At 48.6% G+C, this 226,225-nt stretch overlaps 5 protein-coding genes, 3 long non-coding RNA genes and 1 pseudogene across 13 annotated transcripts; 4 read left to right on the top strand and 5 right to left on the bottom strand.

The window, feature by feature from the left end:
* The first annotated feature begins 1,077 nt into the window (after window positions 1–1,077).
* PRSS27 (serine protease 27) lies at window positions 1,078–8,632 on the top strand. Of its 3 annotated transcripts, none has more exons than XM_070411592.1 (6): window positions 1,078–1,158; window positions 4,910–4,936; window positions 5,616–5,778; window positions 7,028–7,299; window positions 7,651–7,820; window positions 8,208–8,632. In XM_070411592.1, exons 1-6 carry the CDS (start codon window positions 1,107–1,109, stop codon window positions 8,499–8,501), a joined length of 978 nt encoding a protein of 325 aa, XP_070267693.1. In that variant the 5' UTR covers window positions 1,078–1,106; the 3' UTR covers window positions 8,502–8,632. The 3 variants fall into 3 exon arrangements, with proteins under 3 accessions (XP_070267693.1, XP_070267694.1, XP_070267695.1); XM_070411593.1 differs by lacking the exon at window positions 1,078–1,158 and adding an exon at window positions 3,625–3,669; XM_070411594.1 differs by lacking the exon at window positions 1,078–1,158 and adding an exon at window positions 4,448–4,472.
* Window positions 8,633–10,849: 2,217 nt separating this feature from the next.
* On the top strand, window positions 10,850–12,138 carry LOC139008284 (glutamine synthetase-like; annotated as a pseudogene).
* Window positions 12,139–16,344: 4,206 nt separating this feature from the next.
* On the bottom strand, window positions 16,345–49,469 carry KCTD5 (potassium channel tetramerization domain containing 5). 2 transcript variants are annotated; one of them, XM_070411595.1, is made up of 7 exons: window positions 49,198–49,469; window positions 31,642–31,750; window positions 29,427–29,518; window positions 28,095–28,190; window positions 24,835–24,960; window positions 21,781–21,839; window positions 16,345–18,090 (listed from the first exon to the last, which is right to left on the bottom strand). In XM_070411595.1, the coding sequence occupies exons 1-6, from the start codon at window positions 49,447–49,449 to the stop codon at window positions 21,795–21,797; spliced, it is 720 nt and encodes a 239-aa protein (XP_070267696.1). In that variant the 5' UTR covers window positions 49,450–49,469; the 3' UTR covers window positions 16,345–18,090; window positions 21,781–21,794. The 2 variants fall into 2 exon arrangements, with proteins under 2 accessions (XP_070267696.1, XP_070267697.1); XM_070411596.1 differs by lacking the exon at window positions 21,781–21,839.
* Window positions 49,470–59,465: 9,996 nt separating this feature from the next.
* Window positions 59,466–162,121, top strand: PDPK1 (3-phosphoinositide dependent protein kinase 1). 2 transcript variants are annotated; one of them, XM_070413208.1, is made up of 14 exons: window positions 59,466–59,580; window positions 94,106–94,369; window positions 98,763–98,805; window positions 99,075–99,212; window positions 104,171–104,315; window positions 105,175–105,272; window positions 115,439–115,514; window positions 120,205–120,273; window positions 120,526–120,622; window positions 144,120–144,293; window positions 147,883–148,100; window positions 153,871–153,928; window positions 155,551–155,703; window positions 156,398–162,121. In XM_070413208.1, the coding sequence occupies exons 1-14, from the start codon at window positions 59,557–59,559 to the stop codon at window positions 156,512–156,514; spliced, it is 1,674 nt and encodes a 557-aa protein (XP_070269309.1). In that variant the 5' UTR covers window positions 59,466–59,556; the 3' UTR covers window positions 156,515–162,121. The 2 variants fall into 2 exon arrangements, with proteins under 2 accessions (XP_070269309.1, XP_070269310.1); XM_070413209.1 differs by having other exon boundaries at window positions 94,127–94,369.
* LOC139009152 (uncharacterized) lies at window positions 77,833–79,999 on the bottom strand. The gene is made up of 3 exons (XR_011471277.1): window positions 79,784–79,999; window positions 78,912–79,097; window positions 77,833–77,967 (listed from the first exon to the last, which is right to left on the bottom strand). It is a non-coding gene; the product is annotated as an uncharacterized lncRNA (long non-coding RNA).
* Window positions 162,122–167,818: 5,697 nt separating the features above from the next.
* LOC139009154 (uncharacterized) lies at window positions 167,819–187,464 on the bottom strand. Its single transcript, XR_011471278.1, has 2 exons — window positions 187,324–187,464; window positions 167,819–169,712 (listed from the first exon to the last, which is right to left on the bottom strand). It is a non-coding gene; the product is annotated as an uncharacterized lncRNA (long non-coding RNA).
* Window positions 176,562–181,161, top strand: LOC139009155 (uncharacterized). The gene is made up of 3 exons (XR_011471279.1): window positions 176,562–176,777; window positions 177,465–177,650; window positions 178,592–181,161. It is a non-coding gene; the product is annotated as an uncharacterized lncRNA (long non-coding RNA).
* Window positions 187,465–198,229: 10,765 nt separating the features above from the next.
* On the bottom strand, window positions 198,230–210,518 carry AMDHD2 (amidohydrolase domain containing 2). Of its 2 annotated transcripts, XM_070413210.1 has the most exons (11): window positions 210,379–210,518; window positions 210,104–210,240; window positions 209,885–210,024; window positions 201,001–201,055; window positions 200,620–200,832; window positions 200,445–200,533; window positions 200,221–200,365; window positions 200,041–200,148; window positions 199,809–199,877; window positions 198,869–198,970; window positions 198,230–198,480 (listed from the first exon to the last, which is right to left on the bottom strand). In XM_070413210.1, exons 1-11 carry the CDS (start codon window positions 210,459–210,461, stop codon window positions 198,392–198,394), a joined length of 1,230 nt encoding a protein of 409 aa, XP_070269311.1. In that variant the 5' UTR covers window positions 210,462–210,518; the 3' UTR covers window positions 198,230–198,391. The 2 variants fall into 2 exon arrangements, 1 of the variants encoding a protein (XP_070269311.1); XR_011471280.1 differs by lacking the exon at window positions 198,230–198,480 and having other exon boundaries at window positions 198,885–198,970; window positions 199,809–199,900.
* Window positions 210,519–210,653: 135 nt separating this feature from the next.
* Window positions 210,654–216,755, bottom strand: ATP6V0C (ATPase H+ transporting V0 subunit c). Its single transcript, XM_070413212.1, has 3 exons — window positions 216,493–216,755; window positions 211,543–211,726; window positions 210,654–211,393 (listed from the first exon to the last, which is right to left on the bottom strand). The coding sequence occupies exons 1-3, from the start codon at window positions 216,572–216,574 to the stop codon at window positions 211,189–211,191; spliced, it is 471 nt and encodes a 156-aa protein (XP_070269313.1). The 5' UTR covers window positions 216,575–216,755; the 3' UTR covers window positions 210,654–211,188.
* Window positions 216,756–226,225: the final 9,470 nt, after the last annotated feature.

The following is a 226,225-nucleotide window of genomic DNA, read 5'->3' on the forward strand; positions in this document are numbered from 1 at the left end:
GCGCACCCCGTCCACACGCATCCCTGGCGCCGGCGGGGAAACGAAGGCGGCGCTCGGCCCGCCCACCAGCGCCCCCGCCGCAGGCCCAGCGGGGAGCGCGGACCCTGCCCCGGGCTTCGCCCCACCCTGACCCCGCGGCCCGGGCGGGGACTGGCCACCCCGGCTCCGACCCCGGCTCTGACGTCAGCCCCAGGTGCCCCAAAACTTCCTCCTCGAGCTGCTTCCTGCGCCTCGGCCACACGTCCTGGAGCCCGGCTGGCCGGCTGGCGGGCCGCACCCAAGGGAGGGACGCAGGGGATGGTCATCCCGCGGCCTGGCCTTCCCGGAACCAGCTTCCGCCCCGCTCGCCAGAACCCGTGGGTTCCAGGAAGCCTCCTCCCCCCACACCCGGTCCCTGGTCGTCGGGAGAGGAGAGTGCAGCCCCGCAAATGCGAGCAGCGGGGGTCACCCTGAGGGGTGTTTGGGTCGGCGCTTCTGGGACCCAGTTTCCTGGGACGGGGAGCCCGTGAGAGGCACTGGGATCAGGTGGGGACACCCCAACCACACCTGGACTCCTTCCCCCGCTGTTCCTTGTTGCAAAAGTACAGGTGACCTGGACTTCCCCCTGCCAACCCCACACACACATTAATGTAAGCCCCAGCCTGGACCCCGGCTCACTGATGCCTGGTACATAGTAGGTGCTCAATAAATATGAATGAATGAACAAATGAATAACACAGGGAAATTCTCCCGGGTGGATTGCAGTCAGCTTGCCTGTGTGAGACCTGTGGTCAGTTCAGGGTGGCAGGCAGAAAACCCAGGCCACAAGTGCCCAAATGAGACAGGTGCACCCTTACTCCAGGACCCTAAGGTGTTAGGGTGAGGGGTTTGGCCTTTTGGGATTCAGGGGGTTCAGGGCCAGGTCACGGAGGAGTTGGGGTTCTAGAGTGCCTCCTTCCCTCCAATAGGAGCTGGGCAGGCTGGGCCAACAGGTTGGGTGGCATAGCCAAGCTGACACTCACCTCCAGCATAAAACCCCACTTCATGGAGGCCAGTACCTCACACTAGTGCTCTCAGAGATCCCGCACTGCTGTCCCCGACCCGGCACCCCAGCCAGGCCTGAGATCATGAGGCAGCCGCCAGCTGTGGCCCTGCTCCTGCTGCTGCTGCTTCGGTTTGGTGAGTCCTGGGTGTTGCAGGAAGTCTTTCCTCCCCTCCCAGAGGGGTCTCCTCTGCCCTACCTGGAGCTCTAGCTAAGCCCACTCCCTGGCCAGGCCTGGGGCTGCAGCACATGGCCCCCTTCCCTGCTCTAATGGTGGGGCCTCCCAGGCAGGCGGGAAAGTCCAGATGTCCCACCTGGGGCAGTGAAGAGGGGAAGGTCGGATGGGGGTGTAGGCACAGGCCCAAGAGGCAGCGACATGGGCAGGGTCTTTGCTCCCCTCCCCCACTTGTGTCCCACACTCACTGGCCAAGCTCTGGGCTTGTTGCCTCTGCTTCTTCTCATCTGGCCTCTCCCTATCCTGCATATGAAGACACAGGCTGCATGAATACAGGACCTGAACTCAGGGCCCCTGGGTTCCAAATCCCTGAATGGCCATCAGCTTGGTCCCCAGAGGCCGGAGCTGCCGCCTGAGCCTGGGAGCCCCAGGAAGCTGGTGGGGATTCAGCGGGGAGCCAGGAAAGAGTGAGGGCCAGGGATGCAGGCTCCTACTCCCACTTGAGAGGAAGGGTATGGGCTAGGGTCAGCAGGTGCTAGCCAGGGAGCCCCACCTGCCAGGCCCTTCCTGGTGGGGCGGGCTGCTCTCTACCAGGGAAATCTTCCCGCATTCCGGGGCCGGCCTGGCCAGTCCAGCCACCACCTCACTTCCCTGTCCTCACATCACCTCCCAGGGCCGGGCTGGGTCATACTAGGCCACAACTTGGCCATGGCTCCAGGCTTCCCACCAGGGTGGCACTTCGGTATGGAGGGCCATGCCTCTCTCGGCCCCCCAGGCCTCCACTTCTGGCCTCCTGGCATAAGAATAACCATATTCTTTGAGGGAGCCCAACTCTGTCAGGCCGTGTTAACACAGCGATGGCTCCTGCCGGGTTGAGTAATCAAGGTCGATGCCAGTAGAAACAGAGGCTTGCATTTGACTCACAAACAGCTGTGACCAGAGACCTGACTTCTTCAACACCCTCCTCACCCCCACCTCCAGCTCTTCCTCCTGGAGCTGCCATCCCCACCAGCCAAGCCCCCACCAGCTGCAGGAGCATGGGGGCCCTGGACCCGGACAAGGGGCCTGACCCCATGGCCAGCTCACCCAGCCCCTGACAGGACCCCCACCCTGCAGAGCCCCGGTCTCCACCCCTTCCTGGTCAGCCCAGCCCCTGTAGCCACCCTCCTTCTGTCCCTCTATATTCCCTGGGCTCAAGCCTCTGGATGTGGGCCTTCAAGGAGCTCCTGGGCCAATAGGTGAGGTGAGCAAGTCTACCTCCAGGTGAGCAAGGTGGGCAGAGCTCTGTGAGGCCTGGAGGGAAGACTGAGAGTTCAGGAGAGGCAGCCAGGCTTCCCAAATGCCAGTGCAAGCAAGAGAACCGCCCAGAGGAGGTGGCATCGCTTCTATGCCTCAATCTGGATTAGGACCTGTAGGATTTGGAGCTATAGAGACCAGAAGTAAAGGGCCTCCAGGAAGAGATGTGTTGTGAGCAAACCTTCAGAAGCCAGAGGACTCAGTGGGAATGAGAAGCAGAGTTGCATTAGGTTGGGGTGAGGAAGTCTGCAAAGCCTCAAAGGGGTCCTGCCAGGCCACGGGCATGCGCACTTGATCCTTGGAGTGGACCCTGGATCCATCTGCATGGACGGGAAGGGGGATGGCTATGGGGAGAACCAGGACAAAGCCCTGAAAAATTCCCACAGGGAGGAAACAAGCCTGTAAGTACATTAGTGCTGGTGGGTAGATGGGGCTCGGGGGTGAGAGGGGCAGGGTGGGGGGTAGGAGTGAACTGGAGCATCATGTGCAAGTGGAAGCTTCAGGCCTTAGAGCAGTGGTTCTCAACCTTGGCTGCACATTAGAAACACCTGGGAATCTTTTTAAAATCCTGATTTCTGGGCCTCATCCTCCGGAAATTCTGTTTCTTTGCTACTAATGTGGTGGCCCCACCCCATAACAAAGAAACAGAATTTCCGGAGGATAAGGCCCAGAAATCAGGATTTTAAAAAGATTCCCAGGTGATTCTAATGTGCAGCCAAGGTTGAGAACCACTGCCTTTAAAAGAGCTGGGGTCAGGTGTTATGAATCTAACTAAATTATATGGTGCTGAGATGAGGGACCTACAGAGAGCAGCCGTCCCAGGGGATATTTGCATTTTCAAAGGGCACCTTGCAACACAAATCCATGAGCAGAATGTCGAGGACAGACTTCCTGTTTCATTCACTGGACCAGGCTGGTCTCACCCTTGCCCTGGCACTTCTGCTTGGTACCCTTTCTACTTTGAAGAATGGTCAGTCCCCCACCTGTACCTTCTCAGCCCCCACATGTCTATCTCCTCTTCTTGCCACATCCATAGCTCTCCCCACCTCCTGCTCACTGCATCATCCAACCCCAACACCTCAGCACTGGGGAGTGCACGCCTTGGATTTGGAGTCTGGCTGGAAGACTGGGGGTCCCACAAAAAGAACACAGGGTCCTCCTTGGGCACCCCGTGGAGGTGTGTGGCTCAGCCCTGTGCTTCCCGCCCCAGGGGTCCCTCACCTCCGTGGGGCTGGTTACCATTCTGATTAGAGTGAGGACAGGTTCAGTAGCAGCTTCCCCACCCTCCATGCCCTGAAAGAAATTGAGACACAGGAGAAATTCTGGGGGCTGAGGTGAGGCGGGGCTGTCCTGAGCCACTCACCCCAGCTCTGGTCAGATTTGTCCCCAGTGAACCAGATATGCTGGGGGAGGCGCTCTCTCTCCCTCTCTCTCTCTCTCCTCTCTCTCTCTCTCTCTCTCTCTCTCTCTCTCGGCAGGTATTTCCACATTGTTGCTGGCAGTGGATGAGACTATTGCCCGGGCTGGTGTCTCCAGGCTGGGGTTGACGTTCCTGTAAAGGCCTAGCAGCAGGCCCTGTGTCTGTGTCCAGAGATGTGAGGGGCAGTGGGTCCTGGGGAGATGGGTCCCAAGCACAGCTCTACCTCATTCCTCTACCTGTCCCTCCACCTCCCCCGCCTCAGGGTGCCATGGCCCAGCAGAGGGTCTTGGGCTCCACCTGCAGGGCATGCTAAAATGCCTGCGTGAAGGGTCAGCTCTTGGGAATCTGGAATCTTGGGAAGACTAACCCGCAATGACGGCTGACTGGCTTCTCTCTATTCCCCTGAGACTAGAGAGAGCCGTGGGCTGGGCGGTAGCCTTGGGATTGAAGTTAGATTGGAGACATGCTCCTTGGAACAGACTGTGAGAACGTCCAGATCTCTGAAATGCAAAGGCCGCTCTCAGGGACTCTTCCTTTATCCCAGCTCAAGGCTGTCCGAGGTGGGAAATGCAGACCCCACAGCATCAGGACTTAAGGCTGGATCCTCCCTGGAGCTTCCAGACGAGGATGTGTGTGGAGTGTGGAGGAAGAGACCTCTTCAGGGACTAGAGGAGCCATCCTGCTCTAAGCAGGAGCGTCAAACCGTGACATGGCCCCCTCACTGGAATCTGATTAGCTCCCTGTATGGCAAGGAGTCTGTCTGCCCTTGCAGATAAGCTCTGGCCCATAGGCCTGGGCCTGTAGACCTTGAATGAGTGTCTGCGGGGTAAGTTGAAGGCCCCTGGCCTCTCCTGCTGGGTCCCTTTGTGAACTGTCCTGAGTCCTCAGGGGGCTGGGTATGGAGCAAAGGAGGGTCACACTGACCAGCAGTGGGGAAAGGAGGAGCGAAACTATTCTGGCAAAGTTGGCTGATGACCCCTTCTTATCTCCCTTTCAGGGACTCAGATGACCAAAGCATTGAACGGTAAGCAGCAAGACCTTTCGGGGAGGAGGGGCAGGAGTAGGCTTGAGAGCAGTAAGACTGGCCAGAGGCTCTCACACTCACCCGGAAGGAGACCCAGAGTAAATGGGAAGGGCAGGGCACGGGGAATCCCAAAGTAAGGAAAAGTAGTGGCTCAATGGAATTGGAGCCCAGACAGGAAGAAGGGCTGTACATTGCAGATGGCACAAGAGGTCCATTGAGGCATGAAGCATGGAGATGGGGCAGGAAAAAGTGACAGGAAAGAAGCAAAGGATAGAACCTGAAGAGCATTCTGCTGTAACAATAACAGACTCCCTTGGGGTCACCCACCCTGGGTGAGACCCTCCCAACATACACTGTGCTTCCAGGAACCACTGTGTCAGGTCATGGGGTTAGATCTCTACATGTGTTACCTCAACCCTCCTCATGGTGTCACCATCTCATGAGTGAGGTGTTTGAGGCCATGGGGGTGGGGTCCTTTCCCAAAGCTTGGAAGGATATGCCTGTGTCAGAGGCTGACCTGATGCCCAGGTCTCTGACTTGCCCAAGGTCCCCAAGCAGGTCAGGGACAGGGAGGCCCCAGGATTGAGCAGAAAGTGGAAGCTGGAATGTGGGGTTGAGGTAGGTAATCAGCTGATGGAACCAACCCCCAGTGAGTGCTGCCCTGGTTGTGTTCCCCTAGTCTGCGGGCGCCCGAGGATGCTGAACCGGATGGTGGGTGGGCAGGATGCCTTGGAGGGCGAATGGCCATGGCAGGTCAGCATCCAGCGAAATGGAAGCCACTTCTGTGGGGGCAGCCTCATCACAGATCGGTGGGTCCTCACCGCGGCGCACTGCTTCTCCAAGTAAGTCTCCCTCCCCCCTGGCCCCCCCACACACACTCTCCCTCACTATCAACTGCCTATGTCCACTCTGCCTCTCTCCACACCAGGGGCACCGCTGACAGAGCCCCATGCCCCGCCGGGTTTCAGCACCTTGGACAGTGTCTACCGCCTGTCCAGCACTGACCCACCTTTCTGGCCAGTCCTCCCTTCGAGACTAACTTCCAGGTTCAATCTCTGCTTCCCAGCCTTTGCTCCCTGCACCCCAGTCGGGAGGTCCACTGCTGGTCTCACCAGTGATGTGCTTGGCCAGGACTGGGGCCCTGTCCCTACAAGTGCTGGCAGGCTCCTCCCATGACCTGGCCCTGGCCCTGGCCCTGGCCCTGATCCCCCTCACACACCTCCGATCCCTTTCCTGGCTGCGACTCTGGTTACAGATGAGCCCAAGGACTGGAGTAGATTGTCTCTTCCTCCTCCTCACCCTAAGATCACCCATGTCATTCCTGACCAAAGGGCCAGGCTATACATCCCTGCTATTACACTGTGAAATCACCTGGTCCCTGACCTTCGGGGTTTCCCAAGCACCTCAGCTCTTGCCTCATCACAGCTCTGCATCTTAAATTCAGCAATGCAGGTTCAGAGGGAGTAGTTCACTTGCCCAAGGCTCATGGGAAGGGCTGGGCCCAACCCCCAGTTGACTGGCCCCCAGCTATTCCCTTGCGGGCAGTCAACTCCTTCACCCCTCATGGCAAGCCTTTTACTGTCCCCATTTCACAACCAAGGAAACTGAGTCACAGAGAACTTTATAGGTGAATTGCTCAAGGTCACCCAGCTGGCCAGGGGTGGACCTGGGTATTAAAATCAGAATTTAAAGCTGCTTTAGCTCATACATCCTTAACCACCTCACCCGGATGTGTGTCCCCCTGGAGATTACTTTTCTGTGCAGAGATGTCAGGCACTGGACCTGGATAGCAGGAGGAAGGTGTCTGGCAGCAGAGGAACAAACTAACTACAGTGGGGCCTTGACTTACGAGTTTAATTCGTTCCGAGACTGAGCTCGTTAAGGAGCTCGTTAACTCAAATTACTCTATCAACTCAATGCAAAAAATTGGCCGAGAGACAGCTGGTATCTCAAAAATCTCATTAGTCGGGACACTCGTAAGTCAAGGCCCCACTGTACTCCCTTTCCCTTCTCCATCTAACCTGCAGCAATTTCCCCCTTTGAAACCTCAGAGGGGCTGCCTCACACCAGCTCTCTGCTCTTTCCCACCAGCACCTCTGAAACATCCTTGTACCAGGTCCTGCTGGGGGCGCGGCAGCTGGTGAAGCCAGGACCACATGCCACGTATTCTCGTGTGAAGCGGGTGGAAAGCAACCCCCTATACCAGGGCATGGCCTCCAGTGCCGATGTGGCCCTGGTGGAGTTGGAGGCACCTGTGACCTTCACCAACTATATCCTCCCCGTGTGCATGCCTGACCCCTCCATCATCTTTGAGTCGGGCATGGAATGCTGGGCCACTGGCTGGGGCAGCCCCAGTGAGCAAGGTAATGCGGCAGGGTCAGGATAGAATGGGGGACATGCCATAGAGAAGGTCCCAGGCAGGTTGGGGGCCACTCTGAACCAACAATCTTTTTCTGTTGATATTGGTACACATGATTGCTACTCAAGTGGGTGGAGCTGGTATGAGAAAGGGGCAGCAGGTGCAGGAGGAGCCATGGGAAAGTGGGGAGACGACAGACAGAACCCAGCCTGGTGCATGAATAAGGGAGGAAGGAGTTCTGTTTCACAAAAGCCCTAAGCGAGAAGAGGTCTAAACCCAAGCACACAATAAGGAGGGACGGAGCTGTGGTTCTCAAGAACTGCCCGCTGAGTTGAGGCTGTTTGCCCCTCCCCAGACCGCCTGCCTAACCCTCGAATCCTCCAGAAACTCGCTGTGCCCATCATTGACACGCCCAAGTGTAACCTACTCTACAGCAAAGATGCTGAGTCCGGCTTTCAGCTGAAAACCATCAAGGACGACATGCTGTGTGCTGGCTTCGCCGAGGGCAAGAAGGACGCCTGCAAGGTAGGGGCTGGGATCGGCTGTGATGGAGGCTGAGCGCTGCTCCCCAGGCCTAGGTCAAGGTGAGAGCCAGCCCAGCCCGAGGAGGCCCACTAGGTGGGTCCAGTGTCCAGACCACAGCTGTATAGTCAGCCGAGAAAAGCAGGTCTGCAGTGGGACTCAGGAAAATACAATTTCAACACACCCCTCTGAGCAGGTGGACTGGAGATCTAGAGAAACGGGCAACCCAGGTCAAAAAAGGGCCAGCCATTGGGATGAGGGGAGCTGGGCAGGGACACTCCTAGGGTGGGGAGGTGAGGGACAATGGGAGGAAAGCAGGTGCGTGTGCTTGCGTACCTGTGGGCTCTCAGGCCTGTGTGGCTTCTGATGGTACCTCTGCTTTCCCTGCAGGGTGACTCAGGAGGCCCCCTGGTGTGCCTGGTGGACCAGCTGTGGCTACAGGCTGGAGTGATCAGCTGGGGTGAGGGCTGTGCCCGCCGGAACCGCCCAGGTGTCTACATCCGGGTTACCTCCCATTATAACTGGATCCATCGGATCATCCCGGAACTGCAGTTTCGGCATGCCAGGTCGGGCGGCCAGGAGCAGGGGCCCTGGATCCAGCAGCCCCGCGCTCAAAACTTTGCACCCTGCCTGGCAGCCCACACTGTCCTCCTGTTCCTCGTGGCCCTACTCACCTGCTTCTGAGCCCTGCTCAGGCAGGTAGGCGAGTGTAGCCGCCGGAGCCCACATGTACATTTGTAAATAGCTGTTTCTCTCTTCTTTCAAATGCCTGTTATTTTTATTTATGTTCACCCTCCAATAAAAACCTAACCTCAGTTCCAGCTGCCAGGTATGGGCCCTTCGGGCAAGAGGGGAGTGGAGGGGCACCTGATGCGGAGGTGTACTGAGGAGTGTGAGTTGGGGGCAACACCGGGTGGGAGTGTGTGGAGGGCAAGGCTCCCAGTGAGAAGGGAGCTGCGGCAGGCCCACTGGAGGTTGGCTCACCGGAGCCCAGGTCCTCAGTGTCCGGTGACACCTGCTCCCAAGATCCCCTCACAGGCAGCTTCCCTGCTCCCACCCCTGGCTGCCTCATCGTCCTTGCCAACAGCCACCCTCACCGTTAAGTGCTGCCCCAGGGCACCCTGGGCTGGACACTAGGGGCAGCGACCAAACCCGCAGAAAGAATGGGGGCCTGGCAGAGGGGCCTGAAGGAAGAGGGCTTTGTGGGACATGGGGGAATCACAGCCCCCACTTTCTATTTCTGAATCGCCCCAGGACTTTCTTCAAATAACACCAGGGATGATGCCCCCACAACGATACTTTCCTACTCCAGTGGGGAGTAGGCAGGGGCCTCTCCAGGGGCTCTGTTCCCCAGGTTCCCCTTGACCCCCAGCTCCTTTTCCTCCACCTCCTTCCTGGTGAATCCAAAGCTGCAGGGAGGAGGCTGGATTTAGGGCCATATCCACTGGGAGACTCAGGGGGCCCTCCGGTGTGCCTGGTGGGCCAGTTGTGGCTACAGGCTGGGGTGGTCAGCTGGGGTGAGGGTTGTGCCCGCCAGAACCGCCCAGGCGTCTACATCCGGGTTACCTCCCATTATGACTGGATCCATCGGATCATCCCGGAACTGCAGTTCTAGCAGGCCAGGTCGGGCGGCTAGAAGACCTGCCCCTCCTTCTCAGTGCACCCGGCTGCAGCTTGTCAGTACCAGGAATCCAGCACAAATCGGTCTCTGGAGCTTTGGCCTGCAGGGTGCTCAAGCCCTGCCATGATGGCATGTTTCCCATGGGGCAACGTTAGGTTCGCAGGCTGGTTCAAACAGGTCCACAGCAGGCCTCTTCTGTGGCCATGGTCAGCTCTCCCTCACATGTAGACTGACTCTCAAAAGGTACCTGGGCTGCCCTGGCTGGCTTGGCTCAGTGGATAGAGCGTCAGCCTGCGGACTGAAGGGTCCCAGGTTCGATTCCGGCCGAGGGCACATGCCTGGGTTGTGGGCTCGATCCCCAGTGGGGGACTTGCAGGAGGCAGCCCTGATTAAAGATGTTTCTCTTTCATCGATGTTTCTATCTCTCTATCCCTCTCCCTTTCTCTCTCTCTAAAAAATAAAAACATTTTTTAAAAAGGTACCTGGGCTTACCTGCCATGCTCAGCAATAATGAACTGGATGAGACTCCTAGGAGGGCCTTGCACACACATATAACCACATACCCATGCACACACTCCCTAGCACACCACATATACACATTCATGCAGACATGTGCGCACACCCATGCCTTCACTCACAGATGTTCATATTCATGCACACATGCTCACTAGTACATAACATGCACACACCCATGCACACAGAAACACCCACACATATGCAAGCCCATGCACACACCTGTGTATACACAGGCAGAGCTTCCCACCTGGTGACCTGAAGAAAGCAGGCCTGGATGTTTATGGAATGCATGAATAAGAACTTAGCAAGCACCTGCTGTGAACTGTGCCTGGAGACAGAGTGGGAACAAATACTTAATTCCTCTCTGTGTTCCACGTTGCCGGGCACATCCCTGCCAGCAGGCAGGAAGGACCAGAAGGTGCAACTGGCAGAGGCTCATGGTGGCCCTGGAGTGAAGGGTCTGGCCTCTCCCTATCCTGCATATGAAGACCCACTCCCCTGCTGGCTGCTCTATGGCCCTCTGGGGACTGGGCTGTCTTCTACACTCCTTCTCTAGACCAGAGATGGGCTCTCAGTCCCTCAGGGGCCAGCAGGTACACCAAGGCCCAGGCTATGGGTATCCTGAGGGCAGCCGTAGGAACAAGTTCTGGGTCATCCTGGCTGGGACCAGGGTCGGGCCTGGGTCCCGCAGCCTTGGAGAAAGGCCTGGCTGACCCCCCCGGCCCCTGTTCTGGAGGTATTAAAAAGCTTCATGCTGAGAGCCGAGGATGGGAGAAGAGCCGAGTGTCTGAGCAGCACTCCCAGCTTCCTCTCTTCTCCTCTCTGCACCTCGCTCTCACGGCCTGCCCGCCCTGCCCTCCTGCTGCCTGCTGGCCCCCCCAGAGCAACTTCCACCATGTCCACCTCGGCGAGTTCCCACTGAACAAAGGCATCAAGCAGATGTCCATGCCCCTGCCTCAGGGAGATAAAGTCCAAGCTGTGTACATCTGGATTGACGGTACTGGAGAAGGACTGCGATGCAAGACCCGGACCCTGGACAGTGAGCCCAAGAATATAGAAGAGTTGCCCGCGTGGAATTTTGGTGGCTCTAGTACTATGCAGTCTGAAGGCTCCAACAGTGACATGTATCTCGTTCCTGCTGCCATATTTCAGGACCCTTTCCGCAAGGACCCCAACAAGCTGGTGTTCTGTGAAGTCGTAAAGTACAACCGCAAACCTGCAGAGACCAATTTAATTTAAGATATACCTGCAGCCAAAACCGGTTTGGCTCAGTGGATAGAGCGTCGGCCTGCGGACTGAAGGGTCCCAGGTTCGATTCCGGTCAAGGGCATGTACCTAGGTTGCGGGCACATCCCCAGTAGGAGATGTGCAGGAGGCAGCTGATCGATGTTTCTCTCTCATCGATGTTTCTCTCTATCCCTCTCCCTTCCTCTCTGTAAAAAATCAATAAAATATATTTAAAAAAAAAAAAAGATATACCTGCAAACGGATAATGGACATGATGAGCAATCAGCATCCCTGGTTTGGAATGGAGCAGGAATATACTCTCATGAGCACTACTGCGGTGTGGGAGCAGACAGAGCCTACGGCAGGGATACTGTGAGGCTCACTACCGGGCCTGCTTGTACACTGGCATCAAGATCGCAGGGACAAATGCCGAGGTCATGCCCGCTTGGTGGGAATTCCAGATAGGACCCCGTGAAGGAATCGACATCTCTGAGTGGCCCGTCTCATCTTGCACCGAGCGTGTGAAGACTTTGGAGTGATAGCAACCTTTGATCCCAAGGCCATTCCTGGAAACTGGGATGATGCAGACGGCACACCGACTTCAGCACCAAGGCCATGCGAGAGGAGAACGGTCTGAAGTACAGAGGAGTCCATCGAGGGGCTGAGCAGGCGAGGCGGCACCAGTACCACATCCGAGCCTACGAGCCCAAGGGGGGCTGGGACAATGCCCGGCGGCTAACTGGATCCAATGAAACCTCCAACATTAACGACTTCTCCGCCGGCGTGGCCAACCGTAGCGCCACTATCCGCATTCCCCGGGCTGTGGGCCAGGAGAAGGGGTACTTTGAAGACCAGCACCCCTCTGCCAACTGTGACCCCTTTGCAGTGTCAGAAGCCCTCATCCACACGTGTCTTCTCAACGAAGCTGGCGATGAGCCCGTCCAGTACAAAAACTAAGTGGACTAGACTTGCAGCCGTCCAACCCCTTCCAATTACTTCGTCATCCTGCTCCCACTCTCGCCCCTCAATTGTCATAACAAATGTAACTCACAGGGCAGAATATAAAAATCTTTTTTTATTCCTCGTGCCCAGTTAATATCTCTTGCTTTCTTTGGCCAGGTTAGAGGGGTCAAGTTCTTAGTCTCTTCACACACACACACACACACACACACACACACTCACCCTTCTCCCCCCATCACTGAAGCTTTCTAGTGTGTTAGTGGGGAGGGGGGCGGGGAAACATAACCACTGCTTCACTTAATCAGGTGTTTGTCCTACAGGTGTAGCTATCTGGACAGTGAGCACAGTATTTGTGAAGGGAGGGGAGGACCTTCTTCTTCTTCTTTGAGGAGCTGAAGGGGGTAGGAGTGCTAGGCGTGCTCTGTGGTTAGGTTAGATCCTCCCTTATGTGGGAAGTTCCATTTCTTAAAAGGTTATAACCAGCTTTCTTCTTCTTTTAAATTGATTTCAAAGAGGAAGAGAGATAGAAACATCAATGATGAGAGAGAATCATTGATCGGCTGCCTCCTGCACGCCCCCTACTGGGGATGGAGCCTGCAACCTGGGCATGTGCCCTTGACCAGAATCGAACCTGGGACCCTTCAGTCCACAGGCCAATGCTCTAGCCACTGAGCCAAACCGGCTAGAGCATAACCAGTTTTCTAATTAAAGTGGGAATTAGGAAAGGTGGGGGGCAGCAGGCAGGAAGATGCCCTCTTACCTGCCAACTGTGACCCCTTTGCAGTGACCTGCTTCCCTGGCCTGGGGCTGAGTGCCCTCACTGGAAGGTAAGCTCAGCATAAAGGGACAGAATGGGTAGCCCTACCTTCGAAGAAAAAGTTCTCATTGCTTGGTCCTCCGTTTATAACACAAATCAGAGTGGTGTTTTTGTATTTAAATGAGAAAATAATTATATATATGGGTGTGTGGATATGTGTGCTTTTTCTAAAGGAGAAAAACCATTCTGGTCACTGGGAGCCAAATTTGAGGCGAGGAGCCTGGTTAGAAATAAGGCCCTCCTTTTGAGGCGGGGTGAGGGTGACGGTGCTTGAAAAGTTGGCTGTTAGGGCCTCTTATACCCTCACTACCATTTAAGGGCTTCTCTGTGCCCTGCCTGCCCTTCTGGACACGGGTCGGCTAACAGGAGCGAACAGCAGTCACCCGAGCCCCCTGGCTTTGGTTTATAAATACACATGTATGCACAGGGGTTTAGAAATATGAGTTGGCTGGTCTACTTGAGCATGTATGTTACTGACAAGGGGGTATTGGGTTATTTTCTGGGGAACTAGCATGTCACTAAAACAGGCCTTTTGATGTATTAAAAAAAATTTTAAGCAAAACCAATTTAGATTTTAATCATATTTGCAGGGATTTGAAGTCTCTGTTTTACAGAATTGCTGGTTTGCTTCCAGTCTCCTTCCTGTCTGCTCTTAGAGGGGAGGGGGACAGGACTGGGGCTAAACACTTGTAATTTTGTATCCCGGTGTCTGTTCTGAGTGTGAAATATTCCTTTCCACTTATCAAGATTCTGAGGAATTATTTTTTCTTTTATAATAAAAAAACAAACCCCACCTTCAAAAAAAAAAGCTTCATGCCTAACTGGTGTGACTCAGTGGTTGAGCATTGACCTATGAAACAGGAGGTCATGGTTCAATTCCCATCAGGGCACATGCCCGGGTTTCGGACTCGATCCCCAGCAGGGGTGTGCAGGAGGCAGCCGATCAATGAATCTCTCTCATCATTGACGTTTCTCTCTCTCCCTCCCTCTCCCATCATCTCTGAAACCAATAAAAACATATTTTTTTTAAAAAGGGACGCTTCAGGCCTGTGATTGGAGATTAGGTGGTCTCTGGGGGAAAGCCCCTCTGCAGCCTCTGTGGGAGGCCAGAATGAAGCCTTACTGCCTGGAGATGGGTGAAGAGCAGGCTCCTCTCAGAGGACTTGCCACCCTGTCTCTGCCTCCTCCAGCCTGCTGTCCCAGCTTTCTTTGTGGCCTGGAGTCCCCTATGAACACCCCCTCCTGATCTACTACAGGGCAGGGGTCTGGTCAGGTTCTGTGGGGCCAATGAGGAGGAGGGGTACAGATGGCAGGGCAGCCTAGCCTCCAGGGGTACCACGCCTAGTTGGGTTGGGAGGGTGAGTCTGGGGTCCCAGGTGGGGCCCCTGATGCAGCCAAGGTGGTGGCCAGCACATGACCTCGGACACAGTTCCCCCATCCCTGGGCTCCCCCAACACTGTCCCCGCCCAGACCCAGAGCAGATGCTCGACCAGAGGGCTGTGGAGAGGAACGGCAAATACTCTTGGAGAGACCAGGAGATTAAAAGGGAAAGCAGATGTATTTCATGCCTTTCACAGTTCACAGCACACTTAGTGCTGTGAACGGGGGTTAAGGAGAGACATGCCCCCATCTGTGACCAGTCCCCTTTCCCACCCTTGGCAGGGGTGTGGCTCTGACACAACTTTCCACTGTCTCCAAGCAGAACCTCAGGAGCCAGCTGCCAGGCGGGGTGTGGCAGGACCAGGTCTAGGTCAGTAGCAGGAAGAACACTTTGGAGAACCTTCTAGCCTCAAGGACCAGAGGTCAGCCATGGCTCTGATGTAGCAGGATACCTGCCTGTGCCTCGAGCAGAGCCCTAGGTCTGTGCACCACCAAGAGCTCAGGTGCTCAGGAGGCATGGAGCAGGGGACAACAAGAGGGGGTGCAAAGCCCCTAAAGCCAGGGACTCACCTCTTCCACCCAGGGTTGTGCATGTGTCAGAGTTTCAGTCTGTCTCAGGGAAGCACAGCTCGCTCCAAAGGTGCTGAAGTGGAGCTGCTTCCGCTGAAGGCGCACCTGGGCCTCAGCGCCCGCAGGCCTGCCACAGGCTCCGTGGGACTAACAGCTGCCCTACAGGTTGACTCTTCATTGCCCCTGTAGGGCTCAGTGACCGGTGGGTAACAGGGCAGCCGCCAGCCACTGCCACCAGCTCAGGGCAAAACAAAAGATGCCAGAAGCGCCTGTTGGGTGGACACAAGTAAACACAGGGGAGAGGAGGGGCAAGGCAAGGGGTCAAGGGTTGGTGCCAGCCCTGTGCAGAGCCCTGGAAGGTTCCAGACATGGGCTCTGCAGGAGGCCCAGCAGCTGGGGATCCTCGAAGGGAGCCTGCACACACCAAGCACCCGCCTTCCCTCCTGTCCTGTCCTCTGGCTTCCTGGAGCTACAGGGCTGGTGGCCCCGAGAGCTGTCACTTGCCCCTCCTCACACACCCCCATGGCAGGCAGGCTATGCTTGGGGGATGAGGACCGAGGGGCAGGGCTCCCTCTTCAACCTCAGGACCCAGATTAGATGGCTGTTTCCTTTCCAGTCCTTGGCTAAACAGAAGACAATCTGAGGACTTTGACAGGGACGCCCGATATACTCTGGAACCTCTCCCAAGTACCCGCCTGGCAGAGGGAACTAGAGGCATGTGCAGGTTTGCTGTTGACATCAGGGAGCTGGGTGATGCCAAGTTTAGTCTGTTCAGAAAGCAAACTCCTCAGAGCAGAACTTGGAGTCCTTTGCCATGTGCCCGGGCTGTACACAGAGCTATGGACGAGCCCAGCCCCCAGGCAGGCAGTTCCTACCCCCAGCCTGGGCAGGCAGAACAGGTCCCCACCCAGCCTGGCCAGGGGCCCCACACCTGGAAATAAGACAGACACTCCCGAGAGGCTGGAGGTGTGGATTGCCGGAGACTCCAAAACCTGATGATCAAGGACATCCTAGCCAGCCTCAGCGAGCCAGAGCTCTCCAGGGGACACAGGAACAGGAATTTCCCTAAAGCGTGGAGAGCATCTCAGGAGCTATCACACAGCGGCCACCAGTGGGAGCCAGAGCGACTGCGGGGAGGGTGGCATCGGGGGTGGGAGGCTCGCAGTGCCCAAGGACGTGAAGGAATTTGAAGCTGGTGTTTCTGGCCAGAGTAAGAGACAAGACAGGTGGGCACACTAAACTTGATGAGGCATCAGTGCTTTAAAATAAGTCACTCAAAGATGATCTTGTCCCCCGACATGTGCTGCACTCATCCCCTAGCCAATCCCCTGGCTGGTCGGTAATAGACAGGCGGACGGCCCAGCTCCACCCTGGCCACTAACCATGCCCAGTGTCGCCAAGAGCTTTTCCATGCATTTTAAGATATTAACAGTTGCTCTGCTCATTCATAAATACACAATTTTATTTGCTATTTTCAGGGGAAACTTAGGCATTAAACTGTCAGCTGATAAAATACGGATACCTAAAAAAGTATAAAAGTATAAATATCCCCTTAGAATAAATTTTAGTGAATTAGGTCTTACTATCTTTAAATTAAAAAAAAAGCCTATCCATAATGTCAAGGTCACAAATTAAACAACAATAAGCGGCCAGCAGTGCCCCACAGGTATACCCTGAAGCCCACAAAGGCCGCCCTCCTCCCAAGGCTCCATGAGGAAAACGGGTCACCAGGGGCTAAATAGGCCCTATAGAAAGGTTGCTATAAATGGTTGAAGCCAAACGTTTAACAACATACAACAGACCTTACAAAAAGGAGTAGGTAAGTCCTAGGTGCTGGAGAACTTGGTTAATCAGGTTATTTATTGGCAAAGAAGAAGAGGGCACAGGTGAGATGCCTCCGGAAGCATTGAAACTAGACATGCCAGACTCTGCCCGGCATGTCAGCAGCCCCGGTGTCAGTGTGCACAGCTCCCGGGGGAAGCCGTAGGTCAGGAAGCAGAGAGCTGCTTGTCCGAGCCAGGTCCCCCAGACTCTAACAGTTTCCACGACCCGCTCAGAAAGGTCTGTTCTCAAAGCGTGTGGACAGCAGGTTTTAAAGGAATCCTAGTAGTTCCAATGTCATGTAAGGTGGGCAGAGCCCATGTGTGGAGTCTCAAACATCCCAGAAATATCAGAGAGAACTGCATAGTTATACAAAGAAAATGAAAGAGCCGGCAAGAAAGAGAAATATGTGTGATGCGCTGTAAACATCCAATTTTCAACGTGACCCGGAGTTTCAGCTCCGGAAGCCAGGTGGACAGGCCTCCCGCCTGACCTCCATCCCAGGCGAGACAAAGGCACTGACGAGCGCCAGCTCCTCCAAGAGCCCATGGGTGGGAGGAACAAAATTTCTACCTCCCTTTAAAGGACTTAACAGATCAATCCAAAATGCAGCAACACTTTTAGGCATTTCTAAAAAGTAAAAACATTGGGAAGTCTATCCACACTGGAAATAAGAGATGCAAAGGTCTCTTGCCTGGAAAATACAAGTGAAGAAGACTTGACTGTTCCAGGCCAGGTCAGGCCAGGGGAACATGGCTCTGAAGGAGGGCCAGCCTTGGGGTGGGGTCCAGGAAGTAGTGAACATACAGAGGCCGCCTCTGTCAAAAGCTGCCCAAGGCTGTGAGAACCAGTCACACCTGGGCATGACTCTGACCCGAGAACCAGGGCCTGGTGCGGTGGGGTGACCAGCGGACACCCAGAGCCTGGGGCCACAGCACTGTGACCACTTCCTACCAGCAAGGCCCAGGCTCCATTACAGACTGTTTATGTAGCACCAAGAACGCTGTCCTCTAAATGATCTTCGGTGATTAAAGGGGTCGGTCAGGAGCATCCTTCCTCGGGCCTGTGTGGCACTTGGAAAAACCGAGCGAAGGCTCCCATAGCAACGCCCGCCTGGCCAGCACACCTCCTCCTAGTGGGGGATGCCCGGCCTTGGACAGCTGGTCACGTCTCTCACCACCCACCTCAGAGGCAAAAAAGGATTCACACCCAGATCTCTATAGAAAATTGTCAAAAGCAGGTTTCTTCTCACGGCCAAGCTTCCTCGACATGGCGGTTCATTTCATCTTGGGAAAAGTAAAACGTTTCATCAGCTGTCAACATTGTGCTCCTCACATCCTTGAACCTCGTTCTTGCAAAATCTGAAAATGCCAAATGCAGAGAATGAGGACTTGGGTTTTGCACAGGGAGGTGGGAACTACGCAGCCCTGGAACCAAGTGCCCTGCTTCAGGAAGTGGAGCCCACAGACCCCAATCAGCCTACAGACGGCTCGGCTCAGGGGCCTGAGGAAGCCAGTACCACAGCTAAAGTCTGAGAATAGGCTGGGGCTCAGCCCAGCTGACCCTCGATGTAGGGGCCTGGTTTGCGTACCTCCTGGCCTACACGAGGGGCTGACCCCTCCAACTCTCTCAACCCTCCATCCCAACCTGACATCAGAAAGGCATGCTCCCGCCTCCACCAGGTGCCTCCCTGGGCTTCCTCCAGGAGGGCTGAGGGACACAGGCATGGCTGGAGGGGGGACAGCTCCTTAGCAGGCCCCACGGACTGCCAACAGCCGCCTCTCTCCCTCCCACTCTTCCTTGGCATTTCAGGGCCAGAGCAGCCGTCCACCCCACCCAGCCCTTCCCTCACCACTGGGATCAATTGTGCATCCCATCCACTTCCAAATCGGACTGGGGAGCTCCTCAAGGCCTGGAGCCACCTGGGGACACGCCTGTGCACTGGCAAATGCCTATAGAGTTGAACCCCACACCGGTGGAGGAGCTAGAACCACCCTGTGTCCCCTAGGTGGGGGCTTCAGGGCTGGCAAATATTGTTGTTTCCATACATCAAGTATGGCTGCTAAGCATCAGGTAACCAGGACAGATAGGCCGCAAGTCCCAGCCTAGCCAAGGCCAATGCTGTAAGATGACCCTCCCTAGGATCGCATCAGCAGTGTAAGAGCGAGCCGCCCAGGGGCATTCTGCACTTGAATTTCAGAGCTGAGAGATATGGCTTCGAGGACACTGTGTGCTTCTGAGCCCTGGGGCCCCGGCACAACACAGGGATATGCCCTGGAAGGGAGCCAGTTCTGCTTGTGCCAGGCCCAGACCCACATGGATGCTCTGGCCAGAGTGAGGTTCACTGCCCCCCAGCAAGACCCTGTAGGGAAGAGGCAAAATCCTCAGGCTCACACTGAGTGTCTGCTGGCCCCCAACTCACCAGCCAGGGCACCGCCCCTAGTAGGCACAGTCCCTCAGTCATCTAGGCTCATCCGAATGACTCAAGAAAGGGCACAAATTCTTGGGAGTTGCTCCAGTTGTTTCGATACCCCTCCACCCCTGCTGGTCCACACGTCTGGGCCCCCTGAGTCTGAGAGCTCTGGGGCTGCTCAGACAGCCCATGCAAGGCATATCTTCCACTGTGCAAAGGCCCAGATCAGCCCCTGCAAGTCCCTCCTGCCCCCAGGTGCCAGTCACAGCCCCTGGCTGCGACTCTTTATCTTTGCTGTTTGCAGGGAAAGCTAGGGCTGGCAGGGCCCCAGGAAGTACAGAGCTGCCCTCACTTTGTGGGAGCCCAGCAGAGTAGAGGGAGTGACTGAGTTTGCAGGACTAAGTGGTGAAAACAATGAGGCCCACACACATGATGAGGCCCACATAACCGGAACGTGGCCTGAGAGCAACATGACAATACAGGAAGGGCTGCCTTGCCAGAGCAGGAGCCCCAACAACTATCTCCTAACGAGGACAGAAGACCCCTCCTCCAAGGACCTGTGACTGTCATAGCCCTGTCTGCCCTGGACACAGCTCTTACCTGGGCCACCGCCCTCAGGGACCAGGGCAGGCCATGCACCACGAGCAGCACCCCACAGGCAGGCCTAGGCAGATCCGGAGGCTAGGGCAGCTCCAGGGCTGCTCTGTGATCAGCCCCACCCACAGCCCAGACCTAAATGAGGGCCACCACAGCAGCTCCAGCCAGCAGATGCAAAATCACTAACTGAGAAGGGGAGCTGAAAGAAGTCCCCTTGTCCCTCCCCAATGTAGGCCCAGTGCCAGTTCCTGGCAGCTAACCAGTAGGTACAGCTCCTCCAAGCTCATGCAGGCTCCCCTAAAGCCTCGCCAGGTTCCTATCACAGTTCCCATCAGTGGTCACCATCAGGCCAAAGTCCACCTGCTGTCCATATGCTGCTGAGCCAACTAAGATGTGGCCCCAAACTGAGAAGGGCCACAAATGCACACTATACACCTGATTTCAGAGACTTTGAAGTGAGAAGCATAAAGTATCCCAATGATTTTTTAGGTTCAAATTAAAATACTTTTTGCATGCACTGAATTAAGAGTATTAGCATAGCCCTAGCCGGTTTAACTCAGTAGATAGAGCATTGGCCTATGGACTGAAGGGTCCCAGGTTCAATTCCAGTCAAGGGCATGTACCTCAGCTGCAGGCTCGATCCCTGGCCCTGGTTGGGGCACGTGCAGGAGACAACCAATGGGTGTGTCTTTCTCACATCAATATTTCTCTCTCTCTCTGTCTCTCCTCATCCCTTCCTCTCTCTAAAAATCAATGGAAAAATATCCAAATATCCCCAGGTAAGGATTAACAAAAACAAAACAAACAAAAAAAGGGGCACTAGCATCAATTTCACATTCTTCCTAATGTGGCTGCTAGAGAGTTTGAGAAGATAGATGGAGCTCATGCTGCATGTCCTGGGTCGGCAAACTCATTAGTCAACAGAGCCAAATATCAACAGTACAACGATTGAAATTTCTTTTGAGAGCCAATTTTTTAAACTTAAACTATATAGGTAGGTACATTGTTATTAACTTAATTAGGGTACTCCTAAGGCTTAGGAAGAGCCACACTCAAGGGGCCAAAGAGCCGCATGTGGCTCGCGAGCCGCAGTTTGCCAGCCACGGGTCTAGACCTGTGCTAAGCAAACATTTTCTTAAAGAGTCATGTAATCATATAAGTAAATATTTTAGGATTTATGAGTCAAAGGGCAAAATGGAGGATGTTATGTAGTTATATAATCAACCCCCACCAAAAAAAAACAACAACAAAAAACCACCAACCACTGAAAGTGTAAAAAAAGCCCCCAGTCTAAACTTCTCATGGCCAGAGGGTCGGCCTCTCAGTGCCTCCTGCCTTTCTGAGCTCCTCTCAGGACAAAGGCTGAGGATCCCAACCTGCAGGGCTCAGCCTGCAAGGGGGTCCCTGGTGGGAGAAGGGGACCCCAGGATGATGCCTGGCTCACCCACCTTCAACCTGACCTCTCTGGGCTTCAACTTCCTGTGTGCAAGACAAGGGAGTAGGCCAGGTGGTTCCTGCTAACAGAGAACGAAGATGGGTTCGGGAACCGGCTGGGCCTATGAATCTCGGGCAATGAGAAGAGGATGGGAGGTGGCAAAGCAGTGAGGAGCCGCTGGGGCCTAAGGAGGCACACAGAAGAGGACCCACACACTCTCCACCAGCATCCTCTGCCCGAGGCACCTGGGAGCAGAGGCACTCCGGACTTTGGCTTCAGGATCAGAGTCCACCTTCTGCATCACAGCCCGCCTCCTCGGCCCCGAGCCCATGGCCCAGCAACAGGGTGGGAAGGCTGGCAGCCTGGTGAGGAGGCCTGACACCCTTCTCAGGCCCCCCAGCGAAGGTCTCAGTCTCACCCAGACAGGCGTCCTACAGGGACGGACAGCCCACTCCCAGGCAGGCCAGCTCTACTGCAGGTCTACACAACTGGCAACTAGTGTGGAAAGTTCTCTGTCAACTACAGGCATGAGACAGACACAGCAGAGGAGGGGCTGGGTCAAGGAAACTGAGGTATGGGGTCCATTGCAAGGGCGGCAGAGCTCACCAGGACATTTACACTTAATCTGAGTCATTCCCATCGTGACCCGTCTCCTCGTCATCACTCTGGCTCGGCACACAGCATGCGGCAAGGGAGAAGAAGAGAGGACACCATCAGTGCAGGGCAAAGCAGGGGCCAGCATCGGGAAGCCGGCCCAGAGAGTCCTCAGGGACCATGGATGCTCAGGGCCAGGAACTCGCATTGTTCCGTACAGCAAACCACAGACCAAGCCTCATCTTGGGGGCCTGGGCCCCAAACATACACGACCAGATCACACCATGGAGGAACACGGGGCTCAAGCATCTCCCTTGCCCCATCGTCCCTGGGCCCTGGCATTCCCAAAGTGCCCGAGTAGTCCTTCCCCCTTCGTAGTGAAGAACTGAACCTTGCCCTAACCGAGGTCTGGGCTTTGCACTCAGTTCCTGGTTACACTTGGACAGTCTGACAATGTGATGGGAGGCAGGATCAATCGACCAGGAGGCTGGAAATTGCAATCAGGTATGTGGGTGACTAATCATCAATCAATCATGTCTACGGGACCAAGCCCAGTAAACTCTCTGGACTTAGAGGCTAAGGGAGCATCCTGGTACATCTGAATCCTCCCCTCTGTACTTCCTGTAATAAATCGTCACCGTGAGCATAACAGCAGTGAGTTCTGTGAATACTTCTGGCAAAACATAGAATCAAAGAGTGGGCTGGGAAGCCCCTGAACTTGCAGCTGGTGGTGGGTTTGGTAGCTCTTGTGTGGGCCATTCCCCTTGATGGGATGCCCCATCCCCACCTGCTCTTTCCAGCCACTGCCACCTTGACAAGGGAGTCTATTATGAGCTGCAGGCTCTCATCTGGTGAACAGGTAAGACCACAGTAGTGACATTCACTACCCTCAGGACGTGCAGCACTGCTACAACCAGGCTGCACGTGGGTGTCCCCAAAGCACCGTCCCCAATCCAGCCCCAATGGTTTTCCATGGCTTTCCAGAGGACCCAACCACTCCACATCCTCGGGAACTCCTGCCACTGCCCCCATTTAGAAGTCACTGTGGCCACCACACTTCAGAGCCAGGTATTTTTAGAGAGAGAAATAGGGCCATGTTTTCAATGACAAATTTGGGGTCATGCCAGGAGCTCCCTCATAGCACAGACACATTCTTCTGCAGCTGAAAAACCACCTGAAGGAAATGAGGATGGGTGGCTGCCCTGCTGAGCTCGGCCATGAAAACTTGTCAAGTTCAGAAATAAAAGCTTCTAAAAATAAACAACTTATGAGTCCTGCAATTGCTCAGAGAGACATGTGCCTTCTCATGAGGCTGGGGGATCGCAGGGAGGTAGGTTCACCTCCACCCCTGATTCTGTGGGAGGTACGTCCCCAGGACCTGGCACCATGACTCCATCCCTGGCGTGCCTGCATGTGTAGGGAAACTGCACCATCCCCCACGCTGTCCTGTCCTGAGCAGCAGCAGGACAGCCCACACCTGAACACTTAGCCGCAAGCACTGTAGAAGGGCAGGGTGGGGACTTGAGGACTCGGTGGACCCTGGCATGGACAATCTTTCGATGGTAAGAATGCTGCCTGGAGCCGGTGGAGGGCCAGCAGTCAGTGACTCTGCTGTTAGTTGCCAAGCCCACACCTCCAAGAAAGACCCTAAAAGGTTCACAGGGGTGGTTCTGAGCAGGTGGTGGCCAGCCAGTCTGAAAAAGCCTTGGGAGCCCCGGGTTAATGTGATCAGTTAAAATCCTTCTGGCTCTAGCCCTGGCCAGTTTGGCTCAGTGGATAGAGCATCAACCTGCGGACTGAAGGATCCTGGGTTTGATTCCGGTCAAGGGCACATGCCTGGGTTGCAGGCTCGATCCCCAGTGGGGAGCATGCAGGAGGCAGCCGATTGATGATTCTCTCTCATCATTGATGTTTCTCTCTCTCTCTCTCTCTCTCTCTCTCTCTCTCTCTTCCCCCTTCCACTCTGAAATCAATAAAAAACACTTTTTTAAAAAAATCCTTCTGGCTCTGGACTATTCCTAAACTCACTCAAAATGCCCTTTGGCAGACAACACCCTGAGCCTTCACCAGGGCTGCCACAGAGCCTGCCCCCACCTCCTGGGCTCTGCTAAGGCTGCTTAGACGCCCCCACCCCCCACTCCCCCCGCCACCCCCCTTCCCTACCTCTCCTCCCGAGGTTGGCTGCAGGACTGTCTGGCTACCACCTGGTTCAAAGATCTACCTGCCAGGTACAGCCAGTCCAGGCCAACGCTAGGTTCTGTCTGTCTTGCAATCCCTGACCTCAGAAACAAACCCAGAGGAGATGCCACTAGTTTTTTCCACCTCTGGGGAAGGCCAGCTGCTGCTCCCTGCCACAAGGCTAACTTGAAAGCAAATGACATGGCAGTTCCACTTTGGCCCTGGCTGCACTGCCTTGCCCAAGAGACAGAAAAGCCGGTACCCAGTAGGGAGTGATGCCAGTTTATATAGGTCCTGGCCAGGGCCAGGCCGAGACAATACTCCATGGGCTCCAAAATAACAGAACCCGCAGGATCCACTTCTTTTACAAACCAAACTCAACTCCCAATTCAGGACGGATGTGGCCAGGGCAGGTGCCACTCAGGCCCCACCCGGAAGCCTCCTGGTCCCAAATCTCCAGGAAAACAGCCCACAAATGGTGGCATCACTTAAAGGCACAGCCACACACTTCCAGGAGCAACTCTGCCTGTGAGAAGGGGAGTCGGCGGAGAGTGTGGGTTGTGAAAGCCACAGGGGCTCACCCTGTGGGGAAGCCTGTGTCCAAAGACCTCTTGACCCACCACATCCTGCGGCGTATACATCCTCCATTACGGGACTGTGCCTATGACACTCATGCGAGAATTACAGGATAATGAACAAGCAGCCCAGGTGAGCGAGTGCCAGGAAGCCTGCATAGCAGGGAGGGCAATGAGAACAGCAAGGAACTATAAAGCTTGAAGGGAAAACCAACCCTACAAAGGGTGCCTTCTGCCCACACAAGCCCCCTCCACTGGCAGGAGGCCAGAGTACCCAGGGCTGCTGCCTGCCTGCTGGCCCACCATTACTCACCTTGGCTTTCTCGCTGGGCTCACTGGTAGTGCCGTACGGGGAGTTGTGCAGCTCCTTGGAGACCACACAGAGGAACTCGGCCTGGTCTTCACTCCCATAGTTGTAGGAGGAGCCAATGCTGACCAGCTGCGAGGAGAGAAGACAGGTGTGATGTGGGCAGAGCCACATACGCGCCAGGCTCAAGACCAGCCCACCCACCAGGAAGGAAGCACCAACGTGTGAAAACCCGTGGCAAAGATAGTCAACACTAGGGCAGATTACAGGACAGGTTTCAGCCAAGAGATTTTTAATGAGATTTTGAAAAATGAAGTCCTGACACATCCATATTTGGGCACATACATGCCCATATCCACCATACGCGTAACCCTCATGCAGGACAGGCCTTCTCTGCAGGATGGTCAACAATTTCAGGGCCTAGCCGGTTTGACTCAGTGGATAGAGCATCAGCCTGAGGACTGAAGGGTCCCAGGTTCGATTCCGGTCAAGGGCACATGCCCAGTGGGGGACTTGGAGGAGGCAGCCAATCCATGATTTTCTCTCATCATTGATGTTTCTATCTCTCTCTCCCTCTTCTTTCCTCTCTGAAATCAATAAAAATATATATTTTTAAAAACACACAACAATTTCAGGGTTTCTGGGCCCACAGGAGATGCTGCCTAACCCCAGGGAGAGGGGAGCACAGTGTGAAGGATTGCAAGATGGGGGTGTCATGTTCAGAGATGGTCCTCTTAGAGCAGGCAGTAGAATTGGGGCATTCAGCACACCAGATGCTCCCTTAACACAGGCCCAAAGCACATATGTGAGAACAAACACATGCACCCGAGGACAAGCTCCCAGTCTGCTTGTTCTCGAGTGGTCACTGGGCCTTCCCAGGAGAAGCCAGGATGGAACCTTCCTCCCCAGGGGCTATTAACCGAGAAGGCTTATACTCTGGTGGCAGGAGGAAAGGCTGGCAGAGGAGGGCCACAGAGGATAGAGCTGCCTGAATCTCAAAGATGATGCCAGGAAGCTGTGGCTTTGCATGTCTCAGTCTCACTCTGTGTGAGTCCACATTTTCGTGGGCTTCCAGGTCACTACCACCGCCATACAGGGACCAAGGGCCAACCTGCCTACCCCAGGGCCACCAAGGGCTTCTGTGCTTTTAAATGTAAAATTAACCAAAGGAAAACTACTACGATTGTAATTAGACCATCAGTAGCATAATTATAGAGCTAACAAACACCTGGAAGGCCCCTCAATCTCTGGCCTCCCTACATATGAATCTGTACTCATACGAGAGACCAGAGATGTGAGGCAGCTCTGAGTGCAAGGATGTGGGAAGGATGAGATGGGAGTGGTGGGTGCAAGTGAGGGACGTTCAGAGAGGTAAGGCCAGTGTGACCAGAGGAGGAGAGAGCACAGGAGGCCCATGGAAAAGGGGGGACACGCTCTCCCTGTGTTTCTAGAAGTCTGTTCCAGGTTCACAATCGCCCCTCAGGAGATGGGCCCTGCCACCTTTGGACCACAGTGGTGCCTGGCCCTGGATGCAGAATGGGCAGTGGTGTGCAGTCCCCTATAACCGGGTCTGCCTGAAGGCCATGTTTCCACGAAGCATGCCAGCCTCTTCCAAACCTCACTCAGAACCTTGTTTTGGCCTCGTTACTGACCACTAGGTGATCCGCCCCCCGTCCCCTGTGGCAGGTCCAGCTCCTGCTTCTGAGAGTAGAGCGTCTCTCATTAAATAAACATGACTCTGGTTCTGGCCTTTTACTGGCATGAACAATGTCCTCAAGGAACAAACTAGGCAAAGGGAATTAAGACTTGATGAAAAGAGAGGGCCCTGCTCTTTTCAATGGATTTAGGATCCACTCAGAGGAGCTAAGGACAAAGTCCCTAAGCTGATCATGGGGAGGAAGATGTCCATGCAAAAGGCCGGAGGTGCACTCTCCCTCCAGCAGGAATCACAGAGGACTTAGCTCTCCTTGAGGGTGACCCAGTTCACAGATCCTGAACTGATGATTGCAGCTCCCACCTCCACAGCCCTTGTCCAGGCAGCACGCCCAGAGGCAACAGGAGGGGCAGTGGGAGACTCCTGAGTGAGTCCAGAGCATAAGAAACACATGCAGACCACAGGACCCTGCCTGGATTCCCCAGGGCAAGGGCAGGGCAGGACAAGCTGCACAACCATCAGAGCAGGGACACACAGAGCAGCCCTGGTGGCTGGTCCCAGGGTGTAGGGAGGGACACAAATGCTGGTTGCACTTATCTTTAGTGATGGCTTAAGGGGACTCCAAGCACTTACAATGCAATCCGTTATTTCAAAAGACCCCAAGAACAGGGTAGACTTAATTAGGAGGGATGCTGGGATGACCATGTAATTTCTCACACTCTCTCTGCAGAGCACTTGCCCCAGATAGCAGCTATCAACAGAGGAAAATCCAAGAGGCCAGAGGGGGCCTCGTGATCAGGGCAGTCACTATGTAGGGCTAGAGTCACAGGGTCACAACCAGTACCCTGGGCTGGAGGTCAAACAGGGTCACAAGCCCAAACCTCAGAGCCTTTGCCTAAAAAAGTGGAATAGCAACACTGAGCTGACAGGAAAGGTGCTGGCCACTCAGAGAGCACTCTTGGTGTGTTCTGAGGCCACAGGTCCTGAGTGCAGCTGCATGGGACGAGAGCAGCATACAGAGGTGCAGGGAAGGACAGAGAGCGGGAGAGAGGACCCAGCATTCAGCACATCAGTCTCAGCCTGTGTGTGGCAAGAGCAGAGTTGAGGAAAGTGGAGGGACACAGCCAGGCCAGCATCCTCAGCATCTTTCCAATCAAGGGCAGGAAAGGGGCTGGAGGGTTTGAAAAGCAGTCCCACCAGGAAGGCCATCGGTGCCACCTCCAGCACAAAGGAGCCTGAGGCACCATCTGCTCAGCCAGCACAGGAGGGGCCTGGTGGACATGAGGTGGGACAGGGAGGTTGGCCAGGCCAGGATGTGGCCAGAATGTCAACCACACACACATTAGACACAAGACAGAAGCTCAGAGAACAGTCCTCCCAAAAAAATGATCTAGAGCAAGAATAGCTGCAGAATGAATGAGGGGGTGGGGCAGAGGCACAGGCTGTTTTCGAGAGGGGCCAGTAAACCACATTTCCAGGAATCACAGGTGCCCAATGCCTCATTATTTACGGTCCCTCGGGCCAACAACCCTGAGGACCCAGGTGGGGTCACTGTAATTCACAGGCTGACATCAATCCAGGTGTGGGGAGGGGGTATGCACGTGCGCTTCACCTGTTCAAACTTCCAGCCATCGGACATGGTGGACACCATCTGCGTGAGCTCCTCCTCCTGACACTGAAGTACACGGTAAACATGCTTCACTGGCACCTGCAAGAACAGGGGCCACAGGTGAGACAGGCTCCACATGCCCCGCTGCTCCTGCCCCAGCCCAGCAATCTTGCCCGGTTGCTGATTCTGGAGACGGCCCAACAGGAGACCCGGTGAGGCTGACATTTCTTTCCACCTCTCAGGCTCAGGTCATGATGCCTTGAGGTGGCCCCAAACACATACACCGAAACAAGACAAACAGGCTGGAACAGCTGCCGTTTCCTTCTTCCTTGTCTGCCGCCAAATATATTTCAGTTGCGACATTCCAAAGTAAAATGAGTCACGTTCCTAAGATGCCAAGAGCACCTGTGTCTAGATGTGAATGCACGAGGATGTCCATCTTTGTTCTACAGGGAACCACACCAAGTCCCTGAGCCCACCAGCTGGGGAGGGATTGATGGGAAGGCCTGAAAGCAATGTGGGACCAGCCCGGCCCCTGCTCCTAGCAAAGCTTTCATTCATGCACAGCAGCTCAGACATGAACTGGCTTGGACTGAACTGGCTTCCAAAACAAGGACATATCTTTTGAGCAGGCCACCATCCAACCTTCTCTGAGCTCTGTTCCAGGCATTTCTGGTGCTGGGAGCCCCTGAGGGGGTCTGCTCTCATGGAGCTGCTACTCTAGCAGGAGGAGGCGGCCACCACACACAACACGTGTGTAGCCAAGGGGAAGGGGCCGTAGAGGGCTAAGCTGTTCTGTGATGTTAAACCAGTGACTCACACTAGTGACACTCAAGTGACAGGGTCACAGCCTAAAGTACACTGCTTTAACTTGTGAAACAGTGAGTGACACTGGAGTACTACCTCACCTGAGCCCTCTAATCCGCACATCGGCCCTGTGACAAGGGGCTCCTCGGCCTCCACTATGCCACTCTGCAAGGGAAGACCGAGGCATATAGTTTGTACTGGTCCAGGTCACACAGCTCATTAAGTGGGGCTGCTGGATGGGGGAGGAAAGTCCAGGGAGGGGGAGGAGGTGGCGAGGAACAGGGAAGCCTGAGGCGGAGTGAGCAGAGACACTGGGGTGGGCGTCCTGAGGAGAGGCTGGACAGGGCTAGATGAGTTTACCCTTCATGCCTGCCATGGTGCCATTAGGCACTACAACAATTACAGAGGAAGACAGTCATCAAGATAAGACAGCCAGATCTCAAGGCCTCATGAGGAGGAGGGAGGGGAGGGAGCTCCACATTTGCACCAGGCCTCGGAAGCTTCCAGCACATTCGTCACTGGTCTCACCTGTGATGTTTTGCTGTCTCGTTCTCTAATTTTGTCCTTTACAAGTTTTATTAGTGAGGTGATATTGTAAAATTCCGCTTCCTCCAACACTCCTGGAATAAAGAAAAACAACTATAATTTTCACCAAATCAAAAAAGAAACATTTCACTATGGACTTGTGGCCTATGCCTGACCACTAAAGGCTCCTCAGCCCCCATCCTAACACCCAAAAGTCACCACGCAGACATTGTTGGCTCTCAGTAGGGCTCCCCAGGACTTGGCGCAGTGGGCTCACATGGAGAATGATGTGTTTACTGAACATACTTCTGCATGAATCCCTCCACGTGACCTGCTGGGTGCAGAACTCAGATACAGCTGGTTCACACACAGGTCCACGAGTGTGGACTGCGAGCTCCACGCTGGGCACGTGGGATGGAACACAGGCATCTTTCCCTCGACAGCCTGCATCTGTCTCTCTGGGCTGGCCAACTCTCTCCTCCCCTCCGTGAGAGGCTCAGGCCTGGCCAGGCGGCCTTGTGCAGGCCTCTGAGTCATTCAGCACATCAGTTCCCCTATTCAAGTGTTAGACTGTGGCTGGTTGAGGGCGTAGCTCCTCACTCTAGGACTCTTTTTCCAATTTAGGAACTCCTTTTTCCCCCAAAGATGGCCATTTGTAATGTACCTTATTTAGGGACTTGAAATCTCTAAGAATTCTAAAAAACAAATTAGAGAGGCTCTGCTTCAGGGATTCCTCATGGGTATTCCAGAAGGTTCAGAGTGAGCCTGGTCATCTGGCTAGACCTCACTCTTCATAGTACAGTTCCCACTGGCAACACCAGGAGCTTAGAGCCGTGGACTCCAGCTGCCGGACCCACTCAGGCTGCCTCCTAACAAGGTCCCCAGGTGAGACGACAGAGGGTGAAGGTTGGGGCAGGCAGTAGCCACCCAAAGAGAGGCAAAATCTAGTTTGTGTCTTCTCAGGATGACTTAAGGCAACTGTCAACTCCTCTCTTCAGATCCATGGGTGGGGACTGAAGGGCATTACAAATGAGCACCGGAAGCTTTAGGACAAGTGCTTGGGCCTAAAGGGCACATCTTTCTTCCACCTGGACACTCCATGCACTATACTCGGAAGGGCAACACCAGGAAATGGTGTGCACATGGGTGTTGCTCCTGAAAACACTGTGTCAGTCCAGTAGGAAAGCAGGTGAGCGAGGCCAACTGGCAGGGCTTGGTCATGTCAAATACCCCTTTCTAAGCAAACTGCATTGAGAAGAGGCTGTGAAGTTTAGCTTCAAATTGTACAGCTGCCCACACACAACACAAAGGAAGGGTATCCCAAACCATACAAGTGTGTGAGCAAGAAAAAAGCGCTCCAGAGAAGACATGGAGTAAGACGTGATGAGAGCTGAGGGAGGACAAAGTTCAGTACTGACAGTCAATCCAGGACACAAGCAGAGCAGAGAAGGCAGAGCCCACTGTGAGTCATAGTGCCCTGAACCTCTCCAGACCTCCCTGGTGCGTGGAGCCAAGCACACACAGAGCATGCATACACCACTTAGACCCGGTGCCCACAGGGCTGCGCCTGGCATCCCTGCTCCTTGTGACCTGAGTCGGAATGTAGTATGGCATTTGGACATGCAGACAGAACTCAAAGGTGATAATACAGTGGTGCCCTGGAAGGAGAGCAGACCCGGGGTGACTGAGACAGAGGGACACCTGGGAGACTCGCATGGTGGGCACATTCCTAACACACCACCCTCAGACTGTTAAGCCAAAGCATCTCTGAGAATGGGTGGTCTCCCAAGGGAGGAGTCCCCACCCTCATGCATCACTAACTAGACACTTGGAGGAGGGAGCCCATAGTTTTACCCACCGTCAGGGGGACCCTGCAGCCAGGGAGTAGGGTTGCAGGGGCCTGAACCACAGTCCCCAGGCCCTTCTGCTACAAAGGTCCTGACAGACCAGCCTGGCTCTAATGAGCCTTCACTTCTTGGAGGAGAAAAGGGGAAGAGGCCATGCCAAACAGCCCTCTCACCTCTCTGAGACCAGCATCTGCTGCCTCATGGGACACATTTGTGAGAAAGCAGGGGGGCGAGTGAGGAGACTTGGGCACCTAGGACTTCTGCAGGGGGCAAGGGCACTCAAGACGCCAGCATGGCCCCCGGGGCACAGAGCCTGTTCAGGCCCAGAGGAGTCCAGTTGTCATCTTCACCAGATCCCACTCTCAACTCACCTTCCTCTGCAAGGTCTTTGTTAATGACCAGCTTTCCATGTCTCAGGTAATTCAGCACGGGCCCAAAATAGGTGGGATCTCTGTCGATTAAATAGGCACCTGTTTCATCCTACAAAGAACAAAGCACCAACGTGAATCCTGGACAAGCAAGCAGTGGCCCCACAGCTAACCCACAACCAGATCAACGTTCATGGCACTTCAGTGAAACCCCAAGTAGTGTTGTATGCCTCCTGCCTTCTGCAGCCTCCAACTCCTATCTGTCACCATTTCAAGTCTAAGCCAAGTTGAAATTGTTTTGTAACTAGGTAACCTTCCTTTAGCTACTGTGAGGCAACGCAATTATGTATTGAGTCTCTTTCCTCACAAGACAAAAGATTTCTAAAGAAAAGCTGATCGCCCTAGCCGGTTTGGATCAATGGATAGAGCGTCGGCCTGCGGACCAAAGGGTCCTGGATTCAATTCTGATCAAGGGCATGTACCTTGGTTGCAGGCTCCTCCCTGGCCCGGGCCCTGGTTGGGGCTCCTCCAGGAGGCAACCAATCGATGTGTTTCTCTCACATCAATGTTTCTCTCTGTCTTTCTCTCTCTCTTTCACTCTCCCTAAAAATCAATGGAAAAATATCCTTGGACATGAGGATTAACAAAGAAAGAAAAAGAAAAGCTGATCCTTTTTCATTTTAGAAACCGTCCCACAAGAGTGACTAACAGACTCTCCTTAGTGGAAAGCTCTTAAAGGCAGGGCTGACACTGGTGGGTCCACTTCTGAAGGACACCAAGACGTGGGCCTCTGCGGCCAGTGCTTGCCCTTCTCATTTTGGGGTTACTCCTTGGGCGCGTGTGCAGGACTGGGTGTCAGGGCGATGGCCTGGGTCAAAGGCACATGGAACAGAACCTCATTTTCCCAGAGCTTCACAGTGACTGCTGATCACCAAGGAAGCTCCACCCATTGGGTAGTGGTCCCAGAGTCCAAGCTGTCTAACAACAGACCATCAGGAGGACAGAGATGGCGGCGTAGGTAAATGCCTGTACTCGCCACCTCCCATAACCACATCAAAATTACAACTAACATACAGAACAACCATCATCCAGAACCACAGGAAAATTGGCTGAATGGAAGTCCTACAACTAGAGAAGTAAAGAAAGCACACTGAGACTGGTAGGAGGTGCACCCACGTGGGCCGCTTTTTTAATCAGGAAGGAGATCGTCTCTACGAAGAGCAAGGAGTCCCAGCCCCACACCAGACCCCCAGCCCAGAGTCCCAGAGCTGGGAAAAGAAGAACTCCGGGCTGTATAAACCAGTGCGGATTAGGGCTCAGTGACACAGAGGCTGCTGCACACCCAGCTGTTCCTCTTAAAAGGCCAACACCATGAACTGAACTTATAAGATCCTGCTTCCTCTGAGCTCCAGCACCAGGACAAGGCTCTGGGGAACACAGACACATAAGAGGAGGAACTAGAATGTCTGGCATTGGGGCAGGAACTTGGGGGGCGGCTTCCTCCCAGATGGAGGTGCTTGCAGGGATCTTGTTCCTATGCTGGGACCTGCCCGGTTGCAGGGCTGACTGGCAGCCATTTCTGTTTGCTCTGCCCTGGTGATTCTCTAAGATAGATAGAAACAAACACAGGGAAGCAGCCAAAATGCAGAGACAAAGAAACATATCACAAATGAAAGAAGGCAAACTACTGAATACAGAGTTCAAAACCACAGTTATAAGGTTACTCAAGAATCTTTTAGAAACTTCCAAAAAAATGGAAAAGAACCAGTCAGAAATTAAGCATACACTGACTGAAATAAAGAATAATATACAAGAATTCAACAGTACAGTAGAGGATTCTGAGAATGAAATCAACAATTTGAAATATGAGGAAGCAAAAAACACCCAACCAGAAGAGCAAAAAGAAAAAAAGAATCCAAAAATATGAAGATAGTGTAAGGAGCCTCTGGGACAACTTCAAGTGTATCAACATTCACATTATGGGGGTGCCAGAAGGAGAGAGAGAGCGCAAGATATTGAAAACCTATCTAAAGAAATAATGACAGAAAACTTCCCCTACCTGGTGAAAGAAATAGACTTATAAGTCCAGGAAGCACAGAGTCCCAAACAAGAGGAACCCAAAGAGGACCACACCAAGACACATCATAATTAAAATGCCAAGGGCTAAAGACAAAGAGAGAATCTTAAAAGCAGCAAGAGAAAAGCAGATAGTCACCTATAAGGTAATGCCCATATGACTGTCAGCTGATTTCTCAACAGAAACTATGCAGGCCAGAAGGGAATGGCAAGAAATAGTCAAAGTGATGAACAGCAAGGACCTACAACCAAGATTACTCTACCCAGCAAAGCTATCATTCAGAATTGAAGGTCAGATAAAGAGCTTCACAGACAAGAAAAAGCTAAAGGAGTTCATCACCACCAAACCAGTATTACATGAAATGTTGAAGGGTATTCTTTAAGAAGAGGAAGAAGAAAAATAAAAAGATCAAAAATATGAACAACAAAATGGCAACAAATACATACCTATCAACAACTGAATCTAAAAATCAAAATAAATAAGAAATCTAATGAACAGAATAAACTGGTGAATAAAATAGAATCAGAGGTATGGAAATGGAACAGACTGACGATTCTCAGAGGGAAGGGGGACGGGGGCACAGGAAGAGATTAAACAAAGATCTTAGATGCATAGATGCATTACCTATGGACACAGACAATAGGGTAGTGAAGGCCTGGGGCGGGTGGGAACCAGGTGAAGAAAGGCAATGGGGGGAAAAAAAGAGGGACTTCTGTAATAATCTCAACAATAAATATTAAAACAAAACAAAAAACAGACCATCCGAGAGGTTGCTCCTACCCCTTGGCCAGCCCTGTTTCACCCCCAGGAGTGGGAACCTTTGTGAGGGTCAGGGACCCCTTGCTGCTCACTGGAGTCTTCAGAGTCAGTTCCAACCACAGCCTCTCTGGCTGTTGCAGCCATAGCCAGGGGAGGTAGCTACTAGGGTGGGGGCAGTCCCCATACAATGACACCACTAGAGTGCACCCTGTAGAGGCTGCAGAGTAACAGGTATAGGGGGATGTGATAGGGACTGGGATCCATCAAGGCAATGGATCCAATGCTGCCAGGACACCGAAGACGTGTTGGCTGCATATCTGATTTGGGTTGACGAGTATGACCCCACCCAGGCGGCCTTCCAGTGGGGCTACTGATGGATGAGGGACCAAACAGCTTCTGCCCCCACACCAGTGCATTCAGCCTATCGAGAATCCTGCTCCCCCCTGCAAGCCAGCCTGCCCTCCCCAGGCAGAGCCTGGACCTGGGCCAGCGGCCCCAAAGAGGGCAGAGGGTGCCGAGGTCTCCACCCTGAGACTGTGACTCTGTAAACCAGTCTGAGAGTCAATGTGGCCTCCCTGTCCAAAGTGGATCTCGGGACTCACAAGAGGTCCTTAGCAGGTGAGGGCCACAGCGAACAAGAGCAGCTGGCTGGCCGCAGCACCAGGACAGCAGCAGGCATCTCTGCCGGGAGGTGGAGCAGTGGAAACTCCTAAACCTCTTAGATGTGACATGCCCCCAGGCCCCACAGCCAGAGACACAAGGAGGCAGGCAGTGTCTGGACCACGAAGGAAGACCCCATGTTAGGACCCTATTTTTCATTTATGAACATTAAATTCTGGAATTTATGTAGTAAACCTTCATAGTTTCCAGGGTTTCTTCCCAAAGTCCACCTTCATAAAGTTGCTATTTAGATCAGATCAATTAAGGTTCCAGCCATGGAGGCACTTCCCACTCGGCCCAGAGCACCTCTGTGCCCTTTTCTCCCGTAGGCCTGGCACTCAGATCAGTCTCCAGCCACCACTGGCTCCCCGCCGCCCCCGTGGACTTCCTGTCCCCAACCACACAGATTTCCCAAATTCATCTTCAGGCCCCGCCCCCTGCCCCCCCCCCCCCCCCATCTAAGAAAGCATGGTCACACACTGTCCCACCCGCCCCTGCCTCCTGGCCTCTGGCCCTCTGCTATTCTCTTAGCAAGGCTAAAGGAGCCCACAGACCAGCTTGTGGGAAAATGTTACTTCAGCAGCCTCCCTGCTGGTGAAAAGGACCAGCATCTCCTACAAAGGGGCCAAGGTCTGAAAAGAAAGGGACAGAGCTGTCAGAACATGGAATGGAGGGGCATTCCCCCCTCACCCCCATGGATGAAAAGAGCTGAACCATGGCATTTGCACTCACCAAGCTCACAAGTGATTCATCAGCTCACTGCTACCTCACAGACAGCTGGTAGAAGGTTATGCAGGAAAGATCAGAGGGGACAAGGCTCATCTCCTCCCTCAGGACACCCCAAGGAGCCTCCCTTGTCACAAGGTACTTAGGACTCAGGGCCAGCCTCAGTATGGTCAGATCCTGGACTCAAGGCCATACAAGCCACAGCCTTGGAGCTGGGACATGGCACTTGGAGCTGGGACATGGCAGAAGAAAGGACTTTTTGTTTGTTTTATTTTTTTAGAGAGAAGATGGGAAGGAGGGAGGGAGAGGGAGAGAGAGGGAGAGAGAGGGAGAGAGAGAGAAAGAGAACATTGATCGGTTCACACCCTGACCAGGGATCAAACCCGTAACCTGGGTATGTGCCCTGACTGGGAATCAAACCCACAACCTTTAGATTTATGCGACAATGTTCCAACCGAGTCACACTGGCCACGGTGGAAAGGACCTGTATGGAGTGCCAACAGTATGTAGAGCAGCATAAGATACACAAAGGTAACCCAAGCTTAACACATTTCGTACCGCTCAGGAGTTTTCTCGTGTTTCGCACACCATCTGTTAAGGACCGCTCACGAGTGTTCTCGTTTTTCACGCCCATGGAAAAAGGAGCGAATCTAGATACTTATGTAAATTTTGTTTGGTCCCTCTTCATAGAGGAAAATGTTTTACGCAGTACCATACGTTAAAAAAGTACTAGGAACTTTAATTGTTTAATTGTTTGTTTTTGTAAATAAAAATGTTATAATTATTGAAAAACAACACCTAAAGTGCATTATGATGATTTAAATAACGTGCAGTTTGCCCAAAAACGTGCGGTCCCTGGCATATGTCTTAGAGATTTCTTTGCGGTACGCAATGTGTTAAAAAGCTTGGAGGGAGCCCTGGCTGGTTTGGCTCAGTGGTTAAGAGTGTTAGCCCTCAGACAGAAGAGTCCAGGTTCGATTCCCAGTCAAGAACATGTACCTAGGGTTGCAGGCCCAATCCCAGCCCGCGTCACAGTGTGTGCAGCAGGCAATCTATCTATGTGTCTCTCTCACATTGATGTTTCTCTCTCTCTCTCTCTCTCTCTCTCTCTCTCTCTCTCCCCACCCTCTTCCCTCCCACTCTCAGTAGAAATCAATGGAAAAAATATCCTCAGGTGAGGATTAACAACAACAAAAAATTGGAGGGAAAAGGTGGGATAGAAAAGAAGGGGCTGGGAGTCAGGGGAAAGTGCAGTAGCCCGTGCACAGACGGAACCTGGATGGGGAGCCTAGGCTGGACATGGGCGAGCTGGCACTGGGGCTGGACTTTGAAATGTGAGGCTTATCCGGAAAAGGGCAGGAATGGGAGGGACTACATGTCCCTTTCTGAGGCTCAACTGCTCCAAGTCAGTTAAAGCAGTGCCTTGTGTAGCCACCTTTAAAAATCCTGACCAGTGAGGCTCAGCTGGTTAGGACATTGGCTGGTGCACTGAAGGGTGGTGGATTGATCCTGATCAGGGCATAGACCCAGGTTTTAGGTCTGATCCCTGGCCAGGGTGAGTATAGGAGGCAACCAATTGATATATGTCTCTCACATCAATGTTTCTCTCTTTCCCTCTCCCTTCCTCTCTAAAATCAGTAAAAAAAAAACAAAAACAAACCCTCCAGATCCTTAGGTAAGGATTAAAAAAGAAAATCCATGTGAATTTTACAACTGAATTCTTGTTCTATTTTTTTGTTGTTGTTAATCTTCACCCAAGGATATTTTTTCCATTGATTTTCAGAAAAAAATGAAAGGGAAGAAGGGAAGGGAGGAAGGAGGGGGAGAGGGAAAGAGAGAGAACGAGAGAAAAGAAAAAAGAGAGACATTGATGTGAAAGAGACACATCAATTAGTCACTTTCTACACTCACCCCAAACTGGGCCAGGGATCAAACCTGCAACCCAGGTACATGCCCTTGACCAAGAATCGAATCCGCAACCCTGCAGTGTGTGGGCCAATGTTCAACCACTGAGAAACACCAGGCAGGGCAATTCATTCTATTTTTTAAAATACATTTTTATTGATTTCAGAGAGGAAGGGAAAAGGAGAGAGACAAAAACATCAATGATAAGAGAGAGTCATTGATTGGCTGCCTCCTGTACTCCTCATACTGGGGATCGAGCCTACAACCCGGGCATATGCCCTGATGGGAATCAAACCAAGACCTCCTGGTCCATAGATCAATGCTCAAGCACTGAGCCACGCCAGCTGGGCTGTTCTATTTTTAATACAAAAATGTTTTCCCAGAAACCTCACAGAGGCCATCCTGACACATAGGATCAAACACACTAATTTACAAAGCTCGGGCAAAGAGCATTCCTAGAGAGAGAGGTGCGCAGGGGCCAGGCATTCAGGCACAGAACAGAACCGTGACTACCCTGAGCTGGGCACTCTTCCACACTCCCGGAACACACGCCAGCTCTGTGGCATCCAGAACCTGCCAGTCACTCCAGATATACCTGCTGTCGGGCTGACCTCCACAAGGTCACACACAGCCAGAGTGGGCTTTAGAAGGAACCCTCATTCAGGCCGTCAGGAGCTCAGTTGGTTAGAGCCTCATCCTAATAGGCCAAGGCTGCAGCTGTGATCCCGTCAGGACACATATAAGAATCAACGAATGAATGAATAAATAAGTTGAACAAATTGAGGTGGTTTTTTCCCTCTCTCTCTGTCCCTTCCCCTCTATCTCTAAAAATAATTTAAATTTTCTTTAAAGGAACCCTCATCATACTATGTTTCTCCCACATGGTATGACTCTCTGAGCTTCAGGTCTGCTCAGACATCACCAGCCTCTGAGAGTAGGACACCCAGCCCAGTGGCTCCTTCACATTGGTCCTATTACTGGACAATCCCCTGAATTACAGGGGAGAGCTTTCCCCTCCTAGGCTCTTGTCAATCTCCTGAGAAGAAATTCAAACAGGTGACAGAAAGCAGTGTTGAAGCAAAGCAAGCGAATTTATTAAGGAAGTAAAGGAAGCAAGTTTATTAAAAATGCACTCGGGCCCTAGCCAGTTTGGCGCAGTGGATAGAGCGTCGGCCTGCGGACTGAAAGGTCCCGGGTTCAATTTCGGCCAAGGGCACATGCCCGGGCTTCGGGCTTGGTCCCCAGTGGGGGCTGTGCAGAAGGCAGCCAATCAATGACTCTCATCATTGATGTTTCTATCTCTTCCTCCTTCTTCCTTCCTCTCTTAAATCAATAAAGAAATATATTTTTTTTAAATAAAAAATAAATATTAAAAAAATAAAAATAAAAATGCACTCTGCTTAAAGCACAAGTGGACAACTCAACTATAACCTGATAGGGGCCCAAGGGGTTTTATACCCTTCCCCCTATAGGTTTCAAAGTTCCCCTGCCAGTTATCTGGGTAGAAGACTAGGTTTCAAAGTCTCCTTCTACACTGTTGTGGCTGATCTCAGAATGTTTGTACATACATCTGGTCATCTTGTTTGGCAAGTCCTACAGTGGCTGACTTCTTTGTTTAGTGGGTGAGATAAAACTCCCCCCTTCTCCCCCTTCCCCAAGATGGCTGACTTCTTTGTACAGTAGATGAGATAGTAAAACTCCCCTTTCTTTACTCTTTCCTCCTTTCCTGTCCCAACAGCTATCTTTTCTATTTAACAGTCCCAGCAACGTGGCCCTAGCACTCCCCCCAGAAGGAAAGCCACAGAGCCCATGACCCAGACCTGCCTCGAGGTCCACCCACCTGGGCCCAGAACTGCGTGTTCACCGGGGAAACCCTGAGACATTGAAAAGCAAGCGGCTACACCATCCTCCACCAGCGACAAGCCAGCCTGTCCAGCTTTGCCACTGATGAGCAGCACGTAAGGAAATTCAAAAGCAGTCTCCCCTGTCATGTCAGTACTCTCTAGTTTAATTTCTTCTTGTGGACTCATTTTGATTTGATGAGCTTCATTAAGAAACAGGTCCGAAAAAAAATTAAAAACGAAGAGGAAAAGAAAAGAAACAGCTCCAAGACGGCAGGGTTAGGACAGGATAGGCAGCAGCATATGGGAACTGTGCTCTCACCACTGAATTACCAGAAGGGAGATTTCAAACTCTGCAAGAAATGCCAGGGCCCCTACACCAAGACACTGAAATTCCACGGGTCTAATCTCCAGCTGCAGCCCAGATGACGACAGACTTGACTCTCATTTAGAAGCACATGAGCAGGACTCTGTAAAAGCCTTGTCTCTGAGCACCTGAGCGTGAGCAGCGTGCTCCAGAGTCCAGGAGCTTTGGCAAGGGTGGGCCGTGAACAGGCACCCTCGGACATCACTGCTGGGCTAGCTGAACAGACCATGACTGACACGTGTGCCAGGCCTCAGCGCCTCAGCCCCTCAGAACCTCAGGTGCTTGTATTGCTAATGTGGAAATAAAGAAAAATACAGAACACAGAAAGAGAAAATGTCACAAATTCAGAAGTCTTAGGCTCATGTTTGCACAAGCACAGACAGGGCCATCTCAGTCATATCTATACTATGTGGCTTGTGACTGAGGCACAGCTATCAGCCCGCTGCACTCACATCACTTCATCATTCCACAAGTCTGCACCAGCCCCGTAAGGAGAGCCTGATGGTGTACACTTGGGGTACTCACACTTATACAACAAGGAACTGGACCAAGACTAAGACTCCTGGATCTCTCCTCTTCCTCCCTCTTTCCGTCCTTTCTTCAACTTACATAACAAGCGTGTGCTACATTTATAGAGTAGCCAGACTGGGTTTCTTTTTTTTTTGTAAAAGAGCCAGAATTAACACTGCATTCTCTTCAAATCAATTCCCTCTACTGACCTCCCCCACTTCTCACTGGGTTAGCATTTGACCTACTTGTGAAGTGCCGGCTGTAAAACCATGTATCTACCCTAAAGGCATAAAAAAAGAGAAATGCTGGACTTTGACTCTTGAACATTTCATGGAAGCCAGCATACTCCTCACTCCAGTTCACACACTGGGGAGAGTGGGTTGATCACTAATACTAGGTTGGCTGAATCCCTGAATCCCACTCCCAGGGGGCCCAAGGGAGTGTTGATGGCAAATGTTTGTGCACGGAAAATCCTGTGCTTTGGTATTTAGATTTCAATGGGAGAAATTTGGCAGAAAGACTATGTCCCGCATTTAGGTCAGGACACCGAACCCTCTGCTTCCAGTGGCCATCCCTTTTCCACTGCAACGAAGTAGTGGTGGTGTCCAATTCCTGGTGTGTTTGTGGAAATCCAGAAGTGATCCAGCCACGCTGCTGTCTCCAGGGGAGGTTTGAAGCCGACATCCGTGAGCCTGCGCCATGGGACCCTGGGGCCTGAGCACGGGGGCTGCCAGGACACAGAGATGAGGCCCTGGCCAAAGCCTAGAGCACGGTGCCTGCTGTCATTTCTCAAGAGAATAGGGAGGGCAAAGGCAGGGCAGAGCCCAAGTCACATGCTGTCCCAGGAGACCCCTGACCTAGGGTTCCTCAACTGAGGGAGGCAGTGAAGACAACCCTGACTGGGAACCCCACGCCACCACTCCTCTCAGCTGCCCAGCAATGTTCTGAGGACCAGGAAGGCATCCCAGCCTCTCCAACAGCCCACCCACAAACACAGCTAGGTTCTCCCTGCGCATGCTGCAGGCCCAGCGGTAAATCTCAGCCCTTAAATGCAGAATTGAATGCACTGCCCAGCCAAGCATCCTGAATAAATTGGATGCTACTTGTCCCTAAGGGCTGCCACTCCCTGACACCAGGTCTTGAAAATGGCGAGGAACAAAGGTAGAAAATGACAGGCTCTCACACAAGATTCTAAACAGAAAATATCTGTTGACATGTCACACTCCAGCCCCTTCAGTTCCTTTATAGAGCTTTTGCACTTGGCTCCTTTCGATCACTTCCGGATTTCCACAAACACATTTCCACAAATGGACACGACCACTACTTTGTTGCAACAGAAAAGGGATGGCCACTGGAGACCTGAAAGTAAGAAGGCTGAGTGTCCTGAGTTAAATGCAAGATGTATTCTCTCTGTCAAATTTCTCCCACTGAAATCTAAATGCAAAAGCATAGGATTTTCTATGCACAAACATTTGCAACCAACCTAATTAGAAGCACTGTTTTTATCTATTTTGAATTTGCACATATAACCTTCACCTATGCCCTCTCTTCTGCTTTGTTTTCTAGTTTCTCACATCCTTGACCAGGAAGAAGCGGCAGACATCACCAACTACAAATGAGGAAACGGAGGCCCAGAGACCAGACGCTTGTCCCAGGCACCAGACGCACACAGCAGGGATGGGACCTCACACAGCCAACAGGCCGCACACGTGCACGAGTGTCAGCTGGTTCTGACTTCGTTTTCCCTACAGGAGACCCCACAGTGCCCTGTGTGCACCGAGATCTGAAACCCTCCGGCACACTCGGGGAATAAAGGAAAAACAGGGCTCCACGTAGAGACGAGGGAGCATATGTCAGGGCTCCAGGTCATTCCGACCCTCAGCACTGCCCCTGGACACCTACCCTGGAAACAAAACCCTCAGACATCAGGACCCTGACCCCCAGGTTGCCTCCCCAGCTGCAGGCAGACACTGCTCAGTGTAGCTCTGAATTGAGGATGACACACACGACTCAAATGAGGCTCCCGGAAGCAGAGGCCCCCACCAATGAGCCTCCTGAGGAGGCTCCTGCAACAACTGTGCCTCAGATTATCGGAGGGAGTGCCACCAAGCTCCAGGAATATGGAGATGGTTCACAGGGCCCCATTCAGTTCAGCAGGACCCGACCCATTTAGAGACCATCACCCGAGGGGGGAGGACAGTCGTGAGCAGAAAGCCATGGTGGACCTGCCGCCTGCTCAGGTCACAGCTCTATGAACATTTACGTCACAAGGCAAGGGGACATCCATCTGTCCGGTTTTATCAGGTACTTCCCTCCCGGGAGACATCTCAGGTACAAAGCTCCTGCACGTAAATCCCCTGAAAATATCATGTGACTATGAGTGTGGGTGTTTAACATATAACTGCTGGCATTAGAAAATCAACTAGAGCCCTAGCCGGTTTGGATCAGTGGATAGAGCATCGGCCTGCGGACTGAAGGGTCCCAGGTTGATTCCAGTCAAGGGCATATACCCAGATTGTGGGCTCGATACCTAGTAGGGGGTGTGCAGGAGGCAACCGATCAATGATTCTCTCTCATCACTGATGTTTCTCTCTCTTTCCTCCCCTCCTCCATGAAATCAATTAAAAATATATTTTTTTTAAAAAATCATGCCCTAGCTGGTTTGGCTCAGTGAATAGAGGGTCGGCCTGCGGACTAAAGGGTCCCAGGTTCAATTCTGATGAAGGGCACATGCCTGGGTTTCGGGCTTAAACTCCAGTAGGGGGCATGCAGGAGGCAGCCAATCAATGATTCTCTCTCATCATTGATGTTTCTATCTCTCCCTCTTCCTTCCTCTCTGAAATCAATAAAAAAAATATTTTAAAAAATCAACTAGAGACGGAAACAGGTGGGAATCATGACCCCCCTGGGGCTGAGGCACCAGTTGTAAGAACCCAGGGGCCCTGGCTGCAAACACTCTGTGGGGGCTCTGCCAGCCTGGGAATGGGCCTCCTCAGGGCCAGAGTCTCCAGTCCCCCTGAGCACCAGCCACTCTGAGGTAGGAGGCAGGACACTGCAGACAGGACACCAGCCAGGGGTTCATACCTGGCCCACTGCTCTCTCAAGGCACCTGAGCCCTCACCACCAGCTGTCTCCACGGCCACCACCCTGCTGGCTCCCAGGTGGCCTCTGCTCTCTCCCTGCACTCGGCCCTGCCGGCGGATCCAGTGCAGAGTCCACCCTTCGCTCTGGGGCTGAAGGGCAGGCCTGTGGCTCCTCTGCTCCCTAACCCCCTCCTAAACTTTTGTATAGAAAACTGTATAAAAATTATGTGTTCTATTTAATCCTTATGCTTTTGGGCTTTTAAGTGGCTTTTGGTACTTCTCACAATAAAAAAATTTTTTAAAATAAATAACTAGAACTGCCTGGGACTCAGCGCCCCATATCTGCTTTGAGATGCCTCAGCCTATCTATCGGCAATGAGTGGCTGGCCCAGCTCATCCTTCCAGAACCATCCCCGCACACCTGAACTCACTTGCAAAAGCAGGCCAAGATCCCGGAGGCCCAATGCTGAGGAAACCAGAGCCCACCAGAACACAACATGGGAGAGACAGTGGGTGCACCCCCACTTAGATGCCGCCCGGATGCCTTGAGCCTCTTCCAACACACACCACCAGGGCAGGTGGACTCTGGAGCCGTGTTCTCCAGTTTCCTGCAAGAAACCTCAGCGACTGCCCAGGAACCTGTGCCCCTCCCCCAGGCATAGACTCCTGTGCCCGCAGCAGGAACTGGCCTTCCAGGACCTGTGCTAAAACCAGCCAGGGGCTCTGAGTGGATAGCATGAAGAGGAGCCAGGAAGCAGGGGAGACTGGGTGTGTGTGGCTGAGGTGGGAGCTGGCACCACGAGGTTTGGGTAAGCCAGTGAGGCTGTGTAAGGGACATTAACAAAAAGACATCATGAGGGGGAGACGAGAGCATTTTTGGAACATTCTTTCTAAAAGTACAGAAGTAAGATAAAGACTATTAAGAGCCGACTCTACGGACTGCAGTAACCCAGCTCCAAGCACTGGGCAGGGCAGGTGTTCTAGTCATCATCTTCCTTAATGCTCACAAGGCCGCCATGACAGAGGCACATTAACCTGCCCCAAGCCACACAGTCAATTAAGTTGTGGGCGAAGTCGGTCAGGGCCAGAGTACCAGCCGGGTTGCTCCATCCCACCCAATGCCCACATCCCACCAATTCTAGACTGGAATGTTCTGGGTGCTCTGTAGTGTGGGGACAGATGGCAATTAAGACCCGGTGAGAGCACTGGTGCTCAGAGGCCTGCTGGCACCCAGGCCACACAGACCCCCTCCCTGGTGCCAAGCAACCAGCTCCTTTAGAGGACTTGGAAGACTGCTGGCCCAGTGACTGCTGACCTGGAGAGTCCTCGGAAAGGAGCCGGGCGCACCGCTCACAGGTGAAAGCAGCCACTGACAACCTGGCCACAGCTGGCATCTCTGTTCCCCTACAAGTCTATTGGCAAAATCAGTATTCTGACCACTGGTTAAACTAACAGCAGTCACTGCTGCTGGAGGAGAGGAACTGAAGGATACGTGTTCTCGGGGCAGAAAGAGGAACTGCTGTGCGGCTGACACCACTTCCTCCCACCACCCTCAGATGACTGAGGGTAGGACAGCTGATGGCCTGGGGGCCGGTGTCCTGAAGCAAGCTCTTCTCCTCCTTTTTAGGACTTTCCAGCACTGACTCTAGGGCTGGCTCAGGTCAGAGGAGCCTTCTGGTTAGGCACCTTGTGAAGAGGTGACCACTCCTCTGGGAGCAAGCACCTGCTGTACTGGGGGAGGAGGAGGACTGCTCCCAGGACACAGGGGCCCATCCCCTCTAGTCCTGAGCCAACCTCGAGGCGTGGTCAGGGCTAAGCACAGACCCAGAGCCCCATCCTCCAGCAAAGTGTGAACTGACACGCACCAGTGTCTCAGGACACCCACGCGTGGCCTCAGACAGGCTGGCGCACAGCTCTCATCAGGACAGGAGGCACGTGTAAGAATTCGGCCAGTTAGCCCTTCACCTCTGATCTAGTTACACTAAACATAATCTACCATTTCCACTCAGAATAACCCCCACTTCTCTTGCCAAGTGGCTTAAAATATCATATTTCCACCCACAGCCCCATCACTTAGCCCCGTCTATAAAATTCCTTTCCCTATCTTTCCAATCCTGACTCTTGCCAACACCAAGTACACCTGGAATGAGCCCAAGCAAAGAACTGAAAAGGGCAAGTCATCAGAAGAACCATGACGGCCCCTCCCCTCAAAGACCCATCTGCCGCCACAGAATCTGCAGCCCCAAAGCCAGGACAACGGCCCTGTCAGAGGACCAAAGCCAATGAGCAACCCACAGCTTTCTCCCGGACGGGCTCAGCTGCAGAGACCAAATCCCCTCAAATCTTACTTCATCTGAGTGGTTTACCCATCAACAAGGAGTCGTATTTCCTGCTCCCCTTAAACTCCTAGAGTATCTCCACACTGAAACGGCTGATTCAGCTCTAAACAAGGTCTAACCTGTTCATTAATACCTATGGGCCAGGTATCTGGAATACAAAGAGACTCAGCCAAAGTGAATCACACAGCAAGTATTTACAAAGCACTTCTGCTTCCGGGAAGGAGTATTACACCTGGCCAGCCCCTAAGGGAACCCAGAAGAGAACAATGACCCAGGACAGACTCAGCCCCATGGAGGAAGCCCCAGGAGGAAAAGAGAATTCACACTTACACTGTCCATAAAGAGAGCCCATGGTGGCAATGGGCCCAGAGTCAGAACTTGAGACAAGAAGGTAGGGGATGGTGGGCACGGGGTCCCATTCCGGCTCAGTCCTCAGAGGGAATGTGAAGTCTTAGGGCGGTGGTCGGCAAACTGCAGCTCGCGAGCCACATGCGGCTCGTTGCCCCCTTGAGTGTGGCTCTTCCACAAAATACCATGTGCGGGCACGCACGTACAGTGCGATTGAAACTTTGTGGCCCATGCGCAGAAGTCGGTATTTTGTGGAAGAGCCACACTCAAGGGGCCAACGAGCCGCATGTGGCTCACGAGCCGCAGTTTGCTGACCACTGACTTAGGGGAAGGGGGACCAGTCGTAGCCCAGCTCCCGCCCACTCCTAAAAAAAGCTCTCTGAAAACGTCCTGTAGCTCCAACTCTCCCACATGGCTTCACTGACTGAGCTCCCAGCAGACATTCTTCCTGAACAGCAGGCCACAGGCATTCTCCCAGTGAACTCCAACCCTTGGAACTCCTCCCTACATCTCCCCACCCAACCCCCATCCTAGCACCACCTTCTGAAGCCCAGGTGCTCAATAAACACTAGTGCAGTGCCCAACAGGGAATCCTCCACCAGGCCCACGCTGAGCTTCAGCCCTAGGATTATCTGCCAGCTATGCTTTCATTAATCTTAACTAGGAGGGTAGGGCTTGAGCTTTTTACCTGTGAATCAACATCCTGTTTCTCTTCCATTTTGTAATTACTAGTGTCCCACTCCTCCAAACATCCCCTCTCCTCCTCCCGAATCCTCAGATTCCTCTCTCAGGGTTTAGTGACTCTTTGGGATATTCTTTTCTTTTTTTGAGGGGGGGGTAATTTTTGTTAATCCTCACCAGAGGATAAGTTTTACTTATTTTAGAGAGAGGAAGGGAGAGGGAGGGAGAGAAACATCTATCAGTTGACTCCTGTACCAAGCCCAACTGGTATGTGCCCTGACCAGGAATCAAACCCGAGACCTTTCAGTGTACAGGGCGACACTCCAACCAACTGAACCACGCCTGGCCAGGGCTCTGGGACATTCTTTCATCAAAACCAAGGAGAAAGAAACTAAGAGACCAAGGATCTTACACATTTCCTCACTCGAAATAAAAAATCCCATTATTATGACTAATGTGAATTAGCATTACTCTTTCTGACAAATTCACATTATCTGTGACTAAAATTAACCCTTATTTACTATCAACTATTTTATGAGACAGAAACTGTAACTGCTACATTACCTTCATGTTATAAATTTGTTTTACATTTTAGAAAACAAATATGGCTAAGTGGATGATAATTGGAAAAGCAACAACATAGATATATTCTGATAAATTACCCTCCCTCAGAGAACTATTACAGTAAAGCATGAATTTTTAAAGTAGTCTTGAAACAGTCAAATAAAGGGACAAATGGACTTAACTGTGCAAGCTATAGTTAACTGGCTCAGAATCAGTTGTTTCAGTGTTGAATAGAGAGCCATTGCCTCAAAACAACTCGAAGGACAAGAGCAATTTAAAATCTGACTCGATATACGAAACAGGAACGCTCGAGTAGAGATGCTGAATGACCACTAAGACCCACTGTTTAAAAATAAAAACAAAACAGTAAAACATACACCCACACTATAAAAGGAAAATCATAGCTCACGAAAACCTATTTCTATCCTGCAGATGACTATCATTTTCTGGGAGGTCAGTTCTCTCTGAGAACTTGCTCAAATGAGCAAAGGAAGTATCTGAGGAGTGGGGGTGGGGAGGAGGGTGGGGAGGGAGAGGACCAGAGGGCTGGCATCTCAAACTCTGATTTTATCCATGAGTGCTGGTTCTGCAGTAACTCAAGAGTTCTGGTTTCCTGATCATAGGTCATGCCACCCTGAGGATGGTCTCTGGCATGCCTCTCAAACTTGAAGGATGTGAAGGTTTTTGGGAAGCCTTATGCCTGGCAAGTGCTGGGCTGGCAAGGAATGAAGCCAAGTGCTATTGCATAGGCCCAACCGAAAGACCCAGGAAAGTAAGAGGAAGGCTTGTGAATTCCCGAGGATACAGATAGGTAATAACTTTTTTCCAACAGCCTTTTCTGAGTTTCAATCCTATGCAGCTTGCACAGTTCCGAGATACTCTGCCTTAGCCACAGCCTTGTAAAGGTCATCAACAAGATAACTTACTTTCTATTCCTATCTGGAACAACAGTGTGAACATTATATTATACAAAAGACAAGCTGCAAACCAGCCTAGAAACTCCTATCCTTTTGCTAGGGCACTGGGAGAACTAGGATAGTTAGAAGGCACTCTGTCTGAGAAAGACTTCCTACCTGGCCCTTCCATGAATCCCTAACCCACCCCTTCAGATGAACAACAGTCCCTCTGAAATAGCACTCTATGGACATCACCTTCTTAGAATGCTAAATGGGGTGCGTGTTGTGGCTGGACACAATGAAGCACCAATTCTCTAAACGCAAGTCACTGGGAAGGGAAGACGAGCGACCGTTTCAACTGCCCCTTGCCAGCATCAAGTCAAACGTCTGGAATGTGAAAAGCGAAGGACGCCAGGGTTCTCCGATTCCAAACCCAGGAAGTGCACTGGGACGGAGAAGAGACGGTGCTGACACACCAGAGGCCACGGAGTCCAGGGAGGAAAAGAAAGTAGATCCACTACAAGTCCGGGATGTGGGGAACCTCTGGCACCGAAGATCAGTGAGGGATAGAGAGACAGGCGCAAGGTGGAGTGGCTGGGGATCCTCGAGAGTAGGTGCTAGGGCGCCATCCCCTCTCTTCCCGGCCGAGAGCAGGGAGTCTGGGGAGTCGGATCGAGCTAGTGACAAGGGGAGTGCGGAGCTCGGAGCCCGGGACGGGCCTCCTCTGCGTGGGGTAGGGGTTGAGCGGCGGGCCGCAGGCCAGGGCGACCTGGCCCCTTCTGGCCGGCCTGCGCGGCCCTCACCTTGTCCGAGTCCAGGTCGGGGTCGGCCTGGCACAAACGGTACAGGAAAGATTTCGGATCCCGGCACAGCGTCTGCCGGGTGGTGAGAAAGTACGTGCCGCCGACGTTGAGCCGGACCCACTTGGACACGCTTCCGGGGCGCTGGGCCAGGGCGCCGAGCCCCACGCTGCAGCGGCGGCACAAGCCGCCCCCCAACCCCGCCCCGAAGCCGCCCGGAGCCGGCTGTAGAAGCTCGCAGTGATTCTCCGCCATGATCCCAGCAAGCCCAGCCACAGCTCCCCTTCACCGGAAGCGTCCGTTCTTTAATACCTTCCTCCGCACTCTGTCCCGCCCACGGGTCCGCCCTGTTAAAGCGCCCGCCCGGGCGTCATGAGGGAAACGAAAATCCGGACCGGAAAAGCCGAGGATCGTGCCCCCTTCTGGCCAGAGAAGGTTGTGGCGTGGTCCGTGGTGCTCGCGTACAAGTGCAGAGGTGAAGGCGGCGCGGGGCTGCAGGTTGTCTCGTTGGCCTCCCGGCCGGACTCGGGTCTTAATACAGGTCACAACAAAGATCCGCCATAGCCAAAAAAGAACTACACCGGCCATCGCCATTGTCTACGCTCTACAATGTAGAGCAGGGGTCCTCAAACTTTTTAAACAGGGGGCCAGTTCACTGTCCCTCAGACCGTTGGAGGGCCGGACTATAGTTTAAAAAAAAAAAAATGAACAAATTCCTGTGCACACTGCACATATCTTATTTTGAAGTAAAAAAAAAAACAAAACGGGAACAAATACAATATTTGTATTTGCATGTGGCCCGCAGGCCGTAGTTTGAGGACCCCTGATGTAGAGTCTACATGCTTTTTTTTTTTTTAATCTTTGTTATTGAAAGTATTACAGCCCTAGCCGGTTTTTCAGTGAGTAGGCGTCCGCACGCGGACTGAAGGGCAAGGGTTTCAAATCCCGTCGAAGGGCACATACCTAGGTTGGGGATCCTAGGGCATGCAGGAGGCAACCCAGTGGAGAGACACATTGATGTTTGGCTCTCTGTCTCTCCCCCTACCTTCCATTCTCTCTTAAAAAATCAATGGAGCCCTTGCTGGTTTGGCTCAGTGGATAGAGCATTGGCCTTTGGACTGAAGGGTCCTGGGTTCAACTCCCGCCATCAGGGGCACATGCCCAGGTTGCAGACTTGACCCCCAGTAGGGGGCATGCAGGAGGCAGCTGATTGATGATTCTCTCTCATCATTGATGTTTCTCTCTCCCTCTCCCTTCCTCTCTGAAATCAATAAAAAATATATTTTAAAAAATCAATGGAAAAATATCCAGTGAGGATTAACAAAACAAAAACAAGTATTACAGATGCTCTTCCCCTTTATCCCCCATTGACCCCCTCCTCCCTGCTTCCACCCCTCCCCAGGCCTTCACTACACTATTATCTGTGTCCAAGGGTTATGCATATCTATACTAATAAAAACGTAATATGCTAATTAGGGTGTACGTCCATCTGGACAAAGCCACAGTGACTGCGAGGTCCTGGGCTCAGGCCTCGAAGCCGCAGTGGCCAGCAGTGGCAGCAGCAGCAGGGTGATGGGGCGGCGCCTTCCTCTGATCAGCCCAGTCACCTCCCGCAGAGGGAGGCCAGACTATGGGGAGCGGGCCTAAGCTGTCAGTAGGACATCCCCTGAGGGCTCCCAGACTGTGAGAGGGGGCAGGCTGGGCAAAGGGACCCCCCCATCCCAATGCATGAATTTTCATGCACTGGGCCTCTAGTCCTATATAATAAAAGCCTAATATGCAAATTGTCCCCTCCGCTGGAGTTTGACTGGGAGACCAGGAGTTCAACTGCTCACTATGACATGCACTGACCACAAGGGGGCAATGTGGAACATGGCAGGCATCTGCAACCTGGTGCTGCAGCTGGCGGCTGTGGAGGCATTATGGGAGCTGGGGGGAGGGGGGACGGGGGGTGCGTAGGGGGCCCGGCCCCAATTGATGGTCCTGCAGGCAGAATGGTGAAGCAGGTGAGGGGGTAGGGGGGGTGGTGCCAGGCCAAAGCAGGGTGCCACGTGGGGCTGTGGAGCTGCAAGGCTGGGGGCACAAGCTGGGGCCTGATCTCCACAGGCACCTCGAGGGCCCCCTCCAGTGCACAAATTCATGCACTGGACCTCTAGTACACATATAAGTTCTGTGGTTAATGTCTTCCCACTTCCACACTTTTTTATTACAAGACTACCATAGATACACACAAAATCATCCAGCAACTACATCTAAAGCACAAATATTTTTTAAAAGGAGGAACAGACTCATCAAATTATATGATTAAATCATTGGCCAAATAGAAAATTTATATAATAAAGCCAGAGAAAAAGTTGTAAAATATAGTTTACAATAATTATTCACATTCAATGCGGTATATCAATACATTCAACAACCTGGCCCCAAACATGAATTCTATCCAAATAACTTATATATTCAATTTTAAATAACACAAACTGAATTAGATGCCAACAGTAGCCAGCAAATAACCTTATATAAGAATAAAAATATGAAAGTGTATATCCTAATATCATTGCATTGTTTGCTTTTCGTAAGTGTTTTTTTTTGTTGTTGTTGTTTGTTTTTTGCTTTGCCTGTACATCACAGTTACAGCTACAGACCAGGTAGAGAATATCACACATGTTCTAAGTGACTGCCACCAACCTGAAAGACAACTAACAGACTATTGCCTCGTCTGATTTTGTGTCAAAGAACAGGTACAGCAGCTCTAAATACTGCAGAATTAAATTTTGCCAACGTCCAATCAAGCCTATGATGGTGATAGAGGCTTTTCACCCACAAAATGAACCCTACTCATGGTCATTCAAGCAATATGACTTGATTCACACCTGCCCAAGGACTACCACTGTCTTCAAAGGTTTACTCAAACAACATAGAAGTTCATCACAGCAAAATTTAAAGGTTAGACTAGGGTGGATTACACAGCTTAAAAGGGTTTTGTTTTTTTGTAAATAGGTCTCTGTACATGATGTTTGGCATTTCCTCATATTGAAGAAATGACTTACGGGGAAAGTCCAGGTGTATGAAGGCTTGTTCAGTGGCACACCACAGCTGTCTGAACCAGAGAGAAAACTGCTCTTTGCTGGAACAGCTTCCTTCCCCGACCAGTTCTCCACAGGCAGCCAGATTACAACCCTGCCAGCAGCCTGTGCCCCTCAGAGGCTCTGGCAGTGACTCCTGCCCTGGCTTAAAGCCCTTGCCCCGTAGGCTGCCCAAGAGGCCAGGGCCACACCCAGTTGAGTCACCATCCGTCCAGGTTAGGTTTGGATATGAAAAGAAAGAATATGGAAAAGCATGTATGGCAACATCTCCAAGAACAATACCATCTCCAAACTCCTGGCGACTGCATCCTCAGTCTAGACTGGCCAAGGGAGGGAGGTTTGAAGATTCAGAGGAGGGCGGGAGACCTAATTCTGTGCAATTCAGCCAGTCTTTGGCGGAGTCATGTGGCACTGAGCATGGTGCCTAGAAACATTTCTCATGCGTGTTTCCCTTCAGAACCAATGGACCCCAAAGTAAAGTGGAGAAATTAAGAATGAAACCGAATTTGGGTGGTCTGGACGTGAAGACCACTACCACAGAGATAGCACTGCTGAATTTCCCTTCTCTCTGCAGAATGTAAAATTCAGATGTGCAGCTTTGTGTCCACACGTTTGGATGGAGAGGATCCTAAGCTTGATTCTGTAGTAGCCCAGCCCCCAAAACACCTGGTCAGACCAGTTGTGCTACCAAAGCTCAAGTCCAGTCCATGAGCAATGAGCCTGAGAACAGGCAATGGCCTGAGTCCTGTGGCTGCCCCAGTGTGAGGTTTGTTCTGGGAGCTGCCAGGGCCACACTAAAGTACAGTCTCCTAGGAGGAGCCCCACCATGAGCTCCCAGTCTTAGGAAGTTTGGGGCTCCTGATGTATATTATACCCCAGTGGTTCTCAGCTGGGGCAATTCTGCCTCCCCACTAGCTCATGGACCCTGGCCAAAATCTGGAGAAATTTTGGATTGCCATACCGGGGAAGGGAGAATCTGTGTTCCTAGCATCTAGTACAGAGGGGTAGGGATGCTGTAATACCCCACAGTGACAGTTTGGAAGGTCCTGAACGATCTTGTAGACTCCACCCTCTCTCCCCCATCAAGTGTATGGTGACTGCCCTCAAAACACTCAGCATTAGGGCAGGCCCCGTATTGAACCCTGAACTGCACTACCCCTTAAAACAGGAGGGAGAAAGAAGCCCAAGCACAGGTATCTGCAGAGGTAGCAGCACCCAGGTTGAAAAGCCCATGTTAAAAAATGTTAATGCTGTTCTGGGTGACGCATAGACTGTGGCAGAAGCGATGCTGTATGAAATTTGAGATTGGGTTATAAACATCACGGCAGCTTCTTCCATTTTGCCTGTGTGCTCTTGCTCTCGAAACATTCACTCTGGGGAAAGCCAGCTGCCACAGGGTGCAGACACCCAGACAGCCTTGGGGAGAGGCCTGCCCCCCTGGTGAGGAAGTGAGGCATCTACCAACATCTGGGTGAATGGACAATCTTGGAAGTAGATCCTCCAGCCCCAGTCAAGCTTTTAGATGACTCAGCACTGCCAGCATCTTGACTGCAACCTCATTAGAGACCCTGAGCTAGAATAACCCAAGATGCTCCTGGATTCCTGCTCCTCAGAAACCATGAGATAGTAAATGTGCGCTGTTTTATGCCTGTAAATTTTGGGGTAAGTCATTACCCAGTGCTACATAATTAACACACTAGCTGTGTGAAGTTAGGCAAGTTCCGTTGCCATGGAACCCCATTTCCTCCCGTGTGCCCAGAGGGTTATAGGAATGAGTGAGAAATACCTGAATTAGCACAGGCTAGGTGCAAGCACAGAGCTAGGTTTGCAGTGAGTACTCCACACAAGTGGCCCATGTACATAAGGCAGCCTTTTAGTTCTCCACACCCCACACCCCATGGTTATGGTCATCCTCCTGCCCCTCCCTAGGTGGGACTTGACCTCACAATGTCAGACCAAGTCATTGCATTTTGTCCGGAGGTCACCCTTCTGCCAGGAACAGGATCTAGGCACAGAAGGGACAGAAAAGCTGGGAGCTGTCCTCATTCCTCCAGCCAGGATGCCAGTGAACGCTGCTGGCACAGGTGAGTGCACCTCCCCTCAAGCTCACTGTCCTGGGAGGGGCAGCCAGAGCTAACACATGGAGGGGGTACCTTGCCTCTCACCAGGATTGAGGAGCAGCCTGGCCTGGCCTGGGCTTTACACACTGGCTGCCACTGAGGCCCCATAAGGGCTAAGAACTGTCCTACCATCCTCTCTCAGCTGCCACTCCCTGCCCTTCTGCTGCTGCCTGCTCAGCTGCCTTCTTCAGGGCCACCACCACCCCTCTCTCCTCACCCCTTCCCTGAAGCTGGCTGCAATATGGTGGCTCCACCTGCTGCTCCACTGGGCTCTAGGGCTCAACCTGTTCTTCCTCCCTGTTCTCTGAGTTACTCAAGAACTACATGGCCATGTTTTGGTGTAAGAGGCTCTACATTTTTAAAAAAGTTAAAGACCCCGATTCATAGTCTGCAATGTGCTGCTTTGCCTTCACTCTCCTTCTCTGCAGAGCTTCGCCTTGTTCTTTTCAGTAGCTGCATAGAATTCTCCAGCAATAATTTACCATTCTCTTGTTGATAAACATTTTGGTTCTTTTTCTTTGTGTGTGTGTGTGTGTGTGTGTGTGTCACATTAAAGCCACGCTGTCACAAAGATCCTTGCACAGCTTTACATTCCCACGGGAGAATGTCTTAGAATTTCCACAAAGAAGATATACCCATTTCATTAATGTTTATTTGCATCAGTGTTGAAGAGGCCAAAGAATTCTAAAACGGCTTGTAAAGAGAAACAGTAGCCCCTGCCTCATGTCTCCCTGCGCATCTTCCACTTACTCCTGGTTGCGGTGTTCTTCCTGTGATTTATGTCCGTCTTTCCAAACACTATCTCTGCACTTGGTCTTCATTATCTACTGCCTTTCTGTTAAAAGGGGCGAGGAGTCAGCTCACTCATACCTTCTCCGACTCCGGTTTCTACCAGGGTGGAGTATGCTAATTACCAGTTGAATCAGTACATCTGTATTATGACTGTAAATATCACCCACAGCTGAGATGAGTGAGATGCCTAGGGAACTGTGTGTGCTCTTCTATTCTTCTTCCCTCCTTCTTTTCTGGCACACTGTTTTTCTGGAGTTTTCCTCACCTCTGGCAGCTTCTTAATCCAACTTTAATCTATTATTTTCAATATTTTTGTGGAGCCCTTGAATCTGTGTGTTCCACATTCTTATCCTGCGATTTCTTCTCATTATCCATTTCAAATCACACCTTCTCCCTGAGCACTCCTGAATCCTCCTTACCTGATTTTCTTTCTCTCCCACAGCACTTATTACCTTCTTACATCCCATAAGATGTGTTTATTTATTACTAGAGGCCAGGTGCGCAGATTCATGCACGGGGGAGGGGGGAGGGGGGAGGGAGCCTCAGCCTGGCCTGCATCCTCTCGCAATCTGGGACCCCTTGGGGGACTGTTGGACTGCCAGGGCCTGCAGGGATCAGGGATCAGCTGAAACAGGGCAGTCTGACACCCCCCCCCCCCCCCCCCCCCCAGGGATGTAGCAGTGCCGAAGCAGCAGGTGGCTGGGGAGGAGCCCCAGCCTGGCCAGGTGCAGCTCCGCTGCTGCTCATTCCAGCCCAACTGCGCCTGTTGCTGCCATGGAGGTGGGAGAGGCTCCCGCCACCACAGCTGCATTCACCAGCAGTGAGCCGGGCTTCTGGCTGAGCAGCGTTCCCGCTGTGAGAGCACACTGACCACCAGGGGGCAGCTCCTGTGTTGAGTGTCTGCCCCCTGGTGGTCAGTGCACACCATAGCGACTGGTTGTTCCTGTCTATCTGGACGCTTAGGCTTTTATCTATATAGATGCTTGCTGTCTGCACCCCTACCCCCAACCACAAGCCAGTGGCATCAGAGTTCCACAAGGGCAGAGATTTTTGTGTTTTCTCACCAATGAATTGACAATATCTACCACAGTGCTTGGCGTGGTGAAAACGTCAATACATATTTGTGGAATGGATGAATCCTGGGACTTCCCTTCATCACCTTCCTGCATGTTCTCTTTCTTCCTACTTCCTGGATCTTATGCCTTTTTTCTTGGTTTAGTGGAGCACATGCCTCAGTAACTTTCTGAGAAAAGGTGCTTATGAGATACATATATTTTAGACTCTATAGCTTTGTATATGTTTACACTCACATTTAGTGTACACTCTGGCAGATTTCTTCACATGCAAGATGGTAATAAATATTGAGTATTTCATAAGATTGTGATGAGAATGACATAAGATAAATCATATAAAATGGTTAACATTCTCTGAGGACAAGTTATTATTACTTTGTGAAGACTAAAACACATTTAAAACAAGGTTTGTTGGGAGGCAGTCGAGTACAGTGGCTGAGGTCAGGGTGTCATGGTTAGCCAGACAGGTTTTGAGTCCTGAGCTCTGTGATCTAGTAACTCTGTGACAGGGAGTAGGCAAGTCACTGGTGCCTCAGTGACTTCATGTAAAAAATGGAAATGGTCAGAGTACCTACTCTTTTTTTTTAAAAAAAAATATGTTTTTATTGATTTTTAGAGAGAGAGAGAGAGAGGGTGATAGATAGAAACATTGATAAGAGAGAAACATCATCAATTGGCTGCTTCCTGCACACTCCCCACTGGGGATGAAGCCTGCAACCCGGGCATGTGCCCCGACTAGGAATTGAACCAGTGACCTCTTGGTTCATGGTTTGACGCTCAACCACTGAGCCACTCCGGCTGGGCCAGACAGAGTGCCTACTCTTAATACACAGTAGGGGTTGTTAATGTAGGTTAATGTACCCAATGTTCCCAAATGTTGGGTGTGGCTTGGTACCGTGGCAATAGCTGGCATCTACCTTGCACTTGTCTTTACGTCCACTGAGGGTGAGAATGTCTGGAGGAGGGTCAGCAGTGGGCAACTGGCAGCATGATGCATCAAGTCCTGACAGGAACACCTGCAATTTGACCCAGCAGTTCTATCCGCTAATAATTTATGTTAAGGAACAAATATGGGTGTGCCTGGATTTAAGTGTAGGGTCTTGTTCAAGTGTACGCAAGTCACTGTTGCCTCAGTTTCTTCATGTAAAAAACGGAAATGATCAGAGTACCTACCATTTTGGGGGGAAAGGCCAGGATCCACTTCAGTGTAAGTTAGGAGGGAGCTTTATCAATACATGGATCTATAAGCCATACACTTCCTCCGATAGAGTCCTCCTGGGCAGTGCATTGTTAAGTGGAAAAGGTGAATATTAAAGCAGCAGGAGCCCTTCTGGGGGACAGAGGCTCCACTTGCCTTTTTATTGTTTCTAAAGATCAGTACATGTGCCGGGGACTAGAAGTCTAAACAGTCAAACACAGGCTCTGTAGCAGTGGTTCCTAATGTGAGGCCTCACAGGGGGGCAATTTGATTTTTAAGGGGGGGGGGGGCGATTCGAGAATGAGTTATTAACAGTACATTTTTTGCATTTCTTACGGTTCTAGGGGCCTCATATACAGTATACAAACATATGTTGTGACATATTTATGCATTTCAGATGTTTCAAAACTTTGCTATTTTTTCACATCACTTCATATTAGTATTATTATTTCAACCATTTCTTAGTGATTTCTTCCTCAGGATTTCAAATGTCCTTTTGTTCTTTTACTTTTCTCTGCCATGGATGCCATGTTCTTTGGAAGGCTGTTTAGACCATGTTAATGGCCTTTTAGGCTTCCTCCACATGAATATTATTCACTTTTTGAATAATAAGAACTATATGCCGGGGGGGGGGGGGGGCGTGCATCAGGATTTTAGAGATGCTTAGGTGGGGCATGGCCCAAAAAAGGTTGGGAACCACTGCTCTATAGCCTCATGGTCCCAGGACAGCCTCTGGCATGTGGGTATCAAGACCCTGGTCTGGCACTACAAGACCTAGGCTAGGGCAAGGCACAGAACTGTGTGCTACGCCTCAGCCCCTCATCTGAAAAGTTGGGCAACAATAGCTGGATGTTTGTTTAGAGTGAATGAGATCAGACATGAAAACTCCTTACCAAGAATGAATGTTAGCGGGGCGATTATTGCTACCCAACAATTAAGTCTGGCCAGTGTGAATTAAGGGTTCGGTGATGGTATTGTTACTTCTGTATTGTCTGAACTGTTATGTTAAAAAATACAAACGCCTATGTCTTTTGGAAGTAGGAAGAAAAAAAAAGGTTATTTAAAAATATTCAGGTAACAAAGGCGAGTCTAATTTTGTTTAAAAACAGTGTGTGTGGCCCGGTTGGTTGGTATGTCCTCCTGTACATGGAAAGGTCATGGGTTCCATTTTTAATAAGGAACCGATGATTCTCTCCGTCGCTCCCTCCCTCCCTCTACAAACTCAATAAAAAAGCATATCCGTGGGTGAAGACTAAAAAATAAAACTTAACAAAACATCATCGCGCAACAATGTGAATATACTTAATGCCACTGAAGTGTACACTAAAATGGTTAATGTAATACATTTTGTCTATTTTACCACAATTTTAAAAAACCAAAAACAACAGCGTCATTATCAACAGAAACAACTTCAAAAAAATTCAACATCATCTTCATCAACTAAAAAAAAAAAATATATATATATATATATATATATGCAAAGAAGTTCTTAACGTGTTCCTGGGACCATTCGCGGAGATGAGATGGGATTGCTCTTTGCCGTATAAACATGACTTATAGCCCAAATGTCCTCCCGTGAGCAATTCTCAGTTTTGTCACTAGTCAAGTTTCGTGTCTCCGCGTTCACGCAGAGCGGCGGGTGGGAGCAGCCTCGCCTCTTGCTCGGGTGTGACCTTGGCGGGCCCTGCCCTGCGAGCCGCATTTTCCCAGCCTGGGAGCCCGAGATGACAGCTCGCCCCCTTCCCCGCCCGGCGGCCCCGGGATTGGCTCCCACCCGGTCGCGCCTCCACCTCCCAAGACAGGGTCGCGCGGCACCCGCCCGCCGGGCCGCAACCCGGAAATGCGGCTCGAGGGCGCCGACTCAGCTGACCAGGGCCGCCGCGTGACGACAGCGAGCACGGCCAATGAGTGCGGGCGGCGGCCGCGGTTTGGAGGAAGTCCCGCCCAGCGTCGCGCGGGGGCGGGGCGGCGAGCGGCGGGGCGGGCGCAGGATGAGGGCGGCCATTGCTGGAGCTCGGCTGCGGAGAGGAGGACGCTGAGAAGAAGCGCAGAGTCGCGCAGGGCTACGGAGAGGTGCCCGAGCCGCCGCGGGGTCCATGGCCAGGACCACCAGCCAGCTGGTGAGTGCGCTCGCGGCAGCCAGGGCACAGTGGCCTGTCACCTCCCCGAGCGCGGCGGCCGCCTGGGCCCGACGAAGCTTGGCGGCCCAGGATTCCGAGGGCCGGGCGGCGTCTCACCTGGAGCCGGGCACCAGGGCGGAGGGCCGTGGGCGCTGCGGGCACCCCCACTCAGCCACCGAGGGGAGCCCGGAATCCGTGAGGTGGGCGCCGGTGCTGACAGGAGCGCAGAGGACGGGGGAAGCCGGGGAGGTGTCACCAGCCGGTCGGGGTGGAAGTGTTTGGAAAGTTTGTTTTCGGCGCGGCCTGGAGCCGAGCCTTCGGGGTTACTTTTCCTTCTGTCGGCGGAGGAGCCGCCCTGGGCCTTCACTGCAAAGAGGTCCCGGTGCCTCTGCCCGCAGCAAACGCAGGAGGTGCGAGCTCTTACTCAGAGCACCTGACGATGCTCCGGGCCTCCCAGATTCCCGGGGAGCATGGAGTCTGAGACTCCTTTCCCGGCCCCGAGGGTGCTTTTCCTGACTTGAGTTCGCGCTCCGGCACAGGCACCGGAGTCCGGGAAAGCCCCTGGGAAGCTCGGCTTGACCCTACTGACTAGGGAAAGGGGAGCATGACAGGGAGGAGAGGTTTTATGGGGAAAGAAAAAGAAAAGCATTTGTTATGTTAAATGTTTTGCTAAAAGCATCGCTAGCGTTTCTGTATTTTTCCTGTCTGTTGCTAAAAGTATCCCTAGTGTTTTTATGTTTATTTCTCTGCTACATTCTGGACTCTCGGGAAGATGGTTGAAGGTTTTATACCTTGTGTGCGAATGTGAAGTGAGTGATGGAAGAAGGTCTAAACAGCTTTCAAAGTTTGGCTGAAAGGGCAAATCCCTTACACGAAGGAAGATCCATGAAATGTACTTGACCCTTATGGTTTGGGGGGCGGGTCTTGAGTCCCTTAGAGAATCTGATGGAAAGTCTGCGTCCTCCTGAGAAAAACGCACAGCTCCGTTGAATTTTGTAATTACTTCCGGAAGCTCTTGAACCTTCTGCAGCTCACCCATGGACTTGGGGTTAGGAACACTGAGCTTTGTAGAGATGGGCGATAACCCGAGGTCTCAGAGCAGGAGAACCTGTTCTGTTGAGGAAAATGGTGACGGGCAAAGGGGTGTCTTTGGTTGTTGCCCCATGTGGTGCCCGGTGAACACACAAAAACAGCTTAGGAGGTTTGGTGAAGCTCAATCGAGGCTGAGGCTGACGGTAATCCTGGATGTTTGTAAAATAAACTTTCACCCAGGGATGCTGTTGCAGTGCAAGGTGTGTACGTTGATGGTGTCCATTGGAGGAGAAAAAGTGCATTTTCTCATAGTCTCGGTAGTTCCACCTGATGGTATTTGGCACCTGACGTTTTCTTGGCATAAGGCAGCTTTTTATTGCAAAACGCTGGAATCCAATGAGAAGGAATGAATTACAGAATAGAGACTAGACCTCCCATCATGAAGTGAGGGACAAGGATTTTGTGTCTGGAGCTAGGTTCCTTCACGTGTATGTGAGACTATGCCACGTTTCCCATCAGTAATGGCAGGACACCCCCAAAATAGGATTTTCTTTCTTTCTTCCTTTCTTTTTGTTTTTACAGGAGGACCAGTGGATTTCCATGTTTCAAATGAGTTTGCTGTCAAGTTTGGAATTTTAAGGTGGCACTGTACGAGTATGAGAATCCCGTCCAGTGATTAATTTTCCTATTTCTTTTTTTTTTTTTTTCGCTTAAAGTATTACAAAGGGTATTACATAAGTGTCCTTTTTTCCCCCTCGCCCTTGACAAACCCCTACCCTCCCTTACCCCCCAGTGTCTTATGTCCATTAGTTATGCTTATATGCATAATTTTCCTATTTCTTGAAGTGTGTGCAGCCAACAGGGGGAGCAGTAGGAGTTGTGAAGACTGAAAATGGCCTAGCCCAGCTTGCTAGTCAGGTGGGCCCTGTGCTGTAGTACCTCGGATGGAGCAGTTCCTTTAAGGCAGGCACTTGGCTAGATAGTTCACACAGTGTTGCTTGGCTTCTGTCAGCAGTTTCCAGGTAGGTGTCATTCCCCTTTTACAGGCGTGGGAATGGGTGCAGAAAATGTCAGTACCTGTCTGGTAAAGAGAGTCAGTCTGGATGACAGCAGAGACCAGGTGCTACCCTCCCTTCACGTGAGGGTCTGCTGGCAGCTCAGGGCAGCACTCAGTCTAAGGAAGTCCTCCGTGCCACTGTCCAGGAGGTCTTTCCCCGGGGGTTGTGCCTGAATGTCTTAACTGTGCTGGAGGCTGGGGGCACATTGTTCCATGGAAGGACAGCACACTTATTTCTTGGGGCAGGTAGCTGAACTCTGTGACCCCCGGAGTGTGTTGCAGCCTCACACTGTGAGAAAGCAGCTGTTTGGAAAGAGGCTCTGGTTCATCCTCATTTGAGGGCTGGTATTCTGAATGGGTGAGGCTTGGCATCCTCCCTTTAGGAAAAAGAACTGTGCAACGATTTTGTTAAATGAAAAATTGGTGATTAGCCAGAGTGGCTCCCTGCATCTTAGGGTGGCGGTGTGTTTGCAGAGGTGGCTGTATCTGTGTGGGCCGGTGGTGGGGAAAACAGAGAACATGGAAAGAAGTGGGTTCTGACTTTCACTCTCCCTTTTGGCAGGTAGCTCCTCCTATAGTGTGATGTATTTCTTTTCCATGACATCCCTACAGCAGTTACTGAGCTGAGTCCAGCGCTGGCGAGGTGAAGCCCCCATGCTAATGAGGTGGAAGTGTAGGTTTGTCCTACTCTTTGGACATGCGTTTCATAAGAGGTTACAGCACGTGCGCGTAGAGATGTGGGGCCGGGAAAGAGGCTTGGGCAGCTAGTGAAAGCAGGTCTGGGCCTCTAGGCTGCCTCTGGCACAGCTTGGGCAGGAGGAAAAGGTATCTCCTGGGTGTGTGTCCCTTGATTCTGTGCCCTTATCTCCCGAGACTCCTGATGGGAGGTCTGGGTGCAGGTAGGGCCAGTGCATGATGACCTAGGGAGCACTGCAAAAATGGTGGGGGCAGGAAGGTGCATTCCTCTTGAGATGATGATGTGTGGAGAGCCTTCACGGGCACTTTACTATGCCCCATCCTAAAGGGGTGCCTTGTATGGAAACCGACTTTGACGAGCAAGGAGCTGATGCTGAGGACGCTTGATGCAGAAATGACTCCCTCAGCAGGTGCAAGGGCTAGACTCACGTGTGCCAGCTCTGTATGCCTGCCCTTGTGATGACAGCTGGCCGTAGGGGTGTGGAGCACAGTTGTTTTGAAGGCAGGTTCAAAGGGCAGATCACCAGGGAGGAAGTGCTGGTGTGGAAACTGTAAGTTTTAGACAAGTATCATTTAGGACTTGTCAGTGGTGCCTTCTTGTGTAACCAGACAGCGTTCTTGTTCAGTGTGACACGAGGCCCCCCGAAAAAAATTATTTGAATAATGAGAACTGATCGTGTATCCACTAGCCGAGTCAACACAACAGGCAGAGTGTGTTTTCTCAAGGATCGTGGGGAATGTGTTCTGATGCTAGTGTCTGAGAGAAGAAAGGCCTGCTGCGTTCATGATGGTTCTTGGAGTCTGTTTACAGTGCTTGATGCTCTTTGCATTTATATAGTTGCACAAGGTCTGTTTCTTTTTCTCTTTATTTTTTTATTATTTTAAAATCATCACCCAAGGATATTTTCCCATTAATTTTTAGAGAGAATGGAAGAGAGAGGGAAAGCCCATCGATGTGAGAAAAACACATCGACTGGTTGCCTTCTGCACGTGCCCCGACCAGGGCCTGGGCCAGAGAAGAGACTGCAACCCAGGTACGTGTCCTTTACCAGAATCGAACCTGGGATCCTTTGGACTGCAGGCTGGCACTCTGTCTACTGAGCCAAACTCGGTAGGGCTTTCAGGTTGTTTTGACTGTGTTAGGGAGATAGTTCATTCCAAATGATTAGGTTTGAGGGTGCCAAATGCCTTATCAGAGCAACTGAGTCAGGTCTCTGTTTAAATAGTTGGATCACCCACAGCCCTACAGAAGCGGGAAGTGACAGCATTGCAAACTGTGTGAAAAAGATGGCCAAGTCTGACATTAGCAGCCCATGACCAGGCGCATGGTCCACAGAAGGACAAACAAGTGTGATTTCCACCTGGAGTGTTTCTGAGGGGCCTGAGGAAGGTGGGCACATAGTTCCCGATGGCCCAGTGACCTCCTCTATCCACCGATAAGATCACACGCCCTCTGTAACTGCCACTGGGCTTTAAATCAGCTTGCTGCCTGCTGGGAATCGAAATATTTGCAGGCATGGTTGGAAGCAATGTCTGGATGTCCTTGTCCTTTGCCTGTTTGTGGAGCTGCTAGGCAGTCCTGCCCACGTTGTAGAGGGCTGATGAGAGGCTGCATGCAGGGGGCTGTGTGTGTGTGTGTCTGTCTGTCTGTCTGCTATATTACAGTCCGAATTCATCCAGCTAAAAGCTTACTTTTACAATGAATTTCATTGTTAACGTATCATTCTCCAACCTGTTTTTCTCTTTTCGAATTAATTTAACTGCAGCAGGAATTGTATCTCAAAGTGACAGCTGTGTATTGGGTGCTGACAGGGAAGGCTGATAAGATTTGCAGGGAAGCTTGAAGCCTCACTGAAATTTCATGAAATGCTTTGATCTGCAATGTAGTGGACACCGTGGGAAAAGGTGCTTGCAGTTAACTTTTCTGTTCTCCGTCCCTGTTTCTGGGAGATTGGGCGACAGTGCCTTCAGTGGACCTGGGAGATCTGCCCACTTAGGAGAAGAAGGTTGTACCTTACAGATCCTCTTCTTGAACCCCATCTGAAAGGCAGTGCGTGTGCTGGGTTGTAGCATGGCACTGTCTGGTAAATAGAGTCTGTCTGAATGATAGCAGAGACCAGGTGCTATCTAAATACAACTAGTGTATGTGCATCTAAATACAACTCTTCTGCACAAGGAAGTAGTTACATCTGGAGGGAGTTGGCCACATGCACTCAGGCCTGGTGGGGCTGAAAATATTGACATATTCTCTTCCTAGTTTCCCCTTTCCTAATTAAGGAAGAACTAGGGTTAGGGTTAGGACTTGCTGGTGGGTCCCCAGGTTCCATGGCTCCTATGACTTCTCCCTCCCTCTCCTGGCTTGTCACTGATTCTCCTTGATGAGGGTCCCTTAGGCACCCTTGCTGTGTGGCCTCTGTTCTCAGCCTGCACAGCCCAGGACAGTGTCCAAGATGTTCTCGGCTGCCAGGCTCCCTTTAGACCAGTGGTTCTCAGCCTTTTGGCCCTTTATTTTTTTTATTTATTTTAATTTTTTAAAAAATATATATTTCTTTATTGACTTCAGAGAGGAAGGGAGAAGGAGAGAGAGAGATAGAAACATCAATGATGAGAGAGAATCATTGATTGGCTGCCTCCTGCACACCCCCCACTGGGGAACAAGCCCGCAACCCAGGCATGTGCCCTTGGCCGGAATCGAACCTGGGACCCTTCAGTCCGCAGGCTGACGCTCTATCCACTGAGCCAAGCCGACCAGGGCAACCTTTTGACCCTTTAAATACAGTTCCTCATGTTGTGACCCAATCATAAAATTATTTTCGTTGCTACTTCATAACTGTAATGTTGCTACTGTTATGAATCGTAATGTAAATATCTGACATGCAGGATGGTCTTAGGCGACCCCTGTGAAAGGGTCGCTCGACTGCCAAAGGGTTCTCGACCCACAAGTTGAGAACCGCTGCATTAGACCCTTCCTATTTGCCTGAAGTAGTTCTGATTAGTGGACCCCCACCCCAAGCTGGCTGTGAAGCCTTTTTGGACTGATCAGTTTTTTCATGACCCTCCACCCTCTTGGTCTGTACTAGGTTTTGTAATCTACTGTGTTCTGTTTCTTTAAAATAGGTTCTGTACCTTGTTACATTCTTATGTTTCTAAACCTTGAGTCTCTAGATGGCTTCTCTTACTCTTTTGAAAAAAAAAATATTTTTGTTGATTTCAGAAAGGAAAGGAGAGGGAGAGAGATATAGAAACATTAATGATGAGAGAGAATTATTGATTGACTGCCTCCTGCACACCCCACACTAGGGATCAATCCTGCAACTAGGCATGTGCCCTGACCCGAATCAAACTGTGACCTCCCGGCAGATAGGTCAATGATCAACCACTGAGCCATGCCCGCTGGGCTTCTGTTACTCTTTTTCACACTTTCTTCTCCTGGTTCTCATACCCAGGCTTCCTGTGGTATATTTTTCAAATGCCTGCCCACCTTATTATTTTTGCTGCTTATTAACAAAACTGTGCCCTCATCCTGCATGTACATTCTGACTCCCCTGCATTCAGAACTGTGTACGTTTGAGGGGTGCAGAGCCTCATCTTAAACTGTTTGTCGCCAGTTTAATGTCCAGTATGAGAGCATACAAAAGTAAATAGAAGTCAGAGGGTTAAAAACATGGACTTCTTTTTCACTTCTTCATGCAGCGGTTCTCAACCCGTGGGTCGGGAACAATGAAAATACATCCTGCATATCAGATATTTACATTACGATTCATAACAGTAGCAACATTACAGTTATGAAGTAGCAACGAAAATAATTTTATGGTTGGGGGTCACCACAACATGAGGAACTGTATTAAAGGGTTGCGGCATTAGGAAGGTTGAGAACCATTGGAAAGCAATATAGTTTAAAAGGGGGATAGGTCTTTTTTCTCTGTGCACATTACCTGACCCTTGAAAGCTTATATTTCAAAGCCATTGGTTCCTTTTTATACTGCAGCCCTTCCCGGGAAGTCTTGGTGATCAAGTGTTGGGTTAAATCTGGTTTAGCCAAAAGTTAGTATCAAGCATGCAGTATTCTGGGCTGAAGTTCTCCATGTTGGCACTGCCGCCATGGCAGGTGAGGCCTGCCTTGGACCACTGTCCTCACATAGCTGGATCCTGAGTAGTTAGCCCAGCTGTGGGCAAACTACGGCCCTCGGGCCGGATCCAGCCCATTTGAGATGAATAAAACTAAAAAAAAAAAAAAGACCGTACCTTTTTATGTAATGATGTTTACTTTGAATTTATATTAGTTCACACAAACACTCCATCCATGCTTTTGTTCCGGCCCTCCGGTCCAGTTTAAGAACCCATTGTGGCCCTCGAGTCAAAAAGTTTGCCCACCCCTGAGTTAACCTGTACAGGAGCCAGCGTTGGTGATGTGGACCCTGCATAGGAGGCAATTGTTTTCCCATCGGGAGGATTGTTTCTTGAAGATCTCTGAGGATCAGGCTCACCCTAGCTGTCCCTGTGACTAGACACGAAGCTGCTTTCCCTTGAGACAGAAGGACCTTGGGGGAAATGGCCCCCATGATGTTCAGCGTCTTTGGCACACCTCTCTTTGCCACTTTGGGCAGGGTCAGAGAGGGCTTTTCCCAGGCCTCAACTTTGCTCTAATTTTTAAGTGTCCTGTCCCAGGAGGGGTATGTGCTCTACATACAGCAACACGGCTATGCCCCCAGGTGTTATAGGCTCCACTCTCCTGAAATGGTTGTGCAGCTGAGATCTCAGGACTCTTTCTCTGGGTAGCCCACGTTTTCTCCCGGTTTCCTGCCATGCACCTGTGGAAGGATACAGGGAGGGAGCATTGTGAGCCAGAGTGCCACCAGCCTAGGAGGAGGGCAGGAGTGGAATGGGAGCTTTAGACCCATTGTGTGCCAACACTGGCTGTCAAGCAGTGCTGCATGCACTTCTCTTTTGGAAAATAATGGAAACAGTCCAGTGTTTGGCAAAACTGCCCAAATACCGGCTCTGCACAGCCAACATAGGCTGTAGAAAACCACAGCAGTCTGACCCTGGGGAAGCAGGTAAGTTAGCAAGCTAACTTCTTCAGCAAGTTAAGAAACTTGATAACTGATAATTTCTGAGGTTTTGTCATTATTAACCAACTTCCTTCCTTGAGAGAGAGTGAGCAATTTTCCATTTTCTCTTCCAGTGGCCTGTGATTTAGGCTAGACAGGAGGCTGAGAGAATACACTGTTTTCTCAGTGCACAATCTCAGAAGCTTAGCATTTACTACCTTTTTTTTTCCCGTTGTTACCTTTTTTCTTTCTGCTCTTTGGCATTTTCTTTCATGGGTTTTTTCATTGGTCAAAATTATTGTCTTCTACTGATTGTAAGTACTAGTATGTAGCTGGTTCTTAACAGATACACAGTTTTAAAATTAAATATGTACATCTAAATACAAAATTTATTTGTGATTGCATTTTATTCCCATTCCTTCCTAAAAACAAAACAAAACTCATAATCTAAATTCCCTCTCTTTCCTTATTTTATTTATTTTTTTAATTTTAGAAAACTTTCCATCCCTAAAGCTGCTATCACTGAGCATTGTGTTTCTAGGGTGGAAGTGGCTGAGAATGGGCTGGTGGTGGTTTAGAGGAGGCATCAACAGAACAGGGCTCCATGCTCTTGGCCTGAGGAATCCTTGGGTGAAAAGGACTGAATCTGTAGTTTAGTGTGTGGGGACAGCCTGCATGCGCTTCTACCCCTCTATGAACCCCGCCAACCACCGCTCTACTCCTGGGGCTGAAGGGAAGCAGTCAACAGCAGGGCCATTACAAATGGTGGAGGGAGGGTTGGTCGGCCTTTATGGGGCTGCTGCAGAGTGGAGTTGGAAGAACCTGGACCCAGAGTGCACCTGGCATGGAGGCCAGAGGCTGAGGCACCCAGAAGGCAGGTGAGCAAAGAAGTGGCCAAATGTAGCAGAAGTGAAAGGAGGGAGGGAGCAGTTTACCAGGTGTACCAGTTAATAATTCGGATTTTTGTAATCAAAGAAAACATGATAATTTCAAGAGAAACATCAAAAGTGCTTTATTCAAAGTAATGTCTGTCGCTAGCTATACGTTTCCTCCATCTTTCTGGTAATTTGTGAATACTGTCCCAATAGAACTTTTCTTGTTTTGAGGCAAACCATTTAGAGACCCAATTTTCCACTTCTTCCTACGTTTTGAAGTGCTGCTCAGAAAGTGTGTGTGTGCCTTCGATCAGAACAAGTGCTAATCTGAAAGAGCAAGGTCTGGGGAATACAGCAGGTGGGTTCATACTTCCCAGGCAAGATCTTTTAATTGGTTTTGAAGTGTGTGATGGTGCATTATCATGAAGCAAAATTACTTTGCCATGTCTTCTGGCACATTCTGGTCATTTCATGATCAAAACATGGTTCGAACTGATCATTTGTTGTCGGTAGCGATCAGTATTAACGGTTTCACCTGCTTTTAGAAGCTCACAATACACCACACCTTCCTGATCCCACCAAACGCAGAGCATTGTCTTCTTTCAGAAGCGATTTGGCCTTGTAGTCGATGTTGATGGTTGACCTGGATCAACCCATGATTTTGTGCATTTGGGATTCTCAAAATAAATCCACTTTTCATTGCCAGTCACAATTCAATGCAAAAAGACTTTCTTTCATGCCACTGAAGCAACATTTTACTGATGACTTTTTGGTTTTCTTTTCTTTTTTTTTTTTTTTTTTTTGAGGTGCGATTTATTTTATTTTTATCTTTTTTTAAATTAAATCTTTATTGTTCTGATTACATTTGTTCCTCTTTTTTTCCCATAACTCCCCTTCTCCCAGTTCCCGCCCCACCCTCCGCCGTCACTCCCCACCCACTGTCCTCATCCATAGGTGCATGATTTTTGTCCATTCTCTTCCCGCATCTCCCATTCCCCTTTCCCCCCCCACAAGAATAGTCAGTCCATTCCCCTTCTATGTCCCTGATTCATTGTAATCACCAGTTCATTCTGTACATCAGATTATTTATTCACTTGATTCTTAGATTCACTTGTTGATAGATGCATGTTTGTTGTTCACAATTTGTATCTTTACCTTTTTCTTCTTCCTCTTCTTAAAGGAAACCTTTCAGCATTTCGTATAATACTGGTTTAGTGGTGATGAAGTCCTTTAGCTTTTCCTTATCTGTGAAGCTCTTTATCTGACCTTCAATTCTGAATGATAGCTTTGCTGGATAAAGTAATCTTGGTTGTAGGTTCTTGGTATTCAGTACTTTGAATATTTCTTGCCATTCCCTTCTGGCCTGCAAAGTTTCTGTTGAGAAATCAGCTGACAGTCGTATGGGTATTCCCTTGTAGGTAATTGAGTCTCTTTCTCTTGCTGCTTTTAAGATTCTCTCTTTGTCTTTTGCTCTTGGCATTTTAATGATGATGTGTCTTGGTGTGGTCCTCTTTGGATTCCTTTTGTTTGGGGTTCTCTTCGCTTCTTGGACCTGTAAGTCCATTTCTTTCACCAGGTGGGGGAAGTTTTCTGCCATTATTTCTTCAAATAGGTTTTCAATATCTTACTGTCTCTCATCTTCTGGCACCCCTATTATTCTGATATTAGTGCGCTTGAAGCTGTCCCAGAGGCTCCTTACACTATCTTCACACTTTCGGATTCTTTTTTCATTTTGCTTTTCCAGTTGGGTGTTTTTTGTCGAATCTTTGGTTTGATTCTTGTGCTCCTCTGGTCTGCTATTTGGTATAATATTCTTTATTTCAGTCCGTGTATGCTTACTTTCTAATTTCTTTATCGTAGCATCGAGGGTCTCATTAGTTTTCGTGAGGCTCTGCTCAAGTTTATAGCAAGCCCTCAAAATTGCGATTCTTAGCTCCATATCCTCCATTTCTGTCATGTTTTTTTGTCTCCACATCTTTTATGCTTTCTTGGTGCACCCCCTTGTGGTCTTTGTGTGCAGTCTTGTTCTAGCCAAGCCTTAATTGTTGTAGTTAACACTAGAGGGATTTGACCACCAGGCCGACTGGCTGTAGGAATCAGCTGTGTGGAAAAACGTCTGCCTTCTGGGGAGGCGATAATCCAGCCTTTGCCTGAGGCGATCGGCAAATGGCTGTGCGCAGGGTTTGGGCGGGGCAGGATCAACAGGGCGGGCGGAGGGAGCAGTTATGGCCGCTCTCAGTCCGGTTCCCAGAGGCTCTGCTTCTCAGAACCCCGGCAGCCGCTGCAAACCTCGGAGAGAAAGCTGCCCTCAGGTTCCAACTGATGCCGGATAATCCCGCTTCTCCCGTTTGAGTCTGGGTCCCTAGAGACTCGCCCGGATCTGGAGCCCAGAGTCTGAGACTCACTCCCGACCGAAAACGACAACCGCGCCCTCAGCCACCAGCCCGATTTCACGCGCACCTTGGTACCTTTGTATTTTCCACACTGCGCCTCCTCTGAGCCTCGGTTTGCTGTTCTCTTTCCTTCTAGTTGTAGAGTCTCTCTTCAGCCACCCTTCCTGTGGTTCTGGGTGATGTCCGTTCCGTCTTTTAGTTGTATTTTTGAAATGGTTGTTTGCGGCAGTGGTCTCCGGTGTTTACCTACGCCGCCATCTTGGTCTCTTCTCCGACTTTTCGGTTTTCCATTTGTCTTTCATTCAGTTGATGGCACCCATTTTCCTTCCTTTAAAATCTTTCCCATTGCTTGTAAATGATCGGAAATTGTTTGCTGAGCAACCTTTAATCTTTCTGCAAGTTGTTTTTGAGTTTGACAGACATCTTCATCTAATAATGCTTGTAATTGTTGGTCTTCAAACTTTTTCGGTTGACCTGGACGTTCTTTGTCTTTCACATCGAAATCATCACTTTTGAAGTGTTTAAACCAGCGTTCACAAGTATCTTGAGATGGAGCATGTTCACCATAAGCTTCCCGAAGTATATGGTAACTTTCAGCAGCACTTTTCTTCAACATAAATGAATTAAAACTTCCCGCAAATGCTCTTTTTTTGGGCACGAAATTCAACATTTTTAAGCGTAAAAATATCTATGATGTTAACACCCTCAGAAAATTTGACATATGAAGTTTTGAAGCTTGTTGTCAATACAACAAAATAGCTTACATATCAAATCGCATATATATATCAACATATGTGTAACTCCATCTATTGGGAAAAAATCCACATGCTGGAATGACTTGGCCACTGCTCAAATAGGGAGACCTGCTCTGCTTTGAACATGTAGGCCTTTGGAGAATGCAAGCTGAAGAAGGTGGTGGGGTTAGAAAAATTATACTAAATTTTTTCTGTGTTTAGTTATCTTCACTTTTTTTCAAGTGTACTATTTTCCTTCAGTGGTCCTATGTTTTTCGAATTACTGTTGAGCAGTGACTCTGAGTCAGGTTTTTGTTTTTTTTTTTTTTTTTTATATTTTATTAGTTTTTTAGAGAGAGGAAGGGAGAGAGATAGAGAGCTAGAAACATCAATGAGAGAGAAACATCGATCAGCTGCCTCCTGCACATCTCCCACTGGGGATGTGCCCGCAACCCAGGCACATGCCCTTGACCGGAATCGAACCCGGGACCCTTCAGTCCGCAGGCCGACGCTCTACCCACTGAGCCAAACCGGTTTCGGCTGAGTCAGGTTTTTAATGACATAGTATGTTTTCAGATCCTTTAAATTTGCTTGAAGCTATCAAAATAGCCTCCAAACAAACTTACTTTTATAATAAGCTTGACTTGGAATAATTACAGATATATAGGAAAGTTGCAAAGACAGCTCAGAATTCCCATAATATCCATCACCCTACTTTTCCTCATGTTGACTTTACACAACCATGCCACATCTGTTAAAACCAAGAAATTTACATGGGCACCACTATTAAGTAAACTGCAGACCTGTTTGGGATTGCATCAGTTTCAGACCTTCCTTGTTTTTCATGAACATGATGCTTTGGTAGAGTAATGGTCAGGTATTTTGTGGACTGTGTCTTAGTTTGGGTGTGTCCCATGTGTTTTGGTGATGAGGCTGGGGTTATAGGCTCAGGAAGAACCCTACAGAGATGGGTGCCCCTAGTGCATCCTGTCAGGGGTGCCTGACACCCACTGTCTGTCACTGTTGAGATGAAATAAGGTTAGTGCTGGTTGACTGGAATTAGTCCCAGGGCCCTGCCTTGCTCTCTGATATGTGCTGTTTGTGGTCTAGCATGATCACGGTATTTTTATTTTGGAAGAACCTTCATGCTTATTACCCTGTTATATTCTTCCAGTTTCCAGATGAAGACACTTGGGACCTGGAGGGCTTCAGACTTAGCATGTACCAAGTCAGAGCCAGCATGGGTGTCCAGGCCCCTGCCCACTCTGACCACTTTCTGCAGACATGGACACTCCTGGGACACTCTGCAGGAGCTGAGATGTCTCTAGGTGCAGAGTGGACCTGAACTCACTAATAGAACTGGTTCCCCAATCTGACGGACTGCATGCCTTCAGAACATTTGGAGTCTGCTCCTTGTGAGCTTGTTGGCTTTTGTGCGAGCTGCAGCACAGGTTCACGTACTGGGTCTCTTGGAATTCTTTCTGCAGGTTGGAGGATGGGCTTGTTGCAGGTCTTTGTGAAAGTAGGTAGTTGACTCTGATATATTTCTCCTCTAGCTCTTTTCTCTCAGGTGAAGCTACAGTGTTGTTTGTTGTCTATGCCTCCAGTCAAAGATCAAGCTCTGGGCCATTACTTTGAGGCCCTTAGATTGAACCAAGAGCAGAGTATGGAGTTTGTTCTAGTCATAATTGAGAAGATGAGAAGATAGGCAGTTCAGGAAAGTCATGAATTTAGTTTGTTTTCCCAACCATCTATAGATTTGCCCCTCCAATCTCGGTTCTGCACAGCCACAGTTTTGCAAAAGCAAGACAGTTATGAAGGTAGGAATTGGTACCTTAAGAGGGAGCACTGAAACAATGGGAAAGCACTTTGAAGAAAATGATGGTGATGGCTGGCAGCGGGCAGATAGGCCTCGGTGTTGAAGGCTCACCTGGCCAGTCTGTAAGCCTCTGACAGGTGCTCGGGGTTGGCTAACACCAGGTAAAATATAGACTGGCCTGGCTGGCCGCCCTGCTTTTCTTCCTCCTGCTTTTCTTGTTTCTGGTAAGTGAACTCCAAACTGATGAGTGGTGGAGGTGTGGCTGAATGTCATGCTAGGCACAGTAGATCTTTCTCCACATGCGGATGATGTTGGGAAGTTACACTGTGGGAGTTGGCCGGTCAAGTTGCAACAGAGTCTGTCTGTATCTCATTGGCCATTATTTCTCCCCCAAACAAACGCTTTATTCAAAATTTGCAGATGAGGAGCCTAGGAAGGGAGAGCATCTGTTTATGGTGCCTTTTCAGGTGTCAGGATAGGCATTCTGGGTTAGGAATAAGCTGGGGCTCTCCTGTGTTGCAGACCACAGAGTTTACAATGCTGGAGGGGTGTTCCTGCCAGATGATATTTATTTATTATGGCCAGTGGCATTCTGGGAGGCTGGTTTTTATTTTTTACCTATTTCAAAGAGAAAGTAGCTTCTGATTTAAAAAAAAAACAAAAGTCTAGCCACATTAATCTTGCATTTTTCTTGCAGGATAGCCTGTTAGTGTTACTAGAACACTTATCCATATCACTGTGGGTATAGGTTTATGTGTGGGGAACACTGATGGAGGGTGAATGAAATCCAGGGCATTTTAAGGACTGTGGGAAGTTCTCACAGGTCCCTGTGCTGCTCTCAACCATCTTGTATCTTGCCTGGAGAGATGCTATTTCTTCCAGGGTACATAAGCCATGGGTCGGCAAGGACAGAGTACAGCTCAGTCCACACTGAGGTTGAAGGACACAGGAGGACAGGGTAGAGCTAGTGCATCAGCGTCAGTGAGGGGAAGGTTAGGTTTAGCTGCAGAAATCGGGTGAGAAGTGCTGAGGGTCCCCAGCCCAGCAGAGGGGACCAGAGAGGGGGAGGGGATACTATAGAGGGGGGATTAGTAGGGCTAGAACCCCAGAAAAAGGCTCTCATTTCACTGGAAGTGCCCACATGCTTTAGGTTCTATTTTAGCTTTTGACCCGTTTCCTGTCAGGTGCTGGGGTTGGAAGCTGAAGAATGGGAAAGAGTGAAACAGCTCAACACCTGCCGGCCTCACCACATCACTTTACTTAACCAAATAACCTATTTTTGGTCAAGTTACGTGTCCCTCAGATTCCCAGACTAGATCATGGGGGGAAACATTTGCTGTACGCATGTAATTCCCAAGGAAAGGTTTATATTGAAGTGGTATATTTATTAACATAACTTTATTTTTATTTATTTTTAAATGTATTTTTATTGATTTCAGAGAGGAAGAGAGATAGAAAAATCAGTGATGAGAGAGAATCGTTGTTTGGCTGCCTCCTGCACCACCCACCTCACCCCCCTACTGGGAATGAGCTCGAAACCTGGGCATGTGCCCTGATAGAATTAAGCTGTGACCTCCTGATTCATAAGTAGACGCTCAACCTCTGAGCCTGCCAGCTGTGCTTAATGAACATGCCTTTAAATTAGAAACTCAGCTTTTCTTTTAGTTGTCAATTTTAATATGTTACATTGTTAATTTTAGCAAAATGGAAGGCAAGTGACTGCCCTGGCCAGGTGGCTAAATTGTTTGGAGCATTATCCTCTACATCAAAAGGTTTAGGGTTTCGATTCCTGGACAAGGCACAAACCTAGGTTGTGGGTTCCATCCTGAGTCAGGGCCCGAGCGGGAGGCACCCAATCAATGTTTCTCACATCAATTTCTCTCTCTCTGTTGTCTCCCTCTCTCTCCAAATCAATAAAAATATATCCTAGAATGAGGATTCAAAATAAAAGGGCGGCAAGTGATTGCCAATGTTGTTTTCTGACCAACAAGTAGATTTTACTGAGTAAAGCTTTTAACACGTATGGAATCTTAAGTACATGGGTTGAGTTATCTTTGAAGTGCTGCTGTTTTCTTCTGATGCAGCTCCAGGATGACAGGCTTGAAAAGCAGTAGTAGGATTTCCATGCCAGGCCCCACTGATACTTGATGGTTTCTGCACCTCACATAGGATCTGTGTCTAAAAATACTAGTTTATTCATCTGCCCACTAGCAAATACTCCTTATACATCTGAGTCCTTCCTGAATATAGGAACTGATGAACTTGGAAGTGAGTTCAAAAGGTCTGTGGGCCCCATATGGTGTCCCCAGTGAGTAGGCAGGTGGGCAAGGATATAGTCCCTCAGAGATGTTCGTCTACAGGGAGCTCCCCTGCTGTTTCTGCTGATCCTGCCCATGTCACACTTTGTCCTTTGTAGCTATCAAGGTTAATAGTTACAGGGGATCGGCTGGGTGGTCTGTCGCTCCTTCACCCACAGGTCGTCATTGTTTCCTTTCTGTCTTTTTTTAACCAGATTGGGACCTCTGTTGTATACCTGACTGTTTTGTCTCCTGCTGTTTTCACTTTTAAAAATATATACTTGTTTTTATTGATTTTAGAGAGTAAGGGAGAGGCAGAGAGAGAGAAACATCAGTAATGACGGAGAATCATTTATTGGCTGCCTCGTGCACACCCCACACACACTGGTGATTGAGCTTGCAACCCTGACCGGGAAATGAACTGTGACCTCCTGGTTCATTAGATAGCCTTGCAACCACTGAGCCGCGCTGGCTGGGCTCACTTCACTTTTTTTTTCACTTCACATTTTTGAACACTGCCTAGTACTCCTCTCTAAGTCAGCGGTTCTCAAACTGTGGGTCACGACCCCTTTGGGGGTCGAATGACCCTTTCACAGGGTTTGCCTAAGACCATCGGAAAACACATATATAATTACATATTGTTTTTGTGATTAATCACTATGCTTTAATTATGTTCAATTTGTAACAATGAAATTGGGGTTCACCACAACATGAGGAACTGTATTAAAAGGGTCGTGGCATTAGGAAGTTTGAGAACCACTGCTCTAAGTGAACCAGAGTAGCCATTGTTCTACTGGTGGACATTTACATAAGCCATTTCCAGTTAGGAGTCATTTCTTAACGAATATTTCCTTAATATAAGTCTTATTCTGAAGTTCTGACTGTTTCAGCTGGATTCTGTGTAGACGAATGTGCCAGGTCCGCAGGGCAAGAGCCCAAGGAATGATATGGTGGTGATTCCTAAATGCTTCCCAGGAAGGCCCTGCCAGTTTAGGGCCCCCCTTCCTCGGTCCCTGCTGACACAGAGTATCAGCATCACCCAGACTCTCTACTAACTGGTACTAACTGGAAGGGGTTGAGGCAAGGAGTTTGAATATGGGTGAGCATATGACTATGGACAAGGACCTGCTCTGTGCCTCAGTGTCCCCATCTGTGAAAAGAATGCCAGTGGTTTTCACACCAAGAGTTGTTTTGAAGAGTAACTGTAATAATATATATGCAAAATGCTCAAAAGAGTCTGGGTATGGGAGAGGCAGCCACGGTCACTGTCCCTACCATTGACTGGTGTTCTGTGCTGGGCCTCGCTTTGTGAAATTCTTGGGGCGAAAGAAAGTTCTTAGCAGAAAGTTCTTTGTCAGTGAGCACAGCCGACCTGAGAGCAGAGTCCCTTGAGGGCTGAGCTGGTTGGATTTGATGGCAGCCTCCCACCCTTTTACACAGGTTCCCAGAGGAAGGCACCTGTCCTGGTGCGTCCACACCTCCAGAGCACACTCCACCCAGGCAGCACCTAAAGGCAGCTTAACTTTCTTGAGTTTGGGCACGTTCCTCTTGCTGGCTGGAGCCCTAAGCTTTGTGACAGTATCTTGACCATACAAGGCCCTGACTTTGATGTTGATTCCTCTGCTGGTGTGTTAGGCGAGCTCAGCCTTCCTATATTGTTTTCTCTGACTCACAGTTAGAATTGGGCCTCGTAATACAGTATATAATTAACTCGGTTTTAGTTACAGATGAATAAACAACACTTGGAAAGGGCCCGAGGGGCTTATTTTATGATTTGATGGTCCCTGGTTGGAGAAAGTTTGTGTCTGTGTCTTCTGTGCTATTGAATGTTAAAAGTGCTCCTCGCACGCTCCCTTCCAGTCAGCTTGAGTACTTTTCATACGTTCACTCGTTAAATCCTCAGAGCAAGCCTGGGAGTTCCCGTTCTCCTTATCCCTGACTATGAGTAGAGGGTCTGAGCCACAGAGAGATGACATAACTTGTTCAAGGTGAGACAGCGAGTGAGGATCAGTGCTCAGCTCGTCAGAGTGCGGTTCTAACAGTTCAGCAATAACCCTTCTCTACTTGTACCTGTAACTGTGATTGTCTATCTGAGACCCATGACTCGTTCATATGCAAAAGGCTTACACAGTTGTAACTAGTGATTAAGCTTTTGGAGCTCCACTCGTGTGATATCCTACAATTAGATTCTTCCTCAGCAGGTCTGTAGAAACTTGAACTCTCAAGAGCCAGGACACATTTAAAGAATCCAGTTGTAGCTGCTGAACTCTCTGAGGTATGTAGGCCTCTAGCTTTGAATCGTTGGTCCCTGTGCAGATCTAAAGGCTTCCTCAGAATGAAAGACTGTTCAGTGCACTGACCCTGAGTCTAGCTTCAACATCCCCAAGCTCAGTCTTCATATGAAATCCTTGCTTAATTTGCATTTTATCCATCCTAAAGAGAGAAAGATACAGAGACAGATGAAGATGCAGTGGGATCTGAGAAACATCAGTCAACCTTCTACTCCCAAATTCAACTCCTTGGCCTCCTGGCGCTGACTCAGGGCTCACTTCCTCATCTGCCCAGTGCAACACAGCCCTCTCTCCTCTCCCTTACCTCCTATGTGCTCTCAGGACAAGCTTCTGTAACTTCATCTCCACTGAGAATTGGGGGAGGTGTGCCATTTAAAAAACATGGTTCTGTATTGTAAAATCAGCTTCCATCTGCCTGGCAGTTAATCTTTGAAGGGTGATGGAAGCTGTTGTCTGCAGCTATGGAGGGAGCGAGGTGTCTACTGTGAGACTTGATTACATGGGGGAAAAGAAATCCAAAAATATCCTTGGGTCATTTGTTTCCTTGCCCCAAATTCATTTGCATTTCAATCTATTTGTCAGCCAAAATGTTTGCTACCTTTGCCGGATTTGAATATTGGATACTGGATATTTTGATGCTGGTATTTTCCTAAACTCTCTCAGTGGCTAAGCAAGGTATTCCATAATTAAATTGCGCCTTGATATGTTTTTGGTGGCTATGAAAATGTAATTTGATCTCAAAGTAATTTTCCCTTGAGAGTTTCTACTTCTAAGAGGAGACTGCTGAACCCAGTACTCAAAAAGTCAAAGAAATTAAAACTCAAGTTCTTATTTACAAATTGTGTGAAATAAATTGAAGTCTACAGAAAATGCCCAGTTTACATATGACTCTACTTCAAGTTCATTTGGAAGTTAGTGGTTTGAAACTTGTCTTTGTCTTCCTGTCAGAGATGCCCTTGCGAAGGGGTGGTTGTCATGGTCTCCAAACCCCCCTGTGCCTGCTCTGAAAAGGTGGAGTGAGCACAGCAGGTGGCAGTCCTGCTTACAGGCTCACCATGACACACTCAGAGGGTGTAGAAGGTTTACCTTGAGTGGAGTTGTGGGACATGGTGAGGCCCACTTTTCCAGAGACTCCAAAGGTGCCGATGTCGATGGCTGACGCTTCCTAACCAAGGTCTTTGAGAACAGGCGTCCTTCCTTGTTCTTGGTAGCACTGTGCCATTGGCACACCTCCCCCAATTCTCAGTGGCAATGAAGTTACAGAAGCTTGTCCTGAGAGCACATAGGAGGTCAGAGAGAGAAGCACAGCAGGGGTCCGATCTGAGGGGAAGTAGGGAGATGGATGTGGTGCTGTTAGTGAGAAGTAGGGGAGGAAGAGTGGGGCTGGGGCACAGCCTGTGGGAGACTCCTGGTGGGAAAGACGTGGCATTGATGTAGGGCTGTGGCCATGGAGAGCCACGGGTGGCCCTGAAGGACTTGCATTTGGGGTGGGATGCATGCATGTCTGTGTGTAAGAAAGGCCAATGATCATAACTCTCATGGTAACTCGGTGCCTGCAGGACCAGGCAGAGGGCCGTGTAGTTGAGAATGTCTCTGTGACCAGCTCCATTTTATTAGGGAGGACAGGGATAAATGAATGGCACACTTAGGGTTTTGTTGCTTTAAATTTTTCCAGAGAGCTCTGGCCAGGTGGTTCAGTTGGTGAAGCGTCGTTTTATACACCAAAAGGTTGCAGGTTCTATCCCCCATCGGCGTGCATATGGGGAGGCACCTATCCAAGTGTGTATCTGTCTCTCTCTCTCTCTCTCTCTCTCTCTCCCCCCCCCCCTCCCTCTATCCCTCTGAACATATCCCTGGATGAGGGTTTACTTTTTTTTCTTCTCTCCCGAGATTGAAATTTCAGAAGCTATTGAGGAACCAGAAGTACAATAGAGGTGTGCTGGGAGGGAATGACTCACCCACAGGACCTGTGGGCTGGCAGGCTGGATGGGGATGCCTCAAGGAGCCCTCACTGCCACACATGACCACTGGTCAGCAAGTGTATTCCAGATCCTGGAGGTGTCAGGTGCTGTTTGTGCAGCTTAATTCCTTCTGAAGATGTTTTTTAAAGTTAGCCTTTTAGAATAACACCTAAAGTATAAATAAACATTTGGAGTTTTCATACTGGAAGAGGGCTTTTTTCTTTTTCATTTCACAATTGATGCTTAAATGCTTTACAAGGTAATATTGCAACCACCAGTTTCTTTAATTGCAGAAGTAAAACTATTTATTAAACATACCCATGCTAGTGAGTTATGCCTGTGGGAAGAGAGAGCACGAAGCACTGAGTCTACCCTGTAAACATCACCTGGGAGAGTCCCTGAGACTGGTCTTGCGCTGAGGCGCTTGGCTGGCTCATGTGGCGGAGGCAGGAAGGAATCCCACGAAGGAGGAAGGCTGCTCGTGACTTGTTCCTGTGTCATCGTGCCCATAGTGTGGAGTGCAGGGGACACTGCTGGGTGCTTTTGCAGCGGTGGTGGTGTAGTGACTAGCATCTCAGCCTTGGACTGATGCTGGACAGTACAGCCTTGGCTAGGCTGTCATCAGACAGGAGGTGCCTGGGTCCTCACGGGCAGCCCTGTTTCTCAGGCTCCCACTCCTGTGGGTAGAGGTGCCCAGAAGGGGTGTTTCAGGGGTGCTGAGGTCCCTGCCTGGCACCCAGGGGTTTGTCTGGAGGGACAGGCCTGCTGTGAGTGTAGAGCTGCTGCAGCCTTGGGACCTTGGCACTGGCTAGTCCTCTGTGGAGAAAGCTCTCCCCAGGTGTCCTGAGGTCTTTCCCCACATCCTCAGATGTCACCTTCCCAGTGAGGGCTTCTCTGTTTACATACATTTACACCAACCCCATCCAGATACTCCCCTCTCCCTTCCCTGCTGTATTTTTCTCACAGTGATTATCACCATATGACACACTGTAACTTTTATCTGGTTTCTATTTTTTTGGGGGGGGGGGTATCTTTCTACTCCACTAAAATGTGGGCATCTTGAGGACATGGGCTCAGTTTTTCTCTGTGCTGTCTCTCCAGTGCCCAGGAGAAATGTATGGCACACAGTAGGTGTTCAGTGAACCTTTGTTGATGACGTGGATAAGAGCGTTGGAGGGCTGTAGTACTGTTCAGGGAGGGTGATGGAGGCTCAGATGGTGCTGCAATGGCCAGGAGAGGGATACTAAAGTTCAAAAAGTGAAATGTGGTAAGAGCTAATCACGCAAAACTTTAAACTCGTAAGTCAAGGCCCCACGGTATCCTATCCTATCTAATAAAAGAGAAACATGGTAATTAGCGTACGACCGCTACCCTTCCCATTGGCTAATCAGGTCGATATGCAAATTAACTGCCAGCCAAGATGGCGGCCGGCAGCCAGGCAGCTTGAAGCTAACAGGAGGCTTGCTTGCTTCAGTGAAGGAGGACTCCAACATTCCCTGCCTGCCTTGCGGGCCTCTGAGCTGGCAGTTTGAAACATTGTAACAAATATAGAAGCTAAACAAAACCCCAGAAACCAGCTTTCAGCCCGGCCGGGATCTCAGAGCTGGAGATGATACAGTGTTTCAATTATAGAACCGAAACAAACCAGATACCTGCTTTCAGCAGCAGAAGCCTTGGCCCAGAATTAAAAAAAAGAAAAAAAAGAGCAGGACTGTGTGACCTTTAATTCATTCCGTGACGGAGCTCGTAACTCATATTGCTCATATTTCAAATCTTAAAGTGAACGAGTGAGACACGTGATGCTGGGCTGATGTTGTGCTGTTCACTGTGAAGTTCTCTGCGCCAACTAGCGGTGGGGTATCTGAAGCTGGCTCGTAACCCGAATTTTAGCTCGCAACTCAGAGCAAAAAATCGGCCGAGAGACGGCTCGTATCTTGAAAAACTCGTTAGTAGGGACACTCGTAAGTCAAGGCCCCACTGTAAAAAGATTCGGGTTGTTTGCATGTAAAACATCGATTGATAAATTTGTCTTTGATTCCATGTTGCTGCACAGGTTTAAATCTTTATACCTTTTACCTGCTGTTGGGGGTCGGGAAGGGCGGTTCTTCAAGAGAGGCAAGTCCCCATGGGAGCAGCTGCTCCAGGCCAGGCTGTATGTGCCCAGATGCTTTTCCTCACATCCCATTTCCTGGCTGGATATATTCTCATTCTGCAGTGGCTTGTTTTATTGTGGGATAATCAGGGCATTCTTCATGGCAAACAAAAAGCTCCTAGCTGTGCTTTTCAAATCCCTGCTCTGAGTTGAATGTGCTTCATTAGTTAAAAGAAAAAGAAAAAAAATCCATAGGAATGTAAATTAGAAATTATTGGGTGTAATCTTATGGGAAGTGAAATGTCAAAGGCTGGCATTTGGAAACAGCAGCCCCGACTTGCATGTGTTGAGCCAGGAGTCCAGGCAGAACTGAAAAAGAAAGCAAGGGCTTGCGCCTGGCAGTGTGTCCTTGGGCTTCAGCTCTGTGGCTGCTGGAGTGACGGGACTGCTTTCCCAGGGCCAAGGGGTTGTGCTGAGACGCTGGGATGAGTGCATCTTTGCCAGGTTGGTGTTTTACCCTCTTGGGAGTGGAATGTGCACGTGGCTGCTGAGGGAGTTGGGTCATCTCACCCTCATTAGAGGTGTGCCCACTCCCTCAGCCTCCTCCAGCTCTCTTGGCCCCTTGCTCTCCCTCCTCGAGCTTCCTGAATGCCCATTCTGCTCAGTCCGGTATTTCTCAATGTAAAGTCGCAGCCCTGCTTGGCGGTCTTACTGCAAAGCCTCATTAATACTGCTGTTTTAAACTGTTTAGGTCATGGGTGTAAGTTTCTTATTGTTTCCCATTCACAGCCTTAGGATATTTAAACATGCCTTTTTCAACCTGCCACAGCTACCTCTGGATCTCAGCTTCCTGTGGTTAGGTTTCTTTCTCTCTACTGCTCTGAGGGGTGGTTCAGGTTCTCACTGCACAAAGGGCCTGCCCTACTGCTGAGTGCTTTGATGGTCGTCACTGAACACTTGGTGGGGTTCTTCCTGTGGGAGGGAGGGTAGAGTCTACAGACTAGATCAGGATCTCTCAAGTGGGAACTGTCCTGTTTATTGTTGTACACTATAGTAGTATCCTTTCCTCTATGTACTAAATGCCAGTAACACTTTCTCCCTTCTCCAGTTATGGCAATCAAAATGCCACCAAGACATTGCCAAGGTTTGGGGGGCGTGGAGGCACAATTGCCCCAGTTGAGAACCACTGGGATAAAATACGCATCAGGGGCTCCAGACTTCCTGAGGCTCCCTCCTAATGGATTGTATTGAGGTATAGCCTCGGCAGTTCCCAGGATGAACCCTAGGTTGGGGGTAGCCACAGGACGTAGCCTATTGCCTGTTCTAAGGCTCACACTCATGTACTGGATATGCAGGCTCACTCAATAAGCAGCTTTGAGACCACCAAGCCAGCCATGCAAGAAATGCTAAAGGGACTGGTGTAAAAAGAAGAAATATCAAGCTCAGAAAGAAAACAGCCACACACAAAAAAAAGAAATGGCTACAAACAAGTACCTTTCAATAATAACTTTAAATGTAAATGGACTAAATGCTCCAACCAAAAGACATCGAGTGGCTGAATGGATAAAAAAACATGACCCATATATCTGCTGTCTACAAGAGACCCACCTCATTAGAAGGGACTCACACAGACTGAAAGTGAAGGGATGGAAAAATATCTTTCACGCAAATGGAAAGGAAAAGAAAGCTGGGGTAGCAATACTTATATCGGACAAAATACATCTCAAAGTGAAGGCCATAACCAGAGATAAGGAAGGCCACTTCATAATACTAAAGGGATCAATACAACAAGAAGATATAACCCTGGTAAACATATATGCACCCAATGCAGGAGCACCCACATACATAAGAAAACTTCTGGAAGATATCAGGGGAGAGATTGACAACAATACAATCATAGTAGGGGACTTTAATACACCACTGACATCACTGGATAAATCCGCTAGACAAAAACTCAGCAAAGAAACAGCAATCCTAAATGACTCACTTGATCAGATGGACTTGACATCTTCAGAACACTTCACCCCAAAGCTGCGGAATATACATTCCTCTCAGGTGCTCATGGGACATATTCAAAAATAGACCACATATTGGGTCACAAGCAAAGTCTCCACAAATTCAAGAAGATTGAAATCATAAAAAGCATCTTCTCAGACCACGATGGCATGTTAGAAATAAACTACAATAAAAACAACCCAAAATACTCAAACACTTGGAAGCTGAATAGCATGTTATTAAATATTGATTGGGTTACCAATGACATCAAAGAAGAAATTAAAAACATCCTGGACACTAATGACAATGAAAACACAACAATCCAAAACCTCTGGGACACAATGAAAGCAGTCCTGAGAGGGAAGTTTATAGCTCTACAGGCCTATCTCAAAAAACAAGAAAAAATGGTAGTTAATCATCTAACTCTACAACTCAAAGAATTAGAAAGAGAGCAAGAAGAAAACCCCAGAGTGAGCAGAAGGAAGGAGATAATAAAGATTAGAGCAGAAATCAATGAAATAGAGACCAAAAAAACAATACAGAAAATCAATGAAACCAAGAGCTGGTTCTTTGAAAGGATAAACAAGATTGACAAACCCCTAGCCAGGCTCACCAAGAAGCAAAGAGAGAGGTCCCAAATAAACCAAATCAGAAATGATAGAGGTGAAATAACAACAGACCCCACAGAAATACAAATGATTGTTAAACAATACTACGGGCAACTCTACTCCAACAAACTAGACAACCTGGAGGAAATGGACAAATTCCTAGAAAAATACAACATTCCAAAACTCAATCAGGAAGAATCTAAAAATCTCAATAGGCCAATAACTATGGAAGAAATTGAAGCAGTTATCAAAAAGCTTCCAGCAAACAAAAGCCCAGGACCAGACGGCTTCTCAGGGGAGTTTTACCAAACTTTCAAGGAAGAACTAAAACCTATCCTCCTCAGATTACTACGAAAAGTTCAAGAGGAAGGAACACTTCCAAACACATTCTATGAAGCTAGCATCACCCTAATTCCAAAACCAGGTAAAGACAACACAATGAAAGAGAATTACAGGCCAATATCCCTCATGAACATAGATGCCAAAATCCTCAACAAAATCTTAGCAAATCGGATCCAGCAGTACATCAGAAGGATCATACACCATGACCAAGTAGGATTTATCCCAGGGATGCAAGGATGGTACAACATCCGTAAATCAATAAACGTGATACATCACATAAACAAATTGAAAGAAAAAAACCACATGGTCATATCAATTGATGCAGAAAAAGCATTCGACAAAATCCAACACCCATTTTTGATAAAAACTCTCAGAAAGGTGGGAATAGAAGGATCATACCTCAACATAATAAAAGTCATATATAACAGGCCCACAGCCAACATCATATTCAATGGACAAAAACTAACACCATTTCCCCTAAGAACAGGAACAAGACAGGGATGCCCACTCTCACCATTCCTGTTCAACATAGTACTGGAAGTATTAGCCATTGCAATTAGGCAAGAAGAAGAAATAAAAGGCATCCAAATTGGAAAAGAGGAAGTAAAACTGTCCTTATTTGCAGACCACATGATATTATACATACAAAACCCTAGAGACTCCATCAAAAAGCTACTAGACTTAATACATGAATTTGGCAATGTAGCAGGATACAAAATTAACCCCAAGAAATCTGAGGCATTTCTTTACACCAATAGTGAACTTTCAGAAAGAGAGATTATAAAAACAATCCCATTTACCATCGCACCAAAAAAATTAAGCTACCTAGGAATAAACTTAACTAAAGAGGTTAAAGACCTCTACTCAGAAAACTACAGGACGTTGAAAAAAGAGAGGAAGACATAAACAGATGGAAGAACATACCATGTTCTTGGATTGGTAGAATCAACATCATTAAAATGTCCATACTACCCAAAGCAATCTATAAATTCAACGCACTTCCCATTAAAATACCAATGGCCTTCTTCAAAGATCTAGAACGAACTCTCCAAAAATTCATCTGGAATAAAAAAAGACCCTGAATAGCTGCAGCAATCCTGAGAAAGAACAAAGTAGGTGAGATCTCATTGCCAGATATCAAGCTGTATTACAAAGCCACTGTTCTCAAAACTGCCTGGTACTGGCACAAGAACAGACATATAGATCAGTGGAATAGAATAGAGAGTCCAGAAATTAGCCCGAACCAATATGCTCAATTAATTTTTGACAAAGGAGGCATGAACATACAATGGAGCCAAGATAGTCTCTTCAATAAATGGTGTTGGGAAAATTGGACAGATATATGCAAGAAAATGAAACTAGACCACCAACTTACACCATACACAAGAATAAACTCAAAATGGATAAAGGACTTAAATGTACGACAGGAAACCATAAAAATTCTAGAAGAATACAAAGGCAACAAAATCTCAGACATATGCCAAAACAATTTCTTCACTGATACAGCTCCTAGGGCAGTTGAAACTAAAGAGAAACTGAACAAATGGGACTACATCAAAATAAAAAGCTTCTGCACAGCAAAAGAAACCATCAACAAAACAACAAGAAAACCCACCTCGTGGGAAAACATATTTGCCAACGTCATATCTGATAAGGGCTTAATCTCCAAAATTTATAGGGAACTCACACAACTTAACAAAAAGAAGATAAACAATCCAATCAAAAAATGGGCAAAGGATCTAAATAGACACCTTTCAAAAGAGGACATTCAGAAAGCCAAGAGACATATGAAAACATGCTCAAAGTCACTAATCATCCGAGAGATGCAAATCAAAACAACAATGAGGTACCATCTCACACCTGTCAGAATGGCCATCATCAACAAATCAACAAACGACAAGTGCTGGAGAGGTTGTGGAGAAAAAGGAACACTTGTGCACTGCTGGTGGGAATGCAGACTGGTGCAGCCACTATGGAAGGCAGTATGGAGGTTCCTCAAAAAATTGGAAATGGAACTCCCATTTGACCCTGTGATCCCACTTCTAGGAATATATCCCAAGAAACCAGAAACACCAATCAGAAAGGATATATGCACCCCGATGTTCATAGCAGCACAATTCACCATAGCTAAGATCTGGAAACAGCCTAAGTGCCCATCAGTAGATGAATGGATTAGAAAACTGTGGTACATCTACACGATGGAATACTATGCTGCTGTTAAAAAGAAGGAACTCTTACCATTTGCAACAGCATGGATGGAACTGGAGAGCATTATGCTAAGTGAAACAAGCCAGTCAATGAAGGAAAAATACCACATGATCTCACTCTTTCATGGATAATTAAGACCATTACAAACTTTTGAACAATAATAGATACAGAGGCAGAGCTGCCTCAAACTGACTGTCGGACTGCAGTGGGAAGACCAGGGAGGGTTGGGGGACTGGAGGGAGGGGAGTAAGAGATCAACCGAAGGACTTGTATGCATCCATATAACCATAACTAATGGACATAAGACACTAGGGGGTAAGGGAGGGCAGGGGCTTGTTAAGGGCGGGGGGGAAAAAAAATAAGCAGCTTTGATAGCACATTTGGTCTGACCAGTTTTGGGGGCTGGGCTGCTGAAGCATCAAGCTTGAAGTCCTTTACATCCACACATGTGGACACGAAGCAGCACATCTGACACAGCCCGGCCTGTGCCCTCTCGCAGTCTGGGACCCCTCGGGAGATAACGACCTGCTGGCTTAGGCCTGCTTCTGGGTGGCAGAGGGCAGGCCCAATCCCTAGGTGCAGCCCCTGGTCAGGCTCAGAGCAGGGCGGATTGGGAGGTTGCGATGCCACCCTCAGTCACGCTCAGGGTAGGGCCGATTAGGGGGTTGGGGCACCGCCCCCTGTCACACTCAAGGCAGGGTCGATGGGAAGGTTGCAGCGCCACCCCGTCACGCACAGAGCAGGGCCCATCAGGGGTGTTGGGGCTTCGTACCCTGTCACGCACAGAGCAGGGCCGATCAGGGGGTTGAGGAGCTCCCTGCTGTCACGCACAGAGCAGGGCCGATCAGGGGGTTGAGGAGCTCCCTGCTGTCACTCACAGAGTAGGGCCGATAGGGGAGTTGGGGCACCGCCCCCTGTCACACACAGAGCAGGGCCCATGGGCGGGGGGGGGGGGGGGGGGGCGGGGGAGTTGGGGCACCGCACCCTGTCACACACAGAGCAGGGCTGATCAGGGGGTTGGTGTGCTGCACCCTGTCAAACAGAGCCACAGGGCAATCAGGGGATTGGGGAGCTCCCCCCTATCAGGCACAGAGCAGGGCAGATAGGGAGGTTGTGGCCCCACCCCCTGTAACACACAGAGCAGCAGGGCGATCAGGGGGTTTGGGTGCTGCCCCCTGTCACGCTGATCCCGGTGCCGGGAGCCTCACTGCTCTGCTGATCCCGGTGCTGGGAGGCATATTACCCTTTTACTATATAGAATAGAGGCCTGGTGCACGGGTGGGGGCTGGCTGGTTTGCCCTGAAGGGTGTCCAGGATCAGGGTGGGGGTCCCCACCGGGGTGCCTGGCCAGTCTGGGTGATGGGCTGAGGGCTGTTTTCCGGAAGCGAGTGACTGAAGCTTCCAACTGCTCCTTGTTTCCTTTTTTTTTTTATTCTGGGCCAGCTTTAGCTCTGAGGCCTCGCTGCTGAAAACATCAATACAATGTTGCTAAAGCCCGGCTGAATGAAAGCTGGTTTCTGGGGTTTTGTTTATCTTCTTATTTGCAACATAGTACATAGTTGCTTAGAGTTGTAGCTCAGAGGCCTGCAAGTGAGGCGGGGAAGGTTGGAGTCCGCAGCAAGCAAGCCTCATGTTCGCTTCCAGCTGCCTGGCTGCTGGCCGCCATCTTGGCTGACAGTTAGTTTGCATATACTCACTGATTAGCCAATGAAAAGGGTAGCGGTCGTACGCTAATTACCATGTTTCTCTTTTATTAGTGTAGATACTTTGCTTATAGGGACAAATTATTAAAGTACTGACTGAACCTCAGAGCATGGTCCAAACCTTTGGTACCTCCTGTGAGATGGAGTATTTATAAAATGTATAAGGCACACTTGACTTACTGCAGAGCCATAGGGTGTTGGAGAAAACAGTTTTCTATAAGTAAATGTGGCACTTTGCGCTCCCGTTCCAGCTAGAGGATATGTACTGCTGGCTGCCTCATTTAATATCAGATTCTCTTAGATCCGCATGTGGCTCGCAGCTCTTTGGCCCCTTGAGTGTGGCTCTTCCTAAGCCTTAGGAGTACCCTAATTAAGTTAATAACAATGTACCTACCTATGTAGTTTAAGTTTAAAAAATTTGGCTCTCAAAAGAAATTTCAATCGTTGTACTGTTGATATTTGGCTCTGTTGACTAATGAGTTTGCTGACCACTGTCTTAGATGTTTTTTACAAAGTCAATTAGTTATATTCTCCTAATAGTTCATTGATACTCTGTTTGGTTGATTCCTTCATATTTTCATACTTTGCCTGGAGTTATAATGATCTTAGCAGACCTTTAAGTAAAAGAAGCCTGACTCCTCTTGGCTGTGGTGCAGCTCCAAAGTTCTTGATGATGGCTTCTTGGTTGGGAACAGGGACATGATGTGTATTCTGTGGTGACACTGCTTGAGCTTGCCTGCCACGTGTAGCCGAGGTTTATATGGCACTGCGGGACTGCCCAGGCTCCTGCCTGTTCTTGCCATCTGCTGCCTCTGTTCTCCACCTCCATGCTCATCGTGTTTGGGTTACAGGATGTACTGTCTAGCTTTGGTTTTGACTTTGTTATGTGTTTTACACATCTCAAGATGAACATCATCTCTTGTGGTGGCTGAGCTGTCCCCGCTGCACACTGTTGATTACTTTGTGCCCACCTGTCTTTCCTGTTCTTGGTGCAGTTTCTATAGGACTCTGACTTTTTCATAGTTTTCTGTTTTTCCCTTCCCTATTTAAGTGGAAAGAGGAATATTTTTGTCTGTCCTTTATGAACAAATATATACACTATACAATGAACAGCTTTGTATGGCTCCACTCCCTTAGCTATTCAGATTTATAAAATTAAGCATTCAGTTGTTGTTTTGATATGCCTGTATGTATTGTTACAGAGTCGTGATTTTTTCCTGTTTCAGCTTATTCTAATTATCTGTACTTAACTGATCTCTTTTTAGTGTTTACAGCACAACTTGGCCAATAGTGGCCTCTACAGGCCAGCTTCCCTGCTTCCACAATTTGTGACGGCACCTTGTTTTTAGTCCCAGCAAGGGATTCTTGGATCATATTGATTATCTTTCTTCTGTTCCAAGACGTGGAGTCAAATGCTCTCCTGGTTCTTTTAATGGGAAGTACTATTAGAAACAGATCTGGATGCTCTGGATGCTATGAGTTCACTTCATATTGTTCTATAACAATCTGATGATGAGTAGGCTAATGATGTCACTGCTGAAACACTTCAGGGTCAGAGCTAGAAAATATTTTTTTATGGTTGTGGGTACAACTTCTATGTATTTCTGATTTGACGCTATCTCATCCTTTCTTAATTCCAACCTAAATTTTTAACTGTATTTATAGCCACTTTTGTTCAGTATTTCTATATCTCATTGACAACTGTTCTGTTATCACTTTAAGGACAAATTATCAAATTGCTTTCCAGAAACATTTTAACAGCAACACAGGTTTATGGTGCCAGCTGTACTTGTAGGAATATACTTGCTTTATTCTAGTCTTGCCAGCATTTGGTGTCTCTGTGTATTGAAAACATTTAATCATTCTTATCTATTTATTTATTCTCCCTAGTTGAAAATTTACCATGCTGCCTCTTTGCTTTAATGTGTTTTTTTGTTTCTTTTTTGGTAATTTTTATTTATTGATTTTTAGAGAAGGAGGAAGGAAGAGAGAGAGAGAGAGAGAGAGAGACGCAAACATTGATTTGTCGTTCCACTTATTTATGCATTCATTGGTTGCTTCTTGCATACATGTGCCCTAACCAGAGATTGAACTCACAACCTTGGCATATCAGGACGACACTCTAACCAACTGAGTACCTGGCCAGGGCTCTGGTTGCTTTAAATTATCTTTGAGCCGTAACCGGTTTGGCTTAGTGGATAGAACATCGGCCTGCGGACTGAAAGGTCCCAGGTTCGATTCCGGTCAAGGGCATGTACCTTGGTTGCGGTTGTGGGCACATCCCCAGTGGGAAGTGTGTAGGAGGCAGCTGATTGATGTTTCTCTCTCATCAATGTTTCTAACTCTCTATCTCTCTCCCTTCCTCTCTGTAAAAAAATCAATAGAATATATATATTTAAAAAATTATCTTTGACTACTGCGTATGTTTTCATCTCTCGGTTACTTGAGGTATTTTGGTGCCTGTTCCTTGCCTATTTCTTCTTTAAAAGTCTTGGTGATTTAGAGATTTGAATGAGTTCTTATTATAATTTAATGCAGTCATACATGATACAACTATCCTATATAATAAAACCCTAATATGCAGATGGACCGAATTGCAGAACAACCGGTCACTATGACGCGCACTCACCACCAGAGATAAGTGTACTCCCACAGGGGGAGCGCTGCTCAGCCAGAAGCTGGGCTCATGACTGGTGAGGGCAGTGGCAGTGGCAGGATCCTCTCCCGCCTCCATGGCAGTGCTAAGGATCCCTCGGGGGACATCCCTGGAGGGGTCCCAGACTGCAAGAGGGCACAGGCTGGGCTGAGGGGACTCTCCCCCTCCCCCCCAGTGCTGCACGAATGTCGTGCACCAGGCCTCTAGTTTTTTATAATAGCTCATAGAAATATAATTCATATACCATACAGTTCACTCATTTAAAGTATATAATTTAGTAGGGGTTTTTGTGTGTGTATGTGTGTGTTTATTCAGAGAGGAAGGGAGAGGAAGAGAGAGAGAGAAACATCAATGATGAGAGGGAATCATTGATTGGCTGTCTTCTGCACGTTGGACCAAGCCCGCAACCCAGGCATGTACCCTTGACCGGAATCAAACCTGGGACCCTTTGGTCCACAGGCTGACGCTCTATCCACTGAGCCAAACCAGCTAATGCTAATTTAGTAGTTTTTAGTATATTCACAGAAAACATCACCACCATCCAATTCCAAAACATCTTCATCATTCCAGAAGGAAACCCCAGAACCATTAGCAGTCACTCCCCATTCTCCCCTTCCCCCAGCCCCTGACAACCACTTAACTACTTTCTGTCTCTATAGATTTACCTGTTCTGGACATTTTATGTCACTTGAATCATACAGTAGGTAGCCTTTTATGCCTGGTCTCTTTCACTTAGCATCATGCTTTCCATTTTCAACTATGTTGTAGCATAGGTCCATACTTCCTACCTTTTTATGGCTGTGTAATATTTGATTTTATGCCTGCACTATGTTTTGTTTACCCATTTATCTGTTGATGGACATTTGGGTTGTGTCCATCTTTTGGCCTGCTATGAGTAAGGTTGCTATGAACAAATGCGTTTCATTTCTCTTGGGTATATACCAAGTAGTGGAATTGCTGGGTTATATGGTACCTGTTTCTTTTTGAGGAACTGTCATACTGTTTGCCAAAGTGCCTGCACCATTTTATATTCCCAGCTGCAATGTATGAGAGATCCAAGTTTTCTACGTTCTCATTAACTTATTATCTGTCTTTTTTCTTCTAACCATCCTAGTGGGTTCAAGTGGAATCTCCTTGTGGCTTTGATTTGCATTTCCATAATGTCTGGTGATATGGAGCATCTTCATGGGCTTATTGACCATTTGTATTTCTTTTTTGGAAAAATGTTTATTTGAATCCACTGCCTATTTTTAAATTGTATGTGTGGTTTTTTTTAATTGAGTTGTAAGAGTTCCTTATATAGCCTGGCTACAAGTCCTTTATCAGATATATGACTTGCAAATATTTCCTCCCACTCTACGGGTTGTCTTTTCACTTTCTTAATGGTGCCTTTGAAGCATAGAAGTTTTTAATTTTAATGAAGTCCCTTTGACCTGTTTTTTTTTTCTTTTGTTTCTTGTGCTTTTGGTTTCATATCTTAGACACCAATGCCAAGGTTATGAAAATTTTTTCATATTTTTCCTATATTTTTCTCTAAGAGTTTTATAGTTTTAGTACTTACAGGTAGATCTTTGATCCACTTAAATTAAATTTGGTATATAATGTGGGAAAGGCATCCAGTTCATTCTTTTGCATGTAGATATCCAGTTGTCCCAGCACCATTTGTTGAAAAGACTGTTTTTTCGCCATTGAAGGGTTTTGGCATCCATGTCAAAAATCAGTTGGCGGTAGTAGATGTAAGGGTTTATTTCTATATGCTATTCTATTCATCTGTGTGCCTATACTTTTGCCAGTACCATCTTGTCTTGATTACTATAGGTTTTTTGTAAGTTTTGAAATCTGGACATGTGAGTCCTCCAACTTCAGATTTTTTGTTTTGTTTTTTTGAGATTGTTTTGGCTATTTTGGCTCCCTTGAATTTCTGTATGAATTTTAGAATCAGCTTGTCAATTTCTACAAAGAAGCCAGTTGGAATTTTAATAGGGAGCATATTGAATAATTTTTAAAATTAAGTTTTTAAATTTGTTTGGTGTGTAGAGGGCAGTTTGGCTCTAAATCAGTTACTGTTAACCGATTATGCCACTACTGTTTTGCTTTGTTGAGCTTATTTTTTATCAACTATAACTTTTATGCGTGGTTGGCAATTCTTGGACTCTTCTTTCCATTAAGTTATACTTTTGTGTTCCAGGACTGCGTGGTTAACATTCTGTTTGGCTGTGGGATGCAATCTCAAGCCAGTCTGTTTGTTTAAGCCCTAATTGAGTGTCTTCGCGTGTATCCAGTCTTATATCAGCTATGGGTGGGTGAACAGGGCCAGGGGTTCTGAAACAGTATATACTGTGGTCACAGGGGTTAGACTGACTTCCTCTTTGAAAAAGGTTGGCTGTAGATGGCATTTAAGCTGGGTGGTGATGGGCAGGCTAACTGGCCATTGAGTGGTGTCTGGGGTGTGTGTTGGAGACCCATACAGTGCTAAGGGAGGAGGATGAGGGCAGATTGGTACTGAGTGGTGGGGTTCTTGGGAAAGCAAGACAGGGAGGACTGGGATTTGAGCAGGGAAGGGACTTGGGAGAGGAGGGCAGCATGAACCATGTGGCAGAATGTCAGATAGCCTGTCTGTACTTTGTGTTTGTGTTTCAATAATGTCAACACTTGAGTTCATGCAGTTTAAGAAGAGCTCCTTTGAGTCTTATCTCTTTTTCCTGGGTCCACCAGTATGACACCATTCCTATTCAGTCCAGCGTGGTGTTATGTTCCTGCCCATCCCCATCAATGGTGAGGACCCAGACTGATTCCGGCTCGGCCCCTGTTCCAAGCGGTGGTAGCAGGCAGGGCCCCACCATGGACAGCACTGCGGCCGAGTCCCGACCAAGTGCCAACTCACTGCAACATGCCGCACAGCCACCACCACAGCCTCGGAAGAAACGGCCAGAAGACTTCAAATTCGGGAAAATTCTTGGTGAAGGATCTTTTTCAACAGTGAGTACATGCTGCTGTTGTTGAATGAGTGTGTTTTCCTTGGATAGGCTGACCTTCCAGGCTCAGAACTGGGAGACCTAGATACAAGGGTGGTGTTCTTCCTTGGAGGAGGGTTTCAGGCCTCTGGGGGTTCTTCTCCTATTCTGAAGGTGACGTGGGGCCATCAGTAGATCATGTGACTAAAATATCTAAGCCATGATTTTGTAGTTGCAAGTTTTAAAAGGCATCATTTGATCTTATTTTTTATTAAATGGCAGTTCATTTTATTCAAATCAGGCATCAGCAGGTGACTAACATTCCATGTCCTTGTGTCACATTGGCAAGACTCTGGGAAGCTTTTCTGTTCCTCAAATTAAGTTAGTATTGGTCCTGGCCAGTGTGGCTCAATGGTTGAATGTCGACCTATGAGTCAGGAGGTCATGGTTCGATTCCGGGTCAGGGCACATGCCCAGGTTTCAGGCTCAATCCCCAGTAGAGGGTGTCAGGAGGCATCTGATCAATGATTCTCTCTAAAAAAAAATGATTCTCTCTCATAGTTGATGTTTCTCTCTTTCCCTTCCTCTCTGAAATCAATAAAAATATATATTTTTTAGAAGTTAGTATTGGGCCCCAGCCGGTTTGGCTCAGTGGATAGAGTGTCGGCCTATGAACTGAAAGGTCCCAAGTTCCATTCCGATCAAGGGCACATGCCCGGGTTGTGGGCTCAATCCCCACTGGGGGACTCGCAGGAGGCAGCCAATCCATGATTCTCTCTCATCATGGATGTTTCTCTCTCTCTCCCTCTCCCTTCCTCTCTGAAATCCATAAAAATATATATTTTTTAAAAAGTTAGTATTGGTATTAGTATCTCCTCAAGGTTTTGGGGGAAACATTTAAAAACCTTTATTTTAAAATACACAAAACATTACATTCATGACACTTGCTAGAGTTACAGACCAAGACCTGCTGGCCTCTAGATTCTGTGTTCTCTGTTTTATAAACTAGTGGCCAGGTGCACGAAATTTGTGCACGGGATGCGGGGGGGGGGGGGGGGGGTGTCCCTCAGCCTGGCCTGCACCCTCTCTAATCTGGGACCCCTCGGGGGACATCCCTCTCGCAATCTGAGACTGCTGGCTCCTAACCACTCACCTGCCTACCTGCTTTCCCCTAACCACTCTGCCTGCTGGCCTGATCGCCCCCAATTGCCCCCCCAGCCTTCTCGCCCCCAACTGCCCCCTCTTGCCGGCCTGCTCGCCTCCAACCTCCAACTGCCCCCCCCCCCCCCCGCTGGCCTGATCGCCTCCAACTGCCCCCCCCCAGCCTGCTCACCCCCAACTGCCCCCCCCCCCCCCCCGCTTGCTGGCCTGATCGCCCCCCACTGCCAGCTTGCTCGCCCCCAACTGGCCTCCCCCCCCCCCCCCCCCCCCACCGGCCTGCTCACCCCCAGCTCCCCCCGCTGCTGGCCTGATCATCCCCAATTGCCCTCCCCTCCTGGCCTGATTGCCCCTAACCACCTCTGCCTCAGCCCCGCCACCATGGCTTTATCCAGAAGGTCTTCCAGAAGGTCTAATTAGCATATTACCCTTTTATTAGTATAGATGTTATCATGGCACTGTCAAGTCACACTCAAGGTAACTCTTTTTTGCTACTTGAGTGAGTACCTGTTCCTCCAGCTGGGGTGCACAGTCTGAATCTGTGCATTCATAAAAAGGGAGCTCCCATGTGACCATGGTCTCCAAGCTGGGCTCAGCATGCATTGTGCTCACAGCAGGGTGGTGCTTGAGGCCCCTAATGCAGCAGGATTTCTGAACAGTGAGTCTTCCTTGCCTGGCTTTTGTGAAGAAGCCTTATGTGAAATTTGTTTTCCTTTTCTCTTTTTACATTTATGAAATATTTCAAAATGCAAAGAACATGAAATATTTTAGCTCACTTATGCTTTCAGTGTTGTTTTAATTAATGTTAATCTTTGCTGTCCTTACACTTTTTGTTTTAATCCTCACCTGAGGCTATTTTTTCCCATTGATTTCTAGATAGTGGAAAAAGAAAGAGAGAGCCCTGACTGTTTTGGCTCAGTGGATAGAACGTTGGCCCGAGAACTGAAGGGTCCTGGATTCAATTCTGCTCAAGGGCATGTACCTTGGTTGTGGGCTCGATCCCCAGTAGGGGGAGTGCAGGAGGCAGCTGATGTTTCTCATCATTAATATTTCTAACTGTCTATTTCTTCCCCTTTCTCTCTGTAAAATCAAAAAATATATATTTAAAAGAGAGAGAGAGAGAGAGAGAGAGAGAGAGAGAGAGAAACATCAGTGTTAGATACACACATCAATTGGTTGCCCCTACTGGGGCTGGGGTACCTGCAAACCGACGTACATGTCCTTGATGGAGACTTGAACCTTTGGTCTGGGGGCCGACACTCTAACCATTGAGCAAAACCGGCCAAGACTCTCTTTATACTTTTAATTTAGATTTTTAAAAATGAGCAGTTTTTGTTTAAATTATGAAAGAATTGTGTCCTTAGAATAAAAACCTTCAGGCCTAGCTGGTTTGGCTCAGTGGATAGAGCACTGGCCTGCAGACCAAAGGATCCCAGGTTCAATTCTGGTCAAGAGGCACGTACCTTGGTTGCATGCTCCTCCCTGGCCTGGGCCCTGGTCAAGGCTCATGGCAGGAGGCAACCAATCGATGTGTTTCTCTCATTGATGTTTCTCTCCGTCTTTCCCTCTCTCTTCCACTCTCCCTAAAAATCAATAGAAAAATACCCTCAGGTGAGGACTAATAAAATACAAAACAAAACAAAACAAAAACACTTCAACTGTGAGTATAATCCCCAGTCCTTACGGTACTTAAAGATTCTTTTAGGAGGATGAAGCTATTTTGAAGAGAACCTTGGTATTCTGCATGGTTTCTTACAGCGGTCCAGTAAAAGAAGAGTTCTCTCCTTTCTCAACTTTTTACTTCATTGGACATTTATTTTTACTGGAAAATGAGGACTTATTTGTGAAATTCCTCCATGTGTGGCTTTCTGAGGCTGATCTTGATGTCCAGATTAGTTCTGTAATCAGCCTGAGTGGTGTGGGGGTATGTGTCAAGTCGTGTCCTGTTGAAGAGGGGCACTCTTTGCCCTGTATCCGTAAGGAAACCTGCATGTGAAATACTGAATTTACACACAACAGAAAGATGCCATAACTATCTCCTTCAGAAAGGTTTCCATTTGAATATTAGTACTCTTTAACAGTTCTTTTTACTTATATAGCTAATGCTAATCCTGTGAAGAAATTTAATATTGCATAAATACATAACCAGCTCTCCCCCATCACTCCCCAGCGTGTGAGAACAGTACATAGGTACATTCCTCTTTGAGATCTTTCCACTTGAGTATGTACAATCCAACCTCATCCTTAATGACTGCAGGGCATTTCACACAGCATTTTTCCAGGATTGAGTCTGGTGAAGAATTCTGTCCTGGCATAGAACTCACACTCAGGGACCAGATGAACCCGGCTGTGTCCTCCTGAGGTCTTCCCAGAAGGCCCAGGGATACCCCAGGAGTTGGGCAGGTTTTCATCTATTCTCTGGTCCTCGGGCCTTCCCCCTGCAGGTATCTTTGAAGAGATGTTTATACCAGCTGGCAGTGGTGGGGGCCACCCAGCACATCGTCAGACTGGGCTAATTAGGCATTTGGAAGTTGGTGCTTAGATTGCACCTAGGGTTTTCTTGTGTAGAAAGGCCTTTTCCATGTTGTGCGATGCCCCATTGACACTCTGTCCCTCAAATAGAGTCGGAGCACCAGACTCAGGTGTACCACAGAGAGGACACAGCTTGGAGTGTGACTGCACCTCTGATGAGGGTGTAGGACTCCCAGGAGGTACTGTCCGCAGGCCACTGGTGATTTCGTTTCCTGTGCCCTTGATAGCAGAGATGGTATTTATGGTGTCTGAGAGCAGCATCAAATGAGATGTATGGTAACAATTATTTGAAAAAGCCTAAATACAGTATGACTTTTTGCAATGAACATATACTGAGGACATATTCTTAAAATTATTTTTTAAGACATTCCTAATACCCACTTGTGGAGGTATTATTTGTTGCTTCTTCCTACTTTTGGGGAGGGTGACACAGGTCTAGATGTTCCTGCGCGTGCACTTCACTGTACAATGGGGACTATTGGCAGCTGATGAAGAATCTTCTGGAAATAGTAGAGAGAGTTATGTGTTTGCTGTTAACTCTTGGAATGAGTTAACTTCTTCATTGACATTCAGCCATATTTGTTAGCACAGGACCAAAAATTTTTAAATGTAATTTTACAATGGGGGTGGGGTAGCCTGTGTGATTGGTTGCAGGGTAACTTGTGAGACTCAATGCCCTGGTTACATTTGGTGTTTTTTTCTCTTTCCCCCTTTTCTTCCCAAACCAGGTTGTCCTGGCCCGAGAACTGGCAACCTCAAGGGAATATGCTAGTAAGTACTAACTCCAGCAATCTTTGTCTGGGATGCAGAGACAGTACACTTCTGGGCACATGGCCACTCGGCACTGCCCAGCGCTTGGGGGTTTCTCTGCTGATTTTAGAGGAGAGGACACTGTTGGTCTGTCTTAGAGACTATGAAGCCAGTAGCCACATTATGTGAAAAATTTGAATTTATGCCAGAAATTTGAACTTTATGAGTTGTGTCTTTAGTGTTTTCTTACCGTTTCAAATCATAGTAACTTGCTTCTCTCTTACCTTAAGTTAAAATTCTAGAGAAACGTCACATTATCAAAGAGAACAAGGTCCCGTATGTAACCAGAGAGAGAGATGTGATGTCGCGCCTGGATCACCCCTTCTTTGTTAAACTTTACTTCACGTTTCAGGATGATGAAAAGCTGTGTATCCTTTGAACAGTCAAAGAGTTCTGAAATCACACAGTGACCCCTATTAGTTTGGCATCATGACAACATTGTTGTTTTTACAAGTAGTCCCTTCTCCTGGAAAGGAAAAGGGCTGTATATTCTAAATACAAAGGAATTCATAGCATGGCCGTGGCCCCCTGGGGTAACTTCATGGGAGACCATCACAAACATTTTTTAGATTTTTTTTTTTTTATCGATAAGCATTGTATATAAAGGATTTTTATTATTTTAACCCTGTGGTTGCTATACATTTATTCAAAGGCTTTCCTCATTCCTCTTACCAGCATTCTTGGAGTATCTATCAGGTGTCAAGTCCTGTGCTCAAAGCAGGGAAGTGAGAGAGGAAGAATGATCTTGGGCACCTGGGGCTCCTAGAAGGTGGGCACCTATCTGACTTCTGGGTTTGGTTGGAAGGGACATTTTTACCAGGCTCAGCCCCCAGGTGAGAAGTTCAGGGTGTGACCCATAGGAGCCCAAACCCTTTCTCCCTATACATAGATGCTGTCCTCTCCCTGGGGTCTCCAACCTCCCTCCTCCTGCTCCCTATGGAGTCTGCTCTCAGTGCCTTTTTAAAAAAAAAAAAAATCTCTGATCACCCAGTGCTCTGGCTCTTCATGGCTTTGCAGCTGCATCTCCATTAGAGATATCATACTTGCTGATTCTTTGCTTTATTTGAGGGCATCTTATGTTCCCTGACTTCTCTAACTCTTTTACCTTTGCTTAGGGATAAGGGAGGCAGGGTACCATGGCAGTCAGGGTGGACCACACATCTATGTCATACGTGGGCCTGCCCATCATGTAGCCAGACTGGCCAGTTTTTCCTCACTTCTCGGTCCCTTTACTGTAGTTCTTCCAAACCAAGACTTCCCTCAGCCCCTGTTTGCCTGGTGACTGTTCTCAATCTCAGCAGATGCTCTTGGTTTCTCAGCCAAGAGAGGTTAGACTGTCAAATGGAGTTGGTTAAGAGCTTGTTCAGGTTTAAACCTCAGTCTTTGTATTTTTTCTTGTCTTCAAGGTCTCCAGAGCCCCTTCCCCTCACCACACCACTTCCAAAGTTGGTCCAGTGCCTTCCCCATCTTCCGTTCTCCCCGGTCAGGCTTCCTTTCCCCTCCCTCTCTATACATAGATTCTTCTGGGTTAAAATTTTGCTCAGTCCTGTTCCCCTTTTAACACCATTTTCTGTCTTCATCAAATGTCAGCTGAATTTCTTCTTTTGTTTATTGAGAAGTCTTTGGTGAATGCTGGGTGATGGCAATGTGCTGGTAAATGAGATATGAGGGCTTTGTCTTCAGGGACCTTAAATTTTCATGCAGGAGTTAGGTTTAAAACAGATGATCAACACCTAAGGGACCAAGAGTAGTAAAGCCAGATAAGGGAGTGTTGGAGCATGCTACTGTTTTAGCTTGGTGGTCCAACTTGACAATGTCAGGCAGAGACCTGCACAGGGTTAGGACAGGAGCATGTCTGTGTGGGTGGAGTGAAAAGGCTGGGCAGGGGTCAGCTCTTTGAGCTTTAGAGGCCTGATGAGAATTTTGAATTTTCTTCTAAGTGTGGCAGGGAGTCCAGGAAGGTCTCCAGCAAGGCAGCTGTTCACTCTGGCTGCTGGTTCAGTGAAGGTTCTTCTAAGTAAACGGCTGAAGGAGAATGGAGTCAAGGTGGCTCTCAGGAGTGGACCTCAGAACCTGGATGCGCCGTGGGCTGTAACTGAGCCGGAAGAGACTGGAGAGAGGCCAGGCCAGGAGTGGATGTCGCATTGGCATTTGACATATATGTAGTTGCTAGCTGCTAGAGGGCCAAGTGGGCTGCTGGGTGACTGCCAGCAGAGCTCAGGGAGGAGTCAGGACTGGCTTAGCAGGCTGGCCAGTCACTGAAGGGCACTCAACAAGGGGAAAAGGTCTGAGGCTTGAGCTTGGGCCACTCACCTTCACAGAGATTGGCACTTGGAAGGGACTCTTTGAGAAGGCAGGGGGGAGTGGGTGTTGCTAGTGAGTTGAGAGGACAGAGACCCAGGGGCCACAGGACCAAATGGTTTCTGAAGAAGGGTGCTGCAGCCGGGCCAGATGCTGCCAAGTGGTCAAGTGCATGGGGCGTGGGCCTGACCTATGTATTGGCCCCAGTGCAAGTTGTCATTGTTAGTGGCAGTTTGGAAGTAGGAGGAGGGTTTGGGAGAAGTGAGGAAGTCAGCGCAGGTTCTTCCTAGCAGATTCTCTGTAAAGGGGGGCAACAAAGTGGTCTAGTAGCCAAAGGTATGGGAGGTGGGGAGGGGGTTCCTCATTGGTGTTTTATCTCTCCACCTGGTTCCATCTATTCTTGTCCCTATCTCTTTGTTGTCATGCCATGCAGCAGCCATTAATGGCTTCCTGAGGACTTTGAAGGGTCCTCTTCATGTCTGTTCTGTGTCTCTCTTACTTCTGAGGCCACCTTGACCCTTTGCTCCTTGTACTCCCTGGGATCCATGTGACTATGCTCCTGGAGCCTGTGGGGATCTCTGGCTGCCAGATTTTCTGGAGGCCCGGGCCTGGGCTTTCTGTAGGCCCATTGGACAATGTGTCTTATTGGTTGGGGGCTCCAACAGATTGCACACACTTGGCTTTTTATTCTCCAAAGGCCATGTGAGGTGGGATTAGGTGGTTCAGAGTCTAGATGAGTGAGTTTGCTGTCTAATTTTAGATGGGATTGGCCAGAACAATGCAGGTGGAGAGGACTCTAGGGAACTTTGTTCAGTGGTAATTGTTGCTCTTAAATTTTAAGGCAAATTCCAATGCCTGTGAAGGCTGTGAGGGCATGCTTTACCTCTGACAGGAGTAAAAAGAGGGACTTCTGCCTCAAGTTGAAATCCTTAGTGGCATACATTGTATTAAGAGAGAAAGAAAAGGAAACTGCCTGAAGAAAGCCCCAATATGCACACCACATCCCCTTTAGCCATAATTTACACATTGTGGAGACACTGGAGCAACTACAGGGGCAAACTCCCCTCAGGACAGGTAAGGCAGAGCCTGGGGACACCCCTGTGGCAGCCTGGAAACCAGGGCTCTGGACAGGGAGCCAAGCTCCAAGACACTGCTGAGCTCAAGCCCACCCTTCCTCCCAGGCTGCAGTGATGCGTTTCCCTCCTGCAGGGATGGAGGTTGAGGGGTTTCAAAGGCTGTTACTTGGCTAGTCTGCATTCTTCCTCCATCCTCCACCTGCTCATCTTTGTGTGTCCTCTCTTGCAGCTTGGGATCAGGAGCAGTGCACCTAGGCCTCAGGAGGCTGGGCTTCAGTCCTGTCCCTCCTTGGCTTTGTGACCTTGATCAGTTGGGTTGCTTAACCTCTCTGAGCCAGGTTCCTCTGCAGAGTGCAAGCTTTGGGCTCACCAGGCTCTGCAAAAGGCCTGATCTGTGCTCATCCTTCTGGGAATGTACCCACTCCATGCACTAGAACAGATTTCCTCAGTGCCCTATGGCATTGGCTTTGCTAAAGGAGGTAGGATGGGAATGGACCAATGAGATCTGAAAAAGTATTTCTGGAGATGAGAAATGTGTGTGGTTGGAGGGAGTATGGGCTTGGAGCTGTGATCTTCAACATCTGTCATATTCAAAACCTGTCAATCACCTTAGCTTCACAACTGAGCACAGAACTAGAAGTATATCTTACATAGGAAATAGGAACAGTCAGGCAAGGAGCAGAACCTGTGAAGCAGGAAAAAGTGCTATTACTGTGCTTGGCTGAGCCCCTGTGGGATGTAGGCTCCTGGGATACCGCGTTCCTAACTGGTGAAGCTCCTTGGCTAGTCCAGGTGAGGCCACCTACCCAGGCAGCACTGAGCTCCTGCTTGGGTTTGGGCAAGCCAGAGTCTGTAGCCTTCCCTGTGGAGGGGGCAGAGCAGGACAAGGAGGGAAGGGGGCCTGGTTGAGACCCTTTGAATTCTCAGAAGTAAGGTTTGTTTTTTGCCTCAGGTTCCTGTTAGATGTCCTAGTTAGAAGGGTTTGGGGGGTCACAGGTGGGGCTGGATTCAGGGCAAGTTTGGGCAGCCTTGCTGGTTTGTCCCTTCCTCCTGGGATTGCCCTCACTGTACTGCAGCTTTAGGCTCCTTGGTGGGAATGGCAGTCCCGTGGCAAACAGAAACGAGATGGAATACCCTGAGCACAGGCCAACCCTTTCCTGTCCCTAGCAGCCAGTGGTGAAGTACCTGTAGATTTCCATTAATAGGACATATGTTTGGTGCTTCTAAAAGGAAGAAGTTATATGGGATTCATTTATTTTTGCAACCATTAGTCCTCTTTGGAAAATGGAAAATAGATATATAAACTTTTCACACTGTAGTGGTGTCCAGAGGAAAGATGACAGTGTTCCTCCAGTCTCTCCCCAGTGGGTGCCTAATAAATAAATTGAAGCAAGAAGTTAATAAAACGGCATTTCTCTTACAAAACTTGTCACTTTATACTTGGAAACAGAGCGTTCATTTGAGAAACCTTTACATGAATTGGCTCTTAGCACACAGCATGTGGAATGCAGCTGGTGCTCAGTAAATGTATACACATTGTGCAAGTGTGAAGACTGGATTATGATGGAAACATGCCCCCTCCCCACTCCCATACACACACCTTGGCTGAAGCCTGCAAAGAGGCATTTGACTGCAATCTCTAGCAGCTTCCGTTCACTGGGGCCACATGCGCCATCTCGGCCTGTGGGATCCAGAAGGATCATTTGGGCTGAAAGGCTCATGTCATTGTGTTCTTGGTGAGAAACTTATTCTCGGGCCTGGCCCTGGAGCTGGGGTGTGGGATTTCCATTGGCCATGAGTCTGAACATGACTGAGTCTGACTCGAAGAGGGGCAGCAATCTTGTGCCACAGGTACTTTCAGTTTTCATTAATTTAAAAAATTTCTATTGGGTTAAGGTTAGTTTTTTAAAAATGATTTTTTCATTCTTCCTTAACTATGCAATATTTAGATTTTGGCCTTAGTTATGCCAAAAACGGAGAACTACTTAAATACATTCGCAAAATTGGTTCATTCGATGAGACGTGCACCCGATTTTACACAGCTGAGATGGTGTCTGCTCTAGAGTACTTGCATGGCAGGGGCATCATTCACAGGTACCACGCTGAGGACTGGGGCTCTGCTCTCAAGGTCGGGGGCAGCTGTGGTTTATTTAATGGAGGGTGGGATGCCTCGTGAAAACTAAGAAGAGTTCACATCACCCTGACTTTGAGAGCCTCACAGACCTTCAACTATTAGATGAAATTATGTCTTTTTTTTGCCAGGCTAACAGTTTTCTTACCCATCTTGACTGCTGCTTTTATTTTGTCACTTACGGCTTTTGTGTGTACTTTCTTCTGGTCTTGTTTTCCATGACTTTCTGATAAAGTCAAATTGAAAGTATTCAAATAAGCTCTTTTTTAAAAAATTTATTTGAGAGAGAGAGAGGGAGGGAGGGGAAGGGAGAAATACATCAATTTGTTGTTCCACTTATTTATGCATTCATTGGTTGCTTCTTGTATGTGCTCTGACTGGAGATTGCACCCACAACCTTGGCATATCAGGACAATGCTCTAACCAACTGAGCTACCTGGCCAGGGCTTTTTTTTTTTTACTGACTTTTAAAAACTGGACTATGTATAAATTAAGTTGTACAGCGTGATAGTTTGATTTCCATATTTTGTGAAATGATTACAATAAAAGGTATAAAAGCTATTTTATGGGTTAAAATGATAAATTATACTTCAAAAAAGTTTATTAAAAATAATAGATGGAGTTTTGAAGTGATGTAATTTGAATGTCTTCATTATATGCAGTTGCTATTTGTTCATTGTGAACTTTAGACTTACATTCTTGGTTGTTAGTCTATAAAGATTAGCATTAACCAGTTTATTTTCTTTTTGGCAAAATTTAGAGTATGTAATAACATTGCTGTTTTAAATACTTATGTCAAATATAAAAAATCTGCTTTCACAGGGACCTGAAACCAGAAAACATTTTGTTAAATGAAGATATGCACATCCAGATCACAGATTTTGGAACAGCAAAAGTATTATCCCCAGAGAGTAAACAAGGTGTGTGAGTGCTTTATTTCCAGCCGATCCTACTTAGTGTTTAGATCAAAAACAACCTTTTCGAAATTCAGTGAATTGCATTGTGTTCGTGTGGTGACAGATGTTTGTAATATCTTTGTTACTGTAAAATAGATGCTTGAGTTTTCACAGGGAAAGCTGTATGTCTGATCTAGTGGGTGGGGAGGGAGGGGCTTCTTAGGCTGCCTGTGGTTGGTCTGCCCAGTCTTGAGTGGGGGTGCTGGGTCACCAGGTGCTTTCTGCATGTTGTTGTCATAGGTCCCTTTGAGCACTTTTGAGTGCCCTGTGGCTCACCCTCCGTGTTTTAGAAGGTGCTGGGGTGCCATATCTGTTTCTGGTCTCCCATGCAAGTACATGGGGTCAATATGGTCAGCTTGCAGCTCTTCCTGTTAGCACTGCAGTTTGTCACTGGGGGTTAGGGGGGAACTATTCCTCTATCCCAGTGCCTGCCAGCTTTCTTTCTCCTCACTTCCTGTGTGCAGCTGCAGTGGTGGCCCAGGCACACCCATTATAGTGAGGTTGTACAGAATCACAGAACAGGGATTGATTTTTACTTAGTCAAATGCATATTTCTGATTGCAAACCGTCCTAATCATTGTTCCCCTAGGGCAGTGGTCGGCAAACTCATTAGTCAACAGAGCCAAATATCAACAGTACAACGACTGAAATTTCTTTTGAGAGCCAAATTTTTAAAACTTAAACTATATAGGTAGGTACATTGTTATTAACTTAATTAGGGTACTCCTAAGGCTTAGGAAGAGCCACAACTCAAGGGGCCAAAGAGCTGCGAGCCACATGCGGCTCTTTGGCCCCTTGAGTGTGGCTCTTCCACAAAATACCTCGTGCGGGCGCACACGTACAGTGCGATTGAAACTTCGTGGCCCATGCGCAGAAGTCGGTATTTTGTGGAAGAGCCACACTCAAGGGGCCAAAGAGCCGCATGTGGCTCGCGAGCCTCGGATTGCCAACCACTGCCCTAGGGTGATTCTTAGCATTGGATTATGTATTGTGACAGCCTATCACCTAGGAGGAGTTGCTAACTTGGGCCAGAAGAGTGTCCTGGATGTCCTAGCTAGCCAGGGGACATCTTGGCAGGGGCTCTCACTGTCCTTAAGGTGTTTGTTGAATGGAAATTGAACCGGACGCATAAAGAATGGCTATTTTACTTCTGAAAATTATTGTCAAGTGTTAGCGTGGAGAGAAGATAAAGCCCTTTATGGTGAGGTTTGGGGGAAGCTAAGGGTCACTGTGCAAGTTAATAAGTGACCTTGAAAATGAACTTTGGGTCTTAGGACAGTTGTGACTGTCAGAGCCACCCTGACCCAAGAGTCTGTCATGGAGACCTCCATATAATGCACACATCTCTCTGCCATGAGAGGAAGACCTTGATAAAAAGCATAAAAAGTGCTTGGGCTAACGGATATGCTGGGTATAAATACAGGGGTTTTTGGCAGAAAGATTCAGACTAAAGCATCCACTCTGCTACAGCTACTCTCTTGTAGAAAAGAAAAACTATGAGTATTACATAGCAGTGGGGAGGAACTTGGCTTTTTAGAAAGCCCTCTAGCTCAGCTGGGCTGGCCCCCTCTATCTTGGGCTTGAATTGCAGCTGGATTAAACACTGTGTTGGACATCCACTGGGCTGATGCCTGGGGTCCACTCATCCCAGCCAAGTGTGGGTAGAGACATAAACCTGTGCTGCTGGGAGGCACCTGTATGCCTGTTTGGGCCTCCATGGGCTTCCTTCTGCAAGGTGCCTTATCTTTCCTTCCTGGGTGTTTTTCCAGAACAGTGTCCTTAAACAGAGGGTTCTTGTGAACTTTCTAGTTAGGATTCAGTTAGTGCTTTGATCTCTGCGCAAACACTCATTGAGTCACCAGCGTCTTCGATTTGGGAACCTCTCTGAGAATCCTAAAGCACCACCCTTTCAGGACTGAAACAAAACTTGGAATCATGGGATATGCTGTTATTTCTCAGCAAGTCCTAGTCCTGGCCTCACTTGCCTGCCTTTTGTAACTGCCTTTCTCTCCTTCCCATAGAGGGCATCAGAGGATGGGTGGTCTCCCTCCTGGAGATGCACAAAGCCAGGGAAGTCCTACTGGCACTTGTGAGATGCCCCAAAATCTTTATCTGTTCGACCTATGCATATTGCATAGTAATATTTTATTGGCCAGTAATCATGTTTTTATGGACATGGTATAACCCATAACCATAGCATTGTTCATGACAGAGGTGAACCCAACAGGAATTGCTGTGTCTCCAAATGTTCTTGTTAGGCTGCTTATCACAGTCTGTGTTACTTCTGCCATGGGACCTCCCAGTCATTCTTGAGAGCTGCCCACCTTGGGGTCTGCTTTGTCCTTCCTTCATGTATATTTCCTTCAGAATCTGATAATTTGATACAGGCTAGTCCTGTTGCCCTGTAGTCACTGAAAAAATACAAGAATTTAAATGCATTGGTGAAATAGTGAAATAAATAAGCATGCTTTTCTTTCTTTATGGAAGCAGAGGCTCAAAGTCCTTACGTTACAAACCAGGGAGAATTGCTTGTATATATAGATGAATTGGCTTTTTTTTTTTTTTCCTAAAGAAAAGGTAAAAGCATATATAATTATGTGAATGTTTCATTTTAGTGAATTACACTCATTTTCTGTTTGAAGTACTTTAGAATATATTTCTGTATTAGCTTTTAAAAAAAAACCAAAAACTTTTGTGCAGAGATGATTTCCCAAAAACACCTTAAAACTTCCAGAAGGAAAGTGTTGGTATGAGCTCAGATTCTTTAATTGTGCACTAAGCATGTTCCCCTTCCTCCTGGCAGGAGGCAGGTTGTCTATCTTCACAGACCTTTGTCCCAGTAGGTTGCTCCTGAAAGGGGGTAAGCCCTGCCTCTCTTTCACTGCTGCCTGTTAGGTCAGAGTCTCCTCCCTGTCTATAATGGGCAGGGGTGGGGCACAGCAGGGACTGTTGAGGGCATACGGGATTGATGAACAGTTTCGGGCACAGAGGACTTGTGACTTCTGACCTTGCACAAGGGTACCACAGACATATCTGGGTGAGGACAGCTTAATCATGTCCAGTAAGCCCCTTGTCTGTGGCTGTGTCTCTGGCCTTTGCCCCCTTTGCAAAAGGCTTGAGTTTCTTGGAGACCCTGGAGGTTCAGACTTGGGGTTTGTGTCTGGAAACCTGTGTCCTGAGCTATGTAGGCTTTTCTGGTATACAGCCAGATGTGGAGGCTTCGCTCACCAAACAGGAGGGGTGGGTCTGCCGGTGTAGGTTGGAGGACAGCTGGAGGGGGGATCCAGGGGAAAGCTTCAGAGCCGAAATCATTCTGTGACTTGCAGTCTGTTGAAGAAACCAGGTCATTTGTCTTCTAATGTTTCCTGATCACATCTCTGTGGAGTCATGTAGCATGCTCCTCTCTGTACATCCTGTAAATGAGCAGTTGGTGCTGGCCACTTTGATCACATTCAGGTTCAGTTCTCTCACACCAAAGTCTGGTCGTGGTGCCTTCTTTATTAGGAAGCATTTGATATCCATTCATTTCTCTGTGTTGTCCACAGTCCTTTAAAGCCATAGTGGCTTAGATCCATTAATTCAGTAGAGAGTAAAGAATGATTATAGTCTAATTCTTTTATTCCTGAGATGGAATTCTTCTTTAAAGAGAAATTTACCCAAAGCAACTATTTCCTTAACTAGTAGTATTGATTGTGGAGGAAAAACAGGATAAATGCTTGCTCTTTCCCCTTTACTTGCCACTTTTGAAAATCATGAACTGTCTCACCATCATCCTCCAGTAATGACCAAATTATCAAAAACATTATTACCGCCCTAGCTGGTTTGGCTCAGTGGATGGAGCGTCAGTCTGCAGACTGAAAGGTCCCAGGTTCGATTCCAGCCAAGGGCATGTGCCTTGGTTGCAGGCACATCCCCAGTGGGGGGTGTGCAGGAGGCAGCTGATCGATGTTTTTAACTCTGTAAAAAAAATCAATAAAATATATTTTTAAAAAAACAAAACATTATTACCCCTTGCTTCACACCGTACACAAAAGTAACTCAAGATGTTTACTTGGGTAGATTGGAGATCTGAATCTAGGATCTAAAACTATTAACACTCTTGGAAGAAAGCATAGGAGTAAATCTTCATGACCTTGGGTTAGGGAATGGTTTCTTAGATACAATACCAAAGGCCCAAAAAAACCAAACAAAAAAAACCAAAGGCACAGCAACAGAAGAAAAAAAAATAGATAAATCATGCCACATTAAGTTTAAAAACTTTTGTGCCATGATACCATTAAGAAAGTAAAAAAGACAACTCACTGAATAGGAAATAAAAATATTTTCAAATCATATATCTGATAAAGGACTTGTATCCAGAAGATATAAGAACTCATCATTGGAAAAATAAAAAAAAATCTAACCCAGCGTGCATGGCTGAGTGGTTGAATGTCAGCTTATGAATCAGCAGGTCACAGTTCAATTCCCGGTCAGGGCGCATGCCCGGGTTGTGGGCTTGATCTCCACTAAAAGGCAGCCAGTTAGTGTTCTCTTTTATTGTTGATGTTTCTATCTCTCCCCTTCCCTTCCTCTCTGAAATGAATAAAAATATATTTTAAAAATTTTTGAGGGGGGTGGCAATGGGGGAATAACCACACATTTATAATACCTTAATAAAAAAAAAAGCACAATAAGATACTACTAACCACACATTAAATGACTAAAGTTTTAGAAGAGTAAAAAAAAAACCCAGGCATTGGTGAGGATATAGAATTGGATATAGAACTCTCTCACATTGCTTGTGAGAATGTAAAGCTACAGTCACTTTGGAAAATACTCCAGTAACTTATTGTAAAGTTAAATAGATACTTTATAACCCAACAATTCCATTTCTAAGTATTGACCCAAGGAAAAAATTAGTGACATACACAACATGGACACATCTCTATAATATGCTGAGCCAGAGAAGCTAGGTACATATGTCCATACTAATCATTCCACTTATATGACATTCTAGCTTCCCAATTTACAGTGATGGAAATCAAATTAGTGACTAGAGAGTGGGGAATGCAAAGGGTAGGAGGACTGACTGAAAAAGGGAAAGAGGAAACTTTTGGGGACAACAAGAGTGTTCTTTTTTTTTTTTTTTTAATATATTTTACTGATTTTTTACAGAGAGGAAGGGAGAGAGATAAAGAGTTAGAAACATCGATGAGAGAGAAACATCGACCAGCCGCCTCCTGCACATCTCCTACTGGGGATGTGCCCGCAACCCAGATACATGCCCTTGACCAGAATCGAACCTGGGACCTTTCAGTCCGCAGGCCGACGCTCTATCCACTGAGCCAAACCAGTTTCGGCAAGAGTGTTCTATATATTGATTGGAATGGTGGTTACATGGTGTATACATTTGTCAAAATCCATCAAACTGACTACTTGAAATATTTCCATTGTTTTATGCAAACTGCACCTTAATAAAGTTGATTTAAAACCATAAAAATGTTGAAAATGGACAGAAGGTCTAATTAGACATTTCTCCAAAGAAGATAAACAAGTGCCCAGTAAGCACATGGAAAGGTACTCAGTGTCATTAGGAAAATGCAAATCAAAACCACTATGAGGTACCACTTCATTACCCACTAGGATGGCTTTGATAAAAAAGATAAGTATTAGCAAGGATGTGGAGAATTGAAACCCTCAGACTCTGCAGGTGGGAATGTTAAATAGTGCAATCACTTTGGAAAACAGTGTGGCAGTTCCTCAAAGGTTTAACATAGTTACCTTATAACTCAGCAGTTTTACATATAGGTATATATCCAGGAGAACTGAAAACATGTTCACATAAAAAGTTGTGCAGGAGCCGAAACCGGTTTGGCTCAGTGGATAGAGCATCGGCCTGTGAACTGAAGGGTCCCGGGTTCGATTCTGGTCGGGGGCATGTGCCTGGGTTGCGAGCACGTCCCCAGTGGGGGATGTGCGGGAGGCAGCTGATCGATGTTTCTAACTCTCTATCTCTCTCCCTTTCTCTCTGTGAAAAATCAATAAAATATATTTTTAAAAAAAAGTTGTGCAGGAATATTCATAGCAGCTTTATTCAAAAAGTGGAAACAACTCAAGTATTCCATCAACTGATGAATGGATAAAGTGTGGTCTATCCATACAATTGAATATTATTCAGCCATGAAAAGGAATGAAGTTCTGATACATGCTACGGTCTGGATGAACCTTGAAAACATTGTGCTCAGTGAAAGCTAGCTGGGATTTGGGTTATTACTGTGTTGAATGTGTAGATCAGTTTGGGGAGTACAGGTGCCCCTCAAGTTATGATGAGGTTATGTCCCGATAAACCCATCATAAGTTGAAAATATTGGAAGTCAAAAACACATTTAATACATCTAACTTACCAAACATCATAGCTAGCCTAGCCTACCTTAAATGTGCTCAGAACACAATATCCAAAAATGCTGGCAACACAGTACACCGTAGAGTATCAGTTGTTTACCTTTGTGATTGCATGCCCGACAGAACTGTGGCTCACTGTCTGATGTCCCACATATTGCTTGCCTGGAAAACGATCGAAATTCAAAGTACGGTTTTGTACCATTGTAAAGTTAAAATATTGTAAGTCAAACCATTGTAAGTAGGGACTGTATTGCCATCTTAATAATATTAAGCCTTCTGACCCTTCAACATGGGAAATCTTTAGATTTTTCAATGTTTTAATTTAGATTTTTTGTAATTTCAAAAATCTTGTGTAGTTTTCAGTGTATAAGCTTGGCACTTTTGTTAAATTTATTCCTAAGTATTTTATTTTTGAAGTTATAAATGGAATTGTTTTCTTACTTTAATTTTCAGATTGTTCATTGCAAGTGTATAGAAATACAGTTGAGCCTGGCCGGACTGGCTCAGTTGGTTGAGCGTCATCCTGTGCACCAAAAGGTTGCCGGTTCAATTTCAAGTCAAGGCACATGCCTAGGTTGTGGCACATATGGAAGGCAGCCAATTGATGTTTCTCTCTCTCTTTCCCTCCCTCCCTCCCTCCATGTCCTTAGGTGAGGGTTTAAAAGAAAGAAAGAAATACAGTTGATATTTGTGTACAAGGTCATGTCATTTGTGATTAGAGGTAGTTTACTTTTTCCTTTCTAATCTGGATTCCTTTTATTTCATTTTCTTGTCTAATTGTCCTGGTAGAACCTCCATTATGTTGAATAGAAATGACAAAAGTGACATCCTTGTCTTGTTCCTAATCCTAGGAAAAGCTGTTAGTCTTTCACTATGAATAACAAGTTAATTTTGATTTTTTCATAGAAGCCTTTATCAGGTTGAGGAGGTTTCTTTCTTTTCTCATTTTATGCATTTTTATAATGAAGGAATTTTTGTTAGATGCTTTTTCTGCATCTATTGAGGTGATCATGTGGTTTTTGTCCTTAATTTTAATGATATGATGTATTACATTGATTGATTTATATATATTTAATCACCTTTGCATTCCTGGGATAAATCTCATTTGCAGACTCCCCCCCCCGCCCCCTTTTTTAAAAAGTATATTTTGCCGAGGCCGGTTTGGCTCAGTGGATGGAGCATCGGCCTGCGGACTGGGGGGTCCCGGGTTCGATTCCGGTCGGGGGCATGTGCCTGGGTTGCGGGCACATCCCCAGTGGGAGATGTGCGGGAGGCAGCTGATCGATGTTTCTCTCTCATCGATGTTTCTGGCTCTCTGTCTCTCTCCCTTCCTCTCTGAAAAAATCAATGAAATATGTTTTGAAGAAAAAAGAAAAAAAAAAGAAAAAATATATATTTTATTGATCTTTTTACAGAGAGGAAGGGAGAGGGATAGAGAGTTAGACACATTGATGAGAAACATCGATCAGCTGCCTCCTGCACACCCCCTACATATCAGGACATATCAGGATATCAATTCAGTCCTGATAGGCCCGCAACCCAGGCACATGCCCTTGGCTGGAATCAAACCTGGGACCCTTCAGTCTGCAGGCCGACGCTCTATCCCCTGAGACAGACCGGTTAGGGCTTAAATTGATTTTTAGAGAGAGAGGAACGGATGGGGAGAGAAAGAGAAATATTGATGCGAGAGGAAAACATAGATCAGCTGCCTCCTGCATGCCCTCTACTGGGGATCGAGCCCACAACCCAGGCATGTGCCCTGACCGGGAATGAAACTGGCAACCTTTCAGTGCAGAGGACGATGCTCAACCAACTGAAGCACACTGGCCAGGGCCAGACTCCTTTTTATGTGCTGCAGTAGTCTGTTTTCTCATCTTCTGTCCAAGAGGTGACCATATTTTGTGAGTGTTTGCTGTGCTTCATGTGTGGGTTTATGGGTGTGACACTAGCAGTCTGCACTTATGGCTTGAACAGAGTGAGGGTCCCCAGACCTCAGGAACACTTCTTATGTCCCTCCTTCCCCACTAGCACCTCAGAGTTTGACTTACAGATTTATGGTGACTAGAGTGGTGTATAGCCCAGGATGCTGATCACTTTCTTTGAACCACTTTGAGGATGGAAACAGCAACCCAGCCCAGTACCTTTCTCCTTTCTCCTGACTGTGTCCTACATGTGAGGGGGTCAGTGGTATAGAGGAGGCTGTGTTTACCAATGATGGGTTCTGGGTCTGGTTTTCCAGTAGCTGGAGAAGTTTGACCTTTAGCTTATCTCTGAACTTCCAGGGGGAGGTGACTAGATTACCTCTGTGGTTTTCTAATGCTCTCTTTGGGGTTTTTATCCTGGTGTCACAGATAGAAGCCAGCCAGTAGCCATGACACTGGAGAGGAGAAAAGTCACTGATTTGCACTAACCTTTCAGTTGAAATCAAACATTTCCTTCAATCATAAAAGTAGACAACAAATGTCTGCTGGTTACACAGTACCAGCCTGGAAGGTTGCTTTTAGTGAAATATGTGGCTCCTCTCCTTGGAGAACCAATTTGCTTTCGGATGATAGGTGGCTCTCATACCGGCATCCCTATCCTTCATCCTCTGAGAGTCATAGGAAAGGCTGAGAGCAGCTGTGTGGTCCCCAATGCCAGAGACGCTCCACGGAGGATGCCTCAGGAGCAGTGTGGTGGGGCATGCAGCTTATGCCTGTGGTTCTTTGTTAGGGATGCATGGCCATTGCTGAGGTCCCTAAGATCCTTGGGGCCACTGGGGTGAATGGGTGTCAGTGCCTCCTCTCTGTGGTGATAGGCAGGTCCAGAGGGTCCTGCTGCCACCCATCCCAGGTCTGCATTTGATCTTTGTGAATTGTGCATCACACAGTCCAGTCCTAGAGATAGCAGTATGCTGTGGGGGTTCCCCAGCTGGGACACATGAGTCTTATTCCCTTTATATCCCTGAGCAGTTTATTACAAGAAGGTATTCCTGCCCTGCAGGGGATCCAGTTCTTTCCTGCATTTTGTGCATGTTCATTGTGTGCTTGCTGCATGTCCGGAACTGTTTTTAAGCACCACAGGCCCCTTGAGATGCTCCAGCTGAGAGAATGCTGGGTGAGGGCTGCTCTAGTGTTGGTAAGAAGCACTAGGACAGTGGTTCTCAACCTTCCTAATGCTGCGACCCTTTAATACAGTTCCTCATGTTGTGGTGACCCCCAACCATAAAATTAGTTTCGTTGCTACTTCATAACTGTAATTTTGCTACTGTTATGAATCATAATGTAAATATCTGATATGCAAGATGTATTTTCATTGTTACAAATTGAACATAATTAAAGCACAGTGATTAATCACAAAAACAATATGTAATTATATATGTGTTTTCTGATGGTCTTAGGCGACCCCTGTGAAAGGGTCGTTCGACCCCCAAAGGGTCGCGACCCACAGGTTGAGAACCGCTGCACTAGGAGACCATGAGGCAGGGAGGTGGCCAGAAGGAGCTTCCCTGGTGGCCAGGGAAAATGTCACTGAGCAGGTGACCTTCGAGCCAGCCCTGAGAGGAGAGGGTCTCAAAATGGGGTGTGAGGGATGGGCCCTGGACAAGTAAGGCTTTTGGGATTGTACAGTATAGTCTGATTCCAAGTGATGAGTGCTGTGCTGGCAAAAAGTCCCAGTTTATGCCCATGTCAGCCATGATGTCCTGATATGACCGTCCACAGGTGTAAGTGTTTTGTATCTCAGCATGACCATTTTCCTCTTCTCATCAGCCAGGGCCAACTCGTTTGTAGGAACAGCCCAGTATGTTTCTCCAGAGCTGCTCACAGAGAAATCGGCCTGTAAAAGGTAACCTGATTTTTTTCTTGTTCTTATCCATATATATATTTTTTTTCCTGATACATAATAATCTTTTCTCTAAAGTAGCTAATACAGTTTTTCATGTGAAATTAATAGTTAAGAGAGTGCCTTTCACCCAGCCGGTGTAGCTCAGTGGTTGAGTGTCTGTCTATGAACCAGGAGGGCATGGTTTGATTCCTGGTCAGGATACATGCCCGGTTTGGGGGCTCAATTCCAGGTGGGAGGTGTGCAGTAGTTGACTGATTGATGAATCTCTCTCATCATTGATATATTTCTCCTTGAAAAAATTTTTTTTTTATTTTTGTTTATTTTTTTTTAAGAGAATGCCTTTCATGGCCTTTATATAGCTAAGCCTACTTTGGAAGAAGTTAGCATTTTGCCTTTTAACCAATATCTTTCTTTTAATAACCAATGTGCTACTTTATTGTTACACTTTATACTTCCTGGGGTGGTTGTTGCTCTATACTTTGAGAGCGGATCTTGTTCCCTTAGAATAACTGTTCGGTGAAAAGAAGTGTGGCAGACAGGTCTTTATTTTTTTATTTATTTATTTTTTAAATATATTTTATTGATTTTTTACAGAGAGGAAGGGAGAGAGATAGAGAGCTAGAAACATCGATGAGAGAGAAACATCGATCAGCCGCCTCCTGCACATCTCCTACTGGGGATGTGCCCGCAACCCAGGTACATGCCCTTGACCGGAATCGAACCTGGGACCTTTCAGTCCGCAGGCCGACGCTCTATCCACTGAGCCAAACCAGTTTCGGCAGGTCTTTATTATTTAACAAGGCTTCTTGCTTGTTTCAAAGCCCAGGGTTCCTTGTGTTGCCTCCTGCTCTGGCAGCCTGGCATTACTGGCAGCCACAGGTCAGCTGTTTAGTGTTATGGACTCTGCAGACTATGGGAAGAGGCCCAGAAGGCAGCATGTGTGGGAGGGGACAGAGCCAGCTTCCTGGCAAGGGTCCAGGCAGCACTAGCCAACTCTGCTCAGGGCTCAGATCTGGGACAGGCCTGGCAGTGGCTGCAGGGTGAGGGCCTTGGTGGGTATAGAGTAAATTAGAGTATAGAGGACACAGGAGCTGGGGTTCTGTTCACAAGGGTGGTAGTCTGAAGAGTGGAGAAGGGTCAGCATCAGGGCAGCTGGGCAATGGAGGAAAAGAAGGTGTGTGTGGGGGGTGTTGATGGCTAGGAGTGGGGAGAAGTCTGGGGAGCTCTCAGGTAGGCATGAGGGAGGTGGAAGACTAGGGTGGCAGTAGAATCTGGGGTTTCAGAGTTTGGGGAGTGGTTCTAGGTGGTGACAAGATTCTGGAGTTAAAGCTTTTCTTTGGATTCTTCCTCCCCAGGGCCAGCCAAGCACATGGTCTGCTGGCACCTTCCCTTGAGTTGACAGAGGGTCTTCGGGTCAGTGACCTAGATTGGCAGGCTGCAAGGGGCTGCCTTCCTAAAATGACAAAGTAACGGTGCCAAAGCCTTCAGAGGAGTGATTCTGGGGACAGCAGCTCTGTGTTTGTGAGCATAACAGCTTTTAAAAAAACTCTTTAAGGGGTGGAGCTGTGGGGCAGAAACATGATGAAGGATAGAAGGATGCTCTCTTAAGGATTAAACTTGGATCTCCAGGCTCTTTATTTTGAGCTCTTGCCGAGGGCCAAATGCTATTGTAGGTCAGGGATTCCTACATGGAGCCTTTTAACCAATATTCTCCCCAGGGGACATTTGGCTGTGTATGGGCACAGTTTTGGTGTCACAACTTGGTGAGAGTTGGGAGAGAGTGCTATTGGCGTACAGTGGATGGCTGCTCAGCATCCTGCAGTGCAGAGCCATACTCACAGCAAGAATGATTGGCCCCCCGATGTCTACAGTCCTGAGGCTGAGACACCCTCCTAAGGGTGGTTGGTGCTGTTGGCCAAATTCTTGAAGTGTGTGTGTCACTGCTGACTAAGTACTAGCTTTTCATCAATTTTGGGTTTACTTGTAGGATGAGGCAGCTTATTAGCATGATGGGGAAGATCTCCGCTCTACTGAATGCGATAAGGAAGACACCTTTTGTGAAAAAAGGAGGGAGAATGTCTACCCAGATCTGTTTGTTCATGCATTTTACAACACTAGAAGAGTATACAAGAATTGGAAAAGAACACTGTAATGTTGAGGGAACAGGGTTGTGAGGGAGATATCAATATATATCTTTTCATGCTTTTCAAATTTTTAGTACGTGATATTCAAAAATAGTTCAGATTTTTTAATTTAAAAAGTGATAACATATTCATTGGAAAGAATTCTTAGAAAATATGGAGAATAAAAATACAAAAATATTCAGTCTCCAGCCCACTTACAGTCTCAAATAATGAGTTGGTGTATCTTCCCAGTTATTTTTTTCTAGGGGTATCATATATGGTTATGTAATTTTTATGCAACTTGGAGTCATGCTGAATAACCAATTTTGAATAGTTATTAAATAACCATTAAATATTTAATGGCTATTATCTAATTATTAAATATATAATGGTTCATTATATAATTATTGCGATTATATGATGACCATTTCCCTGTGTCACTAAAATTATTTGCAGTCATCTTTAACAGCTATGGAGTGTTTTAGCATATGATTTACTGTTGTTTGTCAAACTCTTTATCATTGGACGTTGAAGTGGTTTTGTTTATTTGGCACAATCTGGTAGGCTTACTGTGTGCTGCATATTCTGTGCTGTGGGGCAGAGGGGTACTCCTGCTTGTCCAGAGGGAGAGATGGGATATCTGCTGGGCTGCCCCAAGGCTGCCCTAAGTTCCTGTGTTGAATTTCAAAAAGTAGAATGACTTGCTTTACCTGAACATTTTTAAAATCTTTCGTACTTGCTAGAAATATTAAACTGACTACCCCTTTAGTTTTTATTGTATTTTAAAACATTTTAGAGCCCTCACTGGGTAGCTCAGTTGGTTAGAGTGTCATCTCGATACGCCAAGGTTGTGGGTTCGATCCCTGGTCAGGGCACATACAAGAATCAACCAATGCCCCTGGCTGGGTGCTCAGTGGTTAGAGTGTTGGCCCACAGACCAAGAGGTCATGGGTTCAATTCCCAGTCAAGGGCACATACCTGGGTTGCAGGAACCCTGCCATGGTCAGGCCCATGCGGGAGGCAGCTGATCAATGTGTCTCTCTCACATCGGTATTTCTCTCTCTCTCTCTCTCTCTCTCTCTCTCTCTCTCTCTCTCTCTCTCTCTCTCTTCCTTCTTCCCTCCCTCCCTCCCGCCCTCCCTGTCTCCTTCCTTCCCTCTGCCCCCCACCCCTGTCCCCTCTCTTTCCATCCTCTCTCTGTCCACATATAAAGGGCATGCTTTGCTGTAGGTGTTTTTCTTATGTAGCTTCCTATTTTAACTAGACTAAACAATAGAGAAAATCAAGTATAAAAACTAGTTACTGGGTAGAATGTAGGTGTTTGTTTGTTTGTTTATTTATTTATTTATTTATTTATTGTTAATCCTCACCCGAGGATATTTTTCCATTGATTTTTAGAGAAAGTGGAAGGGAGGGAGAAGACACAGAGAGAAACATCAATGTGAGAAAGACATTGATTTATTGCCTCCTGCATGTTCCCCAACCAGGGCTGGGGATTGAGCTTACAACCCAGGTATCAAACCCGGGACCTTTCAGTCCAACACTCTATCCACTGAGCCAAACAGGCTAGGGTGTAGATTTCATTTTTTAAATGCCCTTCACCCCTCTTTGTGTTGTGACTCAGATTTCTGACCTGTTACGTTTCTATTCCAAATCAAGAGCTTCCTCTTCTCTCCTGTTGCTGGTGATACAGAGCCCTCATCCAAGGCCCAGGCACTGCAGTTGGCCAGTTGTCTGCACCCATGCCCTTGGAATTCATTTTCCAGATATCAGGCTGTGCCTCTTCCAGACACTGACTACATCCAGTCACCTCTAAGCCCTATAGACAGGGCAGGGATGGAGATGGGAGTAGGGAGAAGCAGCTGGCAGTGCAGGTTGAGGAGCATCTTGATGATTTCTTAGGGCTGAGCTGGGAATAGAATACAACACTTACAGAGGAAATTAAATATGCAAAGTAGATGTCAGCTGTGAGCTCTGAGGTGGCACTGAGAGTACAGAAAGCGGACCAGAGCAGGTGGGAGAGGGGGTGGCATCCAGGGCAAGGAGAGCAGTGCTGCCCCCGCCCCTCCTCCTCGAGTCCCTGCCAGCTGGTTCTGGAAATGACAGGGCAACTTAGAACTGTAGGGTGTTTCTTTTGAAACATATAATTAAAATGTTTATAAAGAAGGAGCAGGGCTTTGCACTGTGAGTCCAAGAAGGGGAAGAGAAAGCTTGCTTTGTACACATCCTATAGATTGTCTACTTTGGTTTCCTATTATCTGTGAGCTTGTGTCTCTGTCCTGAGGGTAAACAGTGAGTTAATGAGAGAATCTCTTAGCAGCCTCCTCAGCACCCCGCTAACCGCTGGCACTGGAAAAAGGTGCGTGTAGGATACTCTGGGCCCAAGTTCCCAGGGAGGCCCCTTTGAGAAGGGCCTGAAGTAGGTTCCCACCTTCACACTGACCTGGTTTTAAAGGAGTGCAGTAAGTAGGAGGCTGAAATGGAGTGGTATGAACAGAGGGAACGGAAAGGACCTCTGCATGTCACTGAAATTTTACAAATGTCATTCTTTGTTTTTCCCCTCAAAGTTCAGACCTTTGGGCTCTTGGATGTATAATATACCAGCTTGTGGCAGGACTCCCACCGTTCCGAGCCGGGTAAGAGACATTCCCTGGTCCTTCCCTCTACCATCCACCTTCTACCCACCCCGCACCCACATACCTCTGCCCATTGAAGCAGTCAGAGAAGTGGGAGGGGGCTGAGCCAAGGTGGGAGGACTTTTACAATGATGCTTTAATGAATACAGTGGCTCTGTGGGGAGAAGAGATACTGTCCCAGGAAAGGTACAGCTCGCTTCTAGGAGATTTGTGTGACCCTACCCAGAATGATGGTTTCTCTTATTTTTACAGAAACGAATATCTTATATTTCAGAAGATCATTAAGTTGGAATATGATTTTCCTGAAAAATTCTTTCCTAAGGCAAGAGACCTTGTGGAAAAACTTTTGGTAAATATTTTGCATTTTCTTCTTGTAAGATGATCTGGTAGCCAACCAGTCCCTCTGAACCTGGAGGCACCTATCTGTCTATACTAATAAAAGGGTAATATGCTAATTAGACCGGGTGGACTGGACATCTTCCAGTCATCCGGTCCTCCTTCTGGACAAAGCCACGGTGGCGGGGGCCGAGGCAGAGGCGGTTAGGGGAGCAGTTAGGGGCGATCAGGCCAGTAGGAGAGGGTGGTTAGGGTGATCAGGCCAGCAGGCAGACAGAGTGGTTAGGGGCGGTCAGGCAGGCAGGCAGGTGAGGAGCCAGCGGTCCCACAGGGATTGGGCCTGAACCGGCAGTCGGACATCCCCCGAGGGGTCCTGGATTGGAGAGGGTGCAGGCTGGGCTGAGGGACACCCACCTCTTTGTGCACAAATTTTGTGCACTGAGCCTCTAGTATCTACACTAATAAAAGAGAAACATGGTAATTGGCGTACGACCGCTACCCTTCCCATTGGCTAATCAGCGTATCCTTATGCAAATTAACTGTCAGCCAAGATGGCGGCCGGCAGCCAGGCAGCTGGAAGCGAACATGAGGCTTGCTTGCTGCAGGGACTGCAGGCTCCAACTCTCAGCCGACAGTTTGAAACTTTGTAACAAATATAGCCAGCTGGGATCTCAGAGCTGAAGTTATACATTGTTTCGATTATAGAACAGCAAACAAACCAGCAGCGGAGGCCTCAGAGCTAGAGACAGAGCTAAAGCTGGCCCAGAAGAAAAACAAAGAAAAGAAAAAAAGGAGCGGTTGGGAGATTCGGTCAATCACCAGCCTGAAGGCAGCCCTCAGCCCCTCACCCAGACTGGCCAGGCACCCCAGTGGGGACCCCCACCCTGATCCAGGACACCCTTCAGGGCAAACCAGCCGGCCCCCAGGCCTCTATCCTATATAGTAAAAGGGTAATATGCCTCCCAGCACCGGGATCAGCGGAGCCAGGAGACCTCCTGGCACCGGGTCAGCGTGACAGGGGGCAGCGCCCAAACCCCCTGATCGCCCTGCGGCTCTGTGTGTGACAGGGTGCGGCATCCCAACCCCCTGATCCGCCCTGCTCTGTGTGTGACAGGGGGCAGTGCCCTAACTCCCCCATCGGCCCTACTGTGTGCGTGACAGGGGGGAGCTCCCCAACCTCCTAATGGGCCCTGCTCTGTGCATGACAGGGGGGAGCTCCCCAACCCCCTGATGGGCCCTGCTCTGTGCGTGACAGGGTACGGAGCCCCAACCCCCCTGATGGGCCCTGCTCTGTGCGTGACAGGGTACAGAGCCCCAACCCCCCTGATGGGCCCTGCTCTGTGCGTGACAGGGGGCAGCGCCCCAACCCCCTGATTGGCCCTGCTCTGTGCGTGACAGTGGGTGGCACCGCAACCTCCCCATCAATCCTGCCTTGAGTGTGACAGGGGGCGATGCCCCAACTCCCAATCGGCCCTACCCTGAGCGTGACCAGGGACTGCACCTAGGGATTGGGCCTGCCCTCTGCCACCCGGGGGCAGGCCTAAGCCAGCAGGTCGTTATCTCCCGAGGGGTCCCAGACTGCGAGAGGGCACAGGACGGGCTGAGGGACCCCCCCTTCCCCCCCGAGTGCACAAATTTTTGTGCACCGGGCCTCTAGTATATATGTAAAAGGCTAATATACTAAGTGTCCGACTATCTGACCAGTCGCTATGACAAACACTGACCACCATGGGGCAGATGCTCAATGCAAAAGCTGCCGTAATGCACACTGGCCATTTACAGAGAAACGGCACCTTGGACCTGGTGCCCACAAAGCAACACTTGCCTTCCCCCAAGTGGGACACAGGGCCCGCCACCACCCCGGAGTGACAGCCCACCAAATCTCGGACAATGCTGTCAAGACCCCATGGCGCAAAATGCGGCCCACAGCTCAGCCCAGCCCAGCCCTGAAATGGTCACTGTGGGCGCCGGGTAATGATATCATGTAGCAGTGCCCGGCTTCCTTTCCTGCGTTCCCTAGTGACAGCTAGCCTCCTTGCAGTTTCTTCAGCCCAGGAACACAACTTGCTTTATAGCCAGGTACAAACATTTCACACTTTAACCAAATGTCTGTGAAGCATTTTCTTTCTTTTTCTTTTTTATTAAATCTTTATTGTTCAGATTATTACAGTTATTCCTCTTTTTTCCACCCATAGGTCCCCTCCACCCGGTTCCCACCCCATCCTCAGCCCTTACCCCCCCCCCCCACTGTCCTCATCCATAGGTGTACGATTTTTGTCCAGTCTCTTCCCGCACCCCCCACACCCCTTTTCCCCCCACTCCGAGAATAGTCAGTCCATTCCTTTTCTATGCCCCTGATTCTATTATATTCACCAGTTTATTTTGTTCATCAGATTATTTATTCACTTGATTTTTAGATTCACTTGTTGATAGATGTGTATTTGTTGTTCATAATTTTTATCTTTACCTTTTTCTTCTTCCTCTTCTTAAAGGATACCTTTCAGCATTTCATATAATACTGGTTTGGTGGTGATGAACTCCTTTAGCTTTTTCTTATCTGTGAAGCTCTTTATCCGACTTTCAATTCTGAATGATAGTTTGCTGGGTAAAGTAATCTTGGTTGTAGGTTCTTGGTATTCATCACTTTGAATATTTCTTGTCACTCCCTTCTGCCTGCATAGTTTCTGTTGAGAAATCAGCTGACAGTCGTATGGGTACTCCCTTGTAAGTAACTGACTGTTTTTCTCTTGCTGCTTTTAAGATTCTCTCTTTGTCTTTTGCTCTTGGCATTTTAATGATGATGTGTCTTGGTGTGGTCCTCTTTGGGTTCCTTTTGTTTGGGGTTCTCTGCGCTTCCTGGACTTGGAAGTCTATTTCTTTCACCAGGTAGGGGAAGTTCTCTGTCATTATTTCTTCAAATAGGTTTTCAATATCTTGCTCTCTCTCTTCTTCTGGCACCCCCATAATTTGGGTGTTGGTGTGCTTGAAGTTGTCCCAGAGGCTTGTTACACTCTCTTCATATTTTTGGATTCTTTTTTCTTTTTGTTTTTCCAGTTGGTTGTTTTTTGCTTCTTCGCATTTCAAATCTTTGACTTGATTCTTGCGATTCTCTAGTCTGCTGTTGGGAGTCTGTATAATATTCTTTATTTCAGTCAGTGTATGCTTAATTTCTAGTTGGTCCTTTTTCATATCCTCGAGGGTCTCACTAGATTTCTTGAGGGTCTCACTAAGTTTATTGGCGGTTTCTAGAAAATTCTTTATAAGTGTGGTTTTGAACTCTGTATCCTGTAGTTTGCTTTCCTCCATTTCTGTCATTTGTGACCTATTTCTTTGTCTCAGCATTTTTTATGCTTCCCTGTGTTGGTAGAGTGGCTTTCTGTGCTAGATGTCCTATAAGGCCCAGTGGCTCAGCCTCCCCAATTACCTGGGGTGGACATGCTTGGACACCCTTTGTGAGCTTTGTGCACAGTCTTGTTGTAGTTAAGTCTTGATTGTTGTAGGTATCACTGGGAGGAATTGATCTCCAGGCCAATTGGCTGTGAGAATCAGCTGTGTCTACAGTGGGAGAACTTCTGTGCTGAAGACACCCTTCTGGGGCAAGACTTGCTTCAGTAGGGCTTTGGTGCTCACTGAGTCTGCCCCCTGAGTGTGTCCCTTATGGGTCTGAGGAGTTGTAATCTGGATGGTCCCACTCTGACCACTGGGTACACTGGTTCTTGGATCTCTAAGGAGGTGCTAATTTAGCCTCTGCCTGAAGCTACCCAGCAGGAGCTATGGAGAAGTCTTCAGATTCCTCTTCTTTGTTTGGGGTTTGGAGGTGCCTAGCCCAGCTGTGAAGCAATGCAAGCAGCTGTGGGGCTTTGGGCCTTCTTTTGGAAGTTCTGGGTCTGTCTGGCCCAGCTGCAGTTTGCTAGGTAATTTTCAGATTGCAAAGGGCCAGGCCTTTCATATGCAAAAGCCTCTGTGCCCAACATGGGTGGGGCGGGGTCTCAGGGAATCAACAGGGCAGAGCAAGCAGCTATGGCTGATCCTCAGTCCTACCCTAAGAGGCCCTGTGTCTCAGTGTCCCGGTAATGGCTGCAAGCACCTCTGAGAGAAAGCCACCCTCGAGTTCCAACCGATGCCAGACAGTCCAGTTTCTCCCCGTATGAGTCTGGGTCCCCAGAGACTTGTCTGGAACTGGAGTTCAGAGCAGTCGGGAGCTTGAGACTCCCTCCCGATTGAAAAAGACAACCGCGTCCTCAGCTGCCAGCCCTTTCAGCGTGTGCCTCCGTACCTCTGCACTTTACTTCCGTACCTCCTCTGAGTCTCAGTGTGCTTTTCTCTTTCCTTCTAGTTGTAGAATTTCCACTCAGCCAGCCTTCCTGTGTTCCGGATGATGTTTGTTTTGTCTTTTAGTTGTATTTTTGAAGTAGTTGTGCGAGGCAACAATTTCCAGTGTTTACCTATGCCGCCATCTTGGTTTCCCCGCATTTTCTTGTGCTTCATCTCATTTAATCCTCATAGAAGTCCTGGAGTAGGTAAATAGGAGACTCGGTGGAATTCTATTTTCTTTACATTAGCTGGAAAACAGAGATTTAGAAAGCTTAGAAACTTGACCCGACTGAAAAGAAATAAGAAATGGTGGACCTTGAAAATGACTTCAGGTTTTCTCACTGCTCAGAATATAGTCAAACACTGCTGCAGTTAAATATTTTACCCTTTGTTCTCCTTGAGTGATCTACAGTAATAATCTGCTTCATGATATTTACTGCTGTGTTGCTGACAATTTGACCTGAACGAGAAGTTGGGGTGCTTCACTGGGCTGGAAAAAGTTTAGCTAAATCAGAAAGCAATAAAAGCCATATATGACAGGCCCACAGCCAACATCATACTCAATGGACAAAAACTAACACCATTTCCCCTAAGAACAGGAACAAGACAGGGATGCCCACTCTCACCACTCCTGTTCAACATAGTACTGGAAGTATTAGCCATTGCAATTAGATAAGAAGAAGAAATAAAAGGTATCCAAATTGGAAAAGAGGAAGTAAAACTGTCCTTATTTGCAGACCACATGATATTATACATACAAAACCCTAGAGACTCCATCAAAAAACTACTAGACTTAATACATGAATTTGGCAATGTAGCAGGATACAAAATTAACCCCAAGAAATCTGAGGCATTTCTATACACCAATAGTGAACTTTCAGAAAGAGAGATTATAAAAACAATCCCATTTACCATCGCACCAAAAAAATTAAGCTACCTAGGAATAAACTTAACTAAAGAGGTAAAAGATCTCTACTCAGAAAACTATAGGACCTTGAAAAAAGAGATAGAGGAAGACATAAACAGATGGAAGAACATACAGTGTTCATGGATTGGTAGAACCAACATCATTAAAATGTCCATACTACCCAAAGCAATCTATACATTCAACGCACTTCCCATTAAAATACCAACGGCATACTTCACAGATCTAGAACAAACTCTCCAAAAATTCATCTGGAATAAAAAAAGACCCCGAATAGCTGCAGCAATCCTGAGAAAGAACAAAGTAGGTGGGATCTCAATACCAGATATCAAGCTGTATTACAAAGCCACTGTTCTCAAAACTGCCTGGTACTGGCACAAGAACAGACATACAGATCAATGGAATAGAATAGAGAGCCCAGAAATCAGCCCGAACCAATATGCTCAATTAATATTTGACAGAGGAGGCAAGAACATACAATGGAGCCAAGATAGTCTCTTCAATAAATGGTGTTGCGAAAATTGGCCAGATATGTGCAAGAAAATGAAACTAGACCACCAACTTACACCATACACAAAAACAAACTCAAAATGGATAAAGGACTTAAATATACGACAGGAAACCATAAAAATTCTAGAAGAATCCAAAGGCAAGAAAATCTCAGACATATGCCGAAACAATTTCTTCACTGATACAGCTCCTAGGGCACTTGAAACTAAAGAGAAACTGAACAAATGGGACTACATCAAAATAAAAAGCTTCTGCACAGCCAAAGAAACCATCAACAAAACAACAAGAAAACCCACTGTGTGGGAAAACATATTTGCCAATGTCATATCTGATAAGGGCCTAATCTCCAAAATTTATAGGGAACTCATACAACTTAACAAAAGGAAGATAAACAATCCAATCAAAAAATGGGCAAAGGATCTAAATAGACACCTTTCAAAACAGGACATTCAGAAAGCCAAGAGACATATGAAAACATGCTCAAAGTCACTAATCATCCGAGAGATGCAAATCAAAACAACAATGAGGTACCATCTCACACCTGTCAGAATGGCTATCATCAACAAACGACAAGTGCTGGAGAGGATGTGGAGAAAAAGGAACACTTGGGCACTGCTGGTGGGAATGCAGACTGGTGCAGCCACTATGGAAGACAGTATGGAGCTTCCTCAAAAAACTAAAAATGGAACTCTCATTTGACCCTGTGATCCCACTTCTAGGAATATATCCCAAGAAACCAGAAACACCAATCAGAAAGGATATATGCACCCATATGTTCATAGCAGCACAATTCACCATCGCTAAGATCTGGAAACAGCCTAAGTGCCCATCAGCAGATGAATGGATTAGAAAACTGTGGTACATCTACACGATGGAATACTATGCTGCTGTAAAAAAGAAGGAACTCTTACCATTTGCAACGGCATGGATGGAACTGGAGAGCATTATGCTAAGTGAAATCCAGTCAATGAAGGAAAAATACCACATGATCTCACTCATTCATGGATAATAGAGACCATTATAAACTTATGAACAATAATAGATACAGAGGCAGAGCTGCCTCAAACAGATTGTCAAACTGCAGCGGTAAGGCCGGGGAGGGTTGAGGGGCAAGAGGGAGGGGGTTAAGAGATCAACCGAAGGACTTGTATGCATGCATATAAGCATAACCAATGGACATAAGACACTGGGGGGTTGGGGAGGGCCAGGGGATTGTCAAGGGCGGGGGGGAAGGATACACATGTAATACCCTTTGTAATACTTTAAGCAATAAAATAAATAAAATAGCAAAATTTTACCTCGGGGGGGGATAAATAAATAAAACAGAAAGCAGGTCTAATTAATCAAATTATATATATATATATATATATATATGTATGTGTGTGTGTGTGTATATATATGGCTAAGTTGACTTGTGCATGCACAGTACATATAAAGCTCTCACTGCTGCCAATCGCATGCATGTGTTTCCATCTGTCATTGTCAGTTGTAAATTTGGTTGACACTTTTATTATAGAGAAAGGGTGAATAGTGATATTAAAATATTTCTTCTAATTAATTTCCTTTCAGTGTGCACAAATTCGTGCACTGGACCACTAGTATTTAATAAAAAGCTATTTATGGGTTGATAGTGATTATAGATAGATTTGTATCTCTTACCTTGTCTCATCATAAGCCCTTTCCAATTTCCAAATGCCTAATTCTTGACCTTAATCAGGAAATTACTGTACCATTTAGCATTTGCTCATCCATATATATAGCATTTTATTTTATTTTTTAATATATTTTTATTGATTTCAGAGAGAGAGAGAGATAGAACATCAATGATGAGAGAGATTCACTGATTGGCTGCAACCAGGCATGTCCCCTTGACTAGAATCGAACCTGGGACCCTTTGGTCCGCAGGCCGATGCTCTATCCACTGAGCAAAACCAGTTAAGGCAATATATATAGCATTTTTTTTTTACTTTTTTAGGAACTCCATACTGTTTCTCACAATGGCTGCACCAGTCTGCATTCCCACCAACAGTGCACAAGGGTTCCCTTTTCTCCACAACCTCGCCATCATTTGTTGTTTGTTGATTTATTGATGAGGAAGGTGATATCTCATTGTGGTTTTAATTTGCATCTCTCTGATGATTAGTGACGCTGATAATTTTTCTTATGTCTATTAGCTATCTGCATGTCCTCTTTGGAAAAGTGTTTATTAATTCCTTTGCCCATTTTTTTATTTTTTATTTTTATTGATTTCAGAGAGGAAGGGAGAGGGAGAGAGAGAAACATCAATGATGAGAGAGAATCATTGATCAGCTGCCTCCTGCATACCCCCCACTGGGGATCGAGCCCGCAACCCGCGCATGTGCCCTTGACCGGAATCGAACCCAGGACCCTTCTGTCCGCAGGCCAATGCTCTACCCACTGAGCCAAACCGGTTAGGGCCTTTGCTCACTTTCTAATTGGATTTTTTTTTCTTTTTTTTTTTTTTGTCTTTATTTTTATTTATTTATTTATTTAATAATTAAATATTTATTGTTCAGATTATTACATTTGTTCCTCTTTTTTCCCCCCATAACTCCCCTCCTCCCAGTTCCCACCCCACCCTCCGCCCTCACTCCCCACCCACTGTCCTCATCCATAGGTGCACGATTTTTGTCCAGTCTCTTCCCGCATCTCCCACACCCCTTCCCCCCACAACCATAGTCAGTCCATTCCCTTTCTATGTCCCTGATTCTATTATAATCACCAGTTCATTCTGTTCATCATATTATTTATTCACTTGATTCTTAGATTCACTTGTTGATAGATGCGTATTTATTGTTCATAATTTGTATCTTTACCTTTTTCTTCTTCTTCCTCTTCTTGAAGGATACCTTTCAGCATTTCATATAATACTGGTTTGGTGGTGATGAACTCCTTTAGCTTTTCCTTATCTGTGAAGCTCTTTATCTGACCTTCAATTCTGAATGATAGCTTTGCTGGATAAAGTACTCTTGGTTGTACTTCTTGGTATTCATAACTTTGAATATTTCTTGTCACTCCCTTTTGGCCTGCAAAGTTTCTGTTGAGAAATCAGCTGACAGTTGTATGGGTATTCCCTTGTAGGTAACTGAGTTTCTTTCTCTTGCTGCTTTTAAGATTCTCTCTTTGTTTTTTGCTCTTGGCATTTTAATTATGATGTGTCTTCGTGTGGTCTTCTTTGGATTCCTTTTGTTTGGGGTTCTCTGCGCTTCTTGGACCTGTAAGTCCATTTCTTTCACCAGGTGGGGGAAGTTCTCTGCCATTATTTCTTCAAATAGGTTTTCAGTATCTTGCTCTCTCTCATCTTCTGGCACCCCTATTATTCTGATGTTGGTACGCTTGTAGCTGTCCCAGAGGCTCCTTACACTATCTTCACACTTTCGGATTCTTTTTTCATTTTGCTTTTCCGGTTGGGTGTTTTTTGCTTCCTCGAATTTCAAATCTTTGACTTGATTCTTGCGCTCCTCTGGTCTGCTGTTGGGAGTCTGTATAATATTCTTTATTTCAGTCAGTGTATGCTTACTTTCTAGTTGGTCCTTTATCACACCATCGAGGATCTCATTAGATTTCCTGTACATCTCATCAAGTTTATCGAAGCCTCTAGAAGCCTCTTGAGAGACCTCAAAAGTGTGGTTTTGAATTCTATATCCAGTAGCGTGCTTTCCTCCGGTTCTGTTCTTTGTGGCCTGTTTCTTTGTCTTGGCATTTTTTTATGCTTCGCTGTGTCGATAGAGTGGCTCTCCATGTTAAGTGTCCCAATTACCTGAGGTAGACACTCTTGGTGCACCCCCTTGTGGTCTCTGTGAGCAGTCTTGTAGTCAAGTCTTTTTTTTTTTTTTTTTTTTTTAAATATATTTTATTGATTTTTTACAGAGAGGAAGGGAGAGGGATAGAGAGTTAGAAACATCGATGAGAGAGAGACATCGATCAGCTGCCTCCTGCACACCCCCTACTGGGGATGTGCCCGCAACCCAGGTACATGCCCTTGACCGGAATCGAACCTGGGACCTTTCAGTCTGCAGGCCGACGCTCTATCCACTGAGCCAAACCGGTTTCGGCAGTCAAGTCTTGATTGTTGTAGGTAATTACTACTTGACCTCCAGGCCAACTGGCTGTCTGGATTTTTTTTAAAATATATTTTTATTGATTTCAGAGAGGAAGGGAGAGGGGGAGAGAGATAGAAACATCAATGATGAGAGAGAATCATTGAACGGCTGCCTCCCGCATCACCCCCTGCTGGGGATCGAGCCCACAACTCAGGCATGTGCCCTTGACTGGAACCAAACCTGGGACCCACCAGTGTGCAGGCCGACGCTCTTATCTACTGAGCCAAACCAGCCAGGGCTTTAATTGGATTTTTCGTCTTCCTGGTGTTGATTGTGTACATTCTTTATATATTTTGGAAATTATTTCCTTACCAGATATATCATTGGCAAATATGTTCTCCCATACATTGGATTCCCTTTTCATTTTGTTGATGGTTTCTTTTGCTGTTCAAAAAAGCTTTTTAGTTTGATATAGTCCCATTTGTTTATTTTTCTTTTGTTTCCCTTGCCCTGGGAGATATATTGGAAAAAGTATTGCTACAAAAGATGTCTGAGATTTTACTGGCTATATTTTCTTCTAGTGTTTTTATGGTTTTGCTACTTACAGTTAAGTCTTTTATCCATTTTGAGTTTATTCTTTTTGTTTTGTTTTTTTTTGTTGTTGTTTTTTTAATTCTTTATTAGTTAAGGTATTACAAATGTGTCCTTATCCCCCCCATTAACCCCCATCCTCCCCCCCTCCATGCTCTCATCCCCCTGTTGTTCATGTCCATTGGTTTGGCTTATATGCATGCATACAAGTCCTTTGGTTGATCTCTTCCCCTTACTCCCTCCTTCCCTTACTTTCCCTCTGGGGATTGATAGTCTGATCGCTGTTTCTCTGTCTTTGGATCTGTCCCTGTTCATCAGTCTATGTTGTTCTCTATAATCCACAAATGAGTGAGATCATGTGGTATTTATCTTTCTCTGATTGGCTTATTTTACTTAGCATAATGCTCTCCAGTTCCATCCATGCCGTTGCAAAAGGCAAGAATTCCTTCTTTTTTACCGCAGCATAGTATTCCATTGTGTAGATGTACCACAGTTTTCTAATCCACTCATCTGCTGATGGGCACTTAGGCTGTTTCCAAATCTTAGCTATGGTGAATTGTGCTGCTATGAACATATGGGTGCATATATTCTTTCTGATTGGTGTTTCTGAGTTTATTCTTACATATGGTGTAAGTTGGTGGTCTAGTTTCTTTTCTTTTTGCATGTACCTGTTCTATTTTCCCAGCACCATTTATTGAAGAAACTGTCTTTACTCCATTATGTGTTCTTACCACCTTTGTCAAATATTAATAGACCATAAAGGTGTGGGTTTATTTCTGTGCTCTTTGTTCTGTTCTATTGATCTATATGCCTGTGCTTATGCTAGTACCGGGCTGTTTCGATTAACAGGCCTTGTTATAGTTTGATATCAGGTATTGTGATAACTCCAACTTTGATCTTCTTTCTCAATATTGTTGAGGTTATTCAGAGTCCTTTTTGGTTCCATATAAATTTTTTTAAAAATACTTGTTCTGGATCTGTGAAACATGCTGTTGGTATTTTTTTGTTGTTGTTGTTAATCCTCACTTGAGGATAATTTTTTCATTGATTTTTTTTTTTTTTTTGAGAGTGTGGGAGGGAGGGGAAGAGAGATAGAAACATCTATGTGAGGGAAACACATTAATTGGTTGTCTCCTGCACGCACCCTGGCCAGGGCCAGGAATCAAACCTGCAATCCAAGTAACATGCTCTTGACCGGGAATCAAACCCAAGCCCTTCGGTGCCCGTCCCACTCTCTAACCAATAAGCCACACTGGACAAGGTTATTCCATTGCTTTTTTAATAGGAACCACGTTGAATCTATAGATTGCTTTGGTAGTATGGACATTTTAATGATGTTAATGCTTCCCATTATTTGTATCTTCCTCAGTTTCTTTCTTCAGTGTCCTATAATTTTCTGAGTACAGGTCTTTTACCTTCTTGGTTAAATTTATTCCTAGTAACCTTATTTTTTTGTTGCAATAGTAAATGGGATTATTTTCTTAATTTCTCTTACTGATAGTTCATTATTGGTATACAAAAATGCCACTGATTTCTGAATATTAATTTTGTATCCCGCTACTTTGCTAAATTCATTTATTAGATGTAGTAATTTTTGGTGGCATCATTAGGGTTTTCTATGTACAGTATCATGCCATCTGAGGATAATGACAGTTGTACTTCCTCCTTTCCAATTTGGATGCCTTTGATTTCTTCCTCTTGTCTAATTGCTGTGGCTAGGACTTCCAGTACTGTGTTGAATAAGAGTGGTGAAAGCAGACATCCTTGTCTTGTTCCTGATCTAAGGGAAATGCTTTTAGTTTTTGCCAACTCAGTATGATGTTGGCTGTAGGTTTGTTATATATGGCCTTTATCATGTTGAGATATGATCCTTCTATTCCCATATTACTGACATCACATATGGATGCTATCATAAATGGGTTCTGGATTTTATTTTTTGGTGTTTCATTGTGTGTGTGGGATGTTTGTGTGTATGTGGGGGGTTGGTTTTTTGTTTTTGCCCTTTTTTTTTAGGGTGCTGGATTTTATCAAATGCTTTTTCTGCATCTATTCATATGATCATATGATTTTTATTCTTCATTTTGTTTAAGTAGTGTATCACATTTATTGATTTGAGAATATTGTACCAACCTTCCATCCCCAGAAAAAAACCCACTGGGCCATGATGTGTGATCTTTTTAATGTATTCCTGGATCGGTTTGCTAATTTAAAAAAAAATACTGTTTTTTATTGATTTCAAAGAGGAAGGGAGAGGGAGAGAGAAAAATAAAAACATCAATGAGAGAGATCAGCTGCCTCTTGCATGCCCCCCCCCCCCACTGGGGATCAAGCCCGCAACCTGGGCATGTGCCCTGCCCTGACCAAGAATTGAACCATGACCTCCTGGTTCATAGGTCATTGCTCAACCACTGAGCCACCAGCCAGGCGGTTTGTTAATATTTTGTTGAGGATTTTTGCATCTATGTTCATCAGGGATATTGGCCTATACTTCTCTTTCCTTGTGTAGTATCTTTGTCTGGTTTTGGAATTAGGATAATGCTGGCCTCATAAAAAGAGTTTCTAAGTCTTCCTTCCTCTTGAATTTTTTTTAGTAGTTTGAGGAGTGTCTCGTGCATTCTTCTGACTGTTTGGTAAAATTTACCCGTGAAGCCATCTGGTCCAGAACTTTGCTAGGAGTTTTTCAATTACTGCTTCAATTTCATTAGTTGTAATCTGTCTATTCTAGGTTTTCTGATTCTTCTTGAATCAATTTTGGAAGGTAGTATGCTTCTAGGAATTTATCTATTTTGCCCAGGTTGTCCAATTTGTTGGCATATAGTTGTTCATAGTCTTTTCTTACAGTCCTTTGTATTTCTTTGGTGTCAGTTATTCATCTCTTTATTTCTGATTTTACTTATTTGGGTCCTCTTTTTTTTCTTGATGAGTCTGATTAAAGGTTCATCAGCCTTGTTTATATTTTCAAAGAACCAGTTTCAGTGTTCTTTTTGTTTTTTTTTAATTTCTATGTCATAGAAAGGGAATGGACTGACTATTCTTGAGGGGGGGAAAGGAGAGTGGGAGATGCGGGAAGAGACTGGACAAAAATCGTGCACCTATGGATGAGGACAGTGGGTGGGGAGTGAGGGCGGAGGGTGGGGTGGGAACTGGGAGGAGGGGAGTTATGGGGGGGAAAAAAGAGGAACAAATGTAATCTGAACAATAAAGATTTAATTAAAAATAAATAAATAAATTTCTATGTCACTTATTTATGCTCTGATCTTTATTATTTCCTTCTACTTATTCTGGGTTTTGTTTGTTGTCCTTTTTCTAATGTTTTTAGGGGAAGGGTTAGATTGAGATTTTTCTTGAGGTAGGCTTGTAATGCTATGAACTTCCCTCATAGAACTATTTTCCCTTTGTCCCATAGATTTTGGTTGTTGTGTGTTCATTTTCATTTGTTTCCAGGTAGTGTTTTTATTTCCCTTAATCTGATTATTAACCCAGTCATTATTTACTAACATGCTATTTTAGCCTCCAGGTGTTTGAATGTTTTTCAGTTTTTTTGTGTTTTTTTTTGTTTGTTTTTTTAAATATACTTTATTGATTTTTTACAGAGAGGAAGGGAGAGTATAGAGAGTTAGAAACATCGATGAGAGAGAAACATCGATCAGCTGCCTCCTGCACGCTCCCCACTGGGGATGTGCCCACAACCAAGGTACATGCCCTTGATTGGAATCGAACCTGGAACCCTTGAGTCCGCAGGCCGACGCTCTATCCACTGAGCCAAACCAGTTAGGGCGTTTTTCAGTTTTTTTATTGTAGTTGATTTCTAGTTTCATTATTTTGGTCAGAGACGATGCTTGATAGAATTTTAATCTTGAATTTATTAACCCTTTGCACTCCGCTGTCCCCTCTCAGGGGATATCGGAATTCTAGCATATCACTCGGATGTCCCCTCTCAGGGGACATTGCAGTTTATTAGTGATTACGGGGAATTGAGTTATTTCAACGCAACTTTTTGAGACATGCATGTTTCCCTGAAGTTTTATCTTGAAATGGCACAAGAAATTAAATCAAAATATCGTAAAATTACTAAGATATATACAAGAAATGTCAGCGGGTTTTGTGTCGGATTAAACAATAAACTACATATTCCCGATGTGGGACAAAGAAAACGGGACTGCATTGTGTGTTCTAACAGGAAAACACCTGGTGGCAGGTGTCAAACCACTTATTACTGTCAAACATGCACTAATCAGCCTGCAATGCATATTGGGGAGTGTTACAAAACTTATACTGTACAAAATTATAAACAATAAAATATTGTTTTTTTTGCAAAATTATACTAAATAATACGAGGGTCTGTAAATGCACGTTTCCGCCGCAAAGTAGCGTCGAGTAGCTGGTAGCCAATGTCCAGAATGGTTCAGAGTGCAAAGGGTTAAGACTTATTTTGTGTCCTAACATGTGATCTGTCTTTGAGGATGTTCCACGTGAACTGGAAAATAATGTATATTCTGCTGTTTGGGGATGAAATAGTCTATAAATATTAATTAAGTCCAACTAATTCATTGTGTCGTTTAAGTTTGTTGTTGCCTTGTGGATTTTTTTGTCTGGAAGATCCGTTGGTGACAGTAGGTTATTGAAATCTCCTACTGTGACCATATTAGTCACTCCCCTTTAATGTCCACTGAGATTTTCTTTTTCTTTTTTAAAAAAATATATTTTATTGATTTTTTACAGAGAGGAAGGGAGAGGGATAGTCAGAAACATTGATGAGAGAGAAACACCGATCAGCTGCCTCCTGCACGCCCCCTGGGGATGTGCCTGCAACCAAGGTACATGCCCTTGACTGGAATCAACCCCGGGACCCTTCAGTCCGCAGGCTGACGCTCTATCCACTGAGCCAAACCAGTCAGGGCTGAGATTTTCTTTTTTTTTTTTTTTCTTTTTTTAAATTAAATCTTTATTGTTCAGATTACATTTGTTCCTCTTCCCCACCCCCCCCATAACTCCCCTCCTTCCAGTTCCCGCCCCACCCTCCGCCCTCACTCCCCACCCACTGTCCTCATCCATAGGTGCACGATTTTTGTCCAGTCTCTTCCCGCATCTCCCACACCCCTTCCCCCCACAACCATAGTCAGTCCATTCCCTTTCTATGTCCCTGATTCATTATAATCACCAGTTCATTCTGTACATCAGATTATTTATTCACTTGATTCTTAGATTCACTTGTTGATAGATGCATGTTTGTTGTTCACAATTTGTATCTTTACCTTTTTCTTCTTCCTCTTCTTAAAGGATACCGTTCAGCATTTCGTATAATACTGGTTTAGTGGTGATGAACTCCTTTAGCTTTTCCTTATCTGTGAAGCTCTTTATCTGACCTTCAATTCTGAATGATAGCTTTGCTGGATAAAGTAATCTTGGTTGTAGGTTCTTGGTATTCAGCACTTTGAATATTTCTTGCCATTCCCTTCTGGCCTGCAAAGTTTCTGTTGAGAAATCAGCTGACAGTCGTATGGATATTCCCTTGTAGGTAATTGAGTCTCTTTCTCTTGCTGCTTTTAAGATTCTCTCTTTGTCTTTTGCTCTTGGCATTTTAATGATGATGTGTCTTGGTGTGGTCCTCTTTGGATTCCTTTTGTTTGGGGTTCTCTGCGCTTCTTGGACCTGTAAGTCCATTTCTTTCACCAGGTGGGGGAAGTTTTCTGCCATTATTTCTTCAAATAGGTTTTCAATATCTTGCTGTCTCTCATCTTCTGGCACTCCTATTATTCTGATGTTGGTACGCTTGTAGCTGTCCCAGAGGCTGCTTACACTATCTTCACACTTTCGGATTCTTTTTTCATTTTGCTTTTCCAGTTGGGTGTCGAATTTCAAATCTTTGGTTTGATTCTTGTGCTCCTCTGGTCTGCTATTGGGTATAATATTCTTTATTTCAGACCATGTATGCTTACTTTCTAGTTTCTTTATCATAGCATCGAGGGTCTCATTAGTTTTTGTGAAGCTCTGCTCAAGTTTATTGCAAGCCCTCAAAATTGCGATTTTTAGCTCCATATCCTCCATTTCTGTCATGTTTTTTTGTCTCCGCATCTTTTATGCTTTCTTGGTGCACCCCCTTGTGGTCTTTGTGCACAGTCTTGTTCTAGTTAAGCCTTAATTGTTGTAGTTAATACTAGAGGGATTTGACCACCAGGTTGACTGGCTGTGAGAATCAGCTGTGTGGAAAACTTCTGGCCTCTGGGGAGGTGCTAATCTAGCCTTTGCCTGAGGCGATCCGGCAAATGGCTCTGCGCAGGGCTTGGGCGGGGCGGGGCGGGCTCAACAGGGCGGGGGGAGGGAGCAGCTATGGCTGCTCTCAGTCCGTCCCCAGGGGCTCCACCTCTCTGTCCCAGCAACCACTGCAAACCTCGGAGGGACCGTAGCCAGACAGTCCCGCTTCTCCCGTTTGAGTCTGGGTCCCTAGAGACTCGCCCGGATCTGTAGCCGAGAGTCTGAGACTTCCTCCTGATTGAAAACGACAACCGCGCCCTCAGCCACCAGCCCGCTTTGCGCGCGCACCACCGTACCTTTAAATTTTCCACACTGCGCCTCCTCTGAGCCTCGTAATGCTGTTGTTTTTCCTTCTAGTTGAAGAGTCTCTCCTCAGCCAGCCTTCCTGTGGTTCTGGGCGATGTCCGTTCCGTCTTTTAGTTGTATTTTTGAAGTGGTTGTTTGTGGCAGCAGTCTCCGGTGTTTACCTATGCCGCCATCTTCCTCAATCTCCTGAGATTTTCTTTATATATTTAGGTGCTCCTATGTTGGGTGCATGTATGTTTGAAAGGGTTTTATCCCCTTGTTGGATTGATCCCTTTAGTATTATGTAGTGACCTTCTTCATCTCTTGTTATGGCCTTTGTTTTGAAGTCTATTTTGTCAGATATAAGTATTGGTGCCCCAGCTTTTTTCATTTCCATTTGCATGGAATATTTTTTTCCATCCCTTCACTTTCAGTCTTTTTTTTTTATTTTTTTTATTGATTTCAGAGAGGAAGGGAGAGGGAGATAGAGATAGAAACATCAATGATAAGAGAGAATCATTGATTGGCTGCCTCCTACACACCCCCTACTGGGGATCCAGCCAGCAACCTGAGCACGTGCCCTTGACTGGAATTGAACCTGGGACCCTCCAGTCCGCAGGCCAACGATCTATCCACTGAGCCAAACCAGCTAGGGCTTCTTCTTTTTTTTTTTTTTAGAGAAAGAGAGAGGAACATTGATTTGTTATTCCACTTATTTATGCACTCATTGGTTGGCTCTTGTATGTGCCCTGACTAGGGATCAAACCCACAACTTCGGCATTATCAGGATGATGCTCTACCCAACTGAACTACCCAGGCCTGTTTGTATCTCTTGTCCTGAAGTGGGTCTCTTATAGTCACCATATATATGGATCATGTTTCCTTATCCATTCAGCTACCCTATGGCTTTTGATTGGAGCATTCAGTGTACATTTAAGTTTATTATTGATAGGTACTTATTTTTTGCCATTTTATTCTTTATACGTGTGTTCTTTTCATTTTTTGCCATTTTTTCTTCTTAAAACATTTCTTGCAATACTGGTTTGGTGGTAATGAACTCCTTTAGCTTTTTTTTGTATGGGAAGCTCTTTATTTTGCCTTCAATTTTAAATGATAGCCTTGCTGGATAGAGTAGTCTTGGATTCAGGCCCTTGCTTTTTCATCATGTTGAATACTTTGTACCAATCACTTCTGGCTTGAAGTGTTTAAGAAATCAGCTGACATCCTATAGGAACTCCCTTATAGGTAACTGTCTCTCTCTTGCTGCCTTTAAGATTATCTCTAGCCCTAGCCAGTTTGGCTCAGTGGATAGAGCATCGGCCTGCAGACTGAAGGGTCCCAGGTTTGATTCTGATTGAGGGCAGGTGCCTGGGTTGCGGGCTCGATCCCCAGTAGGGGGCATTCATAAGGCAGCCAATCAGTGTTTCTCATCACTGATGTTTGTATCTCTCCCTTTCCCTTTCTCTCTGAAATCAATAAAAGTGTATTTAAAACATAAATAAATAATAAAGTCGATGGAAAAATATCCTCAGGTAAGGATTAACAACAACAAAAAAAAATTATCTCTTTGTCTTTAATCTTTGCCATTTTAATTATGTGTCTTGGTGTGGGTCTCTTTGGATTCATCTTGCTTGGGGAAGTTTTCAGCCATTATTTCTTCAAACATATTTTCTAATCCTTTCTCACTCTCTTCTCCTTTTAGTATCCCTATGATGTGGATGTTGTTATGCTTGATGGTGTCCCAGAGGTCCCTTAGACTTTGCTCAATTTTTAGAATTCTCTTTTCTTTTAGATGCTCTGCTTGGTTGCTTATTACTATGTCTTCTTGTCCTCTAAATTCCTCTAATCGCTGGTTTGATCCTCTGCTTCATCTAACCTGCTGTGGTTCCTTCTAGTGTACAGTAGAACCTTGATTATCAAACTTAATTCATTCCAGAAGGCTCTTTGAGTAGCAATTTGTTTGAAAACTGAATTTTTTTCTCCATTAGAAATCATATAAATTGAATTAATTCGTTCCAGACCCCCAATGATTCCCTGTTTTAACCTTTTATATATACAGTACATGTCTAATGTACTATTTAATCTATAAACACACATTTCTTTTCTTAAATTTATCAACCATTCTTTCTAGCCTTAAGGAATCACTTTCAGCACTCGTTCTAGGGGTGTCTTTCAGGAAGTCAGCCTGAGGCATTTTTGCTTTTTTCGCATGTCATTGCCTCCAAAATGTTGTCACTGGGTAACTGCTTTTCGATTATCCAATTCAACGACAGTTTTTCTACCTCTTCAGTTGCCTGTGGTCATTGTTTCTTACACACTCTTGGCAACTCTTGAGGGCCTCTTTGTTTTAAATTTGTGCTAATTGTCCATTTCACCAGCAACAAAAGCACACAAAAAAATGTTTTCACAGCACAATTTCCTGAGATGTTGACAACACAAGGTTTAGCAGTAAACTGACTTGAATTCTCTCCTATGTTTGTGGCCTGAGAGACATTTTTTTGTCATGATGATATGTCAGTATGAAAGGGTTGTTCAACAACCTAGACATTTTTTTTGAGATAGGAGATGTTTGAGAACCAAAGTTTGATTGTTTTCATTTCTGGGTTTTTTTTCTATGTCCTTTTTATTTTATTTTTTTTTTAAATATATTTCATTGATTTTTTACAGAGAGGAAGGGAGAGAGATAGAGAGTCAGAAACATCGATGAGAGAGAAACATCGATCAGCTGCCTCCTGCACATCTCCTACTGGGGATGTGCCCACAACCCAGGTACATGCCCCTGACCAGAATCGAACCTGGGACCTTTCAGTCCGCAGGCCGACGCTCTATCCACTGAGCCAAACCGGTTTCGGCTCTATGTCCTTTTTAATGCTTAGTATCTCTGTGGGTTTTGTTTTTAAATATTTTCTTTTACTTATTTTTTAAGGATGGGAGAGAAAGAAAAAGCTTAGAGACAGAGAAAAAGAGAGAGAAAGCCTCAATTTATTGTTCCTCTTGTTTATACATTCATTGGTTGATTCTTGTATAGGCTCAGACCGGGGATTGAACCCCCACATCCTTGGTGTATAGGGACAATGCTCTAACCAACTGAGCTACCAAATCAGGGCCTTATATCTGTTAAGTTCTCACTGAGATCATCCATCCTTCCCCTAAAGTCCTTGAGCATCCTTATAACCATTGTTTTAAACTCTGAATCTGGTATTTTGGTTGTTTCCATTTCTTTTAATTCTTTCCTTGGGGATTTCTCTTGTTCTTTTGTTTGGGGTATTTTTCTCTGCCTCCCCATTTTGTCTCTGTATATTAGGTAGATCTGCTATAACTCCCAAACTTGTTATGATGGCTTTATGGTGAAGGGCCTTGTTGGGATCAGGGGCACAATCTTCCAGATCACCTGAGCTCTGTGCTCCAGGAATGTTTCTTGTGAGTTATGTGCACCCTCCTGTTGTAGTTGAATCTTGAGTGCTGTTGGTTCTTTCATGAGTGGAGTTAACTCTTCAGGCTGGCTGAAAATAAGGGTAAACCTTGATCACCGCATATGAGATGCTGTGCAAGGGCTGCCCCCAAGGCGGAGTTGTTCCCAGCAGGGTCTGGTGCCTGTTGGAATCCCTTTTTTGGGTGTACAGCTATGTGACCAGTTGGGTTGAGCTCTGGTGTGATCTGAAGCCCACCACTGGTTGTACTGATTTCAGCTCTACTTGGGCTGGGTTTAGGTACAGGGCAATGTCAGACATTCTGTGTAACTAGCCTTGGCTACCTGTCTGGAACTACTGCTATTCACTGTTTGTGGCTCGCATCTACTGGGCCTGGGTATATGTGGGAGGGGCCAATCTGTGTACAAGGGTCAGCTTCCTCCACCTTAGAGCTGGGGGCAGATCTGTAAAAGGACTGAGGCTCCCTAAGGTTGCTTGGTCTTCCTCCAAAGCCTTCCAAAGAAAGACTGTAGAGTGGGCCCAGGCTGGCCATGAATCACAGCCTCTTCTATAGGTTTCGAGCTCAGTAGGGCAGGGCAGCTGGGATCAGGAGGATAGGGCTAGCGGGTCCCCTACTTGGGGATCACACAGTCAGGCACTCACTGAGGGGAAAGTAGACCCTCCTCCAGAGCCAAAGCAGTCAGTCTCTGCCAGAGTCTCCAATTCTAGCTCCCCGTGGAAGGGCTTGCTGTAGGTTCAGGTTCGGAATAGCCAGTCATCCCCTCTGCAGGAGCAAGCTCAGCTGCCCTGGGCTTGGGACAGATCAAAAGAGCCTCCCATGGGGGTGATGCCAGCCCACCCCTAAGGAGGGGACTAAGCACTTTGTCTTGGTCCCAGATAATAGCCTCCAAGGGACTCACACTTTGAATGTCTCAGATCTAAGCCACTCTCCCTTCCTCCCGTGGAACTGAGCCCAGCGGGGCAGAGTATCCAGGACTTGTCAAGGCTGATCCAAACAGTCTCCTGTTGGAGGTGGTCCCTTCAAGCCTGTGGGAGGTGGGTAGGTACTTCTTCCTGGGGTAGCAGTGGCTGAACTTGCTGGAGAGATGGGAGTGTCTCCCTCCCCCGCCCTGCCGTGTAGCCACACACACCCCAGCATCCGCCTGTCTGATTCCTGGACAAAAGTTTTTTTGGGAGACATGGTCTGAAAGTGCCAACTCTGCAAGGCACTCTGGTATCCCTGCACAGCTGAACTCAGCAGGACAGGGCCTGCCAAGTGAGTCAACAGGTGGCGGGTAGGGGCACTGGCTATAGGCTCAAGGTGGGGGAGACCAGCCTTCTTTCCAAAGCCACACAGTTTAGTCACTGTCTGAGTCTCCGCCAAAACCTCCCCAGAAAAATAGGGCCCCAAATGTCATGATGGATGCAACTAGCAGACCCCTCCACAGGACCTGAGTACAACAGAGTTGCCTCGCCAGCAGTTGGAAACTGGGCAGTGCACTCCCAGCCTAGTGCTGTAACGATAGGAGTGCTTGTCCCTGGGAAGGTGGCACCTGGGTCTCCCAGGCAGACGGAAACCACAGTAATTTTCACCGCCAGATGCTATGTTCCCGTCTCTGTTGCTTTGAGTTGGGGATCCCTGAGTGGGGTTGAGACCCCACACTACTGCAAGGAGGAAGTTTTGTCATAGTGATACCCCTCCAGCTTCTCAGTTGCCAATGCACCTGGGTGCTGGGGCCAGCCCTTTCCACATCTCTGCCCTCCTTACCAGTCTCTATGTGGCTTCTTCTGTAAACCCGTGGTTATAATATGTCAGTTCAGCTAGCCTTCAGTTGGTTATCCAGGTTGATTGCTCTATACTAGTAATATAGCTAGGAATCTGGTTTGGGGCTGGGAGCAGGTGAGTATAGCTTCTACCTGCTCTGCAGCCATCTTATAATCTAGCTTCTAGAAATTACACTGTCCCTGCCCCTGGAGTACTTTGGCTGTAGACCAGCGGTTCTCAACCTGTGGGTCGCCAACCTCTGGGTCGCGACCCCTTTGGGGGTCAAACGACTCTTTCACAGGGGTTGTTCACCTACGACCATCAGAAAACACATATATAATTACATATTGTTTTTGTGATTAATCACTATGCTTTTAGTTATGTTCAGTTTGTAACAATGAAAATACATCCTGCATATCAGATATTTACATTACGATTCATAACAGTAGCAAAATTATAGTTACGAAGTAGCAATGAAAATAATTTTATGGTTGGGGGTCACCACAACATGAGGAACTGTATTAAAGGGTCGCAGTATTAGGAAGTTTGAGAACCACTGCTCTAGACTGTCCCTTAACTTGATCTTGGGGAAGTAGGGTCAGTCCTGCCTGGTCAGTTTGAGGCTATAGTCTGCCTCTTCTTGCCTGTCCCTCCTGTGTCATTCCCCTCACTGGGAGGGTGTGCTTGGTCCTCTGTGGGTCTGAGGGTGGAGGAACACAGCCAGATCCTGAAGAGACAGCTGGGGGGCCCTGTGAAATCAATGCTGGTGGGAGACACAGGCTCTTTGCCCCCCATCTGATAGCTTACCATCAGATAGATTCTTTGTTCTCTTTGTTATTAAAGCCAGTAAGTTCATTTTTTTCCTCATTTTAGAATTTTCAACTGTATATTTTAAAATAATGCTTGCTGCTATTAATTAATTTTGAGTTGTGATTCCTTTTCACCTGTGAGAGGGAAAGGAACAGAAACTTGAGAGACGTAAAAGGAACCCCAGAAGGTGACTCAACCTGTCACCGGCCCATGGTGGGACCAGGTGGGATGGGCCGCAGGAACTTTCTATTTCTAGGAGGTACTGGGAAGTTCAAGGAACTACTCAAAAATAACTTTTTAAAAAAATATACTTTTATTGATTTCAGAGAGGAAGGGAGAGGGAGAGAGATAGAAATATCAATGATGAGAGAGAATCATTGATTGGCTGCCTCCTACACACCCCCTACAGGGGCTCGAGCCCGCAACCTGGGCATGTGCTCCTGACCGGAATCAAACCTGGGACCATTCAGTCTGCAGGCTGACTCTCTATCCACTGAGCCAAACTGCCCAGGGCTCAAAAAGAACTTTTGTCAGAGTTACTTTTTAATCCTAACGCTGACCTGTCTTAACATTTATTTAAGGTTTTAGATGCCACAAAGCGATTAGGCTGTGAAGAAATGGAAGGATATGGCCCTCTGAAAGCTCATTCATTCTTTGAATCCATCACATGGGAGAATCTGCATCATCAGACACCCCCGAAACTCACCGCTTACCTACCAGCCATGTCGGAAGATGATGAAGACTGCTATGGAAACGTAAGCTGGCTCGTGTGTGTCAGAACAACCCAGGCAGAGATGGATCCTGCTTGTCATACTTTGTGAAAATGGTTCCTCTGTGCTTAGGAAGTTTGTGCCCATCAACCACAGGACTCTGATTCATGGGATAAAGGCTCAAGAGGAAGCTGGCATAGAACTGGACACTTTGTAGCCCAAATCTGAGTCTCTTACCGAGACTGAGCCCTAAGTGGCTTTTGTCCGTGAGTCTGCCCCGAGTGCAGGTCATCAGGCCCTGGGGTGGTCGAGTCCCTTTTTCTCATTTTTTCTAGATAATTTTTACTCTTAGGGATTGAACCAGAGGCAGATAGTGGGTGAGGGAGTCTGGAGCTAGTGGGAGCACACCCTTCACTTTTTCCCCTGGGCTCCTGGTGCTGTCTCTCCTGGTGGGCATCTTTCTTATGCTCTTGGCTGGTGTTTTTATAATCATATGTCTAAAAACATTCTGGAATGCTTCTGATCTTTCCAAGAGAAGCCTGGGGTGCTGTTGCTTTGAACTTTTTGGGACATGGCATTGAGGATGGACATTGGTCAATGTCAGCTTTTAGTTCCTGGTAAAAGCGGGAGCTGTGGTACAAGCCCAAGGGGTGTAGCACCTGGCATGTGTGGGAAGCTGTAGTCACAGCTTGAACTTAGATGTAGGTGTAGTACACTTTGTTCTTTAAATTTTTCTTATGGAAGCATATGGAATTGGACAGAGGAGTACAAGGAGCTGCAGTGCACCCACCATCCACCTTCAAGTGTTTTCTTATTATCATTGATAGTCCATTTTTCTGGCTTGAGTTCTGTCACTGTAGCTTATTCTAACCAGTTATGTGTAGAGTTCCACTTTAGTTGATGTGGGAATTCTAGACTTTAAGAGTCATCCAGAGCCAAATTAAAATTATTACTGGTACCACCTCTCGAAGATCAAGAACTCCTTATGTCCCCTGCTTATTGTTGCAAGCAACACATCCCCCTTTGCTTCCCCTGAAATATCCTTTGTGCCCAGACTTGAAGGAAGCCTGACCTGCTTCCCCATTGCAGTAGCTGCGGCCTCCGTGTTTGCAGACTGCAGAAGGCTCATCCCCAGGACTTCCTCCCCCGGCCTTGTTATTCCTAAGGCACAGACAGTAGGAGTATGTTAGTGTCTCCAGTCCAGTGCCTTTGGCAGGGGTGTCCAGGGAAGCAGCATGTTTGGCTGACTGAGCTCTAATGGAGCTGAGCTCTGATGGAGGACGCAGCTGTCTCAGATCTCAGTGTCTGGGGAGCTCAGCTTCATGTAGCCTGTGTGTGTATGTACATGTGCGTGTTTGTGTATGCGTGTACACACACTTGAGTGTCTTTTTCAGGCTTTCTGTCTGCTGTTTTATTGCCTTCGCCATGTCAAGAGCTCTGGCTTCTTGGTGCTCAAATATTGCCATCTCAAACTGGCTCTACAGGTTAACAACTTATTGTTAGGTGGCTCATCCTCAGCTTTAAAGGCTGTGTGGTTTGAAAGCCTTGGAAAGTATTTGGCCTGAGCTCCCTATACCACCCTTCACAATTGGACAGTTTAGTGAACCTTGAAAAGACTTTGACCTGGAAAGGTATCAAATACAGAGAAAACCTGCCCAAGGAGATACTCCCTTACTGCAGAGGTAGACATGTGTCACAGGGGACAATCTCACCACCCATGAGGCTCCAGGAGAGTCTAGTGTCCTTTTCAGCAGGAAGGGGACTTCCCTGTGAATGAGAGGAGCAGAAACTATCTTTATTCAGGGAGTGAAGAGAGCAGGCACCCTGTTCTCATCTGTGTTCCTAACCCCATGCTGGTGGCTGATGGTGATGCTCATGTCTGGACTCCAGGTGGCCCCTGGAGAAAAGTTCAGTGTTCAGCACAGTCCGGTGTTTCCTCACTGCGTTGGTGAGCACCTCCACTCCAGCCACTGTCACTCCTTGTCACCTGTCCTTTCTAGGTTTGGGGTTTGTGCTGCTCGTCTGTACTAGGTGAGGGGAGAAGAATGGAGTGCAGAGATAGAGCACCTGGAGCTTTCCCTGGGACAGTACAATGGAGCCCCCAAGATAGGACTCACCCAGCAAGCAGTGGTCATGGTGGTCAGCTAGCAGTTCCACCATGGGAGCGAGGCAGTCCCTGCATTGGAAACACGCAGGGGTCTGGTTCTGAATTCCGCACTGGCCCTCAGGTTGTGACCTTGGGCCCATTCTGAGCCTTATTTCCCTGTTGCAGAAATGGAGATGGTGGTAACAGTCATCTCACTGGCTTCGCAGGTTTGTTGAGACACCCACAGAAGCTTATGGAAGCCTCTAAGCTGAGAGACACTGCCCAGAGGTGGCCTTGGGGCAGTTTTCAGAGAGGAAGTGGAGAATGCTCCAGGAGGGGCCCCAGGAGTGTCACTAGGGTCACTCCTACCTGGGAGCCAGTGGGCAGGGCTGAGGCTGCTGTTGAAGCTGAGTGAGCACATGGGTGAAGGCTGTTTGGGGCAACACATGAGGAGGGTGGGCTCTGGGTCTGCAGGAGGGAGTCGTCCCTCTAGAGCAGCAGTTCTCAACCTGTGGGTCGAGACCCCTTTGGCAGTCGAACGACCCTTTCACAGGGGTCGCCTAAGACCATCCTGCATATCAGATATTTACATTACAGTTCATAACAGTAGCAACATTACAGTTATGAAGTAGCAACGAAAATAATTTTATGGTTGGGTCACAACATGAGGAACTGTATTTAAAGGGCCAGAAGGTTGAGAACCACTGCTGTAGAGCCACAGGGAACTTGGAAGGATGCACTGCATTCTCATCTCACCTATTTCTGGTGGCGTCTTTCCTTTTCCTCTTTGTTAGCCATGGAGAGGCTGGGTGCCCACTTCTCGCCAGGTCTTTGCTGGGGCTCTCTGGCCCGTTCAGCAGCCTAGGAGTGTGCGAGTACACAGCCCCTGCCTTTTGGTACATTTGTGAGTCATTCCATTTTCTGTGTCACCAGTGTTTGTAGTTTTCTCCAGAATAGCAGGCAACTCTGTCTATATCAAGCTTAATTAATCTTTGCTGAGATGAAAAGGAGTATATTTTTATTTTTAATTGAACTCAGTCACATTGGAATATATAATGACAGCCATAGACTCAGAGACAGAGGACCACAGGGCTAAAGGAGGAGGGCTCTGAACTCCTGCCACTGAGCCTCTGCACCCCGGAGGGTGGGTTCTCTGGGGCCATAGGTGCCCGTCCCTCCTCCTCCCAGAAGGCATCCTAACCCCCTCTAGAGGGGGCAGCATGGGGACTTACAGAGTTTCCCTTCCTGGAGATGAAAGCTGAGGGTTAGCTGCTCTCTGGGGTGAGCATCTTCTCATGTTCACCTCGGAAAGAGGAATCCAGGCCTGCCTTGATTTAGTGGCCAGCCATCCAGTGGAGGAGAAAGAGCAGCCCACACTTAACAGGAGAAGCAGAACTGGGCTACAGCCCTGAGGCTCATCTCCCATCTGGGCTTTGAGGCCCTCAGGCCGTGAGCTTGCTGGTATAGCGTAGGTCAGAGTGTTGTCTGCATCTTTGGACCCTAGGGAACATTAGGCGCTGTTCTCACTTTTCCCTCTTCTCTGTGCAGTACGACAATCTCCTGAGCCAGTTTGGCTGCATGCAAGTGTCATCGTCATCATCCTCCCACTCCCTGTCTGCCTCAGACACGGGTCTGCCACAGAGGGCGGGCAGCAACATCGAGCAGTATATCCATGACCTGGACACTAATTCTTTTGAACTGGACTTACAGTTTTCCGAAGATGAGAAGAGGTTATTATTGGAGAAGCAGGCCAGTGGAAACCCTTGGTAAGAATTTATAGGCATAAGTAGTACTCCCTTTAAAAATGCAGAGCGGAATGCAGGGAATGCGAGACACGGTAAACAGAGAAAGCAGGCATCCTAGTCTTCATTACCGCTGCCTGTGAGGCTCAGCACCAGCTCACTCCTCCCAAAACTGCCAATAACACTCTGGGGTGAGGCCCCTCAAAGGGTCCAACTGGAAGTGGGTATTAAGAATCGTTGGGCGGGGGGAGTGAGTGCGTTTGGGACTCAGCAGGCCGGGCATCTGTGTTCGGACACGATTCACCGTGATTTAATAACTGCTGCTCCTTGGTGAGATGTTTGGGGTGTTCCAGGAGTTTTGCTGTTGTAACTCATCCTCTGCACATAGTTTTTCTCACTTGTCTGAATATTTCTTTAAAGGTGGAGTCCTGGGTGGCAGGTGGAGTGAACGTGCACATTTAAGAAGGCAGTGCTTTGTATCTGCAGTGCCTGTGAACAACCCCATTTCCCGAACGGTCATGCCGACCCTTGAGCATTTTGATGCTCTAAAAACAGGGTCATGTGAATTGGCATTTGATTTCTTATCAAAGCAAACATCTCGATACGTTGGCCATTTGTATTTACTTGTCAAGGTACTTTGAGTCCTTTGACTATTTTTCTTATGTTTTGCATTTTTTTTTAAATTGACTTTATTTTTTTGTTAATCCTCACCTGAGGATATTTTTTCCATTGATTTTTAGAGAGGGTGGAAAGGATGGGGGGGGGTAGGGGGAGAGAAACATCGATGTGGGAGAGACATGTCCCACATGTGTTCCAACCAGGGCCAGGGATCAAACCTGCAACCCCGGTACATGCCCTTGACCAGGAATCGAAATGGCGACCCTTTGGTGCATGGGCTGACCCTGAGCCATACCAGTCTCGGGCTTCCATAAGGTTTAAGAGTATAAAGGGGTTCTGAGTTCTGAAGGTTTGAGAGCTGGTGTTTTAGAGCAAACTGGCCACTTGTTCCTCCTCCACCTGCGTAGAAGCCAGGTATGGAGTTCCCTCCTGAGGTGGTCACATCGGGCCTCTGGCAGGCTCACTGGGCTCTCCTGGGGTGACTGTGTCCTGAAATGGCCCTAGCTTGCTGGTGGCTTCAGGTTTGCATCCTTGAAACAGGTGTTCTTGGAGACTGGGTGGGGTGGGATAGGGTAATGAGGAGAGGGCCCTGGCTTTGGAATCAGGAAATCCTTCAAGGGAGATTTTGCACTGTCACCCCTTGTGAAATGCCTGTGACCAACTTGAGATCCTCAGCCCCTGCACTGACATCTGTAATGAGGTGATGATAAATGTGGCCTGTTGTAGAGGGTTGGGTGACAGAAGGCTGTGTATGATCTCAGGGCTGTGATAAAACCTCTTGTGCATGCTAACTATATGCCAAGAGTTAGACAGATCTTTAATTTAGGTCTGCTTTCATCTTTGAATCTGCAGACTGGACCTGCCAACTGCCAGAGAGAAAAAGGTGCCTAGTGTGGGGGTAGGGTGTTTTCTTCAGGAGAGTAGGAACTGACCTTTTGAAGTAAAAAATCAAAAGGATTCTTTTAAGTAAACTTGTCAAAGTGGGTAACTAGTAGCTTGTTTAACTTAATTGGTTAATTAACCAAATGAATAGGCTGTGGTATTGACGCTAATAAGGGAGCTTCTGACCATCTCTGTCTACTCCCTTGAGTCCTGCCTCCTGGACTCGAGGAGTAGACAGAGATCTACCCCAGCCACTGGGTCCGGTCAGGAGTCCAGCATCAGCTCTTCACCATCTGGAGCACCAGTGGCTCTCCTGTGTCCTGTCACTAGAGAAGCCGAGATAAGTGGCTGTGTGCTGGCAGGCATGTGTGAGAGGGAGAGAGAATGTGTATCCATGTGCGCTGGAGGGGCTTGTGGCTGTCAGTTGGGGGTCCTCACTCTGCAGGGACAAGGAAGGAGCTCGCGTGTTTCTGTGTGGCGCCAAAATGTTCTGTTGCTGAACCATCTCGTGGCTTCAGATTCACAGTGTGAATAACAGTTGTGAAGGTGGGTGTTTCTGGTCTTTGCTTGTCTTTTGTTCCTTAGGATAGACATTATTTCCAAATTACCTTTTCAGCAGGTCCTCCTCATTTCAGACTCTTTGTGCCAGTGCTGAGTGAGACCGCGCTTCCACAGCATCCGTATGGCACTTGCCTGCACCCCAGTGCATCTCAATAGAACACGGAAAGTGGCGCTCAGTTTATTTTTTTCTTTTCTTTTTTTAATTAAAAAATTTTTTTTGGTTTACCTTTATTTTTTATTATTTTTAATCCCCACCTGAGGATATTTTTTCCCTTTTTTTTTTTTTTTTTTTTAGAGAGAGAGAGAGGGGAAGTAAAGGGAAGGAGAGAGAGAGACAGAAACATCAATGATCAATGCAAGAGAGGCATGTCAATTGGTTGCCTCCCACGTGCCCCGACCAGGGCCAGGATTGAACCTGCAACCCAGGTACGTGCCCTTGATGCGGAATATGCTCTAACCACTGGGAAACTGGCCAGGGCAGTTTCTTTATTGAGAACTTTTGGGGTCACTTAATTCCTCTTTTGGGAATTTCCAGTTTGTATCCTTAGTCATTGAGGTGTTAAGCCTTTTATGTCAGTCCCTTTGTAAATGCTCAGTAAAGTACAGATGGTTGTATTTGCTGAATGTTCTCCAGTGTGTTTGCTTGTTAATTTTGGTTATTTTTGTAGTTAAAGGTTCTTTTTGTTCTCATGTAGTCATATCTGTTACTCTGTATTAAGTAGCTCATTTTGTTTCCAGCTTTAAAAAGGAACCGCTCCCCTGGCCCGCCAGTGTGGCTCAGTGGTTGAGCGTGGACCTATGAACCAGGAAGTCATGGTTCGGATTCTGGTCTGAGCACATGCCAGGGTTTCAGACTCCAATCCCAGTAGGGGGCGTGCAGGAGGCAGCCGATCAATGATTCTTTCTCATCATTGATGTTTCTAGCTCTCTCTCCCTTTCTCTTCCTCTCTGAAATCAATAAAAAAAATTTTTTTAATGATAATAGTAGTAAATAAATAGTGGCCCTTCTTGCCCTAGCTGGCTTGGCTCAGTGGATAGAGCATCAGCATGCGGACTGAAGGGTCCCAGGTTCGATTCCAGCCAAGGGCACATGCCTGGGTTGCAAGCTCGATCCCCAGTGGAGGTCATGCAGGAGGCAGCCAATCAATGATTCTCTCTCATCATTGATGTTTCTAACTCTCTCTCCTTCTCCCTTCCTCTCTGAAATCAATAAAAATATATTTGGGAAAAAAAAAAAAAGAAGCAATAGTGGCCCTTCTCATGTAGGCTTGACCAATATTCCCTTCTTTTTTCCTTCCAGTTCTTCTTTTGTTTGATTTAATATTTTATTTTATTTTTTTAAACATTTTTAAAAAATATATTTTTATTGATTTCAGAGAGGAAAGGAGAGGGAGAGAGAGATAGAAACATCAGTGATGAGAGAGAGAATCATTGATCGGCTGCCTCCTGCCTGCCCCACACTGGGGATCGAGCCCAAAACCCAGGCATGTGCCCTTGACCAGAATCGAACCTGGGACCCTTCAGTCCACAGGCCAACACTCTATCCACTGAGCCAAACCAGCCAGGGCTGATTTAATATTTTAAACTGTCTCTCCTGTTAACCCATGTGAGGCTGCAAATATGCTGGAAGGTCTTTTCTTTCCTTGCTGTCTGTCAGACTTCCCTGATGGTGATCTTGTGCCCACTGGCCCAGTATCCCAGCAGCCCAGCTAACTGAGGCCGTGAACTTGCCTCGGCTTAAATTGACACCCTCCACCCTGCCTGGTATAATTAAAGTCTTCCCCTTACTGTTAACTTGTGGTTCTTTATTATACATTGAGTTCTTAAGTAACAGGGCCTGTAAGTTAGAAGAGGCTTTCTGTTGGGCTCCATTGTTTTCCATGTAGTTCTGTCTTGCAGCAGAGCCTCATTAGATTTCCTTTTCAGAAATCTCCTTGGTTTTTTCTCTTTGCTTCAAGCTTTGTTTTTGTTTGTTTACTTTTTAAAATATATTTTTATTGATTTCAGAGAGGAAGAAAGAGGGAGAGAGAGAGAGAAACATCCATGACGAGAGAGAGTCATGGATCGGCTGCCTCCTGCAAATCCCCCACTGGGGATCGAGCCCACAACTCGGGCATGTGCCCTTGACCGGAATCGAACCTGGGACCTTTCGGTTCGTAGGCCGACGTTCTATCCACTGAGCCAAACCGGCTGGGGCTTGTTTGTTTATTTTTAAGTGCCTCTGAGAGTGAAGTACTGTTCTTTCCCTTGTAGAGGACACAGCCCTTTTTTGTTGTTAATATTCATCTTAATTATTTTCAAAATCCACATGATGCTGCATCAGTTTGCTTGGGGCTCATTCCTTGGTGATGGGGTCTCAGCAAGGCAAGCCCAGTGGGCGTTGGTCTGGTTGGGTCAGGCTAGGCCAGGAACACTCAGTGGGAGAACATGGTTCCAGCAGCTTGGCCACTGCTTGAACATGCACTAGGTCCCAAAAGGAGCCGAAAAAGCATGTGGGTGCGCTCACTTACGAGCTAAAATTGTCACTGTTTGATATAACAGTTGTCTGACATGTTTTCAAATATAAAATATTTTGTTTCTACAGTAGAACCTTGGATTAGGAATTTTAGTAAAATCAGAACATAAAGCAGTAACTGTTAGCTTTAACCAGAAGAGATAGCCTGCAGACATTAAAACAACCTCTATTAAACTCTTAGAAATCAAAGAGACCTATATTTTGCTAATTATGTGTATTAAATCAAAACCTGCATTTGCACTAGCTGGTTTCGCTCAGTGGATAGAGCATTGGCCTGCGGACCAAAGGGTCCCAGGTTTGATTCCAGTCAAGGACACATGCCCGGGTTGCAGGCTCGATCCCCAGTAGGGGGAGTGCAGGAGGCAGCCGTTCAATGATTCTCATCATTGATGTTTATATCTCTCTCTCCCTCTCCCTCCCTCTGAAATATATATATTTTTTAAACACACACCTGTATTTGAAGCTTTCTCTTTCAAATTCCTGCCATGTTTGAATAAAAGTGCTTTATTACTATGGTAGAAACACCAGATGAGATTTTTTTTAATTGATTTTTAGAAAGAAACATGGATTTGTTATTTCACTTATTTATGCATTCATTGCTTGATTCTTGTATGTGCCCTGACTAGGGATTGAACCAGCAGCCCTGGGTATGGGAACAGCACTCTAACCAACTGAGCCACCAGTTAAGATGAGATATTCTTAAACCAAGTCCAACTTGAGTCTTTTAGAGATTTATGGTCCTAAGTGGCTCAGTGGATTCCGAACACTGACTTGGGGTCCCAGCTAATGGAGGTAACATATGAACACCAGGCTTCATCCTCAGGTTGACTCCCAGCAGGCTCTGCCCTTTTGGAGGGGTTTTGTGTTTTGGTCCTGCTTTGTTTAAAGTAACGAGGATTTGTGTGATGGGCTCAGCTCTGCAGCCCTGTCTCCCTCTGCCTTTCCTTGGTTGTGTGAAGGCTTCCAAGTGAGAGGGGACAGCAGGTGATATTTCTGGCCTCTGGTCCAACCGCAGATGTAAGTTCTGTAAAGCAACAGTGCTTGTGTGCTCAGTTACGTTTGGAGTTTCCTCATGTTACTGAGTTTGGATCTGTGAAGGGAGAGGCTTGGTTAAAGCAAAGTTCACAAATGCCATTGGGTGGTTTGTTTTGAAGGGAGGAGTTTGGAGAATTTCTGTCTCTGACTTATGTGAGTGCTCATTCTTGTTTTCTTTTGTAGGCACCAGTTTGTAGAAAATAATTTAATACTAAAAATGGGTCCAGTAGATAAGCGAAAGGTAAGTCAGACCCCCACTGCTCCTTCCTGTGCATCTGTGTCTCCCTCCTGGTTCTTTTGTTGTTGTTGTTAATTCTCACCTAAGGATATTTTTCCCATTGGTTTTCTTTTTTTTTATCCGAGTGAGTGGAAGGGAAGGAAAAGAGAATGGGAGAGAGAACGATGTGAGAGAGACTCATCAATTGTCTGCCTCCCGCATGCACCCTGACCAGGGCAGGGGATTGAACCCGTGACCTTTAGGGTGAGGGCCAACTTAATAACCACAGAGCAACACCAGCCAGGGCTTCCTCCTGGTTCTTACTCAGGATCATGCCTTCCTCTCAGTTTCCTGCGGTAACTTGTCGCACATAGCATCTTTCCTTCTTAGAGATCATCTCTAGATTTGATAGCTAAGGGAGACTTCAGCTATTCAGCTGTAGCAGAACAGAAGTAGAGCCTCTCTCATTTCTTCTCAGAAGCCAGGGTTCTGGTGTCTCCACAAGGCTGGGTTCACCGATAAAGTTTCTGTCCCATTGAGGAGGGTCTGCTTGACATCACCACAGTCACCTAATACTTCATTAGAATTGTTTTGTTTTTTTAACTTAAAAAAGAATTTTTTTTATTGATTTGAAAGAAGAGAGAAATATCAATGATGAGAGGGAATCATTAATTGGCTGCCTCCTGTACATTTCCTACTGGGGATTGAGCCTACAATCCAGGCATGTGCCCTGACCAGGAATCGAACTGTAACCTCCTGGTTCATAGGTCAATGCTCAACCACTGACCCACACTGGCCGGGCCTAGAATTGTTTTGGAAAATTGTTATTTATTATGTTTTATTATTTATTTTATTTTATTATGGATTAATTTTATCAAAACATATCCGACTCCATAAATCTGCTGACCCAAGCCCTTCTAAGCTTGGGCTTGTGAAACCCATTTCTGACCCGCCCTGGGGCATCCTCGGTGGATAAGAACCTCCATGAAGGGGGGTTCTCAGGCGGAGCTCTGTGCCTCAGAGTGGAGCAGAAGGCACAAGAAGCAGCGGGCTGACCACTAATTGTGGGGCCGTCCGAGTTTGCTTAGCCACGGGGACCTGAGCTGGTGGGCTGGCCTGTGCTGCTGTTCCTGCACGTGGCAACCAAAGTCAGGGCGCCTAAAATGGGGTGAAGACATCAGATCGCCAAGACCAAGCAGTAAGCGCTTCCACTCTAATCCAGTGATGCCGAACCTATGACACACGTGTCAGAGGTGACACGCGAACTTATTTTTTGGGTTGATTTTTCTTTGTTAAATGGCATTTAAATATATAAAATAAATATCAAAAATATAAATCTTTGTTTTTACTATGGTTGCAAATATCAAAAAATTTCTATATGTGACACGGCACCAGAGTTAAGTTAGGGTTTTTCAAAATGCTGACACGCCGAGCTCAAAAGGTTCGCCATCACTGCTCTAATCCAAGACCGGGTCCACATGGGGGATGAGGTGTGCACGCTCCCTTTGTCCCAGTGAGTGGATAGGTGGCTGGCAGTGGTTTTTGTGCACTGAGCTACTCTGACAGTCCAGCCTCTGAGGCAGCAGTAAGCACTGTCATCACCCACTTCTGAGCCTTAACAAGCGGGTCCTTTTTTTTTTTGTCAGGGTTTATTTGCACGACGGCGACAGTTATTACTTACAGAAGGGCCACACTTATATTATGTGGATCCTGTCAACAAAGTCCTGAAAGGTGAAATTCCATGGTCACAAGAACTCCGACCAGAGGCCAAGAATTTTAAAACCTTCTTTGTCCACACAGTAAGTTTGTCTCTATAGATTCTCCTTTGCAGGGCAGTTGAAGCATCCAGATGCCGTAGCCCAAGGAAGGAGCTGGAGTCGAGGCACTTGTCTCCCCCTTTCCCGTGTCTCAGGGCCCCACGTTCATGGCTCAGTCCTGAGCTGAGCTGGGAGACACCTGTGCTTATTTTTTTACTTTGGGGGTGACCTGAGGGATCTGTAAGTCATCACCTGCATATTTAATATCTGCACATATGTGGAAGGAAGAAATCCACATGTTCATGTGCTTCCAGAGGTACCTGCAGTGGCTGCAGTAGGGTGGCGGTTTCTTTCTTTCTTTCTCTTTCTTCCTTTCCTCCTTCCTTCTTTTCTTCTTTCCTTCCTTCCTTCTTTTCTTCCTTCCTTCCTTTTAATATATTTTTATTTCAGAGAGGAAGGGAGACAGGGAGAGAGATAGAAACATCAGTGATGAGAGAGAATCATCAATTGGCTGCCCACCTGCACACCCCCAGTCGGGGGATCAAGCCCACAACCTGGGCATGTGCCCTGACTGGGAATTGAACTGTGACCTCCTGGTTCATAGGCGGGCACTCAAACACTAAGCCACACTGTCCAGGTGATGGTTTCTTTCTATGATTTCTCCCCAACAAGTTGAGGTGCTGGTCTTGGGGAGACTCAGTTCTTTGAGAACATTAAATGGTTTCTTTCTCTGCAGCCAAACAGGACGTATTACCTGATGGACCCGAGCGGGAATGCTCACAAATGGTGCAAAAAGATTCAGGAGGTGTGGAGGCACAGATACCAGAGTCACCCAGACACCACCGTGCAGTGACAGCCCACAGCCCTGCCCTCGCTGCCAGGACATGCGCCCCAGCGCAGCTCATGGCTATCCGGGACGCTTCCAGACCACCTCCCAGCCATCTCAAGGGGAATGTAGACAGTGGAACCTTGCAGCTTTTTTATTTAAAAGAAAAGAAGAAAAAAACACCCAACAACACAAAGAACAAAACCAATAATGAACAGGAATTCAGGGTCGCTTTGCTTGCTCTCTGTGCTCTATGGAGGCCTCCCCAAGCTGTCCTTGTTGCCAGGACCCAGTGCTGTGCACGTCTACCTGATTCCCACCTGGACCAGTGGACCAGTGTCACCAGCGCTCCACCGTGCACCCCGGTCACCTGCTGGTCTTGCTGTGGCCTAGGGGACAGGGTGTATCTCTGGGCTCTCTCTGCCCCCTAGGTTATCGTGGAACTCTTCACCAGGGAGTGGTGTGTGCTCTGCAGGGGGCGGCCTCTGTTCTCCATGGGGTGGGAGGGTTCTTGGCTCTTGTCTGTGTGCTCTTTTCCTCATGGCCCATCCCCTGTGCTGCGGGCCCTTGCTTTCCTCCTGGAGTAGCTCTGGCTGCAGGATTTCTGTCTGCAAGTGCTCCACATGTTGTGACTGCCAGGTAGGCTCCCAGTGGTAGAAGTGGAACAGGCTGTCGGCTGAAATACAAGCCACTGCCCGCAAGGTTCCGATCCATCATCCCTTGGAACGGTGTTGCGCTCCGGGGCTGGAACCCATGCACACGGCTGAAGGGAGCACGGTCAGCAGTGGGCCCGGTTAGCCCAGCTGCACCAGCAGACGGCTCTGCCGGCCTCATGAGACCAGGGCAGCAAGGCTGACAGGGCCTGGTGGCCTCCACGTGGAGGAGTGAGACCTGATGAGCCTTCCTGAGCGTTTGTTAAAGGTTGAAGTGTGCAGGACCCCCCCAGACCAGTTAATTAGGAGCCAAGAGACTCCTCACAAATTGGACGGTACTCAGTCATCTGGGTGGTGGGAGGAGGGCAGGCTCCTGGCCAGCACACGCACCCTTTTCATGTTGTGATTGAATATGCTTACAGCCTAAAACTCTTACATCCCAGCAGTGAGAATCTAATGCCTTCTCCTGGTGCCAGGTCATCCGGTCTCCATCAAGTGGACTTTGCCTGGAAAAAAAGAGTTAACTCGCCTGGCATTTGAACCCAAGCGCCCAGCCTGCTCTCCTTCCATTTCAGGTTCCCTCCTTTCAATGCTTAGAGGCAGCACCTACTCTACTGTGACCTACACATGGTCCGGGTCCTGCTAGTTCTTTGGTTTTCTTTGCTGCTGCTCCCCAGACAGTGGGCCTTGGCTGTTCCTCTCCCTACCCAGGTGTCCCTGGAGGGCAGTCCTCTGTTCCAGGGGGAGAGGGGCAGGCCCTGCAGGCTGCTCCCAGGGGATGAACACCTTTCCTTTTCCTAGACTTTCACCAAGGCATGAGCAAAAGGCTCACACAGGAAAGCCCCTCACCACGCCCTGTCTCCTGGCTCAGACACACCGTTCATCACCCTCTGTGACCAGTGGTCCAGATGGAGAGGAGAGATGCCTTTCTCACATTGTCTGAGTGATAAGAGTGGCTGTTCTTAAACTGGGCAGGAGTATGGATGTGGGGAGTTCACGGTGCTGGGCGGGGAAGAGGGCTGAGCAGAGGTCGTAGCCAGGTTTGCTGGTGGTTTCTGTTCGGGCCTGTCCTCTGCTCTGTGAGATCTGAGAAAAAGACAGCTCACATCTGTCTGGGGGAGGGCGGGGTGCCCTTAGCGCAGACTCCCGCTCTGCTCCTCTTCTTCCTCACGTTTGAAAGGCCTGTGTTCACCTGCTTTTCAAAAAGTGAGTCTGACTTGCCCCTTTCAAGAATTCCACTTCAGGCTTCCTCCCATATTGACATTTATCTTCTCAGAAACCCCGCCTGTGTGTGTGCTGTTAGGAGGGTGAGGACCCAGCTTCTGTGCGCATCACCTCAGGTGTCTGGTTACAGGGAACCGAGCGCGGCTGGTATTTGTGTTCAATAAGGGCACTCGGCCGCTGCTCACGAGACAAGTCCTCCCGTGCATTCTGCCTTCTGGATAGCGCCACTACCTCCTGGGCTTAACCAACAAGCTCCATCTTAACCTCTGAAACCAGGAAATGAGGGGTTCAGGGTTGAGCTCGAAGTTGACAGAGCTGCAGTGACTGCCCTCGCCCGAGCCAGTGTAAGCTGAGCCCTTCTCTGTAAGCCAACTTTCTCTGTTCACTCAGAGGCCTCTTTTTTTTTAAGGCCCATGTGTAATCTTCTCTTACCCATACTTCCGCCAACGATAACTTTATCTGATTTATCCTTACAACAATCGTCTTGGCATGCAGGTGCCTTACGTTCTGAGATGTGGACAAGGTTCTATGTACATACACAGACATACCTGGAATATGAATGTGGATTTATCCAAAGTGAGAAAGAAAATGCCCTGTTGTTTAATAGATCCAGGAGCCATGTGTCTTAGAGTCGGCAAAGACAAGTCAAACCAGGTACCACCACCTGCAGACAGTCCCTACCACGCGGCCTCTCCTTGCACGGAGGGAGGGAGGACAGCTAGGAGGTCTGTGCTCTCCACTGTGCCTTGTTGGTCTCCGGGAACGAGGAGACTGGGTTTGCACAGGATGGTTTCCTCCCCTCGTTCTGTGGACCTGCCAGGGCCATGGGCAGTGGGCAGCCCCCTGTGGAGTGCAAAGCCCCACCAGTGATTGGCACCATTGACTGCCTGCTATTCTGAACCTAACAGCTCGTGACAGACTTGCTTTGAAAAAAATGGCTCTTGTGGTCATGCCAAAGCTGGCAGGAACTACACCTACTCCAGCCCTCTTGGCCCAGGCCTGACGGGATTGCAGGAGATGGCCCCATGGCACACACACACACCAACCCCAACCCAGGGCAGGGGGCCCTGGGTGACTCCGAATTTTTTTAAAACATTTGTTTTCTAAAAAAAAAAAAAAGAAAGAAAGAAAGAAAAGACCACTGTGAACATTTTGGTGTATAACCTGTCCTCCCTCTGCCCCAAATTTGTTTGCTTTTTTCATCTAAACTGGGAACATAAAAGACATGCTCTTTATTATTGGTTTTTAGTGTGAGAGGAAGGGAGAGAAACTTCAGGTGAGAAAGAAACATCCATCAGTTGCCTCCTGTACACCCCCCAACTGGGGATTGAATCTGAAACCTTTGTATGTGCCCTTACCAAGAGTTGAACCCTCGACCCTTTGGTTCACAAGACGATGCTCCAACCAACTGAGCCACACCGGCCACGGCCAATATATACTGTTGTGCATCCAGCTTTTTTCACTTTTATTTTATCTTAAGCATTTCCCCATGTCATGAATAATGATTCCGAAGCATTGTTTTTAATGATTGTAGAGTTGAATGGCTATAAATCTTATAATTTATTTCCCTGTTATAAAACATTTAGGTGGTTTCTAGTTTTTCACTATTTAAATAATGCTGTGATGACTGTCTTTCTAAATCTTTGATTTTTTACTCTGATCCCTCCTACCCCCATTCCCACAAGTAGTATTTTTAGTAAAAGTTTGTTTCACAGGTGGAATTAATTTATTTCTCTGTCTGATCTGTTGCTTAGATGCTCAGAGTTCTAGAACAGGACCTGCTTAGTTGTTTCCTTCAGATTTTGAAGAAATGAATGAATTTCTGGTAAACTGTATTGAAACCCTTATTCAAACAGTGTTTGAATAAGATTGCTCTTTTTCTTTTTTAATGCTAAAAATGATGTCATGACTGCAGTATTTTTGTGACAGATTTTTTCAGAAGTCAATTTCCTCCTCTTCATTGAAAGAACCTGGTGTGCTGGCATGTTAGTTACTTTCCCCCCCTGCTGCCGTGGCTTTCAAGTGCTTGGTGATATTTTCAGAGTCTTGTACTTTGTGTCCACAATGGTACTGAACTTGAATCTGCACAGTCGGGAGATAGAAAGTGCTGACCTGATCTTGCCACATGCTTAGTGGGTGATTTGTAATTAAGTTTATAGACTCAGAGTGTGCTGGGCCGTTTGGAATCAGTGAAAAAGCGAAAGCTCTACTTGGAAAAAAACCAGACAGTTGTGTTTTACAGAAGTGCGCCCCCCCCCCCCCCCCCCCCCCCACATCTCCCACCTCCAGCTCTTCAAATCCTGGGGCTTTGTCAGAGGGTCTTGGTTCAGTATCGCACACGGCCAGGCTTTTCCATGGTAGAAAGTGAGTGTCCTTGCTAAGGACTTCCCTCTCCTCGCGCACAGTGGTGCAGGTTGTCTAGTGGTCTTCACGCCCGGACCACCCAAATTCGGTTTCATTCTTAATTTCTCCACTTTACTTTGGGGTCCATTGGTTCTGAAGGGAAACACGCATGAGAAATGTTTCTAGGCACCATGCTCAGTGCCACATGACTCCGCCAAAGACTGTGGCTGAATTGCACAGAATTAGGTCTCCCGCCCTCCTCTGAATCTTCAAACCTCCCTCCCTTGGCCAGTCTAGACTGAGGATGCAGTCGCCAGGAGTTTGGAGATGGTATTGTTCTTGGAGATGTTGCCATACATGCTTTTCCATATTCTTTCTTTTCATATCCAAACCTAACCTGAATGGATGGTGACTCAACTGGGTGTGGCCCTGCCTCTTGGGCAGCCTACGGGGCAAGGGCTTTAAGCCAGGGCAGGAGTCACTGCCAGAGCCTCTGAGGGGCACGGGCTGCTGGCAGGGTTGTAACCTGGCTGCCTGTGGAGAACTGGTCGGGGAAGGAAGCTGTTCCAGCAAAGAGCAGTTTTCTCTCCGGTTCAGACAGCTGTGGTGTGCCACTGAACAAGCCTTCGTACACCTGAACTTTCCCCGTAAGTCATTTCTTCAATACGAGCAAACGCCAAACATTATGTACAGAGACCTATTTACAAAAGGCAAACCTTTTTCAGCTGTGTAATCCACCCTAGTCTAATCTGTCTAGCTGAAGGACCATGGGTAGGGTTCATTTTGCAGGGGAAAAGCCTCTATCACCATCATAGGTTTGATTGGACGTCGGCAAAATTTACTTCCGTGGTATTTAGAGCTGCTGTACCTGTTCCTTGACACAAAATCGGATGAGTCAATAGTCTGTTAGTTGTCTTTCAGGTTGGTGGCAGTCACTTAGAACATGTGTGATATTCTCTACCTGGTCTGTAGCTGTAACTGTGATGTACAGGCAAAGCAAAAATTAAAAAAAAAAAAAAAACCTTATGAAAAACAAATAATGCAATGATATTAGGATATACACTTTTGTATTTTTATTCTTATATAAGATTATTTGCTGGCTATTGTTGGCCTCTAATTCAGTCTGTGTTATTTAAAATCTAATATATGAATTATTTGGATTGAATTCATGTTTGGGGCCAGGTTGTTATATGTATTGATGTACAGCCTTGAATGTGAATAATTATTGTAAACTATATTTTACAACTTTTTCTCTGGCTTTATTATATAAATTTTCTATTTGGTCGATGATTTAATCATATCATAATTTAATGAATCTTTTTTTTCCCAAATATTTGTGCTTTAGATGTAGTTGCTGGATGATGAATTTTACACATATGCGAGGTAGTCTTGTAATAAAAAAGCATGAAGAGTGTAGGCACTCGCTGCATAGCTTTTCCTTTGGCCGGGGATCTGGAGTGGGCGTGACCTGGATTTGGGCCAGAGCAGTTGTCGGTGCACAGCACACGCTGGACTGAGGCCGGTGAGCTCATCTTGAGCCCCAAGGCAACGGATCACAGGCTGCATGCACATGGCTGGGGTGGGCATGGGGAGAGGCACAGCCTCCACTTTTCCGGACTTGCACCTCTAAGTGAGGTGGGGGCTGGCACTGAATGTGCTGGACAGCTCGGAGGATCTTAGTAAAGGCCAATGCTTCTGGTGCAAGGTAGCAAGGCTTGCTGGAATCACGGCAAAGAATCTTAGCGAGCTGCTTCCCCTGCTGTATCCCAGGACTGGGTGCCTGGCCCAGCGTCTAACTCAACCTGCTCAGCATTTACTTCCTCAGCATCTGGCACATGCTGTCCCGGGATCCAAAGTCTTACCTGTACCTTTTGTGCCAGGCCAGCCTCAACGTGGACTCCGAAGAGGTGAGCATGGCCCGAACTCCCCTTGTCCCCAGCTCCACCCAGGCCCCCAAACTCCCTGCCCTGGGCCTGGGAAAGAGGTCGACACTCTGGCGCCTCCTGCTTTCCAGGATCCTCAGCTGCTCCCCCTCACATCTCTTTCTAGCCCTCACTGTCCCACAGGGGAGGAGGTTTTCCTCGCTAGACTCCGTGGCCCCGGGTGTGTCAGCACCGTCTCTTCTCCGTCCCAGTGCACTTCCTGGGTTTGGAATCGGAGAACCCTGGCGTCCTTCGCTTTTCACATTCCAGACGTTTGACTTGATGCTGGCAAGGGGCAGTGGACACGGTCGCTCGTCTTCCCTTCCCAGTGACTTGCGTTTAGAGAATTGGTGCTTCATTGTGTCCAGCCACAACACGCACCCCATTTAGCATTCTAAGAAGGTGATGTCCATAGAGTGCTATTTCAGAGGGACTGTTGTTCATCTGAAGGGGTGGGTTAGGGATTCATGGAAGGGCCAGGTAGGAAGTCTTTCTCAGACAGAGTGCCTTCTAACTATCCTAGTTCTCCCAGTGCCCTAGCAAAAGGATAGGAGTTTCTAGGCTGGTTTGCAGCTTGTCTTTTGTATAATATAATGTTCACACTGTTGTTCCAGATAGGAATAGAAAGTAAGTTATCTTGTTGATGACCTTTACAAGGCTGTGGCTGAGGCAGAGTATCTCGGAACTGTGCAAGCTGCATAGGATTGAAACTCAGAAAAGGCTGTTGGAAAAAAGTTATTACCTATCTGTATCCTCGGGAATTCACAAGCCTTCCTCTTACTTTCCTGGGTCTTTCGGTTGGGCCTATGCAATAGCACTTGGCTTCATTCCTTGCCAGCCCAGCACTTGCCAGGCATAAGGCTTCCCAAAAACCTTCACATCTGTCAAGTTTGAGAGGCATGCCAGAGACCATCCTCAGGGTGGCATGACCTATGATCAGGAAACCAGAACTCTTGAGTTACTGCAGAACCAGCACTCATGGATAAAATCAGAGTTTGAGATGCCAGCCCTCTGGTCCTCTCCCTCCCCACCCTCCACCCCACCCCCACTCCTCAGATACTTCCTTTGCTCATTTGAGCAAGTTCTCAGAACTGACCTCCCAGAAAATGACAGTCATCTGCAGGATAGAAATAGGCTTTCGTGAGCTATGATTTTCCTTTTTATACTGTTTTGTTTTTATTTTTAAACAGTGGGTCTTAGTGGTCATTCAGCATCTCTACTCCAGCGTTCCTGTTTTGAATATTGAGTCAGATTTTAAATTGCTCTTGTCCTTCGAGTTGTTTTGAGGCAATGGCTCTCTATTCAACACTGAAACAACTGATTCTGAGCCAGTTAACTAGAGCTTGCACAGTTAGGTCCATTCATCCCTTTGACTGTTTCAAGAATACTTTAAAAATTCATGCTTTACTGTAATAGTTCTCTGAGGGAGGGTAATTTATCAGAATATATCTATGTTGTTGCTTTTCCAATTATCATCCACTTAGCCATATTTGTTTTCTAAAATGTAAAACAAATTTATAACATGAAGGTAATGTAGCAGTTACAGTTTCTGTCTCATAAAATAGTTGATAATAAATAAGGGTTAATTTTAGTCACAGATAATGTGAATTTGTCAGAAAGAGTAATGCTAATTCACGTTAGTCATAGTAGTGGGATTTTTCATTTCGAGTGAGGAAATGTGTAAGATCCTTGGTCTCTTAGTTTCTTTCTCCTTGGTTTTGATGAAAGAATGTCCCAGAGCCCTGGCCAGGCGTGGTTCAGTTGGTTGGAGTGTCGTCCTGTACACTGAAAGGTCTCGGGTTTGATTCCTGGTCAGGACACATACTAGTTGGGATGGGTATGTACCCTGATAGATGTTTCTCTCTCTCCCTCTCTCTAAAGTCAATAAAACATATCCTAGGGCAGTGATGGCGAACCTTTTGAGCTTGGCGTGTCAGCGTTTTGAAAAACCCTAACTTAACTCTGGTGCTGTGTCACATATAGAAATTTTTGATATTTGCAACCATAGTAAAACAAAGATGCATATTTTTGATATTTATTTTATATATTTAAATGCCATTTAACAAAGAAAAATCAACCCCAAAAATGAGTTCGCGTGTCACCTCTGACACGTGTGTCATAGGTTCGCCATCACTGTCCTGGGGTAAGGATTTTTTTAATTTAAAAAAAGAAGTCCCAGAGAGTCACTAAACCCTGAGAGGAATCTGAGGATTCGGGAGGAGGGGAGGGTTAGGGAGTTGGGCACTGCACTAGTGTTTATTGAGCACCTGGGCTTCAGAAGGTGGTGCTAGGATGGGGGTTGGGTGGGGAGATGTAGGGAGCAGTTCCAAGGGTTGGAGTTCACTGGGAGAATGCCTGTGGCCTGCTGTTCAGGAAGAATGTCTGCTGGGAGCTCAGTCAGTGAAGCCATGTGGGAGAGTTGGAGCTACAGGACGTTTTCAGAGAGCTTTTTTAGGAGTGGGCGGGAGCTGGGCTACGACTGGTCCCCCTTCCCCTAAGTCTTCACATTCCCTCTCAGGACTGAGCTTGAGTGGGACCCAGTGCCCACCATCCCCTACCTTCTTGTCTCAAGTTCTGACTCTGGGCCCATTGCCACCATGGGCTCTCTTTATGGACAGTGTAAGTGTGAATTCTCTTTTCCTCCTGGGGCTTCCTCCATGGGGCTGAGTCTGTCCTGGGTCATTGTTCTCTTCCGGGTTCCCTTAGGGGCTGGCCAGGTGTAATACTCCTTCCCGGAAGCAGAAGTGCTTCGTAAATACCTGCTGTGTGATTCACTTTGGCTGAGTCTCTTTGTATTCCAGATACCTGGCCCATAGGTATTAATGAACAGGTTAGACCTTGTTTAGAGCTGAATCAGCCGTTTCAGTGTGGAGATACTCTAGGAGTTTAAGGGCAGCAGGAAATACGACTCCTTGTTGATGGGTAAACCACTCAGATGAAGTAAGATTTGAGGGGATTTGGTCTCTGCAGCTGAGCCCGTCCGAGAGAAAGCTGTGGGTTGCCCATTGGCTTTGGTCCTCTGACAGGGCCGTTGTCCTGGCTTTGGGGCTGCAGATTCTGTGGCGGCAGATGGGTCTTTGAGGGGAGGGGCCGTCATGGTGCTTCTGATGACTTGCCCTTTTCAGTTCTTTGCTTGGGCTCATTCCAGGTGTACTTGGTGTTGGCAAGAGTCAGGATTGGAAAGATAGTGAAAGGAATTTTATAGACGGGGCCAAGTGATGGGGCTGTGGGTGGAAATATGATATTTTAAGCCACTTGGCAAGAGAAGTGGGGGTTATTCTGAGTGGAAATGGTAGATTATGTTTAGTGTAACTAGATCAGAGGTGAAGGGCTAACTGGCCGAATTCTTACGCGTGCCTCCTGTCCTGATGAGAGCTGTGCGCCAGCCTGTCTGAGGCCACGCGTGGGTGTCCTGAGACACTGGTGCGTGTCAGTTCACACTTCGCTGGAGGATGGGGCTCTGGGTCTGTGCTTAGCCCTGACCACGCCTCGAGGTTGGCTCAGGACCAGAGGGGATGGGCCCCTGTGTCCTGGGAGCAGTCCTCCTCCTCCCCCAGTACAGCAGGTGCTTGCTCCCAGAGGAGTGGTCACCTCTTCACAAGGCGCTTAACTAGAAGGCTCCTCTGACCTGAGCCAGCCCTAGAGTCAGTGCTGGAAAGTCCTAAAAAGGAGAAGAGCTTGCTTCAGGGCACCGGCCCCCAGGCCATCAGCTGTCCTACCCTCAGTCATCTGAGGGTGGTGGGAGGAAGTGGTGTCAGCCGCACAGCAGTTCCTCTTTCTGCCCCGAGAACACGTATCCTTCAGTTCCTCTCCTCCAGCAGCAGTGACTGCTGTTAGTTTAAGCAGCGGTCAGAATACTGATTTTGCCAATAGACTTGTAGGGGAACAGAGATGCCAGCTGTGGCCAGGTTGTCAGTGGCTGCTTTCACCTGTGAGCGGTGCGCCCAGCTTCTTTCCGGGGACTCTCCAGGTCAGCAGTCACTGGGCCAGCAGTCTTCCAAGTCCTCTAAAGGAGCTGGTTGCTTGGCACCAGGGAGGGGGTCTGTGTGGCCTGGGTGCCAGCAGGCCTCTGAGCACCAGTGCTCTCACCGGGTCTTAATTGCCATCTGTCCCCACACTACAGAGCACCCAGAACATTCCAGTCTAGAATTGGTGGGATGTGGGCATTGGGTGGGATGGAGCAACCCGGCTGGAACTCTGGCCCTGACCGACTCCGCCCACAACTTAATTGACTGTGTGGCTTGGGGCAGGTTAATGTGCCTCTGTCATGGCGGCCTTGTGAGCATTAAGGAAGATGATGACTGGAACACCTGCCCTGCCCAGTGCCTGGAGCTGGGTTACTGCAGTCCGTAGAGTTGGCTCTTAGTAGTCTTTATCTTACTTCTGTACTTTTATTTTTTAAAAAATATATTTTATTGATTTTTTACAGAGAGGAAGGGAGAGCGACAGAGAGTTAGAAACATCGATCAGCTGCCTCCTGCACACTCCCCACTGGGGATGTGGCCACAACCAAGGTACATGCATGCCCTTGACCAGAATCGAACCGGGGACCCTTGAGGCCGCAGGCCGATGCTCTATCCACTGAGCCAAACCGGTTAGGGCTACTTCTGTACTTTAAGAAAGAATGTTCCAAAAATGCTCTCGTCTCCCCCTCATGATGTCTTTTTGTTAATGTCCCTTACACAGCCTCACTGGCTTACCCAAACCTCGTGGTGCCAGCTCCCACCTCAGCCACACACACCCGGTCTCCCCTGCTTCCTGGCTCCTCTTCATGCTGTCCACTCAGAGCCCCTGGCTGGTTTTAGCACAGGTCCTGGAAGGCCAGTTCCTGCTGCGGGCACTGGAGCCTATGCCTGGGGGAGGGGCACAGGTTCCTGGGCAGTCGCTGAGGTTTCTTGCAAGAAACTGGAGAACACGGCTCCAGAGTCTACCTGCCCTGGTGGTGTGTGTTGGAAGAGGCTCAAGGCATCCGGGCGGCATCTAAGTGGGGGTGCACCCACTGTCTCTCCCATGTTGTGTTCTGGTGGGCTCTGGTTTCCTCAGCATTGGGCCTCCGGGATCTTGGCCTGCTTTTGCAAGTGAGTTCAGGTGTGCGGGGATGGTTCTGGAAGGATGAGCTGGGCCAGCCACTCATTGCCGATAGATAGGCTGAGGCATCTCAAAGCAGATATGGGGCGCTGAGTCCCAGGCAGTTCTAGTTATTTATTTTAAAAAATCTTCAAGAATTTTTTATTGTGAGAAGTACCAGAAGCCACTTACAAGCCCAAAAGTATAAGAATTAAATAGAACACATAATTTTTATACAGTTTTCTATACAAAAGTTTAGGAGGGGGTTAGGGAGCAGAGGAGCCACAGGCCTGCCCTTCAGCCCCAGAGCGAAGGGTGGACTCTGCACTGGATCCGCCGGCAGGGCCGAGTGCAGGGAGAGAGCAGAGGCCACCTGGGAGCCAGCAGGGCGGTGGCCGTCGAGACAGCTGGTACTCTGACCCTGACCGACTCCGCCTACAACTTAATTGACTGTGGGGCTCGGGGCAGGTTAATGTGCCTCTGTAATTGAGAGAGCAGTGGGCCAGGTATGAACCCCTGGCTGGTGTCCTGTCTGCAGTGTCCTGCCTCCTACCTCAGAGTGGCTGGTGCCCAGGGGGACTGGAGACTCTGGCCCTGAGGAGGCCCATTCCCAGGCTGGCAGAGCCCCCACAGAGTGTTTGCAGCCAGGGCCCCTGGGTTCTTACAACTGGTGCCTCAGCCCCAGGGGGGTCATGATTCCCACCTGTTTCCATCTCTAGTTGATTTTTTTAAATATTTTTTTTATTGATTTCAGAGAGGAAGGAAGAGGGAGAGAGAGATAGAAACATCAATGAGAGAGAATCATTGATTGGCTGCCTCCTGCATGCCCCCTACTGGAGTTTAAGCCCGAAACCCAGGCATGTGCCCTTCATCAGAATTGAACCTGGGACCCTTTAGTCCGAAGGCCGACCCTCTATTCACTGAGCCAAACCAGCTAGGGCATGATTTTTTTTAAAAAAAATATTTTTAATTGATTTCATGGAGGAGGGGAGGAGAGAGAGAGAAACATCAGTGATGAGAGAGAATCATTGATCGGTTGCCTCCTGCACACCCCCTACTAGGTATCGAGCCCACAACCTGGGCATGTGCCCTTGACCGGAATCAACCCGGGACCCTTCAGTCCGCAGGCCGACGCTCTAACCACTGATCCAAACGGGCTAGGGCTCTAGTTGATTTTCTAATGCCAGCAGTTATATGTTAAACACCCACACTCATAGTCACATGATATTTGCAGGGGATTTACGTGCAGGAGCTTTGTACCTGAGATGTCTCCCGGGAGGGAAGTACCTGATAAAACCGGACAGATGGATGTCCCCTTGCCTTGTGACGTAAATGTTCATAGAGCTGTGACCTGAGCAGGCGGCAGGTCCACCATGGCTTTCTGCTCACGACTGTCCTCCCCCCTCGGGTGATGGTCTCTAAATGGGTCGGGTCCTGCTGAACTGAATGGGGCCCTGTGAACCATCTCCATATTCCTGGAGCTTGGTGGCACTCCCTCCGATAATCTGAGGCACAGTTGTTGCAGGAGCCTCCTCAGGGAGAGCCTCCTCTGCTTCCGGGAGCCTCATTTGAGTCGTGTGTGTCATCCTCAATTCAGAGCTACACTGAGCAGTGTCTGCCTGCAGCTGGGGAGGCAACCTGGGGGTCAGGGTCCTGATGTCTGAGGGTTTTGTTTCCAGGGTAGGTGTCCAGGGGCAGTGCTGAGGGTTGGAATGACCTGGAGCCCTGACATATGCTCCCTCGTCTCTACGTGGAGCCCTGTTTTTCCTTTATTCCCCGAGTGTGCCGGAGGGTTTCAGATCTCGGTGCACACAGGGCACTGTGGGGTCTCCTGTAGGGAAAACAAAGTCAGAACCAACTGACACTCGTGCACATGTGCGGCCTGTTGGCTGTGTGAGGTCCCATCCCTGCTGTGTGCGTCTGGTGCCTGGGACAAGCGTCTGGTCTCTGGGCCTCTGTTTCCTCATTTGTAGTTGGTGATGTCTGCCGCTTCTTCCTGGTCAAGGATGTGAGAAACTAGAAAACAAAGCAGAAGAGAGGGCATAGGTGAAGGTTATATGTGCAAATTCAAAATAGATAAAAACTGTGCTTCTAATTAGGTTGGTTGCAAATGTTTGTGCACAGAAAATCCTATGCTTTTGCATTTAGATTTCAGTGGGAGAAATTTGACAGAGAGACTATATCTTGCATTTAACTCAGGACACTCAGCCTTCTTACTTTCAGGTCTCCAGTGGCCATCCCTTTTCTGTTGCAACAAAGTAGTGGTCGTGTCCATTTGTGGAAATGTGTTTGTGGAAATCCGGAAGTGATCGAAAGGAGCCAAGTGCAAAAGCTCTATAAAGGAACTGAAGGGGCTGGAGTGTGACATGTCAACAGATATTTTCTGTTTAGAATCTTGTGTGAGAGCCTGTCATTTTCTACCTTTGTTCCTCGCCATTTTCAAGACCTGGTGTCAGGGAGTGGCAGCCCTTAGGGACAAGTAGCATCCAATTTATCCAGGATGCTTGGCTGGGCAGTGCATTCAATTCTGCATTTAAGGGCTGAGATTTACCGCTGGGCCTGCAGCATGCGCAGGGAGAACCTAGCTGTGTTTGTGGGTGGGCTGTTGGAGAGGCTGGGATGCCTTCCTGGTCCTCAGAACATTGCTGGGCAGCTGAGAGGAGTGGTGGCGTGGGGTTCCCAGTCAGGGTTGTCTTCACTGCCTCCCTCAGTTGAGGAACCCTAGGTCAGGGGTCTCCTGGGACAGCATGTGACTTGGGCTCTGCCCTGCCTTTGCCCTCCCTATTCTCTTGAGAAATGACAGCAGGCACCGTGCTCTAGGCTTTGGCCAGGGCCTCATCTCTGTGTCCTGGCAGCCCCCGTGCTCAGGCCCCAGGGTCCCATGGCGCAGGCTCACGGATGTCGGCTTCAAACCTCCCCTGGAGACAGCAGCGTGGCTGGATCACTTCTGGATTTCCACAAACACACCAGGAATTGGACACCACCACTACTTTGTTGCAGTGGAAAAGGGATGGCCACTGGAAACAGAGGGTTCGGTGTCCTGACCTAAATGCGGGACATAGTCTTTCTGTCAAATTTCTCCCATTGAAATCTAAATACAAAAGCACAGGATTTTCTGTGCACAAACATTTGCCATCAACACTCCCTTGGGCCCCCTGGGAGTGGGATTCAGGGATTCAGCCATCCTGGCATCAGTGAGCCACCTAGTGTGGAGCGCAGTGGTAAGGACACAGCTCTCATGTGGTGCTGCCTGTCCTGTCCTAACCCTGCCACCTGGGACCTATTTCCTAATGAAACTCATCCAATTAAAAGGAGTCCACAAGAAGAAATTGGCCAGAGTACTGACGTGACTCCACAGCGGAGACTGCTTTTGAATTTCCTTACGTGCTGCTCATCAGTGGCAAAGCTGGACAGGCTCGCTTGTAACTGGTGGATGGTGTAGCCCAGTGGTCGGCAAACTCATTAGTCAGCAGAGCCAAATATCAACAGTACAACGATTGAAATTTCTTTTGAGAGCCAAATTTTTTAAACTTAAACTATATAGGTAGGTACATTGTTATTAACTTAATTAGGGTACTCCTAAGCTGGCCTTTGCTAAAAACGTCCTCAATCTGAGGGGCCGACCTCAGCAAGCGTACCCCCACTTCTTCTAACGCCACTTCAAAAGAGACTCGCCCAGGCCAAAAACCGACTTCTGCGCATGGGCCACGAAGTTTCAATCGCACTCTACGTGCGCGCCCGCACAGGGTATTTTGTGCAAGAGCCACACTCAAGGGGCCAAAGAGCCACATGTGGCTCGTGAGCTGCGGTTTGCTGACCACTGGTGTAGCCTGTCCTGAAGGCCACTTGCTTTTCAACGTCTCAGGGTTTCCCTGGTGAACCCGCAGTTCTGGGCTCTGGTGGGTGGGCCTGGAGGCAAGTCTGGGTCATGGGCTCTGTGACTTCCCTTCTGGGAGGATGTGGTGGGGCCACGTGCTAGGACCATTGTGGACCAGTGTGAAGGCAGCCGCTGGGCTGAGTGTCCTGCCCTCAGAGCCCAGTGATGCCTGGGCAGACCTGGAGCACAGTCATGCCACGTGGGAGAAACACAGTATGATGAGGGTCCCTTCTAAAGCCCACTCTGGTGTTGCGTGTCCTGGTGGAGGTCAGCCCAGCAGCAGGTATATCGGGTGAATGGCAGGTTCTGGGAACCAGAGAGCTGGCGTGTCTTCCGGGAGTCTGGAAGGGTACCTGACTCGGATGTCAGGGTTCTGTTGTGCGTATGAACACCTGGCCCCTGGGCACCTCTCTCTCGGCCCGAACTTTCTAAATCAGTGTGTTTGATCCAGTATGTAAGGGTGGCCTCTGTGGGGTTTTTGGGAAAACATTTTTGTATTCGAAATAGAACAAGGAGCGCTGGCCAGTGTGGTTCAATGATTAGAGCGTCAGCCCATGCATGGAAGGGTCTCAGGATCAATTCCCAGTCAAGGGCATGTACCTGGGTTGCAGGTTCAATTCCCAGCCCTGCCTGAGGTGTGTGTGGGAGGCACCCAATCAATGTCTCTCACACCAATGTTTCTCTCTTTTTCTCCTCTCTTCCCTCCGATCCACTCTCTCTAAAAATCAATGGAAAAAATATCCTCAGGTGAGGATTAAGAAAAAAAAAATGGAACAAGGATTCAAGTGTAAAATTCACATGGATTTTTAAGGTAAGCCATACAGGGCTCTGTTTTAAATGACTCAGAGTTGCTGAGCCTCAAAGAGAGGCCTTCCCTACACGTGCCCTTCTCCAGACCATCCTCTCATTTAGAGGCTCAGCACAAGCCCATCTCCCCGCTCCTCTCCTTGGGCTCCCAGGGGTGTTCCTCTGCACCCAGCACTGCAGTTCCATCTGGCTCCCTGCTCCCGACTCTGTCCCATCCAACGTCCCTCCAACCTTTTAGGCCTGGGTCACCTTTGTGTGTCTCCTGCTGCTGAGCTCTGCTGGCGTCCAATAAACTTCCTTTTCCTGCTAGACGGGTTCCCCCTTGAGCCCAGGGTCCTATCTGACGGAGGCAGGCACCCTGGGGGCTCTGAAGGTGGGGATGAGCCCCGCCCCCTCTGATCTTTCCTACTTGACCTGACAGCTGTCTCTGAGGTAGCAGTGAGCTGATGAACAACTCCTGAGCCTGGTGAGTGCAAACGTCATGGTTCAGCTCTTTTCATACAATGGTTGAGGCAAAGCCTCAATTCCATGTCACAGAAGTTCCGGCCCTTGTTCCAGACCACGGCCCCTTTAAAGGAAACGGTGATTATTTTCACCAGTAGGGAGGCGGCTAAAGCTGATCTGTGGGGTCCTTTGGCTTTACCTAAAGAACAATGGGGGTCCAGAGGGTTAGGAGGAAGGGGCAGGCCCGTGGGAGAGTGTGTGACCAGTGCTTCCTTAGATATAGGGGTGGGGTTCAAGGAGGAATCTGGGAAGTCTGTGCAGTTGGGGCAATGCCCTGGGGTCAAGATGTCGGACCAAGGGGTGGCAGGAGACTGGGCTGAGTCCCCAGGCCAGGGAAGCAAAGAGAACAGAAGTGGCTCTGGGCTTAGTGTGGCATAAGGCTGTGTTTGGGAAATAAGAAACGTACACCCATGACCTAAACAGTATAAAACAGCAGTATTAATGAGGCTTTGCAGTAAGACCGCCAAGCAGGGCTGCGACTTTACATTGAGAAATACCAGACTGAGCAGAATGGGCATTCAGGAAGCTCGAGGAGGGAGAGCAAGGGGCCAAGAGAGCTGGAGGAGGCTGAGGGAGTGGGCACACCTCTAATGAGGGTGAGATGACCCAACTCCCTCAGCAGCCACGTGCACATTCCACTCCCAAGAGGGTAAAACACCAACCTGGCAAAGATGCACTCATCCCAGCGTCTCAGCACAACCCCTTGCCCCTGGGAAAGCAGTCCCGTCACTCCAGCAGCCACAGAGCTGAAGCCCAAGGACACACTGCCAGGCGCAAGCCCTTGCTTTCTTTTTCAGTTCTGCCTGGACTCCTGGCTCAACACATGCAAGTCGGGGCTGCTGTTTCCAAGTGCCAGCCTTTGACATTTCACTTCCCATAAGATTACACCCAATAATTTCTGATTTACATTCCTATGGATTTTTTTCCTTACTTTTTTTTTTTTTAATTAATGAAGCAAATTCAACTCAGAGCAGGGATTTGAAAAGCACAGCTAGGAGCTTTTTGTTTGCCACGAAGAATGCCCTGATTATCCCACAATAAAACAAGCCACTGCAGAATGAGAATATATCCAGCCAGGAAATGGGACGTGAGGAAAAGCATCTGGGCACATACAGCCTGGCCTGGAGCAGCTGCTCCCATGGGGACTTGCCTCTCTTGGAAGAACCGCCCTCCCCGTCCCCCAACAGCAGGTAAAAGGTATAAAGATTTAAACCTGTGTCTGTATTCTTAGCATTATACCCTGTGGGTGGTTCTAGGATGGAGGTCTTGTGTGTTCTTCATACTTTACAGAGTCTGTCACAAGATGAAGGTATGAGCCAAGGTTTTTCCCACCTGTAAACACAAATGCACTTGATGCTAAGTTTACCTTTACAAGATGCCTGGCAAGTTCACTCAGCCCAAAGCACAATTCCGATGAGGTTGAAAGGTGTTCCTAAGCCTCTCCTGTAAGGGACACATGCCACCTTACTACAAGTTAACATACACTAGTCAGTCACCTTACCTTTGTTGTTGGCAGCTGGCTGACACCATCAGCATGCTCTGCGAGTGCAGACTGCTCTGGGGCCTGAGTGGAGTCGTGCCTGCATTGGTTGGGGGGGACCACAGTGCGAGGCGAGAACAGGGAGCGTGCAGAGATGCAGGAAGATGAGGAAGGTGGCCCTCTGGCCAGGAGAAGAGGCAAGGAGAGGATGCTGGCAGCACCCATGGTCCACAAGCTCCATTCCTCTGCACCTCGAATTTCCAGGACTCCAAGAGTCACCCCAGGAACCTCTCTAGCCATCCTTCGCCTGCCCCACCCAGCTCAGCAGGCATATATTGTTTTTGCCACAGTTACAGCATGTCCCACAATTCCATGTCCTCAGCCCTGGGGAGTTCAGGGGGAGCTCTGAGACATTAACTTGCCCAGTGCAGACAACTCAGGCTGTGGAGTGACTTCTCTAAGAACACCTGACCCTTCAAAGCCACGGTTTTCCGGGTATTTCATTACAAAAATATATGCACTCATTTTATTCATCAGAGTTCCTTAAAAGAGGTAAATCAACTATGCTATTAACCCAAATATTCAACAAACATGGCCACTGTGCCAGCCAGGGTCCCACGACACAGCCTTAGGCAAACATGGTCCCTGCCCCTAGGAAGCTACATCTTAATGGGGTGACAAGCCCGACTTCATTTACAGAACCAGCTGTGTAAAGTTGTGAGGGTGGCTATGGCAGAGCTGGACACGTGCTGGGGGAACAGAGCAGCCCCCTGGCTGCTGTGGTCCACCCACAGCATGGGTTGGTGAGGGGCTTGGAGGGAGCGTTGGAGGGCTGCAGTACTGTTCAGGGAGGGTGATGGAGGCTCAGACGGTGCTGCAATGGCCAGGAGAGGGATACTAAAGTTCAAAAAGTGGAATGTGGTAAGAGCTAATCACGCAAAACTTTAAAGCATTTTTTAAAGTTTTGCTTTCCTCTATGTTTCAGATTCAACGCAGCAGCCTTCATGAGCCAGAAGGAAAAACCAGTCATTTTGAAATCAACATCCAAGGGAGGATAGAAAGAACTCTGGAGTTTGGAAATGTCAACAACAGATGATCACACACACACACACACACACACACACACACACACAAACACACAAACACACCTGCTTCTCCGTCACATGCTTTATGTGAAATGGCAGCCTCCGCCAGCACCTCATGGCAGCTTTGATGATTTAAGGCAAATGCAGTGCTCTTGAGATCACACTGCTCTTATCCACTTCATCAACAAAGGTTCACTGAACACCTACTGTGTGCCATACATTTCTCCTGGGCACTGGAGAGACAGCAAAGAGCAAAACTGAGCCCATGCCCTCAAGAAGCCCACATTTTAGTGGAGTAGAAAGACCCACCAAAAATAGAAACCAGATAAAACTTACAGTGTGTCATATGGTGATAATCACTGTGAGAAAAATACAGCAGGGAAGGGAGAGGGGAGTATCTGGGTGGGGTTGGTGTAAATGTACGTAAACAGAGAAGCCCTCACTGGGAAGGTGACATCTGAGGATGTGGGGAAAGACCTCAGGACACCTGGGGAGAGCTTTCTCCACAGAGGACTAGCCAGTGCCAAGGTCCCAAGGCTGGAGCATCTCTACACTCACAGCAGGCCTGTCCCTCCAGACAAAGCCCTGGGTGCCAGGCAGGGACCTCAGCACCCCTGAAACACCCCTTCTGGGCACCTCTACCCACAGGAGTGGGAGCCTGAGAAACAGGGCTGCCCGTGAGGACCCAGGCACCTCCTGTCTGATGACAGCCTAGCCAAGGCTGTACTGTCCAGCATCAGTCCAAGGCTGAGATGCTAGTCACTACACCACCACCGCTGCAAAAGCACCCAGCAGTGTCCCCTGCACTCCACACTATGGGCACGATGACACAGGAACAAGTCACGAGCAGCCTTCCTCCTTCGTGGGATTCCTTCCTGCCTCCGCCACATGAGCCAGCCAAGCGCCTCAGCGCAAGACCAGTCTCAGGGACTCTCCCAGGTGATGTTTACAGGGTAGACTCAGTGCTTCGTGCTCTCTCTTCCCACAGGCATAACTCACTAGCATGGGTATGTTTAATAAATAGTTTTACTTCTGCAATTAAAGAAACTGGTGGTTGCAATATTACCTTGTAAAGCATTTAAGCATCAATTGTGAAATGAAAAAGAAAAAAGCCCTCTTCCAGTATGAAAACTCCAAATGTTTATTTATACTTTAGGTGTTATTCTAAAAGGCTAACTTTAAAAAACATCTTCAGAAGGAATTAAGCTGCACAAACAGCACCTGACACCTCCAGGATCTGGAATACACTTGCTGACCAGTGGTCATGTGTGGCAGTGAGGGCTCCTTGAGGCATCCCCATCCAGCCTGCCAGCCCACAGGTCCTGTGGGTGAGTCATTCCCTCCCAGCACACCTCTATTGTACTTCTGGTTCCTCAATAGCTTCTGAAATTTCAATCTCGGGAGAGAAGAAAAAAAAGTAAACCCTCATCCAGGGATATGTTCAGAGGGATAGAGGGAGGGGGGGGGGGGAGAGAGAGAGAGAGAGAGAGAGAGAGACAGATACACACTTGGATAGGTGCCTCCCCATATGCACGCCGATGGGGGATAGAACCTGCAACCTTTTGGTGTATAAAACGACGCTTCACCAACTGAACCACCTGGCCAGAGCTCTCTGGAAAAATTTAAAGCAACAAAACCCTAAGTGTGCCATTCATTTATCCCTGTCCTCCCTAATAAAATGGAGCTGGTCACAGAGACATTCTCAACTACACGGCCCTCTGCCTGGTCCTGCAGGCACCGAGTTACCATGAGAGTTATGATCATTGGCCTTTCTTACACACAGACATGCGTGCATCCCACCCCAAATGCAAGCCCTTCAGGGCCACCCGTGGCTCTCCATGGCCACAGCCCTACATCAATGCCACGTCTTTCCCACCAGGAGTCTCCCACAGGCTGTGCCCCAGCCCCACTCTTCCTCCCCTACTTCCCACTAACAGCACCACATCCATCTCCCTACTTCCCCTCAGATCGGACCCCTGCTGTGCTTCTCTCTCTGACCTCCTATGTGCTCTCAGGACAAGCTTCTGTAACTTCATTGCCACTGAGAATTGGGGGAGGTGTGCCAATGGCACAGTGCTACCAAGAACAAGGAAGGACGCCTGTTCTCAAAGACCTTGGTTAGGAAGCGTCAGCCATCGACATCGGCACCTTTGGAGTCTCTGGAAAAGTGGGCCTCACCATGTCCCACAACTCCACTCAAGGTAAACCTTCTACACCCTCTGAGTGTGTCATGGTGAGCCTGTAAGCAGGACTGCCACCTGCTGTGCTCACTCCACCTTTTCAGAGCAGGCACAGGGGGGTTTGGAGACCATGACAACCACCCCTTCGCAAGGGCATCTCTGACAGGAAGACAAAGACAAGTTTCAAACCACTAACTTCCAAATGAACTTGAAGTAGAGTCATATGTAAACTGGGCATTTTCTGTAGACTTCAATTTATTTCACGCAATTTGTAAATAACTTGAATTTTAAGTTCTTTGACTTTTTGAGTACCTGGTTCAGCAGTCTCCTCTTAGAAGTAGAAACTCTCAAGGGAAAATTACTTTGAGATCAAATTACATTTTCATAGCCACCAAAAACATATCAAGGCGCAATTTAATTATGGAATACCTTGCTTAGCCACTGAGAGAGTTTAGGAAAATACCAGCATCAAAATATCCAGTATCCAATATTCAAATCCGGCAAAGGTAGCAAACATTTTGGCTGACAAATAGATTGAAATGCAAATGAATTTGGGGCAAGGAAACAAATGACCCAAGGATATTTTTGGATTTCTTTTTCCCCATGTAATCAAGTCTCACAGTAGACACCTCGCTCCCTTCATAGCTGCAGACAACAGCTTCCATCACCCTTCAAAGATTAACTGCCAGGCAGATGGAAGCTGATTTTACAATACAGAACCATGTTTTTTAAATGGCACACCTCCCCCAATTCTCAGTGGCGATGAAGTTACAGAAGCTTGTCCTGAGAGCACATAGGAGGTAAGGGAGAGGAGAGAGGGCTGTGTTGCACTGGGCAGATGAGGAAGTGAGCCCTGAGTCAGCGCCAGGAGGCCAAGGAGTTGAATTTGGGAGTAGAAGGTTGACTGATGTTTCTCAGATCCCCCTGCATCTTCATCTGTCTCTGTATCTTTCTCTCTTTAGGATGGATAAAATGCAAATTAAGCAAGGATTTCACATGAAGACTGAGCTAGGGGATGTTGAAGCTAGACTCAGGGTCAGTGCACTGAACAGTCTTTCATTCTGAGGAAGCCTTTAGATCTGCACAGGGACCAACGATTCAAAGCTAGAGGCCTATATACCTCAGAGAGTTCAGCAGCTACAACTGGATTCTTTAAATGTGTCCTGGCTCTTGAGAGTTCAAGTTTCTACAGACCTGCTGAGGAAGAATCTAATTGTAGGATATCACACGAGTGGAGCTCCAAAAGCTTAATCACTAGTTACAACTGTGTAAGCCTTTTGCATATGAACGAGTCATGGGTCTCAGATAGACAATCACAGTTACAGGTACAAGTAGAGAAGGGTTATTGCTGAACTGTTAGAACCGCACTCTGACGAGCTGAGCACTGATCCTCACTCGCTGTCTCACCTTGAACAAGTTATGTCATCTCTCTGTGGCTCAGACCCTCTACTCATAGTCAGGGGTAAGGAGAACGGGAACTCCCAGGCTTGCTCTGAGGATTTAACGAGTGAACGTATGAAAAGTACTCAAGCTGACTGGAAGGGAGCGTGCGAGGAGCACTTTTAACATTCAATAGCACAGAAGACACAGACACAAACTTTCTCCAACCAGGGACCATCAAATCATAAAATAAGCCCCTCAGGCCCTTTCCAAGTGTTGTTTATTCATCTGTAACTAAAACCGAGTTAATTATATACTGTATTACGAGACCCAATTCTAACTGTGAGTCAGAGAAAACAATATAGGAATGCTGAGCTCACCTAACACACCAGCAGAGGAATCAACATCAAAGTCAGGGCCTTGTATGGTCAAGATACTGTCACAAAGCTTAGGGCTCCAGCCAACAAGAGGAACGTGCCCAAACTCAAGAAAGTTAAGCTGCCTTTAGGTGCTGCCTGGGTGGAGTGTGCTCTGGAGGTGTGGACGCACCAGGACAGGTGCCTTCCTCTGGGACCCTGTGTAAAAGGGTGGGAGGCTGCCATCAAATCCAACCAGCTCAGCCCTCAAGGGACTCTGCTCTCAGGTCGGCTGTGCTCACTGACAAAGAACTTTCTGCTAAGAACTCTCTTTCGCCCCAAGAATTTCACAAAGCGAGGCCCAGCACAGAACACCAGTCAATAGTAGGGACAGTGACCATGGCTGCCTCTCCCATACCCAGACTCTTTTGAGCATTTTGCATATATATTATTACAGTTACTCTTCAAAACAACTCTTGGTGTGAAAACCACTGGCATTCTTTTCACAGATGGGGACACTGAGGCACAGAGCAGGTCCTTGTCCATAGTCATATGCTCACCCATATTCAAACTCCTTGCCTCAACCCCTTCCAGTTAGTACCAGTTAGTAGAGAGTCTGGGTGATGCTGATACTCTGTGTCAGCAGGGACCGAGGAAGGGGGGCCCTAAACTGGCAGGGCCTTCCTGGGAAGCATTTAGGAATCACCACCATATCATTCCTTGGGCTCTTGCCCTGCGGACCTGGCACATTCGTCTACACAGAATCCAGCTGAAACAGTCAGAACTTCAGAATAAGACTTATATTAAGGAAATATTCGTTAAGAAATGACTCCTAACAACTGGAAACGGCTTATGTAAATGTCCACCAGTAGAACAATGGCTACTCTGGTTCACTTAGAGAGTACTAGGCAGTGTTCAAAAATGTGAAGTGGAAAAAAAAAGTGAAGTGAGCCCAGCCAGCGCGGCTCAGTGGTTGAAAGGCGATCGATGAACCAGGAGGTCACAGTTCATTTCCGGGTCAGGGTTGCAAGCTCAATCACCAGTGTGTGGGGGGCGTGCAGGAGGCAGCCAATAAATGATTCTCTGTCATCACTGACGTTTCTATCTCTGTCTCCCTCTCCCTTACTCTCTAAAATCAATAAAAACAAGTATATATTTTTAAAAGTGAAAACAGCAGGAGACAAAACAGTCAGGTATACAACAGAGGTCCCAATCTGGTTAAAAGAAGACAGAAAGGAAACAATGACGACCTGTGGGTGAAGGAGCGACAGACCACCCAGCCGATCCCCTGTAACTATTAACCTTGATAGCTACAAAGGACAAAGTGTGACATGGGCAGGATCAGCAGAAACAGCAGGGGAGCTCCCTGTAGACGAACATCTCTGAGGGACTATATCCTTGCCCACCTGCCTACTCACTGGGGACACCATATGGGGCCCACAGACCTTCTGAACTCACTTCCAAGTTCATCAGTTCCTATATTCAGGAAGGACTCAGATGTATAAGGAGTATTTGCTAGTGGGCAGATGAATAAACTAGTATTTTTAGACACAGATCCTATGTGAGGTGCAGAAACCATCAAGTATCACAGGGGCCTGGCATGGAAATCCTACTACTGCTTTTCAAGCCTGTCATCCTGGAGCTGCATCAGAAGAAAACAGCAGCACTTCAAAGATAACTCAACCCATGGACTTAAGATTCCATACGTGTTAAAAGCTTTACTCAGTAAAACCTACTTGTTGGTCAGAAAACAACATCGGCAACCACTTGCCGCCCTTTGTAAAATAAAACCCTCACCCGAGGATTCGTTCTTATTGATTTTTAGAGGGGGGGGGGCCAGGGTACGAGAGAGAGAGAGAAACATTGATGTGAGAAACATCGATCGGATGCCTCCTACACAGGCCCGAAACCTAGGTATGTGCCCTGACCAGGAATCGAACCCGTGACATTATGGTATATGGGATAATGCTCCAGCCACGTAAGGCACCCCCCAGAATGCCACTGGCCATAATAAATAAATGTCATCTGGCAGGAACACCCCTCCAGCATTGTAACTCTGTGGTTTGCAACACAGGAGAGCCCCAGCTTATTCCTATCCCAGAATGCCTATCCTGACACCTGAAAAGGCACCATAAACAGATGCTCTCCCTTCCTAGGCTCCTCATCTGCAAATTTTGAATAAAGCGTTTGTTTGGGGGAGAAATAATGGCCAATGAGATACAGACAGACTCTGTTGCAACTTGACCGGCCAACTCCCACAGTGTAACTTCCCAACATCATCCGCATGTGGAGAAAGATCTACTGTGCCTAGCATGACATTCAGCCACACCTCCACCACTCATCAGTTTGGAGTTCACTTACCAGAAACAAGGAAAGGAGGAGGAAGAAAGGCAGGGCGGGCAGCCAGGCCAGTCTATATTTCACCTGGTGTTAGCCAACCCCGAGCACCTGTCAGAGGCTTACAGACTGGCCAGGTGAGCCTTCAACACCGAGGCCTATCTGCCCGCTGCCAGCCATCACCATCATTTCTTCACAGTGCTTTCCTCTCGTTTCAGTGCCCCCATTCCTATCATAATAATTGCCTTGCTTTTTCTGTAGCTGTGCAGAAAGGAGATTGGAGGGGCAACTCTGTAAAATTAATTCCAAAAGAGAAAAACAGGTTGGAGAATGATATGAACAATTGTGGAGAGCGGCTACAGTGTTTGGACAGGTTCAACCTCGGACTAATGAGAGGGCACAGTCCTCTCATGGCCACGTGCAAGTCCCAGCTTGGAGGGCAAAGCCTGCCCAGCACAATTATAGCCAACAGCTATGGTTGTGAGCTTGAACCTATGGTCTGAACACGTGGCCCCACGTGTCTGAGTGATGTGGGCTTGATAGAGTTCAGGTGCATGTAGTTGAGTAGGCTCGAAACCCACGAGAATGTTGTAAACATCTTTTTTTTTTTTTTTAAAATACATTTTTTTTTATTTATTTTTTACAGAGAGGAAGGGAGAGAGATAGAGAGTTAGAAACATCGATGAGAGACAAACATCGATCAGCTGCCTCCTGCACACTCCTTACTGGGGATGTGCTCGCAACCAAGGTACATGCCCTTGACCGGAATCGAACCTGGGACCTTTCAGTCCACAGGCCGACGCTCTATCCACTGAGCCAAACCGGTTTTGGCATGTTGTAAACATCTTGACCACGCCCTTACTTTGCCTCGCGGAATCTGGCTATAAAATAAAGAGATGGCTTACAGGCCATGGCACTGTCTCTCTCCATCAGAGAAGGCAGCGTCCCACCCAGACCCAACTTTCTTCTCTTGTCTGTCTTTTCTAAATCCTTCACCGCCCCCACTCAGGTTCACCCTTGGTGCTGGTGCGGCACAAACAATGAAACTCATTGTAAAAGCTAAGCTTTTAGCCTGATGAATTCTAACTATAATATGCAGAGGCACACACATGCAGCCTCTCATCAGCCCTCTCCAACGAGGGCAGGCCTGCCACCAGCTCCACAAACAGAAGGACAATGACTTTCAGAAAGAAATTCTTGGCATCCAGACGTTCCTTCAAACCATACCTGCCAATATTTCTATTCCCTTCAGGCTGCAAGCTGATTTAAAGCCCAGTGGATGAGGCCAGGCCGGCGTGGCTCAGTGGTTGAACGTCAATCTATGAACCAGGAGGTCAAGGTTCAATTTCTTGTCAGGACACATGCCGGGGTTGTGGGCTCGATCCCCGGTAGGGGGCGTGCAGGAGGCAGCCCATCAATGATTCCCTCTCATCATTGATGTTTCTATCTCTCTCTCACTCTACCTTCCTCTCTGAAATCAATAAAGAAATGTATTAAAAAACAAAAACATAAAGCCCAGTGGCTGCTACAGAGGGCGTGTGATTTTATCGGTGGATAGAGGAGGTCACTGGGCCATCGGGAACTGTGTGCCCACCTTCCTCAGGCCCCTCAGAAACACTCCAGGTGGAAATCACACTTGTTTGTCCTTCTGTGGGCCATGCGCCTGGTCATGGGCTGCTAATGTCAGACTTGGCCATCTTTTTCACACACAGTTTGCAATGCTGTCACTTCCCGCTTCTGTGGGGCTGTGGGTGATCCAACTATTTTTTTTTTTTAAATATGTTTTTATTGCTTTCAGAGAGGAAGGGAAAGGGGGAGATTGAAGCATCAATGATGAGAGAGAATCACTGATTGGCTGCCACCTGCACGCCCCCAACTGGGGATCAAGCCCGAAACCCAGGCATGTGCCCTTGACCGGAATCGAACCATGGACCCTTCAGTCCCCAGGCCAATGCTCTATCCACTGAGCCAAACCAGCTAGGGCTGACCCAACTATTCTTGTTTGTTATATCCAACTAATTAAACTGAAACCTGGCTCAGTTGCTCTGATAAGGGATTTATCGCCCTCAAACCTAAATCCTTTGGCATGAACTATCTCCCTAACAGTCAAAACAACCTGAAATTTCTTGGAGAAAAAATTTAAATCTGAAATTTTTCCTAGACTAAGTGAATGGAAACAGACCTTGTGCAACCATATAAATGCAAAGAGCATCAAGCACTGTAAACAGACTCCAAGAACCATCATGAACGCAGCAGGCCTTTCTTCTCTCAGACACTAGCATCAGAACACATTCCCCACGATCCTTGAGAAAACACACTCTGCCTGTTGTGTTGACTCGGCTAGTGGATACGCGATCAGTTCTCATTATTCAAATAATTTTTTTCTGGGGGCCTCGTGTCACACTGAACAAGAACGCTGTCTGGTTACACAAGAAGGCACTACTGACAAGTCCTAAATGATACTTGTCTAAAACTTACAGTTTCCACACCAGCACTTCCTCCCTGGTGATCTGCCCTTTGAACCTGCCTTCAAAACAACTGTGCTCCACACCCCTACGGCCAGCTGTCATCACAAGGGCAGGCATACAGAGCTGGCACACGTGAGTCTAGCCCTTGCACCTGCTGAGGGAGTCATTTCTGCATCAAGCGTCCTCAGCATCAGCTCCTTGCTCTAGTCAAAGTCGGTTTCCACACAAGGCACCCCTTTAGGATGGGGCATAGTAAAGTGCCCGTGAAGGCTCTCCACACATCATCATCTCAGGAGGAATGCACCTTCCTGCCCCCACCATTTTTGCAGTGCTTCCTAGGTCATCATGCACTGGCCCTACCTGCACCCAGACCTCCCATCAGGAGTCTCGGGAGATAAGGGCATAGAATCAAGGGACACACACCCAGGAGATACCTTTTCCTCCTGCCCAGGCTGTGCCAGAGGCAGCCTAGAGGCCCAGACCTGCTTTCACTAGCTGCCCAAGCCTCTTTCCCGGCCCCACATCTCTACGCGCACGTGCTGTGACCTCTTATGAAACGCATGTCCAAAGAGTAGGACAAACCTACACTTCCACCTCATTAGCATGGGGGCTTCACCTCGCCAGCGCTGGACTCAGCTCAGTAACTGCTGTAGGGATGTCATGGAAAAGAAATACATCACACTATAGGAGGAGCTACCTGCCAAAAGGGAGAGTGAAAGTCAGAACCCACTTCTTTCCAGGTTCTCTGTTTTCCCCACCACCGGCCCACACAGATACAGCCACCTCTGCAAACACACCGCCACCCTAAGATGCAGGGAGCCACTCTGGCTAATCACCAATTTTTCATTTAACAAAATCGTTGCACAGTTCTTTTTCCTAAAGGGAGGATGCCAAGCCTCACCCATTCAGAATACCAGCCCTCAAATGAGGATGAACCAGAGCCTCTTTCCAAACAGCTGCTTTCTCACAGTGTGAGGCTGCAACACACTCCGGGGGTCACAGAGTTCAGCTACCTGCCCCAAGAAATAAGTGTGCTGTCCTTCCATGGAACAATGTGCCCCCAGCCTCCAGCACAGTTAAGACGTTCAGGCACAACCCCCGGGGAAAGACCTCCTGGACAGTGGCACGGAGGACTTCCTTAGACTGAGTGCTGCCCTGAGCTGCCAGCAGACCCTCACGTGAAGGGAGGGTAGCACCTGGTCTCTGCTGTCATCCAGACTGACTCTCTTTACCAGACAGGTACTGACATTTTCTGCACCCATTCCCACGCCTGTAAAAGGGGAATGACACCTACCTGGAAACTGCTGACAGAAGCCAAGCAACACTGTGTGAACTATCTAGCCAAGTGCCTGCCTTAAAGGAACTGCTCCATCCGAGGTACTACAGCACAGGGCCCACCTGACTAGCAAGCTGGGCTAGGCCATTTTCAGTCTTGACAACTCCTACTGCTCCCCCTGTTGGCTGCACACACTTCAAGAAATAGGAAAATTATGCATATAAGCATAACTAATGGACATAAGACACTGGGGGGTAAGGGAGGGTAGGGGTTTGTCAAGGGCGGGGGGGAAAAAAGGACACTTATGTAATACCCTTTGTAATACTTTAAGCGAAAAATAAAAAAAATAAAAAAAAAGAAATAGGAAAATTAATCACTGGACGGGATTCTCATACTCGTACAGTGCCACCTTAAAATTCCAAACTTGACAGCAAACTCATTTGAAACATGGAAATCCACTGGTCCTCCTGTAAAAACAAAAAGAAAAGAAAATCCTATTTTGGGGGTGTCCTGCCATTACTGATGGGAAACGTGGCATAGTCTCACATACACGTGAAGGAACCTAGCTCCAGACACAAAATCCTTGTCCCTCACTTCATGATGGGAGGTCTAGTCTCTATTCTGTAATTCATTCCTTCTCATTGGATTCCAGCGTTTTGCACTAAAAAGCTGCCTTATGCCAAGAAAACGCCAGGTGCCAAATACCATCAGGTGGAACTACCGAGACTATGAGAAAATGCACTTTTTCTCCTCCAATGGACACCATCAACGTACACACCTTGCACTGCAACAGCATCCCTGGGTGAAAGTTTATTTTACAAACATCCAGGATTACCGTCAGCCTCAGCCTCGATTGAGCTTCACCAAACCTCCTAAGCTGTTTTTGTGTGTTCACCGGGCACCACATGGGGCAACAACCAAAGACACCCCTTTGCCCGTCACCATTTTCCTCAACAGAACAGGTTCTCCTGCTCTGAGACCTCGGGTTATCGCCCATCTCTACAAAGCTGTGTTCCTAACCCCAAGTCCATGGGTGAGCTGCAGAAGGTTCAAGAGCTTCCGGAAGTAATTACAAAATTCAATGGAGCTGTGCGTTTTTCTCAGGAGGACGCAGACTTTCCATCAGATTCTCAAAGGGACTCACGACCCGCCCCCCAAACCATAAGGGTCAAGTACATTTCATGGATCTTCCTTCGTGTAAGGGATTTGCCCTTTCAGCCAAACTTTGAAAGCTGTTTAGACCTTCTTCCATCACTCACTTCACATTCGCACACAAGGTATAAAACCTTCAACCATCTTCCCGAGAGTCCAGAATGTAGCAGAGAAATAAACATAAAAACACTAAGGATACTTTTAGCAACAGACAGGAAAAATATAGAAACACTAGCGATGCTTTTAGCAAAACATTTTACCTAACAAATGCTTTTCTTTTTCTTTCCTCCTAAAACCCCTTCTCCCTTTCCCCTGGGCACCAGCTCGCACCCTCAGCGTCTGCTGCCGGCAGAGGCACCGGGACCCCATTCAGGTGAAGTGGCGCGCGGCTCCTCCGCCGACAGAAGGAAAAGTAACCCCGGAGGCTGGGCTCCCGGCCGCGCCGAAAACAAACTTTCCAATCACTTCCACCCCGACCGGCTGGTGACATCTCCCCGGCCTCCGCGCCCCCTGCGCGCCCGTCAGCACCCTCCCCGGTCCGGGGTGTTAGGCCGTGCACCTGCTGCGGGCTAAGACCCCGGTACTGTGCTCCCGTCGGCGACAGAGCGGCGTCCCCACGGCGTCCACGGTCCTCCGTCCTGCCGGCCGGCCCTCTGAGTCCGGGGACGCCGCCGCGCTCGGGGAGATGACAGGGCGCTGTGCCCTGGCGCCGCGAGCGCACTCACCAGCTGGCTGGTGGTCCTGGCCGTGGACCCCGCGGCGGCTCGGGGACCTCTCCGCAGCCCTGCGCGACTCTGCGCTTCTTCAGCGTCCTCCTCTCCGCAGCAGAGCCTCAGCCACGACCGCAGCCATCCTTCGCCCAGTCCCGCCGCTCGCCGCCCCGCCCCCGCGCGTCGCTGGGCGGGACTTCCTCCAAACCGCGGTCGCCGCCCGCACTCATTGGCCGTGCTCGCTGTCGTAACGCGGAGCCCCTGGAGCCGCATTTCCGGGTTGGCACGCCCCTGTCTTGAGGGATGGAGGCGCGAGCCAATGGGAGCCAATCCGGGGCGGGGCGGGGCGGGGCGGGGCGGGGCGCGAAGCGAACTGTCATCTCAGGCTCCCAGGCTGGAGAAAACGTGGTTCGCAGGGCAGAGCCCGCCAAGGTCACACCCAACAAGAGGCGAGGCTGGGCTCCCACCCGCCGCTCTGCGTAAACGCGGAGAGAGGAAACTTGACTAGTGACAAAACTAAGAATTGCTCACGGGAGGAAATTTGGGCTATAAGTCATGTTTATGCGGCAAAGAGCAATCCCATCTCATCTCCGCGAATGGTCCCAGGAACACGTTCAGAACTTCTTTGCTTATAATTTTCTTTGTAGTTGCTGCTGCTGCTGATGATGTTAATTTTTTGGAAGCTGTTATTGTTGATAATGATGTTATTGTTTTTTTAAATTGTGGTTAAATAGATATAAAATTTACCACATTGGCCATTTTAGTGTACACTCTGTCATAAAGTACATTCACATTGTTGTGTGATGGTGATGTCTTTTTAAATAATAGTTCTTTTTTAATTTATTTTTTTATCATTGACTTCCAAGAGGAAGAGAGAGGTAGCAAGAAACAGAAACATCCGGGGCGGAACCGTGACCTCCTGGTTCATAGGTCGAAGCTCAACCACTGACCAGGGCAGGATGATGATGTTTTAAACAAAACTAGAATCATCTTGATACCTGAAGGTTTGAATGTTTTAAAATAACCTTTCCCCCCCTATTTCCAAAAGACATATGTGTTTATTTTTTAACATAACAGTTCAGACAATACAGAAGTAACAATACCATCACCGAACCCTTAATTCACACTGGCCAGACTTAATTGTTGGGTAGCAATAATCGCCCCGCTAACATTCATTCTTGGTAAGGAGTTTTCATGTCTGATCTCATTCACTCTAAACAAACATCCAGCTATTGTTGCCCAACTTTTCAGATGAGGGGCTGAGGCGTAGCACACAGTTCTGTGCCTTGCCCTAGCCTAGGTCTTGTAGTGCCAGACCAGGGTCTTGATACCCACATGCCAGAGGCTGTCCTGGGACCATGAGGCTATAGAGCCTGTGTTTGACTGCCCAGACTTCCAGTCCCCGGCACATGTACTGACCTTAAAAACAATAAAAAGGCAAGTGGAGCCTCTGTCCCCCAGAAGGGCTCCTGCTGCCTTGATACTCACCTTTTCCACTTAACAATGCACTGCCCAGGAGGACTCTACTGGAGGAAGTGTATGGCTTATAGATCTATGTATTGATAAAGCTCCCTCCTAACTTACACTGAAGTGGATCCCGGGCTCCTCCCCCATGAACAGGGCCGTACCCTTACATCCAGACACACCCATACTTATTTCCTTAACATCAATTATTAGCGGATAGAACTGCTGGGTCAAATTGCAGGTGTTCCTGTCAGGACTTGATGCATCATGCTGCCAATTGCCCATTGCCGACCCTCCTCCAGACATTCTCACCCTCAGTGGATGCAAAGACAAGCTCAAGGTAGATGGCAGCTCTTGCCACCGTACCAAACCACACCCAACATTTGGGAACATTGGGCACATTAACCTACATTAACAACCCCTACTGTGCATTAAGAGTAGGTACTCTGGCCCTCGCCGGTGTCATTCAGTGGTTAGAGTGTTGGCTGGTGCACCGAAAGGTCTTGGGTTTGATTCCTGGTCAAGGGAGCACATGCCTGGGTTGCAGGTTTGATACCAGGCCCCCAGTCCCAGCGCATTCGGGAGGCAACCAATTGATGTGTCTCTCTCTCCCTTCCACTCTCTAAAAATCAATGAAAAAAATATCCTCAGGTGAGGATTAACAACAAAACGTAGGTTCTCAGGCCATTTTCATTTTTTACATGAAGAAACTGAGGCTTCAGTGACTTGCCTACTCTCTGTTAATAGAGTTACTAGATCACAGGGCTCAAAACTTGCCCTGATCAACCATGACACCCTGACCTCAGCCACTGTACTCAACTGCCTGCCAAAGAAACCTTTTTAAAAAATATATATCTTTATTGATTTCAGAGAGGAAGGGAGAGGGACAGAGAGATAGAAACATCAATGATGAGACAGAATCATTGATCGGCTGCCTCCTGCACACCCCCTACTAGGGATCTAGGCCGCAACCCCTGGCATGGGCCCTTGGCCGGAATCGAACCTGGGACCCTTCAGTTCGCAGGCTGATGCTCTATCTACTGAGCCAAACCAGCTAGGGCCCAACAAACCTTATTTTATATTTATTTTAGTCCTCCACTAATGTTAACCATTAGAGAATGTTAACCATTTTATAATTTACCTTAATTCTCATCACAACCTTATGAGATGCTCAATATTCATTACCATCTTGCATGTGAAGAAATCTACCGGAGTGTACACTAAATGTGAGTGTAAATATATACATAGCTATGGAATATATATATATATATACATGTATATATATATATATATTCTCATAAGCACTTTTTCACAGAAAGTTACTAAGGGATGTGCTCCACTAAACCAAGAAAAAAGGCATGAGATGCATGAAGTAGGAAGAAAGAGAACACGCAGGGAGGGGATGAAGAGGAGTCCCGGGATTCGTCCATTCCACAAATATGTAGTGAGTGTTCCCACCACACCAAGCACAGTGTCAGTTCATTGCTGAGACAACAAAAATCTCTGCCTTGTGGAGCTCTGATACCACTGGCTTGTGGTTGGGGCTGGGGGTGGAGACAGCAAGCATAATAAACACGTTCTATGTGGCGTTAGAAGATAATAAATGCTGTGAAAGAGAGAGAAAATTAGTATGGAGGACTCAGGAGTGCTCAGAGAGAAGGTGCAATTTTATCTTATTTTTTGTTTTTGATAAGGTGCAATTTTGAATGAATAATGAGAAATCCCACTATAAGAATGGGGAACACACAGACTCAACAGCTCCAGAAAAAATACTGAAAATGATAGGTTCTTTAGTGGGATTCACCACATAAAAAACTGAATTAAGAAGCTGGCAGAGCCCTAACTGGTTTGGCTCAGCAGATAGAGCGTTGGCCTGGGGACTGAGGGGTCCCAGGTTCGATTCTGGTCAAGGGCATGTACCTTGGTTGCGGGCTCATCCCCAGTAGAGGGCATGCAAGAGGCAGCTGATTGATGTTTCTCTCTCATCGATGTTTCTAACTCTCTATCCCTCTCCCCTCCTCTCTGTAAAAAAAAAAAAAAAAAAAAAAAAAAAAAAATCAATAAAATATATTTTAAAAAAATTAAAAAGCTGGCAGAGAGGAGGAAAACTCCAGGAAAAAAAAAAAAAACCAGCCATACCAGAAAAGAAGGGCAAACAGTTTTCTAGGCATCTCACTCATCTCAGCTGTGGGTGATATTTACAGTCATAATACAGATGTACTGATTCAACTGGTAATTAGCATACTCCACCTTGGTAGGACCCAGAGATGGAGAAGGTATGAGGGAGCTGACTCCTCGCCCCTTTTAACAGAAAGGCAGTAGATAATGAAGACCAAGTACAGAGAGAGTGTTTGGAAAGACGGACATAAATCACAGGAAGAACACCGCAACCAGGAGTAAGTGGAAGATGCGCAGGGAGACATGAGGCAGGGGCTACTGTTTCTCTTTACAAGCCGTTTTAGAATTCTTTGGCCTCTTCAACACTGATGCAAATAAAAAGTAATGAAATGGGTATATCTTCTTTGTGGAAATTCTAAGACACTCTCCCGTGGGAATGTAAAGCTGTGCAAGGATCTTTGTGACAGTGTGGCTTTAATGTGACACACACACACACACACACACACACACACGATAAATAAATAAATAAATAAAAAGAACCAAAATATTTGTCAACAAGAGAATGGTAAATTATTGCTGGAGAATTCGATGCAGCTACTGAAAAGAACAAGGCGAAGCTCTGCAGAGGAGAGTGAAGGCAAAGCAGCACATTGCAGACTATGAACCAGGGTCTTTAACTTTTTTAAAAACATAGAGCCTCTTACACCAAAACATGGCCATGTAGTTCTTGAGTAACTCAGAGAACAGGGAGGAAGAACAGGTTGAGCCCTAGAGCCCAGTGGAGCAGCAGGTGGAGCCACCATATTGCAGCCAGCCTCAGGGAAGGGGTGAGGAGAGAGGGGTGGTGGTGGCCCTGAGGAAGGCAGCTGAGCAGGCAGCAGCAGAAGGGCAGGGAGTGGCAGCTGAGAGAGGATGGTAGGACAGTTCTCAGCTCTTTCGGGGCCTCAATGGCAGCCAGTGTGTAAAGCCCAGGCCAGGCCAGGCTGCTCCTCACTCCTGGCGAGAGGCAGGGTACCCCCTCCATGTGTTAGCTCTGGCTGCCCCTCCCAGGACAGTGAGCTTGAGGGGAGGTGCACTCACCTGTGCCAGCAGCGTTCACTGGCATCCTGGCTGGAGGAATGAGGACAGCTCCCAGCTTTTCTGTCCCTTCTGTGCCTAGATCCTGTTCCTGGCAGAAGGGTGACCTTGGGCCAAGAGTGCAGTGGCTTGGCCTGACATTGTGAGGTCAAGTTCCACCAAGGAAGGGGCAGGAGGATGACCATACCCACCCTGGGAGGTGGCTGAAAGGCTGCCTTATGTACATGGACATTTGTGTGAAGTACTGACTGCAAACCAGGCTGTGTGCTTGCACCTGGCCTGAGCTAGTTCAGGTATTTCTCACTCGGCACAAGGGAGGACATGGGGTTCCGTGGAATGGAACTTGCCTAACTTCACACAGCTAGTGCGATAGTTATCTAGCACTGTGTAACCTTTCCCTAAAACTTAAAGGCATAAAACAACAAACATTTATTATTTCACTAGAGGCCCGGCGCACAGATTTGTGTACTGGTGGGGTCCCTCTGCCTGGCCTACGCCCTCTCGCAATCTAGGACCCCTTGGGGGATGTCGGAGAGCCGGTTTCGGCCCGATACTGACAGGAGGGAGCCTGATCCTGTGCGTTGAGCGTCAGTGTGCGTCATAGTGACCGGTTGACTGGTCATTTGGTTACTTAGGCTTTTATATATAGAGTTTCTGAGGGGTAGGAATCCGGAGCAGCTGGGGTTGGGGTAAGCAGGAATGAAATTGTGCATAGCAGGATATGTTTATTAAGTTAGGGAATATCCATCTTAGGGACCACTGGACACCTTGTTAACATATTGAAACAGATTCATGTGTCCCCAACAGGGAAGGCCTCTACTTCATGTTCAACTAAAAAAATGGTGAATGGCAGAGCTCTATCAAGAATGCAATGTCAGTTTATAAAACAAACCCAGACACAAACATGGAAAACAGTGCAGGACCACATTGGGAGGAACAGCACCAAGCTGTTAACGGAAGGGAAGTTCCAAGGCAGGCAGAGGGGTAAGGGTTGAGGTACTAGTGGGGTTAGGGGTACAATTGATGTCTACAGAGAGGCAGTGGGATGAGGAGGGAAACAGGGAGGTCTGCAGGGGTGATAAGAGCTGGGGGGGGGCACTGTGGGGCAGGAAGATGAGCAGAGGCAGAGCCCAGCAGGTTGGGGCTAAGCCTGGCCTACAGGTGCCACGAGGGGCATTGGGCTACTCTGCCTTGCTGGCTCCTGGCTTCCGGTCCACCCGCCCTTTTGCTGGTTCAGAGGACTACTTCGCCCCTACAGCTTTGCCATGGCGCAGGCCGCCCTTTGGGATTCCTGATTGGCTCTACAGAGGCCCACTCCATTTTCACTCTCTAGAACTCACCCCTCATGAAGGAGCCCCTCCTACGGTGAGTTCCGATGCGCTGCACCCCATCTTGGGCCTATGGTCCCTGTAGATACCTGGGAGCATTAAGAAGGTACTCTCAGCCCAGGGTGCAGTGGAGCAGGTTGGACTGGAGTTTGGTGGAGAAAGGGCACCAGCAATTAGACCTGGTGAGTCAGACTGGACTTGGGTTCAGCAACCTTGAGTTCTGCCTAAGAAAGAATTCAGAGCCAAGATGAAAACCGTAAGATAAAGTTTATTTAGAAAGTCTCAGAGGTAGAAGTGAGCCATAGAAGAAATGGGTTCAGGAAACCAGTTACAAGGGCAAAAGAAAAAGCCCTTGGAGCTTAGGAGAAAGAGGCAGCCCTAGCCAATTTGGCTCAGTGGCTAGAGCATCAGCCTGTGGACCGAAAGGTCCCAGGTTCGATTCTGACCAAGGGCACATACCTCAGTTGCAGGCTCCTCCCTGGCCCGGGCCCTGGCAGGGGCACATGCAGGAGGCAACCAATTCATGTGTTTCTCTCACATTGATATTTTGCTCTGTCTTTCCCTCTCTCTCCCACTAAAAATCAATGGGAAGATATCCTTGGGTGAGGGAGAAAAAAGAGGCAAGGAAAACACGTCTGGGAGAAAGGGGTGAGGGAAAGTTCTGGCAGCTGCATAGAGAGACTGCACTGGGGCTTCAGTCCTGAGGGCTTGTATATGGAAGTCTCAGGGGAAAATCTCACTAGAATATTCACCTGGTTCTCCTCAGGGAGTGTGTCTCCTCAAGGTCAAGATCTCCGCTAATTGGTCAGCACCAGCCCAGAGGGGCATTAGTCATGGTGGCTGGTTCTGATGTCAGCCATGTCATTGCCCTGCCTGGCCTGGCTGCTTCTTAGGAGCTGAAACCCCACTGAGGCTAGAAGTCATCTACAAGGGTTAATGCTTAAAGCAGTGGTTGTGCAGGGGCTTGTAGTTTTGCCCATTGCTAGGCACCTGGTGCTCTTTGTGGTGGCGACCCTCTGCATGTGGCTTGTCTTCCTACTCCGCCCAGGCCTAACTGCCCACTACAGATTCACTGTGAAAGCCCTGCTGCTCAGGCTCAGCCCCTATTTGGGGGCATGGCCACCGTCAAACTCTCCCGGTGGTTGATACAGTCCAGCCCCCACTCCCAAACTGCCTTCTCGGACCTGGACCACTTAAAACCTTCCTGCATATCGGCGTCCAGCCCCGAGTGCGTCTTCCCCCACAGTGTCCTTGTCATCCTGATGTGAAGCCTGAGGCTTCAGAAGGAGCGGCGCCAGCGCTGAGGCCCATGTGCGGTTGGCGCAGTCCCCCAGTTGGCAGTCGGGAGGCCCTCTTCCCAACGGGGAGTATTCAGATGTGATGGCAGGCCAACCAGAGAAATGGCTGGAACTCTGAGGCGTGCTTCCCACCACTCCAGCTGCTCTGAAGCTGGCAGTGGAGGAACCCATGGAGAACTGACCTTTACATTTTGCTGATAGGAGTTGGGACACCTATTAATAATATATAGAATTAGTCCATTCACTTTGGGAAGTCATATACAAGGACTTTTATATATTGGGACCCACTGTCTGGGAAAAGGATGTACGGATGTTTCCTCTAAAGATTAGCGTAGTTCCCTCTGGCAATGTCTGTTCTAGTTATTGTCTTTCAGTAGCTAATAACTACAATATGAATGTTCTGATAATTTCACCTTCCTTTATGGTAGTGGCCATACTTAGCTGCTGGCTGGTTGGTTTCTCATATGTGGGGTAACTCCTGCCAACAGCACCGGGCCCTGTTCCTTAGGATGACTGCCTGTCTTTATGCCTCAGAAACATTACAGGGTCTGAACCAAGAGACGATCTCAAGCCCGTGGCACTGGACTGCAATGACGCTCTTCACCTGTGGAGCCTGCTGCATACACCGCTTTGACCGTTTTTGTTCCGCTGCTAATGGCAGGCTCCCTTAATGCAGAAGTGCCCGGCTGGCTTGTAGCTCGGTAAGAGCCCTGAATGCCACCTCCAGGGCTATACCTGGGATAAAGCAAGAGCTGAGCCAGGTCAGGGAGGCAGTTCTAGAGAATCGGGCAGCGACAGATTACTTGCTGTTGCAGCATAACCATGGTTGTGAGGAATTTAAAGGAATGTGCTGTTTTAATCTTTCTGACAATTCTCAGTTGATAAAACATATACTCAAGATCCTGCATGTGGTGTGTTCCATCCCTGGTAACTGCTTTCAAGGCAGAAGCAGATACAGTCCAGCAGGATGAGACTTTTCATCTAAAACTAATCTCATAGATATGAGATGATAGAAATAGCAGTGGGGAAATGGTAGGGGCAAGAACAGAATATTGGGACTAGCTATGGTTATGGGAAATATTAATCATGCTCTGTTAACCATGATTGCCTTGTGTTGGTTAAAGAAAGGACATTCTGACCTGGCTGGGAGTTGTATGCCCCTGGGACCTGGGAGTCAACCTTGGAACCACTCTCATTTGGGAACTGCCTATTAGCATGGAAAGATTAACAGCCTGTTGCCCAAACAGTGGAGTCCCACCCCAGCCTCCTACTTCCTCATGCCTGTAGTCCCTGCTTCCCCATGTAATCCTTGTCCAATCTGTACAAGCAGCTGGCTTATGGGAGGCTGCAGAGCAGATTTTTATGGATGGACTGCTGCTCTCCCATACTGCCAGCAGTATTGGAATAAACACTCATATATGATTAAAAAAAAAAAAGATGTGGTGGCAGCCTGGGCCAAACCAGTCCCTGGGCCAGGCTCTGACCAACACTGGGCCCTCGAGCCTTCCCATTCACACACATTAAACAGGCCAGGGAGATCCTGAGAGTACAACAGGTCCCTCCCCAGGGATCCTACCTCAACCTCCGCATCTCAGTGAGTCACCCCCACTCCAGTGAGTCAGGCACACACCTAGCATCACCTCCCCTGCCTCCCACTCCACACCCAGAGTAGGGCAAGCCTGGCTCATTTCACTGCCACCTGGGCAAGCCTGCCTCATCTCATCCCACTGCCACCGGCCCCTCAGGCTCTCCTTACCACCCCCAGCACCAACCCCCCCAGCAACTCAAAGGCAAACTTAAATGGCAGCCTCAGACTTAGAAACAAAGTGGACAGGCAGATGCCAGGGCTGGGGGAGGGGGAATTTGGGTTAGTGTTTAATGGGTGCAATTTCCGTTTGGGGTGATGAAAATGTTCTGGAGATGGTGGTGATGATTGCACAACGTGAATGTATTTAATGCCAACAACCTGTACACGTAAAATGGTAAAAAATGCCCTAGCTGGTTTGTCTCAGTGGATAGAGCGTTGGCCTGTGGACTGAAGGGTCCCGGGTGCGATTCCAGTCAAGGGCACATATCTCGGTTGCAGGCTCAGTCCCCAGTAGGGGGCATGCAGAAGGCAGCCGATCAATGATTCTCTCTCATCATTGATGTTTCTCTCTCTCTCCCCCCCTTCCTCTCTGAAATCAATAAAAATATATATATTTTTAAAAATGATAAAAAATGGTGATTGTTACATGTATTTTACCACAATTAAAAAAAAAAAAAGATACTCCAGCCACTGCCTCTACACTTCAAATAACATCAGAACTCTCCCTGCAGCTGCAGGGCCCAGCCCCAGCCCCAGTGGCCATTAGTCTGTTCCTCCAACACACTAAGCCTGTGCGTTGTGGGGCAGCTCCCTTTGCCCGAGTGCCCTTTCTTCCCAGCCGTGCTGGCTCCTGTCATCTCTGGTGTCACCTGGCTGGCCACCATCTCAACCAGTCCCTCCTCGGTTCTCCACCCAGAGAGCGGACAGGTGTAAGGCAGGCTCCCACAGTTGGCTAGGCCAGGCCAAGTGCTGGCCCGATGCTCACCAGCTCTGGGACTCAGTGCCCCAGATGACAAACAGGACAGCCCTTTGGATTTTTGGTGGGCGAACGGAGCAAGTGAATACCCATAATCACGAATGAGGCCCAGTACCAGGCAAGTGCCGACAACCGCTGCTCAGCTGCTAACCTATCAGTCGAGCTCATCCGCCCTCTCCCAAGGACCTCTGCCAGGGAGAGGAGACTCGGAAGGTGGGTCCAGTTGGACCCTGTGTCCTGCAGGGCACAGGACTGGTCACCACAAAGTGCCCACCAACAGCAGACAGCGTTACCTACAGCTGTGCAAACACCAGAGTCCAGGATGGCTCCTGGAGCCCTCTTGGGAGTTGGGTTGTTCAGAAAAGATTCCAAAAGATTCAGAGCCTGGATGATCTTGGGGGCTCATGAAGGTGGGACAAGGGCTGGTCCAGTCAGGCAGGCCAGGGAGCAGTGGCCACGTCAGCTCAGGGGTCCTCCAACCACTGCCTCCTGAAATCAGAGCTGGGCAACCTGGGGTCGGGAGGCCAGTGTGGATCCCTCTGAAGGGCAGAGAGGAGTGCTGGGCGATGTGCAGAGCGAGACCACAGGACACCCACACACCTACCTCCCAAACCTCTGCAGTGCCCCCTTGAGAGCACAAATTAAGACATTCCTTGCCCATATTCTTAATGTCTCTAAGACCAATGCTCTCCTGTTTAAAATTCCAAGATGAACCCTTTCCCTCAGCCCCACAACAGGCAAACTTCTGAGGTTGTCCCCATTCACTGTCTCCCGCCCCCCCCCCCCCCCCCCACTTCCTGCCAGTTTTTAGCTTTTCAACCTATAGCCCCTGGCTTCCCCCTCCCGCCCTCCATTCATTTCCAAATGACACCCCTGCCAGCAAGTCTGCAGGCCTCACACACACCCTTCTAACAGACCCCGTGACGCCTCCTTGCAAGGCTGGGCTGAGCTGGAGTCTACCCACTCCCAATCCTAAGCCACAACCCCAACCCCCAGCCCCAAGAGGGCCACCAGGGTGACAGTGGAAACAGCAAGAAGCCTGCTTTGAAGCAAAACTCAGAGACCAGGCAAGTCCCTTTGGGGAAGATGGTTTATCCAAGCCAGTCGCCTCCAGGGCTAAGGTCATTCACCTGGGGCAGGGTTCCCATTCACTCCTCGGAGACCAGCTCCTCAGCAGCCCAGTATTGTCAGTGTCCGGGTAAGGCTGGGTGTCCTTTCCAGCTGTGGTCCCAGGTCACTGCCCGGCCTCCTCCGCCTGCCACACCAACTCTCCTGAGATGTAGGTGGCCTGAACGTGGAGGGAGTCGTCGAGCATCACGAAGTCTGGGTCAAAGGTGGACTGTGAGCAGGAGGCAGGGGTGGGGCTGCCCCTCCTACCCCAGCCCAAGGCAGGTGGGAAAGCCAAAGCCTGGGACACAACTTGTGCAGGAGAGGATGCCCTGACCCAGCACAGACTGACTGAGGCCCTGGAACCGAGACTCTGGCAGTGGGAGGAAGGAATAAGGGTCCAGGAGCCCCCTGCCCAACCTAGTCTCAGATGTCAGAAGCCTGGCCTGCTGGGGGAGTGGGGCCAGACCAAGGCTGGTTGCTGGGTGAGGCTGCCTGGATGTTGGGGAGATTCCAAGCTTCTGTCCACCCTGTCCCTGACCCAGGCCTCCCAAGAACTCCTGAATCTTCAGGCTGCCCAGGCCACCCGACCTTGGACCCTGACCTGCATCAGCTCCAAAGTCCAGGGTTCCCTTGAGCTTCTCCAGTCCCAGTAGCTGGGCGGGGTGCAGTGACGCAGCCTCCAGGGCCGACTCCACACTGCAGCCTGCTCAGGAGACACAGCTGGGTGACTATCCTCACCCGCCCCCACAGCCCTGGAGCTCCAAGTCCTAGGGATGGGGGGAGGGGGGGAGGACATATCCCAGGACTCTGCAGCAGGTCGACAAGACCCCCCTAGTCTCATCCCTCGCAGCCACTCACCCATCCCAACCCTGTGGGGACCCTCCTTCTAGGTCCCAGGGGGAGCACCCCCACAAGAAAGCAGTACCCTGGGCATCCATGAGGCCACCTAGGGCTTGGTGCTCTGCCCCTACCAAGAAGTCAAATAACCAAACCCAATTTCCTCCGCTTCCTGCATCACTCCCAGGCCAGGCCACAGCTGTCTCCTGCCTCCCAGCCTGTCTCCTTGCTGCTCTAAACAGCATCTTGGATCCTGGTGACCCTCAGCTCCCAGATGACACCCTACCCGGGTGCTGCGAAGAGCCCCATGGGGCCTGGCCAACCACAACCTCTGCCAAATAACCCCGACCCACCTCCCCTAGAACATACAGCCTGGCCCCGGAGCCTGGATTGCTGCCCTGGCCCCCTCCACCTCATCACAGCTCTGTACCTGCTAAGTCCTGTGATCCCATAGGCACCGAACCAATGCCCTGCTCTCATGTGGGGCAAAGTCTTGGTGCCCTGGCTTGGGTGCCTGTCACCCTGGGTTCCAGCTCTTTGCTTGCTTGTCCTCCTCCCCCCCTCCCTATGGGTGGGACCTTACCAACTTACTAATGCCCAACCCTGAGGAACCCACTAGACATGACAAACAAGGGATGTCCAGCTTCTCTCAGATGCAACCTCCACCCCCAACATGCACGCACACACACACCAGCCTCGCTGACCTGTGGCCTGCAGGAAATGCCGAATGCAGACGTCCATCGGAGCTATGCTGCCACTCAGTGTCTTGGTGCCTTGAGAGCAGAGAGGGCAGGCTCTGGGGGGTGGAGGGCAGGGGCCACCAGGCACACTGGATGGGGTGTGGGTTGGCTGGGGACACCTAGGTTCTTGCATCCCACCAGAGGGGCTGAGGGGCTCTTCTAATGTGGGCAGCCAGTGGGGACAATGGTCACTCACCTGCCACATAGGCCGTCAGCCCATCCACTTCCACCTCCTGCTGCCCTAGTGTGTGTCGGCCATTGCCCAAGCCCAGGGCAGGGACAGCGTCGGTGACTAACACCAGCCCTGGGGATGAAGAGGCCTTAAGACCTGCCCACATGGTCCTCCTACCTGCCCCCAGCCTGCCCAGTCGCTCACCCTGGGGATGGGCCCGGTGGGCGATGCGCAGGGCTGCGGGGTTGGTGTGTATGCCATCGGAGATCATTCCATAGAAGATGTGGCGGCCGGGGGGCAGCCGGTCACTCGTCAGGAGCCCCACGATGCCAGGGTCCCGGTGGTGGAACTGGGCAGGGCCGGGATGGAAAAGCTGAGCGACAGCAGGAGCCCCCAGCCCACCCACCGGGAGCTGGGGCAGCACTCACAGGCAGCATGGCGTTGAAGAGGTGGGTGATGAAGGTAGCCCCGCTCTGCACGGCTTCCTCTGCAACCTGCAGGTCAGCCACGGAGTGCCCTGCACAGGCACCTGCACTCAGGTTCTGCCACCAGCCCAGGAGCCCCAGGCTGCCTTCCCCCTCGGGTGGGGACAGACCCCCTCACCTAGGGACACACAGATGCCCCGAGCCGTCAGTGCCTGGATCACCTCATGGCTACGGCCCAACTCAGGCGCCAGCGTCACAATGCGAACGTTGTCCAGGGACCCGTAGGTGGCCAGAACATCGTGGAAGGCATTGGCCTCAAAAGAGCGCAGGTAGGCCTCGGGGTGTGCACCCCGCTTCTCCCGGCTGATAAACGGGCCCTCCAGGTGCACACCTGGTAGGAGGGAGTGGATGGCTCCAGCAGGCCTCTCACCCTGCAGCCCCTGCCCCTCTCACCTGCCCACCCTCCCACCCCATTTGGGCATCTGGAAGAGTAGGGGCTGCCAACAGGTCCCATAGGAACCTCCCAGGGTGGGGGCGAGGAGAGGGGTCAGCCACTCACCGAGGACCCCTGCCCCATGGGGACCACCACTCTTCACAGGGATCTGAGGAAGGACCTGGGGGGAACCAGCTGTTAAAGCCCTGCCCCCAATGGCCCAGCACCAACGTTAAAGCCCAGCCAAGGTCACAGTTCGGAGCCTAGTCTAGTGCTCACTGGCCTTCCATCAGGTATTAGAAGATGGTCAAAGGCCCCCAACCATGGTCAGGGAAAGCATGGCGCTCAGAACCAGCAGGGCAGTCAGCAGCACCAAGAATGACAAGCCTGGGAAGTAAGACTGGCCTGCCTATGAGGACCAGGAGGCGAGGAGACCCCCAGGCAAGGGTCAGGTGCATGCTCCTCAAGATGGTCCAAGTCCAGGCAGCATGCCCCAAGGGTTTGGACCCAGACAGGGTGATGGGCCTGGCCTCCCTGAAGGCCAGAGGCAGAAGGAGTATGTGCAATCCAGGCAGAGCAAGGGGCAAAAGCAGGGTTTCAGGCACTGACAGGACGGCCATACTATGCCTAGAGCTGGACAAAGTCGTGAGGGTCACTTGTGTGTGACAGGTGCTCACACAATGTAGTGATCCTGGAGGTGGGTGGGCAGGCAGGCGTCCCAGCCCACATCTCTCTCCTTCAAGGTGGGGAAGGAGCCCACAGAATACTGTCAAGTCCCTGGGTGAGCCTGGGACAGAGTACAGAGGTATTTAAGAGCCTTAAACCTGGTGTGACAGAGAGGACAGGAGAAGGGTAGGCTGACCCTGCTTGGAGCCCAACAAGTGGATGCAGGGCAGATGTGGGCAGCCATGCACTGTGGGGGAAGGAAGGAAACAAGGCCCCAAAGCCCCCATGGGCTCAGGCTGGCAACACCTGGTGCCTTGAGAAGTGGGGGGACAAACAGCAGAAGCCTCGTTAAAGAGCAGCTGGAGCCCCGAGTATGCACTGCCAAGAGCCTAGAGAAGTAAACCGCACAAGTGGGTAGAAACAGAAAATGGGGCAATTAAAATAAGATGTACATAATTTTGGAGGGAGGGAGGGAGGGAGAGAGAGAGAGAGAGGGAGGGAGGGAGTATGAGAAAAACATTGATTTGTTGTTCCACTTATTTAGACACTCATTGGTTGATTCTTGTATGTGCCCTGACCAGGGATTGAACCTGCAACCTTGACACATTGGGACAATGCTCTAACCAACTGAGCTACCTGGCCAGAGCCTGAGGTTTATATATATATCCACAGATATTTTTCCATTGATTTTTAGAGAGTGGAAGGGAGGGAGAGAGACAGAGAGAAATATCAATGTGAGAGAGACACATTGATTGGTTGCCTCCCGAATGCACCCCAACCAGGGCCAGGGATCAAGCCTGTAACCAAAGTACATGTGCCTTGCCCAGAATCGAATTTGGGACCCTTTGGTCTGCGGGCCGATGCTTTATCCACTGAACCAAACCGGCTAGGGCTGAAGTATATATTTTATTGATTTCAGAGGAAGGGAAAGGGAGAGATAGAAACATCAATGATGCAAGAAACACATTGATCAGCTGCCTCCTGCATGCCCCACACCAGGGATTGAGCCTGCGACCCAGGCATGTGTCCCCGACCGGAATCAAACCCGGGACCCTTCAGTCCACAGGCTGACGCTCTATCCACTGAGCCAAACCAGCTAGGGCTGAAGTTTATATTTTTAATGCTCCCTGAATGTCACCAGTCAGGATTGTTCCCTCTGAACAGAACAAGACTCTTCTCTGGGGATTTGACCAGCTCAGGAGGAAGGACTCAGGGATCTCAAACTAAGGGTGCTCTCAGGAACACCCCCTGGTGCTCCTGGTGGCTAGCTGAGAACTGCTCTCAACCGGAATAGATGACCAAGGCCTACCAGCTTGAGAAAGCCTCTGAAAGGACACACCTGGTCGGGAGCAAAAACCCAAGGAAAGGAGAACAAGTAAGAGAGGTCTCGTACCCATGAAATAAGAATGGGATGTAAGCCCTGGCTGGTGTGTCTCAGCTTGTTGGAGCATCCTGCAATGCACCAGGTGGTAGCTGGTTCAATTCCCAGTCAGGGCACGTGCCTGGGTTGTGGGCTCAATCCCCAGTAGAGTGTGTGTAAGAGGCAGGCAATCAATGTTATGCTCTCACATTGATGTTTCTCTCTTCTCCCTTCCTCTCTCTAAAAATCAATAAACTGACCTGGCCACTTGGCTCAGTGGATAAAGCATCAGCCTGCGGACTGAAGGGTCCCAGGTTCGATTCCAGCCAAGGGCACATGCCTGGGTTGCGGGCTCGATCCCCAGTAGGGGACGTGCAGGAGGCAGCTGATCAATGATTGTCATCACTGATGTTTCTATCTCTCTCTCCTTCTCCCTTCCTCTCTGAAATCAATAAAGATTTTTTTAAAAGATTTTATATTAAAAAATAAATAAAAATCAATAAACTATTCTTAAAACAAACAATAACAAAAAGAATGGGATATTAGAAAAAAAAGAACATTACGGGGGGAAAGCAAGCACTTGCACATTACAGTGCCAAAAATATATAATAAATGTCACTATATAATGGAACCAGAGCTACCATGCCAGAGGAACTCCCTTGCACATCTTATACCTTACATTTTTGAAATGTTAAAACAGGGCAAAATAAACCATCTGGACTGGGCTTAACACTTGGAGTGGGGGAAACGAGTTAAGTCGGCTCGCGTGAATTGCGCGTACTCCGCGGGAGCCGTCTTAACTCGGTTCATATAGATTTGCGGTGGAGTGTGGGAAACGTGTAAACTCGGGCCGATTGTAACTGCGTATTACCAAATATTTGTTTGTTTGCCGTTCACAAAGATACCTACCTGCGTATGCGAACCGTTTCATACCCATTGGGGTAATAGGTATCATAAAAATCCCTGATTTTGCGCGGGAAACCTAAATAATTGCCCGTGCCATCTTATATTTTGGCGGGAAATTCACCCCCCACCGGAGTGTTAAGTAACATTGTATCCCAAAGAACTGTTTGCAAAGATAACAAGAAAGCAGTTATTATGACTACTGCACTGAAAATTAAAAAGATTGTTTAGAATTAACATCACTATTTCCCTGGCCGGTGTGACACAATGGTTGGAGCGTTGCCCCATACACTAAAAGGTGATAAGTTCGATTCCCGATCAAGGCACATACCCAGGTTGTGGGGTCAATCCCATCAAGAGGCAACCAATGGATGTTTCTCTCTCACATCAATGTCTCTCTCCTCTCTCACTCTCTCTAAAAATAATAACATATTATTTAATACTAGAGGCCCAGTGCACAAAATTCGTGCAGGGGGTGGGGGGGGCTGGGGTCCCTCAGCCTGGCCTGCGCCCTCTTACTTCTGGGAGCCCTTGGGGGATATCTGCAGGCCTAAGCCAGCAGTCAGACATTCTTAGTGCTACCGCAGAGGCAGGAGAGGCTCCCGCCACCTGCTTGCGCTCTCCAGCCATGAGCCTGGCTTCTGGCTGAGAAGCCAGCCGCCCCCCCCCCGCCCCCCCCCCCCCTGCACGAATTTTGTGCACTGGGCCTCTAGTATTAAATAATATGTTATTATTTTTAGAAAGAGTGAGAGAGGAGAGAGACATTGATGTGAGAGAGAAACATCCATTGGTTGCCTCTTGATGGGATTGACCCCACAGAGGGAGCGCACTGACCACCAGGGGGCAGCTCCTGCATTGAGTGTCTACCCCTTGGAGGTCAGTGTGCATCATAACAACCGGTCTTTCCGCCATTCAGTCTATTTGCATATTAGACTTTTATTATATAGGATTATTATTTAATTATAAAAGCATTAACATCAACTGTTATATTATCCACACCAATAAAAATGCCTTCCTTTAATTGATGTAACTGTTCCCCTCCCCCTTCTCATTCATATAAATACCCATTGTTTTTGTCCCCAAATCAGAACATTACTTGGACTGCTGCCTAAATCAGTGCTTCCCAAATAGCTATTCCTTGATCTCAAATAAATCCTTTGCCTCTCACTTTATTTTTAAATTTTTTATTTATTGATTTTTAGAGAGAGGAAGGGAGAAACATTGATTTGCTGCTCCACTTATTTATGCATTCATTGGTTGAGTCTTTTAAAAAATATATATATATTTTTTTATTTCAGATAGGAAGGGAAAGGGAGAGATAGAAACATCAATGATGAGAGAGAATCATTGATTGGCTGCCTCCTACACACCCCTTACTGGGGATTGAGCCTGGACACGTGCCCTGACCAGGGAACAAACCCGCAACCCTTCAGTGCACGGGACAATGCCCAAACATGAGCTACACTGGCCAGGGGCCTTGGTTGATTCTTGTACATGCCCTGAATTGAATCCACCACAACCTTGGTGTATCGGGATGGCGCTCTAACCAACTGAGCTATATTGGCCAGGGCTGCCTCTCACTTTAAAAGGCCTTTTTATTTTTAGATTAACAAAAATATGCACTAAAGCAAAAAAAAAGAAAAATAAGAGAAGAACTGGAAGATAAAAAAAGCTAAGAGAATGTTCAGAAAACAGTCAACGAGGAAGAAAGGAGAGTCGCCATCCAGGAGGCCCAACAGCACAATAACTCCCAGAAGGAAAAGACAAAGAAATGATGGAGAAAAATCATCAAAGAAATAATTCAAGACAAGCAAAAAAAAACAACAACAAACAAACAAACAAAAAAACCCAAAACAGGACTTCCAGACTGATAGGGCCCAACAAAGGCCAGCAAAGTAGAAGAGCTCCCCCCAGTCCCCAAAATGTCACCCTGAGACTTTATTTTTTATTTATTTTTATTTATTTATTTTTTAACATATATTTTTATTGATTTTAGAGAGGAAGGAAAAGGGAGAGAGAGATAGAAACATCAATGATGAGAGAGAATCACTGATCGGCTGCCTCCTGCATGTCCCCTATTGGGGATCCAGCCCGCAACCCAGGCATGTGCCCTTGCCCAGAATCAAACCTGGGACCCTTCAGTCCACAGGCCGATGCTCTATCCACTGAGCCGAAGTGGCTCGGGCGTCACCCTGAGACTTTAGAACCCAGGGACAAAGGGAAGATCCCACAAGTTTCCAGAGGGAAGAAACAGGTCACACAAAAGGATCAGGGTCAGATGGTTTCCAAGTTTTCATTAGCTACTCTGGAAGTTAAATACTTTTAAAATTCTAGAGAAAAATGACTCCTCAATTAGAATTCTAACCTAGCCAAACCATCAGTCCAGAGACAACGTTTTTGGACTATCGAGATCTCAAAACCTTTACATCTTACAACCCCTCTCTCCGCAAGTCACTGGAGGATGTGCTCCACCAAACAAAGGTGCAAACCAGCAGAGAGGAAGACAGGATACAGAAAGATCCAGCAGAAAGAGGCCAGAGGACCCCCTCCAAGCGAGGGTAAGGGGACTCCCAGGACAGCTTGGCCAGGTAAGGCCAGCAGCCAGTGCTGGAAAATTAGGTCCCAAGGCTTCCACAAGACGACGAAACAGACGGAATCCTTGGTCTGTCTAAATATCCCAAAAGAGGAAAGAGACAACTGGCAGAAAGCCTGGAATTAAGTCAGCAGATAAAAAACTACGCAGCCCTGGCCGGTGTGGCTCAGTTGATTGGAGCATCATCACCTACACCAAAAGGTTGCTGGTTTGATCCCCGTCAGGGCACAGGCCTGGGGTTCGGCCGTGCAAGAGGTAGCTGATTGATGCTCCGTTGTCACACTGATGTTTCTCTTTCTCCCTTTCCTTTCCTCTCTCTCTAAAACTCAATTTAAAAAAATATTTTAAAAAAATGTAGCCCTGGCTGATGTTTCTCAGTGGTTAGTGTCAGCCCCGAGCACCCAAGGGTCTCGGGTTGGATTCCCAGTCAAGGGCACATACCTGGATTGCAGGCTCGTTCCCAGCCCTGGTCAGCATGCAGGAGGCACCCAATCGATATGTCTCTCACACTGATGTTTCTCTTTCTCTTTCTCTTTCTCTTTGCCCCGCCTTCCCTTGCTCTCTCCCTTCCACTCTATCTAAAAGCAATGGAAAATCCTCAGGTGAGGATTTTTTTTTTAATGTAAATGAGGTACAAGTCCTCTTTACACAGTCCCAGTGACTAATCTAACAAAAATTGCAAGAAACTATTTGGGGAGGATAAGAAGCGAAAGAGCTAAAAGAGGCCAAAGAGAGTCAATCATCTTTCCTGATGGGAAGCCAATAATACTGCTCTAAACTGAAAAGTCAAGCAGGAGTACCAGCATAGTTTTTAGAGATATAAGGATAAATTCCAAAGGGTCAACTGAGTTAAAAGTGATTGTCCCATTAAAAAAATATATACAAAATTGCCGAAACCGGTTTGGCTCAGTGGATAGAGCGTCGGCTTGCGGACTGAAAGGTCCCAGGTTCGATTCCAGTTAAGGGCATGTACCTGGGTTGCGGGCACATCCCCAGTAGGAGATGTGCAGGAGGCAGCTGATCGATGTTTCTCTCTCATCGATGTTTCTGACTCTCTATCTCTCTCCCTTCCTCTCTGTAAAAAAATCAATAAAATATATTTTTAAAAATAAATAAATAAATAAAATAAATAAATAAAAAATATATACAAAATAAAGAAAGTGACTGTCCCTCAGTGAGAAGTGTGGGGGCAAAGGGCTACTATTTTTCCTAAAAAGCCATGTAAGTTATAACATATAAAAGTTCACTAAAGATGAAAGAAAAGACAATGGATGAGTTTTTCCAGAACAGAGTTTTAAGAGGGAAAGGGAGAGAGCATTAAGTAGAGAGAACAGAATAAAAAACAGTCTAGAGGTGAAGGGAATGAGGCACCTACAAGGGAGGAAAAAGTGGGAGAGGTCAAAGTGTAGAAGATGTGGGGGCCAGAGGCCATGGCCTGGCTGCCCCCTGAGGAGGTACCTGATCTTGCCTCAGAGAAGCAGAGAACAGTGCAAGCCAACCTTCCTCCTGGAAGGACAGAAAAGGGCAAGACTGGAGGACACCCCCAGAAAAAGAGCAGGTGGTCTCAATGGACCAGAACATGATGACAAAACCTGGGTAACTCTGACAAAGAGGCAATCTAGTTCTGCTCAGTATGAATGGGCCATGGAATAAGGCGGGGGTGGATGGGAGTAGGGGTAGGAGAGACAGCCAAATGAGCAGTCCTGTAGTTTCTAAGATGATACCTGTGTTAAAATTTTTATGTTCAAAGCCCTCAACAATTTCCACTATAAATCAGTTTATTCTCTGCTTCCCAAGGTCTTTATCCTATAAGTGTTTAAGGGGGTTGGTGAGTGCTGGGAAGAAAATAAGAGTCCTCTGGCCAGAAGCTCCTTCTCCTAAGGAAAAAGATCTCAGTTTGTATCATGATGGGCCAATGTACTGCACAGGTAGGTGGGGAAGGATGTGAACCAGCTGGTGCAGCAGACATAGAAAGGCAGGGGGCTGGGGGTGAGGGGTGGGGGTGGGCAGGAGCGCAACTGCCTGGAATCGCTGGAATGTGCCTGGGCAGAGCCAATGCTTGGCAGGTAGGGAGAGAATGTTTGGGAAGGTGGTGTTTATCCTGCAGATAAGAACAGAGGAGGAGTGTGAGTACTGTGCTGAGCCCTGTACACGCTTCAGGAGACTAGGATAACAGTTACTAAGCCTCACTGGTGGGGCCTGGGAAGGGGGAAGACAAAGAACAAAGAAGTAGGAGGGAGAGCATGTTCCAGGATTCCAGGTTCTGTAAATTATAGGATGATGACCAGGAGAGAAAGCATGGAATCAGGTGCGAGTCTATGGCAGGAAGATGAGTTTGGTTTTTAACATCTGACTCTGTGATGGGAGAGCTGTGATCAATTTCCAGAATGATGCCCATAGCTGACATTTAGCTAGTGCTTAATATGCACCAAGCACAGTGCTGAGCACCCAACAACTCTAAAAGGTGAATACCACTATTATTCTCACTTTAGGTTTGAGGAAAGCGAGGCTCAGAAGGAATAAGGAGTCTCCCAAGTCTCCCAGCTGACAGATTACAGAAGTCAGGAGCCCACATCCACCTCGCACAGCTCCTGGCTCTGGTGCTATCTTCACACTCCCAGGAGGGAACCCCACAGAGGGCAATGCAATCAGTGATCCTGGAATGGATCCTGTATTGGAAGAAAAAATACTACAAAATTGGAACAAAGATGGTAGTTTAAAAGATAACAATTTCCTAAACTCAGTAACTCTATTATGCCTACACAACAGAATACCCATGCCTTTAAGAAATAGTTAGGAAGAGGCACGACCTATACAACCTACTCTCAAACACCTCAGGAAAAAAAGAACATACACACAGAGAATGAGACCAAATAATTAAATGTGGCAAAGAGTAAAGTGAAGAACCTGCATGAAAAGTAAAATTTCTTAAAGGAAAAAGGACACCTGACACCTGAACAGCAGGACTTGCAGGTCAGAAGTAAAGTGGGAGGGTGTGGGGTGTAGGCCATTGCAGCAGAGAAAGGCTGGAGTACAATGGAGCTTCTCTCTGGAAGGTTACCACACATCGTATACCACAGGCAGGTTAGCCAGGAAAAGGCCTGAGAAGGGGCCAAGGATGTGGCAATGGGAAAGTCCCCATGGCCTTGATCCAGGAGCAGATTCTGGAACCTGGAAGTAGCCAGAGTACAGAGTGGGAAAGGCTTGTGGCAGGTGAAGGTGCTGAGGCAGCAAATGTGGAGGCTTGTGGGGACAGCTGCAGCAGACAGACCGGAAATGACAGCGGGCCCAGGGCAGCAGGCAGAGGGACACCTGAATTTGAGAACGACCAGGGGACAGGACCCGGAAGGACCAGATGGAGGAAGGTCAGCAGGTAAGGTCAGACCCAAGTGCCCAGGGGCATTGTGGGGAGAGGAGATGGTATCTGAAAATTAAGGAGCTGGCTACTTCTCGGGCCCCCTTGGCTTGAGGCCGGCGCCTGACCTCACCTTGTGATAAACCTCTGGTGGCGAGGTGACTAAGGTGGGACAGAAAGAGGTGACTCCGTGCGACAGGATCCTCTGGGCTACCAGCGCTACTCCCGAACCCACATCCTCTGTGGCCTGAGAGAAGTCAACGCCAAATCCACCTGTGGCCACAGAAAAGAGGAGGTCGCAGGTGCTCAGAGCTCCTCCCCTGGGTCTCCACCCCCAGGCCCTGACCCGCACCGTTGATCTGCACGTCAATGAAGCCGGGCGCCAGGATGCAGCCCCCGCAGTCCCGCTGCTGGTCGGCTACGAGCCGCTCCTCAAAGAAGAGCTTCTCTGGGTCCAGAATGCGGCCGTCGCGCACCCACAGATCCTCCCTGCGGACAGAGAGGGGTGGGGCTCGTGTCGCCGACCCAGCACCCTGCACCCAACCCGCGTCCACCATGGCCAGGCCAGCGCCCGCCGGCTCCACTCCCGCAGCGCCAGGCGCCGCACCCGCCGGCCCCACGCCCCACCTGAGCAGCCTTCGGCCCCGCAGGATGCGGCAGTTGGTGAACCGGAACACCGGGGCCCGCGAAGCGCCCTTTCCGTCGCGCATCTTGAGCCGAACGAGCCGAGCTCAGCTGGGGTCGCCGGGGCGTGGCGGGGCCCCACCCACATGACCCTCAGCTGACTACAGCGCACGCCACGTGACCAGCGTGCCCACGTGACCGCGCACCCTACGGCGCTCTGACGCCGCGACTCAGCAGCCCGCCCCTTCCCCGGGCCCACACAAGCACACACACAGATGTCCAGTCACATCCGAGAATTTTATTGGACACGGCTCTGGGCCTCGCAGACCCAGCTCATGGCCCCGCAGCTAGGGCTGGAGGACAGTGGTTCCATACAAAAGATCTCAGGGCACACGGTAACCCCACAAAGCGACACTCTAAAGATTATTATAGTTGGGAGACTGTAGGGCTGCTCCACAGACGTGCGAACAGGTCAAATCTTTATAAATAAACATCCAGTGAAAACGACAACTCCAATTCATCCCTATACACAGAGCACTCTAGGGCAGGTAAGTGGGTGGGGGTGGCTAGAAGCCACCATCCTCACTGGTCAGGGGACCTGGATGGGTGATGATGAGTGGGCCCAGATGTCCACGGCACGGGGCGGGTGGGGGCAACAGACAATGGGCACTAGGACACTGCGCATTTACAAGACCAACTACTTGGGGGTAGAGGGGGCAGCTGCCCCGTGCATGTGTATCAGGCTGTTCATTCTGGAATGAGGAGGGGGTGGTCTTTACATCATATCCTGTGGCTGGTGGGCTTTGAGAGGAGCTACTTTGTGGAGAGGATGAGGGCGACGATGAGACCGTAGAGACCCAGCACCTCTGCGAAAATGAGGATCAAGATCATGCCCACGAATAGTCGGGGCTGCTGGGCAGTGCCCCGCACACCGGCGTCACCCACAATGCCAATGGCAAAGCCAGCTGCCAGCCCACTGAGGCCCACACTCAGACCAGCGCCCAGTTGGAGGAAACTCCTGGGGGAGAGAGGACACAGGATAGACATTAGCTGCCTGTTGGGGAAGATGGTAGGCACAGGCCACTAGCCCACTCCCCAGCCCTCCAGCCCTATGCAGTGGCCTGAACCAGGGCAGGGCGGGTGTTGTGGGAGGAACCCAGCACTCACCTGTAGAGACTGATGCCTTCATTCAGGGAGTTGGCGATAAGGACTGCCACCACCAGGCCATAGATGGCAATAATGCCAGCCATGACCACTGGGATAATGGACTTCATGATCAGCTCTGGTCGCATGACAGACATGGCCGCAATGCCAGTCCCACTCTTGGCGGTACCATAGGCAGCACCCAAGGCTGTTGGGAGGAGGCAAAGTGAGCCCAGGCATCTGGAGCCAGAACCTTGGCGGTAGCTCTGACACAGCTGAGGGCCACCCCATTATCACAGGGAACAATGAAGGTGGCACCCAGCCAGGGGCAGGAGGTGACCCTCAGGGGAAATGGTCACAGCCAAGCACTCAAGAAACACAGGTAACTGTTCCTTTCTTCTGCCAGAGGTCCTTATGGCTGGGTGGCTTATCTGGGCTCCTGCTCTGCTGGGAAACCCCCACCTGTGCCCAGCACTCCCCAATCCTGCTGTACAGCTCCCATGCTCCCAAGGAGTTCAGCTCAGCTGCCCCGACCTAAAAGGTGGAGCTGTAACAGGCTGGCAGCAGTCACACATGGAAATAGGAGCTGGGCCCCTGATGTCTTGCTGGAGATTCTGGACACATTTTGTCCCACCTAGAGTCCCAGGCACTCAGGTCACAAAGGGCCTGGAAAAGCATAAAAAGACTGCATATTGGCAGCCCAGATTTTAGGCCAGGGTCAGCCTGTTGGCCCTAGGGCTATGCCCAGGGCCAACATGCTGGAAGAGCCCCAGGACACACAGGGTCTAACCCAGAGGTGGACAAACTTTTTGACTCAAGGGCCACAATGAGTTCTTAAACTGGACCGGAGGGCCGGAACAAAAGCATGGAGTGTTTGTGTGAACTAATATAAATTCAAAGTAAACATCATTACATAAAAGGGTATGGTCTTTTTTTTTTTTTTTTTTTTTTTAGTTTTATTCATTTCAAACGGGCCGGATCCAGCCCACAGTTTGCCCACGGCTGGTAACCACTGGTCAGGGAAAGCAACCTGGTAAGTCCTGTTCTCTCAGGCCAGAGTTTCCTGGACTCCCCACCCTGCCCACTAAACTCCCTACCACCCTGCCCTGGGACACAATGCTAGGAGAGGTGGCGTCTGTGCTGATGGGATGAGCACACCCTCAACCATACAGCAGGCCTAGACCCTTAAGTTTGGGGAGGATCCTCTCTCAATAACCAGAAGAGCAAGGGCAAGCCAAGGAGAAGACAGGGCACAGGAAGACAGGGGGGCGTGGAGCCATCACCCAGCCCAACCTTGAAGCCTCGGCAGATCTCCCCGAAGCCTAGCCTCTGCCCAAGGCCTCCAGTAATGAGGGTGGGGCTCTAGGAAGGCTTGTCTCCTCTTCCGCTGCCCTCCTCTCTCCCTGGAGTACGCTGACTTCCTGAAAGTTCCCCTCTTCTGGCTTGGAAGTCTAGAGTAACTTTTGCCCAGAATAGAGCCACAGCAGGTCAAGGCAGCTCTTCTGACTCAGTCACCTGCTCTCCAGGGTTCCACTGCACTTCTTGGGCAGAGGACAACATGGGTTGGAGATGGAAGGGACCAAGACAATCCTGGCCATTCCTCTGCACATTCTGTTCACCTATGTGGGCCACAAGGTACCTACTCTGCTCATTAGTGAGCAGGGGAGAACTCAGAGGGTCGCTGCCTTCCTAGGGCTCTAAGCTTGGGGAGGAGGTCTGGGAAAGGGCTTCATAGAGGTAACATCTGAGTGGAGGGGTGATGAGGAACTGGAAGATTCCAAACAGCCTGAATGGAGATGCTAACTAAGATAGTGCTGGATGGGGACCTACTGGAGGGAGAAGGCAAAGGGACTTGAATTGCCTCCTCCCCATGGTCCCGGAGGCACCTTAACACTGCCTTGCCTAAACATTCAGCAGCTTCAGCCTGGGGCCCAGGGCCTCTGTCTTCATGAAGCCTTTGCTGGAATTCTCCTGGTTGCAGTGCATCCTTTGGGCTCCTAATGGAGGCCCAGCATGTCAGGCTGTCACGTATGTGCAAGGGGCCAGTGCCATGGCTCAAGGGTGAAAGCACAGGCGGCCACATGGCACTTAGTGGGAGATGGTTTCAGGGAACTCAGCTTCACAGGCATTGGAATACTGCGAGACACAGGAAGTGAGCTGGGCCCGTCTCTCAGAGGGCAGCAGGGAGATCATGTAGCTGGGGCTGGGAAGGCCACAAGAACAAAGGGAAGAAACGGGAATGACCATCAGGAGAGAAAAGCAGTCTGGCTGGGGAGCAGCAGGTGGCTGAGAAAGCCCTGGATAGCTCTGAAGGCCAAGCCTGATGGGGCTCCAGATCCAATGGGAGACTGCGATCAGATGGCCGTTCCAAGAACACAGCACCAAACACAGGTGTCTACCAGCAGGGAGGAAGTCACAAAAATTATGGAAAAGGAACAACTGACAGCTTCGTGGAAGACATGAAGAATCAACTGGATTTATTTTGGTCACAAGTTAAAAAAAAAAAAAAAAGAGGAAGCTGAAGTGGGAGATGGAGATTGGGGAGGCCTGAGAGTGAGCGGGCCTCATTCAGTTGTAAGAAAACCAATCAGCAAAGCACTAGGCAGGCCAGGGAATATCTAGGCCAGGAGCTGGGGACAGAGCTTGCAGTCAGCCAGGCAGCGACACCTGAGGCCTGAGCACTGAGGGGTTTGTTCTCATAGGCACAAGGAGGCAGATGAAGACAAGCCTTGGAGAAGGACATATTTAAAGGAGAAATGAAATAAGAAGTCAACCACAATTAGCCCCATGTAGTGAAAGGAGGAGTGAAGCTGCATTCAGAACAATAGGAATGAATGGCCTCAATACCCAGGAGCTTGGGACAAGCAAAAAAAGCCCTGGATCAGTGCTATCCTGTTCTCAGTAACTTTCGGAGCTCTGCTGGTCAGGCTCCATTGGAAGTACCAAGTAAGCCCTGGATGGTTTGGCTTAGTGGATAAAGCGTCGGCCTGCGGACTGAAGGGTCCTAGGTTCAATTCTGGTCAAGGGCACATGCCCAGGTTGTGGGCTTATTCCCCAGTAGGAGGCAGGCAGGAGGCAGCCGATCAATGATTCTCTCATCATTGATGTTTCTCTCTCTCCCTCTCCTTCTCTGAAATCAATAAAATACATTTTTTTAAAAAGTAAGTACAAAATAAGTTCTAGAAGGAAAAGAGAGGCACCTGGTAATCAGAGGGAGACCAGGAGCAGGATACAGATAAAGGGCTTAACAGGCAAACTCAGCTTCAGGAGCAAACAGTGACAGCCAGAATTCCGGGTGGGCAGGCATTGTGTTTTATTCACTTATGTCTCCAAGTGGCTGGCACATAGTAGGAGCTCAATCAAGACTTGTTGAATAAATGACAGCCACCAGTCGCACCCCAAGGAGACCAGGTAAGGCAGAATCTCTGGAGGCCAAGCACAGAAAAGTCTTTGTAAGCAGGCCCGGCAGCCTGCTGGGAGGTTCTGGGAAGCAGTCAGCCCCCGAAGATGTGGAAAGAGCAGGCACTGGCTAGAAGGGAAGGGGAAGTCAGACTTCTCCCACCACAAATGACCTCTTACTGGCACATGATAGAAAGGACAGGGCTCACTCAGCAGCTCGTGACTGGCAGGCAGGCTCAGGGAGAGGGAGGTCTCCCAGAGAGCAGAGCCCCCCAAGTCCCCACCTCACAAGTGTTTACAGTCAGCAGAGACTGTTTGGAGTTCAAACCCTCCACATACCTGCATCGGGAGCCTACCAATTCATCAGGTAGGGTGGGGCAGGGCGTGGTCATCAAAGCCAAAAACCAGACCCAGACCAGGCCAGACCAGTCCACAGGGGCTGCATCTGGGCCAGGACTCACCTCCCTGGGTGGCACATTCCTGAGCCTGCCCCCAAGGATCTTTCTCCCAGGCCAATTTTCACTAAATTCAACACCCCAGGACTGTCAAGACCCAACTTCAAAAGCAAGGTGCCAGAGAGAACGCTGGAAGGCCCCTTTCTCCATGCCTAGGGCAGCCCTTTCCAATACCAGGCCTTGCTGAAAGGAAGGTAGGTCATTCACTCATTCATTCATTCATTCTCATTCATTGGGGTCTGAACGAGAACACTCTCCTGGGGACGGAGACCCAGTCCCGTCAATGCTGAGATTCTCTGTGCGACCCACTCCCAGGCAAGCGTCCACACATCCCAGCGCTGATGCTGGCCCGACTCCCATTGTCCTCGGCTGTCTCAGTTCCAAACACTCCCACCCCTGGTTCCTGCCGACTCTCAGCATCAACTTCTCAGCCCAGCTTTCCCAACAAACCCACACAGGGCTATTGGGTAACAGTGACAAGCCCTAACCGGAAGCACCTACCTCAGGGTTAGACCCATCGGACCGGGACGGGGGAAGGAGGCGATGGAGGGAAGGGAAGGGCTGGGCACCTCGGTTGGGAGCACCGGGACCCGATCCCCCATCCCCATCGCCCACGGACAGGGCCGGCCCTCTGTCTGGGGCGTGATGTCACGCCTTCCCGCAGGACCGGGGGGGGGGGGGGGGCGGGGGAGGGGGAGGGGGAGGAGGAGGAGGAGGAGGAGGAGGAGGAGGAGGAGGGCGGGCGGATGCGGAGCAGGCGCAGGACCGCGCGCCCCCACCCCAGCCTCCCCCTACCGCTCCCCCGGCTAAGATGGCAGCGGCGCCGCCGCCCCACCCCCGCACCGACTCGGAACGGGAGCGGGGAGGCCAGCCCGAGTACCCCTGGGAGACCCTTGGGACCCGCACTCCGGCCCCACCCGTAGGTCCCGCCCTGGACACCCCACGGCCCAGGCAGCCTTCTGGAACCCGACCCCCGCCCGCGGTCACGTGAGGCCCGGGTCCCCCCGCAACAGCTTGGAATTACGTCAGAGTGACGTCACACGCCGAACCCCCTGCCAGCTCTGGGCACGAGACCCACGCGCCCCGGCGCCCCCCGGGTCCCTCCTGCCGCGGCGCTCACCGCTGAAGATCATGGCGGCCGAGGCGCCCATGACCGCGAAAAAGGAGGCGTACTCAGGGCCGCTGCTCTTGACCTCGGACATGTCTGCGGGTGGGGAGGGGGCGAGCTCAGCAGGCCGAGGCGGGGGCGAGGACCGGCGGGGCGAGGCGCGCAGGCAGCTGGCAGCGGGCGCGAGGCGAGCGGTCGGATGCGGCGGCGAGGCTCCCGGGCAGTCAGCCGCTGCGCTCTAAATACCAGCACCGCAGAACAAAATGGCCGCAGCGGCCGCGTCACGTGACCCTAGCCCCGCCCCCTCGGGCCGTACCACTGCGCGCCGGCGGGGGGTGCCTCGGCCCCGCCCCCATGAGCGGCCCGCTGGCCGCACCGCCCCGTGCCGCCGCCCCGCCGGCCCGGACTCTGGTGTGGCTGCCCCTCGGCCTCCGCGGGGGCGCTGCCCGTGGCCGCGGCACCTCGGACCCCCGCGGCGTTGCGCCCGTCGGGCCCCTCCATCGGGGCGGGGCAGCGGCGCCCCTCATTATCATACGGGGCGGGACGCGGGGCGCTCCGCCTCCTCTGCGGCTGCGTGGCGCCGCCGGGGTTCGGATCCGTGGGCTGCTTTTCTTTGCCTTTGCGGCTGGGACCCTCGGCTGCCGGCTTCTCACGGCGGGACCCGGACCCTCCTCTCCTCGCCCTGGAGCAATCCGAGCATCCGAGCAGGCGGGGCCCAATCCCGAGTCCCGGTCGCTGCCTCTGTCTGACGCTCCAGCCCCGGAGCCCCCGCCCGCCTCTGAATTCCCTCGGTCGCTCCACCCTGACCCCGACCACAGCCTCCCCAGACCCAGCCCCACCGGCTCCTGACCCAGAAATGGGTGACTTCGCCCCTGGCTTCCCAGGAGGAGGAGCGCCCTTCCCGTCCTCTGTCTCCTCTGTTGCATTAGGGACCCAGACTTCAGCGGGGGAGGGGTGTCTCTGTCCCCTCGAGACGAAGGCATGACCGGTTTGAATCCCGGCAGGGCTGCGGCCTGTGCAGGCTTCCCGGGGTGACTGCCCGTTCTGGGGTCCCCGCCCTGTCTGTCCTCGGGCAAAGCTTGCACCCGCAGAGCTGCCCTTCTTTCTGGAGCAGCCGCCCGTGGTTCCAGCCCAGCACGCAGCCCGGCCGGGAACTGACACCGGCCTATTGATCCCCTGTGGTGGCCCCGCACCCCAACTAGCTGGCTACCCGATGATCTACCCAGCAGCTCTGGTTTCCTGTGCCCTTTTGTCTCTTCCCTTTCAGGAGCCCTGGGTGACTGCTTTCTGGGTGTCCCTTGAGCTCCAAGTCCTCCCCGCCTCCCTCTGCCACCCCCTTCCTTGCCCTAGACTCTGACTTCTGGAAAGAGGAATCTTTACTCTGTGTGTCCACCTCACCTGCCCTCCATCCTTCCCCAAGGTCACCAGAGACTGCCATTTCTCTAAGCCAAGGGACACTTGTCAGGCTGTCTGAGTGGGTTTCTCTGTTGCTGTTGCCCACTGCCCACTCCTCCACAATCTCTCCTTTCTTTCCAGCTCATTTCCCATGGCTCAGACGCCCTGATTCCTTCCTGGAGGAGCAAGGACAGGCCCAGGTCCTACAGTGGTTCCCAGGGCTTCACACCCCTCCCACCCCCGCCCCTGAGTGATCATGTCTTCTGTCTGTACCTTACCAGACCTGCCCCAAGCCCACCCTCCATAACTCTAGGCACTTAGCGTCCAGGACCAGGGAGCCCAGGCCAGGCTGATGCTGGCTGGGTGCCAGGGACACTGGGTGCAGGGGGAGAATTCAGACCAAGGAAAGGAGGTGCCGGACTGTCCACAGCGGTCGGAAGTACAGTGGTGCAGAACTTGGTGTGGCTGAAATTCCAAGACCGGGAAATCAGGGGACAGTTTCCTCACTGGGCTTAGGGAGCAGGTCAGCTTGCTCCCGGTCCTCTCATTTTCTGCGCAAGTTCTGGAATGCGGCCTCACACTGGTTCTCTAGTGGGGCTGCTGACGCCTCAAACTGTGTTCAGTCCCATCCGCATCACCACTAACTTCCACCCGGTTATTTCCATTTTGGGTAAGAGACACAACCATCCACCCAACTGCTCCCATCAGCAGCCTTCGAGTCACGAACTGCTCATTCACCATTACTCACCAAGCCCTCCGCTTCCCAGTACTTAGCCCTGACCCCCTCAGAAGCCCGCTGCCCCGTGGGCGGTCCTTCATTTCTGGCCTGGGTCTTCTCACAGCCTCTACATGAGTGACCTGCTCGGTTTCACTCCCCACTCCAACCCATTCTCCACCTTTAAGCTATAGGTTCCTTCCAACTGGCCATCTGCCCAGTTGCTCTCTCCTAGAATTCTTCACTGTCCTGACAGAGGCTGGACCTTGGTGGTCTCCTCTCAGGCCCTCCCTATCTCTTATCCTCGTGTTGGCCCCTCCTCACCTTTGTCCTTGATCCTGTAGTTCTCTCTGCACCAACTATTCTTCCTTCCTTCTTAGGGAAGGCTACCCAGTCTGAGGGAATGCTGCCTCCTCCAGGAAGCCCTCCTGACCTCCCTTCCTCCTCCTCCTCAGGCCCCTTCTTCATCCCTTGTACTCCATTACTACTTTTTTGCACTCACTACCTTCCCCACTGAGAGTCCCTGTTGCCTCTTTTTCTGTATCCCTGACCCCTGGTAGGGTTCCTGGTGCATACAGCCTATATTGATTGATCACTAAATGTGTGCCAAGCCTGTCCTGAGCATTTTGGGGGTGTTATCTAATCCTCACAATGGCCCTCTGAGGAAGAAATCACCATTACTCTCATTGTTTGAAAAAGGAAATAGTCCTAGGAAGGTTAACCACCTTGCCCAGGGTCAGGCAGCTATAGAGAACTGAAACTATGGCTAGACAGGCTGAGCCTGGTCCATGTGGCTCATGCACGACCTGCCTCTTACACCAAGGCTCAGGGGGCTTCTGGTGACCAGTGATGGGCCCAGGAGGGATGGGAGTTGCCTTCCCCTAGGCCTCCCAGCACTGGCAGGGCTCTGGGGTGGGATGGACTGTGGCTGTGGAAGGGAGTGGCCAGGGATACACAGCTCTGCCTACTCCCTCACAGCTAAGTCCCCAGCTTGAAACCACAGTGTCATGAGCCCCTGGCTTGTCACTGTGCAAGTGGGGATTTCCAGAAATAAAGAAGAAGGGGCTTTGGGAAACTCAGGTAAGAGGCCCTGATAGGGAGGCATAGAGAGATGTGGGGTGGGGTCCTTTTCCTCCAAGGAATTTAATGGGGGCAAAAGGGCCCACTGTCCCCATTTGGTCCCCAGTTGGTGGCAGAGAGAGAAGTCCAATAGAATTCTGCAAGACCTGAGGACAGAGAGGGAGATGGCTGGAGAGAAAATGACAATAAGATTCCAAATGGCCTCAAATGATCGGAAAGATGAACTTATCTAAAGAAGCCATTTCAAAGAAGAAAGAAGAGAGTGGAATAGTCTGACGCATGGCCTTAACAAGAACATCAGGGCCCAGCCAGTGTGACTCAGTGGTTGAGCATCGTCCTGTGAACCAGGAGGTCACAGTTAGATTCCCAGTCAGGGCACATGTCCAGGTTGTGGGTTCAATCCCCAGTGTGGGGAATGCAGGAGGCAGCCAATTAATGATTCTCTCTCATCGTTGATGTTTCTATCTCTCACTTCCCCTGTGAAATCAATACAAATATATTTTTAAAAAGAGCATTGAGAAACTGGAGAGAAGCCAGCGTTCCAGGCAGGGTGCTCTCTCCCTGTGAACAGTCCCATTCTCCCTGTGAGTTGCCACGAAGATATGCTAGAGGGGGCTTAATGCCGGGACATGACCCCCTGTTCTCTTGACCTGGCTACACAAGTGGCCCAGGAAAGGCTGGGAGGAGATGGAACAAAAAACTTAGTTGTGCTAGTGGGGAGATGAGTAAAGGCGATTTTTTGTACGTTAAAAAAATTTGGCTTATAAAATGATACAAGTTATTTTTATTTTTTTAATCCTCACCTAAGGATATGCTTTTTATTGATTTTTTAGAGAGAGAGGAAAGGGGGCGAGAAAGAGAGAGAGAGAGAGAGAAAACATCCACGTGAGACATCGATTAGTTGCTTCTAACTGGGGATTGAACGCACAACCTAGGTATGTGCCTTGTCCAGGAATCGAACCCACAACCTTTTGGTGAACTGAGCCACCTGGCCAGGGCCCTTGTTATTTTTTAAAATAAAATATGTCCTGTAGGTAAACACAGCAGATAGAAGCGGGACCTGCAGCCACTTGGCACTGGTAGAGGGCGCCTTGGGCTGTCCCTGACCACCAGGGAGCAGTGTGAGGCTCTCTCCCTGGGCCAGGGAAGGAAGGAAGAGAGGGAGGGAAGAAGGGAGGGAGGAAGGGTGGAAGGGAGGAAGGGAGGGGGGGGAGAATCCTGCGGGTTTACAGTAAACCAGGCCCTGGCTCTGAGCCTGACACAGGCAGCAGGCTCTCAGAAAGGGTACACAAGAGACACCGACTGCTTTGGACCCTCCCTCTGATCTGGGCTCAGCACCCTGAAGGCCAGCCTGACCTTCTCACCTCCACTAGTCACAACCTCCTGGCCATCTGCCTTCCACCCCAAGCCACTCATCTGATATTTAGTGAGCATCTACTGTGTGTAGACACCAAGCTAGGCTCTGGGGATACAAAATTTAGGAAGAGCGTTCCTACCCTCTAGGTAGGAGCTCACAGCCATGGGGGCTGGACTTGTCCCAACCCCTCAACTGGAAAAGTGGTCACCAGGAGAGCTGATACAAAGGAGGGAGGAGCTGGGCTGCTTGGACTGCCTCCAGGGCAGTGATCTAGGAATGAGGTGTTAAAAGAGGAAGAGGGTTTGAGCACGAAAGATAGAGATCTAGCTTGTACTTAAATCACAGAATCCTGGCCCTAACTGGTATGGCTCAGTGGACAGAGCATAGGCCTGCAGACTCAAGGGTCCCAGGTTCGATTCCAGTCAAGGGCATGTACCTTGGTTGCCGCCACATACACAGTGTGGAGTGTGCAGGAGGCAGTTGATCCATGTTTCTCTCACATCAATATTTCTAACTCTCTATCCCTATTCCTTCCTCTCTGTAAAAAATCAATAAAATATATACTTTAAAAAAAAAATCACAGAATCCTGGACAGCTGGTTCTGAGAGGGAAACAGGTGAACACATTTTGGTGTGGACTTTCTGAGAGGCAGTTAAGTGACAAGAAGCAGGATGCAGAAGAGTGCACAGATGAATGACCTGAACATGCATGAAACACTGCTAACAGTGGAGCCCCCTGGGGACCTGATGGGGAAGGAGACTACCCATTGTGGATATTCTCATATGTACTGATTTTTACAGAGAGGAAGGGAGAGGAAGAGAGAGAAACATCAATGATATCAATGATGAGAATCATTGATAGGCTGCCTCTTGCACACCCCCTACTGGGGACCAAGTCAGCAACCTGGGCATGTGCCCTTGACCACAATCGAACCCAGGACCCTTCAGCCTGCGGGCTGAGACTCTATCCACTGAGCCAAACCAGTTATTGGCAGATTTTTTACTAGGTGCATTTTACCTTTCAAAAACTGTAAGAGAGGGAGGAATGGGGAGCAAGTGCTTAATGGGCACAGGGTTCCTTTTGGGGCATAAACATGTGGAACTAGAGGTGGTGTTTGTATAGCCTGTGAACGCCCTAAACACCACTGAATTGTTCACTTTAAAATGGTTAAATTCAGACCTGGCTGGTGTGGTTCAGTTGGTTGGAGTGTCGTCCAGTGCATGGAAAGTTTGCTGGTTCGCTTCCCGGTAGGGGCGCATGCCTAGGCAGAGAGTTCTATCCCAGGTGGGTGTGTGTACAGGAGATAGATGCTTCTCTCAGACATCAATGTCTGTCTGTATCTCTCTCTCTCTCTCTCTCTTTCTCTCTCTCTCTCTTCCCCTCTCTTTAAAAATCAGTGGTTGAGCCCTGACCAGTTTGGCTCAGTGGATAGAGTGTCAGCTTGCAGACTGAAGGGTCCCAGGTTCGATTCCAGTCAGGGGCATGTGCCTTGGTTGCGGGCACATCCTAGTGGGGAGAGTGCAGGAGGCAGCTGATCGATGTTTCTCTCTCATCGATGTTTCTAACTCCCTATCCCTCTCCCTTCCTCTCTGTAAAAAATCAATAAAATATATATATTTTAAAAATCAATGGTTGAGCGTCAACCTACAAACCAGGAGGTCATGGTTCAATTCCTGGTCAGGGCAAATGCCTGGGTTGTGGGCTTGATCCCCAGTGTGGGGCGTGTAGGAGGCAGTCAATTAATGATTCTTTCTCATCATTGATATTTATATCTCTGTCTCCCTCTCCCTTCCCTTCCTCTCTGAAAGCAATAAAAATATGTATTTTTAAAAGATTAAAAAAAATAAAAATCACTAAAACATATCCTTGGGTAAGGATAAAAAAATGAATAAAAATTAAAAATAAATAAAATTGTTAAATTCAATCTTTAAAAAAAGATAAAAACAAAGCTCTTCCTTGGCTGGTTAGAGATGAGGACTTGAAATGGCACACAATTACCATGGACCAAGCCCAAAAAGGGGTTCACCTGAGGCGGTGGTGGGAGCAGGAGAGGAGGGTGCTTCCGCCTGGTTGAGGTCCTAGCAGACACTGTGGCCTCTTGAACTGACCCGGCCTGAGGCGGGCAGGCTTCTGAAACAGCAGATACAGCCCTGCCCCCTGCTCCCCAGGCCAGGTCATTCCTCACCAGTTCTGGCCTGTGTCGGAGTGTCTCCATGTCAGCCATAAGATGATCCTAAGCATGCTATGGTAAAAAGCTGTTACTGTAGGGATTGTTGGTGGCACCCCCCAACCACAGGCCCCAGAAATGCACACTGCCATGTGAGCCAATGCACACCCATCTCTCTCTCAGAACACCCTATTATACTAGCAGCACAGGCAGGACCACATGAGGGCTCCTGCTCCCAGGAGCTGACAGTCTCCAGGGGAGGAAATGGAGAGAAAAGCGTTGTCTTCTGGGGCCTCAGGGACAGTGTCCTGGTGCAGGGGCACTGCAGCCGACTGAGGGGTGGGACGTGTCCTGTGGAAAGGACTGGAGGCAGAGGCTCTTGGTTCAGAGGAGGAACTGGAACCCACCTGGCACCAAGCTTCCATTCACCTGTCCTACCAGGACTTCTCAAACCCGGGCCAGGGCCCCACCCATCAGAGCAGCAGAAGCGCTGACAGAAAGCACTGGTCTTGGACTCCGAGGCAGCCACGAAGGAAGAGGGGCAGGAGCCTGTCTGTGTGCTGAGCACAGCGAGGAAGCAGAATGGAAGGGAAGAGAGAGAAGCAGCCATTTCACAGGAGGGCAAAAGCCCCAAAGCAGCTGCAGGGAGGATGGGAAGGGCACTGGAAGGAGCCGGACAGGCAGAAAAAAAAGACTATGTTTTCATTTATATCACACAATTAAAACCCTAGGTATTAGGAAAGACACTAACATTGACCCATATAACCTTCCAGATGAAACATTTTCATTTTGATGAACATGACTTTTTGATACTGAATTTTCCATGTGACAGGGATCCAAGCAATTCTTGACTGAGACATTTGGCTGCTCCTCTCATTCCTCTTATTTATGGAGCACGTCTACATGACAGGCTGTGTGAACAAGGCAAACAAAAAACTAGGAAAGAACTTGGTTCACACTGGCCTTGGCAGCAATTGGAGCAGGGTATGCAGCTCCTGTAATGGACAGAAACTTTTCTTACTGTTCAATCAGCTAATGCAGTCTTTATTTATTTATTTTTAAATATATTTTTACTAAAGGTCCAGTGCATGAAATTTACTAAAGGCCCTGGCCGGCGATCAGGGCCAATCTGTGGGGCGACCAGCGGGGTGATGGTGGTGGTGGGGGGGCCCTGCTGGCCCCTGCCTTGGCTGGCCTGGCGCTGCCAGCTTGCCACCACCCTTCCCTGCCTCTCCCCCTCCATACTGGCACCTGCTTTGGCTGGCCTGGGGCCTGCTGGCTGGGGGCAGCTCCTGCGTTGAGCGTCTGCCCCCTGGTGGTCAGTGCATGTCATAGCAACTGGTCCTTCCACAGGTCATTCAGCCGTTCGGTCGATTTGCCCATTAGGCTTTTGTTATATAGGAAGGATTGATTTCAGAGAGGAAGGTAGAGGGAGAGACAGAAACCTCAACAATGAGAGAGATTCATCGATTGGCTGCCTCCTGCACGACCCCCACTGGGGATCAAGCCCAAAACCTAGGCATGAGCCCTGATCAGGAATCGAACCTGGACCTCCTGGTTCATAGGTCAATGCTCAACCACCAGCCAGCTGGGCTAATGCAGTCTTTTTTTTTTTTTTTTTAATATATTTTATTGATTTTTCACAGAGGAAGGGAGAGAGATAGAGAGCTAGAAACATCGATGAGAGAGAGAAACATCGATCAGCCGCCTCCCGCACATCTCCCACTGGGGATGTGCCCGCAACCCAGGCACATGCCCCTGATCGGAATCGAACCCGGGACCCTTCAGTCCACAAGCCAACGCTCTATCCACTGAGCCAAACCGGTTTCGGCGATGCAGTCTTTTTTAAAAAATATATTTTTATTGATTTCAGAGAGGAAAGGAGAGGAATAGAAACATCAATGATGAGAGAGAATCATTGATTGGCTGCCTCCTGCATGCCCCCTACTAGGGACCAAGCCAGCAACCTGGGCATGTACCCTCGACTGGAATTGAACCCGGGACCCTTCAGTCTGCAGGCCGATGCTCTATCCACTGAGCCAAACCAGCTAGGGCTAATGTAGTCTTTTAAATTCTTCAAGGGAGCACTCTGGCCAGTATGACTCAGTTGGTTGGGCGTTGTCCCGTGCACCAAAAGGATGCCAGTTGATTCCTGGTCAGGGCACCTACCTGGGTTGCAGGTTCAGGTTTGATCCCTGGGGTGCATGCGGGAGGCAACCAATTGATAAGTTGCTCTCACATCCATGTATGTATCTCTCTCTCTCCCCTCCCTCCTTCCCTTCTACTCTCTAAAAATCAATGGAAAAAAATATCCTTTGGTGAGGATTAACAACAAAAAAATCTTCAAAGGAGCAATGCTCCTTCAAGTCCAGTGGTTCCTTCTCCTCCACGGATGTTCCCAGTTCTGAATATGATGCACCCAGGACTCCCCATCTCCCATCCCATTTATTTTCCCAATCATTATTTCACAGTGATTTTGTTGCATTTGTTCTTGTTAATTTTTGTTTAGGATTCAAAATAAAACTGACCAAACATATTACTAAGTAACCTATTTTCACTTTTCCAAAATTGAATTGTGCTGCAAAGCCACACATTCTCTCACTATACATTTTTACACAGTTCTTGCAATTTTTTATTACATTCATTTAGATACTCCAAAATGTCAGCCCACTTATCCATTTTTCAGTCAATAACCATTCGAGATGAAAGGTAAAAATTCACACTTTTTTCTCTTCAGTGTTTAACTTGTTTTTGACAAAACATGTCCTTTGCCAGTCAGTGCCCTTCAGTATGAAATAGAGCAGACGTCTGCTCCTGTCTCTTCGCATGAAGATAAAAACAGGCTGGGACTTTGCACTGCATGAGCTTCCCTGCTGTGGATGGCCTCACTGGACCAGAGCAGAACTGCAGTCTCCCTCTGGCCGGGGCACTTCTCACTGTGAACTAACCAAGCAGCCAGGTAATACACCTGTGGATTCAGCAATCTGAAGTGGAAGGTGTTGTTGGTTGGTGTGTCTCTGTCATGTCATGG

The sequence above is a fragment of the Myotis yumanensis genome, unplaced genomic scaffold (genome assembly GCF_028538775.1).
Source record: "Myotis yumanensis isolate MYYU_CA2020_CCGP unplaced genomic scaffold, mMyoYum1.0.hap1 SCAF_4, whole genome shotgun sequence".
In the NCBI taxonomy this organism is placed as follows: domain Eukaryota; kingdom Metazoa; phylum Chordata; class Mammalia; order Chiroptera; family Vespertilionidae; genus Myotis; species Myotis yumanensis.

Coding starts and splice junctions, on each gene's coding strand:
- KCTD5 (XM_070411595.1), bottom strand. CDS start 49,449: ATGGCGGAGAATCACTGCGAGCTTCTACAGCCGGCTCCGGGCGGCTTC. Junction 24,961..28,094: donor ATGGCTGGAAGTTTGAACAG/GTGAAGCGCACG, acceptor CTCTCCTCGCAG/CTGGTCAGCATTGGCTCCTC. Junction 21,840..24,834: donor AGCCCAGCGAGAAAGCCAAG/GTGAGTAATGGT, acceptor GTGCCGAGCCAG/AGTGATGACGAGGAGACGGG.
- PRSS27 (XM_070411592.1), top strand. CDS start 1,107: ATGAGGCAGCCGCCAGCTGTGGCCCTGCTCCTGCTGCTGCTGCTTCGG. Junction 1,159..4,909: donor GCTGCTGCTGCTTCGGTTTG/GTGAGTCCTGGG, acceptor TCTCCCTTTCAG/GGACTCAGATGACCAAAGCA. Junction 4,937..5,615: donor GATGACCAAAGCATTGAACG/GTAAGCAGCAAG, acceptor GTGTTCCCCTAG/TCTGCGGGCGCCCGAGGATG.
- AMDHD2 (XM_070413210.1), bottom strand. CDS start 210,461: ATGCGCGACGGAAAGGGCGCTTCGCGGGCCCCGGTGTTCCGGTTCACC. Junction 210,241..210,378: donor CGGGGCCGAAGGCTGCTCAG/GTGGGGCGTGGG, acceptor CTCTGTCCGCAG/GGAGGATCTGTGGGTGCGCG. Junction 200,534..200,619: donor GGGCATCTGTGTGTCCCTAG/GTGAGGGGGTCT, acceptor GTGCCTGTGCAG/GGCACTCCGTGGCTGACCTG.
- ATP6V0C (XM_070413212.1), bottom strand. CDS start 216,574: ATGTCCGAGGTCAAGAGCAGCGGCCCTGAGTACGCCTCCTTTTTCGCG. Junction 211,727..216,492: donor GGCCGCCATGATCTTCAGCG/GTGAGCGCCGCG, acceptor TCCTCCCAACAG/CCTTGGGTGCTGCCTATGGT. Junction 211,394..211,542: donor GAAGGCATCAGTCTCTACAG/GTGAGTGCTGGG, acceptor TCTCTCCCCCAG/GAGTTTCCTCCAACTGGGCG.
- PDPK1 (XM_070413208.1), top strand. CDS start 59,557: ATGGCCAGGACCACCAGCCAGCTG. Junction 99,213..104,170: donor TCAGGATGATGAAAAGCTGT/GTATCCTTTGAA, acceptor TGCAATATTTAG/ATTTTGGCCTTAGTTATGCC. Junction 104,316..105,174: donor GGCAGGGGCATCATTCACAG/GTACCACGCTGA, acceptor CTGCTTTCACAG/GGACCTGAAACCAGAAAACA.